The sequence below is a fragment of the Gymnogyps californianus genome, chromosome 2, assembly GCF_018139145.2.
Source record: "Gymnogyps californianus isolate 813 chromosome 2, ASM1813914v2, whole genome shotgun sequence".
Lineage (NCBI taxonomy): Eukaryota > Metazoa > Chordata > Aves > Accipitriformes > Cathartidae > Gymnogyps > Gymnogyps californianus.
In genome coordinates this window covers 141,942,819-142,231,176 of record NC_059472.1, presented here as the reverse complement: position 1 = coordinate 142,231,176, position 288,358 = coordinate 141,942,819, and the positions used below count along the sequence as shown (strand labels likewise).

Here is a 288,358-nt window from a genome sequence, read left to right as displayed (position 1 = left end):
TTTGTACCTTTACCTTTGAATGTTTTGATTTCTACGTATCAGTCTGTGGAACAGTAACTTGCTAGTATGAAACCGAAAAGGAATTCATTAATAGATTGTTGCTTTACATTTAAGAATTTTTTTAAAGCAAACTATGTAAACGGAAGAATAATCTGAATGTGTCTCAGATATGCAGCATTAACTTCCAACTTGTTTTCAGTAGTGATTATTTCGAAGCTTTATGTAGAACAGCTGGTAAGCCTTTATAGAGGATGTCATTAGTAATAAAGAGGAAAACTTTCACCTTTAACAAGATTTTGTCTTCTATACAGCTTGCCCAATTTAGGCAGCGGAAGGCGCAAACTGATGGTCAGAATGGATCAAAGAAGCAGAAAAAGAAGAAGAAAACAGCAAACATCAAAGATGAAGAATCAATACAAGATGGGATTGATACTGATCGATCTCGAGGTGATGAAACATCCACGTGCAGCAGCCGAAGGGGACCAGCTGCTACTGCTGACTTTGCTATTATTAGGACTTTGCATAGTGGAGAAATTATCAAACACAGCCAGACTTACACCATTGAGGTAAGTTTGCCTCAGGCTGTAAACAGTTACTTTGGGGGGGGCAAAATAGTCCATTAATTTTGAGAGTGGGAATAAAGGAATTATATGAGACTTTGGATATTATTTCCTTGCCTCCTCTGTCTGTCCTTAATATGTCCAGAGAAGGTGCTTTCTACCTGCCTGCTGGCATCATGTTTTCTGTGGTAGTCAGTGTACTGTAGATTATGGAAAGTTTGCTGGTACTGCTGTACTCCCTAAATGGGCAAAAATTGCTTTTGTTTTATTGCTTTATTTTATGCATTTTGTTTTATTGAAAGTTTACAAATTGCAGTGGATTTTTGATCACTGCAGCTATGGCTACAGCAAAATCCAAAACTAAACATCTTATTGTATCCATTTGTATGGATACCATGTAACCTTTCTGGTTACAGAAGAGGAGTAATTAACTTGGAAAACACTACTTAGAACTGGATGCTTAAGAGACTAATAAACAGATACTCTACTACTTAACGAAATATAATCCTGATTGCTAGTGGCTGAAAGTACATGCTTTGGGACGGTTGTAAGATGCCCCATGTGATATACACTGGCAGTCCAGTTCAGTTCTGAGTGAACATGAATTCATGTAACGTAGTATGTTGTTCCAGATATGAGGGACAAGAGTTGCTCATGTTATTTAGAGAATAGCTTATTCTGTTTGTGAAAGCAGTGCCTCTAAAAGGACGAGTGGCATTCTGAACAAGCAGCTCAACGCAGATTCCCAGCTCTGTACACGTGAATGCAGTGTTTTCTGAGAGTTGTAGTACAGATGAACGCTCTGCATTTTGACTTGTCAGTCCTGTGCTAGGATAGACCATTTGTAACTGTTTTGGCTCCATTATCTCATTTCCAGCAGCTGAGAAGTAATAGAGGTATTACACTTTTTGAAAATTTCTTGCATTTGTGTTAAAAAAAAGAGGTTACCCTGGTGGAGGGGCAGACACACTAAATCATACATGCGAATAAAAACTTGTAAAGTAATCGATCCATTTCTTTTACCATTTTAAGCCTACAGTATATCAGTACACTAGATATTTTGAACTTTATAGATATATGCCTTTAATGTGTAGCTTTTCATACTTAGCAAGCTCATGTTAGGGCTTCAAAACTGTTTGTAGTAACTCAATAAAACTGTCTGTTCAACTCATAGCTTTTCCTGGAGGACGTAATACATTTTTTTAAAGAGTATTTAATACCAGAATGACTGTTTTCGTAGGTGAAGATGAGACTTTTTTGCCTTCTAGGAGAAAAGAAAGGTGTACTTTATGAAACGCAGCAGGTTATCTACAGCTAAGGAGAGAGGACTGCTGGGCAGAGAGCTGTTTAAAGGGAATCACTTAAACTGTTGTTTTAACAATGTTATAGTCTACACAAATATGGTAACTATATGATGAAACTTTCTTAACCAAATATATTTTGAAGTACATCATCATTGCATGTTACAGATAGACTCTGCTGATGTACTTGCTCTCAGTCAGGATAAATACCTCTACTACAATTGGAGAAACAAGGTAAAGTACAGAGTCATAGAATAATTTAGGTTGGAAGGGACCTCCGAGGTCATCTAGTCCAATCCTGTACTCAAAGTAGGTCTAATTAGATCAGGTTGGTCCTAGTAGCCTATGTTGGCCTCTGAATGCTAACAGTACAAAACATAGATGATTTTAAAAATGGAAGAAATATCTATGCTGCAGTTGCTAAAGATTGCACACACAGATATATTCTTAAGATTGGGTATGATTTTTCTGAGGTCTGCCTTATTCCCAAAGCAATTTATCTTATGTTTAAATAAATAAATAAATATAGAGATGCATAGGGGTTTTTGGTTTGTTGGGGTTTTTTTTGTTTGGTTGGTTTTTTAAATGTAGCTTTAAAAGAATAAGCATGGTGATTAGTGTTTATTTGTAATTTCACTCTCTTGAATTACTCATGTCTTAGTGACTTCTAAAACAGTATTCACTTCCACCAAAAAAAAAGCTGCTCCCAATTGGGAGAGCATTTTTCTTTATTACATGTTGTCTGTGCCTTGCTTATTCATGTTAAATAAGTAATTGGTATTTTGGAGTTGGAAGATGATTGCTAAAGTCTCTATCTGTGCAGTATTAATAGAAGAGAAAAAAATCTGAAATAGTTTCAATTAATCTCATAACTTACTGTTTTTAGTCTTCTAAGTGCAATGATTTGGACAGAGAGGCTGTATTACAGTAATTGGATTAGAGTTTGCTTAGTAGAAATGGCAGCCAATGTAATAGGCAGTTTCAGGCTAATCTCTGCAATGGAGAATTACAGACAGCTTCTTTGAGCTGTTTGCTTTTTCACCCAACATTAAATCTTTATAGGCTGCTGTGTCAGGAGAGTAAGGCAAGATTACTGGAGGCATTATTCAGGATTATTTTCTAGCTAAATTTTGATTCCACTTACTTATTTCATCTTTTACTGGAATTCATATTTAGAATTGTTCTTTCTGTGCCACAAAATAGACTCAGAACATCTGACTATAGTGCCTATCTATCTAAAAATCCTGACTGGGCTCTTTTGTGGTAGTTTTGTGGATAGAAGTTTATCTCCCTGCAGTTTTTCTAGTATTATTTTTTTAGTCCCCAGTGGAATTAGCATGTCCAAATACAAATAACAAAGAGTTCTCTTAAGGTGAAATAGAGGTACTCTTCTGGGAGCTTGTTTCCCATCTGCAGTTAGAGGCGTTCCTTTTCAGAGAGAGCAAAAGTCTGTTTAGAGAATTTGAAGTTATTTTTTGCAGTCATCCCTTTCCCTTTTTTTTTCCTCTGTCTTCCTAAGGGTGGGTTCCTCCATCCCCCTGCAATGCCTTAAGTTACAGAAACTAATTGGAAGAACTCTGGAAGAAGTATCATTGTTTTGTACTGTCCTTATCCATTCCATTTTACCTTCTGTCTGAATTTATTTGTAATTTCTATAAGGTTTTCCATCCTCTGTCAGAGGAACAGTTTATTTACAAGATTTATTAGAGAAATGCCAGTTGGTATTTCTTGGTTAAAGTCTCTGGGTCTTAAGGTGTTTCATGTTAAATGCTTTTTGTCTTGGTCTCACAAAGAGAATAATACATTGAGTTTCTAGTTGCCTTTGGTTTTTGTCTTTATTCTGTTGCACCCTGATAACCTTTTGGTCTTGACACCCATAATGTCCTTTTCCATATAGAAGTAAAAATAATCTAGAGGACACAGCCCAGGAAATAAATTGGATCAATGAAACTCTTGGTTTTAGGATTGCTTCTTTTTGTGACTTCCTGCAATTAAAAATGGAAGAAAGCAAAAACCACTTCCAGGGTAAATAATTGCTGAGAGCACCTTCTCTGAGAAGTCTTGAAATGATGCATTGGAGCAGACTGCTTTGCAAGAATGTACTAATGCCAGAAAAGCAAAAGAAGTTAACCTGTGGCACAGTAAAATTGCCCTTGAGTCACCTGGGTAGTAAAAGCTATTATACAAAGCTTCTTAGAAAAGAAAAGTTCAAAGTTCTGTGTTGAAGAATACCTGCTAATTGAGTAAGGTTGGATTAGTAACTCGTCTTTTGTTTTTCACAGGACAAATCCGTTTGGTAATAGTTTTAGAATAGCTTAACTGTTTACCCAAGTAGGTGATAAAGTTTATAACTCCATGTTAATTGTTTCATTTCTATAACTTACTCCAGTTGTTAGTACCTGAGATTTAACAGGCAAGGAACAGAAACAGAGTAAGAAGGAGACACTGAGTAGGATTCTTGAGAAGAACTAAGGAAGAAAAGTGACAGAAATATGGAAACATAAGCAGTATGGAGAAACAGAGAGGACGTCTCAGTGAGAAAAGACGTAGGTGGTGAACGTGGGTAAGGCATTCCTATGATAGAAGCATCAAAGCAAAGAGCAACCAAAGGCTTTGACTAGAGAAGAGATATTCTGGGATGTACAATAAGATGGAGGATTTGAAAAAAAGGCTGGATAAATAAAATGTGGTAAAAACTAGCCCAGTCACTTCAGATAATCTAACATCCCTTGAAAAATGTTTTGAAATTGGAGAATGAAGATAAATGAATGTTTGGAAATCGTCTGTTCAATAGTAAAGTCAGTGCCATGAGAGAAGATAATAGATTCTCGGCAGCATGTGGTTCTGACTGAAGCCAGTCATCTTTCCATTCACCATCTGGCCGAAAGATTGCCAGGATATCTTGCCAATTTTCTTTGATACATAAGACAACCTCTGGTATGATGCCTTCCTTTCTCTCTGTAAATACTGATATATAATAGATTTACTGACACGGAAATCACCTGTATTGAAGAATGGTCTTTGCAGATTTACAGAGTATTTCATTTTAGATTAAACATTTATAAGGCCGTATTACCAAAGAATAGAAACCTAATAATGCTTAGGTTACCTCTCTGTTGATGATATTTTCTAATACAGGAAATTTATAGACTGAGGAGTGGGGTACCTCACTGAAGATTATATTCAGATTTGGCAGTGGTTTATCTCCACTAAGATGTACTCTATTTAAATTTGATTGTAGTCAATTGGTTTGGGTCATAAATGACTAGGGAATACATTCCTTTGAATTAAATGGTTTTCGGATTAGGAACTAAGAAAGGCATGATGAGGCAATATATAAGAATAGCACTTCATATTCAGAATGTTCTACAAATGTTAAAGACCCATAAAGTTCAGGATGACCTAAACAGAGGGTTTCATGACTGGGATTTTCAGTTTACATTCTCTTTGCCTCCCTTCCTAGTCACAGTCCTCTTAATTAGTCTTACTCAGGTTGTGATCATCTATGGATCACTAGCGACCCATGTGAAACTGGCCAAGCTAAAATAACTTGTTTTCGCTTCTACCACTGGCTAATACATGTTCAAAAATGAATCGAGAATTTTGTAGTTACATTTTTGTAACAGTTTACATTGAGGTAATAAAAAAGTCAATAACTTCAGGTAGAATTCTGTTCTGTGAATATTCAGTCTTGGTTCTTGCCCTTTAATACTCTCATCCATTGCAATTGAAGTAGTTTAGTACTGGATGTCTGTTCTTGCAAAACGTTTTATTGTTGCCTATGAAAGTTTTCTAAAGAAGCATAAAAATCACTTTTCAGTTCTCGTGACCAATTTCGTATATGAGTTCTTTTGTGAATCCTGTGATAACGTTGGGCATCCAGTGTCAAAGAACATGACTTCTGAGCAATGTTTAACTGCATACAGAAACAAGTTACTCTGAAATGGACCTCCTGTGTTCTACAGGCTGATTACTTCCTTTTTTGTATCATCTTGCAGTATTTCCTCTGAAGAATGTATACAGATGAAAGTTTTTTAATTTTCTGAATACTTAAGTGTTATCATTAAAAGTACTACCTGCAGAGCTGATTGAGATAGTTGCCTATAAAGAGTCTTTGAGATGTCTGTTCAGTGTATTTTAACTATCAACCACATTGTCAGTGAAGAAAATATTAAATAAAGAATTAAAACATCTTGCCAGAAGAGAATAGCTGTTTGTAGCAAGAAAATGCTGTGGGGCATAGGTGGTACAATATGTACAAACTAACAACCTGAAGTCAGAGTGTAACAGAAACCTATTTCAAATTCCATAAAGTATTGAGAGAACTGATGAATAGCTTCATTGGCATTATCCTCACAAAAGATGTTGTGTTGTTACTAACAGTGTGTGTATATATGAATTTTTTTAAGTATTTCCTTTTAAACTGGACCCCTGTGGTTCAGACAGATGAGGTGTGTAAAACCTAATTACCTCTGTTGACCAAAGAATTGAAGCATACAGAATGGATGGCTTAATAATGGAAGGAACTGGATTTTGAAATAAGGTTGGTCAGGTCTTAGGAACAGAACATAGCTGCTTGGAGGGCAATATGAGTGCCCGTAAGATGTTGACTACTTGTAATGTTATTGATTCTGACAGCAAAAGAATATCATTAAGTCTTACAGTGTTGGAGTCTAATGTGTGAGCTCATAGAATTTAAGTCTTTTTAACTGATTTTTGGTAGGGTTTGGATGAACCCCTTAGTACAGAAGGCAGATCCATTTAACTTGAGTTCATTTGGCCATCTTTCTGTACTTATCTTCAATAAATCCCTTGGCAAAAATACTTGGTGTTAACAGCCAAAAAACTATCTAGATGCAGGATTGAAGGAGATATTTTAGGAAGATTATGAAAAATATTTATGCTGCTAACAGATATTGCACACCTAAACTGATGGAGCACTATATGGTTTCTGATAATTTTAAAAAAATTATTTTAGTTTTTTTTATTTTAGATTGGTATTCAGAAAGGACCAGCAGTACATTCATTTTTTAAAAATCTCATATCTGGCCAAATTACCATAAAAAATTGGAGAATTCTTTTCAGTAATCACCTTCCTTTGAGAATTCATATTTTCTCACTCTAGCCTAAGCTTAATCTATAAGTTCTTTGCCTTTTACTATGACTATCTACTAGGTTTGAGCTTATCCCAGGATCTAAACATTCATTTATCAGCTTTCCTATAAACAAGGGGCTGTTTATATAATTCAAAAGCATTACAAGGAAAAACTATATAAGATGCCAGACTACTTGTCCTTGTTTTTTGCATGTTGGAGAACTGCCTGTATTTCATGCACTATGTAAAGAACTACAAGAGTCATTAGATCTAATTAAATGTGTAAATTTATAGGCATACTTCTGAGCTTCCATAGGAATACTTCTAATCTTTCTTTATGAAGTCTTCTGAATTGGAACAGGCTATGAAAAATTGTAGGGTGATACTGCCATACATTTGTTATCTGTATTATGAAAATAAATAACAATGTGGTTTTCCCTGATTTTATTCCTTCCGGAGGACTTTGTCCTAGACCAAGGAAGTAGGCTCAAACAATATGTAAAATCAGTGTGTGTGTGTGTGTGTGTATGCATATATATACAAATATACATATAAGTATATATAATATGAATAAAAATATGTATTGATATAAAAATTAAATATTGTTAAGTATTAATTGTGTATTCCACAGCAGAAACACTTTTGTCACCCTGTAGTTTTAAAACATAATTTTGATTTCTGTTTCAGTTTGTGGGTTATTTTTAAGGTGGACCTTTTTAATTTTTAAGATCATATGCACTGTAGGTATTTTAGCTTCCATATTCATATTTTAAGTTAGTTTTGTGTACTATGTACGTAAAATAATACCCTTTTTTTAGGTTAATTACATTGTGGAGCTACATATTGGATTCAAAATACATAGAATCAATGATGTTGGGATTGTAAAAACTGCAGAGCTCCAATAGATCAGAGTGGCAGATAGCTTTTAAAATAAATACAAAACAAAACCCAGTTGACAGTTCCAAATTTTACTTATGTCTACTGATGCAAAACTGACTATGTTCCTTTGAAAATAAGCCTGGCAGAATTCAATGTAAAATGGAGACTGATTTAATGTGAGGCTGGCTAACGAGTTCAGTGAATTTTGAAAAAGCCCTATTATGTACACTTCATTTTTGCTAAAGTAGTTTTAACTCAAAATTACACTTTTCGAGTTTAAAAGGGTACTTACTTATTCCCCAGTAGTGCATCTTATATAGATAATTTGAATATTTTGCATATTTTCCTACTAACATCTTGATTCTCAAACCTGATACATTGTATGCAATTCATCAAGATACTCTGTATTTAATTCAGGCATCTTCCATGTCATGTTTATGCTCAGTTCGTTAAGGCTTTGTTCCTTTAATTGTTCTAATTCATTAGATCACAAGATTTGAGTCTTTGTCCTTGTGCTTTCTGATCACTTTTACCTTTCCTTGGTTTCCATGGAAGCTGAAGGAGAATATGAGTGTTTGTTTTAAAATTCTAGTCAACATCAAAAGTCTTGCATGTATGAAAATGACATTCTATGTATGATTATGTTCTTAAGCCAGCAAAGTTCCTAATTAGGTAAAATTGTTCTATCAGAGAAAAGTCCTTTTCTTGGTACTCCTTATTTCTTAAAAAAAAAAAAAAAAAAAACAAAAAAATTACAAGTTACATTTCCAAAATACTATTTTGTACCTGTAGGTTGTATTTTCATTAGAAGACTTTGTCATGTAATTATAATGTTTCCGTGATCATAGTTGAACAGCAAAGTAACGTTTTCTTTTTTAAAGCTGGGATTTCAAGGAAGCGAAGGTGGCCTTCACTATATATATTCTAATCAAATTTGTGGATACCTTAATATTTTCAAATACTGTCTACATTCTCAGAAACAGATGGAAAATGTCTTGTTTAATATTTTTAGAGTGCCATCATTGTAAATATTTTAATATTTTATTTTAGCCAGAAAGTGAAATTTCCACCACAGTAGAAGATTACAGTTCTGAGGTAAGACTGAAGTAACGCTTTTCCTAACTTTTCTTTCAACTTTTTCATTCACATGTTTACTGCAATGCTATGCATTGTTTTTGAAAAAGAGAAGGAAAGAAAGAGCAGATGTGATACTATAGACAAAGCTGTTGCATGTCATTACTGGTATGATTAATGTACCATTAAAGTAAGCATTATGTCAACTACATAATGGGATGGCTGCTATAATCAATAATGCAGTAGATATATGAACGGTTGTAACAATGTCATCATTATCGTTGTATTAATGCTTCGTGTTGCCATTGGAATTGTGGCTGTGCATAATTTCTACTAATTTTCTGTGGGAAACTATTTAAGAAGTTGATTATGTTTTAATGAGTTCCAAAGCAGCCGTTGCTCAGCGACTGGCTAGGCATCAGTCTGCTGGTGGGAGGTGGTGAGTGATTGCCTTTGCATCGCTTGTTGTTTGGGGTTTTTGTTTTGTTTTCTTTCATTTATTAAGCTGTCTTTATCTCAACCCATGAATTTTTCTTTCTTTTGCCCTTCCAATTCTCTCCTCCATCCCTCTGGTGGGGGAGTGAGTGAGTGAGTGACTGGGGGGGGGCTTAACTGCTGACCGGGGTGAACCCACCACACATTGGCATCTACTACTCATCTCTGTCACGTCGAAGGGTAGTAGCATATATGGAGCTTTGGTCTTGCCAAATAAAACAGTTTGTTATGTTTGTAAGGAGTAAACTACCTCATGCAGAAATGTGGGTCAAGAACATGCTTGCAAGAAATTGCCATGGAATATCTAAGTACAGTAAATATTGTTTCTACTTTAAAAAATTAATTTTTCATGTCTCAATCACTTTCTGTAGTGACAATCTGGGTTTTGTTTTGCAGATCTCTATGCTAAATGCTTCTGCAAAGCACACCCCAAAATCTTAAGCTTGGCAACAAGTAAGGGGGGATGAGGTAATCAAAAGAGTCTCCGTTGCTGAAGTAAATTTGGTGTAGAATACTTTGTTCCTCTCTTGATTTAGCCTGTTGTAAGAGAAGGTGACTACGCCTTAAATAACTATTTGTTCCGTAGTAGTATTATAGCTGCCTATTGTGAAGCATAAGCGAATATACACATCAGACAATGTGTCCCTGACCTGTTGCACTGCATGGTGCAAAAGTAAAATCATTACCACAGTGGGCAATCTAGACGTGCCCTGAAAACCAAAATGACTTTTCTTTCCCAACTTAAATGCTCTGTCTTCACTTGCTGCTTCTCCCAGCCTATTCTCTTGACCAACTCTGTCTGTTTTCTATCCCCTAGTTTCTTGTAAATTCTTCCCTTCTTTGTAACAGCTTGTGTCAGTCTTTACACCTTCACTTGCCCATCCCCTTTTTCCCCTTGCTTGGTTTCTTAGCTCAGTCTTATAGGCTTTTCAGCCTGTTTCTATTCTTCCTTTTCCTTCCTCAGTCATTCCGAAGCCCAGTTTCTTTCCCAGGCCTTCCAACTTCATGCAAGCATTGTTTTTCCTTCCTTCTTTTAATATTTTTTTCTCCCTCTCCCTTGAAAACCTCTTCTCCTTTATTCCCTCTTCTTGTGTTGGGGTCCTCCTAATGTTCAGCTCAACTTGTCCTAGATGAAAGCAGTAGTTTTTCTTTCCAACCTCTCTCATCAAATCCCAGCTACAGTTTCCTCCATAGATTTGGTCTCAGCCTTTTTAGTTGAATTCATTTCCTGTCCCTCTCTTCCCCGGTTTGACTCTTTCTCTCCCACTTCTTCCTCCTGTCCTTGTTTATAAGCACCCTCACTTTCTTCTGGTGTGTTGGGAGAAGGCACTTGGGAGTACAGGGAAAACATTCCCTCACATTCATTATTGGCTACTTTCAAATACAGAATGCTGAACCATATGGACCCTTGGTCTGGTCAATTGCAATTGGTTTTATGGCATGGGTTTTGTGATGCAAATTTAAAAAAAAAAAACTCTGAGACAGGCACTTCTGGAATGGAAGATTCCAGTCCAGCTGTTGGGGAGTGCTGTAAATGAAAGAAAGCAAAAAGATTTTTGTGGAGGGATAGGTGCAAAGGGTTGAAGCAAACTCTACCTGGGGAAAAAAAATCAGTTTAAAGATTTAGTATTTTTCATAGATAAAATGTGGTTTATTTTGTCCAAGGAATTAAAGTAGCAAAAAACAAAAAGAATCCAAGTTTGCTTTATGTATGGTAAGATGATAGGGCAGTATGTGCACACAGTTTGCCATTGAGAGTGTAGCAAATACACTTTTGAACAACTGCTGTGACCTTACTGCACCTTTTTAGAATATGCATCACCATGGTATGTGATTACTATTAAATGGAATATGCAGTATGTGAAGAATGAGCCCTTGAAAACAGTTGACAATGGCATTGATGTTCATGTATTTTTACAAGTGAGAGGTATTACATATATAATGAAATACGACTAAGAAATTTTGATCACTTCTGAGGTTGTAGGAAGCAGTGTTGGAGACTGCAAAAGCTCAGGAAAACACACCTTTGCACAAGGAGACAGAATACAGAAAAGATCTGGCATAATGCCTCGTGATAATTGTGGATATGTTCTGATTTTTAGTGTTTTGTTGTTAGTATCAGTTGAATCTCATTTTAAAATGAATTTTCACATTTAAATGCTTAACTTTACCCTGCTTCATTCTTCAAAGATTTCTGTAGGTGCCTATAGAGTATATTAGGGAGCAATTTTTCAGATACTAAAGACAATAGAATTACAGCCAGACTGCCTTCTGAATGTGCCTTTTAAAAAATTGAAGATTTCCTCAAAATTGCAGATTTCCTCAAAAATACAATGACAGATGCATTTCTAGGCACTTCTTATTCCTGCAAAAAGACTTTTTACCTTCCTAAGAGTTATTTTCCAAGACATAAGTAGGGAACACAAAATTTACGAATAGTAACATGGTACTGGATCTGGTGAAGAACAAACTCAAATGATGAGAGTTGCTGTCTTAATAAGCTCTTCTTAATTCCAGTTCATTGCAGATACCAACCAATTGTAGTGAGGAAACAACATGTTTAGGAATGCATATATTTTAGGAACTGAATTTTCAATATGTTTCATGTCAGCTGTAATGTTACTTCTATTACTAAAAGCTCTACTTACATTCTTGGCCACTGTAAATAAAGTAATCTGAAGCCCTTTCAGTTGAAGAAGATGAGAATAAGTTAAATTTTGTCTGTAACAGTGTAATTATGAAGTTGTATGAAATCTTGAACTTACATTTTTTTCAGATACATGACCTCCTTTTTCAAATGCTAAGAAACCACATCTTTGTAGAAACATAGGCCTGTTGATCCATCTTTTCCTTCATTGTTTAGAACTTCTGTATTCTTTTTAGTGGTTTTTGTCAGAATTCATGTTGAAATCAAGGCTGTCATGCTTCAAAGTGAAATAGGTCATAAATAATTTGTTCTGTTATAGTTGGTAAGATAAGTCAGATGTTTTTAATTCTTCAGCCCCTTCTCTTGAGGAATTGCATAAAATTCAGTGATAAGTATTCCCCTCTTTAGGAGATTTATCAGACACAATTATAAGCCAATACAGTTGTCTAAGCAAAGTTGAAGGAACCAGTGAATGTTTATATAAGAATTCTTGTCTTGAAGGAATTTTATTGTAAATACAGACTCTTGTTCAGTTTTGTTCTGCCACCTCTCTAAACACCTACACTACCAAAGGTAGTAGCCAAACTGAAGACTGATAAATCCCTTGTATGACCAGCTTGCCTTTTGTAACAAATTATTCAGTTTGAGCAAGAATGACACCTACCTGCATAGTCTTAAATTAAATTATAATGATGATTAGCTCTTTAAGGTTATGGTCTAAACTCAGAACTGAGGGAAGTTAGGCTTTTTCCAGTAGTTAGAATTTTTTGGTTTTTTATAACTGTGTAAGGTAAAGTTGCCCCCATGTATTTTCCATATGCCTCAATTTTACGGTGTAACTGAAAGACTGTTCCACCTGATCTTTTTTTTTTCCCTCTTATTGACTCTCTTCCCAATTTGCAAAGTGGGAAGATCTTTTACTTCTGAAAAGATGGTTAATATGATGTCTGTGAAGTTCTTTGTTTTTTTTTTTTTGGACATGTTAATGAAATTCTATACCTCAACCTTAACTACTACGTAAAGAAATCTTCTGTTGCATGCTATTAGTATATAGAAAAATATATTAAGTCATGATACTTTAAAAAGCTGTCAATTGTTATCCTTCAGGAGTTATTAAGCTTAGTTATATGATTGTAATTATTTTAATCACAAACTGAAAATAGTTTTAGTTTATGGAGTATAAAAAAAAAACAAAACTGAAATTCATCTTCCCAAGTTGCCCTAACTGCTAATTTTAGCTAAGTTTCATAGTCAGTTGTGACACAACTGGAAAATTGAGGAGAGGTTAAGAACATTGACAAGCAGTGTTGGAGGTCTAAGTATTAGTTTTTGTGAAGGAATCGGATGTCCAAAATGTAAAAGAAAAGGGGGGGGGGGGGGGAAATGAGAACATGAGGTAAAATTGTTAATCCATTCCAGATATTTCTGTATGTTTCTACTACCAAATCAGAACACTTTTTAAATCAGAAGTCTGCTTGCCTGTCTGTAATAAGTTATATTATTTTCATCCATTAAGGTATTTTCTATATTTTTCAGTGATTGAACAATATGTCTTGACTTACGCTGAGCGTGAATTTGCTATTTATAAAGGGAAATGTCTGTAGTACTGACATTAATGTTGTAAGTAGTTACACATTATATATTATTACTGCTATTTCTGAGGTACAATTTCAGGTCTTCCAAGGTCTAAGGAACATTACAAGGGGTACAGTGATTTCATAAATTGAATCCTGACCTCTGGTGGCAATTGTCATGAATCGCTGCCTTAATTCAGTGGTGGTAGTTGGTTTTCCTTGTGTTTCTCTGGAAGAAGATTCCTTTCATTTGTCTTAAGCATATGTATTTACTGGTGCAATATAAATTATACCTTTATTTTTAGCCAATAGACTACAAATCATATTTTACTTTATCTTAGTAAGTACTATTTCTGTGAATTATTTTGAAAATACAAACAAGAAAGAAAAATCAGAATGTCCTTTGAGGGACTTCCATAACCTTCACTTGTTTCACGTCTTTTGTTCACCAAAGCAGTTGCTCCTGGGTAGCTAAAGTGTTGTAAAATTTAAGTTTTTCTTACTTTGTGGTTATTTGTTTATGCAGTTGTATCCAGAGCTCTTGTTACTCCTTGCTTCCATTATCTTAAAATGTTATGTGGTTTGATTGTTTCTTTAAATGTTTAATTGTTTGCTGGGGTGTGTAACTAAGCACATCATAAGGCATTAAGGCATAAGGACATTTCAGCATTAAAGGTGAACTGCAAAGCTTTAAAAGAAGAAATTATAAGAGTCTACAGAAGATCTCTATCTGGGTAAACCACTGGGGCCATGAGACAAAACACAGGAGTCCAATAGGCCTTGTGTAGACATCGGTTAACACTGAAGTTGGTATCTGGACTACAGTCTTCATATACTGCAGATGAGTGAAGAATTAATTTTAAGTTAAGATATTCTGAAGCTAATAACTCAGCCCCAATTGTCTGTCTGCTCTGACACAGCAGAATTTCTGTCATGCCGGAAGTTGCCAGGCTGCTCGCGAGGCTCCCATCAGCACAGCACCCTGCTGCAGCGGTCTGCCTGCTTTTTCCATAGATGTCAGTGCAGTTTGTTGTCTTGTCATGTTTCAACTTGCACTTTACCAGAAGGCATAAGGCATTTGAAAGGAGAAGGTATCAGATGAGAAACAGCACGGACTGCTGTGTTATTGTGGTTCACTTCTGTGATGTCTTAAGAGCTAGGCTCCTGTGAAATGAGGTGGGATTTCTGAAGTTCCAGGGAGTTGTTTTGAATGCGTGTAGCAAAATCCCTTTTATAAGTAAAAGGTCTCTTGTAGAAATTTCAGCTGCTAAGGAGTCTAGAACATCCAATGAGATAAGGCTTTTATATCTTTCCTAGTAGCTCTTGCTATAAAGCATCTAAGAGTCTTTGATTGTTGCACACAAATGATTCACAGGAAGAGAAGCGTGTCCACTGTGGTAGATTACAAGAATCATACACTACATCTTTATCAATTAAGCCTAAATAAAATGGGAGTTAAAAAAAGGAAAAGGAGTATTTCATAACAGAGTTTCTGTTAAACTACTAGTGTTATTAATCTGGGACGTGCGCCAAAATCTGAATAAAGACTGGTGCCAGGCGCTGTGTAGACACTTGTATGTCTGAATGTAGAGCAAACATCTGGCAATACACAAACGATGTGCAGTGCCTGTATGAGTTGCCTGGACTGCTGTTTGCTGCGATTTTCTTTATTCTTTCTAAAATAAGGTAGTAATCTCTCTGTGGTGTCTTCCTTTTTACTGAGGAAGTCAGGAATTGAAAAGGCACTGTGTCAGCTCTGCAAATTCTTGTCTAATGCAGGTTTAGTCATTCTCTTAATACAAACTCGATGACTATTGATCCCATTTATAACAGTGTACTTATTGATTTGCTTAGGCATGATAGTCCTTTATAAATAAGCGCTGATCTAGACTATGGCAGATGTCTGAGCAGTATAGCTTCTTTTTTTTATGTAAACATAGTATTTGGGTCTGAAATGTTATGATGCCTTTCCATCTCTAATACCATTATTTTTGTTTCAGGCTCTGATGTAATAAACAGCTCTGAGGGGAAATACAGCTGTTCTTGCTTTCTCATTTTAAAACATTGGTCTGCTGTTTTAAAACCCTGCCTGTCTGTTTTATGGTTAGTCACAAGTACACAGCATATTCTTTTCATTTGGATTTTTTTTTTTTTTTTTAACCCATAACTGCTACTTTGGCTTGTGCTTGCTTTTTGGAGATTCGTTGTTAGTGGTTTGCATGGTCTATAGAACCAAAATTCTCATAGAAGCTGAAAGGAGTTGCAGTGTTAGGTGAGTGAAAGAGGATTTTTTCCAAATGTCTTATGTTAAATGTATAATTTCTGCTCTTTTTCAATTTTAAGAAATTACTTCAAATTGAGGATGAGAGTCTGTGATACTGCCTTTCATCCACTACCGAGAGATTGGTGACTTTCAGAAAGAGTAAATCTTGGGGTGTATAAATATCTTTCAGAAAGCATAACTACGTTTAGTAATATATAGAAATATTAAACATATAATTTAAAATGCAATAGTACTGCATTTTAATCATTTAAATTATAAAGCTTTGCATTGACCTTTAAATCTGAATTCCTTTGTTTTCTCTAGATGTTTAAATTCATAATATGGTTTTTGTTTTTAGACAGTAGTGTCTATTTTTGCAATTCTGGGTGTTTTACCTGTTACCTATGCTTACTTTGATGCAACTTACTATATATAAAGCTATTTTGTATTTCAAATGAAATAAATTTTTGTAGCATAAAAATCCCCGTGGGTCTGCAGGAATCACCACGTAAGATTTAAATGAATGGAAAATAGAAATCAAGCCTTTTTTCAAATAATAATGTATTTAGAAATTGTCTTTATACAGGTAAATGGTTGCAGTTTTGTGACAAGAACAGCTGTCCCTGCAGACTTAATCAGGGTACAGTATTGCAAATTGAATCGTAATACTAATGGTGAATACTAAAAACCTCAAACAATTTGTTTTGAACAGAAACTATGTTGCTGACTAATACTTTATTTTGCATGCTGTGCTCTGCATCTGCATTGTTTGTTATATATTAATATAGTGTATCATTAAACTTGAAATGCAAAACAATTTACTACTTCTATTAAGGCTAAGATTATAAAGCAGAACTTGCAGAAACCCTTTATGTCAATGTTTTTGAGGTGTGAATTGTACTAACAAAGGAGGTTACCATGGCAATAAGATCTTTGATGCTGTATTGTATGTTAATGTGCTAAGGTGGCATTTGATACAGAATTTGATATTTGAGTTTACTTAGTGTGATAAAGCATAAGAAAATGGCATGTTAAGGAACTTGGATTGATTTAGGAAGAAGAATTTGGAGTTGGAGAGATTTGTTCTGAGCATGGAATGCAGCACTCTCACACGCAGCTAGAGGTGATGGAGAATGAATTGGCTGGGAAACAACAAGAGATTGAAGAGCTAAACAGAGAGCTAGAAGAAATGAGGGCAGCATATGGTACAGAAGGATTGCAACAGGTATAATTACCTTATGTTGCTTTCTACTTGCTACTCGGTTACATGCAAAAATGCAGAGCATCACCTGAAAGAGTTCACACTTAATGGCAGCTGTTCAGAATGCAGTCAGTGTGTGATATAGAATTAGACATAATTTCTTTCAATCACATACCATGCACTCTATTTCTTTGAATGGCATTTCCATTGTTTGTCCTTTTTCTCTGTATTTTGTGACTAAAATTCCAGTCATCTTTGCAGTGACTTTCTTCAAATCAGGAATGGAAAGACAATTTTCTTCAAGAAAAGCCGTAGTTCTTCTCTAGTTGTGCAAAGACTGCATTTCTTTAATACCTTCCTGTTCCTCCAAGATAAAAAAACCTCAGGTTTTACTTCCTAAGGAATGATATAACTGAGTTGATCCTTGAACCAAAAAGGTATTTGTATGTCAGACTTCATAGTCTGAAATACAAGGCAACTGTGCCAGAATGTTTTAATAAACATCTAATAACTTGGGATTACAGGGAAGTATTTCTTACTTTAGAAATACTGTTGGAATTTAAAGTTAGATTTTAAAGTAAAGAATATTATTCCAGTTTAAGCAAGTGGTGCAATGCACTGAAGTCAGTGCTTTGTCATGCTTCCTGTCTTATCTCTCTCTTTTAATTTGGATTCAGGTCACGTCATTGTGGTTTTCTATTTTTTGCAAAGTACTATAGAATACAAAAATTGTTCTAATATTCAGTCGTTTTCACCTTCATTATTATTGCACAGTTATAATTTTTTCTGCTTTCATTTGTATTTTATCTGTGAAAATGGATGTCATGTTTTCCACCATACTACAGTGATCTTTAAGTGGTTGCCCTGGAGGAGGTGGTTTATCATTCCTTTGTCCATTGGTGAATCTCTGGTGTTGCATTTTAAGTCAAGCTTAGCTTCTAATTACTATGTCTTGTATCTGTTGTGCTAAACATAATAGTCATAATTATAGCATAATAAAGAACATAAGCATAATATTAGTTTCTCATAGTTGTGACTACTGTTAATTTTTCCTGAAAAAGCTGAAAGTGAAAATGTTTGCATTTTTTAAATGGCTATGATTACTATTTTTAAAATAAATTAAAAATATGTTAAAACAAAACAGGCTGTGGTACAATAATATTTTAATAGTTCAGCATATTTTTGTATGATAGTGGTACAATGCATAATATCTCAGTTGAGAAATGCATATGGTTTATTTTTCAGAAGAAACAAAAGAATTGTAAGAGAGGAGTGCAGAAGATATGTTGTGTGCTTTAGTTCTGCCTGTTTGTTAAAGGAAAAGATTGAAAGAAAAAAGTTGAAAATTATCATATAACAATGTGTGGATTGGAACAGATAAATTTACTTATTCAATTTCATTGAACAGATGCAAAAGGAAACGTATGACGCACTTAAGTGTCTGATCTGTTCCTAATTTTCTCTATTATAACAAACTTCTAGTATTTCCACTAGGTCCATACTCTTAAAGTAGGAGTTCACTGCAGTGTTCTGAAAAGAACTTTAAAAGAATTTCCTCAAATTCTTTGCATAGTTTGGCTTGTTTAAGGGAATTCTGGTTTTATGTCCCACTGAATAATGTCCCTATCCTCTAAATCAGTAAGTGTTATCTGGAAGCATTATAATTTTAACTTCAAGACTCAGCTTATAACCTGGAGAAGCTTCTTTTTGGGAGCATTGTAAACAAAACAGTTACAGAAGGTGACTGATGGTTTAAGAAATTTGCAATACGTAGAGATGAAGCTTCCACTAGCCTTAAATGAGCTCAAATTGACAAAGTGACTTTAAAGTGAGTAACATGTGTATTAATATACTTGCACATGAAAACAGTCCCAATTAATACTGTAGAATTTCTGAATGCCTGACTGTAATCCTACAAAAAATAAAACACTTGCAAAGGATTTTTTTCTGTACTTTTATCATTTCTTCATCATTACAAGTTACAAAAGAGTCATCTATTAAATACACTCTATCAGTTTTGCAGCTTCAGCTGATTTGCTCATGTAGTTATGATAAATTTTTCTGGGTTCACAATGTAGGATACTGCATGGTGTCTATTATATGCTTTTAGTACGATGAGTGCAATTTATTGCATTTTCAGTGAGAGATGATATAACTTGCATTTATTGTGGGAAAAGTGTGTAGACTTGAGTAGTTGTACAAAATTGCTGAAACACTGTAAGTAGATACTCTGGCTTCCTTTATGATGGTTTGTTTATGTGGCCACGCTTTTTAGTTTAAAAGCAAGTTATATATTTAACTAATTAACCTCCTTAAAGGTTCAGATTTTGTTCTTTCATAAATATATTTTATGGAGAGGTCATATATTGTTAAATGAGGGGAAAAAAATCTGTTTCTGAACTATTTACAAATAGAATTAGTGAAAACATAAATGCTCCAGTAGGTCTGTGTGACATCTTTTAAATGAAGAGGTTAGGGATGATGTATTCCTACTTAAGTAGAATAAGCTGGTATTTTTTTTTGTCTGTGGCTTTGATGTGCACTAATAGTTTAAATTTTATCTTTTGTAGCTGCAAGAATTTGAAGCTGCTATCAAAAAAAGAGATGACATTATCACTCAGCTCACTACTAACCTACAGCAGGCACGGAAAGAAAAGGATGAAACTATGAGGGAGTTCTTAGAGCTTACTGAACAAAGTCAAAAACTGCAAATTCAGTTTCAGCATGTAAGTTACAGTGCTACCAATATTTATTTGGGTTTGAAAATTGGTGTCACTTTGGAGGGTCCATAAATGGCTACTTCCTGCAGAAACACAGAATTTTTTGTGCATTTTTGAAGAGTTAGTCTCTTAGTATAGATCAGCAGTCACTTTACTGGTCCTACAGTTGTCATTATGGTACCTGGTTTATTGTACTAATTCACTATAAAATAGTAAAGATTAGTCTGTGTTCTTTCCTAGTACGTGGTGATAGCTTCTGATAATACTGGGTGATGGCAGTTATCTTAGGAAAACACACTTATGTAATTAGTTCTCAGAGCTTTGGGCAGAAATCCAACCTGTTCCCTTTGAAATCAAAACAGCCAGCCATCAACTTTGGTGGGCCACCATTTGATGCTCCAGTCCTTCCTATATTTTTGGGTAAAACCTGCCTCTTGTGGTGTTATTAGAAGGTAATTTAAATAAAAAAGTTAAGTTTCAGAGCAGCATTTGTTCTGAAAAGTACTGGTGATTGAGGTGCCATGGACACTGTGTTAGTCTGTGTGACTACAGCTTACAGTGTTGCAGTTGAATATTGTAGTATTTTGTGCTGCTTAAGCACTTTATATAGCTTTTTTTAGCTTCAAGTGGATTATATTCTGCAGCCTGAGGTTTTTATTATTAAAAATCTGATTTTGGGGACAGTAATTACAACTAGTTCATTTTACTACTTAGAAATGTTTCTGAGACACTGCTGTCCTGTGCTAGCTCACCATAAAAAAATCTAACATTAAATGTTTTTTATTGGTTGGTCATCCCAGAAGAATAAGGATATTTCAGTTCCTCCTAAAAGAACTTGTGTAGTTTTGCGATAGTCTTTGGGCTTGTGATATGGAAGAAGAAAGTAAAGATCACTCTTTCTGTATGTAGTGCAAGCTGTTTCTGAAAACCTTGATATATTTTAGATTATTTTTTTTAACGTTAAAGTTGCAGGCAAGTGAAGCCCTAAGGAACACCAGCCATAGTTGCACAGCTGCTGATTTATTGCAAGCCAAGCAACAGATACTTTCACATCAGCAACAGCTAGAAGAACAAGAATGTCTGCTGAAGAATTATCAAAAAAAGAATGAAGAATTTGAAGTGCAGATTACACGTCTTCAAGACAAAATCACAACATATGAAATGGTATGTTCCTTACTAGAAAGATCTCTTTCCTAATCTCTTTTTTCTTTCCAGGATTTTGTAGTTCCTTTGAAATATAAGGGCCAAAGCACTGATTATGAGTGTGCTGCATATAATGCATACAAAGATTTTAAGTTTTTAGGACTACTTCTGTTAACTAACACATAATATGTGTATAATTTAAAACTGAAATTTTTATGTCAGTATTATCTATCATGTTTTAAAAAAATGCAGAAATATTTACAACAAATGATGAAACTATGCTGTACATTAGAATGCCTTCATTAAATGACATTGTTAGGAAAAAAATTAAAAATAACCTGCTTGACCAATCTTTTCTGTCTTAACGAAAGAATGAATTCTTTTCTTCATGTACATTTTTTTTTGTTATCCTTCATGGAAAACATCTTAAAAGTACCTAAAAAAATTAAATGTCATTAAAAGTGACAAGAGACAACGCTTTCAATAGATTGCACCAAATATTTTTTTTTAAGTATCAGAGCACAACTGGAAAAAATAGAAGTAATTTTTTTTTCTTTTCTTTTTTCTTTTCTTTTTTTTTTTTTCTTTTTTGGGGGGGGCGGGGGATGATATGGGGATGGGAGGGGGCAGGGATTGTCACTTATTCCAAAGGTACAGAAAACCTCCAAATGAGGTCAACAAATAATTTATATTTAGTTTTTATAAATGATCACTAGCCTTCTAAAGAAAGGCATTATGTTTAAATAGTTAAGTCTATAAACGTTCTTGTATGTTCAGATAATGAACTAAAAATAAGACCATGGTTTTGCTCATTTTTTAAAGGAAAAACACAAAAATGAGGGAGAGGATTTGAGTAAACTACAAGAAAAAGAAGCATTAGTTGAAGAGCTGGAAGCAAAGCTTGGAGAAGAAGAAAAAAATTCATTTCAGCTTAAGGAAAAATTATCAGATGTCAGTAAATTACTTGAAGAATTGAAAGAACAGATTTCACTAAAGAACCAGGAGATAAGTAATATGAGAGTTGAACTTACTACCTACAAACAGAAAGAAAGACAATGTTCTGATGAAATAAAACAATTAATGGGAACTGTGGAAGAATTGCAGAAACGATGTTATAAAGACATCCAGTCTGAAGCTGACATTGTGCAAAGAATGGAATTAGAAACACAAAGGAGACTGGCACAACTTCAGGCTGAATTAGATGAAATGCATGGCCAGCAGATTGTACAGATGAAGCAAGAATTAATTAAGCAACATGCAATGGAAATAGAACAGCGTCTTTTGCAACAAAAAGTAGAATTGGAGAAAACTTCAAGTCTGTGTTTGAATGAGAATGTTAATAAAGATCAAATGCATTTAATGAATATTAAAATTAATGAATTGAATGTGAAATTGCAAGATGCTGATAATGAAAGGAAAAAAATAAAGCAAGAATTGTCACAACAGATGGAAGTCATTTCAGCAGAGAAGTCTCTTCAACAAACTAAAATTGAAGATCTTTTCCAAGAACTGAATTTTTCAAGAGAGCAGGTTCAAAGAGCCAAACAAACTATAGTGGATATGGAATGTAGATTAAATGAAGCTGAAAAATACCAGTTTGTGATTGAAGATTTAAAAACTCAGCTGGCTTCTGCCTCTGAATTTAGGAAGGAATTGGAATTAAAACATGAGGCAGAAGTCACAAATTACAAAATAAAACTTGAGATGCTAGAAAGGGAGAAGGATGCAGTTCTGGACAGGATGGCAGAATCTCAAGAAGCAGAATTAGAGAGACTGAGAACAAAGCTTCTGTTTATTCATGAAGAGGAACTTTCCAGACTTAAAGAAGACTTACAAAAAGAGCACATGGTGAACATGGAAAGCCTTAAACATAACTTGAATGTGCATCATGAACAGCAGTTAGATGAGGTACAGAATGAAATGAGTCAAAAGATAGAAGCCATGCAATATGAAAAGGACAACTTAATCACAAAGCAAAATCAGTTGTTATTAGAGATTTCAAACCTAAAAGATTTACAGCAGTCCATTGTAAATTCTAAATATGAAGAAATGACACTTCAAATCCATGAGCTGCAGAATGAGATTGAAGTGCTTAGGCAAGAGGAAAAAGAAAAAGGTACACTTGAACAAGAAATTCAAGAGCTGCAGCTTAAAACGGAGTTGATGCAGGAACAAATGAGGGAGAGAGAAGATAGCCTTCAAAAAAAATGTTCAGAACTTGAAACACAAAATAACCTTCTTAAAGGAGAAAACAAAACTCTGGAAGAGAAACTAAAAAATACGTTGGTAAGCTCTGAAGAAAACGTCATTTTTAAGAACAGTGTTAGCTCTAAGTCAGAAATTTTGGACTTGCAAAAAAGAATAGAAAAGCTGATTACTGAAAATGAGCAACTTCAAAACCAAAACAGTCAACTCCAAGAGGATACTGAAAGGCAGAAGAGTGCCTTTTCATTTACTGAGAAAAAACTTGAAGCTAATTATAAAGAGCTGCAGAAAGAATGTACAAGTCTTCTGAAGGCAAAAACTGAGTTAGAAGAGAACAAGAATAAACAGGAAGCTGAATATAAAAGCAAACTCAAAGCTTTGAACGAAAAACTTGACCACTTACAAAGCAATAGACCGGTTTTATTTAAAACTGAAACTTCTGGTTTTGAAGGGAGTAAAGAAATCAAGGTGTCCAGGGCAGACACATTTCAGGCTGGAGAAGTTGTTGAGAAAGATGCGACAGAACTTATGGAAAAGCTTGAGGTTACCCAGCGTGAGAAACTGGAATTATCCCTGAGACTTTCCGATCTCTCTGAACAGTTGAAGTCAAAGCATAGTGAAATTTGTCATTTAAATGAAAAAGTTAAATCCTTAAAAGATGAGAAAGAACAAGTTCTAGCAAAATGTAAAGAACTAGAAGTCATAATTAGCCATGCTCAGAGAGGAAATAGTAGTAGTAATGACCCTGAGACAAAATTCTCTAAAGGAAAAGTTCTAAAGACTGCTGCTCCAGCATCTGAAAGTAGAAATAAAACCCCTGGTCCAAGGAATAAAGTTGAGGAAGGAATAAATGTAAGAGGAAATCTAGGTTCGGGTAAAGATATCAGTCATGAGGTAACAAAAACAAAGGAAGTTCAGCAAATATTGAAACCAGAACAGCAGTCTCTTGTAGAACATTTGCGTGGGATGACAGACAGGCTGACAGATGAAACATCGTTAATAGCCATTACACAGAGTGAAAATAATAATCTTCAGCAGCAAGTGGATGCCTTAAAATCAGAACAGGTACGTTAGATTAAGCAGTATAGAAAATAATTTACCTATGAAAATTTGTAGGAACTTGCACTTGGAAATTTGCATCATATTTTTCCTATTAGCTGCTTTGAAGTACTGGGGCATGGTCCTGTGTGTGTGGCAGTGTAGCCAATGGTTGAAAGTGGTTACATGAATGACCAGAATGATAACCATAGTCAATGTGTATGAGGATGCTATTTTTCAGTGAAAGAAATACTTTTCCCTTACATTTAATTAAATCAACAACAACAAAAAAAGGTAAAGAGAAGACGTCTAGAGCACTTCGCAATTTGATATAGCATTTAACTTACTTGAGGTGAAAACTTATTCAGGACATAATTTTTTAATCTGTGATTAGCTTTTCAGTTCTCTAAGTACTCATTCAAACAATACAAAGAGATAATGAAACTCCTGACTTCCTCAGGTGTCTTTTATCAAACTTGTGAAATTGCAAACTTCTGAAATACTAATATTCAATTATCAAAATTTTTGTCTATATGCGGTTATCAATTCTTAAGAAATGTATCTGGATGTGAGCGAGAGAAGAGAAGTATATGAAGATACAGAAGTTACATATATTGTGTGATTCTAACCAATCTCTATGTTTTGCTGGAGAAATTTTGCTTGTGTTTTTTGGTATTGTAAATGAATTGCAGGTAGTATGGAAAGGATTGTTATTTGCCAGTAAAAATAGCTAAGTATTGAATTACCGGTATTTAATTAGGTGCTGGAATTATAAATCTGGCTTTAAATTTATATACAGTGATGAAGTTGAATAGCATGCTGCAAGAAGTATGCAACTAAGTTTTCTGTAGAAATAGATGTTAACCAGTCTTCTACTATTTTTTTAGATTGGTTTTTTACATGTTCTAAAAATCCACCTAACAGTGAACTGATACCACCACTGCCTAATTTTATGTTGTGTTCGTTCATTTCCTAAGAAATAAAATCACAAGCAAAGCCACGTTGGAAACAGTTGTGAGATTATAGAAAAGAGCTACAGCTGTATAGTGTATTTTATTTTTTTTGTGAGGATGTGATAAGGGTCTTGCAATTTCCTGCCATAGAACTAAGAAATCATTATGGTGCAGAGGTGTCTAAAAACCTTTTCAAACTTGAAGTCTAAATAGGTCATTATTGGCATATCCTAAACATGTTTTTGCTTTGGCTGCAGACTAGAACTACAAGCCTTGGAAATCAATGTTTTTAAGGTCTGCTAATAATACAGTCTTTTTTCCTGTATTTGGAGTGAACTTTCTTAACCTGCTTTGCTGGTAGTGGTATTGCTCTAACTTCATCGCGGTAAAACTTGTTGGGTTTTTATTGCTGCAAAATAGGAGTTAAAGCGTATTGAGTTTTGTTGATTTTAGTTCGATTTTTATTTTAAGTTGAAGTGTCATACTATTTTGTTACAATTCCATTTTCCAAACTGTGTATATTTAAATTTACCTAATGCATACCATATATGCAGCATTCCATTCAACACATTATTAATTTTAGAAATTCACAAAGACAGGACTTTTTTGTTTTCTTGTTTCTCACTCTTTGTAAAATGTGTCTTTTTATTCAAAGACTGATTTACAGCTACAGATGGAAGCACAGCGCATTTGCCTGTCCTTGGTTTATTCAGCTCATGTAGACCAGGTTCGTGAGTACTTGAAAGCAGAAAAAGAGAGTGCACTTTGCACTCTTAAAGAGGAGCTTGTACGTAGTCATCTACAAGAGATGAATGATCTTAAAAAAATGCATCAGCTGGAGCTCCAGACCTTGAAAATTCAACAAGCAGGTAACTTGACCAAAATTATGGGAATGAAGCTCTTGATATGAAAAACAGCGTCTTTAAAAGAAAACAAGCACAAGAGTTTGTGCATGTAGCTGTCCCATAAATTGTTTTTATAGAACATTTTGAAGTGTTTTTGTACCAAAATGTTTACCCATTGCAAGTAGTCTATTACTCAGGGTACTTTAAAAAACCAAAAAAAGTAGTAGTAATAATAATAATAATATATAAAAAAAGAAGGAATAGGAAGTATTATAACTCATGTTTTGCTATTTGTATTAGGTCAATTAATTGTAAAGAACTATATAATAGATTCACCTATAAGGTTGTATTTCCTTACTGAAATAATCAGCAAATGCATCAGCAAAATATTTTTGGGCTTATTTAATTCTCTGTTCTTTGAATTCCTGCATTGACTCCCTGCCCACATTAAGTAAACTTCTTTGCTACTACTTCTTTCCTACTACTTTTTGCCTCAGTGAGCTTTTATGTTATCATGATGGTTTTCTATCCCTACTTTTTCTGTCATCCCATGATTTGCCCTTGTGTGATTTTTTGGCATAAGTTCTTTGCCCTCCAGTATGTTTCTGTAAAGTCTGATCTTTCTGGAGGTCACTAACACGCAAAGCCGTTTCTTATCACTTACTCCTCTTGAACGTGCAGTTCTACCATAATAATTGAATCTGTCTGTGTGATGGAACAAGGAGGGGAACAAAAGACTATGCCTTTCTAAGAGCTGAAGAAGCAACCTCACTGAGGCAGGAAATTAGGCCTTTGAAAAGTTATCGTGCATCTGGTGTTTAAAAATAATATGAATAATTTGTATTCATAGATGATGAAGTCAAATCTACACAAAGACTTATAGAAAAGCTGAATGAAGCTGTAACTGAGGAATGTTCTAGGCTTGCTCAGGTAAGACTTTACAAAAAGCCTTTTTTAAAATGGAAATTTTGAAAACGAAAAATTATGTGTACAGTGAGTTGTCATATTTTTCTACATCATTTTTAGCAGGTTTTCTTTGCAGCTTTTCTCTTTGCATTGATCTCAAAATAGAGACTGCTAAACCCGATCTTCCAAAATAACATTGCAAGGTTTTTTGTATTTTTTTTTCCTAAACCGTTTTATGTCCTTGTCCAGACAATTCTTCTGTCTTATACCTAGTCTTAATTTTCTATCTAATGTTAGTCTTATATCTACTAGTTTGGAAGTATTTTTTCCCTTTTTGTATGTCTCTGGCTATACGTTTTTGATTTAGCCGCGGTCTGATGTCATGCACATATTGACACACAGGACATCACTCTCATATCTGCAATAAGATAGTAATTTCTTTCTTAGCTGCAGCATATCTTTCAAAGACTTAAAAGTGTCTAAGAATCTAACAAAATAGCTGTCTATATTGTTTTCAGTAACTAAATATTATAGTCAAAAATTGAAGCTTATTTTTAGTCTGTATTCTAGTATCTGCCACCAATAATGCTATTTTGCCATATCTTTTTTTGTAGAGTACTAGTAATCAATGGCCCTTACAGGTACTTCTTGACCAGCAATCAAGTTATTTATTAAACTTATTTCTAGATAAATTATGCTACTTTCATAATTCATTATAAGCCATGGTTTTCCAGTCTTAAATACTTCAAATGGTTGGTTTTGGTGGTGGTTTGGTTTTTTTTTTTTCCCTTGTTTGCTGGACTTTTTTCAACATCTTTTTGGGAAAGTGGATAGCAGAACTTTTTAAATTGAGAGCCAGCACAGGAGAGATTAAGCAGGACTCCATGATAGCTCACAGAAAGTAACAGCTGAATGAGAGTCTTTGGTATTAGTTGTTTCACAGCTGGGAAGAAAGCTGCCGACCTGTGTGATTCCATGTTGAGCTTTGGGAGAAATTATGATTTTACCTTTGTAAGTTGAATTTGGTGTCTATTGAGTCCAAAATCTTTAAATAAAGAATCCCGCTGTATGCTCTGAGCAGACCGTTTCTTTTCAAGTATCATTATCTTCAGAAATCATATGGATAAATCTTCTGTTTGCCTAGTCTTTGTAAATAAGGCAGCTATTCTGCTGGTCGTGTGGCACCAACAAACATGAGACATTCTGTTTATGATTTGCTTGAATTTTCTTATGCCTTCCCCTTTTTTCCTATTTGTTCAATACTTAAGAACAACATGAATTGTAATCTCTAAAAAGATACAAATTTCTGCCATAGGGAATCCTTCTTCCAAGTAAAATTGCAGTTTACGAGAATGAGACATTTAGAATGTAAATTTGCTTTCAGCATTAATAAAGGAGGCCTTTCTCTGCAAGATTTTAATACTTGGCAGTTCCAAATTAAATAACGATTCCAAAATATATGTATTTATGTTTTAGCTGAAAAGTCTTTCCATACCTGTTTCTTTTATCAGGAGTTTTAAGGATTGTCTAGGTTCTTATGACTCAACAGAACATCTATGCCATCATTATCCACAGAAGATAATACTCACAAAATACTACTTTCCAGCCACCATTTTTGTTGTTTTCTTTGTGAATAGTGATTGATAAATTAATAAAAAATTTTTCACTTTTTGTTTGTTTGTTTGTTTCATTTGTTGTGCAGGTTTTGTGTGACAATCAGAATGAACATTCTTCAGCTGCTGTAGAAGCTGGTGATAGGGAACAGGATATTTTCCATAGACCTGCTTCTGTGAAAGAAAAACTGAGTGTAGAATTACCAATACACAGAGGTCAAGCTCAAGGTAGTGACATTGTACTATCATGCTGGTTAAAAAAAAAATACTGATTTCAAGTATTTCAGACTGGTAATTATGCCATTAGTTGTTCAGGTGCTAATTAATGTGCCTAAGTAGCTGCTTTAGAGATTTCCTCACTGTTCTGAACCGCTTTTACTTTTTATTATGAGTATTTTCTTGTGCTGTTTTCATTATAGTGGAAATTGATGAAAAGCGTGTTTTGTTTTCCCCTCCTCCTTTTGTAGAAGAAGCTAGCAGCTCTACCAAAAAAATCATATATATCAATACTATATAAAAATGCATCCAAAATTTGGAAGGGGCCTCACTTGTTTCAATAGTATGTAATGTTTATCAGATAATTCTTCAGTGGAGGACTTGTGAACAATTCACTGTATTTAAATTTATGGTAAAATGTTTGATTTCTTTTTTTTTTTTTTTTTTTTTAAGTCCCTGGTTATCTGTGTAATTTAGCTGTGCAAGAACTGGATGCACTTCTACACAAGATAATGGAAGAATACAGTAGGCTGAAAGCACTTCAAACACAGCTGGTGAAGGATTGTAAAAAGGTAAACTTTTTATAGCATATATGAGCAGTTGAATTTTCTCTGTTGCATGATTTTCCTCTGGATGAGCAATGAATGTGTTTGAAATTGTGTTTGTGTATCCTGGTTGAGTGGCAGAGCAAGACAATGATTTGATAACATGCAGAAAGCTGCTATCCATGTCGCAGAATCGTGGAATGGCTGAGGTTAGAAGGCACCTCTGGAGTTAGTCTAATCCAACCCCTTGCACAAAACAAGGTCAGCTAGAGGAGGTTGCCCAGGACTGCGTCCAGCCCAATTTTTAATATCTCCAAGGATGGGGACTCCACAAGCCCGGTGGGCAAGCTTGTCTTCTTCAGGTTACACATTGCCAGCTCTCTCAGCCTCTCCTCATATGACAAATGCTCCCCCATCTCCTTTAGGACCCTCTGCTGGACTCATGCCAGTATGTCGATTTCTTTCTTATACTGGGAGTGCAGCACTGGACCCAGCACTCCAGATGTGTCTCACCAGTGCTGAGTAGAGAGGAAGGATCACTTCCCTCGAACTGATGGCAAACACTTTTCCTAATGCAGCCCAAGAGGCTGTTGGCCAAGAGGCCATTCTGTCATAATGGCACGTTGCTGGTTCCTGTTCAACTTGGTGCCCACCAAGGCCCCCAGGTCTTTTTCTGCAAAGCTGCTTTCCAGCCAGTCAGTCCTCTGCATGTACTGGTGCACAGGGCTATTCCTCTCTAGGTTGCAGGACTTGGCATTTGCCTTTGTTGAACTTCATGAGGCTCCTGTCAGCCCATTTCTCTGGCCTGTTGAGGTCTCTTGAAACATCAGCACAACCATCTGGTGTATCAGCCACTCCTCCCAGTTTTGTACAGTCTGCCAACCTGCTGAGGGTGTACTCTTGTCCTATCATCCAGGACGCTAATGAAAAGCTTAAACAGTATTGGCTCCGGTATCCACCCATTAGGTACACCACTAGTTATTGGCTTCCAGCTGGACTTTGTGCCACCGATCACGACCTTTTGAGCCCAGCAGTTCAGCCAGTTTTCAGTCGGCCTCACCATCCCCATTATTCATTAGTTTGTGTATGGGCATGTAATGGGAGGTGGTGTTGAAAGGTTGGTCAGGTATGATTTCCCCTTCATAAATCCATACTGACAACTCTCAAATGGAGTATCTTCTCGGCTTCATGTGTTTCGAAATGGTTTCCAGGATTATTTGCTCCATCACCTTTCCAGAGATCAAAGTGAAGTTGACTTGCTTGTAGTTCCTCAAATCTTCCTTCTTTCTCTTCTTGAAGGTAGGAGTGCTTTTATCTAGTCCTCAGAAACCTCCCTCAGTCACCGTGACCTTTGAAAGATGATTGAGAATAGCCTTGCAATAACATAGGCCAGCTCCCTCAGCACTCCTTGGTGTATCCCGTCAGGCACCACCAAATTGTTCATGTCCAGTTTGTTCCCTAATCTGATCCTCCTCCATCAAGGTTGTCTTCCTTGCTCCAAACTTTTCCACTCATCTCAGAGGCCTGGGCTTCCTAAAGACAAATCTTATCAGTAAATTTAGAGTTAGGTACTTCCATGTATTAAACAGAGTACACTAACCAATTATATTTAGAAGTGGTTGCAGGTCACATGTGTTGATGGATATACATGTACAAAAAAATATTTGCATGTGAAAACTGAATCTTGGGCCTGAGGAGGGTATTAGTGTCTTTCTGTCCTTCTTGGAGAGGAAGTATAGTGCTCCTGGAGTCAGAGGAATTATAACTTAACAGTTTATATCCAGAGAGAGGAGTTTGAGATTTACAGTGGACGTTCTGCACAGGCTGATCAACTAGCTATAAATGTATACTTGGTCATTCAGGCTGTAAAATGAAACACTGTTACACTGGTTACACTTTCTTCTGCATTGGCCACCAACCTTTCTTATATGTTTATAATTACAGTTAATATTTTTGCATTATTGCTAGACAAATTGTTGTCATTTGTATTTACTTGATTATTTTTTAGGGCAAAGAACCATGGCTATCTTCTTCAGAAAGGAGGAAAGAAGAGGAACCTAACCATCTGGAAACAAGAAAGGAATGTCTGCAGACCCCTTCAGAGGGTCTAATGGGTAAAAAGATGCATATGCTGTTTTTAATGTATGTATATTCAGAGAGAGAGAGAAGACAATGATTTTAAATTTTAACTGATTTATAGCTTACTACAGCTTGAAGCACATAAGAGATTTTTGCAGATTTTGCAGTATGATACTCTGATTTTCTTAAATCTCTAGAATATTTTGGAATTATATTCTGTGAAACAGTTTTGGTTTAGTCTTTTTCAATTTTCCAGTTAAAGTTCTGTTACCCATATCAAATATAGTTTTGCAAAATGGAAGATTAAGTGATATTTGTTATGGAAAAGTAATTGATATGATAGCAGAAGAAATTTTTAACTACAGTAATTATTCAGTCCATCACTGCTAATAACTTGAGAGGGACTTAATTTAATGTAATTTATTTCCTGCCCCCCCCCCCCCCCCCCCCCCCCCCCCCCCCCCCCCCCCCCCCCCCCCCCCCCCCCCAATAACCTACATATAGATCCTACGATTCAAGAATACTGTTCGAAGGAGATAGGGAACCTTAAAACACAACTTGAAGAACAGCATGCTCAAGAACTGGAACACCTGCGGTCCTATTTCCAACAGCAGCTGAAAGAAAGTGAAGAGAGGTACACTACAGAGATTGTCCATCTGCAGGATAAGCTTCAGAGTGCTGGGGTATCCTGTGACTACACAAGGTATTAATTGGTTCTTTAAAGCTTATAACTTTGCACTGCGTACAAAAAGATAACCATTCATGTAAAGCTACATGTTTTACTTCAAAATGTGAGAAATTCTTTATAAACACATTACTCTTTACGTTGTTTTGTTCCTTCAAGAATTGAGTGTTACAAAAAAATGACATAAACATTGCAAACTAAGTAGTGCAGCATTTAGAATTTATTACATTTTTGTAGTTAGTACAGGAAGATTTGATAATTGGAATAATGTATAAATGTCATTTCATGTATCTGAGCTTTTTAGCAGCAATTTCAAAACTTCCAACTCAACAGACCACTTTTAACCCTCGAAACTCCAGGCAATGTACTTTACATCTAAAGACACCTTGTGTAGACATAGTTGCATGAAATTGATGATTTTCTAGAATGATATGTAGCAATGAAGTTTGTGGCAGAATTGAGGTCCACTTAACACATTCTGGTTTTCACCAAGTCATGGGCCATGGGACATACTCATCAGCCCTCTCCTGGCCCTGACCATTGTGGCCATTCAGACCTGAAAGAGGTGCAAGTGTCATGGGGGGATCCTGACAACTGCGGAGCCTCCTTCTGTTCCCTGATTCTTTCACTGTCTCCTTGAATGTGTTCAAGGAGTGGTGGGTGCTTTTGATTGTGCCCTATTCAGTGTAATCTCTCGTTTCCTGTTCTTCCATATTTGACCCTCAAATTCCTTTCTTTTGTTTCATTTGCTATACTACAAATCCACTCAGTTTCTCTGCATTTTTCTTTTATCTGAATCTCCCTTCTGTGAGAGAGAACTGACTAACTTTGTTAGTCAGACCAGTGCCCAACTGTAAAAGGGAAATGGGTAGACACAGTGGCAATAGGAAATGCTACTAAGAAGGGGGGAAAATTGTCTAGATGTTTCTAGAAATTGTTACATATTTTATATACTTGCCACAGTACTCTCTTAAAAAGCAAAAGGCCTGTGGTAGGATAAATCCTTAGAAGTTGAGAGAAATGAAGATAAAAGTATTTTCCTTCAACCACGACCCATCAGAACCCAAACAGCTGTTTTTCCCTTATTGTTTGATCACAGCCTTTTCTCAGTCATCTGTGTTTTTCTAACTTTTAAACAGTTTTCCTTTCATTCCTTAAAATATGTTTCTAGTCTTGGAATTAGCAAGTAAAATAACCGATTTTTTTTCTCATATGAATTAATACTTGTATATACTTGTTTTGAGGGGAATGAGAGGTCCAAGTTCTGCAAATGTTTATGCATCTGTAAGACTGAGGCCATAGTTTTATCTCATTGTTTTCCGCTATCTGCCTTGTAGAATCAGTACACATTTATTAGCCTGAGCTCAGTTTTAAGGGACTGTATGGCTTCTTAATTACTTTTTAATCCTTTAAAAAAAAAAATACAAGCTATGAGCATTTTCAGAATGCATTTTGTGAAACTGTATACTTCTGTATGTGTGTTGGCCAGGACAAGTTACAAATACTCATATATGATTTCTAAATTATTTTTAAATGGGTAGTTAGTGTTCTGATTTCATCCATGATAACTATTCACCTAAAATACTCAAAACTCATTTTACATATGTTTAATAAGCGTTTATAGCAATTATCAGTATTTATAAGCTGACAAGTAGAGAAAAAGTTTCCCGTAAAGAGTTGCATTCTCTTAGCTTTCATACCTGAAGTTCAGGTTTTAAGCATTAAAATTAAACTGGAGTTTTATGGGAAAAGTTCCTAGATCAGTACATAAATTGGTTTCTAGTAACATAGTATGGAAGTCTGTCTCACTACATCTCAAGCCTGAAGAGAAGATGAGTGTCTTTCAATGGTGTAGTCAGTAACCAGTTGAATGATCTGTCTCCATACCTGGTTTGTTGCTGCATCTTTTAAACTAAGATCTAAGTAGGAGTATAGCTGTGGCCAAGCCTGGGGATTTTTTTGGGACATTTTCATATGGTTGTATATCCTATTGCAACATCAGAAAAGAAAAAAAAAAAAGGAAATCAGTTGCTACTGTTCATTCATCAAATTAAACATGAATGCTAAAAATAATGGGTCACTTTTTGTAGTTAAAAATGTCACAAGTTTTATAAAATTACCATTCTGGACTCCATTTCAGGATTATCTAAACCAGCTCTCAGATTTGAGCAAAAGAGAAGCTTCATGGTCTCTGTAAAACCCTAGTGTAGTTAAGATTGTAAGTCTCGCAGACAATAAACTTACCCTCTAACTTAATCTATTTTGTACCCTGTCTTTTAGCAAGGTATTCATTTCTTTGTGGGAGCAGACCACAAATACTAGAGGAGAGATTTTTTTTTTTTTTTTTTTTTTTTTTTTTAGTTAGTTTGATACTGTATCTTATGCTTTTGGCAGTGTATTTCTGTTAAGTCTTTTTCAATATGTAGTGAAAGGGGAGCTAGGGTTTCAGTGGTGTTATTTTGGTTTTTACTAATTTATAGCACTGAATATACAGAGAGGAATATATACACTGAGAGGAAGAGCTAGCATTTGGAATGCAGATGAATTATAAAGTCAAGTGTGTGAAATTAATGGCATGGGAAAAGGCGTGTTCTGAAGAAAATATTTGCAGTTATTGGTCTTTGAATATATATAATGTATATTCATAGAATGCATATTTGAATAGAGGAAAAAGAATGTATATTGAAATAATGGGTTTTGGGGGGTTTTTTGTTTGTTTTTTTTTTTTTAATTTCCCCCCTCTCCTTCTTTTACCTTTTTAGTGGATCCACAGATTCAGAAATAAAGCTGAAAGAAGTCTTCAGGAAAGTGAAATGCACTGAAAATCTTCATCAGCAAAGAACAGATGAAGCACTGGAGGTACCATATAACTCAGTTGACAGCTAATATACATATGGTCAATATAATTTAGATGCTTTGGGTTCTAAGATTAAATTGAAATATGGGCTAATATTTGGTAGTATTAATCATCTTAGTACTATGCTATGCTATTAGACAGTCCATGGTAGAGGAAAAAGATTTAAATTTTGCTGAAAAACATTTCTGGAAATTATGAGCAATAAAACTTGCTTTATTGGTCCTGGGTTTAATTTTTATTTCCCCCCCCCCCCCCCCCCCCCCCGAAACGAGACATTTGGGTTGGGCTGCTTCTAACTAAAGTGGAAGAAAATTAGTGTTCAAATTCTGGGATTTCTTCAGGAGTCTTTAAAATATTGTGACTTTTCTTTAAACACTAGTTATGAAAGAACAACGATTTAAGTGAAATCCTAGTACTTTTGAAGTATAGACTGCACAGTTTAGGAGAAATTTTGAAAAAGTAATCCCAAAGATCTTTGAAACCAAATGCAAATGGAAAAGACCCCATGTGTTCCTCCCCTAGTACTGCTGGAAAGCTGGCTCAAAAATTCTGCATTTTGAAAAATAGTGATGCTGTTTTGTATTGTGATCTTGTGCTTTCTCACCTGTTTTCTCTGCATTTGACAATTCAAATAGTGCTGGAATAAGAGTTGTTGCAAACTCAACTTTTAAAATTAATTTTGAAGCAGAAACAAGGCAAAGTCTTTTACCCAGTTCTTTTACGTTGTGGTACAAAATTATGTGATTTGCATGAAATGAAGGTAACCTAATCGAGGAAAAAATCTCTGTCAGATTGAAACTTTTAAAATTAATGAAATAAAAGCACAAATACGTGATCTGAGATTTCATGTTTTTTTTACAGCTTGCTAGTGAAACTGAAATGCAGAATGATCTGGATGTTGTTCAATTGCTAGAAAAACAGTACCAAGAAAGATTAGAAGAAGAAATAGCAAAGGTATTATTTTTATTTTGTTACTTTAAAATATGTTTAAAAAATACTGTCATTTTCATTTGCCATTTCTGACAGTTCAGACAGTTGCAATACCATATGCCAACTTTTGTTTGATTTATTTACAAAGAATTGTTTCATTCGGATTCTGAATGGGAAAGTCTTAAAAAAAAAAAAAAGAATTCTGAAACTTTTTGGGTTTTTTTTTTAGTTGTCTGTCCTATTCCTAACTCATAATTTCTGTTCGGGGGGGTGGGGGGGTGTTTTGCTTTAAAACTTCAAAGAAAATAGACAACATACAACCATACTTGACACTAGAATTTATTTAGAAAATCCAGAGGCTTAGAGAGTAGATTTCTTGCTACTTTAGGCTTAACATGCACTTAACAGTTTCACACTATTTTCTGATCATATTTTATTGTGCATTTTAATATATTGTGTAAAATGCATACTTTTCATTTGGATCTGGTGACTTTCTTTAAAACATGAGAAGTAAAATTAAGATTTTATAGGTAAAATATATTAAATCGTTTGTGGATACGTTTACTTTTTGACTTCCAAAAAAGTTTTCACTTCTTTGCAGAATGAAAATTATCTCTGCTTTCGTTATATCATGGCATAAATAAAAATCAAATTAACATAAATTAAAAATTTGAAAAAATAAAGGAATACTTCTTAAAAAGGTTTGCAGTCAGAGTTAAGAAGAATGTTATAGCCAGCACTGGCTGATGACATTAATTTAAGTAATCCATGTTTCTGGAGTAAAAGTTCCATTTCTCTCATCTGCTGCCAAGAAAACCCTTCTTTATGGAACGCAAAGTACGTGATTGGCTAGTGTTTTGTTAAGAGCAGTTTAAGTTCGAAAGACAAACGCACATTTACTGGAAAGGAAGAGTTAGGTGTTTTCTTTTCAAGCGTAACACTTCTGTATTTATCATACTATTTTTTTCACACTGTTTGTAGCTTATACTATAAATGGCAGTATTCTAAATCTAGAAAAGAACTGCTCACATGTTTGGAAAAGGGGTTTATTTGTATTGGAAAGAGATACTTAGCAATACAAAAGTTACCAGCCTGTTGTATTGCAACTGCACCTATTTAATGGCTGTAGAAGTTTCTTTCTGGTCAAGTAAAATTCCTGTGCTGAGTATCAAGCACATGGCACTACTCTCTTTGTACAGCCCAAAATTCCATGTCAGTGAAACATTTACAAAGGATGCTTGGTTAGATAGAAGCAGCTTAGCACAGCTGCACTTATGTCAGTGTGCCAGGACTTTTTAAAGTCGCCTTATAGAATCTTTTTTGAAAAGAACTAGATAATTCTGTGCTAAATAATATATTTTAACTGAAAATAGCATCATAGTTTATTAAACTACCTTAAAGACAGCATGTCTGTATTTTAAGACGTGACTGTTGATGAGATTGGCAAGATGTCTCTGCTCTTTTACCTTTCTGTTTTCCTCTGGGGAAAAAAAAAAGAGTCATAGTTCAGAACTTTTAGTACTTTTATTTATATCATTGATGGTCAGCAAGGAGATTTTTTTCAGCAATAGGAGATGCTGTGAAGCATAAACTAATACAGACTTTTCTTATTTATTCAGGTAATTGTGTCAATGAGTGTAGCATTTGCCAAACAGACTGAATTGTCAAGAATTGCTAGACTGAAGGAAGAAGCAGCACAAACACGGATTGTACATCAACAGGGAGTGCATTTTGAAATTAAAAAGCAATGTAGTGAAGAAGAGGTTGACAGCCCTCTTAGAAAAGCAGCAGAAAAAGGCAGTAAGCGTGAAGAAGAAATGAAATCACTTTGCAAGGAACTCAGTGAAGAGTCTGGTGAGATCAACTCACTTGGAGAACAGCTTCATTCTAATAGCAAGCCTGGTTGCATATTAGGAGAGACCACACATGAATCAGTGATTTCTGAAGAACTTTTTTCCCATGTCAAAGGGCTTACAGCGGAAGAAACACTGGTAAGTATGAAAAAAAAAAAAAAATTGGCAATGTGTAACACCATATCTGAATAATCTTTCCAATGGATTTACAGTTCATTTCAGTGAGAAAACTGCAAAGAAAGAAATTAAGATGAGAATTCCATTTAAATATTTCCCTTTCCCTTTCAAAGGGGTGACAACTTTAGACCTAAGTTATCTACCCTTCTTTCCTGTGTTCTGCCTGACTATCATAGCATTATGCTATGCTGTGAAGAAAGGAATATGACACTGGTTACAAGAAATTAGATTATTCTATTTCATGGATAAAACTGTATTGCAGGCAATAAACTGTATAAAGACTTTTTGTAAGCTAGGTTATATTCTAGTGTTTATACAAGGAACAGATTAAAAATAGTGCTTAAAGAGTTTGAGTCCCTTGTGATAAACGATATCAGCTGAACACAAAAATTATAAAAGTAATATGTAAAATATATATTTAGCATTTCACAAACATGGGAGGGGGGTAAGGTGCAATAAATATGGTAGAAAGCAGTCATAAATTTTGACTCCACAATTTCATCCTAAGTTTAATTTTTTTTAATTAAATTTGGCATTAGTTGAAGCAAAAATTACATTTTCAAATTTGTGTAAGTTAAATATTCTGATCTTGTATTATCTTGATAGTGAATAAACTGTAATATTCCTATTTTATATGATACTGCTCTCTCAAACTTGTTGTTGTACACACACTCACATATGTATGTCTGCCACTATTTTCTGTTGAGATCCCCACCAGCTAAGAAGCGTAAGTTAGCACCGTTCACAGTTACTTTAAAAAACTTGTCTTTTAAATGCAGAATAATTCTAAGCCTCAACCTTCCAAGAAACGCGCAACAAGATAATGCTTTCATGATAGCTACTTTAATCTGTGAAAGTATTTTCTAAAATTTGTTTAAATATTTACTAGAAACTGTCATTGAACATAAAATGCTAAAATAGTTCCAATATTTCAGCGCTACAGTGAGAGGATGGCATCAGACACAGAAACATCAAGTCAGCTGTTGTTATATGAGGAACGGTTGGAAGACATGCGACAGGAGCTAGTACGGCAATATCAGGAACATCAGCAGGCAACAGAATTATTGAGACAAGGGCACATGCAGCAAATGGAACGTCAAAAAGAAAATCAAGAACAACTCTTAGCAGAGCTTGAGAGTCTTAAAGTGCAATTAGCTGAGGTAATATGATGTTTGACTCAATGAGTTAACATGGGTTAACAAAGGGACATCACTGGGCAGATTTATATTTATTTATACTTGTATTTCTATGTATATTGAGAGACATGCACATATTTACTATGTGCATGCATGCTCACCCATGTGCGCACACACATATCTATTTGTGTGTGTATATATACACATACACGCATATATGTGTAAAAGGCGTATTTCTTTAATCAAAGTTCAGTCAGCGATGGATCAATTTAGACTTCTGTAAACCTGGAGAAAACCTGCAGTGCTGCACAGCAGCCAGAAGAGAGAGTGAGTGAGTGAGTTCAGATGCATTGTAAACCATGCCATCTTCCAGATACATGGCCCTGTGCAGGATGCAGGCTAGCATCCATTAACATCAATGAAGTCACCAGCCATGGCTAGAAATACTACAGAATTCTTTATTTTAACTCATCCACACTTGAGGTCCAAACTTGAACAGTATCATTGGCTTCCTGCAACAACATGTTTTGGCTTTTTTGTTTGTTTGTTTTCAAACATCATGGGAGATGAAGTCCTTACTGACTGTTAGAATGAAACAAAATCTGTGGGATTTGGTGGGAAACACCACTGTTTCTTTCCCTTTTTGAACTTAACTTGCTGTCATTCTGCATCTATTCAAAGCCTATAGTAGGTATGCTAATGAAACTCATTAATTTATCTTAATAGTTAAATCTTCAAAAATAATGTCACTTATAGACTTGTCTTCAAGGATTCTTTCCGTTGAAAGACAAAGTAAACAGAATCCAGAAGAATTTTTCTTGCTCTGATTTAATTTCAACAATGTAACATTACAGAAATGCACATGGAAGTAGTAGTCAGTGAATTCTAAAATTCTTTGCTTTCACTATGGAGCAGGGCTTTAGGTTCCTTCAGACCTCCAAACCTGGTTCTGTTCTGTTTAAGTTTGGACTCAAGGAGCTGGGGAATCTAGAGAGCCAGTCACTTGTATCCTAGGTGTCTTTTCCAGCCGTGTCTGTTTCTCCTAGCTGCTTTGTAGGTGTCTTTCTATCATTTATCCTGATAATCTTTCCTTTCAATATATACATCCTTTCTTCTTTTACCTCTTTGTCAATTTGCAACTGCACCTTTCGTCAGGGGTTAAAAATTCCTGAAATGAAAAACATTAAATAGAACTTAGGCTGCTGGCTTTTCTCCAGTTTTTAACGCCAGGGATGGTTTACCCATAAGAACCCCATAGGAACGTATGCATTGCGTTTAAGCCGTGAACACTTCTAGCTCTTCTAGAAGAGACTGTGTGTAGGCTTTTTATGAAAAGAAGTTATTTTCATCTTTTTTCTCATGCAAAACGTGTACTATAGCATGTAATATTTAGAAATTAACCTTCTAGTTTGCATTGTGACCACTGTGTTTCATAAAGAGCATACAAATTGTTTGAAAATCTTAAAGAAGGTGTAAGATACCAGAAGTATTTATTAGCTGTATTCCATTCTAGAAAGCTTTCAGTGTCTTTGTAACCATTTAAAGAAGTGGACTGAAATTTCATTGTGCAAAATACTTAAAAAATTAGAAGTGACAGGACTTACTAATACTCAGAAGCTTAAAAAATTGTGTGTGCCTCTGTAACACTCTCTTCTTAGCGTGTCTCAATGGAGAATGACAGCCTGGTTGCAGAGAGAGAGAGAATGCTTTTAGAAGAGCTGGAATCATTAAAACAACATTCTGTACCCGGAAAAGAGAGGCTGTTTTGTGAGCTACAAAACAACAGCACACAAACAGAGGTAAATATGGACTTTGACTTTCTTGGCAGCTGTGGCGTGTAAAACCAGTAAGATTCCTTTTTGCTGCTACTCTTTTTATGTAATATATTTTCCTAAAAAATGTTGGGTATTGCTTGAACAAAGCAGGTTTAAGAATCAAGAGGTGGTACTGGTAGACAGTTTTTTACTTCTGGTAAGCAGAAGCTAGTTAACAGCTTGAAGGTGGGGTTTATTACTATAGCTATTTGCTCAGGTAAACTCACATTTTCATATTGCTGTAGCAACACCAACAGAAAGCACAAGGACTGTCTAATCAGCATAACAAAGTTCTTTCTAATAGGCCCTGCCTTGGATTTCCTGTTTGGTTTTATTTATGTTTTAGTTAGTTTTTCCATGTAGGAAGAGTATTTCTTGATTTGTAGTTTGGTGCAGAAGTTTTATTAACAAAATACAACTAATTTATGTTTTAAATTCCATATTATACTGCGTATAAGAAGAATATGTTGATTCTGGCATGACAGGATTTCTGTCCTTTTTGTCTTCTCTCCCTCTGCAAAAACTTACTCAGAATGAAAATGAAAACCAAAACGATGTGAGAGAGCAGATCTCTGAGGATGAAGATGGAGGAGGAAAGCCTGATGAAACATCTTCAGCTCTTCTTTCTAAAGAAAGGTGCTTAGAACTGTTAAGAAAACATCATTTTTTAAATAATGTTGAGAATCATGTTCTTGTTGTTAAATTAATAATATTTATAAGCTTTATTCTGACTGATGATAATGGCATTTTTTATTCTAGATAACCATATTTCTGATTTACACACTTTAGATTAAACAATGTCTTATTTTTTTATAAAGCCTAATGAAGTAATGGCATAGAGGATGAGACAAATCTTAACCTATTTTACTGTATCTTTCATAATACACACATATAGAATCATATACATCATTTATACACGTGTGTATTTATATACCCATTTTATGTACATATATGAAATAAGTTTATATGAATATTTGATAATGCCTTTTGACTATTCTGTAACTTTTTTGATCTGTGTAGACGAACAATCTTTTTGTCACTTTGAGAAAAGAGTAAGTTTATAATGAATACCAGGCAAATGTAGACCTCTGTTTTAAAAGAAAAACTAGATAAAATACCAAGATAAAAATACAAATATTGATAAATAGTTTGACTTTTTACATATTTTGTAAAAAGAACTGACTTTTAACACAAATGTGCTGTTAATATTTATGTATATGATGTGGGTTTTAGTCTTAAAAAAGAAATCTTAATTTTACTGTTTCAACTGCAAATCTTTCCTGGTTGTAAGGGTGTATAAGGGATAAAAAACCACTTTGAAAGCAGGGGAAAATCAAAAGACTGATTAGCTTCTGTCCTGCAGGCATGTTTTTCAGAAGGCTAATGAGAAACTCATGAAGATTCTTTTAGAAGTTGTGAAGACAACTGTGGCCATGGAGGAGACAATTGGTCGCCATGTTCTCGGGTTACTGGATCGGTCTGGGAAAGTCCAGCCTTCCAAACCAGCTGGATGGGACACAGAGACAGAGGAGTCAGTAAAACCCTGTATTCGTGTGGGATATGAAAAAGGTACTGCTTGTATGGTTTTCTATTTCATAACAAGTAGCATTTGCATAGTTTTATTATATATTTAAATAACCTTAGTTTTGAAATTTTTAATTAAAAATAAACTTTTTTTTTTTAAACTATTTGTCATTTGAATGCATATGACATCTCTGCTTAAGAGACAACATTTCAGGAGTTGTCTGGGTCATGCCCCAAACCAGTTATGACTCATATCTAGGGTCCTGTTGTAAAGCCTGCAACAGAATGGGAAAGTGATTGAGAAATACAAAAATAAATATGTTCCTGTTGAAGGAGGCAAAGAGAAAGAGAATGAAACATAGCTCCGTGGCATCTTCCACCAACTTTACACCTTTCTCTGTATGTATGGGGAATGGGAACTGGTGTCAAAGGTCGTATCTCTACTAGTGCACTTAATGTATGTAGGGACGTTGCTGGTCACTCTGGCCAGCTGGCATGGGACAGCCTGTATATATGCTTGTGGACTTCCTTAGCCTCCTAAAGAGGGTGGTTGCATGCAAACAGCCTTTTGGAAACAGTTCCAGGAACTTTCTAACTGCCAAGCCTTGCCCATCAGTTGTGTGGAGTGCTAGTTGGCACAAGCCTAGAGGAGCATTTTAACATTGTAGTTAATTGCTTACTAGTGTCTTAAGAACTCTCCCAGGCTCTGTTTAATTTCCTGTGATTGTACTAGGATAGTGTCCATCCGTTTCTCTTTTGGGAAAGAATAGGCGCTCTATCATATTGCCGCTTAGGTACCCATGGTACAGAAGCCAGCGTAAGGATGTGTGCATTCATCCTGGGTCTTATGGGGAGGCAATGTGCAACAGATCAGTTCAGCCTAAAGCACGTTATATGTCTGGTTTTGGCTGGAATTTTAAGTACTGTGAATGAGAAAAAGAACCAGAAGTCAAATACTACATTTCATTATTACGAAAGTATCCACTACAGAGTGATAATACAAATGGTAAATGAAGATGAACTTTGCCTCTTTCATTCAAAATGTAGATTATTGAATATTATTGATTCCCTTTGGCTTTAAATATAGGTCACATTAAGCCTTGGGGCAAGTTAAGAAAGGTTGTATGATTTGTAGCACAGTGACATCTCTCTCGGTTACTCAAAAGGTTATCGGCAGTGAAATGTGTACAGCTGCAGTGTAAGGATTCTTGAAATTTTCAAGTTAAAAGCACTTTTATGCTTGTCTAGTACTGATGTTTCATTAAAAACCCTCATAACTTTTGTTTTCTGCACATTTCACTGTGTTTAATTGTGAGGAAAATTATTTTTTGAAAACTCGGACTTTTGAGGCTTTGCCTTTTTCCCCAAATTTTAGACTGGATAACTAAGCTTCTGTCCTTAATTTTTGATACTTGTCCAGGAGACCTTAAAGATTGAGAACATCTGCTACTATAATTGAAGGAATCACTTCTTTCAAAATGGAGTATTCTTGCACTTTACTTTGGGGTGGGAAATGAATAGAGTTTGCTTATGTTAAAGCACTTCAGAGTAAGTATCTTCAACCACTGGCGACTATTTTCCACACAGTCTCCTAGCCAAATGGTAAAAGGAGCAATGACCAGGCTCAAAGTTTCCCACCACCTCCTTTTGTATCCTGAGGTAGTCTTAAATTTTATGTAAACTTCATTTTAAATAAGTTTTCTATATTAAAACCAGCAATTTGTAAATATTCTTTGTGTTCTCATTGTATAGTCTGAGCTGTGTAAAAAGCATTGGGGTTTTCACAACGTACATTGCCCAAAGAAATAAAAATGTGTTCTGGTTATGAAGGCAGTGATCACAGGCTGTCACAGTTACATGTATTGTGGTATTACCTAGTGCATTCGCTGAACCTCGTTTGTAGTTATGTCATGCCTATTCTCAGAACACGTACTGTTGCTTTTCTCCCTCATTCTCATTTGCTGAGAATATTGCTCCCTTTTCTCAGACAATAAATACATAATTGTATGTACAAAGCATTAATACATGATTGTTGCCCTTCGCTACTCTCATATGTGCTTGCTCTACACGGGCATGTACAATGCACAATACATGCATTTGCTTTTTGCCTGCTCCTGCACAGCAATGTGTGTACTTGTATTTGTCACTAATTATTGTCATTAACAATTCTTAATATGGATTACTTGCATTACATATATGTAGAAAAACACAGTTAAAAGAGTAGCTTTATTTGGTATTTTAGGTGGGTATAATATAGACTTATGCCTAGCTTTCATAATACTACTGTCTAAATGCACGACAGGCCCTGTAATTGGAATGTATTGTTAATTTCTTGTGAAGTCTTCTGGCGAAAGAGTACTCTCTTAAATAGAAGAGAACTGTATTCCATTCCACTAGTGGTGAAGGTTGACTGTTTTAACTCTTGTGTTTGCTATTAGTGTATTTTGAAGAGGCATATAAGGATTCACTCTTCTGTAACAAAGCAATTTGTCTGTTGTTGTAATGCCCCCCTTGGTATAGAGCTGTTCACATACCAGTTGTTTATTCCAGTATTCTTTTTTGCATGTTTCATTACATTCAGAAATAATTATGAAAGGAGGAGAAACCAAAGAAAAGAGTGAGGATTAAAGAAGACCCGAGCTTACAGTGGCTATAATGGGTGAATGTATACTTTGTAATGTGTCTCTGAGGTTGTATTCACAGTTCTCTTGTTTTCCTTTCAAAATGGTACAACAGCATCCTTGCTGTGTACCTAGTTCCGCCACTGGGGTCAGACAGCCATAGTAGCAGTTGTACTGTTTCATCAGCTGAAGTATTTGATCCTTCTTCAAATGGAATTAGATGACAAATTCTATTAGTGTTTTCAGCAACAGGACTGTTGTTATTAATTTCCTATACTTCCACTGAATGGCCTGAGAGGACATAAGCTTTTAAAATTTTTTCCCCATTGTTTTCTGGAAGTAAAAAATATGTAGACACTACTTTTATATTTTAACCTGTGCAAGTTATTGTATTTTCTAATACCTAGCCAAACAGATCTTCCCCTTTAATTACTTAGGAAATTTGTAGGAATAAATTTGTACCAGTAAAATCTGATAATAAAATAGAAAATATGATGTGTTTAATAAAGTGAATTCTCTCTGACCTTCTGAACATAATCCATATTTATTGACAAGCAAAACTCAGCTTACTGTTTTTGCTGAGCTTCAGCATTTTAAAAAGCTGAATCATTAAGGTCACATACTTATAACCACAACCTGATTATAGAGCATATAGAGGTTTATCTGGGACCTTGCCTAGGTTATTGGCTAGCACGGGATTTTATTTCTAGCAGAGCGAGTAAGGTTCAAATTTCAGTCATAAAACATATCATTGGAAGTGAACAGCAGTTGTGCAAAGTAATCCAGTGAGTTAATTACATCTGGAGATTTAGGCCAGGAATCATCGTGACAGAGCCAGCAGGCTTTGCTGTTCTCCTCCTCAGATGTTGTACCTTGGGTAGAGGGACTGCAGTAATGCAGGTTGCTCTGGAGAAGCCTGTGCAGTTATGGCATTCCTTGAACATTAAACCCTCTTACATGCTTTATGAGCTCCTTGTTTCCGAACAGTGTACCAGGAACAAGGTAGTAAACAGCTTTATGCACTGAACCACCATAAAACTGATTTTTTTGTTTTCAACTTGTAACCCCTAACTTTAATTCCTCAGTGGAATCCCAGAAGTAAACTGAGATACTAGCTCTACATGATGCAAAATGTGTATTGCTTCATAGATGTCGGTTGGCAGCTCATAAACAACTTCTGTATCTGAAACTTCTGAGTAAGCACTGTATAATTAAGCGCTTTTCTTAAGATTTAGTGGGCCGTGACATCTGACGTGCTGAACTGCAAGTTTCGTGGCAAGGAAACAATATGAACCTTTGCTGTTTGTTTTGGGGTTTTTTGTTACAAGGAGAAGACATTTTTACTTGGGCCAGTTATATTCTATTTATTATTTTGTGTCGACTGAAAAAAAAAATTGAGGGACAGAGAATTTGATTTTAGTTCTGTTGGGGAGGGAGATTGAACAGCATTATAAGGATTAGTAAAATGAGGGTTAGGCATTCAACTGCCAGGGGCGGTTAATAAGACTTGACAATATTTCTGTTTCTTGCTTCCACCACTGAAAATCTTCTGGAAAGATGCTGTACTAAGATGCTGTGTACTAAGACTTTTCAGGGGAAAAAGATAGGGAGATTTTCCCTTTGCAGTTAGGAAGACAGTTAACGTGAACTCCTGTTATTAAGTGCCACTTTGTAGAAATTATAATATGGGCATCTACATTTATCATTTGCCATCGATTTTTCTATTTGAGTTGCCAACCCTACAGTATAAACAGAATTATTACAGGTTTTGTGTGCATTTGATACTTTTTGGTTTTCCTTTTTTTATCTTTGAGAGTAGTAAAGTTTCCATGTGCCAAATTATACTTTAGGTGACAGCTCTCTTTTTCTTTCCTCATTTTTTATAGTTATATTTCAGGTAAATTATGATGTTTTGTTCTGAGATTTTTCATATAACAAAATTATATTTTAACATAGGTTTATTTTGTATTTATCTAGAAGAAATGGAAGCAAATTACAAAAGAACTGACATAAGCAAAACAGGAGTTTAAAATCTTGTCATTAGTTCTTGGAGGCCAAATTGTACTGTTCTGGACACTGGCAAGAAGAAGTAATAATATTAGTGATACTATTAAGATAAGAGACATATTCCGGACCTGGCTTTTAAAAGATTACATTCTGAGCAGGCATCAGTGTTTTTAAGTTTTTCTCTGGAATTTTCCAGACAGACAGAAGTTCAGATGATTTTGCAACAGACTGCACATTTCTGCAGTTATTTTGTAAATGTTTATTTTTTTATTTGATGTACACTCATCATTGCACAATTCAGCTGTACCTCTAGAAGCAAATAATTTACTGAAATATAAGGGTTATAGGACATGAATTATGGGTTAAGCCTGAGAAGGAAAACAGGACCATTACATAGGTAATTTGTACTCCATCAAGAAAGAATTAGATTGTGCAATAACTAATATGTCATTGTTTTATCTTGTTTATAGCTGTGCTACTATACTGTGGGCTTTTATTTTGTGAGATCTCTGAAGCTAAGCAGGGTCTTACCTGGTCAGTACTTAAGATGGGTGGCCTCCAAAGAGCATCAGGTGCTGCAGTAAGTGTGTCGGTGGTTCAGTAGGGAATATGTTTTCCTTAAACTGAGTCTTTAACCAATACTTTGGCACAGCATTTGGAAATAGTTATGCTGCTGGATGTCCATCTTAAATGAAGGTCCTTTCTACTCTGAGGATATTAAAGCTTCTGCATCACTATTGATATTTTGAGACACCCAGAGCCAACCCAAATTTGGGTGGTGAGAAATCAGAATGCTATTGAATAAAAAATGTGAAATTGTTCATTTTGCAGCCTTCCTTACACTGCAGGGGGGTGGAATATTAGGATGTTATGGGAAAACTTTTATGCTATACAAACCTATTGCAAATATTTAGTGTGCTGGCAGAAAATGACTGCCAGCCACTGCTAGGGTGATTGCACTACAGCAGTTTGTGACTGAAGTTCCAAAGTGCAGTACTCGAAAGTGCTTTGAAATCCTGTGTAGATGAAAGGTGCCATGTGAATGTATATTCTATTCATCTGGTTATTTGTTCCATTCATGCATATAGTGTGCTTCTGTTTTTTCCCTTTGGAGTGTGAAAAGAGTTTGTAACATTATATCCCACATATCTAAAAGGAGATATGAAACAGTAATGATGTAACTAGAAGAAAAAAATTACTAAATACATCTGCATTTAAAAAGTCTTAGCAATTGTAAGATAGAAGTAAACAAAACAAAACCTTTCTAAATGAAAATCACTGTAGATTAGTTTGTTGTATATGGGTCATATATACAGCTGTATCCATAATGAAATAAATGGGTAGATATTATTATCAGAGTGTTTGCAGGTGTAAAAGTATAGTAAGTAAACCAGGTGGTTAATCATGTCACGACTTGTAAAAAAAAAAACTAAAAACCAACCTGGAAACTAGAATCTGACTTTCCTGCTAGGTTCAAACAACATCAACAAGAGGACTCATATTTCCAATGTTATTTGCATGCCTGGTTAAGAGGCAAGAGCAAGTATAAGGAAATTGTATCCAACAAGAGTACTAACTACATTTTTAAAGGCAATTTGTAAAATTGACCTATTATAATTTCATTTCAATTTCTGTAACTAAACAAACTGTTCCAGCTCAGCAGTCACAATTCATGGAGTAACCAGGAACTTAAATTCAAAGATAACCCAATATTGCAAGTTTATTGTTAAAGAGGCATTGGCTATTAACTCACTTAGTCATACTGCTTTTTCCCAAAAATACAGTATTTTTTTGAGAAAACCTTAAGCAAAAACAACATCTAATTGTTTAAAAAAAAAAACAACCCACACCACAACATTTAATTTATTTTATTTTAAATATATTTCAGAAATATACTTCATTAAAATAAACTGTCATTTTAAGAAAACTTTCCACAATAGCATTTATTTCTGACATTTCAAATCTAACAGCCTAATGACATAACACTTCTTCATTTTTAAAACACGATATCAACAATAGTTATCTACCATCGTGATGTACTACTGTGTTGTTATTTCATGCGGAAAGTGTGATTTTAAAACATCTCAGGAGTTTGCTTTCACTTGTCTTGCTTAAATACAGTCCTGAGTTCTAAATATGGCAAATTTACTGTTTTCTAGGTGCATTGCTATCAGTTTAATACCACAGGCAAACTTCGCGTCTCCTGCTTTTCAGACAGGATGGATAATGCCCTTAAACTGAGTCAGACCTCAGGAAGATTGAGAAGTAGGCAGGTGCCAGGTGGCCCATCGGTAGGGACAGTTACAGTCCCCCTGCACTGTACTTGATTTGTTCAGCTACCCATTTTAATCAATTTTCAGTTCACTAATAATAATGCTGAATTTTGATGTTCTTTATTCTAGTCTGTTTGTCCTGAGAAGCTGTCTGAATTACATGCGTGTCTTTACTCACCTGAGTCTGTGCTTTTGAATAACTAATTTCAACAGCTTTGTGTTAATGCACACTAACATAGCTGGGCATTGGTGAAACAGGGACTGACAGTCTGGGGTTTTTTTTACCTGGTTGTATTTTAAAGACAATCTTGCAAGTCATTATTACAAGTCATTATTCAAAGTAGTAAGGGTTACTGATAGTAACAAAGGTTTGAAGATGAGCCTCAGCCCAAAAGCATACTGAAAGGATGTCTAAAATTATATCTGTTAGTATCTCCTTTTCTCTTTCCCTTCTGCTTATTTTTAGTGAACACATTGTGTATCTTGTTTGTGTAAGTTTTAGTATGCAATATTTCCCTTTCTGTCTTTGTGACCAATACAAATATTTTAATCATTTTATGACTTGTCTTTCTAGTTGTAACTCAGATGTACAGTTTTTCATGTTTTGAAGTGCTAAGAGTCTGTGTGAAAAGGTAACTACTGTTTTTCCAGAGTCCTGTTCCTCATATCATGGTGGTAGTATGGGAGATGATGATATTAACATGTGGTCAGGAGCAACGGGTGAAGGACTACTGAGCCAACATCTTGCAGAAAGTGGAGTGGAAATAGATCCTGAAAATGAAGAACTCGTTCTGAATATTAGTTCTCGACTACAGGCAGCTGTTGAAAAGCTTCTGGAAGCTATCAATGAAACTTCAAATCAGGTAGGGTGATCTAATAGTGAAGCATTTTGAATTTTGTGTCTTGATTATTTTTTTTCTTTATTTTTCTCATGAACGTGTTTTTATAAACCTAAAACCCGTAGGCTCATTTTGAAAGCTGAAACAATACTTCAGGTGCCTATGCCCAAAACAGTCTGCTCCAGCATGACTTAACTGATGAATTAGATTCATGTTAGAAATCTGCTTTGGACTGCAGAGGAAGCCTGAATTTGGGCATGTTTATCAATCTAGAGCACTCTTTCATTGCTCATACGGATCATCTGCATTCTACTGCAATCCAGAGATGAGACGGGAGGTGTCAGGGCACATTGAGCTGGCCCACGCGAAGAGGGAGGATTAAGGGGAACTGTGCCCAGTTCTCTTGACAAACATTTTAATCAACTGACTAGCCAGAAAGGTGGAGCTCTCCTACTGTCTCTTCCAACTGTGATATAAACATGGCCAGTTAAGCACAGATACACCTTGCTATCAGAAAAGGAGTCTGCACTCCAGCCCTCCAGTATTTACGTGAGGTATGTGATTCATGAATAGCCTCCAAAAAAGAAGCAGTGTATGGGTACTCCCTTCTGTTTGCCGTCGGGGTACTTTGCATGGTGGGATGTTAGTTGCTCTCTGGAGTACTTCCCTGTTAATTGAAATGGGAGCTATATACCTAGCTCAGTCAGTTCAAATCACACTGCTTATATCATGTGCTTTACTTCTAGATTATGTACATCTCAATTTGAAGGTATCAAAGTAAATACTCTGTATCTCACTGTAACTTTTTAAGCTTTCTTGAAGAACTCAGTCTTTAGCGTCAGCTCTTTAATCTATTTGAGACTAGAATTCAAAGGATACAGTGTGTTTTATGCTACAGACCCATCTATTAGTTAACATAGTAATGATATTACTTAAAAAGTCATTGCTTTCTTGTCTCTAGGTGTCAAATGTGTAAATCATAACTTCTGGAAATGAAGGAGAAAAAAATCTGTGATGATGAAAGTAATATGAAAATTCAGCTGTCTAATAGTTTAAAAGTTTTAAGCATTTAAGTATTTGTTGCTTTTGAAAAATACTTCAAACATGAAGTTTATACTCTTCTTTTTAGAAAAAGGAAAAGATAAAAGAACTAATTTGTGACTTACTAAAGTTAAAAGTAATTTAAATACAAATTCAGCAACCCCCCTCTGGCTTACTAAAGGAAGTAGACTGGTGGATCTTGTAAATCAGTTTCTGCATTGCGTTTATTTGCAAACTCATTCTGCAACAGCTCTCTTCTGGTTGAGCATGAGTTCAACTAAAAAGAGATGTTTGGCTTTTTGACGTCTTTTTTCAGCTGAAGGCCTAGCATTACATAGTAACGAAAAAGGATACACAGATACTCCAATATATGCAGTTCTTTTAAAAAAAAAAAAAAAAAAAAACGCATTTGTAGGAATCTTGCATTTAAAGAGCAGATGATACAGACAAACAACTTCAAAGTTTTACAGTAATTATGAATTCATGCTGCGATTATAAAAGTATTGTCAATTATTTATTCCATTTGGTGCTTCTTTTTTCTGAACATTTCACTGCTGATCTTTAAATGCAGTAGTTTTATACATAGCCCTGAATTATTTTACTTTTGTGACTGATATTTGTGCAGTAAGTATTTGCTTTTCATGATACCAATGAAAGTACTCACTGTATTCTAAGCAGCTTATTTTTATTGTCGGTTGATCAAGAAAGTTTATTTTCCCTTCATAGCTTTGTAGCTGAGACCTTGCCAATACCAGCAACGGAGTTATGTTTTGGCTCAAACACATACACACACATTTTTTTCATTAATATGGATTATACAAATATGGATTTATCCCTGATGATCATATCTGGTTGTTGGTTTTTTTTAATTTAATAAAATGTTAATCTGTTTACACATTTTCCCACAGTATTAAGTATAAATATTGACATCTTTTCTGGCTGTTCTGTAGAGGTACTTTGCAAGCGTTCAAGCTTGTCTGCTTTGCAATGTCTGTTGTGTGCTTACTGGATTATATACAGTTCCTGTATATATACAAACCTACAAAGGTTTGTAGGTGACTTGACAATTATTTTTAAATATTCAGAAACTGAATACTTTATCTTTTCTACTCTGCACTATTTTATAATCTAAAACTAATTATAGGCAGAAAAGATTTTAACCTTTCCTCTCAATCGGTTGTGTTGTGCATACAGACATGTACCCATCTCTTCAAATAAACTTAAAAGAGTGAGAGAAGCCTGGCAAAATCCTCAAAGTAACTATTTGAGACCTGTCTGAACACACACTTTCAGACCTGAAGTGCAGTTTGAATCTTTTCAGGCAAGGCTTATAGTGGGTGTATTAATTCAAATTCCACCTGCTGGTGTTATGTATAAGTAGATAAATCAGGCCACTCCCCTGAACTCTTTCGGTTGGGAGATACTAACAGGAAGCCTTTAAGCTAGCAGAGTTTGAGAAAGTTCTTCCTGTTGAATTAACTCCAAGAACAAGAATGAAGGCAAATAATGACATATCTGTATTTCTCTTTCATTTGCCGTAGTGGAGATAGAAAATCTTTTTTAGTTTCTGTTCTGCTAACCTGCTTGTCTGCTGCAGCGTACCTGTGCAGGTAAAACAAAATTATGCTTCCTTGCCTTGGAAATTACCTGCCAGCTGCTACTGGAAGATTTCTGATGCTTTTTCATGTGAAACTTCTCTAAGAAGGATTTTTAGGACTGACCATATGAAGTTTTCTTGCACCTCTCTCTGTTTTGGATTAGTCCACTCCTGAATTACTCTGCTTGAGAATGTGATCTGAGGCTTCCTGCTGATTCTGAGTAGGTTTGTCACCGACAGTGCTGATATGCGTCTTCAGACTGTTAAATGTACATGTTCTGTTACAAATTCGTGTTAGAAATCTCTAAAACCAGCCTAGCTAGTGCAAAATACCCATGTGACGGTTGAGAAGACAGCAACAGCGATATTTTTTGGAATGGATTCTTACCACACCTACTGGGCATCTAATCTGTTTAGTGGTTTGTGGACTGAAGGCCAAGAAGATACATACGAGGTTGAATCTCGTGTGCCTTTACCATATCCTTTTCCTTTCACTGAACACTTGGATGAGAATAATTCTGTAGTTGTAAATACTGCAATTTTTCACTTCAGCCACAAAAAAAATGGGCACATTTTAAAAGTTGTCTCTAAAATCTCCTTGCCTACACCTCCCTATTCAGTAAGTATAAAAGCTTTTAAAAGTCATATATTAAACCAGCTTCAATAGAAAAGAATACAGTGAAAAATGATATAAACTTGTCTCTGCTGTTAAAGTTGTTATGTACTGCTGACAGGCTTTTTTCCTAGACAGTTTTTAATGGGCACTGAAAAAGCTTTAATTATACAATTCTCTGTTCATTTCTAACAAAAGAAATTTAGCAGACATAGAAATATATTGAATTACAGAGATTTGAGATCTCTTTTTAAAGCACTTCAATGTTACTTATTACATTACATTTTTCTCACTGTGAATAATTTACAGGGGGGGGGCAGGCCTGCAGTCAGTTAAAATTGTTCCTTTATAGCTTTCATGCACTGACTAGTAACATTAACTAGCACAAGCTTGCTAATGTCTTCCAGTGATCCCATAAAGAAATTTTTATTCTTGAAAAATCATATTCATGTTTGTTCTTCTTTTTGGTTTTGTCCTGCAATATTTTTACTAATACCTTGAGTTGTTATTACTGAAAAGAGCTGGAGAATAGTTTTTATTCTGAGTTTTAGTTGGAGTATTTGATGCATTTGAGTAAGCCATTTTTGTGGTTGTCTGTGTACAGTAAACCTATCATATGTTTCCCTTTTATCTGACATGGGTCTTTCATTAAGCACTTCAAAATGTAAGAATAAAGTAAGAATACTCTGTGATTTTTAAAATAGCTCAAACCAGCGCAGATATTCAGCTGCAGTGTTTATAGCTTTCTTTAACTCCTGTCAGAATAAATAGTTCACGTTAATGACGTCCATCTAAAAAGGAATGCTGTAGAAAAGAAATCAAGTATTCAAATTCAGTGTATCATAAAAGAGAATGTACTGATTATTCAGACATTCTTTTCAAAGTGTAACTTTATGTATAAGTGGATAATTTTGTGTGCAATGTTCTAGGAAATGTTCCTAACCCATTTTTCTGAGATTTTAATGCAAGCTAATCATACTTATGAACTTAGCTGGAGATGGTGAGAAAGCTTTTATTTTTGAAGAAATTGAGAGAAAGAATATGTTTATAGAAACTGTAGCAAAGCCACACATGTTACTATCTTACAAATATCTGCCAATATCCATAATATTAAAAAGGAAAAGAAAAAAAAGGGAGAGGAGCAGGAAATATGTGTTATTTCATTTTCTGATGTTGTTCTTATTTTGAATAAGACAACTTATTTTGAATACAAGCCACACAAAGAACTCATGCCTGGTTCAGCTCTGACAATTTGTATTTGTGTCCCTCAAAGAGGTGGATGTAGGTTGTAAATGTTAACAGTTGAGAAGTAGAGATCTTCTTGGTAATTGACTCCGGTTTGTTGTTCTCTTAGATGAACTTTTTGTGTAATCAAAACTTCTAACATTAATGTTCCTTCTTTACTATTTTGCTTTTGTAATTCTAATTCTTTTTGAAATTATCACTTTGGGTATATCTAAACTGGGCAGTAAATATACAATTTTATGCATTTCAGTCCTGGTTTTCCAGTAGTTTAGGATAGTGACATAGTGAGATTGCGCTACATCTGTGGTAGTAACCATTAAATATTAACCCATCAGACAAGCAGAAAAGAAAAAAAAAATCTGTAGTAATTCTGTTAGGTGGAGACAGTTGGAAGAAGCATTGCTTTACTGCCTTGTTGAAAAGCGCAGTATATTCAAAATTCACGTTTTCCCAGTGTTCTCATTCATCTTCATCTTAAGGAGAAAAAGTGATGAAGCACCACTTGTGTCAGTTTATATCAAAACTTCTGCCAGTTTTATGCAATGTTTTTTAGCCATTCTAAGTATATGGTGGGTGAAGCTTACTCATATTTAGTACAAAACTCATATGTAAATAAAGGTGAATCTAGTGTAAACTCATAAACCAGGAATTACCGGAACAAAGACACGGATTTAGCCAGGTGGCTCATTGAGTTCACTGTACTGACAAAGCCTGTTTGCTTAGACTTTTGTACTGAGTCTGTCTTCCTATTGTACTCTGCGAATGTGTGTTCAGTAAAGATCTTATCAAATGTCCAGTGAAGTTATGTGAGACTTCTCATCACACTGTAAACCAACTCTTAATTAAATAGGAATGACAAAGTAGTTATTTATCAGAAAACCTTTGGTTTATCTAACTTCTGTAATTTTTTCCTGTGGTAGCTTGAACATGCTAAAATTACTCAGACAGAACTCATGCGAGAGTCCTTCAAAAAGCAACAAGAGGCCACAGAATTTGTCAAGTATCAGGAAGAACTACAAGAACGTCTTAATGAAGAAACCAAAGCCAGAGAGCAGTTGGCTTTGGAGCTTAGTAAAGCTGAAGGTGAGTAGCTTTTTTGATGAGTTGTTGAACTTCACACTCACTTACCTATTAATTGGGTAAAGAAATTGCAAATTAGATCAATTTCTTTGCAAATTTTAGAATGTTACCAGCCTTCTGGATAGTTATGGACAAGATGACATCCGGGGGTCCCTTCCAACATCAACCACTCTGTGATTCTGTTTCCCAACTTTGTCTCACTTATTGTTGTCTGACTTATTAAAAATAATAGGTTGGATAGGTGTTATTATCCTCAAAATTTATTTATTTCATCATAACATGTCTGTGCACACAAGCTTAAATATTAACAACTTAGAATCATAGAATCATAAATAGTTGAGGCTGGAAGCAGCTCTGGAGATCATCTATTCCAGTCCCCTGCTCAAAGCAGGATCAGGTAGAGCAGGTTGCACAGGACTGTGTCCAGTCAAGTTTTGAATGTCCACAACCTCTCTGGGCAGCCTGTTCCAGTGTTTGACCACTGTCAAAGAGGGGAAAGGGGAAAAAAAAAAAAAAAAAAATTTTTTTTTTTCTATGTTGAAATGCAGTTTCACATATTTCAGTTTGTGCCTGCTGCCTCTTGACTTAGTTCCACACAAACATGGATAAAAACATAGAACCTTCACTCTGAATTTGATGATATGGTGGTGATATGTTTCAATTTGCACTCTGTTTGAAGTGATCATTTTAAGTGTATTTGCAACTGTATAAAGGAAGCAGTTAAAATCGTAGGATGTTACAACAGGGGAAATCTAATAATCTTTTCTGATATCAGGAAAATATGTTCAAATCTGACAGGCACTTAATTTGTTCTGTAGAAGTAACTTTTTTGTTTCGATAGCTGAATGTTTTGTTTTCACCCCGCATTGCTACCATTATCAGTTTGTAATTAGCATCTGGAAAAGATGCAAAAAACACCTACCCTATAGGTAGGATCTCTGTAGTAGTAAGTAGAAAGATACTTTTAGTTTGAAGCTCAGCAGACTTCTCTGTTTCAAAGTGGGAGCATAGAGTAAAGTTTCATAGCCAAATGTTATTCCAGGAGAATGCTACCCTGCCAGCCTTCCTCTTCTTTTTACATAGACAGATAATCCAACATGAGTTCACACACTGTTAATAGCTGGGACACACATAACCTGAAAAGAAGTGCAGGTTTCGAAGCCATGTGTCTAAAATGTGGTGCAAGGGACAGTTGGTAGCCTGTCAGTTCACACAGCATAAACGTTGTGTGTCATCAGCACCAGTACTGGCTGCAGTATTTCAATAGCTTTAGCAAAAATAGAAGGGAGGAAAATTGAGTGGTTGACGAGAAGCTCAACATGACCCGGCAATGTGCGTTTGCAGCCCAGAAAGCCAGCCATATCCTAGGCTGCATCAAAAGAAGCGTGACCAGCAGGTTGAAGGAGGTGATTCTCCTCCTCTACTCTGCTCTGGTGAGACCCCACCTGGAGTACTGCGTTCAGCTCTGGGGCCCCAGCATAATAAAGACATGGACCTGTTGGAACGAGTCCAGAGGAGGGCCACGAACAATGAGAGGGCTGGAGCACCTCTCCTATGAAGACAGGCTGAGAGAGTTGGGGTTGTTCAGCCTGGAGAAGAGAAGGCTCCAGGGAGACCTTACAGCAGCCTTCCAGTACCTAAAGGGGGCCTACAAGAAAGCCGGAGAGGGACTTTTTACAAGGGCATGTAGTGATAGGACAAGGAGTAATGGCTTTAAACTGAAAGAGGGTAGATTTAGATTAGGTGTAAGGAAGTAGTTCTTCACTGTGAGGGTGGTGAGGCACTGGAACAGGTTGCCCAGAGAAGTTGTGGATGCCCCCTCCCTGGAAGTGTTCAAGGCCAGGTTGGATGGGGCTTTGAGCAACTTGGTCTAGTGGAAGGTGTCCCTGCCCATGGCAGGGGGGTTGGAACTAGATGATCTTTAAGGTCCCTTCCAACCCAAACTATTCTGTGATTCTGTATGATTCTATGATTTCAGAGGGAATAGATTGAAATCTGAAAGAGGCATTGTTACTTTTTTTTAAGATTAAGAGTGAAAAAAATCTTGTATGGAACACATCTTAACATGCAAAAAAGAAGAAATCTTCCACCAAAATATAGATGACCTAAGAATTTATATTCTTGCACAGATGGAGTTACAAACTGTTTAGTATTGATGAATTTCAGAACGTAGGCAGCTTTTATGTCTGTTGCTGCTTTCCTTGGAGAATAATATTTTTGTCTTGATAGAATTTTTATTCACAAATCTTCAATAATAAAGTAAAATAGACTAATACATTAGGACGAAGCAGAGAGGTTAGTGTTAAGTTTTATTTAAAGGTAGGAATCTGTCATAATGTCAGAGCTGTCTGCATAGGTTTAATCCTACAAGTAGCATTTGAAAAAATAATACTAGAGACTAATTTATTAAAAAAAAGTTTTTATTATGAACTTATCTCTGTTGCTTTGCCTTCTGGGTCTGTATTTTTTGGCTTAGTTAGGTTCTCCACTAAGCACTACAAGCTTGCCTTTTCATTTACAATAAATACATTTCCATTTGTGCAGGACTCTATTGCAAAGATATTGAAGATGAGATCCCACAGAACGAGATCTGCTTATTATCCTTTTTTTATTTTCAAATTTTTTTATTATTTTTATCCTATTACCACCAGACAAGCAAAAAATCTAAAATTAAATAGGTTCTCTTCAGCAATGCACTTCTGTTATAAAATTTGCTTGTGCAAACTAATAGCAGCAAAGAAACTGCAAACTCTTACTAGATGCCAGTTTGTAGATAATGGGATTGCCCATATGTAAATGAAGGCAAAATTTACCTGTAAAATTTTATTAAATGCTTGAAATATTCCATCAGAGCCTGGTTTGGAGATATAACAGATGAGTCAAGTATGTATTTTTTGCTGGCAAAGAAAGTATATTAAACACCAAAATCTAGTGAGAGCTATGAAGCTATATTTTGCACTCTTCGGATTTTACCTGATAATGTTTTATTTGGGAAAAAAAACGTGGAAGCTTATAAAGTGGAAACAATCTTCAAAAATTTTTAACTGGAATTTCATTTTAATCAGAACAATAGCAATGACAGTTTATAAGACTTGACAGACTGGCTGTGTTGATTTGGTTCATGAACAGTTCTGGAATATAAGAGGTAGAATTTGATGTTAGTTTTAGTCCTTGATAGTTATATTGCACAGTTGAGCTTTTAAGTTAGGTGCAGATATATGTCACATGTAGAGATTTAATTCAGTTCAGTGTTTTGCAGGAATTCAGCTAATTTGTCCCTCTTACTGCTTTAATGCTTTGTAACTCATGAATTAATTAAATCTTTTTTCATCCTTTTTTTCCATGAACTTCTGAAATTAATGCACTTCTAAATGACAGGCACCTCTTTTTTTTGGTGTTGATATAACAAAACAAAAATGCCATAGAACTCTTTTTATTTAATTTCTTCTGCTCATTGAACTGAGTTGTGAGCATACTCTGACAAAGTCAAACTACATTCTCATATCAAATTCCTTAGATAAGTATGCAGAGCAGTGTCTTAGTTCATTATTCATCTGATGGTACTCTGTCTTCTCTTGAGATAAAATGTGTCATTTTTGATCATTTCTTTCTTATCACAAAAACTGCTGCTGCGGCTTAGACATTTTCAAACCTCTAGTGTTTTAGTGGTGTCAGGTATGACTTATCTAATGTGATAGAAAAGCTAATGCCAATTTGTTCACTGAACTCTGACAACTTTCATTACATCTCTTAAAAAAAAAAACAAAAACAACAAAAACAACCCAAAAGGCAGGAGTAAGTACCACAACATCTTAGCAGGCGTCTTCTTCATTGTTCATACCTTTTTGGTGGGGGTGTGCACTCCATTTAACCTGGGAATGCCCTCTCAACTTCCAGTCTGTTAAGTACTCATTGTGAATAGCATCTGATATGATGGGAATAACTACTAGAATTTGTATTGTCTCAAATTTTTGAAATGCTGTTAATGATGTTTCTAGTTCAATATTTTTTGTTTCAAAAGCAAGTTCCTCTATGCAGCTGTGTTCTCTGTGAATCCAAGTCTGGAAAAACAGACTGGTCAGCAGTGCATGATTAATATGCATGAGGACCAGACCTGTGTTTCTCAGACTGTATATGCAAAGAGCACTGTTACTTAATTTCTTCTGATACAGAACTAAGTGCTCACAGAGGTTTTACTTTGTCTACATTGGTAACAAATGGAAACATCTTTAGTTTTGCTATATTCCTAAGCCAGGGTAAAATCCATTTTAATACTGACTCAAGACTATAGATTTATACTGATAAAGTACTTTCATATTGACAATAGTTTGATATTGAAAAAATACTAGTTAGATTCTGTGGGTTTAGTAAGAAGAAACCTGTGAGATAAGTGAGTGTATCCAGCTGAGGAAGTTTAGACGTTGTATGACTGATGTCCTATCTGTCTTTTGGAACCATCGGTATCTGACATGACAGAACACACCTTACCATGGAAATCTGGGATACCTATTTAGTACCTTCTGTCACTCAGTAAAAATGTCTTTTGTGGTCAGATGTTTCTGAAAGGACTAATGTGAATCTTCTGAAGCCAATACCATTACAGGATCTCAGTTTAGTTTGTACAGCCCTCAAGGAAATTCACTGGTTTTTCCTAAGTCTTTAGCTTTGTGCTCACTTCTGCATCATTCCAAGGTGGTGCCATTTCTTACAGCTGTAATATCATTCATAAAGCTAAAATAGAGATCCCCCTCAGATTCCTAGATAAACTACTTCACTATGAAGCATTTTTTAAAAGCATACAAGACATATTCTCAAGGTAGTGTCCCAAATTCTCTGTTAAAAAGATCAGTAATTGTTCTGTGCTACTTTAAAAATTACACATTAATAGTAAAGAAATTAAATTGTTTCTTACATGTCAGCTGTTACAGGGCTTTTGGGAGTGATTCAGGTGCTAAACATGGACACCTACAGCCAGTTTTGGTGCCTTATGATGCTGGAGGCATCTATATTATACCTGAGCTACAGGAGACCCATGATCTTACAGAAACTGTGGTTTGAGGTCAGACAAATGCCTTGAGACACCTAAAATGGCACCTGGCACCTGAATTTATTTGAAATTTCTTATTTCTCTTGTGGTTATTATACACTTATTTTTCCTTGGCTTTGGAGTTCCTGTTTGCTCCAGAGGTCTTGCGCTGAGAAAAAATTAAGAGCTATATTTGGTCTTGTGCTATTCTTCATCCTGTAATTTGTTCATCCCGGAAGAATAGCAAGGACAGGAGTAGAAGTTGTCAGATGCTTAGTATCTAACATGCATGTACATTCATGTGAGAATGCTATAGTGACTTCACGATGCAAAAAATTTAAGTTGTTCTCTATTGTCTATTAAATCTGCCCCAAAATTGATGTTCTGCAGGCCTCATTGATGGTTATGCAGATGAAAAAGCATTTCTGGAAAAACAGCTCCAGGAAAAAATAGATGTAATTGACCATCTTGAGCAAGAACTACTGTGTACAGGTAACAAATTGCAGGAGTTAGAGGCTGAGCAGCAGCAGATCCAGGAAGAAAAGGAATTACTCTCCAGACAGAAGGACGCCATGAGAGCAGATGCGGGGCCAGTAGAGCGGCGTATGTATTCCTCACAATCTTTCTATGAGATTTTCTTATACTTTCAAATAAAATAATAAGTAATCTTGGTGAAGGTTTTTTTCCCTCCTCTTTGTAATCATTAATAAAAATGTGATAGGGCAAAATGTGATATTTTCATACCTGATACCTAATGTTAGCATGATAACTTTTCTTGATATTTAAAAAAAAATGACGGAATTTTCAGAAGTGTTGAGCAATCACAATTGTTCTTTAGGCCAGCAAAAGCTTGATACCTCTGAAAATCTGCTTTTATTGATATTATTACTGGAGATGGAACATCTTGAAGTTAGCACCTATGGATAAATATACTGGTCTAAATACTTTCTAAACAGAGTTTTAGAGGGACTAGCAAGCATACCTGCCAGAACATAATTGAACTACACATGATGGCCATACTTATTTTAGACACAGAAGATATACTTTTCTAACAAATTCCTATTGTGAGGAAGAATGGCACAAAAGTTGCATGATAAGGAAAGCCTGTTATCTACCAGAAATGAAAACTTTCAGCACTGATGATGAAAATTCCAGATAAATACCATGTCAATGTAATCTAACTAACTGCTTACTCAAAAAAAGCATTTACCTTCACGACATAAATGTCTTTTAATTCTTCCTTACACTAATAACTTAAATTAGTGTTTTATGTTTGAGAGGGGAAGAAAATTGGAATGGTGGTGTTTTAAGAAGTACTGATCTTTCAAGGATTGCAGTGCTTACATTGTACATAGCAGGATGAAATTACCATTTTATTTAATTTCTAAAAGTTTATGGCAATTCATAATGTTGCTGTTTTTATAAATTACACATCTTGGTGTGTATTTGCAATTTCCTGCATCCACTTTGTGTAACAATGGAATTTTAAGAACAACCTGTTGCTTCCTAGTTTATAGTAAAGAAGATCCTTGTCTATGACTCCAGTTTAGTTATCTGTTATATGTTTTAGGTTTCTAAATATTTTAAAGTTATTTTCATGTATAACAACTGTAAGGGTAAACAGTTCTATAAATATGTGTAGGTACTTATATCATGCATACCAGAATAACTTACCACATTCCCTAAGTTATCTCAGCAACTTTGTCATTAAATGTCACATCTATCCTTGGCTTCATTTTCTCTTACATTGTTGCACCACAAGAAAACTATAGCTGGCATGTGAATTACTTTGCTTCTTTTTTTTTTTTCTCTCTCTCTATTCTCCTAGGCCTAGTAGATGCTGCAGTCGATGCAGCTTCCCAAGCAGGTGTGTTTGTATGTTGCATGGCCAATCTGTAATTGGGTGGAAGACTTACACGTACTGACATTGTTAATCAGGATTATTGGGCTTTTGGCTTACTGACATTACTTGTAATTCTTACTGGCCTGCAGCTTTGATGTTGTATTTCATACTCAGTTTTACATTTTGCTAACAACATTTCTTAAAATTTCTAAACATAATAAGCAAATTCATGAATAACCATCATCTTATTCACCTATGAATTACAGATACTTAGATGGTATTGGAGGGATATTTTTGTAGCCTTTTTTTTTCCTTTTTATTTCCAAATACAGTTGAGTCATTCATTATGATAACTAAACACTGTATTATATTGATATATAATGGTTACCTAGAAATGAGAATTGGTAAATATGATGTAAGATGATGGTGCCTAAAGGATCTTTCTTCTATAGTGAAAGTAAATTGTATTGTTTCTGTCTAAATATCAATCATGTTTTAAAGATTCTCCAAATGTAATTGCACTTTACAGTTTGGATTTTACCTCAAGGGATTCGTACGGTTAGTTAATATGTACTTCAATGGGCTGTGGCTTAAGAGTCTTAATAGAGTGGTTTGGGGCTTTACTATATATGCTTGCCAGCCTTTTCATGAGGACTCAAAATTGGGCATCCATGCCGTCAGTGATTTTACAAAGCTCCATTTACAGGTCAGTAATTTGCCCCTCTGTCTGCCCGGCAACCTCACTAAGTGTTTCAATATTTTCTTCAAATTATTTATATGTATCACGTTACATGATGAAGACAGGGAGTGGATTGATTTTACTGACGCTGGGGATGAGAAGAGGGTTGGGTTTTCTGTACTTCATTGCCCTGCACATACACATACTTCTGCACCACATTGCCCTGTGGTGACTCTAGCTGTAGTTTGAACCCATGCATTTTCTTTTCTTTTCAATTATACAAAGACGTTTTAATTTATATGAAACTTAAACAGAGAAGTGATCTGATACAACTTCACTAACAGTCCTGTGAAGACTAACTAAAGAATAGTAATTTTAATATGAATTTGCTTTAGTGGTTACCTCGATTATTTCTCAGAAGAAAATATATTTTCTAAAAAAGAAAAATAGTAAAAACCCAAACCAGTTCACATCCTTCTGCAGAGTACAGCATGGATACCTTGGGGAGTGGTTTTGCTTGATAACTTTACTAACTATTCATATCTAAAAGTAGCGTGTGATGCTTTTATTATAATCAGAATTGCTGGAGGAAACAGAAAAGCTAATGAAAGAAAAAATTGAAGTACAGCGTCAAGCTGAAAAAGAGTACGATGACCTTCAGAAGCAAGTGAAAGTCTTGGAAATAGACTTGGAAGAACAGGTCAATCGTTTCATAGAGCTAGAGCAAGAAAAAAATGCAGAACTAATGGACTTAAGGCAGCAAAACCAGGCTTTGGAGAAGCAACTTGAGAAAACAAGAAAATTTCTAGATGTAAGTATGGTAAAAGGCTAGTTTCATGAAGGTGGGTGGGCACATGTACTGAGGTTTGGTTCAGCGGGAAATGCTATTTTTTTCAGATTTTGAGCAAACTTAAAGAAGCACACAATAGTAACAGTGTTATAGGTTCCAGCCCAAGAATTTAATTAACATTTTAAAAGTTGAAAATCTGTTTGAGATGCTTACTTAGGACTGCTCTGTATTCCTAAGTATAACTTAGTAGGCTTCTTAAATGTTTAAAATAATGGGAAACTTCTAAAATTAATGAGGAGACAAATTTTTGTGACCTTCATTTTTAACAGTTTGTGAAATTTGCATGTTTTTCAATAAAGTCTGTTAGAGTTAGTCTAAAGTCTGTGCAAGGTCCTGCACCTAGGTCAGGGCAACCCCCAGTATCAGTATAGGCTGGGGGCTGAAGGGATTGAGAGCAGCCCTGGAGAGAAGGACTTGGGGATACTGGTGGATGAAAAGCTGGACATGAGCTGGCAATGTGTGCTCGCAGCCCAGGCGGCCAACCGTACCCTGGGCTGCATCAAAAGAAGCGTGGCCAGCAGGTTGAGGGAGGTGATTCTGCTCCTCTGCTCCACTCTGGTGAGACCCCACCTGGAGTACTGCATCCAGCTCTAGGGCCCCAGCATAATAAAGACATGGACCTGTTGGAACGAGTCCAGAGGAGGGCCACGAACACAATGAGAGGGCTGGAGCACCTCTCCTATGAAGAAAGGCTGAGAGAGTTGGGGTTGTTCAGCCTGGAGAAGAGAAGGCTCCGGGGAGACCTTATAGCAGCCTTCCAGTATCTAAAGGGAGCTTATAAGAAAGATGGGGACAAACTTTTTAGTAGGGCCTGTTGCAATAGGACAAGGCGTAGTGGTTTTAAACTAAAAGAAGGTAGATTTAGACTAGACATAGGGAAGAAATTTTTTACAATGAGGGTGGTGAAACACAGGAAGAGGTTGCCCAGAGAGGTGGTAGATGCCTCACCCCTGGAAACATTCAAGGTCAGGTCGGATGGGGCTCTGAGCAACCTGATCTAGTTGAAGATGTCCCTGCTCATTGCAGGGGGGTTGGACTAGATGACCTTTAAAGGTCCCTTCCAACACAAACTATTCTATGATTCTATGAATTAACTAGTCAGCTTTATTTGTACTTGGAAATTGAAAGCGTAATTTCTCTAAGTTTCTTTTATAGTTTTCCTTCATAGTATCCAAGAATCTACCTCCAGATATTAAGCTACATCTTCCAGCCAGATGTGTATTTGTCCCCATTCACAGTGGCAGCTGCCTCTGTTGTACCCAACTTCTTCCTGCCGCAGGCTGTCTCTGCAATTTTGTTTTAGACTCTACCCCATTTTCAGCAAACACCATCTTCCCCACCTCCTTCTTTTTCCATTTTATTCCTGTTAAGTGTCCTGTGCTGCTGTTGGGAGAAAACTGTTATTTCTGTGCCTTCTCAATTAACTCTCCAGCTGACAGCAGTAGGGTGGAATAATTTTTTACATAATAAATATAACACTCTGTGGCACCTTCTCTGCATCATCTATTACTAAGCAGTATTAAAGGAGAGATCTTTCCAGATACTTCTTAGCACAAATGGATTTGCTCTATTTCATTTTCTACAGTTACAAGATTATTTTTCTCACTGAAACTAGTGTGTCATAATAGGACAAGGTTCAGAAGTAAAAATTCCTATTACAAGTCCCGTAGTCATAAAGGCATTATGGTTTGGGATTATCAATAGCATGAACTGGAGAGTTACAGACTACTGACATGAGTAGCTGTTTGTAATAGCAGCATTAGAATTCTACTGTTTCCTTGAAACAGCAGGTGAGTTTTTAAAATCTGCAGCTTGTAAAGGTTGAGGTTTTATTCTGGTTTCCTGAATTTTTGCAAAATATTTTGTTGCTAGACAGTAGCATTCCTCTTTGTATCAGATACATCAGCTAGTTTATTTTAATGCATCGATAAGATTTCTGTTTTACAAAGTGGTATTTAAAGGTGATGCTTCACTGGATGCTACTGGTTGCGCATTATTTCCTATATAAAGATGTATTTCCCAAATGTCAGACAGGGATATAACAACTGAAACTGTTCAAAAGTAAAACTGAAATGCAAAATGCAAACAATATATAATTTTTTTTTCTGTTGGCTCCTGATCAATATTAATACAGAGTTAATTTCTATTCTTAATTTCTATTTATGCTACATATGTCAAAGACAAACATTAGGAAAGAAAATAATAACATATTGGCTTATTACCATTTGTGTGGTGTACCTGGAACAGAAGAAACAAAACTGTCATTTTTGTGAAATAATACTGGATGTATCTATGCAGTCCTAATTTTTTTAGTTAAAAAATGTGAAATTTGTTGCCCCAAATGATGAAAGAAGTTTTTGTTAATGGTAGTTGCAAGAGGTTCCGCTACCTTAAAAATACTGACATACTGTTACCAGCCTCACATTAACATAAATAAGAAGTAGTAACATACTTAATTTAGATAGTTTTTAAATCAAATGGCGTATCCACATAATTTCTTAACTTTCAGGAGCAAGCAATTGACCGAGAGCATGAGAGAGACGTATTCCAGCAAGAGATACAGAAGCTGGAACAACAGCTTAAGATTCCACAAAGGAGTCAGCCTGTCAATGAACATCAAACCAGAGAGGTAATGCATTTTATTACTTGTACTCAATGAATATAAATGACAAGTTGACAGGTGTTAAGATATTGTAATGAAGCTATTTTATGGTGTACCTAACCTGCATCCATTTACAAGCCAGGAAAGTAAATCCCCTTAGATGAAGGGTAAGGTGTTGGGGGAAGGTGGTGAAACTGTGTTTTGGGGGATTTTAGGCTGGTTGGTTTTTTTGTTTTAGTAGTAGATGTACGGAGAGTGCATAACTTTCAAAAAGGCTCTTTCATATAACTTAATTTAGAAAAACCACTGTTTTCAAAAGCCTGTGGAAACATTCAGGACTACTTTAGCAATTTCACATGTTCTTATCTTGTTTTGTGACATCCTGTTTATAGCACAGGTACACAACTGAAGGCATTGAGTTACCAAGGTTTAGCACCTGAGATGTAGTAGTGCTCTCTGTGTACACTTGAACCTCCCCAGTGAAGGTCTGTCTCCACTGAAACAAATATAGTGACTGTAGAACAGCAGCTCAAGGGAGTCACAGAAAACTCTTAGACCCAGCAAAATCAAGAAAAGGGGCAGCAGTGCAAATGCTATATATTATGAAGCTTTTGCATGTTTTGTTTGATGACCTGTTAGTCAATTAAATTGCATTTTATTTTTTGTGGGTTTTCTTGTGTCCTGCTTTTTGAGAAAGGCATGTTTTTTGCATGATTTTCTTGCCTGATTTTCAGTATTAAAATGCCTCTTATTAGGTTGCACTACGATTTTCAAATCAAAGTTCTTACTGAGGTAGTTCAGTTGCTGTAATTCAATTCTTAAATATTAGCAATATTTAGTATTCTATATTATATAGTTTAGGACCATAGACAGTAATAGGACATAAATTGATATATGTGAGAGGTAAGTTGTCAAAATATTTATTTACTTATAATTCTCAGATTTAGAGGTGTATTTCATGGTTTTTTTAATATATTTTAATACAAAGGTTTGTAAGAAATCTTACAAAGTATTCAGTCAGTACTATGTGGTATGGCTGTCATCAGCCTCTGTGAACAATGAATCTTCAGGAATTAGCTGAGTATGTGTTAACCAACACATATGGAGCAATTCTGCATCTATTTCCTTCTATTGCAAAGTGTGTGCACACTCGTCTTCTGTTGACACGTTCCACAGATGGGGGAGACTTTTTAGCATGATTAGTTTTCCTGAATCCAGATGTTCATTTTGAGTTCATTTCATTATGTGTCTGTTTATAATTTGGGGTATGGGTAGCGTGTGAATTCCTGGTTTAAATTCTCACATTAAAAAAAAAAAAAAATTCTCCCAAGAAGAAAATTTCAAATTTGATAGTGTAATAAAAATTGCCCTGTTTTTCTGTACAGAATCTGTATGTAAAAATCGTCCTGATTTATATGCACATATACACATATGTGTATACTTTTAAGTTGGCAGATATGCTACAATGGAAATTTAAAGCATGCTTTAAAATGAAAGACAGCTGTAACTATGGTTAAAATCTCGAGATTTGTATTAGATGCTTTTAAATTAGAATTTTTTAGTAGGTAGAAAGATAGACAATAAGATAATGTCTGCAAGCACCACAGGTGTAGCAGTTATTTTAGAGCTGGGTGGTGTTGAATGTGATACATTACAAATTATAGACAGAATTTTCAATAGTGTATTAGATTTACATTTAATTTTTATCAAACGAGGCGTATAGTCTTACTATATAGTATATTTTGATGTCACAATGTTACTTGGAATATTTCATAAATATACATTTTATCATTATTTCTCATGCTTTTCTGAGATAGCTGCTTTATTTTTTCATAATTGCACGGTTTTGGAAATACTCTTCTGCTTTGTGTGAATGCCACAAGCATTTTCTGTTGATAACTTCATTTCTTTTTTACTGTTGTTTCAGCTTACTCTGTCAACTTATTCCAGGGAGGGTTGTCATAAAGAGTCTGCTCTAGACTTGATTTTTCTTTTTCCATTTCTCTCTCAGGACTTTTCTGTGGTCACTTCAGACTTTGATGTTACTCATGGATGGATAACGTCAATAATACCATCCTGTCAGCTTTATATTCTGGTCCTCTTCTCTCCTATCTATTGAAATGCTTTGAGTCTTCTACCTTTTGGCTACATCGTAACTTCCTAATTGTAAATACTGAAATCAGTTTCTTGAGTGGGACAAACATTACTTTCTATGTCTCTTGCTCGATTGCTTAGTTTAACTCAGGTCTTAACTCTGTGCATCAGGCCTAATACCACGGATTTGTTAATCAAAATTACAGATAAGAAAGATGTGTAATCATTTCTGAAATACTGCTAGAACTGGGATCATTCCTATCTCTGCTACTTCAGTTACTCTTTTGATATGTTGTTTCTGAGCTGCAAACATCTGAACTACTCAGATTCAGAATGCTTTATTTGGATGCTTTGTCACATATAGAAAGTGAAATTGTATCATTCATCACATCTGTTTGGTCCCATTTAACAAACCCAGCAAGAAAACAAAACTTCCTGTTTCTCGAGATTGAAGTATAGCAATTCTCTTCAACGTTAAAGACCCAGTGAGTTTTAGGATGTGTCTGTATGTCACTAATCAACTCCTTATTTTGAATAATTTTGTCACAGATTTTTAGAACTATGATATTCCTTAAAGGTGCAAATACCATCTTGACCTTAGGGTCAAGACATTCCATCTGTAGATGTTAAAGGTATCTTTTTAGTGGGCTGTATAGGGATGCCATGCTACTTGCTTTTAACTGAGTAGAGACTCTGAAGGCTTCAGAAGGACAAGGTCAGTTCTCGAGAGCAGGAGATATAGCACAGAACATACAACTTCTTAAAAAATGCTGTTTGTATTTGTTGGATATAGCACTACAGTATCCTAACTTTACATTCTGTTTCACCTAAAGAGTAGGAGTTTCGTTACGAGAAAAAAAGAGGGGTATTTTTTCTCTGTCAAAAATGAGTGCTGTTGCTATTGCTAGCAAACCCTTCCAATCTAGTACAATATATTCATCTTCTTGCCATATTGTCACCAGGTTGAACAGTTAACAAATCATCTAAAAGAAAAAACAGACAAATGCAGTGAGCTTTTGCTCTCTAAGGAGCAACTTCAGAGAGATATACAAGAACGAAATGAAGAAATTGAGAAACTAGAATGCAGGATAAGAGAACTGGAACAAGCCTTAATCATCAGTGCAGACAACTTGCGAAAGGTATTCCTTGGTCTAAAATTATCATGTATTTACTACTTTCTTATTTTCTTGAGAACAAAACAGTATATCTTTTTTATTTGTTTAATATTATTTATATTTAAAGGTGGAGGAAAGGAAACAGTTTGGCACCATCATAGTAAAGGGAGAATTACCTCTTGAAGTACAACTGCAAGCTGAACGAGAAGCTGTGGACAGAAAGGAAAAGGAGGTAAAATACCTGTGACATGTTCCATGTTTCCGCTGATATTTTGGTTTGTCAGTTTTTGCTTTCTGTTGAGTTTAGTGAGCTATACAGATGAAATTTTTTAACAGATCAGAGAGACAGCAGTCCAAATCCCTTTGAAATTCTCTTGTGAGCCATGATAATTGTTGTTATTGTCTATGTTAATGCTTATGACTTACAAGAGTGTTTCTGGAATCAAAATTTAGCCCAATTAAGAAAAACTTCATAGTCTTTTCAGCTGATTTTTAGTGGGTTTTAAAATTTCATTCAGTTTAAGGACTCAGAATGTCACTGAGTACACATCCTTTTGTTTGTGCATACCAAACCAGTTTACTGCAGACATTGCACTTGAAAATCATGACATTTAATTTTTGGTATGGCTGTCTACTTCCACCATTTGTTTTGGAAACATAGGTCACAAACCTTGAGGAACAACTGGAGCAGTTTCGAGAGGAGCTAGAAAATAAAAATGAAGAAGTTCAGCAATTGCACATGCAACTAGAAATTCAGCGCAAGGAGTCCACTACACACTTGCAAGAACTTGAACAAGAGAACAAATTATTTAAGGTAATTGTGTAACAGAGAAGCCTAGAGCTTTATTCTCCCTCCTCCCCAGAAATAAATTCTTGGAAAAAGCCAAGATGCCAAATTCTTTCTCTTTCTCAAGTGTTCCACAGTTCAACTTGCAAAATATTAAAAAGCTCATATAATTACTTCTCATTCCACGTGATTTGTTGATTTTAATTCCTATGCCTTAAATACTCATACAAGAATATGCAGAAAATGTTATGTACAACTGTAACATGGTTTTGGGGTTTTTTTTGGTAGGATGAAATGGAAATACTGGGACTAGCTATCCAGAAATCTGAAGATGCCACCATAAAGGACCATCATTTAGTGGCTGAAAGGCTCGCTCACATCATGCAAGAAAAGGAGCAGGAAATAGATCATCTTCATGAAGAAATTGCAAAACTGCAACAGCAACTTGAAGTCACAACTGACAACAAAGTACATACTTTTGAAATCTTTTTCAGAGTCCTTCTTTGTGTTGCCAGCTGTTTAAAGAAAAAAACCCCTCCATCCCCCACCAATTACATTATCTTATATTGCTGCCTTAATTTAAAAATGCAAATGCTTCAGTTTCAAGCAAAGCTTTAACCCTAATCTGTTTTTCCTCTTTTGTCTCATTTTTTATGAAGGATACTTTTTGCTTGCTTTTCTTTTTATTATTCTGCCTTATTTCTGCTTGAGTTTTTGTCTTAAATTCTTCTTCATTCCTTATTCTTCTAATACTTCCAAACATTTAATAGTATGTAGGTAGCTCAATTCAATCTCAACGTTTATTCTACCATCTTCCCTACTATGACTTGCTTTCAGTGTTATGGTTCAGTGACACCTGCTGGATCATGTTGGATTTTCTAGTTTTTTTAGCAGTTGAACTTCTGTGCTCCATGAGCTTGCGTAAATACTTTGTCATCATACCAATGTTGGCAACATCTTTAATTCAGTTTGAAGCATGGTGGATGTGCGAACAAAATGCTGTGTTTTATTGGAAATGGAGAGCAAGCAAGAAAGAAGCAGATTCACCTTTCTTTTATTTACTGAGATTTAACACCTGTAGCTTTCTGTTATTTTTCAGTTATGTGTTTTTATGATAATGAGGTTCATCTTCTTCTGGCTTACTTCCATTTTATTTGATTTCAACAGAAGTACTTATTTTGCATTGATGTAAGTGACAGCAGAAACAGGCCTTCAGTCTCACATTTTTTATAGAAAAAAAACTGGATTTTTTTCAGTGGATGAATTTTGCATTCTGACCATTTTTAAATGTGAAAATTTATTAGTCATAAGCTTTAACCCCAGAGCAAGTATTATTCAGTAAGGTAAGAACAGGAGTTCTGTTACGCCTCAGTAGCTGATTGAACATTTAGGGTAACATTCTACTAGGACATATTGAATCCACTAAAATAGACCTCAGAGCGAGCTGGATAATTTCACTGAGTTTTTATGTGCAAAATTTAGTTACAATGAACCTCAGTGAATAATGAAAAAACTTTGAATTGGATTTAGAAAAGATCATACTTTAGGAATCTAGAACAGTTCTGCTTTATACAATGACCACAGTAATACAGTTACATTTCTTGCCTTGAGAAACATACCCAGTATTCAGGTATAATTCATTTTGATGATTGGTTCTTCTCCTGTTATATGAAGTTTCATTTTCTTAATTTCATCCTCTTACTCAGTTATATTTTCCAGGACACTAAATAATTATTCTGCTTGATTATGAGATCAGTATTAAATATGAATAGATTGTTCTTAGGTTAATCCCTTTCCTGGTCCCTTAGACATCTTCATCCCACTAAGTGCTTTTCTTTTAATTGCTGTATTTGCCTTCTGTGGTCCTTTATTCCATTATGTTATGAAGACCAAAAGCTGTTATGCTGACTTGATAGCAATCACCAGGATCACTGTTCTTTTCTTCTGAAAACCAATGACTTGTTCACATTTTTTCTAGTGTTTTTGAGCTTTCTCTAGTGTCTGTGGATTTTAAAATTAAATTCTTGATTGGCAAATTAGCCCCTCTAATTTATATCGTCACATTTATCTTTTTTTTTGGTACGTATTATACTTACTACAAAGTTGTCTTATTTTTCTATTTAACTAACTAAACCTAATGAAGTATTGAGAGATAAAGGAAAAAGCATGGCTATTCTAGTAATGAATTTAGTAATCTTTCTTCTCTTCCGCATTTTTTTTCTTCATCATATTTCTAAAAGGCCCTTTTAGAGTCCTTGCCTATTTTAGGTACCATAACTGATTTTATTTTATAATATCTCTTCCCGAATATTTTTGACAGATTTCCTTCTGCCTTTTTCATTTCCAGTATAGAAGCACTGTTCATTTCAGATCTCCAGACATTCCATTAAGAAAATATATCCACTTTGTTTCTTAGACATACTACTTATAATCTGGTCTGTCTTTATTTTGACTTTGTAAAGGATTTTTTGTCATTCTTCTACACTCAAATGAGAATTTGCTCCCACTGCAACTTAACAAACAGGTTTTTTTAATGAATTTCATAAAACTTACTCTATTAGAATCTGATAACTTGTCTTATTATTCCTTTTGCTAAGACTTTTATTTATTAAATTTAGTGTTCATCAACACCAGTCATTCCATTTTTTTGTGTCTACTCATTTCTTGTTAGAAGCTGATATAAGATGGCTTCTCTTTTCTGTATCATAAAGTCATCACCCTCATATTTGCTCAGTTACATCATTTTATTAATTTCTTGGAATTTTGAGCCCCTTACACAGCCTGTAATTTTAAGTGTCTTTAGAAGTAATCTAGGAAAGTATTATTCTCACTCTCTTCATGTCTTCAACAATCTCTCTTTGAATTTTGTTTGGCTAGTCATATATATTTTAAAATAAAAACTTCTATAACTTTGTCTCTCTTTACTTTCATTTAAACTATAGCACAAAGAAATAATTGTGCTCTGAGTCTACAGGTACTATTTGCCCTGTGTGTTTTTGTGCACATCTGCGTATGTGTATGCACACACACATAAAGAGACAAACACATATTTAGGTTTGTGATAGGAAATGTCAGAGTCAACTGATAGGTGTTTTCTGTGGTCTCAGACTAAAAAACATATTATAATGCCATTTTTCAACACAATTAATTAAAGGTCTATTTGTATTTAAAATACATATCCATCTTAATTGGCTGTGTCCTATATAAGTCTATTTGACCATATGAATGAGTGGCCCTTTTGCATGAAGAGCACAGTATCTGTCTAATCTAACTGACCATATCTGAGCTGTATATGGTAAGCTTGAGCATCTTTTTTTTTTTTTTTTTAAAGGAAGTTCTTTATGTAATGTAGCGCAGAAAATTTATCTGTAAGTTTTAAGCTTCATAAGTCTTGGTTCCTTGGAATTCTTTGAGTAAAAATAATATATTAAACCTTGATTTCATAAGAAGATTGAACAGCAGATATGACCACTCCACTTGTTTCCGTTTTAATTTTCAATAAAAAGGACAAGACAGAGCTTTAGACCAAACTATTGGGGAAAAAAGTATTGTGAACACTTAAACTTCAGTGTTTCATATCTCTGTGAATATCACAAATGCTTTCACTTCATTTGATGCTTTCACACCTGTTTTGCAGTTCATTAAGGTCACAGGCTACTTTGTCAGTCCTATGTGAAGATGTCCTGATTCTCATAAAGCTTTACAAGAGACATCCCATTAAGAAATTCACTGAGAACATACTTTATTTTACAAGATGTTTCAATGTTTGATTAAACTGTTGCTGGGAAGTCCAGGAGAAAAATTATCTGAGGGTTTAATAGTTACCCATTATGAAGTTCTTTTCTTTTTTTTTTTTTTTTCCAGGTTATTGAAGAGCAAAATGAGCATATCCGGGAGCTTGAAGCCCAGGTAGAATGTCTGAAAAGCGATCAAGAACGTGTGAAGAAAAAAAATGATGAGGAAGTAGAGCAGTTGAATGATGTAATTGATAAGCTTCAGCAGGAACTGGCAAATATCGAACAAAAAGTACCTGCAGAAATTGCTTCTTTTCAAGAAGATGCTGACAGTCTGAAACACACACTTGAAACAGTTCTGGCAGAAAAGGAAGCTTTGGAGAAGCAAGTAGAAAACGTAAATGTAGAGGCATCTCGAACAAAGAATGAGCTTGAGGAAACTAAGTTAAAAATGAACCAGCTGAAGCGAGAAATAAGTATGTTAAAAAAAGAGCATGAAAGAATAACAGAGAAATATAAGTGTGCACTGATGAAAGGTGATAGGGAAAAAACAGAAGATAGGAGCGATGGGAAAACTGAAAAAGTGGAAGAAGGCTTATGTGAGAAGATAGAGTTGCTAGATCAATCCCAGCTTAGGTCTTCAGACGAGAATACAAGAGTTGCCATTGGCAAGATGGAGGTGCAACTGCAGCAACTTCAGGCATGCATTAAGGAAAAAGATTCAGAACTGTGCCAGTCCTACAATGAAATAAAAGACCTGAAAGAGCAAGGCAAAGCTGAAAGAGAAACACTTAAAAAGAGGATATTAGAACTGGAAAAGACACTAGTGGAAAAAGTTGCTGCTGCTCTTGTGAGTCAGGTTCAGCTAAATGCAGTTCAAGAGCAAAGGAAATTCATGCAGGAAATTCAGGAAGCTTCAAAATGTGTGGAGGAAGCAAGCAAGAATGCCCAAACAGAGGATTTGAGTGATAGAACTGAAAATGAGACAGAATCAAAATTATCCCTCTTAACACAGAGGCTTAGTGAGATGGAGGACCAACTGGCAATGGTAAATCGTAACTTGGAGCTAGAAAAAGAAAATGTAAAAGTCGCACAAAAGGAAGCTAAAGTGAAAGAAGAGAGACTCTTAGAACTTCAGCAATTACTAGAAGAGGTTCAAGAAAAACACAAAGGAGAGATTCAGAAATACATTAAGCAAGAAGAAATGCAGACATATCAGGTAATTAGATGCCATTTTCTTTTGGCTTGTTTTCACTGAAATCTGTTATTTTATGTAAACTAAATGAAACACTTCTTCATGAAACTAATGATAGGAATATTCTGCTGTGTGGGGTAGATCTTCATTTCTCTATTATTCCTGGAGTTACAAAGAAAAGAAGGATGTTATTTTAGGTGAACCCCGCTATCAGTTTCCATTTTGCCTTAAAAACACTTTGCCTTTTCATGAACATAGGGTGATTTTGAATTTTGGACATACACTTTCTTATTCTTACTTTGAATTGACATAGAATGGAGTGAATTACACTTTTACATGGCATGGAGGTAGAGAGATAAAAATTAAAATGATAAAAATTATCTAAGAAAGGCTTCAGAATGATAAGGGAGTGATAGCCATTTGTCTGTACAGGTTTTTTGGGGGGTGGACGTTGTTTGTTTATGTATGCTTTGATTTTGGTTTACTTTTTCTTGCTTTCCTGTCTTGATTCCAAAGATACTTCCCATTAGTAGTTTTTACCAGTATACATTTGTTCTGATTTCCATCCACCACTGGTTATGTTGCCTCTGAATTTAAAACCTTCAGTCAAAGTTGACTATGCTTGATAGCCCAAACATGGGCTTGATTGCTGAAACTCTTTAAGTTCAGAGACATCATGGAACCCAGTGCTGGACCAGAAAAGGTTCTAAGACCTTTCATCCAAATGCAAATTGAATGAATGTCATAAATGTCTTATAAATTTAACAATAATATCAGACTTCATTTCCTACTCTCTGTTGACCTTCTTCCCTGTGCTTTCTACATGGTGTAGCCAACTGATTGCAGTTCAGTAAACTGTAAGAAGGCAATCTTTCCTCCCACGCTTGTCTTTCCTCCCACGCTTATCCAGTTTCTGGGAGTTAATCTAGGAAAATGGTCTTTCAGTCTTAATTTTTTGAGGCTATATTAATCCAAATAACATACATTTGTTTTCCCCTATGGTCTTTTCATTTGTGGCTTTTGTAAGTTGGTGTGAAAGTGATCAGTGCTGTTAATACTTGATTCTTCATAAGATTCTTCACCATTTTCCATATCTTGTGTTGCCATGTAGGTAGGAGCACAACTCATGGAAAATCAAAAAGAAAATGTGCTTATTAATGAACTTGAACTAGAGCAAGTTAAAGAAGAGGCAGCTGCTGCTAAGGAAGAACTGAGCAGTTACAGAGAAAAGGCAGAAAAACTTCAGCAAGAACTAGCAGTAAGAACCAGATTGTTCTATAGTGTATTTAAAGCAAATGATTATACAGGACTTACTGTGCAAATATGCATGCTATAGGTTTCTTTAATCTTGTACTGAGAATGCCACTAAAAAAACGGTCACTCAGTACCTACTGTCAGTGGAATAGATCTGATGCTGTCGACCAAATCTTCCCTTGTTGCCAAACTACATAGTTTTACAGTCCACTATAGTGCAACAGTGGATCTAGAGCTGTATTTCTTAGGAGATAATATTTGCTACCATGTGTCATAACTGCTTTAAAATAGGACTAAACTGAGCTGTAATGGTATAGAGGGTTGTTTGGGTTTTAGGGATTTGTTTTAAGTATTTGGAAGGACTGCAATTCAGATTCTCCATATTTACAGGTAAAAGAAGCAAGTCTGATACATCTTCAGGAAGACCTGTGCAAAGTCAAAGAGAACCTAGTTCAAGCAGAAGAGAGGCTTGCAAGCTACGTGAGAAAGGACAAGGAAATGGCACTGAAAGCAAAAAGGATGCAGAAATATTGTGTGATTTGTCAACCAGTGAGTCTACTCTAATTAGAAAAAGCTCATCATCACAAACAGACAAGACTGTGGAAATCAACAGCTGTATCCAAACTTCACCAGTCCTTGTTAAAAATGCAGAAGTCCAAATTGATTTGCAAAATGGATGTTCTTCAGAAGAGATTGCAGAGATCATAAGAGAATTTACTGAAAAAATCGACCAAATGCAAGAACTCCACGCTGCTGAAATCATGGACATGGAGACAAGACATATCTCTGAATCTGAAGCTTTAAAGAGAGAGAAGTTTGTTGCAGTGCAAGTATTGACTGAAGAATGTAATACTTTAAAGGAAGTCATACAAACTCTACAAGCTAAAGAGGTATGTATCCTATTTTATATTCATTGAACTATTTTGGTTTGTGCTTTCACTCCTGCTACAGAAATTCCCATTTAAAGTCTGTTAAGTGTGAACCACGACATGTTCAGTATAAAGCTTTTAAGTGTTCTGAAGTTTCCACAGTCTAGGGAGAGATTGTGAACCCCTTCCTCAGCAATTTAAGTTTAGGAGTGTGCTCGACAATCAGATGCTTTTTTGTGCTACTGCCTTGGACCTGTCCTGCTTTGTGAAGTGGGGACAAGTGTAGGTCACCCTATTGAATGCCATCTTTCTCGTCTCCATTTTGATTACTTTGATTGCAGGGGAAACTGAAGAAAGAGGCTCGTATCACTTCCTGCTCCTTCGAATTAGCTCCCTCATTGTGAGTGGGTGTGGGGTGATTAAAGATATGATTGTTCTCTTTTCTAAATATAGGGAATCCCAGTTTCTGGATTAGCACGTTCTCCACCATATCAAGCTAGAGATGGAGGTTCCAGTGGTAAGAAACGTGTTTTTACAGATTTCAAACAGCATTATAAATTAAATCTGCTTTTTTAATATTAAGTTTACCATTAAAGAGTTTGTGTTCTAAGAAGTAAAAACAACTGCTCCCCAGATTGAAGCAGAAGCCTGTCGCACTAACAAAAGGTGCTGAGCATGCCATGTCTGTTAATTTGCTACGGAAGGAAAGTGACTGGAGTGGAGATGGGTTGAGTCGAGGCATCAGATGCTAATTTTTTTTCTTCCCACTGGAGTTCCTATATTCTTCTTACATATTACATGATCTCTTCAGCATAGCTTCATCATCTCTTGATAGAATTTAAAGCTACAGCCTCCTAGCAGTGGGAGATGATGACAGGTACTGACTTCTCCAAGAGTAATAAAAACTATTAATATGATCCTTTTCATAGGCAAAGGCTAAGCATATTAAGGGGGGGTCATTTGGCAGAAGTGTTTGTGCAAGTAGTTGTTTCTCTTCTAGAACTAAACTAGGATTTTTAAGTTTGGTTTTTTTAGTTTTGTTTTGCTGTTACTGCTTTGAAACTGAAAAAGAAAAACTATAGAACAGGTAGTCTCCAGGCTTAGAATCAACTCTGGTGACATGCAACCACCTGTTACAACAACAGACAAAAATACTTTTTTGATGCCTGTTCTTCAAAGTTTCACAGTAATCCAGCTTTCATGTTTTTCTCTCCTTTTATTTTAGACTCCAGTTCAGACTGGAGTCAAGGAATGTATCTTGCTCAGACCCAGGGATCTGACACAGTATCTGAAGGAATAGATGAAGGTGAAACTTCAACAGATTTACTTCCCAAAAAAATTAAGGTAAAATAGAACTGATTGTGTTTATTATGGAACAAGAGTAATACTACCAAAAGCTTAGATTAGCTGCTGCTTGATTAGTGAAAAGAGAGCCGTTTAGATAAGTTTTAAAGTGTCAGCTATTTTGATACATTTAAAAATACTTCTGATAAATTATGTGCATTTTTGCATGTTAAATTAGGTTAAATATGAGTTTTGTAACTGTAGGCTTGTTCTCAATTATGATTATGAGAAATATAACTACTGTTAATTATAATTTATTGTAGTTATTGTGTATTAATGATGTCATGATGATATATTACACAATTTTATGGATTCTGTTATTATAGATGTAGAATAATATCTATATTATGAAAGTAAACAAATGTGTTTATTATAAACAGTAAGGGTATCATGCTTTTAGTTACATTTAAAAAAAAAAAAAGCAAGTCTTTTGCAACAAAGCCCTAGCTTAATACTAATTTCAAAAAGTGAATTGCAAAGCTCACCTGGAAGCTCCCCAGGACTTTGTTGTTGAAATGTCAGTTTCCATCAGCAACCATTTTAAAATTTGTGTATTGATTTGACAGATGAACTTTGGGAATTTTCATTTGAAACTGAGGAAAAAAATACACCTATTTAATAAGTTCTGCTGTTTGGCAGATACAAAGAACTGGGTGACACTTCTGTCTTTGATATGAGGAAGCATAAGTAGTTCCTTATGCTGATCAATTTAGAAGTACCAGTATTCCAATATGTATGAAATAAGGTTGTTGTTGTTATTGTTAGGACTGGCATTACTGATTTCTTTTTGTATTTATTGTAGGGTTTGCTGAGAGCAGTCCATCATGAAGGCATACAGGTGCTGTCACTCACTGAATTTCCATATGGTGAAAGAGAGATGCCACCTCTTAAGCAAGAGCCAGAATCTTGGCTTGAGGAAAGGAAAGCTTTTCTAAGCACCATTTCATCTTTGAAAGACCTAATTGCAAAAATGCAACTTCACAGAGAAGCTGAGGTATAAATAATATCATAAGATTCTATCTAAATAAAAAAAATACTATGATAACCTTATAAGGCACCTTCACAATTTAGGTTTAAATGCTCTAAATATACTGCTACAAGGCAAAAGATTTCAAGAATATGCAGTAAAACTGCATGTTGCACTTTCTGGTAATAAAATATATCTTAAATTACAGCTTGCCTTTGTTCTTCTGTGCATTGATAGCTTTTGAATGTATAGATCCACCTTTTAAGAATAATTCTATTTTGAAAGAATGTTTCCAGTAGCAGTTAAAGTAGATTTTTTTAATGTTGTTATTTACTGGTGTAGTAGAACTTGGATGCTATTAAAAAGATACTGTAGGGAGAGAGAAGAGGGGAAAAATTGTTTAAAATATAACACTACTAATCAGTAATCTGTTAAAACTTATTAGGACTTGCCTGTCTACTTACCCCAGTTAGACTTTTGGATATATGTAGGTAGTTTCTATTACTTCTGCATTTCCTTCAGCGTGCAAAGTGGGGGGATTAACTTTATATCATTATAAAATTAAATCTTCTTCATACACAACATCTGCACACTACTGCATAGCTCTGTGAGAGTCTAGGAACATACATGTAACAGCATAAAAATTAAAAGGATAGTGTGATACAGTAACATAAATAATAACTACTCAGAGCTAAGTTTTCAGTTATAAAAAGCTAAATTGTTTCCATCTAAAACACAGATAAAAGTTTAGCATTTGTGCATGCAGAAGAAATCATGTGTACAATAAATACATCCATTTGTATGAATGAATGTTACGTAGCTATTGAGTAAGAAAAGCTCAGTATTCCACTGAAAACACACACTTTACATAAAATGATAATGACCATTCTTGATGTAATCTTTGAATTCTGCTGTTTAAATTGTTTTTATACCACTAGATTTATGCAAGTACTGAATCTCCTGAAGGTGTCTCAGACTGGCGAGGAGAACTTCTGCAAGCTATTCAACAGCTTTTTGTGAGAGAACAAAATGTTCTTCTTGCTGCATTTCAAACTGAACTTGCAGAACTGGGCACAAGAGATGCAGTGATATTGATGAATCAGTTAGAGCACAGACTACAAGAGCAGGTAATATAAAAACATACTTCAGTCAAAGTGTGTTTGTCTACATTAAATTTTAATTTTGAATTTATAAATCCATTTAAAAATATATGTATTAATAGTAGTTTTGACAGTGTAAGGGTGAAAACAAAGTAAGACTTGTAGGAAGAAGAGGTGTCTTTAAAAAGAAAAACTGATGTGGTGCGGGAAAGAGATTTTTGGGTGCACAAGCTATAGAAAAAATACAGCCTTCCGAGATCAATGTGAATTAAAACATAGTTGTCCTGAACTTGATTTCATTAAGTTAATTAGAATTATGTTACACTGTCTAAGAGAAAAGGTAGCTTGTATATATGAAGCAAGTTATAAGAAGACAAAGTGATAAGGCTGCTGTGGGACAGAGAGAGGTCAGTTATCTCCTCTGGAACATGGAAGGATTAGTGAGGAAAATTACAATTTGTCATAAAACTGATAGCTCTTTTGATTCTATAATTTTGATGCCTAGTAGAGAAATAAAAAAATAACACGCAGTTCTTCCCAATATTATAATATTGACTTAGTTATGACTTAATTGAAAATGTTTTGAATATATATGCACTATGAATATATAAGTAAATGTAATATCCACACCATAGATATTCTAATAAAATCTGGAGTTTTATTTTTAAATGTTTCTAATGCTAATAGGCTACTAACCAGAGAGCAGCAATGGACTGTCTTCAGAATGCAGACAGAAGTAGTTTGCTGATGGAGATTCAAGTGTTACATGCTCAGATGAACAGTAAGAAAAATAATCCAAAGAGAGAACAAGAGATTGATTCAAAAAGCCAAGGTGACTTCTGTGGTAATATGTCTGTTTCCAGATGCTTTCATGGCAGTGCTCATAATGTTGTAGGTGAAAAGATATTCATTGTCTTTGCTCTCTGATTATGATACTCATGTTCTGACCATGCATACTTTTCATCTTTTTCAATCTTATTGGACTAATTTTGCAAAAATTAAGATATAGTCTGTGTTCTTATGACTTGTATCAAATTGAAAGTGATAAAAAGTTAATTCAATTGCTATAAAAATTGGGCTTCTCTTTTAAGGTTATTTTCCATGTATGTGCTTCAGTGTTTAGGTTCAACAGCTTTGAAATTATCTAAGTTGGATAGTCAGTCATAATGAGTAAACTAAGAAGCAATTAGAATGGACAACAAAAAGTTCAGAGAACATGTATACTTTAAAATTAAGTAAATGCTCACTGTCAGTGTTTTGCCACAAAAATTAGGTCACAAGCAGACATACATACCTAACTTCAGTTACATTAGTCATAATCTAAATGATACTTATTGATATGGTTGCACACATAAGCCTTTTAAAGAAGTTTAAGAGTTGACGTGATTTCTTGGAAAGTATGAAAGGTATTCCAGTATAAAAGCCATGGTTTTGCTTTCACTCCACTATGAAAGAATATATTATTTTAAAATATTACTCTTAGCGATAGCCTCGTGGTCATTCTCTGTGCTAGGGGAAACTTTACCCAAATAGACAGTGTTGTTTGTTTACTAAGTAATTTCCATATTAATGGTACTCTCATTAGAAATGCTGGAGTATAATATGCAGCAGAAGCAGTCACAGATACTGGAGATGCAAGTGGAGCTCCGGACTATGAAGGACAGAGCAGCTGAGCTTCAGGAACAGCTGAATTCAGAGAGAATGATGGGTGCTGAGCTGAAGAATGAACTTGCACAAGCCAAACTAGAGCTTGAAGCAACCCTTAAAGCACAGCACAAGCACTTCAAGGACCTAGAAACTATCAGGTGTGGCTTTCAGTGCCAAACTTTCTGTGTTGACAGTGAAGATGATCTTTTCTATGCTGTCTCAAATCATAATACTGATTTTATTAAGGAAGTTGATCTCATGTAATGTAAATGCTTCTCAGTTTTTCTGTAAAACGTATCTGACAAAAAATAGACTTCTGTTCCATTTGACAAAAAATGTAATACTATAGATTAAGAAGATCTGATTCATAGTTTGATTTAATCATTTATTAATATCAAGTTTCTTTTTAAATTTTGACACAGACTACTGTTTACAAGCTAATAAGTATACCATATTTATTAAAGCTTTTTCAGCTTCTAAAACTGAACATGGAGAAAAAAATTGCAGAGTTAAGATGACTTTACAAGTACTTCCATATGAAATTCTGTAACTTCTAAGTGTTGCTTTGGCATGGTCAATAGCAGAGGTAACAGGCCAAGTATTTGGCACTCAAGAAAGCCATTATTATTTATGCCTTTACCAGATGGATGTGCCCATGTATGGTATCTTAATGTTCAGCTCAGAGATAGCAAATTAAGACAGAGTTTAAATTGGTATTACTTTATAGATTACCTTACAGCCTTTACAGACCATCAGGAGCAAGATTCTTTTGCAAATTGATGCAAAATTGGTTTGCAAAAAAATGAAAATTCAGGGCATAGACTTTTTTTTTTCCCCCAAGATAGATTTTTTTTCCTTTGAGACACATGGCAGCAAGATGCATTTCTCCTGCATTCTTTCAGATTTTGGCCAGGGACTGGATTAAGTTGAACACTAGCTGCCTCTGAGCCACCAATTAATAAAAAATGGCAGCTACAAAGTTAGCAGGATGGATGTACTTTCTGGAATTTTTGAGCTATGCAACTCTTTTTATTTTTGAGTTAGGCTTGTTTTTCTAAACAGGCTTTTCACTGTTACTCTACTACACGAGCAGTGTTTTCAGTGCACAAGATGGAATAAATATCAAGTAACTGATGTTACCATGATAGAATTAGAGCCATTGTCTAATCTAAAGGTTGCCCATTTCTCTTTTAGGACTGAAGTTAAGGAAAAAGCAGCTGAACTAGATATTCTCAAGGATACAATGGCCAGTGAACAGAAAAAATCAAGAGCGCTACAGTGGGCTTTGGAAAAGGAAAAAGCTAAAATGGAACGCAGTGAGGAAAGAGGAAGAGAAGAGCTTGAGGTATTCCATAATCCCAAATGGCCTGGAACATCAAGGAGCACGCAAATATTCTTTTGGTTAACATTTCATCTCAGCTACATTTTTGTCCAATGTGTGCTCCGTGTTCTGTCTTCAACAGCAGTATTATATTATCTAGAGCTGAAGAAAGATGTAAAGAAGCTGTGTGGCAAAGAAAGAAAAAGGCCTGATGCAAATTCCATTTAAATCAATAGGAATTTTACAACTGCACTTTTCAGGGCCAAGATGAAAAGATTCTACTTTGTATAATAGCCCTAAGATATTCAAGCGGACAGGACACTGCTAACATGGCTACACCTAGCCCCCACCACAACCTAACTCATAAAAGATAGTATTTAAGAATATTATTTAAGAAGATATATTGTTTGTCTTAATTTTAAAAGTCAGCAGTTTCACCTCATGAAAACCAAACTAGGGAGATTACTTTAGGAGAAAATGTATTAGTAGCTTCCTTGGTACCTCTGCAGTATCTGATATAGTGAGGGAGAGAGCAGGTATCTTAGTACAAGTATTAAGACAAAAAAGTGATCACTTTAACAGCACAGATTTATTTACATCTTAACTTGCAAAATCACTTTCACAGTTTTAGAAAGTAAAAGCAGCTAGTTATCTTCAACTTCAGAACTACGGCTGTTTGTATCTCATTAAAAAGTATATGTTACAAATATTCTTTTATGAGATGATCTGATTTTAGAATAAAGACACCTGTAATATATTTTAATATCGGATGTAACTGCAGCATTCAGAGTATTGTCACATTAATTGTGAATAGCAAAACCTGTTAAAAGCAACATGTGTAGAGGTAGCATATCTGCAATTTGCAGAAGATAATGGAAAGTATACACAAATGGCTTTAATCAATTCTTTTCTTCTGTTTTCTTATGGAAGGATTTAAAATTTTCACTTGAAGATCAAAAACAAAAGAACTTACAGTTAACTAAACTTTTGGAGCAAGAGAAACAGCTGTCAACTGATCTGCAACAGAAAATTGAATCCCAAGAAGCACTCAGTGCTGCCCAGCTGTCACGTGAACGAGGCCGTAATTCTGAGTTGCAGGTGCTTCTTGAATCAGAGAAGGTTCGAGCTCTCGAAATAAGCGGTGCCCTAGAAAGGGAAAAAGAGCTATGTGCTCAGCTTCAAAGTGCTGAAGATAAGGGGCAAGCTGGAACACCTAATCCATCTGAGGAATTACTTAAAGAGCTACAGAAACAAATGGATGAAAAGCATGACCGTGTAGTGGAGTTAGTAAGTGAGATGGAGAAGTATAAACTGGAATCTGTGCAAGTGAGACAGCAAATGGAAAAAGAAAGGCAGATCCAGAGGAAAGCATTACAAGCAGAACAAGATGCTAACATAATAGCACAGAAGAAACTCCATGAACTGGAGTCCAAAGTAGAAGACCTTCAGTGGCAACTTGGAGAAAAGAAGCAAGAAGTTCATAAATTAGGGAATGAAACAAAGAAGTTGCAGGAAATAATCCAAGAACTACAGAAGAAAGAGCAGGAGAATGAAGTAAGAAAGGAAGCCGAAAGGACACCAACCCACAATCCAAATGAGGTACAGTAGGACTGAGAGCAATGTGTAATACTGAAGTGTGCAATTTAGCATTTAATTATTTTGTTCAATTAGCATTGTGTGTCACTGTGCCTTTATTCAATCTATAAAATAGCCTGCAGATTACAAAATACAGGCACCAGAGAAAGGGAAATGGAAAGCATTCCAGTTTTGCTACCTAAAACTATTCATACACATCCTCTGAGAATGAAGCTGTAGAGGTGTGTAAGGAGGAGCGTGAGCAGGAGAAATGCATCTGAATGTATACACACACTTTGTGTCTCAGTATAGGAGAAGAATATTCCCTGCACCCAGTCACAGGATTGAGCTATTCCTACTCGGAATGCTCCAGGTCAGTGCTCTTAATCTTTAGTTCATAAATCACAAGTGCTCTTTGAAACATTTAAAAGTGATCTCCCGACAACTTCAGTAATTAAGTAATCAAATAAGCATATGCATGAATATGTATACATTAGCAAACAAAATGGAAGAAATCAAGGTAAAAAATTGATTTAAGAATTTAGCCTAATTTTTAGATGAATGAAAGTTGGAACCACTGTTGCCTGTAAATTTTTCTCTCTCATAAAAGGTTTGGACAGTTTTAAAATTATTTTTAAATTACTTTTAAAACTCTTTAGAAACTTCCCTGTAAGAGAGAAGTGTTGCTTCACCAGCTGGGTGAGTGATTTGTGGCTAGTCCCAGAGAGGGTTGACAGGAGACTTACCTCTTTGCTGACAGTGGTTTTGCCCATCCTGCCATCATTCCATGCTTTTTGGCAGCTATCTGTCTGTGGAACCAGGAAGGAAATTTTTCTCTTCATCTAATTTGGCTACTGGTTTTAATCTTCTGAAGCATTGGAAACTACCCACAGCTAGAGGCAGGATGTTGAGTGTATTGATAACTGTGATGGCATCAGCCTTCCTGCCATGCTCAGTTTATGCACCTTGCTCTTCTGCTCAGAGGTAACTGCCAGCGCTGCAGTCAACGAAAAGTCTTCCCTTGGATCAGGTTGGCAGTGGCTGTTGAGGCTTTTTCCCCTTCTTGGCAGCAGACAGTATGATCTCCTTTCCAGGATCTGCCTGGAGTTTCAAATAGTGAATCTCCTGCTGCTTCCTGTGACATTTGCAACACCCTGCTTTTTTTCATTGGTACCACACCATGGTCAAATATCCAAAGGCACAGCCGTAGACTCAGGTGTCCCTGGGAGGACTAGCAGTTCTTCCATGGACGGTGTCGGGGGGGTGTTAGTGAGGGTGAGGAGCGCATGTTCAGTGCGTTGCTTCGCTTGTGGCAGCATCAGTGGTATGGTTGCCTGTGACTGTGGACTGACCTCCATGATCATGGTGGGCTTTTCCAGTCCCATTCCTCTGACTATGAATTGGTCACCGAAACACATGGGCACGGTTGCCCAAATTCCATGCATGACTGGTAAAGGAGCTGCTGGGGGAAGAAACAGAAAGGCTTGGTGTCTTCCTGCCAGCTGATTTTGTTGAATGCATTCACACTGTAGCTGTATAATTGCTGCATCTTAGTCAAAAGAGGCCTCACACTATACCATTCTCAAATAATAGTTTAGTGGTACACTACAACAGTAGTGTAGTCACACTAAACTCCTTTCTGTGTCAGAATCGTTTGTTCTTCAATTTCTGGGTGTGTTTCAGAATCAAATGTTTCAATTTTAAAGCACTGGACCACATGCATTCCATATATATATAAAAATACATATTTATGTACAGACTACCTGGGATACACCCAAAGACAGAACAAGAAATTGGGTTCTCCAGCAAAAAATGGAAGGAGCAGAGACAAATGAATCAACCTACCCCACGCTGACAGGAGGAGGAGATTTCTCTGTTGCTACTGAAATTCTGGAGAACGTCAGACAAAAGCTGCAAAACGCATCTCCAAAGCTGAAGCAGTTGGCTCGGAAAGCTGCTAGCAGGTTAGACCAGTCTTCAGCTACTTGGTTTTGTTAATAGCAACCAGCAAGCTAATATATTGGGTTTTATTCATAATTCACAGACTGCAGGCCTAACTGATTTTGGGGTTGTTCTAGTTTTATAGTATATGCCATTACTTGAGGTATGCTGATGTAAGACAGGATCACAGAGTATCAAGTGCTGCTCTAAATCTTACATGTTTAATATGGTCCTTTATAAGTTACAGCAAAATTGTCTTTTTTTCTCTGAAAAGTGATAAGGTTTATTTGGGTATGGTGTAGGTAGATCATTTTAAAACAATTCAGTAATGAAATAATTCACTGTATAAGGGGATGAATTTAGGGATTATTGCTATAGATCTTCCCCCTTGCTTCCCCCAGAAAAAATTAATATTTTATGGTCAAGTGAAACTGATCTTGATTCTTATTTTCTCAGGTTACTATCTCCTTAAGAAAAAAAAAAAAAAAAGCACAGTACCAGGTCCATGGGACATTTGCATCTGTTTTTATTTTGCTGTGATGGTGATTTAATATTAAACATTCATTCTGAAACATTTGGGCAAAGCGGGATGCATTATATCTTGAAAATACCCTAAGATTTTGCTCACACAGATTCAACAAATTTGTGGGAAGCAGAACCACATTTTTAAATGTGCTTCATGTAGAACATCTTTTTCTCAAAATTAGTGGAAACTGTTCTATGCAAATCCTTTATAAAATCGAGCCAATTTCATTTAGAGTCACTGAGCAGCCTTGAAAATGTTGCCATGTCTCCCGTAACTATGCTGAAGTGACTTGCTGAAGTCCCAGTGCGTATGGATCGATGGAAAGTCCTATCAGGCTGGCTCGTGGCGTCAGACTATACCTGCTGTTGAAACTGTCGCTTTTGTTTCAGATTACAGTTTGAAACAGCGGATGATCAAGACTTCATTGCAATACAAAACGCTATTGAAGAAGCTATTTCAGAGCTGCAAAAACTGCCGGGATTGTCCTATCTGGAAGAGGTGAGAGTGCAATGTTGTAACTTTGGTGGGAGAGTTTGGATAATAAGCTGTGAGCAGAAACCAGCAAGGAGTTGTTAAGTCTGTACTTATCCAGGTCTGTACTTTATAGAGGAAAATCTGCTCCAGTGAGCGTGCTGATTTGGAGTTGGTGAAGTGTAAAAACCTCTTTCCTTTTATTTTTTCAATTTTAATTACCTTAAAAGTGAATTTTCAACTTTCAAATTAAAACTTTTCCAGCTTAATTATAAATTTTTGAATCTCACGGCTTTTTCTTTAAGAAAAGGTATTTTCCTTTCAGCAGTATTTCTGTAACTGAGGAAATTTTGCCCAATACTTCGCAATATTAAAATCAACATTTAATATTTACTATATTGTGTTGATACAACACATTTACTTAAACTGCCCTGTATTTACCAAAGGAAAGGCAGTCGAAGATTGAGTAGTGTGCACCTGTGTAAAAAATGAAATGAGGTAATCTGTTACAAAGAATTCAGCAATATTTGATTTTAACTGAGCTTGACTAGGTCCTTACCTGCATTTTAAGCAAGTGTTTTCAACATGACTTGAAAAAAGCTTTGAGGCTTTTTTTTTCCTCTAAGTTAGATAAATCTAAACATAGTAGAAAAGCTTTGCAAATTGTTATAGCTGGTACAATTGAGCTTGCATGAAAATATTCTGCTGTGATACACAGGATTAGCATAGAAGAAGAGAAAGGCACATTAATCTATAGTTTACATGTGCACTTACATTTTCTTTATATAAGTTATTAACGAAGTTATTGTCATTATCTACAAAAGTTTTTCACTGTAAGCCAGTTATTTTCAAGTTGGCAACTTGGATCTAATACAAGTTGTGTTTGGTTTTCTTTCTTCCTTCTAGCTGAAGCTAGTGCTAGCACCAGGGACTCCATCTAGCTCATTGACTGAGAGGCTGCTGAGACAAAATGCTGAGCTGACGGGCTTTGTCAGCAGACTGAGTGAAGAAAAGAATAATTTGAGGAATGCTGTTATGAAACTGGAGGAAGAACTGAGAAGATACCAGCACAGACAACCTTCTGGAGACTACGTACGTCTTTAGTGGTGCTGATATAATGATGTATATGTAGGCATAAAAGCATCATTCTTTGTCCTAGTCACCCAAGTGGGTGTGATCAAGCTGTCTGTCTTTCTTGGCTTCCCTCTGCAGAGTAAATGGGTGTGAGTTATTCTTGTCCTGTGGTCAATATATCTCGACTTTGTTTACTGTAAACTTTGTGATTTTACCCAGCTTCTTTTTGTTACCTGCTCTTTTCTTTTAAATTCCACATGCTTCTCTTTTTGATCTGCATCTCATCACCGTGATAAGTAGCAAATAGATCCAGATAGCTTCAAGATCATGAAGCTAGTATGATCCAATGAGGGGGATTTTTTTTGGAGAAGCTGTATTTTTCTAGAACATTGATCAGGCTCCTAAACTCACTGCTTCTGAGCAGTGTTAGGATGCAAGGGTGGCCTCAAATCCAATTAGTGGTTAGTTTTTCTCTCATTAACTTTATGAGCTCTCCACCAAACCAATGACTAGAATGACACAGCTCAAGCTTTTCCAAACTGTGTGGTTCAAATTCAGTTTCTTTTGTCTTCAGTCTTCTAGACTCTCATCAGATGTTGGAGTTAATATCGATACTCTTGTTGCCTCTGAGAAGGAAATGTGGAACAGAGAAAAGCTGTCACTGCAGAAATCTTTGAAACAAGCCGATGCGGAGCTCTCCAAGCTGAGAGCAGAGCTCAGAAGCGAAGCTTTCCTCAGAGAACTGGGATCAGATTCTGAAAATGCTGTCTTAAGGGTAGGAAGACTTTGTTGCCCACATACTAACTACAGCTGCTTTTTTCGTTTTGATTTGGGCCTATTTTTCATTGTGTTCACTCTGCTTATTCTAAGTAAACAGATATTAATTCAGTTTTAAAATTTTCATCCTCAGATACCTGACTCTTAGTTTTTCTCTCCAAGAACGATACCTAAGCACCTATGTTGTCCTTTTGTGTGTGCTGTATTTCTTGCTGCTCAGGTGATCCTCAAATTATGAAGCTACATTCAACAAGTGTGAGCAGTAATGCAGTCTTCTCCATGATAGCAAGAAATGAATAATCACAGAAATGCTGTAGGAGTAATGATGTCAAAAGTCTTAGAACTGTACTCATTCTTGGAGCTAATGGGGCCTTTTATTTTCCTCTTGTTGTAGAGAATTTATGGCAAATACCTACGAGCAGAGAGCTTTCGGAAAGCTCTCATATATCAGAAAAAATATTTGCTGCTGTTACTAGGCGGATTCCAGGAGTGTGAAGAAGCCACGCTGGCCCTCATTGCACGAATGGGTGGACAGCCTTCCTACACAGACCTCGAAATCATCACACATCATTCAAAGGGTTTTACAAGATTTCGCTCTGCAGTCAGAGTGTCCATCGCAATTTCCAGGTAAACTGGAGGAAGTTAGATTTCAAACAGATATGACTGTGCAGTTTAATATATACTTTTCTAGCTCTCTAGTGGAATCTAGAACTTGTCGTGTTCCATCCTGTTTAAATTATACATTTTTGGTAGTCATAAATATAGTATATACTGTGTAGGGTGACAAGTTGAGCAGAGCATAGGTAAAATCTGTAATAGGAATAAGCAATCTGATTGTAGTTGAAAGGGGCTCTGTATTTGATAATCAAAGATGGAGTGTATTGGATAAAGTCATAATATTAGAAAAAAAAATCATTAGCAATTCTAGGGTATGCACTTATTACAAAGGTATATTTTGCAACTTAATTTCCTTTAAAGGTTAGATTCTTACACATAAGTATAATACAGATTTATGAACTAATTTTATCCATCTAGGTAGTCCTTTGAATTCACAAGACTTTAGGCCTCAGACTGAGGATGAATAGGAATAGATGAGGAGGAACAAGTGAAGGTTATTACTGCATAGTACCTCCATGTTGCTAGCAAACCTTCTTCACAAAGGTTTGAACCGCCAAGCACTTCTGCTTGCTGTTGATCTGAGCCTTGTGTGTAGTATAAATTCAAGGAACTGTTCATGTACCTATTTTATGTGAGGCTTTTACTCATAGCGCTCTGCGGTTACAATTTTGGGGATGCGACAGGGCAAAAAGTATATTTAGTATAATTTTAAAATGCTGATGCCCTGTTGCTTGGGTTCTTGAGCCATTTGCTGTCCACTTGGACTTATGCAGCACCTCTGGAATCACTGGAATTGCAGAGGTGAAGCTGAAAGCAGATTTGGACAAAAGATGTTTTTCTTAGGGAGTGTAAAGGATGTTTTCTACTTGATCTTCAGGTTTCAGATGACCATCCATTAGTTTTGCTTGGTGTTCAAGAAATTCTTATGCCTTCTAGAATACAACAAGCAGATTATTTTTAGCAGACTGCTTTATTTATCCTGAAGTTTTTGTTTTTGTTTTTTTTTTTTAATTTGAAATGCAGAATGAAGTTCCTGGTTCGTCGATGGCACAGAGTTACAGGTTCTGGTATACTAAGCATCAATAGGGATGTCTTTAGCCAGAACACAGGTAAATCGTAGTCCAGTAATGACTGAAAAAATGGTATTCATAAGTCGCACCACTGCTCAATGGAGATGGTTTTTAATTTGTATTTTCCTCATGTGGAATGAATGGGGTGCTGTTCCTCCTTCCTTTTGCTATAATTGCTTGGATTAACCTATTTCTCAGGTTTCTGATAGTTTCCGCGCTCAGCACAGACACTAATCTATTTGCTTTCTCTTCAATCTTGTCTTGCTCCATTGTGGGTGGGATTCAAAAAAATATGGCAACTCTCCCTACGGAGTGTGTTTGTAAAAACAATTTTAGCTGCGTCACTGGGTTTCTCTTAAGAGATCTGCACCCCCAGCTCTGAGAGGGGATGCTGAGGACGGGGACGGGCAGAGGAATCGTAGCAACTACAGGACCTCACGGTGGTGACAGAGCCTGTTGACCAGCCCTCCCTGGCCTTTTCCTCAGAACAAAAGCCTGTCATTCTTTTGTTATAGCTTAAAGTTTGGGAAATCTGGTTTTCTGTTTGCTTTTTGGTAGGAGCCTAAGGAGAATCAGGAGCTTCTTTATTAATTCCTGGCTATCTAGGTCTGTACTAAAACCCTGTCCTACTCAGTCTGTGAGAGTTTTCTCATTAACATCAGTGAGGCCAGGATTTCACCTCTGGTTTTCTCTGAAGCAGTCTGAAAGTGGTCTACATTTGTTAAACACCATTTTTGTGATATGCAAACAGAAAACTTGCATTTGAGATTCCCAGTAAAGTGCAAAGGTGTTACTTTTTTTAGTTTTCAAGACATTGCTTTTTATATTTCTAGGTAATGAATTACGGCCTGATTCATTCTCTGGTGGCATGGATCTTTATGGAGAACAAAGGCATTCCTATAGATCCAGGTCAGACATGGAGTCTCCTAGATCTCCTGTAAACTTTCAACATAAGTATGTTTTATTTTAGATTATTATTGTCTGTCAGGACACTGTTTAACTGAATGAATGCATCAGTGCTTACTGCTAAGGTTTGTAATCTTTGATGCCGTAAGATTTTTTAACTTTTTTGTAAGGATACATAACAAATTACATCTCAAGCCTTCAGCGTGTGTTTACTCATCGCCTGATCAAGGCCAAAGCGTGCAGGCTTCTGCTGTCCGATTTATGTCACGTTCTTGGAACTGGTGGTAGATGACTGGATGGACCTACGTTTACCGACGTCTATAGAGTCTAGGCTTTGTGACCAAGCAAACCACCGCTGCTCGTCCACCTTTCTGGTTGGCAGCAGGGTGTGGTGTGGGGAGGAGCTGCCTCAGGTGCCCTCAGCCGAAGGAAGGGAAAAGCAGGGCCAGGGAAAAGCAGGGCCACTCGCTGTGGCTGGGGAGGGTCATCTGGTTACTGTGGGCTGGGAGGAATTACCGCAGCCTCGTGGCCAGAGAGTGGGTGGAAGCTGCTTGGTAGCTCCGCTGCTTGTTCTTGATTAAACCCTTCTGGGTGGCTGTGCTAAGCCGTGATACCAGAGGTATCAGTGAATCAGATGCCAGTGAAACCAGGTATTTTTCATCAGAGGCAACGTTTTTATGAGCACCATCAGCCTTTGATGAGTTTATATGGAGTTGTGAGCTCGGATCTTTACTGAATGTGAGATTCTATCCATTTTGGTTCTTCATTTTTATATAAACAACCTTAACATTTGTAATCTTAGTTTGTCGCAACCATAACAGTTTACATGGAAAAAATGTTTAATCTGTTTTAGCTACTTTTGACTTTTACTTATAGAGAGTAACAAAGAGAGACAGAATCCTGTAAAGATGACTGTCCTTGTTCACACAAGCTTCTTAATAGAAAAGCAAACTTGAATCTACCACGGCTTCTGCTGCAGTCTCAGTAGGAATTTGCTGGTCAGTCTTTGTCCCAAAGAAACGCAGCAACAAATCGGGTGGAAACGAATCAGTAGAAAGAAAAGGCAACTGGGAAAAGTGGTTTCTCTGGGGGAGGCAGTATGATGGCTTGGGCAATAAATGGCAGGGAGGTTAGATGGGTAATGATGTGCTGGTTACCACATGGGTAAGTTAAGGGACGTGCAGTCAGTAAGGTATCCCTACTTGCAGTATTTTGCTGTGTCTGCTGATACTTTTGTTTTATTTGAAATTTCGCTTTTTAAAAATGTCTGTGTTCTTCTGCCCCTAGGTTCCACGGTATGCATGCAGACTTAAACCCGGTCTCTTTCGCCTGTTCTCAACTGCAGAACTATGATCCTGAAAGAGCTTTAACGGATTACATCAATCGGCTGGAGGCACTACAAAGGCGACTGGGCAGTGTGCAGTCAGGTAAGGGCTCAGGCAGGCCTCCCCGTGACTCCTGGGTAGCACAGGGCACGGTTCCAAGTCAGAAAGTGTGTGCTGGTTCTCTGAGATACATAACGAACATCTCTGATTTTAGGCATTTTCAGCCTTAAGAGGCTGTTCTGAGCTGTAGCAAAAAGCTCATTAAAAAGAAAACTGTTAAATTCTTTGAAAGGAGACATACAAGTGTGCTTTAATTATAGATTTTGAGTTTATTGCTAACACTTTAACTTTCCCTGATCTATAATGAATGTGCAGCAAGGATTCAGTTGGCATCTTCTTAAGATTTTAAGCTAGATGGAGAAAAATGTACCCAAAAGATTGAGGAGTGGGAGTACAAGGGGAATTTCTTCTCCTACCACCACTTTGATTACAGAAGTTACAGCATTTTTGTCCTATAGATGATGGTAATTTTTGTGCTGTAAAAGGAATACATCAAGAAAATTGTCAGATCAATGGGATGTAATTTATCAAGCTTGATTTTTGCAGTTACTGTGTTAAAAGACTTACTTCAGCATAAAATCCATCATTTGAGGAAGTTTCGTTCTTAAAAGATTTCCCATGTAAAATCTTTCATGCTTATTCATATAAATAACGTGTCATTGGTGAATCCTCATCTACTTATTCCAAGTAATCTCGATGAAAATCTTTCTCCTTCTAACAGGTTCGACTTCATACACTCAGTTGCATGCGGGTATGAGAAGATAATAATACCCTTTCAACATCTCCATCACTGGCAGTGATGTGAATGGATTGCCTTCTGTAAATCTGTGCTCTTTCTGTGCTTTTGTATAATGTGTATATTGTGGGACCAATAGGAACACAGCTAGACGATTGTATACAGTTGCATCCTGACACACCCACGCAGACTGGGATTTATGTATATAGGCACTTTGGTGTTCATGGGGGGGGGGGAAAACCCAAACAAAAAAACCCACCCACCATTAAATTACATGTATATTTGTGGAATGCTAATTTAAATGATTAACTTATGAAGTGTGTATTTATCAAAAGGGTGCAAAGATGAAACTTGTGTATTAATGAAATTGAGCTACATTCAGCAAAGTTTACTTGCACTTTTTCTGGCAAGGCTACTGAAGTTACATGACTCTCGTAATATTTGCTACTGGCAGTGCAGACAGAATATCACTTGTAGAGACCTATTTTTGTAATGGTAGAAGTTTTGAATTTTATGGGTATTTTGTCAAAGTACTGAAATAAAGATGACTTCATGCTTTTAACTGTGTTCAAGAACCACTCCCTTATTCACACGGCGCTCCTCCTCCTCGTGGTGGCTGCAGCTGTACTTTTTACAGATTCCAAAATGCTGCTACTGCCACGAAGAGAGGACAGGTACACGCTTGGTTTCTGAGGTCACACCTGACAGGGCTGGAAGAGAAGATACTGCGCTCCCTCCCTTGCTGTGACTGAGACAAGCTGCTGTGGCAGTTACACCCGAGTTTAGAACAGGAAAGACGGGGCAAAGCCCTTGCTCCAGTGAGCACTGATGGAGGGGGGCAGCTCTTTGCATGACCGACTTCGTAACTCACAGAAAGTTTATTACAAATTTACTTATAAAAGCTTTTCAGAATTGACAGGGTTGAGCACAGAAAACTTCCACAAGAGGTTTGTTTATAAATTTAATTCAAAGTTCCTGTGAGCCAGAGCTCATTACCATTTATCACCGCCACTCTTGAACCAAACACCATTTAACACAGTCCTGCACGAGTCAGTACGAAGGGGGACAACATTCAGCTATTTCACTTAATTTGTGACCATTTTATACACAAAGATGTTATTTACAAAATTCATGTTGTATCGTCATATTGTTACTTTCACACTTACATCAAGCTTTCAGAGATCACTACTTTCAGAAATTTGTAGAAAATTATTTGTTGCTTTCTGAACCAAAGCATTTTACAACTGCTTCAAGTTAGACATTTACATCGTTTATTCTCAGAAAAGACCGACTGTGAAAAAAGTCTCTGTGAACATCTTGTAGTCTGTCTGCTACTCAGCTGTACAGCAGCATTTTTTTAAATAAGTATGCGGGCACTTCCAAGAATCAGCCAAGACCATACCTAGTTCGCTTGGAACAGAATCACAAATACCAAAAGTAGGGCACCACCAAGTACGTTCCCCCTCGATGCCTGTTTCCTGACAGGAATTGGATACAGAGGTAAGGTACGCAGTCTTTACCCCATGTTACCCGGGGAAAAGTAATCTTCCATTATTTTTCATAAGCAAAGAGTTCCATTTATAGAAATGACTTCTTTCTTCACCTTAAAGCATTGGCATGCACCCTAAAAGTGTTACATCAATAGAAAAGACACTTTTTCTTTTAAAAATGCAATGAGAAATTTGTAGAACAAGCAATTAATTATACACAGCAGCATTAAATGGTGTGGGCAAAGAAACAAAACAGACGCCAAGACTTTGCATTCGGGAGATTATTGTTGCTTTCCTAACAGGAGATGCAACAGTTTCCATCTGCCACTCATTTTGTCACAATTTTATTCAAAAGTCTGTTAGTTTACAGAAATAAGTAAGGTTTTAGCCCCAGGATTTACAGTGACCTCCTCTTATATCTGATAATGGGGTTATTAGGTGTGTGTATCATTGTTGTATAATTTATAGTTGGAAAACAGTCATTGATGAGATCAAATTCATACAAACGAAGCAAAGTAGACCAAATTGTCTTAATCTGAACATAGGCAAAGTTTTCTCCAATGCAGCGATGACGGCCTAGAAGGAAAGTAATAAAAAGCAGTTAGAATACTTAGTTATTAAATCACCTTTGACAACAAGCTAACTTTAAAAGCCAAGTAATTTGAATGAGAGTATGTTGTTCTGTCCTCACCAGAAAGCATTAATTTACGTATCACCAAAGAAGTGTTTACAACACTGAGGAAAGATAGCAACTGTAACCGTATTGTGGTGATATCTGCAAACTGTTTTGGCAGTTAGGGCTCGATGCAGATTTTTGCTCTGCCTTGAACTGACTTTGCATTACCAGGTTTTTACCTTGCCTTGAAAAGACTCAAGTCAAATATCACACGTGCTAACCTAAAGATTTGTTTTGATTGCTACTCCGAATAATATACAGCTACTAGTAATGCAAAACTATTGACTTCATTCTTTTAACAGCACTTTCACAGTAAGAAAACTTTCAGGCAGCAATAGAAAGAAAAAAATACATCCTCAGACACTACAGCGTGGGGAGGTGCTGTACGAGACGATAAGTATGAGCCGCTTCAGTACACAGTCACTCGGGAAAGCGCTGTGTTTTCTTACTCACCAGCGCCGAATGGAATGTACGCAAATTTCTCTCCAGCTGCTGGGTTATCTTGGAGATACCGGTCAGGCTGGAATTCTAGAGCATCTTTCCAGGAGTCCCTGAGTCTGTGGTTAACAGTGGGAGATACACAGACCTGATGGCTGGGGGGAATATTATATCCAGCAACAGTCTACAAGAGAAGAGACAAGACCCCACACATCACAAAACGCCTCCCTTTTTCTTTTTAAAGTGTTACCTGAAGTGCTATATCGTGAGGCTTGAATTTCAAAAGAGATTTTGGCTAAGCTCATTTAAAATTAATGCAGCCTAATAGTTTATTGTTTTACTTGTACAGGGCACAATGTTAAAGTAGTTGCGGGAATCTTTCAGCTGCTTTAACAAGGCTGGCAATTCTACAGAAAGGGTTTTTAAAAAAAATGAATGAACTTAAAATTTATTGAAAGCGTGTGTCACGGGAGGGACATTCGTTTAAAAACATTATTTGACTTTCTATCATCTTATTTGTACAAACAGCAAGTTTTCTTTGAGATTTACCTAGCTTGTACTGTATTAAGTGCAAGCCAATTTTTTCCAAGATAGCTATTAAAAATACCTGGCAAACAAAAAATAGCTTTAAATGGTAGCACCAAACTGAGCTCAAGTGAGACCGATAGCTAAAAGAAAGGGTCAGTTTTGCTGAATAAGACCGCACGTGGCTGTTACTAGGTCCCCTCAGAGCCTTCCCTTCTCCAGCCTCTCCTCACAGGAGAAGTGCTGCAACCCCCTGCCATCTTGGTGGCCCTCTGCTTGCTCCACTTCATCAACATCTTGATCGCTGGGGGCCGGAGGGGTCCAAAACTGGACGCAAATAATTCCAGATGAAGGTAACAAGTACCAAGTTCAAGGTATTAATTGCTTTCCTCAATCAACACCAGCTACGCTCCCACCAATATACCCGGATTGCCATCAGCTTTCATCCCTGTGAGCAAACACTGCTCACTTGTGTCTTCCTTCTGCCGACCAGGACACCCCCCACCTGTGCTCTACTGAAGCGAAGTTAGCTCCCACAGGTGTACTCACCTGGGGAGTTTTGGCCATCCTCATCATGGTCATTATAGGAGGTCTAAGCCTTAAAGTTTCTTTTAGACAGCGATCCAGCAAACTGAGATCCTTGAGCTGAAAATATGGAGAAAATGATATATCAAAATATAGCCAAGTTTATTCAACACAAACAAAATGGTATTTTATACCATTTAAAAACAATTTTTTAAAAAAATCAAAGAGCAGCTCGTATTTACATGTACTTCACTAGCTACCCTGATAATTTCTTTTTTTTTTTCCGTTTGATTCAATTAAGAAGGAAAAAACACCTGACCAGTGCAAATACAACTAGTCTACTAATCTGTCTCACGAGTGTTTTCTGATGCCTAATTAAAGAACAAGGTCACACTGCATCCCTTTCCTCCTCTACAGAGCTATCATTTCTTAAACAGACACTGTAGGAACTGTAATTTCCTTAATCAACACTGATTTAAAAAAACAGTAGCAAGCTGAAAATTTACTTGGAGAGGAGGAGATGGAGGACAGGTAATTGGCAAACAGCGTTATCACAGAGTGACTGTGCCAGATTATGATTCTAACACAAAGCATATGACTATATTTCACATTTGTTTGTTGTCTTCTTTTAAATGAGCATCTAAAAGTATAAAAACACCCAGCAGGAATAATGTAACATACAAACCTGGTCGTAAGTTAACGGTGGCAAGTCATCCCCACAAACTGCTTTTTGTTCTGCATAGCACTGTTCCTGTATCGATTTGTCTCTGGCTATGAAGAAGCCAAGCCAGGCGCTGGTGGTGGAGGATGTGTGCTGCCCCGCTAGGAGCAACCCGATAAGCATTCCAGCAATTTCATCATCTGTCAGCGGACGGCCGTCCCTAGGTTGAAGGGTGTTATGTTAGAGCTTCATTTGATCAGGTTTCCAGTTACAGTAGCATTTACAGTTTCTTCTAATGTACTTCTTTCTCCTTCTTCTCTTTTGTTGCCTACCCTAAATGGAGCAGTGAAAGATCTAGGGGTAGGAGAACAGAGGGAGAGAGACTCTCTAGGAGCCTTAAAGAAAATCTTTACCGAACAGCCAGCAAAGAGAAAGGAAGCAACCTTGTGACTGCTGATGAAAATCTCAGAAACCTGAATAACCATTTACAAGCAAAATTTTTAAGCTGTTTTTAAGAATACAGCTAAGACCAATTGCTGGCAACAAAATTCAGAACACGAGTGAATATTTCTGATTTTTTGGTAGATACAGTTTTAACTGACGAGCTCAAAGCTAAAGTAAAACATCTATAAATGACAAGTCTTCAAACCCTTGGCTTACTTGTATGAAGCATCAAGTAAAGTTTGGAGCATGTCATCCTCCTTTTCCTCAGACTTTCGACGTTTCTGGATAACCTTGTAGAAAATACTCTTTATTTCTCGGTGTGCTCGATCTCGACGTCTGCGATTCAAAACACTTCTATTAGCAACTTGGTATAAAGTAACACATAAAATGCTTATGAGGATTTATTGGGATGTCTAGATTAGCTTACAAACAAGAAACGGCGGGGGGGGGCGGGCACGGGACAACCAAACAACAAAGACGTTTGGATAAAACACTTAAGTTGCTTCATCTGCTATTTCTGGTACCTGAAGCTCGGCAGAGGTAGCCAACCTGGCAGAAGCCAGGCAGCATGAGTAAAACCCCCATCCAAATCGGCATACAGCTGAGCCACCTTCTCATTCAGTAAGCTTCTTATTTCTCTCCCATGTAAGCAATGACTTGCTGTCAAAATGATAAGTTCTGAAAGGGCTTCAAACAGGTCTGAGGAAAGATTTGGAAAATGTTACTGAAGATGCATTTCAGGCGAGATGTTACGCTTTACAGGTTATTCTTTATTTTGTAGAAGAGAAAAATAAGTAACTGGACACAGATTAGTAATTTTAAATAGAATTTTAGATTGTATTGTTAGGAGAATGAAGCATCTAATTTTAAATTTCTGTGTGTCTATCAGGTCTCTCGTCAAACAACTTTTTAATTAGATCACTGATTTCAACAACTTTTTTCTAAGGTATTTTTTCCTATAAATTTTTCTAGGAGAGCTAGTAATCCTTCCGAAGTAAGCCACGCAGCACAACCTTAATCCTTAATAAATACAAAAGAAGTCATACAAAAACTTAACCTTGAAATCCAAATCCATGGGAAACCAGTTAGTTTTGCTGCTCACTGAATTATTTTTAAATAATAATATTTATACATTTAATATGATAACATAATTTTATCTTTATATTATATAAGTATATTATATAAATTATATACTGATAAAATAAATAACAACTATAAATTGTATTAAAATATTTAAGTACTACATATTATAAGAATATTATATTTTTATATAATATATACTGTAAATATACATGTTTAAATAAGTAATATTTCTGACACTGTTGCGCCACTGTGGGCTTGCAACAATAGCGATGGGCTGTCTAGCAGGCTAGTTGGGAAAGACAGGTGGGAACTAAAAGAAGAATTCCACTTAGATCACTAACCTAACCTTGTCAGCTTCAAGGGTGCAGTTCTTCAGGGTGGAAGACCCCTGAGCTAAGATCTCTGACAGGCTCTGGGAAGTCAGAGCAGTATCTTTTCCTAGGGACTAAGAGGTGGTTACACTGAGCTGACTCGTATCATGCAAAACGAGCATGATTCAGCCAGGCAACAGGTACACTCCCTATTAGCTGACTCAGAAAGCAAAAGGAAGATAGTCCTTTACTCCTGTCAGTGATTTTCTGAGCAGCTTTATTCTCCAATAGCCTTAAATTTGATTAAACAAAATCTGTATTTTGCATCTTTCTTCTGATGTTCTGTACAGTTTTACCTATGTCATTTTCATTTCTTTAATACTGCAGTAAATCATTTGCAAAAACATACTGCATCAGCCCTAATTCCGACCCAGAAAATCCGAGGAAAAATGCATCTGATCTTGCTTACTTTTTTCTCCACTCTCTCCCCATGCTTTGAAATACTCCTTTGTTTCTTCTTCAATCACAGATACATGCTGTTTAAACCGGGCAATATTTAGCCCAGTTTTGAGCATCTTCTTCTGTTCCAAAAATACCTAGAGGAATCAAGACAGAAAAAGCAATCAGTACAAGGATCATCATATTAGTGTAATTAACAACTTATTATCATTTGTACTGTAAGAACATACAGAAGTAAACAGAAATTATGATTAGGATTATAGGGTACAACAGATACTCCAATTTAAATAATAGATAATAGTCCATTTTTCACCTTCTTTGTTTTTCAAGCAAAAGTTTAGTAACATCCAAGTAAAATACTAGCTTAAGGGAGCTACAGTTCTCTTTTACAGTACCAAAACGGAAAATAATTTTAATATCTTTGTCAAACTTTATCCTTGAAGATGCAAGAAGCATTCGAGATTGAAATACAGAACGCACTTTAGACACGTAATCACAAATGTAATCAGACCTGTCCTTGCAAAGTCTGGATTCAGTGTGTTTTCCTTGTTATGTGGCCTCCTTGCTTTCTCTCCCCCACAGCATCTGTCTTCTCTCATGCAGTAATACTTTACCTCTGGTCTAGAGATGCACCTTTCTTTTACAAGGCCCTCTGATCTCACTGCCCAGGAAGTCAGACACAGAAGCGGGAAGCAAACTGCTTCCTAGGAAAATGGTGAGCTTCACGTCCTTCTCACCTCTTCCTCCTTTTCTTTGTATAGACTCATAGCTAACAAACCTACTGGTAAAAAGCCCATTATTAGATGAGAACCATTCAAGGGATTGACAGGACATCTACTCAGAAAATGATTCAATTGATTTTGAAGCCCTAATTACAAATTAGGGCATCTGCCCTACAGATCTGCACTATACCATGAGCAATACACTGAAAACTGTCTTCCCACCAAGGGCTCGGCATGTACTATAAAGTTATTCACAAAACCAGAGGCGTAAAAAGTAAGGTTACTTCCTAGAAACTTCTGTTTTCAGAATGCAGTGGGGACTCCAGCAGTCTATCAGAGGGTACACATGCCACAGAGCAGAGAGACAAGCACATTCTCCCTTGCAATGTGCTAGCCCATCTCCATCTCCAGCTTGATGGAGACAGGTATGGCACACAGGAGTGAACACATCCGCTGCCATTTCAGCTCCTCTCAATGCAAAACTGACTGCAAGAGGCTTAGAGGGAGGAGACAGTGAATATGAGCTGATATATAGACTATGCATATTAACAAACACTTACCAGAATTACTGGTAAGTAACTTCTTCCTCTTAAAGAGTCATCAGGTACATCAGGTACAACAACAACAGTTGACAAGTAGTCAACTGTAAGGGGTGGCTCTTCTAAACACGACTGACAGTCACTGTCAGACTAAGACACAGAGACTTAGCAGCTTGAGCAGAGAGAAGAGGGCCTCAAAAGAAAGTTCTGGATGATCCATCAACAGTAGAATGCCAATGAAAGTTTGAACAGCTCTCTAAATGCCTTCCCAGTAGACATCTGAAATGAAATTGTGGTGGTAGCACTATGCAAAAAAAGCCAGCTCACCTCTAGCAGAATGCATTCCTGCCACAACCGGACACTACCTCACTAGCTTCATACAGGGAAACACACAACTAGAGATAATCAGTGCATGCCAATAACAAAATCCCTGCATCTCCTAGCTGTGGAAAAAAAGTAGCCCAGGTGATTTTCTGAGGAACCTGAATCTGCAGAGATAAAAAGGAAGAAGTCCTTCTAGTATCAAAGGTATGAATGAAGTAGACTTATCCACAGACACCCAAGGCTGAGTAATATAAAAAGATTAATCTCTTGACTAAAGCAGAACTCAAACGCACTCTAGGGAAAAAACTAGGGTAACTCTAGAAAAAGACCTTACTTCAGAAACAAAGCAGTATATGACGGACCAGTGAGGCAGGCCTTAATCATCCCTCTATGCCTGAAGAACATAGTTGTAAGAAATGCCTATTTCCAAGGAGCTTATAAACAGTTCTATAAAACTCCTGAAGGATGAGATTAGATCCCATCAAAGAACTAGCTCTTGAATGAAGACAGACATTCAAATCCATCCATGAACTGTAGAGTGTGAAAGCAGAAGTCAAGACAGCTGTAACAACAAGCGGATGAATTTTCACAAAATTAAGAGACAAACCAGCACCTTTCAGTTTCAAGCAGACATCCCATGACAGTCAGAATCCAAAGAACAAGCCCAACACAGAGAAAATCTGGCCAACTTAGCAGTCTATGTCTGATTCACAGACACTTTTCTGAAACCAGTATATACCAGAGAAGAACATGAAAGATGTACTGCAGAGAATCATGTACCCTCTCCACTCCAGCAGCTCCAAAAGGGATCGACTCCATCCCTGACTTTTTGAGGAAGACCTCTGACTGTCGGAACTGGCAGAAACAAGTCTGTTAGAATGACCCCACTTGTGGAAGAGGTCTCCTAGGACAAAAGAAACGATCTCCTATTTGTTATCCAGGCTGCAGTCCTGCTGATTTCATTCACAAAGGGATGGGAGGAACTACGCAAATCTGCCAAGTGCAAAAAAATCCACCACCCAAACCAAAGAATCCTCCCCCCAAACTTTGTGACACTGTCTATCCACAATTTAACACTTCCTGACAAAGCAGGAGACAACTAAGTTCTCCTTTACTTATTTACAAAGCGGCAAGTTGTTGGTAGTCAGTTGTATATGAGATTTCCAAAAGAATGGGGTAAGAACAACATACATACTTTGTGGATCACTGCAAAATGCCAGTATGAAGGAAAAGAGACTCCTGATTACTGCCCCTAAGCCACATAATTAAGAGGGGAACAATCACTGCAAGTGCCTTCAGCAGGGGAGAATGAAGAGGCATGCTAAGGAGGAAAAGTACTGATGGCTGCAGAAACTATTACCAGTCAAATGACTGGCATTTATACAAACAAAATGAAGCCAAAGCTGAAAATCCAAAAATGAAGTGTATCACAATGCTGTTTCTGCCACCAGACTACCCTGTTGTACAACAGGCTGTTGATGTCAACATACATACACTGAACACAGAGTCCCAGCAGAGCAAATCCGTCCATGGAAAAGCTGGCTTCTGCAGTTTAAGAGTCTGGCATGCCAGACAACATGCACAAACAAGAAAGCAACCAACACTTAGCTCGGAAACAATGGCACATGACACAGCCACTGTGCTTCCGGACCCATGCAGACTGTATTCTGCAAACATATACAGAGTGATTTTTGTCCGAGCAAGACAAACCTTGTGGTGCAAATTGTCAAATTAATAGTCCTGGACCTAGATTTGGCGTGGCATAAATGAAAAATTAGCACTCTTAAAGCTCTCTCAGAAGGAAGACCTGAAGTTGCTTGTAAGGGAAAAGAAAACTGCAGTCAGTGGCATGCTGTAAGGGAAGGAAAAAGAGACTCGCTCACTAGTTTTTCCTCTATGGTGGGATCAGATGGTTTCAAGAACAAAAAATAGCACCCAGACTGACAAATGGCCAGGTGGTAAATAAAGCAACCTAAACATGTTCAGTCTTGATTATCCAACTGAGACAGTTTACGAACTGCAATATGCCAGAATTGCATATGAACACACAACTCCATCATACAGAGCCAAGAGCTCAGGGCTGCCTACTCAGAATTTAAATTATGCTACTTTTCTACTCATACTTAAAATACGTACCACATTAGGGACATCGTAAGCAACTCCCTTGCCAAAAACTGGTGTAGTTAACCGAGAGTATACATCCTCTGCATTCAGATCTTCATTTTTACTATTGAAGAATAGAGCAGCAGCATCACTACCCAGTAAGTATGTGAACGTCTTGCCAACCATAGTGAAACTGAACACAGGTCCATACTAAGAGAGAAAAAAAAATACCAATTTATTTTAAGTAAGAAGAACACAAATCATTAAAGCCATATCTCTTTATGTACAGGCTTCCATAAATCACTCTCCTAAGAAGTATCTAGAGATTTAATAAAGATATAAATATTTTAAACCACATTTAAATTCTGTTCTTAATATACTTACTAGTGATATCTAACATTATAACAAACACACATGATCTTGCCCATTTTAAAACCATTTAGTTTAAAAAATTTAAATAAAAGATCAATTACACTACAAAAACTAGCAGGCAGATTACAGCACATATAGCCTCCAGTAATCTACAAACACTGTCTCAAAAAATTCTGGATTTGGAGTTATGCACAGGTAATTAAGAGCAAATAAGATTTTAAAGTTTAAAGGTCATCTCCAGCAGATCTTCACATACTAAATTTGGCTTTCCCTAAGGTAACCAAGCTAAGATTTAAGCTTATGACTCTAGAAAGTTTTAGATAATGTGAAACAGATCAATAAATCTTATTTCATTGGAATTAAGGCTCTACTGCCTTAGTCCATTTCTTTTGGGCTGTTATAGTATAAAACCTACTGAGGTGGTCAGCTACATTCCAGCCTGGTCACAGTTTAGTAAAGACTGAGATGAAAAGGTCCCAATTAAGGCAAGAAATAATGTCATGAAAATGGCTTTTTAATTAACTTGTGATTCAGCTATGAGCATTACCCAAATACAGAGACATATTTTTTAAATCTGAATCACAAGAGATATCTCAGAAAACACTGTTTCTCTAACAACAATGTACATAAAGAGATCTGAAGAAACCAGAGCCTACTGTGCACACTCCATTCCATATTGGAGGTGGTAAATGAGAATGAACTGATTTTAAACAGGCTCCAGATAGAGAACTTAATAGATACACAAAAATATTTTAGCATATGCTCAGCCAGTCATGTAGGAAAACATACCTTGTCATAAGCATTTTCCAAAAATTCAATGGGACTTTTTCCAAATGCGATTGCATGTCCAAGGAAAGGGATGCTTGATGAAATATAAGGTGGGTATTTCTGAGGAAGAAAGAGAAAAATAATTATTGAATTTTCTTCAGAGAGTAATAAAACCTTGTCCATTTACATAAAAACTAAACACAGAGGAGGCTTTATACATGTTTTGTTTAAACTCTTCTGTGAAAAGGCCAACTTTGGACAACTGATTTTTTTTTAAATAGAGTAAGAGTGAGCCACATTTAAAAGCAGCAGAGGTTAAAATAAAATGAATAAAATTAAGATTCTTCCTAACCTGCCTCTGAACGGAAAGCACAAAGATACTGCAATTGGAAAGAAAGCAGTCAGAAAATAACCAGCATTGACAATTTGTTAAACAGTCCCCCAAAAGCATCAACCTCCGCTTAGCAACGAGTTTCATACATATGTGGGAGCCTTCTTTTAAGCTGCACTGATGAAACAGTACCGGGCACGGCCTTTGCCTCTCCAAAACCTAAGCACCTCTGCTTCATGTGGTACCGACCAGCTGGGCGAAGGGACCAGCCAGTCCAACATTCCCGTCAGAAACCGTCCCTGGGGAGGCTGGGAACGCTCCTCGCTCGCCAGAGCCTGCTCCCGCGCACTTGGATTTCACCGCCCATTTCTTTGCGCTCCCCAAGACGGGCTGTCCAGAGGTGAGGGCACCGCTGCTCCCCCGTCCGTCCGTCCGTCCGCACCCTGAAGGCAGGCCGCCCGGCTCCCCCCGGCCCTCTCCCTCCCCCCTGCCCTCGCCCCGCGGTGACCGCCCCTCCGCGGGAGGGCGGCGGAGGCCTCCGGGTCCCCTGCCCCGGCCCATCGCCTCTCCCTGGCCGCGCCGCAGGCGGCCTGAGGCACCGCGCGTCCCCCAGCGCCTACCCTCTGGTCGGACCCGACGTGGCGCCGGTAACCCAGCTGGAACAGGTAGCCGAGGCTCAGCGCGAAGGCGGAGGCGGCCAGCACCAGGGAGAGGGGGTTGCCGACGGCCACCCGCTCCAGCAGGGACCCGCCGACCTCCAGCAGGCTCAGCATCGCCTCAGCCTCCGCCGCCACCCGCCGGGCTGCGGGCACCCGCGCGCCAGCGCCCTCCGCGCGCCGCGGGACAGGTCCTGCGGCAGTCACGCCCCTCCGCGCTGGGCTGATCTCTGCCCATGTGACGATTGCCGGCGCCTGAGCCAACCGGCGGCCGCGCTCTACGGGGTGACGGCATCTGCCGGGCTGCGAGGGGCGCCATTGGGCGGGCGGCGGGCGGGGCGCCGGGCCGTGATCGGTGGTTGGCGGCCGGCTGGCGCCTCGCGCGTCCGAGCAGGGGCGGCGGCCGTGGGGCTGCGCTGGGGCTGCCGGCGGGCGAGGGCGGCATCGCCCCGGGCCGCAGCCCCGAGCCCCGGCCGCCCAGCGCGGACTCTGAGCGGGGAGCGGGGCCCCACTTGCCTCCTCCCGCAGCTGTTCGCCCCCGCGGCCTTTCCCGCTCCCGAGGGGCCGCCTGCCGGAGGGGTTGCGGCCGAGGCCGCCCCAGGACTCCTGATCTCGAAGCTCCTCGGTCTGGCCTTGACCGGGCCGAGCACTGCTGCCGGCGTTGCTCAGCGTCCGGTGCGGTCCCGTGGCTGAGCGGCTCGGTGGCCTCTGCCCTCAGCCTCCTTCGTCTGAAGCACCACTCAGCCCCATGGGGCTGCAGCAGCTTCCTGGTGCCACAGCCCTAGGGTAGCAGCACGCTGGGGGATAAACACACGTGGGGCAGAAACACACGTGGGCAGACCATGCCTGTGTTGAACTCAGGTGGGGGGTGATACGTGGTATAAGCTCGTGTGGGGATCATGCGTGTCAGCCCCACGTGAGTTCATGCCCACATGTGCAACGCTACAGGCCTGGGGAACAGTGGCTGGAAAGCTGCTTGAGGGAAAAGGACCTGGGGGTGTTGGTCAACAGCTGGCTGAATATGAGCTGGCAGTGTGCCCAGGTGGCCAAGAAGGCCAATAGCATCCTGGCTTGTATCAGGAATAGTGTGGCCAGCAGAACTAGGGAAGTGATCGTCCCCCTGTACTCGGCACTGGTGAGGCCGCACCTCGAATCCTGTGTTCAGTTTTGGGCCCCTCACTACAAGAAAGACATGGAGGTGCTGGAGCATGTCCAAAGAAGGGCAAGGAAGCTGGTGAAGGGTCTAGAGCACAAGTCCTGTGAGGAGCGGCTGAGGGAACTGGGGTTGTTTTGTCTGGAGAAAAGGAGGCTCAGGGGAGACCTTATTGCTCTCTACAGCTACCTGAAAGGAGGTTATAGCGAGGTGGGTGTCGGTCTCTTCTCCCAAGTAACAAGCGATAGGACAAGGGGAAACAGCCTCAAGTTGCGGCAGGAGAGGTTTAGATTGGATATTAGGAAAAATTTCTTCACTGAAAGCGTTGTCAAGGATTGGAACAGGCTGCCCAGGGAAGTGGTTGAGTCACCATCCCTGGAGGTATTTAAAAGACATGGAGATGTGGCGCTTAGGGACATGGTTTAGTGGTGGACCTGGCAGTGTTAGGTTTACAGTTGGACTCAATGATCTTACAGGTCTTTTCCAACCTAAGTGATTCTATGATTCTATGTGTTTATCCCGTGCGTGGTCGCCCCACATGAGTCCATACCCATGTGAGGGTGACACACGTGGGTATGAACTTGTGTGGAGAGAAACGCGCATGGGTATGAACTCACGTGGAAAGACCATGTGTGGGTTGACCTCGTGGGGTTGAATGCATGTGGATGTGGACACACGTGGGTATGACCTCATATGGGAGAACCATTGAGTGGGTATGAACTCACGTGGGGATAAGTCTCATGGACAAACAACGCGTGGGATAAACTCACCTGTGGAGAAGCACAAGTGGGTATAAGCTCGTGTGGGGATAAACATGAGAAACATGCGTGGGTATTAACTCGCATGGGGTGCCTGGGTGTAAAACACGCATGTGGAGAAACGTGTGGGGACACGCGTGGGAGGATCATGTGTGGAGATGACCTGCACCACGGGGCCTGCCTGGGATAACCCACATCAGGTAATCCACCCAGGATAATTCATACCAGATAACTCACCCGGGATAACCCACACCAGATAACCCACACCAGGTAATGCACCTGGGATGACCCACACCGGGTAACTGACCCACACCACACAACCCACCCTGGATAATTCACACTGGATAACCCACCCAGGATAACCCACAGCAGGGCAACCCACCTGGGAGAACCCACACCAGAATGACCCACCCAGAACCCATGCCAGAAAACCCACGCAGGATGATCCACCCATGATAACCCATGCAAGCTAACCCATCCTGGATAACCCACACCAGATAACCCATTCGGCACAACCCGCCCAGGATAACCCACCCGTGGTAATCCACACCGGATAACTCCCCTAGACAGCAGGCTGTATGATACCAGCAACATTACTCAGATAACTGAGCAGACAGACACACATGCTTTGCAGCAGAAAAAGGCCAGTCTTGTAAATGACAGGACCCTGCCCAGTACATGCTGCAGTGATCGGTGCTTTGTGCATGTCAGGCCTTTATTTGCCCGATGATCACACTTGCAAAAATCATGCCACTTACTTAAAAAGATTTTACAGATGGGGTCCATACAACAGCTGTATTAAAAATACTAAATTTAAGAGAGGATGCTTGGTTAGAAGCCATGGCAGATCACAGCAGTATACATTAAAAACTGGAAGGCTGTCTTTTTCTCGGTTGTGTGCTTCATGACCCTCTTATCTCGTGATGTATTTATATTCTTCGGGGGCATAGTTGAATGCTTACATTTTACTAATGGATTGAATGCCTGATACTCACCACTCGGGTCAAGCTGCTGTAGATTTCTTAGTGATGTAATAGATTTGGGGAGCTGGCCAATATCATTATTATTTGCAATTAAACAGACCAAATACTCCAGTTGCCCTCTGCTGTCTGGAATTTCCTTTAATGCATTGTGAGATATGTCCAGTTCCCTGAGGCAAACCAGTTTAGATAGCTCCTCTGGAATTTTAGTTAACTGATAAAGAAATAAAACAATTCATTTATGTAGATACAACTCTTTCTCTTCTGCAAAAAGTTTAAAAGGTAACTTTCCTGCAGGCAAAATAAGATTCCATAATTTAATTCTAACAATAAAAGCTTCTGAACTTTGATTCTAGTGGAAGCTAATTTGGTATTTTCCAATAAAAATGTGGATGCTGAGCACAGAAGTTTGCAGGGAAGCTTTTTAGACATGATAATAGAAAGGCAATAAAAAACATGCAGTAGAATAATACCTCCACAGCTGGAGCTTTAGGAGAAGTTCTTTTGGTCATTGTTATCATTAATGAAAAATTTTACCCTCTCAGAACACACTAATTTTATTTTCTGTTTTCCTCAGCCACAAGGAACTGAAACATGCAATTTTCTTCTTTTTGGTTCTGTTCTTACTTTGGTCTTTTCTAATTTTTATTTTCCTTCTTGGAACTTCAACTGTTCTCCAATTATTGTGCAAACTAAAGCTACAGCTCTCTGAGAAATGGATGTAAGATCACATACTTTTTGCTCTTGGGTCTGAAGAAAGCCAGCCCTTGGAAAGGATCATAACCACATTCGAAATCATATAAAGAAATATGAGCCTTTTCTGAAATCAGGTATGAAATACTGATTTTCCAAATTCTGGTGAAAAGAGAGACTTAAATGCCTAACTCATCAGGAGATTGTTTTGCTCTGTTCCTTGGTATTAAAAAAAAAAAAAAATTAAACTTTGGATTTTAGAAATGCAAAGCAATTTTCTCTGCTATAAGAAATCAGGGATCCAATATAGCTTTTCTTGTTTGAATTAGCGAAAGTTTAATGACCAACTAATTTTAAGAAGTATGACACGAGTTGGAAGGATTTGTTCATTTCACAGAGAGGAATCTTGGAGGCAGGCTTATCTACCAAATTCCAGCTAGTCCCTTTGTCTCTTGATATCCATTGGGATGGAAAATACCTACATTCCTAATAGTACTAGAAAAATTAAAAAATAGATGGTCTATTTCAGAACAATCTGATTATCAAAATATCACCTCAATAACACTGTATAAAGTGAGGTTCATGTCTAGTAGTTCTAAGTGTATCCTAATAGATTTTTGTCCAATTCTGGTATTAAAAATAGCTAAATAAGTACCTGGTTTTGCCTCTTTAGAAGCTATTTTTCTGCTTTTTGTTTACTCTGGGTGTATTCAAACACAGGAGCTTTTACATCTGTTAGGAGGAAATCTATTAATAATAATTTTGCAGCACAACAATCTGTGCAACGCAAGTTTTTCTTACCTAAAGGACGTGTTCTCTTACCTTCAACCCATTTGTTCGACACACTGTCAATGTCTCCAGCGAAGAAAGATGACATATTTCAGAAGGAAAAGATGCAAACTGGATGTTTGATACCTTTAGGTCTTTGATCACTTCCAGATTGCTAATCTGTAAAGGAATACTCTATCTGATTATTTGAAATGTCAAGTGTTTTCAAACACTTTAAAGAACGCAGTTCCTCAGGAAATGAGTCAGACTTACTATGGTGTAACAGCAGTACCTGGAGAGTCTTCATCTCGCATGCCACTGCTGGCATGCTATTGATTTCATTCTCACATCCAAGTAAACTAGTTTTGTAAGGCTGCACATGCATGCAGAAGATGAGGACAGTTTATTTTTGTTTAACTCTAGATGCTCCAAATCTTTAATGTCAGAAATTCCAGGTATTATTTCTGAAATAGAGCTGCCACTAAGATTTAAGGGTTTTAAGATCAAATAGTGCACACAATGCATTTGGAAACTGAGAGAGCTCATTATTGCTGAGGTCAGCTTTGGTTATCCGTATATGATTTTTTAATTCAACAGGAATGTATCTTAATGCATTTCCAGAAAACATTATTTTGGAGAGACCTTTTAAATGTGATATTTGTTCATCCAGTGAGTCCAGTTGGTTTCTACTTAAGGAAAAACTTCTTTAAATGTTTAAGTCTGTGAATATCAGCAGGAAGCTGGGTTAATTGATTATTATGTATCATGAGATGTTTCAACACGGTACAGTTGCAAAGGTTATCTGTAATGCTTTGAATAAATTTTTTTGCAAGGTTCAGAAACCTAAGTTCTTGTAAATTCTCCAGTTTATATGAAAGAAACTCCAGTTTTTTATCATCAACTCTGAGTACTTTTAGTTTTGTCAAGTGGAAAAGCTGCACAGGCAAAAATATAAGCTCATTGTTACTAATTGAAAATTCTTGTAGTTTCTTAAGCTCTTTAATATCCTTTGGTAAACTCTGAATCAAGTTCTGACATATGCTGAGTTTTACTAGATGAGGAAGGTAGCAGAGAACCCTTGAGAATATTGAAATTTGAGTGGAATCAATGTTGAGTACCTTCAAATTTTTCATGTCAGCTATGGCATCTAGTAAAGTTTTTAGCTTGTTGCCTCTAAAGTTTCAAGGCTTTCCAATGCAAAAGGAAATTCATCAATGTTGTAGTGATTGAGAAAGAGTTCCTTAATATTTACAAGCTTTGACAATTCTTTAGGGAGACATGATAGGTAACTGGTTGTGACTGACATTCAGTACTGTCAGTTTACGAAGTAAGGATATTTCTAGTGGCAACAGTGTCAGTCTATTTCTTTCAAGTAACAGAATTTCCAGATTAGTTAGATTGCCTATAGTTGAATGTAATGCTTTTATGTCATTTTTGTGTAAGAGCAAATATTTTAAATTTTGGTTTTCAAAAGCAAGCAGAGGCATGCTCCCTAGTATCTTTATCATTTAGTCTAAGCGCGAAATTCTCAGATTTTTCTTCAGGCAACATATATGTTGATCCATTTTCATCACTTTCAGGATTCATTGCTGATGATAGTAATATATCTGGTCTGGCATTTCCATCGACAGCTTCTGAAAGGATTTGGTGTAGTTCTCTAGTATCCTTTTCAGCTGATGTGTGTATTCTCTCACACCTGTTTCAGAGACACCTTGAGGCACTATGGCAGCATGTATCTCAGCTGAGAATTCACATTCGTACCTTTTTTCAGGTAAATCACTTCTTGATCTATTTTCAGTCATTTTATGGCTTTCCTCATTGCCAGCTGCTTTAGGAACTTCATGTGAAATACCACTCAAACTTTTCACAGTTACGTCGGCTACTTTAGGATTCTCTGATGAATGTAATGGGTCTTTCCTGGCATCATTAACTGGAATCTCACGAAAGCTTTTGTGTAGTCCTTTTGTATTTAGACCACTTGGAATTTCATCTTCTTCCTTCTCCAGAGACATTGTTCCTTTTTCTGGGCTGCTAATTGATTCTTATCAGTATTTTTTAAGAAATCAAACTGTAAGTGTGAAACCTATGTGGAATAATACATTTTAACATTAGTAGACTGAGGTAGCAATTGTAAGAGATCTTGATAAAAATCTAGACTTCTTCCACATTTGTGAACTCTCCCACATCTGGTTACCCCAAAAAAGGGATTATTTTACTGCAGTGCTTGCTACTTTAATACCTTGTTTTTCCAGACAATAGACTACAGATCACAAAACATACATCAGAAATGTGTGATTTGTTGCTTGACATTTCATAGTATAGCCCGACCTGTCTCAGACAACAGACACTGCTCAGCTTAGCAGACATGCCACCGTTCTCTAGAGCTCTGTTTGCATGTTTTTCCTGCTTTAAACTTTAATTTACTACATTAAACTTTTGTTCTCCTGCTACTAGTGATGTATCGTCATAAACAGTATTTTCCCAACTTCACTTGATTGCCATTTGACAAACCAAAGGTATTAGTCAGTGTTTTCCTCTCCCCTTATAGGCAGATTTATGCCATCTTACTGTGTAAGTCTTCAAACATGAGTCCCTCGAATAGATCTACATTTTTTCCTAGTTCCTTTAATACAAATCTTTCTGCTGATAAGGTAAAGTTGCACAAAATTATTATAATATCCTTACCCCATATTAATAAAAAAGCTTTAAGGTCAAGTGGGACCTTTGCAAACCATGTACATTGTTTCTGCTGAGCCTGTACCTGCATTTTTTCAGTAACAGCCTGTTTTCTGAAGCACATCTAGCTGTGAGCTAACAATGGTAGGGAAACCCCTACCTTTCTAGAGTAACTTTTCCCTGTCACCAAAGCAGCAGCAGGACATCTGGGCTGCGTGAGGAGTTTCCCTCAGGACCAAGCCTTTCTCTCGGACAAGCCGCCGCCCTCCCCGTGCCGCCGGCAGGAGCAGCCCCTGAATTCAAACAGCTCCCGACGGGGGGGGAAAGGAGGCTGGCATCCCACCTCGGCACCTACCTCTGCCGCCGCCACACCGAGTCCTGGCGCTGGCGACACGGCGCGGCCTCCCCAGCGCCGCCGCCGCTCCCCCTCAGGGCGTCCGCCGGTTGCCGCGGCAACCAACGGCGCCTCCTCCCCCGGCGCCGCAGGAGGGCGGGGCGGGGCGGGGCCCGGGGCGCTGAGGGAGGCTGGGCGCGGCGCGAGGGCGCGAAGCTGGAACTAGAGCCGTCATACAGCCCGTAAGTGTAAGGCCGGAGACCGATCTGTGGTAATTTGAGTTTTGCCGCGGTTCGGCCTATCGCTAACCTCAAATCATGCAGGTTCGCTTCACCGCGGCAAAAGGCACCCAATACTAGGTGGGTCCACTCCTCGCCCGAAGTGAGGCCCGCACTGACAGAGGTGAACAATCCTCCGGGCAGCACGCCAGCCTGACGATTAATTATTCCACTTGATAAAATTGTGCCTGTTTTTCACAGTTTTAAGTTTTCAGTTACTATTTTGCCTTACTGTGCCTGGCTGGAGTATTCTACTCAAATCTTTGCTTCATCAGCTATACAGTTACTCACTTTTTTAAAAAGTGCTTGTTGAGCTGAGTATCTCTTGCCTACAAAGGCATAATTTTCAGACTTGCCATTCTTGCAGCTCATTTTCATTTTTTTTGTTTGGTAGAGACAGGAGGGTTGTTACTAGTGGTCTGTCTCCACAGTGTTGGATTTCTCTCTGTTGCGATTTTTCATTTCCTCACTTTTAGATGAAAGGATTGTACTCGCCCTCTGTCACAGCAACACAGTGGAAACTCCTGTGTACCCAGGTGCCAGAAGCCTGCTAGGACTGCGTAACTGGGCTCTCACTGCTTAACGACTCCACAGACACGCAACATCTGCAAACTTCTGGTTCGCCATGACTAACAGTTTCCAGTTTTCTTGATGAACTCCTGAGTGGTTTCCAAGGTGCGCTACCTTCATGTGTAGTCACCATGGGACCCTCCCTATGATCCTCTCTGATGATCTTCCTACATACCTTGCAAAGAAGAGCCTGTTACTGCTCTTTGGTAGTAACACCTGCTTGGTAAGACATTTAATGGCACTTTCATGCTGGCTGCAATAATAAAAACAACAAACATGACTTGTTGCAAACAATTTATTAGGTAGTAATAAATAGGAATTTAGCCGAAAGAACTATACAGCAATAAGGCCTATTAATAGTATTGTTAAATATGCAACTGACACACATTTTAACATTTTTCCTCTAGTTTTATAACAAAGTGCTATGTAGAGAAGTGTATTTCTGATACCAGTGCCAAGTGATAGCAAGGATGCACTATGAAGGACCTGACTGTTGCATTATTTACCTTAAATAAAATATAACCATCCATGAAGATTTACTATTATTTATGCCACTGATGTTTACGTAGAAAAGTATAGCTTGCAAAGAAGATTACAAAATATCTCTCCTGTTCACTTTTTTTAACTGCTTACTAATTTAATTTCTTAAACTGCACTTACTAGTAGTAAGGTATGAGTAAAGTTACTATACAACAGCACAGTTCCTAACATTCATTTTAACTTTTATTTGAAAACTTAGAGGCAAGTGCTAATTTTTATTTTTTAAAAAACTTTTTTACAAAATATTGCACACTGTTTTAGCATGCAGTTTACACGGAAGAAATAGTCAAGTGCACTTAAAACCCTGAAATACAACCAGAAATTTTAAAGATTTATGTTATGGATACTATTTTAACGTACAAGCATATGTTTCAGACTGCATAGAGTCCCGCCTTACACTTGGGACCCAACTTGTTGAGACCCAATCCTGACTCTGCAAAGAGCAGGCAGAATGCTTACAAACTGTATCTGACTTTCTTGCAATATAAATCTTCATTCCTGCATCCTGCACTGCTTGTAGCCTCAAGAAACTGAAATAATCAGTAGGAAAAAGAGTTTAACAGAAATAACTTAGTACCTCCTATATGAGATTTCGTTACTGCATATGTGTTGCAATCCAGGGTAAGATCTATTAAACTTTCTGAAGTCCTCTGAGTAAGATTCACTTGTAAATCTGTATCTCCCCCTCCTCCATATACACATTTTATATTGCACAGCAAAAGTAAAAATCCATTTTTTTTAAAAAACAAGCACGCTAAACATTTAATATGGCTTCGGATTGATTTAAAGTATTTCCCTTTTGACATCCTCATGCAATATTTTAGAATAAATATGAATACAAAGTATGAGAAAGTTAAGAGTAAAAATAAAGCCAGCTATAACGTTTGTCAGAAACCAAATAAAAAACAAGAGTTTATCAAAAGTAGTTGCTCAAAGGTCTGATTGGTCTTTTAAGCATACTTATCAACAGTATCTTAAAAATAAAGTGTGTCTACAAAATACTATAGTATATATAACCTCCTTGATGTTCCACAGAATGGCATGAAAGGTAAATAGGTCAACTGAGACTTGCTTAATGGCACTGGTGGTCCCATAGTCCTCTGGGAACAAAAGCCTTACTTGATTCATGCTCGTCCAACTTGGTAAACCATTTACATTTCATTAGCTTTATCGGTTAAGCTCAAGCCCCACAATAGCTTATATATGAAACACAAAAATATTTATAAAAATAATAGGTATGTTGTATAGTTTTTTAAGAAAAATAAACCATGCAGCTTCTGTACAAAGTTAAAAAACTGTACAAATTGACTTTTCTATTGTGTAAAATTAATATACATGGAAGTCTTCTGTTATGATGAGAAATAAGTTGTTTTTTGCTTAGCCATCAGATGCGCTGTTTCATAACTATTGTTCATTTCCATCATTCATTTCTTTCACTTGGCATTAACTGGCCATTTAATTTCATCAGAAGTTTTACGACAAGACCTGCCTATATAAAGGTATACAATTAAATTCTATCACCATTTCAGAACTATGATTCAATGAAGTATACGACAAATGCAAGTAGATAAAAATAGTAAGTTAGAAGTTGCATCATTTTAGAAATAAGGAAAATAAAACCTAGATTTTTCTCAGCTATCAGAAAGTGTTTTTCAAAATATTCAATCACTTCCCCTATAACCACCTTAATATATAAGAATCAAAAGCAACTACTGTCAAAGTATGCAAGATACTCAAAGCGGTCATTTTGTCACCACGCATGTTAACATGGCATATTGCCACTGATGCAGACTACAGGTAAAACAAGGATTTTCCATCAGACATCCACAAACACTATCAAAAGGTGCTGGTAGCAATTGCAGTGAAGTTGCTTTATAACACTGCCGCCTTCACAGATCCTCAGTTTTATCCAATCTCAAACTCCGGTAGCTTTGATAGCAAAGTTACCAGCTCTAACTCTGCGATTCTCATCATATTTGGAATTATCCTTAGAGTCTGGGGGATTGGGCACATACAACAAACAGTTTCAATTAAAAAAAAAAATTTACCCTAATCATTACAGATGCATTTTATGTATTTTGAACCCTAAAGGCTTCACATGCTAGGAAAACAAGCAAACATTCCGAAATATTAAAAAGAAAGTTTTAAGATCATTTTTGTGGGGGCTTGGCTTAGGCTTCTTTTATACTGTACAAGGGTGGTCAGTCTCAAGAGAGAAGAGGCATGTATCTAGTTTAGGAAAAAATAATTGAACATAAAGGATGAAAAATGACAATGCTTACCTGTTTGGTATGCACAATAAAGCTCATTTTGTTTTCCAGACTGTGGATTTGAAAACATGTATCTCCATCTCCCAACTGCCACATAAAGCAACCATACTTTAGGCTGAGGAGTAAAGCCTACAATGAAATGTAGGAAACTGTCACTCAGAAAATATTCTCCATACGTAGAAACTGAACTTTCCTTCGTTCACTTAGACAGGATTCTGACTTAGAACAGTATGTTCCACAATCTATTTGTAGCTTATAAAGTACTAAAGTGGAAAAATACAAGGCTTTCTATTAGTAGTGCCATATAAAGATCTTAAAATCTTGGAAATCTTCACAGTCAAGTTTACCTAAACAGTCAGATGTGAAATGACTACTAGCACAAAGAATTTAAGAGAACAGAATTAAGCTTAACAGTTACCATTGGCAGTACACTTAAGCTGACCTTTGTTTCCATGTTGAGGAGGTGCAGCCCTTTTACATTTACTCCTACATACACTTTGATGACTTTATGGCTACTTGAACTTGCTTTGGTGAATATCTGTCCTGTGAAAAAAGCTGCTCCGTAAGTAGGAATTTCCCAGCAATTCTGCAGGAACATGCGCTGAAGGTGATGCATCTCTTTACTTACGCCTTCACTGGTGCTGAGATTCTAGAAATAAAGGAACAATGGCAATCAACAAGTCTTCCCAAATAGTTGTGGTTATTTGAAGAAAATCCACTATTTAGTGGAATTCCCAGTAAACTAGTATTCCCAAAGTGCTTTCCCAGCAACCGTCTTCCTACATCTAAATTAAACCCTAGAGCCACAGAAAGGCTCAAATGCCAAAAGAGAGCGAGGCAGAAAGCAGATACCTGTACGAGCCTCAGAAATCTGAACCACAGACACCTAACTTCTGCAGAGCCCCACAATTTTGCCTCTCTCAGAAGTATGTTGGACTCATCAGGGATAAGCAGCTATGCACCCATCTGACACTAAGTGCATCACAATCCTTAAAACTAAGCATTCTTCCTCCTTTAAGGGGTCCAATCCAGCGAGGCATGCTAAGATGAGCAAGTTCCTCCCCCAAAAACCCATGGATTTTTTTTTTTTCCCCTAAGCAAAATAGAGGTGCAGATTTCTTTTCTTTAGTGGAGCCTTCATTCAGAATGAGACGGGCTTCTGTTTCTTCCTCTTCAGTAAACAGTCACAACAAAGGATCGCTAGAGTGCTCCCACCTCAAAATAGACTGATGTGAAGTACCCTAACAAACAAAAAACTTGGCTGGGCCACACACAAGATGAGAAGACACAGGCACGAGAGAGAACACAAGTCTTCAACAGTTAGGGGGCCATGACTGTGCGTGTGGTGGATGGGACCAACCTCTTTGGATCCACACCCTGCATTACAGCTTATCTGAATACTACACAGCCATTTTAAAAATTTAAAATATATTAATATCTTTGGAACAAAAGATTGCAACTCCATTCCCCTTCCCCCATACCCCACACTCCAAAATAATGGCCTAAGAGCAGAAGTCAAGAAAGCTATGCTCATTCTTACATATTATCTGATACAAGAAAGAGACTACTCTGCTATGCCCTCTGCTATACCATAGTCTTAGAAAGACCACCATCATCCCCTCCTTCATCTGTATTAGAAAGAACAGGAATGATCTGCTGGTTTCTGACAAAAAAAGTGTAGGGACCAAAAGAAAGTTTACGACTGAGTAACCTCATCTCAAAAGAGGGGCAAGGCCTGAAAACATTCCCTGGGTGCCTCTGCAGTGTTTCCTGGCAGCTACCTTTAGTGATCCATGTCAGCTGGTACAGTTCTCCTCTGACACACCTCACTTTTTCCACAATTTTTTATGAAGTTCAAAAATTTAATCTTCAGGTGCCTCTGACCCCCTTTGGAATCCACAGCCCTCAGTTAGATGTCTTTTACAGAAACAGCCCAAGTCCACATTTAAAAATTTTGCCCAATTAACTGCTCTAGTCAAAGGAGTTTGTATGTGGGTGCATGTGTGCATCACCAGCACTTTCAGATCCCTAACATACAAGTTACACTGGCAAAAAGACCTTTGTGGATCTATCGCTACAAGCAGATGTGAAAATATAAGTCAGAGTAGATTTTTTTTATATGTATGCCTGAATTGGCAGTATCCCCAATGCACACTTAACACTGAAGATAAATGAACAGATGACAATTATATTTACTTCTAACAAACAGATCAACTGTAACTGTACAAGAAAAACAGCATTCCAACAACCCATCCCAAAAATTCAGAACATACACATTTCTAGCTTTATATACGCATTAACTGGCAACCAGTCAAAAAATGTTTAAGACAGGATTTTCTACTATTTGATTATTTATCTCACCTTGTATTCATGAAGTATCCTGTTTGTCCAATGAGGAGCTTTACTTTTTAGTTTAGTGATTGGTACTATAGATTTAAGATTTTCTTCACTAAGAGAAAAACAAAGCAGAAAAAAGGTTTTTCTTCACTAAACAAAGTAAGGAGAAAGAACAATGTCTGCCAGTTTGAATCTTCAAGTCACATACTGAACTAGTCAGTCAGCTCCTACTCTATCTTGCCTCATTAGGTTCGAAGCTTTCCTGAAATGTAAGCTAAGGCTTCCTAAGATACAGTGTAATTCTCAGTTAATGGAGATCCAGCTTTGTGTTATATACACTTTGTGTCACGCATCATGGACACGCGAGGGAGAGGAAATGCTAGCAGCAGAACACATGACTCTTACTTGATTACAGACCAGTTTGGTAAATTCCAGTTTGGAAGCCAAAATTATATACGAACCGCCATTTACACCAGAATATCACATACTCAGAAAAGATGACAGCTTATAGATACTCATCCCTTCACTGCTGTATTCAGCACCACCAAGGACTTGGCCCAAATAATTTCTACATTGTGTTGGGTTTGTGTGGCAGCGTTTTTGTAGTGGGGGAGCAGCTACAGGGGTGGCTCCTGTGAGAAGCTGCTAGAAGCTTCCCCGGCTCCAAGTCAGACCCGCCTCTGGCCAAGGCCGAGCCCATCAGCGACGGTGGTAGTGCCTCTGGGATAACATATTTAAGAAGGGGGAAAAGACTGCTGAAAAGCCTGCAGCAGAGAGAGGAGCCGGATGTGAGAGAAACAACCATGCAGGCACCAAGGTCAGTGAAGAAGGCGAGGGAGGAGGTGTGCCAGAGCAGAGATTCCCCTGCAGCCCGTGGTGAGACGGCAGGCTGTCCCCCTGCAGCCCATGGAGGTTAACGGTGGAGCAGAGATTCCCCTGCAGCCTGTGGAGGACCCCACGCCGGAGCAGGTGGCTGGGCCTGGAGAAGGCCGTGACTCTGTGGGAAAGCCCACGCTGGAGCAGTTTGTGGAGGACTGCAGCCTGTGGAAAGGACTCGCATTGGAGAAGCTCGTGGAGGGCTGACCCCCATGGGAGGGACCCCACGCTGGAGCAGGGGAAGAGTGTGAGGAGTCCTCCCCCTGAGGAGGAAGGAGCGGCAGAGACAACACGTGATGAACTGACTGCAACCCCCATTCCAGTCCCCCTGCGCCGCTGTGGGAGGAGGAGGTAGAGGAATCAGGAGCAAAGCTGAGCCTGGGAAGAAGGGAGGGGTGGGGGAAGGTGTGTTTTTAAGATATGGTTCTATTTCTCATCATCCTACTCTGATTTGATTGGTAACAAATTAAATTGATTTCTTTTTCCCCAAGTCGAGTCTGTTTTGCCTGTGACCATAACTGGTGAGTGATTCCTCCCTGTCCTTGTCTCGACCCACGAGCCTTTCATTATATCTTCTCCTCCCCATCCCACCGGGGGGGGGAGGAGTGAGCAAGCGGCTGCATGGTGCTTTGTTGCCGGCTGGGCCTAAATCATGACATGCATGAAAGTTATATATTACATGACATGAAAGTGAAGCTATTTATATAAAGTGCCTTTTTAAAAAAACTCAAAACACAGCAAATGAAAAACACTAAAAGGAAGCCTTTACTAGTTTGCTTTTATGCACAATTAAGATAGGTTGCATCACTAGGTTTTTGAGACTATTCAGTCATTTTTAAACTATATTTATCAGTAACTGCACATACAATCTCCCAAGCAAAAACCCTGCACAGGATAATGCATCCACATCTTTAAGGTCAAGGATACTCTCATACAAACAACAGCCTGGATATATTTTTGAAATGACCAGTCTTTTAATAAACATCTATGTCAACTAAAAAAAAAATTCAGAATATAAATCTCTTCACCTGTCTGAAGAAGAACAAGTCGGGCTATTTTCCAACATCTTCATTTGAATATGAATGGAAAGCATGCCCAAATGCCCACGAGGCTCTTTATCTGGCCCAAACTATCTTTCCAAGTAGTCCTGTCTATAGAGCCAAACACTTCCATTGAGCAGGATCAACTCAGAACCACATTGCTGATTTGCCTCAGTGTAGAAAGGAACACTGCCCTCCAGCTGCTGGGATTCAGCAGGGGTTAGTTTCGTATTAAACCCAGCTGCGTTTAACTGCACACTCCTGCAGGTGGGCGGTCCCACTTAAACCCAGTTCTCCTTATGCTCAATCTACCAACTGCGTAACTGCAGGACAAGATGGGTCAACAGCTGAACCTACTAAACAGCCCACCCAAAAGTTTTCCAGTCAGTGAGCTCATTCACCTAGCTTAACTCTGTAATGGTACAGTCTCTACACCTAACAGGAGGAAGAGAAAGGAATGAACAAGTGCAGCCAGTACAGCCAGCCCTTTCAGAGGCAGCCCACACTTACATCAGAGTAACTGTAGCAGAAAATGCACCCTGATTTACTGATGGTGGAGAATACAACCAAAAAAAAAAAATCAAGCCAAGACAGCTCAGCTGACACTGTGAATGAGAGGAGATGAGAAGTATAGTAGCATTCCAGAATAGCACAGCTGCTGTTACATGAATGAATTGAGGTGGAGATGGTAGGGGGTGGAGTGAAGGTGCACACAGTAGATAACTGGAACCCTGATGTGCTCAGATACTGCTGTAGAAATGTACGTGGGAGGAAAAAGCCATATCCCAGAACAGCTCAGCTACTGTTGTGCTGGCAAGCAGAGAGAAGGGGAGAGAAAAGCACCATCTGGCAGAGCCCTACTGGTGCTATGTTTCTGACCAATTTAGTATAGCAGTTCACATACAAATGAGAGAACAGAAATAGTATCTCTGCGTGGTCTGTCCTCTTCAAAGAGGGAGGAACAGCAATCCCAGAAGTTGGTCTAACCAGATATAGTAAGAGGTTTCTTCAGCATTGTCCAAAGTCTCACTCCTGTCAAAACCCTTCATTCACATGAATACTGTTACTCATTTTGGTATTATTGTACCTCAGTATAGACTTACAGAATACAGAACCTCCATCCTTCTGCCTGGGACTGCAATAATTAAGATTAATATATTTTTCAGACCCCATGTCCAGCTTCTATTAATGCTACGAGGGTTATGTGGTTACTCTGAACTAGAGCTCAGTGATGGAGAAAAATAATAAATCTATCATACCTAAAATTTGAGAGTTCCGTTGTACATGTGATCTAAAAATACTCAGTTTTAAACACACATACTTACTTTAGAAAGCCCTGTTTATGTTTCTTGCTTTCATAATTTCCATAGACTATTTGTAGAAGCAGACTTGCCAGTGTGATCAGCTTGGCATCAGGTGATGTATAGAAACCTTTCAGTAAATTATATCTGGCTTCATCAAAAAGGATAAGAATAGCCAATGGATCCTCAATCTGTTAAAAAGATTTAAATAATATGATTTCTTTGTAAAAGAAAATGAGGTTAGAAACTATAAATACAATTTCTCACCAAATTCAGAGACAGAAGACAAAGGTGTGATCCTGACTGAAGTGTACATTTTAGTAGTAACAGAAAAAAAGACGTATTTTCATTGACTTAATTCAAGACTTCTAACACACAAATTAAAGGTGACTAGCATACCATGCCCAATCAAAAGGTTCACAGAAATACAGACATCTGTGGTTTTTTTCTCCCATTTTGAATAATACGTTTGAATAATCCCATTGAAATCGACCAATTAAATATCTGAAAAATCACAGCACAAGGAAGAGAAAGAAAATTGGGCAGGTTGTTTTTAGCTGTATGACAGACAGATAGAGACTGAGGCACACAGACTTATGATAAACCAAACAGCTGGGAAGGTGAGAAGTATGAGAGAGGGAGAAGAGAGAGAGGGCGGGAGGCGGGAGGCAGGGAAGAACCTGAAGACTCAAACTATTACAGAAAAGGAGAGGTGAGGTCCAGTTTAAGTAAGTTAGGAAATTACTACAGACATTAAACACACTGAGTGTTAATGGTCAAAGTGTTCTGACTCTGACCATGATTTCATTCTATCACTTCCAAGTGCAGACCTTTTTTTCTATTTCCAATGGAAGTCTCACATCTCTTCTCAGGAAAAGCTGTGAAGTTTCCCTTTGAGGATCCAAGTTTGTCAGTTCAGTGAATATTTCAGGCCAATCTCTAATATGCTGCAAAGGCTTGTGGTATGGCTTCAGCTGGAGGCCTGAAAAATAAAAGGTTTTGTTTATAAATAAACGAAGAGAATAACCCAGCACACACACACACATATAGATATATGATTAAATGCTGCACCAAAACCAGAGTATCTGAAACTAAGGACTCCTTAACAAACATTTTTCCCTATGTTTTCTAAACTGCTATATAGAAAAGGTTTTGAAAATACGGATTTATTGACAAAACTCTCAGCATCAATTCACTAAATGCACTAGTGATGAACCTTCGTTATTTTAAGCATCTCAAGAGTGAAGTGGTATTTAAAAATTGAATGGAATACCAAGACAGACCTTAAAAACACAATAATAAAACATTAAAGACTATTTTCTCAATTATTATGGGAAGAATACAAAGTCCAGTAATCTTATTTCTGACAGAAAAATACAGATATAGCTTATCCTATAAATGTATTTGCCATTTTTGGATATATATAAACCATAAACTTTTCAGAACAGACATTTTTTTTTTAATCCGTAAAACGTCTTGATTCTTAACAGGCTACAGTCATTTAATGTTTCATGTTCTCCTGTGCATATGACAGCTGAGAAATCAATACAGAGCTTCCAACTACAGTCCTACTATGTACCAGAGTCCATACCTTCAGTTACGCTCATTCACTTACCCTGCCTGTCCTTGTGATTACTACTGCTTGGCTGTTTTCTAGTAGTGAGGAACTAGAAGGCTGTATCTGCCTCATCCTCACTGCTCTGGCTTTTACATTGCAACATTTCACATTATATGTAAAACTTCAAAGGACATGTTATAGTGCAACATCTTTTCACTGAGAATAATCTGTTAACTTACCTACCTTACATTCAAACACAGAAAAATATTATCCATCCTACAAACAAGAAAACTACAGTCTTTACAGTTGTACACAAACTGCAAGAAATATATTTTATAATGAACTTGTCCATTAGTTGTTTGAAGCCATAAATCAGAAGCTGACACATTTTCAAACTTAGGCTAAATATCTAGAGAATTACTTGTTTTTAAACAATGTATCAGTGAGCTCTTCCCCTCAAATGCAAAAGCAATACTTCAATGATTTGAGTAAAACATGACATACATATTTAAAAAAGGCACAAGCAGCAAGACTTCAACACTCAACCACTTCTTTCTCCTCCAGACATTAACATCTATGTTTGACTGAGGGTTACAGTAGTCATGTGGCATACAGCAAAGTAGAAAGTCAAATGGCATGACACTGGGAGAAAAAGATTAAAAAAGAATGAAGAAACTATTTCCTGCAATATTTATAGATTAAAAAAAAAAAGTAACAATGCCACTGTAGTGGAAGATTGACATCAGTAAATAAAATTTTAAATGCAAGGCTTCTGTGTTAATGGTACTGTCAACACAGTACCCTACCAGACCTGAATTGTGCTTTGTAAATCTATTATAATGTGTCCCATAGCTATCTTGTTGCAGCAGTACCGTTGACCACGTTTTCTAACAAAACACAATCACAATCATTGACTCTTTTGCGGTTCTATTTACATTTTGCTAGATATCTCAGACTACAACTATAATATACTTTTTATTCAGACCAGAAATACCAAAAAATACAGCAAATGTAATAATGACGTTTCGCATCAGAACTACCTCCCACCAAATACATCTGAAAACTTTTTTAATCAAAAATCATTTTAGTGCAAAATGCATGAAAATTCATATGATTAAAGGATCTAATGAAAAACCATTGATCAGCTTTAATTACTAGTTTTAAATAGATTAAACATTGGTAAAAAGAACTACATGCATCCAATTTCAGATACTCTGGGAAGAAAAATACCACTAAAATCAGGGTAAGTTAGCAGTAAGGACTATGACAGCAAAGATGCCCTATAACAGAAAAGCAATCTGGACTAGCCTCATCTTCCTAGATGAAATACATTCTAGATGCCACAGTGATACAGAGTCAGACCTACTGGGGATACCCAAAACGATGGCTAAAATGGAGAAGCTCTCTATAGCTCTGAAAGCACGGTTTGGAGACATCAGGCTGTAAAGGCTGGGAGTTGATCTACTGGAGGAAAGCTTAAGCAGAGGAAATAGAAAATTTGGTTTCATTCCCCACGCAAAAGATATAAAGAATGAGACCTACAGGGACTACAGAGTCTCTGGCAGGGGCAAAGTTTATTAACAGTCTAGATACAAATTAACTCCTACAAGATGGCTTTTAAAAGCTCATAGAAAGAGGGTAATACAGAACTGTCAGAGAGCATGTTTCCTATTTTCCTAAGGAACTATCATTTTTTTCTAAAAGCAAGCAGAAAAAAAAAACCTATGGTAACCTCTCAAGTATAACGATTTTCCTTGTTACTTACTGAGGTTCTCAGAACAGATCCAGATAGTGAAGTACTGCTGAGTTTCTTGAGACAAACGCATTCCCTCCATTATCTGCTGTACAGTAGTATTGTTTCCATGTTTCAACTCAACAGAGCGATATGACCCATCCATACGATAAATTCGTGCCTTTTCATACTACATAAAAATTTAAACATATTAAACAAAGAACTTGTTAAAATCCTTTCTGTTGGTGCTTCTGAAGAGGAAAGCAATTTTACCATAATTCAGCAACGTCTATACTGTTGAGAAAAAGAACATTGTACAAGTCCTGCATATTTACTGTTTATCAAAACTGCTTGTTTCATGTCCTATGCAAGTTCTTATACTGTGCTTTTTACCACAATAACTACAAGAAAGATCTTACTGATATTTTGAGGACTTCACTTTTGTTGAACTCAAAGGCAAGCAGGCATTTAGAAGTTCCCTGAGGGATTTGGGCTCAACTGTCTGTGCATATCCCGAACTGTCCACCTCTCTATTACTGGCAGCTTATGAATTATTCCCCTCATTAGACTATACTAAAGAGACTGATTTTTCGAAGGGAAGCACCACCCTTTACACAGATCCCAGTACAATAAGAATACAATCTCACTAAGATCTTTTAGCACTTCTAAAATATTACTAATAATACATCATTTTCCTCTTCAGAACTCCCATAGCTTTCACTGAATTGCATGTGGGCTCAGAGTATGCCTCCTGAAAGACATACTTAAACATAAACTGGGTGCTTAAAGCATATATATACATACAAGTCATAAATCAATGAAACCTCTTGTTTTCATCTCTCTAACAGGTTAAATGTTTCAGCTGCTTGAATAAAAAAGTTGCAGGAACTTGTTATTTCCCGTCTTCAAACCTACTTAGTCGTCAAGAACTGAGTTCCTAAAAACTTCTGGAAAAAAAGATGAATGCCTTGGAAAATGACAACTGACTGAAAATGAGGCTGGAATGGAAAACATCAGTCTATTTTTGCTATAGTAGTCACTGTGACTCCTATTGCAGTAATTTCTATTTTGTATTTTTATTTTAATGTATTAATTCAATAGTAATAAGTGACAACATTATATCACCTATTACGCTGTGAAATCTACTTATAATGTGTGCATTAGTCTTTTAGAGTCATTAGACACACATCTGCCATTTGATCAACTGCGTAATAAGATCCTTAAAATACAGGAGGCCAATTCCTTCATTAATTATTTTGGAAGATTCATTCATATAGAGTGAAATGAAGATAATTTAAAACATCTTGAAAAATTGACAGGTTTACTGCCACCTACCTACAGAGATACATGTTGCATCTGAAGTCAAAGAAAAGAAACAAGTGGTTTTATATCATTTGGCTAATTTTAAATCTACTTCAGGATGAGAGGAATTGCATCGTACTTTTTTTTAATATCCTGGCTAGATCTCCACTGACTGCCAAGGAAGCCTACACTGACTAACTGATGTAAAGCCTATTTTGCAGAAGCCTCCATTTAGCCAGCTGAATGCTCCTGTTTATCAACATATAAGATGACAATGCATAAAGCAAGCTAATGGTTGTATGATCAAAAGTAGACATAAAATCGGTAGCTGTTGTGATGCTCCTCCAAATAAATCAAAACATCACGTTTAAAGTCTTACATGTATTTCTTGAGCAATAAATATAGACAGAAACATTTAAAGTGACAAAATGTCAGCTTGTCAATATTTACGCTAACAATTTCAGTATACCACACATTTCCAATAACAGCTACAAATGAGCTTAGCTCTTCTACAAGTTTATGTGTAAATTAAATATAAATTTTAAACTATTTAGAAAATAAACTCATACAGGTTTATTTATGGCTTCTTTCAGCAGTTTTGCAGTTTCTTCCCATTCATTTTGTTTGTTCTCTTCACAGACATTCAGTGGTGATCTTCCTTGTTGATCAGTAATGTGCTACAAACATAAACAGAAACACTGATAATAACACTGTTTTCACTGGAGGTAGGTAAACATTTACACATTTTTTGAGACAATTAAAATCCTTGATTCTAGGGTTCAAACATTTAATTGATATACAATTGGAAAAGTAGAGGTAATGAAAAACATTTAACCATTTTTTGGTAATCTCTCAACAGGATCACTGTGTTTACACATTGTGATCTGGACACAAAATATTTCACATACACAAGCTAGAAACTGTTGCTAAAACTGCTATTTCTATACACAAACAGAACTTACTCTGTCAATTTCTGGATGATTTAGTAGAATTTGTACTATTTCAGCATGTCCACCTCCAGCAGCAAAATGAAGAGGAGAGCTAAGTTGGCCATTCAAAAGATTTGGATTGCATTTCCCTTTCTCCAACAGCATTCGAGTGGCTTCAACTTTTCCATACCTGCAGACAGGTTTAAAGCAGAACAGACACAGCAAATGTAAAATAAAATCTTTTTTCAGATAGTCCTAAATATGGAAAAGTGTCTTTCCATGCTCAAGAGTTTTTAGCTTTGAAATGACATGAAAGACAGTGGAATGTTAATAAGTTTGTAGAAATTAGTATCAGTTCTGCACGTCTTTGGTAACCATTGGCCTAGTAACCATTTATTGGATTCATTACAGATACACCAAACCTTGCTTCAAACTAACTAAGTTTGGGTAGTTGTAGCAATTCAGTCGTGGCAAAACAGAGCTCAGCCTTGCCTGAAAAAAATTAAAACAATCTGTGTGAGAATCGGTGTAAAGCTTCTGATTGTCATGCAGATGGATCCTGAGGACTCTTAAGCCTCACGCTGATAACTGGTAAATCTTGTGTATACTGTTTACGCAAACTTTCTGAGAAACACTAAAAATCAAGCAATTTTTTTTTTTTTTAATAACTAAGTTTGATTTTCATGTTATTCATATCATCAGACACTACTATAAATACAGAAGACTAACTTGCATAAAGACAAAACAAAAGCATTTTTGCAACTGAGGAAAGCTCTCAAGCACTAACAGATTAAATCATCACAGAATTAGTCAGACAAGTTGACCTCTGTAGATCACCTGGTCCAGCTTTCTACTCAAAGCTTGACCATCACCAACATGTGCTCAGCTCAGCTATTGCTGTGCTGTAAAACCGCTCACAGCCTTTAACGAACAAAGACTGTAGAAGTTACCACACTAAACTAGACCCAGTGTCTCCAACAGGAATTAAAACAGATGCTTCAGGACAGATATAAGAGGCAATAGGTAAGTGTTTGATGGTATCATCTCCACATCTGGTCTCTGACACCATTCAGATTGATATTATCTCAAAACCTGAAGCAATCTTTCTCTTCAGAAGGCTAACACTAACATATATTAGAGTCAAAGTGTAAAAAGTCTAGAGTTTTTTTGATTTCTTATTTTTGAGTCTGTATGATAAATTACATAAATGATTAGCGCTAAAGAATCATGATATCAAAAATGCATTTCATTGGCAAAACTATATTAATTTGACTCACCAGCATGCATAATGGATAGGTGCCCAGTGGTCACTATCTAACTGATTAACAGAAAACTTTTTATCCAGAAGGTGGCTTAGTAAATCGGAGTCGCCTTCGCAAGCACTTCGGTGAAGAGGGAAATCATCTACCCACTGGTGTTCCCTATGAATTAAAAGGGGAAACAGGAAGAAAACACAGTTCAGAAATATTTCAATAGTTGAGAACATGGACTTTTTTTAAATTACTAACTTAGCACCAACTGTAGATCTACATGAAGAATAAAAATGAAGCTGCTCATGCAGCTAAAATGTGTCATCATTCAGACAACTAGTATTTTAGTCATGCAGTAGTCAAGCCACAGCTGTATTCACTATGCTAAGAAATGCTTCCCTAATGCTTATAATTTAAACCTTTCTTGATCTGTCCTTTAATTGTTGTGTTTCAGTACTTAGAGACTTCAAATAGAATTTTTTAAAATATGTATTTATTCAGTAAAGCCCTAAAGTAATAGGAATCTCATTCTGACCAAGTCTACCAAGTACTGCTGTAATATAACAAAACAGAATTATCCATTAATGAAAAAGGAATGTAACATAATACTTGTCCTCTGTGACACTGCTCATGCTACGTTGCCACTTTTCTCTTTTAGGAATCTGAATCTTTGAATAGTCTGGGGCTCCAAGGCCAAAGTATGGATTTATTACCACTTTGTCAACCTGTGAAGACAGAAATTAAACACAACTGAAAAAATATCTTACTGAGATTTGGCTAAACAATCCCCCATCCAGGCCGGGTATTCTCTTGAAACCAAAGTTACGATAGTAACATTTTATAATTAAAGACAATGATGTTCAAATGTGAGGATTTGAAAAACCATTTAGCAGTAAGTGTGCAATAAAGAAATCCAATTAAATTAAACATAAAGCACACACTCATATCAAATAAATGAATGAATTGTAAAATGAAAATGTATGTATGTTTCACAAATAAAAAATGAAAATATAGTTCTTACCCTATTGGTATACTGAAGGTCAGATCCAAACAAAGGATTATAGATACACATATCTGCTTTCTCCAATGCCAGCATTTTACTCTTTATTTCCAGGGCAGTATAACCCATGTGTAACGAGCTCTCTGTTTGACCAGGTTCTATAGCATAGGCAGGGTTTATTACATTTGTTTTAATTCTCTCAAGAGGAGATGGTCTGAATAAAGCTGGGATGGAGTGAGACTGGGTGTGCCGTTCATCCAACCACCTGCAGGAGAGATTGGGCAAGTAATTCATTTTCAGGTACAAAAGGACTATTTTAGTCATGCCTGTCCATTATTTTGTTTGATTAAGGGTTGCATGTATGATAATCACACATTTTAATTTAAAAAAATATTAATTATAATGTGCACAGCCAATTTTATAGCACTAAATTCTTTCCCAAACATGAAATTTTTTAACCAAATATAGTTAAGCAAATGTATTTGCTCAGACACATTTCCTGTGGATGCAAACTCTCAAAGAAAAGGAAATTATAAGCTAAGGTAAGAGTAACGTTGGTTATAGCCAAAACACTTAACCACACCAACATGTCACCAATTCGTTTACTTTCAGTTTATCAGTATTATTACTCTGAACATACAAATTTTGAAACTTAAAGCAGTTTGTTTAAGGGTGAGTTGAAGTTTCGGTATCTGTGCCAACTTAAGCCTTCTAACTCATGAGTTTCACTAGGGAGAGGTGGGAAAAGGCAAAAAATCAGAAGGTCCTTTAATAGTTTCCAAACTGCCAAGTCTCCTTCACGTAGGCTACCACTTGTCTTTTCATAAAGCTGTGCTGAAGGTTACTCTCTTCTAAGTGCACTCCTGCTGACAGTATAGAAGGGCTTTAGAGCCCTCTTAGTCTGAGCTAGATGGGAAAGTCAGCACTGTACACCTGCTGCATTTTTTCCTGCCACATATGCAACGTAACACAGGGCTCAAGATTTTTGGATAAACATATTTAGCAATATAATTGCTAAATTATTTTACTGTTATGTTGAATGGCGCACATTTTAACTAAGGGTCTAAAGCTAGGTTTGTATTTAAGGTTTCTGCACATACTTTCTCACAAGCTTGAGATAAACATGTATTTAGCTGGAATACTATAAATTCCGTTTAGTGATTTAGCCTGGAAATACAGAACAAAGACAAGTACATGCTTTGGAAAGACAGAACCACTGATAGACTGCTTGGATCTTGTCTGTCCCAGAATCATGTGTGAGGATGGCAGAACATAGCCTGCAGTTCAATGCAAATGCTTAGGCCTGGATTTTTAAGTCCCAGATCCAAGCTATCATGTTCTGCAAAAGTCCTGTTCTCTTCACTTACTTATAGTCCTGCTCGGAAGGAGGACTGTAAAATTGTGATCATCGTACTATGAACACCCTCTTGCCTCTCTGAGGTATTTTCAGGCAATTTCTCTAAACAGTTGGCAGATAAAGTAGCTATGGTAGTTTGAACCTTTGAAAAGTGGTGTTTCAGATAATGTACATAAAGAATAATCAATATAAACTATTTTTTACTATACTTCCAAGGTTTCTCTCACAACTGTAAGGCTGCTAAAACATCCTAAGCAGAGGTTAGAGTCTGAAGGCACTCATTAAGTAGCAAATAAATATTACATCTGGCACTATGGTATACATGGAAATACTATGACTCTACTAATAAACTGTAAAAACACTACACACGGAACCTTTTTAGGTAATAGCCTGTAACTTACAGTTTTTCATGTTAGCCAAGAGTTTCACCTAACTTTATTAATGCAAGTAAGTTCATACATAAGTAGGTCTGGTATTTCTTTGTTAAGGGTACATAAAAAAGACCAAAAAACTGCTCACGTATTCAATTTTCAAACTACTATAAATCTGGCTAAACAACTAATCACCTTTCTGAAAGTTAATTCCCTACTGCAAATAAATTCATATGGCTGGGGAATATGCACTCCCTTTGTAAATGGGGAGTTAATTTAAATGCAAATCATAATGGTATACAATTAACAGGATATTTTTACTACGCTCTGGCAAATACTCTTACAGATGGCAATTATGTCACTTATAGAAGATTAATCATTAGTATTTTATATGATTTTATAAAATCTTCACTGTGAGCAAGAACTTCCAAAAAGCCACTCGATTTACGTAACCACACCATTCTTCAGTTTGCAAAAGATTTTTTAAAAGATTTAGAAATATGTTGTTGAGGTTTCAGTTCCTGATAAACATGAAGAAAATAACATGATACCACAATGATATCCTTCTTAATCACAAGAATGCTATAAAAACTATGTGCTACATCCACAAATTTTCTTGTTTAACTTCCATTTTAAAGTATTTTTACTGATGGCATTTCTTACTTATCCAAGGCAATTAACATTCTTGCAGTAAGTGTAGCAAAATGGGTGCTGGATTCACTGCAGACCCTCATGATGTCTTGTAAACAGTAGAACACAGGGCATCCAGGACTGTATGCATATTTTGTATTATCTAAAAAGAAAACATACTCTGAAGACACATTGATAAGAATCTTATTTTCCTTTCTGCATCTTCTGTAGTTACACATTCCCAACTAATTGAGAGCATAATCTAACTTTAGACTAGAGTAACTGATTTTTTTCCAAATGCTAATTGATAGAAATTACATACAATCCTTACGTAACAACTCAACAGGGTAGCCTTAAAAACCTTAGTGTTCAGTTACTATTCCATCAGGGTGATCAGCTTCATCTGAGGAATTAATATTAAATGTATACTGTTGCCAGAAAAAAAGGAATAGGACTCAGGACTAGAAGATGTATTAATTGCTATTGGTAACTCCACAATGGTTTTTATTTGATAGTTTTTATCCTTAAGGCCTATCAGAAAGGCAAATGAAGGAGTTTCTGCAAAAGCACACAGACATTTACTTCAGGCTTTTTTTAAAAATACTTTCCTGACAAGCAATTTATTTTGTCTTCTAAAGACTTTATTCACCATTCCTTATTCAAACAAAACCGTTTACAGACTTCAATAAGCATTCTTCTCTGAGTAAACAACACTGAACTGAATAGGATGTCTTATTTACAATGGCATTCAGTGAATTCTATACAAGTTAATGCATATGTTTTGAAATATAATCAAGTGAATAAATACAGCCTAAAACAGAAGTGTGCTATTGTTACAAAAACAAAGGCAATACGTTAAAACCAAGGGTTTTTTCCTTAATTTTAAGCAACTTTTTCAAGTTTTAAAGTATTCAGAGAGAGGTTTCCACCTGAATGTAACTTTTAATGTTTAAATACAGAAAAAGCCACATAGCATATTCATAAAAATTCTTATTAAACCCTCAACTGAACTTCTGCTAAAATGGGTGCAACTTCAGAAATTGTGCTCAATGTTACCTTTCACAACAGTTGGAACAACGTAAAGTGATGCCTCCTGGCCTGCCTTCTCACCATCAAGAGGAAACTTCTTCATTAACACTACGCGCTTTCCTAGCACAGTATTAAAAAAACCCAAAATAATTAATTAACCAACAAAACAAAACAAACAATCTAGTTGGCTATCTGAAAGCTTACCAGACTCAATCTTCCTGATTTCTAGGAAGAAAAAATTATGATTACTATGAGCTATAATCTAAAGCACGCTAAGAAAATCTAAATACATATGAAAAAATAAAGAACATAAATATGTATATACCCATTAACATGAACAATGACGTGACTGTACCCCTTTTTTCATAGCAACTTTTCTACACCCCTGATTTTTCATAGCATTCACCCCCTAAACCACCTATCTTTAAGTTAAACAAGATTCTTTTTGAAATGGGAAAGCACAGCTGCATGCTATATTCCATGTTAGGGTGAATGCTTTATTCATGTAGCGGTAGGACAGTATTTTCCATGTTATCCTTGCTTCCACCCTTACAGAATTTAGCATTTTGTTTGCTTTTCTGACCTCAGCTGCATATTTTAGCAGTGGCCACACTAAGCTGTGCATATTAATGCTTGGGCCCTCTGTCTGAGTCAATTTAAAACTCTCTAAACTGTGTAAGAAACACAGTTTTTGTTTTTACTAGGCATTCCTCAATGTGTATTAATGCTATTATGTTATTTCATGTTTGCTTTTCAACTAGCTTTATTAAGTCCATCCAACTCCAGTTATTGCCACCCGCAACATTTTACTATGCAACTAGCTATTCCTTTTCTAAATTGTAAGCACTGCATTGTCTTGTCCTGACGCCTTGCACTGACAACCTTCCCAGTATAACCTTACTTACAAAGCAGAGATGAGGTACGCAGCAAAAAAAGTGCTTTAGTCAGTATAGTTTATACCAATCTGGAAATGAAATATGCTGGCTAAAACAATTTTTGTCAGCACAAGTGTGGGGTGGTTTGCTAGATCAGCTATGCAACAACAATGAAAAAGAAAATGTACTAATCAAAGTATATCTGTGATACAGTTATGTGAGAAATATTTTCAGGTAGATACTGTCTACTGAACAATGCTGGCTTTAGAGCAGACTTTAGAAGCGATCAATTCACTAGTTCAAGTCAAGTTTTAGCTGAAATTAAGGATAAAAAAGCCACTTCAATCTGGTTTACCAGAAGTTTAGCTATAAGTCTCAATTTGAGGTGAAGAAGTAGTACAGACAGACAAAGTTTCACTTAATGAACGTCTTTTAGTAAGCATTTTATAGAGTTGGAAGGTAAAGGGAAACAAAAGTAAATTAAAGGTTTTACCTGTACAGTTGGCTTGGGTTTTTTTGATGAACCTCAAAACATACCTTCTTTTTTTAAACTAATTTCATGCTTTTGCACAACCTTTCCATGCCCATTTAATTTTAAAAATATTTTTATAGAGCTATCAACAATAAATCAGATTAAAATGTTTTTACCTTTAATACCCTGATTGGCTGGTGAAATTGGTTTGGTGGCTTCTAACACATAATCCAAGATGCTCTGGCTTATCTCAGTGCCTCCCTGCAGTTTAGTTTCCAACAAAACTTTCTTTCTTTTTTTCTTTTGGCCTTCAATGGGAACTTCAAGCAACAAAATCTTTCAAACAATAATGAAACCAACGGAGTTTAAGCATAACTGAAACAAGTACAGAACACTTTTTTTTTTTTAATTGTACCATTGTAAAAGCAGTAACAAAATTCAGGAAGTATTGAACGTGGAGGAGCTGGATGGCCAAGTCGGAATAACCCCCATAACAGTAAAGTTAAAGAGAATAAGACAAGGCTGCACCCTTGTACTGAGCAGCCCACAGGGCAAAAGGCCCTGAAATGACATGAAACACACAGATATTACAAAACCGTGAAGTGTGCAAATACCGTGAGGATGGGGCAATGCATAGTAGATATATGACACACATAGACATTATTTAAGCAGTTATTGTCATATTTTCTCTTCTGCTATATTATTATATATTTACTATAACTTATTGTTTTTAAAAATTTTAATAAATAAAAAATTTTAAATAGTTTTACTTCATAGGATTTAGCTCGATATTCCCGAGAATTCAGGCTAGCAGTATTTTTTGGACGAATCACAGCAACATATGCATCTCCAATGTTTTCTGGGTTTCCCATCTCTCCTTCTTATGTTATCACTGGAAACAATGAATAAACAGGAAGTAAAGGTTCAGTTGAAAAAAAGAAAAAAAAATCCAACAGCACGCTAAACTTCAGGATGCAGTGATTATATCCACTGATTCTTTGCGTTACTCATTTATTGCTCTTTAGCTGGAGAAATACCAATGGCTGATATAATTCTGCTTCCTTTTCTTGAAAGGGGAAGATCCTACATCACATAGATTTAATACAAATAATCTTGTTCTCTAACCCACTTTTTAAATAAAAACAACATATACTTTTTTCCACTTTGTAACTATCTTCCCCATTTTGCAAGCCAGGCAAAAGGCCAAAGAATTTTAGGACTCCGAAAAACATATGAAATTGAAAAAGAAAACCTTTCTAAAGTGACAAGCACCGTAATTTATAAAATGGGCTATGACAAAGTACTGCATTTCTATGAGTTCCACAGGGATTTCAAGAAAATACCTGATTTTCCTCCCCCTCCAGGAAGTAGAACACAGTCTTGCCTACAGCCCAAGTAACATAGCTGATAAAAAAAAGCTATAATATGGATTCATTTACTTAGTTAAACTAACTTCAGTGGGGCTGCAAACTGGTGCACAATTCATTCAAACACAGAGCTTCTGAAAGGAATACGTCTTCAGTTTTTGCAAAAAGTTGATAGACTTAAGATAAAACTTTGCTTACCCTTCTGTTTAACCCAAAGTGACAATTCCTATAATCACAAAATTTTATGAAAATGATAGGGAAAATCTCCTAAGGCTAAATCACTTCACATATCAGATTTGAGAAAGAACGTCATGTCTGGCCATTAGCACCTTCCAGCTGATCATTTTCTTCATCTGCAAATGAACCCCCTTTCATTCCATATCATCAGTAAGCACCTGCTTTTTACAGATTAATCCCTCCACAAAGATTTTTAACATTACTGTTTCTAGCTTCTTCACCTGTTTTAGGAGAAACAGAGGTCTTCAGATTCCCATGCCCTTAGTCCAGTATTTTTGCTGGGATCAAACTACCTGAAAACATATTAAAAAAACCCCAACATAAATAACAGCATGCACATTTTCACCTTCAGTTAAGATAAATACATTAGTTAGATGATTTAATGGTAGTACTTGGACAGTAACAGCCGAATAGAAACATCTATTGATTTGCATTACAGTAGCATCTAGAAACATTAAATAAGCAAGGGGCTGACTTGTGAGAGCTCATACTTTGGGATATTAAGAGTTTTTAAAGGAACAAGAAACAACCATCCCTTATGGGCAGCTGGAAAAGGCATGCTCCCTGGTTTTCCTTACATGTACCAGGATATACTGGGTTTGGGTCACAGGCTTGTGTGGAGGGAACCTGCACTGGCAGGGCTGGGCCACCTGGGTGGCAGGTGATGGTCAGGTGAATAAACAGTGGGTGAACTCCCTCTACCAGTGCTCTGCACTAAATCCAGAGTGGGGTGAGGATGTCTGGGAAACAAGACGGCCCCGAGACCTGCGATATGACTCCAGAAAACAAAAACAGAGGATGAAGAAGGGTGGGGCTGTGAGGATGTGACAGTAACGACGACGAGTTTCAGAAGGCACCACCAGTGAACTGATCCTGACCAAATCCAGGTGCCAACAACGCGTCCCCGTCCCAACGGATGCAGGTTCTAGACAACGCGCCTCAGCCGGGCTTCTCCCTGCACCGCCCGACGGCACCCTCGGCAGCCCGGGGCCGCCCTCCTCCCCCTCAGCCCGGGACCTGCCGGGACGAGGCAGAGGGCGGCTCCCGCCGCCCCGCGGGGACACACGGCCACACCACGCCCGTGACGGAGGCCGCCCCGCCGAGCGCAGGCCGGCGGCGGCGGCCTCGGCCTCCCCCACAGCGCTGCCTCACCTCGGCACAGCGAGACCGCCCCTACAGAGGGAGCCGGCCGCCGACAGAGGAGCACGGCGGGCCGGAAGCGGCCCCGCGCCGCCGCTACCTCCCGCTCCAGCGGCAGCCACCCCGTCGCTCCGCGCCTCACGGCCGGGAAACGCCCCCCGAACTTTCCCGGTCGCGCCCAGGAGCCGGCCGGGCACCGGGCCCCCGGAGGGGTGCTCACGCCGCGGCCCCGCGGAGCGGGAACGGCTCGCACGTCCTCGGGACCGCCCTACCGAGGTGAGGGGCAGCGCCCCGGCCCCCCTCGCTCCTTCCCTTGCCTTCCTCGGTGGTGCCGGCCGTCGCCTCCCCCGCCGCATCCTCTCGCCGCGCACGGAGCCCAGGCCCCGCGCCCGAGACGCGTCCTGCTCCGCCCCGTCCCCGCCCCGCTCCCTCCCCCGGCTCGGCGGATCCGCTTCCCGTCGGAGCCCCGCGGGCCTCGGCTGCCGATGAGTTTCCGGGTCGGCGGCCTGAACTGCTGCTGCTGCTGCCGCCGCCGGTTGTTGACCGCGGGCGGAGAGAGGGAGAGAGACCGGGCTGCGGGCTGGGCGCACGAAGGTGCTGCAGGAAGGTGCTGAGGTGAAGCGGGCGCCCGGGCCCGGGGAGTGCCGCCGGCAGCTGTCAGCACCGCCAGGAGCCGCCGCCGAACAAAGGGGCAGCGAGACGGCGGCATCCGCAACGCCCTGCCTGCGCGGAGGGAGCCTCGCCGCCGGGCGGGCACTCCTCACCGCTTCAGCTGCCGAGTGACGGCCCCGGCTGCCCGCGGGCCGGAGCCCCGGTGGAACGGGCACTCCAGAGGGCGCCGTATCCGGAGCGGAGCCGGGGAGAGGGAGAGAGGAGCGGCCGCTGAGCAAATGGAGGCGCTGGGTGGCGGGCGCGGAGGCGCCGGGAAGGGCCGGGGAGAGCCCCTGTGAGGAGCCGGTGAGTGCCCCGCGGTGCTGGCGGCGATCCCGGCGCCGCCTGAGGAGGCTCGGGCGGGGTCCGCGGGGCTGCGAGAGGGCGAGGCGGGTCCGGCCGCGGGCGCAGCCGGGAGACTTTGTACATCTGGGCGTCGGCAGCCCCTCGCATAGCGGGTGGGGCGGGCCGGGAGGCGGCTCCGGGGGCGCCTCAGCTCCTCGGCGCCGTCGGCAGGCGCGGGGAGCGGAGCGGAGGAGGTGAGAGCAGAGGGTAGCGCCGGCGTGCGGAGGTAAACAAGCCGCAGGTTATCAAGGCTGGCCGTTCCGAGGCGCGGCGGCGCTGCCGGTGTGGGGACGGCCCCCGGCAGCGCGGGCCCCGGTGGGCAGGGGGCTGTGGGGAAGCGTAATGGCGGGAGGCGGCGGGCTGCCGGGCTGGGTTGTTTATGGGGGGAAGAGAGGCCGCCTCCGGCCCAGGCTCTCGCCAGGCGCCGCGCCCCGCGGTGGCGGGGGGCGGGGGGGTCTCCCCCGGAAACTGTTCATGTAGGGGGCTCGGCGGCAGCAGCGGCGGCGGGGCTCCCTCGGCCGGGACTGTCGGAAAGTTTGGAGTTGCCCGATGGCCTGGCTTCAGCTAGCTCCCGCTATTGAGCTCATGCCCGCCTTGTTCGTAGCCTGGAAATCCTGCCTTGAAGGCAAGCGGGAAAAAGTGTGAGCGGCCAGAGTGGGAGCATTTGCTGCTGGGTGAGCTGTGGCAGCGTAACCTTGCTTCCAGGCTGAGTAACGCCGTTCTAAACAGTCTTTCTTGAATGAGATTGAACGCTCACTCTCTCGTGTTTTAATTTTTTTTTTTCTCAGAGAAAAATATGAGTCTTGATACTGTAACAGTTTTATGCAAGTAGCAGTATCACTCTCCCAGGCGTGTCTAAACACGTACTGGAAATTGGGCGACTTTCAAAAATGAAGAACCACCTTGATAATTAATGACTGCTCTGTCTGTCTTTTATTTACAGTTCAAATAGTATGCAGAGGAAATGCAGAGTCACAAAAACATGCTCTGCAGAGTAAGGCACTAATACTACAATTTAAATTGTTTGCACGGACCCCTCCATCATTACTGTCGTTGATTGTGCTTTCTTCTTTGAGTGCATTTCTGTGCTTACCAGTTCCAGAAATGGAGTTTTAGTTGTAGACGTAACATCAGTAGGTGTACTGTAATTTAAGTACTCTCCCTAAAGAGAGAGACCACCTTTGAGAGAATTATCAGCTGTAGAGGTTAGCAATGAGAAGAGACTGTCTTCCTTACACATATGGGTGTTTTATCCTTACTTTCATCTCTTTGATTTTCAATATGAAGCATGGTGGATTAATTTCTCTTTAATCTCTTGGGTATGGGGGAAAAATACTCTTCTTCCTTGGGGGGAAAAAAAAAAGGCTTTAGTCATATGGAAAGCAACAGCATTTTTCAGATTCTAAGAACATGTGGCTTATTTAGTTGAGATGTCTACACAGAATTGAAGTGGTAGAATTTATAGCAACTTCCCCCCCCCCCCCCCCGACATGGAAAGAGTAAATGGCTGTCCTTACAAATAAGAGACCAAATTACAGAAGAGGCTTCTGGAAACTTTAATTCCAAGACTTTCTGTGGTCCTGTACTCAAGCAATTCCTGCTTTAACAAATTTTAGTTTAGTCCTTAAACAAAAGAATAAAATATTTTAGTAATACAATATATTATTCCTGAATAAAAATATTACTAGAAATCTACTAAAAAGCCAAACAATGTTAGTGGTGCCCTGTCTTCATATATATATATATATATGCATCAGCAGAATATTATGAATGAAAATTAATCAAAAAACTCTAAAACCAAAAAAGAACAACAGTGGCACTATTATAGTAATAATAGTATCAGTAGCCAAAAGACAAAAATTAAGCAGGTAAGTTTTTTGCAGTCCTAATTTTCACTTGTGCCATACACATCTAGATAGGACTAGGTATGTACATATGTAAGTACATGATTAGGCTTATTAAAAAAATTGAGTTTCCTAGACATGGTTATATATTGTATGTAAGTTTACAGGTATCTGTTTGTTATATGTTCCTATCAGGCATACACACTCCAGAAAATTAAAGGGAAGTAAACACATAAATTTAAAAGGGAATGCCTTCTACAGCTGTCAGCTTTTGTTCAATGGAACCAACTATCAAAAAATGGTTTTAGAAAATGTCATTATGTCTTTGTTCACTATATAAGACCTTGTTAACACTATGGCTGATTTTATCTGTCCTGAGCAGTTTCTCACCCACTGGTCTGTGACACCTCTGCTGTGATTGATTAGCGCTACATTGCTTTTTATTTCAGTAGTAGAGCTTTGTTTATTAATTGTTAACTAGTTTGGCTAGCAGGGTTTGTGGTAATTTTTTTAGTGGGGTGGGGGTTTTTGGCGGTTTTTTAGGGTTTTTTTTGTTTGTTTTTTTAGTTTTTTTGTTGTTGTTTTGTATATGTGTGGTTTGGAGGTTTTTTGTTTGTTTGTTTGGATTTTTTTGTTTTAGCTTTGCTGTTTAGATGTCATGTAGTTGCCGTTACCTGACTAGTTAATTAACTTCACCTTGGAATCTGAAAATTTGAAGTTGCTCTCTGCAGTTGTCACTATTGAAGTTTTGATGCCTTTGCTAAGGTGACTTATACAAGTAAGAAAGAAAATTGAGAAGCTGGAGGTTACAAATACATGTGCTGAACCAGTTACGTTTCTAATCACACTACTGTATTTGCATAATTGATAATGATACATAGCAAAGAGAGATCTGTTTTGCTTGAAGAGCAGCCCCATGGAAATTCTGGGATGTTCCAAATGACAGGGAAAGTTGTGTTTTCAACACCATCATCATCATCAGGCAAGACTTTTATTGCTTTCCCTCTCTCCTCCCAAAATACATACCACATACTTTTCCATGGAGCATTATTTAAATCACACGTGTAAATTTTAGGGTCAAAGGATATTTCATGCAAGATTACATTACATTACAAGTTCAAGCCGGAGAAGTCTACCAAATTTTTAAAAACTGCTAGTTTTCTTCAGAACCACTAAATGTCTTCCAGATTTAAAGTGGAAACAGTAAAAATAGTCTTTGTTTGCCATGGTGGAAGGCCAAGCACAAGGTCCTCCAGCTGGGCCGGGGCAATCCTCAATATCAGTACAGACTGGGGGATGAATGGATTGAGAGCAGTCCTGCGGAGAAGGACTTGAGGATAGTGGTGGACAAAAAATTGGACATGAGCTGGCAACGTGTGCTCGCAGCCCAGAAAGCCAACTGTATCCTGGGCTGCATCAAAAGAAGGGTGGCCAGCAGGTTGGGGGAGGCGATTCTCCCCCTCTGCTCTGCTCTCTCGTGAGACCCCACCTGGAGTACTGTGTCCAGCTCTTGGGTCCCCAGCATAAGAAAGACATGGACCTGTTGGAGCTGGTCCAGAGGAGGGCCACAAAAATGGTCAGAGGGCTGGAACACCTCTCCTATGAAGAAAGGCAGAGAGAGTTGGGGTTGATCAGGCTGGAGCAGTGAAGGCTCTGGGGAGACCTTGTTGCAGCCTTTCAATATGTAAAGGGAGCTTACAAGACAGGCAGAGGGAGACTTTTTACCAGAGCCTGTAGTGACAGGACAAGGAGCAACAGTTTTAAACTGAAAGAGGGTAGATTTGGATTGGAAATAAGGAAGAAATTTTTTATGATGAGGGTGGTGAGACACTGGAACGGGTCACCCAGGGAAGTTGTGGATACCCCATGATTAGAAGTGTTCAAGGTCAGGTTGGACAGGGCTTTGAGCAACCTGATCCACTGAAAGCTGTCCCTGCCCATGGTAGGAGGGTTCGACTAGATGATCTTTAAAGGTCCCTTCCAACCCAAACCATTCTGTGATTCTGTGATTTTTCTTTCTGAGGAATATTAGATTGTTTTCTCTAGTATCAGTGAAATAGTATGTTTTGCATTCCAGACTGTCTTAATTTATGTTTTTATATGTATGTGTGTATCTATTTATCTGTCTCATCTCAAGAAATACTCGAGGTGGAGTGCTATACAAATAAGTGTAGCAATAGTGGAATATCTTCAGTTTATTAGTCCAAAAATCACTTTGGAGAAAGAGATACTAGTCAGTTGCTTTGTTGCCCTTTTTTAAATGTTTTCTGAATTTCCTTTACCCTCCATTCTTTGTTAACAGTACAGTCCTTACTTTCTGCCTCTTTGTTTTTAGTCTCACATACCTTAAATTATACTATGAAAATAAAAAGAAATAAAATGAGTGTCTGTGTAAAATCAGCCAGGGTTTTCTCTTATTGGTGTGCACAGGTGGTCTGAGGGAGTCCTTGTTATTTCTCCGATCCTCTTCCTGTATTCTTGTTTTTAGTAATTGAAAGTAATTTTCAGAAGTTGCAAACATCTCATATAGATTAACATTTCAAATTCACGTTTATGTTTGTCCTTAACTCTCCTGTTTTCCAAACAAGAGAATCACCATGTTTTTAGATAAGACGAACACTTCTTTTGACCTAAAGCTCATTTGTAGTACTGCTAGTATCCTTGAATTTTCTTTAAGGGCTTTTGTTGGAGTTGCTTAAGAGATATTTTCATTTAGTGGTTTTGCTTTGATTTCTATTTTAAAGCACATAAATTCTGAACTCTGACTGTTGAAGGATAATTGCAGTAAAAATATGGTAACAGGTTGTAAATGGATTACTGCAGGGAAATAGAAGAGCCTCTCTGCTGAATGCCTGGAATCCTTCCTGGCTTTACGGAGCAGCTGCGTGACAGTGTTGTCTGTAGAGTTCCTCTTGTAACTTTTCTTGTTCAGTTCTGTACTGACCAGGAACACGAGGGGCCAGAATGAAATCTCTAGAAGTAAGTTTTATGTTGGTGCGTAAACTTGCATCTAGGAATCAATGTTTGCACACAGCCTGCAGTACAGTAACATTATTCTTTGACAATGAGTTAGTGTAGTTTAAATATTACATCATGACAACTCAGGCGGTATATTATTAATGACGTATAAAATAGTTCTTATGTGCAGGCTTCTGTGTTGGAGAAAATTTTATTAAATATCTTGGGGATTTTCCCTGCTTAAGTGAGTTTCCCAGTGGCTTGTGCTTACCGTTTTGACATACCTGAAGAACTTGCAGTACACATGATGTGGAGGATTCCCTATCCTCTCTCCGCCTGGCTGAACACAGTGACTTAAGGGATCGGCGGCAATGGTGACAAGTTCCTGCCCGGTGCAGCAGGTGTGTCTCCTCTGTGACTACCCCACCTTCCCAGGTGCCCTTATATAATAGGTATGAGGCTCTGCAAGTGGAACCAAACAATAATGAGGATGGTTCATCTAGCTCGGAGGTGTCGCCGAAGTTAAGTCGCCCTACGCCTTGCGTCAAAACTGCTCCCATACAGAAAAAAAGATGGTCAGTGTCATAGGAGACTCCCTTCTGAAGGGAACAGAAGACCCAATATGCAGACTGGACCCACTTCTTAGGGAGGTCTGCTGCCTCCCTGGGGCCCGGGTTAAAGATGTGAAGAGAAAGCTTCCTACCCTGGTACGGCCCTCAGATTATTATCCATTATTGATTTTTCAGGTAGGCAGTGATGAAGTTGCAACAAGAAGTCTGAGGGCAATCAAGAGAGACTTTAGGGCCTTGGGACGACTGGTTAAGGGATCAGGAGCACAAGTCTCCTCCTCTATCCTTCCAGTTGCAGGGAATGATGAGGGGAGAAAGAGGAAGAACCAGCAGGTCAATACCTGGTGCCGAGCCTGGTGTAACCAGCAGAATTTTGAGTTTTTTGATCATGGGTCTGTTTACACGACACCAGGCCTGCTGGCAACAGATGGGGTACACCTGTCTCAAAGGGGGTAAAGGATCTTTGCACAGCAGTTAGCAGGGTTCATTCAAAGAGCTTTAAACTAGATTTGAAGGGGGAAAGGGATAAAACCGGGCTCACTAGAGATAGACCTGGGGGCAGCACGCCAGTGTTTGAGGGACGGTGTGCTAGCGAGGCCTTCGGTCTGCCATCTCAGTGTAGGTAGGGGATGGAGATGCATGCGGCAGCAAAGACACGAGGATTATTGATGTGTTAGAAACCACGGAAGTGCCTGAGAATGGTCATGTAGGAGTTAGGGCTTCTCCCCCCAAAAAGGTGGCGGGATCAGTAGCCCAACTGAAGTGCACTACGCCAATGCACGCAGCATAGGCAACAAACAGGGGGAGCTGGAAGCCATTGTGCAGCAGGAAAACTATGATATAGTTGCCATCACGGAAACATGGTGGGATGACTCGCACAACTGGAGTGCTGCAATGGATAGCTTTAAATTCTTCAGAAGGGATAGGCAAGGAAGGAGAGGTGGTGGGGTAGCCCTGTATGTTAGGGAGTGTTTTGATTGTCTAGAGGTTAATGATGGTGACGATAGGCTTGAGCGTTTATGGCTAAGAATCAGGGGGAAGGCCAACAAGGCAGATATCATGGTGGGAGTCTGTTATAGACCACCCAAGCAGGATGAAGAGGCAGACGAAATATTCTGTAAGCAGCTGGGAGAAGTCTCACAATTGCTAGCCCTTGTTCTTGTTGGGGGCTTCAACTTACCAGGTGTCTGCTGGAAATACAATACAGCGGAAAAGAAACAGTCTAGGAGGTTCCTGGAGTGTGTGGAAGATAACTTCCTGACGCAGCTGCTGAGTGAGCCAACTAGGGAAGGCGCCCCGCTGGACCTATTGTTCATGAACAGAGAAGGACTTGTGGGTGATGGGACGACTGGCAGCTGTCTTGGGCATAGTGATCACGAAATTATAGAGTTTTTGATTCTTGGAGAAGTAAGGAGGGGGTTAGTGGAACTGCTACCTTGGACTTCTGGCGGGCAGACTCTGGCCTGTTTAGGAGACTGGTTGACAGAGTCCCTTGGGAGGCAGTCCTGAAGGACAAAGGAGTCCAGGAAGGCTGGACATTCTTCAAGAAGGAAATCTTAAAGGCACAGGAGCAGGCCATCCCCATGTGCTGAAAGACCAGCCAGCGGGGAAGAAGACTGGGCTGGCTGAACAGAGAGCTTTGGCTGGGACTCAGGGGAAAAAAAGGAGAGTTTATGACCTTTGGAAGAAGGGGCAGGCAACTCAGGAGGACTACAAGGATGTTGTGAGGTTATGCAGGGAGAAAATTAGAAGGGCCAAAGCCCAACTAGAACTTAATCTGGCTACTGCCATAAAAGACAATAAAAAATGTTTCTATAAATACATTAGCAACAAAAGGAGGGCTAAGGAGAATCTCCATCCTTTATTGGATGCAGGTGGAAACATAGTGACAAAGGCTGAGGAAAAGGCTGAGGTACTTAACGCCTTCTTTGCCTCAGTCTTTAATAGTAAGACCAGTTGACAAGGTGACCCGCTTAGCGGATGAGGGAAAGGCTGTGGATGTTGTCTGCCTAGACTTTAGTAAAGCCTTTGACACTGTTTCCCATAGCATTCTCCTGGAGAAACTGGCTGCTCATGGCTTGGACGGGCATACTCTTTGCTGGGTAAAAAACTGGCTGGATGGCCGGGCCGAGAGAGTTGTGGTGAATGGAGTTAAATCCAGTTGGCGGCCGATCACAAGTGGTGTTCCCCAGGGCTCAGTGTTGGGGCCAGTTCTGTTTAATATCTTCATCAATGATCTGGACGAGGGGATCGAGTGCACCCTCAGTACATTTGCAGATGACACCAAGTTGGGCGGGAGTGTTGATCTGCTTGAGGGTAGAAGGGCTCTACAGAGGGATCTGGACAGGCTGGATTGATGAGTCAAGGCCAATTGTATGAGGTTCAACAAGGGTAAGTGCCGGGTCCTGCACTTGGGTCACAATAACTCCATGGAATGCTACAGGCATGGGGAAGAGTGGCTGGAAAGCTGCCTGGGGGAAAAGGACCTGGGGGTGTTGGTCAACAGCTGGCTGAATATGAGCCGGCAGTGTGCCCAGGTGGCCTGGCCAAGAAGGCCAATAGCATCCTGGCTTGTATCAGGAATAGTGTGGCCAGCAGGACTAGGGAAGTGATCGTCCCCCTGTACTCGGCACTGGCGAGGCCGCACCTTGAATACCGTGTTTGGTTTTGGGCCCCTCACTACAAGAAAGACATTGAGGTGCTGGAGCGTGTCCTAAGAAGGGCAAGGAAGCTGGTGAAGGGTCTAGAGCACAAGTCCTGTGAGGAGCGGCTGAGGGAACTGGGGTTGTTTTGTCTGGAGAAAAGGAGGCTGAGGGGAGACCTTATTGCTCTCTACAACTGCCTGAAAGGAGGTTGTAGCGAGGTGGGTGTCAGTCTCTTCTCCCAAGTAACAAGCAATAGGACAAGAGGAAACGGCCTCAAGTTGCGGCAGGAGAGGTTTAGATTGGATATTAGGAAAAATTTCTTACCGAAAGGATTGTCGAGGATTGGAACAGGCTGCCCAGGGAAGTGGTTGAGTCACCATCCCTGGAGGTATTTAAAAGACATGGAGATGTGGTGCTTAGGGACATGGTTTAGTGGTGGACCTGGCAGTGTTAGGTTTACAGTTGGACTCAATGATCTTACAGGTCTTTTCCAACCTAAATGATTCTATGATTCTAACTCCTGTGGTATAGTCTGCCATGCTATATAGCATTCCAGGAAGTAGAAACTTAGTTATTGGCTGCTACTTCTCTATATCTCTTTGCTGCATTCAGGTTTTCCTTTTCTCTCCAACAAAAATAACAACAACAACAACAAAAGTATTCAATTTTGACATACACTTTTATTGTGAAAATAGCACCCCAGAAGCATGCAAGTAAATAAACCAAAAAGACTTTTGGAAATACTGCAGTCACCAAGTTCCATGGAATAAGGACTGTCATGTGGTAGCCAAATGGTGTATATTCATTTTAAAGGAGTATTTTTAAACTGCTGTGAACCACTTAGCCCTTGCTTTATAATAAAGGCTGTGGTCAAAAATACAGTCTAGGCATTTCCAAGTCACTGTGGTATTTTGAGTTTGCTGGAATGCTCTGAACTATTCCATTTACATTTACAGTTGACAGTCTATAAGGCATAGGCATAACCCTCTCTCACTTTAGCATTCTGAAACAAAGCACAGTTTAGAGGAAAAGGTGAGGAATGATCGGTTTCTGGGCCATCTGCAAGACTGTATACAATTCAAGTCGGTTTAAGAACCTTGACTTCTAGTAAGTGGACAATGGGCTTTGAAAACCAAAAGAACCTAAAGTTTGTTTTGATATCAAGACCAATTGGTTGTAGGTTATTCTCTCTGTTAAGCAAGAAAGTAAAGCACCACTTGTATACCTCCTACATAAAACTTTAAGAAATGTTTGTAAGTTTGGGCCATTTTTCTGTAACATGGCGTAAGTTCTTATATTTAAGTGTGGGGTTTTTTTTCAGGAGTTGTTATCAGAGGTAGGAAGACAATAAATGTTTATTAAAGAAAAGGTCCATTGCTTGTTTTCAAATTCTGGATTAACTTAAGGTACTAAAATACATTTCATGGAGGCAGATTTTTTTCTTCTTCATGTAGTATCTTTAAATCTGATGCATTTAAATCCTTTTCCATTTATGCAAGTTATCAAAAGTATAACTTATCGATAAGAGGTTTGTTTATATCCTTGAACCATGATGGCTACTACTATTGAGGTTTGTGTTATTTGTCTTCTATACAGTGTCTCTGCCGTATCTTGTAGTAGCTGTTCTATCTTAGTGTTGTGTTGGTGTTTCCTCTGTACTTATTTATATGGTGTTCTAGCTTCTGAATATTTGCTTTTATTTTCCTTGCTTTTCTTCTTTCTATCCTTTCCCCCTTATTTTTCTGATTATTGTTTCATTGTTGTCTTGTACCTCTTGAAGCAAAGGTTTGTTTCTTTTGACAACATGAATGGCTTTTAGCTTTGATCTGCTCTTGCAGTGCATTTTTATGGAGTCGGGATTCAGCATCATCTGCTGTGATAATGGCTGGTACGCTGTGCTATATTTACCTGATGCTTCTGTCTCATGAAGTTAATTGGATGGGTGACACGTTTTTAGACACGCTGTGGTGTTGGGATTTTTTTTTTTTGACCACCGTCAATGATTTGGCACTTCTGTGCAAGTAAAAATTCTAAACGGTTCTTGGCAGATGAAAACATAAAGAGACACAGAGTCTTACATAGGCTGTGAAGCAAAGCACTAGCAGGAAGTAAGGTAAACTAAGGGAAAATTAAGTCAAGTGGACAAGTTTTTATGTGAATACCAACCTGAATTAAGATTTAACTGTAATTCACATAGAATTAGAGGTTATAGAGAGGAAAACGTAATTTTGTTTTGACTTGGTTTGACTTAGACTCCAATAGATGATGACAGCTAGGGGTAACCTGTGAGATAATTTTTTTGAAAAGTGGTAAAAGGATGATTGTGGCCAATTGTGAAAATTCTTATGCAGTTTAATTCTGCAGTAATTGTCTTCAGCAGTTAAAATACTGACTTTTGAAAAATGTGCTGTAGGAGTGTTGGTGATCTCTCCTCCTCCCCCCCCTTTTTAATTTTTAATGAAAGGTGACTTGAGGAAAGATACAGCTTTGGAGGTTTCAAAGCTATTTCTGGGAAAATACACAAAGTTAACATACATAATGCTAATTATGTATATACTAATGGCATATTTCTTGACTGTTTTATATACTATGTATTCAGTTGCATTTAAATGTAAACATAAGTTGGAAACTGATTCTCTGCCCCAAGTACTTCACCTGATGATCACTCTTCTTGGAATTTAGCATAGAAAAGAATTAGATTTTTCTAGTTTATAAATGTAATTCTGCTTTAAAAACAGGCCCTGCTTGTTCTTATAGCAGGTACTTTAAGTGACTGTAGGAACATCATGTCCTGTTTGCATGCAGCTGTTTTTGGTCCTGATTGTAAATTACTACAAATGAAATAACTTAGTGGAGAAAATTGTATTTGTTATATTTATTAGTTTGAGCTGTGTTTACGGTCCACTTAAGATTTCCTCTTCAAGGAGCTTTCACAGATGTTAATTGGGGTAGCAATCCCCCCCCCCCCCTTTTATTTCAAATGGATTTCTAATAGGAATTTTGAAGGCAAAGTTAAAAATGGTATATTTATATCAAAGCTGTTGTGTAGAATCTCAAAATCTTAACTGTATTAAAAAGCAAGAGTGTATTTTTTAGGATGCACAGATGAAGCACTGATAATGATGATAATGATAATTGAAGTATTTCCTATTATGAACCAGCCTTTGGAGAAATACCTGAAAAATTGTGAGAAAAGATCATGATATATACTTGTCTATGTTTTTGCACTACCGTTATATTAAATACTGGTTCTATTAAAATTTATCATGGACTTAAGAACAGGAATTTTAGGGCTGTTGTAATTTGCTCATGAACTCTTCTCTGTACTAAGGGTTTGATTGTTACTATACTGCTGTGGTATGCAGTTGTGTATTTTTATTTGTATTTTTATTAGCTACTATGTGTGTAAGATATAAAAATAATATATGCAACGCTGGATGCACATCAGGACTAATTTTCAGCAGTAGCAACCTGTAAATGCTGTTGCAATAGAATTTTCCTCTGAAATATTCTTTTTCTTATTACCTTGCCTGTGTAAATTACTTGCAGGATTGTTACTTTTTTAGTTTGTTTTTTTTTTTAAATCCAGGTGGCTCTGCTGTGTTCTAGATCTCTAAGCAGCTGGGGGACAAGCAAATGTATTAATCTTCAGTTAACTCTCTATTATGTTCAAAGACTACAGATAGATATGTAGAAAAGTCCTGGCAGAGTAGAGCCCAGAAAATTTCTTGTTAGTCTATCAAAATGGTGAATTTCATCAGTGTCTTGGAGAAACTGCAAAAGCGTGTAGCTACTAAATTATGAAGGCCAAAGTTCCCACTGTGCTAATAATGCTGGTTATGTTTTAACATTTTAAAGAACTTATTGACTGATGCAGTTTCATTCACATTTGCTAAATAGTTGAAGTTATCTCTGTACCCGTAAGGTGAGGATTTTGATGTTTTAAAGCTCAGATCTTGAGACACACCGATATAGCAGACTTCAGGATAGCAGAACGTGGTTCTTCAGCAATGATCCGACATGTTTATTCTGTAGAAATAGTTCTACTACAAAATTGTAATGCCAAATAATCTAGGCCTATGCAGCATTGTGACTTATATACAATTCTAAGATAAAGCATTTTTTCTTTATGAAAGAACTCCAGTTACTTGCGTTCTCTGAAAGCTTGTATACGGAGGTACACAGCCTGCAGTATTGAGACATTACTAACAGCTCTGTAGCTTATTGCAGTACAAATATACAATGGCTCTTAATTTAGGCCCTTTTCCCTGACTTCTTGAGAGTCACTGACACAGATACTTTATGTATTTAGTTCTCCATATTTAGAAGGATGTGTTGGAGAGAAATCTTTCATTGGAGCTATTTCAGTGAGTCACCAAGCGCAAACTGCCCATTAAAAAAAAAATACTGAAGAGGCTTTATTTGGTGGCTTGTGTATTGAAATACAAGTTCTTTGTAATGTCCTATTTACCAACCTGTTAATTAGTTAAAATTAAACTACTGGGAAGTCCTCTGTCCTTTTCAGGACATGATAATTAGTATTCAGTAAGATTAAATACTGCAGTTTTGCATTTATAATCTTCATTAACTACCTGGATGAGGCGATGGAATGCACCATCAGCAAGCTTGTTGATGACACCAGGTTGTGTGTGCTGGAGGGCAGGGCTGCTCTTCTGAGGGACCTCGACAGGCTGGAAAATGGGTTGACAAGAACCTCGTGGTGTTCAACAGAGTCTGAAAATTGATACAGAATAACCCTACGCAGTAGTACAGGCTAGGAACCAATGGCTAGAAAGCGACACTGCAGCAAATGACATCGCTTTCCCGGTGGACGCCAAGTTGAATGTGAGTCAGCAATGTGCCTTTACTTAACAAGAATGAAGCCAGTAGCTGAGAGAAGTGAGTATTTCTGTCAGCTTGGCATTTGCGTGACTGCATCTGAAACAGTGTCTAGTTTTGTGCTTCCCAGTATAGGAGAGATGCTAACATGCTGGAGCAGGTCTAGAGGAAGACTGCCGAGATAATTAGGGGGCAGAAGCACATAATGTAAAAAGAGAAGCTGGAAGAGCTGGGTGTCCTCAGTGTTCAGAGAAGACTAGAGGGAGGATCTTGTTTTCAATTAATAGGAGAGTATGGAGAAGACAGAACCAGACTCTTCTTGGAGCAGCTGCGTGACAGGGCTAGAGGCAATGGAAAAAGTTCCAGCAAGGGATGTTTCAGTTAGACATTAGGAAAAGATTTGCAGCATGAGGGTGGTCAAATGCTGGGACAAGTTGCCCAGAGAGGCTGTGGGATCTCCATCCTTGAAGATACTCTGAACTTAATTGAGAACAGCCTTGAGCAGCCTTCGAAGCTTTGAAGATTGCCATGGGTAGAGGATTGAAGCAGTTGTCCTCCAGAGGTTCCTTCCAATGTAAATAAGTGCTTGCTCCATATCAGATGATGTGGTTGCATAACCAACTGTTTTCTCCCTCCTCTGCATACAACTGGTTCTGGCCCAGCTGAAGCATGTGGCCCAGAGGGCTGTGGAGCTTTGTAGAAGAGAACAATATGATTATCTTATGTAAATTCTACTATACAGCTCAAACCCTGTTTTTTAACCTGACTTCTGCGTTTGATTTGATTTGATTCTGCATAGATTCAAAGATTTTAAGTTGTTAGTTTAGTGCTTTGAATTATCACATGTGTCTGTAATGAAATAGACTAAGCCTGAATGAGGTATCTTTTTTCCCAGAGTTTTGTATTTTTAAATAACATTAGGCGTTTTTTTTCTGTAATATGACTTCAGAATTTTTTCCTGCTATGCAGAAGTAGCCTGATTTCTTGTGCATCCTTTCAGGCAATGAAATAAATGTATAATTGGAATATTGGAATACAGGTTTATTCTGGTTTTATTTGTTGAGGTTGCGGGTTTTGGTTTGGGGTTGGTTGTTTTTGTTTTTTTTTTTCCCCAAATTCATAAATCTAGACTTTCTCATAAGCAAGCTGCCTGAGGTTTATACTTATTTACTTAATAAAGGAATAGAAAGTTAAATTCATTTGTCTGGAATGGGAGTTAGACAGGCAGCATGTTCTAGTATAAAATACTTTGTTGTAATGTTTAACTAAAAAGAGATAATTTGGAGGTTTTAGTCTCTGTTACCCTGGATGTTATTACAATGTAAAATAAGCAAACCTGAATAAAACAGTCACATAATTTTATTGTAAAGGCAATGTAAAGTGCCTATTGATTTGGTCTTTATTTCATAGAAATACCTTTTAAGTTCAGTCTCACTGAGCTCAGTTCAGAAATCCTGTTGATTTTTTTCTGCGTGTTTTCCTATTACATATACAATGAGTGAGGAATCAGTATGGACAACCAGTTTTAAAATCAATCTTTAAGAAGGTGATCAGTTAATTTCCTCCCGCTGCTTCTGTTTTAGCTATTTGTATGGTTTTCTAAGAAGAGAATGAGTCAAGTTTCTCCTAAATTAGTCACAAGCCTTAAAAGTATACTGAATTAACTTCAGTTTTGTAGGTTGTGGTATCAGGGTAGCCATGAGGAGTTACTAATAACTATGTCCTTCATTATTTTGCAAATACACAAAGGTTCTCAATTTTAGCATCTACTCATGAGTGCAAGGGAAGAAATCCTAAACCCCAAAAACATGGGTTTCCTGGGAATAACTTCTGTATGAATAATACAATTTCTAGCAAAACCAGACAGTATTTTCTGGGTGTCTTCAGCATGTTTTAGCTCCTTCAAAGTAACGATGACATGAAGATCAAAGCAGACTGGGTTAGTGCTAAATGGAGTTGTTCAAAAAAGTTTCTTTTTGAAACTTAAAACCTCAGTATGAACTTTGAAGAAAAAAATATTCCCGAACCAGTCTACCCATGGCTTACTGTGAAAATAAATCCTTTCACATTCCTAAAGCCAGACAGTCCACCCTAATCACGCCTTGCTTTAGCTATTGTATACTTTATTTTCCCTAGTACTGCCTGGATCTGCTTACTGTAACTCTGTTTGACGATTCCTGTTGTCCTTTCCAAACTGCCCACCCAGCTGCTGTATCCAAACAGCTGTAACCGAGGGCACCTAAGAAATGTTCTGATGCAGTAACTGTATGTTGTGGCCCTGATTCCCTACAACTGAGGATGCTTCTGATAAAGAATCGTTTCTCTTTCTATTTAAATGTGTTGCATTCTTAAAAATGGAACTGACTTCAGAATTTGTCCATGTAGAATTGAAGACCTGAGAGCAGTATTCTGTTTTCAAAATGGATTCAATGGGACAGGAGGCTGTAAAATGCAAAGTTTTGGGCTTTTTTTTAATACAGTTTGCCGTTCTAATTGATTAAGGAAATAAGATTTCCATGTTACACAAACACTTGATTACATCCTGAAAATAAGCAAGCTATTGCATAGGTGGATTATGTGCCTTTTAGAGTAGGTGGTTCCAGCATCCCCGATTCCTGCAATGTTCCAGCCTCACACCCTTCTGCTGCAATACGATATGTTTTCATACAAACCACCATTTGAAAGGGAGTCTTTTATATTTATTTCATCTCTTTATAGAGGTATATTTTTTGTTATTGTATATTGTTATTCATCACTGTGCTTTAAGCTGTTAGATGCTTGCTTCAGAGATGCTTCTTATTTTTACTGTAATACAAATACTGTTCCATTTCTCTCACTTCTTGTCTATTGCTTTTTTTCCCCTTCTGAATCTTCTAGAGAGTAGTTTAATGCAATTAGAACATGCTTATTGCTATGCAGGATGTTATACGAGTACATAGGGTGACACCAGGTAGATTTTTAAAGCTATTTGTGCCTGTTGAAATTTTCAGAAGACCTTAAGACTTAAATCCTCTAATGAATACCTCAACCCTATTGATAAAGTACTGTTGTTTCTACATATCCACCAGCAATTGAAAATCTGGTCTATGGATTGTTCCCCAGCAAGTTTTAAGTCTATGACAAAATATGATGCAACAGGATATGCAATATGGGAGGGAAGAAAGGGATGACTGTTTGTTGTTAAACATCACCCTTTCCCAAAGTACAAGTAGATAGGGACTACATTAGACGTATTTCTCACCGCCCTGCCTCTTCAAGACTGTGTTTGTTGAAAAAGGTTTGTGCCAAGTTAGTAGAGTTTGTTCTCACCAGAGTCCTGCTGGGCCTCCTGCAGCTAAACCAAACACCTTTCACCAGTACCTTCTTGCCCCACGCCTGCTTTTTGACTGCCAGGGCGGCAGAGCTTGGATGTCTTTGCCCTCTAGTAAATGCAGGCTTACCTGTGTGCTTTCACTGCCTGTTGGACAGTGATTTTAGTTGTCTTTCCACCTAGGTCTTGCTTGCCTAGCATCAGGCACTGGAATAGCATCTGCTGCTGCTATTAACGATCACCTGGTATTTTGCATAATGAGATTAAAAGTGGACCCAGACACAGGTACCAGTTCTGCTGACATTTTTGGAAAGGGCTAGGGTGAATTTGCTGTATCAGTTATTCGTTGGGAGTTTGCATCCTGATACAGTTCGATATTCCTTTGTACATGGCTTGGCGTGGGTACTTGTGAGCTTGGGTGCAGTTTACAGCAGCCAGTGCTGCCTCTGGTGCTGTGATGCCTGCTGTGTATCTGCAGTCTCCCGCTCCACCCAACTACATCCTCCAGTCCATGCTCCATCCACCATCCCCTTCTGAATGCGCTGCTACTGTCAGAGTCGTAGTAAAATAATGCCAGGCTACAAGAGAAATTTCCTGAAAACTGTTTTGACTTTAACTAACGCAGTGGTGCTGGTGTACTCCTGCCTTGCCTCCAGCACCCAAACAACTGTGGGCTTTGCACAGTTTGCACATTGCTGGTGTTTCTGCTTCTGTCTGCACTTCAGTTTGAACAAACGCTGTTTTGAAAGTATTTCCACTCTTTACAGTATGCACTGGTACAAATAATCCTGCCTCCCTGTCACTGCTGCCATGCTCTGGCCGTTTGGACCATCACCATCCAGGAAGAAAACCCAGAAGAGGGAACTGATCTGAGTTACGGCATTTGGACCATCACCATCCAGGAAGAAAACCCGAAAGAGGGAACTGATCTGAGTTACAGCTTTTCTGCTTCTCTGTGCAGTCACAAAGGCACGTGCCAGTACAGAACAAGGGAAAGTGCAGGAATATGGATGAACAGAAAGGGCAGGATCAGCTCCGGTGTCAATTAAAACCACTTTAGAAACTACAGTCAAGTTTCTCAAACGACGTTAGCATCATAAAAAGATAGTGGCGGCAGATTTCCAGCTTGCTAAGTGCATGCTTCATAATAACTATAAAAACGACACTATAATTTCTGAAGCTTTCAGGGAGGTCTGGTAGAGGTCACACACTGATCTGGGCAGTGATAACAGGGAACTGGACCTGGAGGAGGAGAACAACCTAAGGCAGGAACAAGAAATGTAGAGGAAAAAGAAATGTGCTTGGGTTTTTTTTTTGAGGGGGCGGTGTCTCTTGTGGTGTCTTTCACTTTGCAAGCAGGAAGAACTATTCTTAAATAAGTGCCTCTGTGTTACATTGGCACTGGAGCAGGTTTTTCATAAAGCAGTCACCAAGGGATTCCTGAGCATCGCAACTCTGCGAGCTGCTGAAACTAATACAGCTGGTTCCCCCGCTTGTGTCCCATCTACCACTGCTTGCTTTTGCTCCCACAGATGTGTGCAATGAAACTGGCAGTGGGACAAACTTCTAACAAGCTCCGTATTCTTGGACCTTACCCCAGTGGTTTTCTGTCTCACTTTCAGGCAGTCAAATACAAGTTCTATCAGTACCTAGCAAATGCTGGATTGATAATTGAACTTTTCCTGGTGATAGGTCAGGCTGCTTAAGAACAGCTTTACCAGTCATGGTAGAGGAAGGTGAACGGGCTTGTCAAGCTGAAGGAGAGACATGGTGACTTGACTGATGGCGCTAAGCCTGCTCTTTTATGTAAGCAGGCTGGATTGTGTAGTCTCAGGTGGCCATGCACTGTCTTCAGCTGGGTGTCTGCTGTCGCTGCTTTGCAGCCAGGTTTGGTAGACATAGAAGTAAAAGTCTTCCCTTATGTGAGGAGGCATGCCTAGCTATGGAGGTAGCAGGAAGGGAACGTGTGTCCTAGTCACAGCAGCACCACCACGGTGGGGAAAGCCCATGTGCAGATGTCCTCTGTGACTTTGTGAGCAGCGTTCAGAAATAGCACTGGCTAAGAACCTCCTGTGCAGTGTCACTGACACCTCCTGAGTCAGGAGGATGACCTGGATCTTTCTGTTCTGCAGGACCTCTCTGTCTAATGTAGCAGCAAATAAGGGACACAGAGGTCCTAAAAGTCACCTTACCTAACCAGAAGTACCGGATCCACTGGTGAGCTAGCTATATTTGCAGCATGGTCAGTCATTCTTTTCTTATGACCCTGGGAACTGTATGGAGCAGACGAGGAAGGAACATAGTCAATGATGAACCCAGCCCAGGCTGTGGTAACTCCACATTATATATTTTGATACTAGATGGACTCATGGGCAAGCAGTATTAGAAACAAAGGGTATATAAGTCTAGTAAATGCTGCTTTTCAGAACACGTGCTTGCTGGCACAGTAACTGGCTGTAAAAAGAGGTAAGGCAGCAGCTTTCCATCCAAAAAAAACCCCAAACCATCCTGCAAAAACTTGGGCAGTACACAAAGATGAATTAGTGGACAAGGCATGAGATGATCGTGGCTACTGGATAGCAAACCAAAGGCTTTTGCTGAGGGGGGAAGCATTACTGTATGACCATTAGCAATCTGATATTGAACAGGCTTAAATCTGGTACCGCAGATGATCTGGTTCTACAGCGATCCAGCATAACTGTCAAATTACAGTCTAAATCTTTTTATAATGATTCCCATTTTTAGACTGCAGTGTTCTGGTTTAAAGTGTAAAAAGTAAAGTATTTCCTGACTGGTATATTAGACTGTATAATTAGTGTTGAATGTTTAAATCTGGTTTTGGCCAGAGGAATTTTCTCCTTCGTATTGGGAAGTCCAGTGAAATTTTTCAGGTATGCTTTGGCTAGTCAAGTGTTTTCTGTGAGATGTCTCCTTGCTCTTCCCCAGCAAACATGAAGTGGAGAAGAACAGTAATAAGAGTGACAAGGTTTACAGACTACAGGAGAGTATGGGAACAGGGGAAGTGTGGGGAGAGGGGCAATTTTTTTGGCAAGTTACCTTTTATTTGTTGTTGCTATGAAGTAGAGAGGAGTAAGGAGAAGCAAGGTCTGCGTATGTGATACCATGAACGTTATCAGAGTAGGAGAAAAAACACACAAGATTGCTCATGCTTTCCTCTCTCTTTTGTAGCATCTGGCTACAATCTTTCCCTGATAATTCAGCATCTCTCAGTGAGAGAGGTCTTTCATGAGAAAATGGGGAGGGAAGTCTGAAGTAATTCAACATTCTTAAAAGACAGAATATCACTCCTCCATTTTAATGTAAAAAATACTCTAGATGTGCTGTACAGTTTTCCTGTGTTCTGGCTGAATCAAGCAAGGTAAAAGGAGATTAGCATAGACACCATCCCTTTATCAAGTATCGTTTGCCAAAGTGAGATGTACTTACTTGGTGATGAGAGCCAGGGTCTAATTTTGTAGGTCTGATCTCAGAACTGTCAATCTGTGTTGAATCTTGTGGAAAAGCTGTGGAGACTCTGTTTCAGGTTATTTTTCTCAGTGCAAATATGGTTTTCTTTAGTACACTTTTTGATAATTAAAACTGCACAAAAACCCTGCGTTTTGTCGTGTTTAAGCTCTCTCTTAAGAACTAAGTTGGTGCCGGATTACTGGAGGTGAGTTAACATGATGCAATTTTTAAAAGATTCCAAGACAGGCTTGTGGAACAGCAGATGCATAAGCCTGATGCCTATTCCTGGAATATTAGTAGAAATTATGTAATAATGGACCAAATTAGCAGACACGTGGATAAATGTGATGTCCCGGGGAACAGTCAACATAGCTTCGTAAGGGAAAATCTGGTCTTACAAACTTACTGAAATTCTTTGAAGAAGTTTGCAGGGAAAATGCATTTGATATAATCTGCTTGGTTTTTCAAAGGGCATTTCACACGATCCCTTGCTTAGAGGTCTTAGAGTCCAGACAGCTTTGGGAAAGAGGGAGGGTCCGTTGCGTGCAGAAGTCGCTGGTTAAAAGATAGGAAGTGGGTAGTTATAGAGAGACAGTTTTTGCAGTGGTTGAAGGTTACTGATAGAGTCCCAGATAGATCAGTGCTAGGACCTCTGCTGTTTAACGTGAGGATAAATGATCTGGAAAAGATGGTAAGTAGTGAGATGATAGTCTCTAGACAATACTACAAACACAGTGTCAACTGCAAAAGAATTTTATGAGACATGATGGTAAATAGCATATGAAACTCAGCATAGCTAAAGGTGGAAGATTCACATGGTTGGGGAGGAAAAAAAGGGTCCTAAATTTGTATAGAATATTATTCTCTTAATTATTACCACTCAGGAACAAGATCTTGAGGTTATAATAAAAACTCTGAAGAAAATCAGCATAGTCCTTAGTACCAGTCCAAAAAGTAACTCAAATGTTGAAAGAGTAGACACCATGCCACCAGCATGTAAATCCATGCATTTTGCATGTTGTACACAGCTCCTCATCTCCTAATTCAAAAAGGTGTTAGTGGCATTGGAAATAGATCAGAAAAAGCGGAAAGGATCCTTAAAGTTGCACAGAATCCATTCCTTAAGAATTAGAGTTAATCAATCTGTAAAAGAGCAAAAGATTGGTATGACAGAAGGGTGGTCACCTGTAAAAGGTGATATGATAGAAATCTCTAAAATCACAAGTGGAATGGAGAGAGTAAATAGGAAAAGTTTTTTGCTGTCTACCTCTCAGTTCTTGTAGGCAGTGAAAATGAAATTTAACAAGTGGCAGGTTAAGAACATGTGTTTCTTCGCAACGAATAGTTAAGCTGCGAAATTTCAGGATGCTGTGGCTGTTAAAATTTTCCATAGATTCAGGGAGTTTTTGAACAAATTAATGGAAGAAAAATGCATTACAGGTTATTAATATAAAAACAGCACATCTGGCTCAAGAATTCATCAAGTGGTAAATTGCCAAAGACTGGGAGAGTATTGTAGAAAAGTATTAGTTCACGCTTGCCCAGTTTTTGTACTTTTCATTGGTATACTCTGCTGGCAACTCTCTCGACAAGGTATTAGATGAGAAGTATCCGATCCAGTATGGCCATTATTGTAAGTATGTTTATAATCTTTGGAAACAAAATGGGAGAGAAAAATGCATATATTGGTAACAACAAACTTTTGAAAGAAGTAAAGTTCTATATCATCTGTTTGATTTCATATTTATGAAGTCTAAAACCAATGGAAATTTTGCTGCAAATCAGATGTAATGCTGTTTCATGAAAACACACAATAAATTGCATTAATCCATAAAATGTTGATGTATAAACAGTAGAAGTGGTAAATGAGATTGTTAGAATTGAAGAAGTAATCTAGTTGTCATTAATAACATTTGACTATATATAATGAAAATCATCTTCAGCTTGCTTTAAGCTAATGTCTTGAAATAGAATTGCTGTTAGGGGTAGAATTCTTTCAAGGTAGGAATAAACTAGTTTTTCTCCCATTTAGAATTTTTGATATTTAATTTATACTATAACCCTTCAAAATCTACAGAGCTGAAAAAAACCCTGTGGGTTTTGCTTTTATATTTTTTTAAAGGCTTGTCTAATATTTTTGTAATTCCTCTTTTTTTTAGTTTAGTAATATAGCTACAAAAAGCTCATTGAAGTTTTTACTTTCTTAGTCTGCTGTAGAAGCCAGGTAATTTTTCAGGTTTCCAAATTGAATATCAATTGAACTCATTATCTCAAGAACACACTGGCTCCAAAAATCTATTATAATTTTTGGAGTATTGGTCACTGTGGATGCAAGCAATAAGAACACTCATGAGTAAGTATGAATGATGAAGAATTCTGATTTCAGGACAAGGTCAATCACTTAGTTGCTGGACTAAAGAAATTTCTTCCCTTAGCAGATTGTTCATTGTCTAATTAAGATTTTTACAGCTCTTTCTGTAATATATAGGACTGACTGCTAGCAGGAAAGATAACGGATTATATCAATTTCCGAGGTTGCTATCCAGGAAAACAGTTTCTCTGTAGCATGCAGAAGAAGGTAAATAAAACTGAGGAGTGCAACTCCTGCAGGTCTTCAACATCTTTTAAACTCATTCTGGTGTAACATCCACAGAATTCCCCTGGAGAAGATAGGTGAGATTTTGCCAGAAGTTCAGCACCATCCTGATCCTTCCCGATTACTTAAATCTTGATCTTGACAAGCACAGAGATAGGAGCCCTTACTGTCATGAAGGATTCTTCATTTCTCAGTACCCAAAAGCTTGCTCTCTTTCTTCTGTGAAAAATCATGGATTCTTTCATGAATTGGGGCAGTAGTTTTCATCCAGAAACTGTTACTCTGCATCTTTATCTTTTGCTGTATCAGGTAGCCATTTACCTAGGTCAGACATTTCTTTGATATAATAGTTTCAGATCATCAAATTTGGCTGATACTGTATCTTGCCCCAGATACCTTGAACAGCCTTCTTGTCTGCCGTCTCTTAGCACAACTGTAGAATGATGTCCAAAGAGATGTCTTGATGTTGTTTAATCCAAACTCAAGGAAGTTGCTGTTAAATTACTGCATTGGGGACGAAGACATTTTTAAAAGACTTTGTCTGAAGGAAGAATAATTTGATTATATAGCCTGGTTAGTGAAGTGTGGTATGATGTAGCCTGTGTTCTAAACCAATAAAACAAAACCATTCCTGGCTTTCTACAACAGTATTGCAATAATTTAAAATGAAAACCTACTGCAAACTGGTTAGCCTTAATCAGTACAAATGCCATTGGGTTTGTTGGAGCACAGATGCTCTTTTATTGTTATGACACATTTCTGCATGAACAGAGAGTTTTTTGTTTTCAGGCGTAATAAGAAATTGAAACAGTGGATGCAATAGTGAAATGTTCCAGCAGACACAAGATGTAGGAATCTGGTGACCTGAATGTTGTGGTTTAGAATATAAAGAACGGGGTTTGTATCAAAGTTTTACTGTTTAAGAAAGACCGTAACAGACAAATGTAACAGGACTTTTAAAAAAACGATTAAAAAAAAAGGTAGGTCTGTGTTCACTAATATTCTTTGGACATGTGAGCTGAAGTGTATGCCAGGCAGGAGTGAGCAGAAGACTCCCTGGTTGATAGTCCCAAACTTCTCAGCAATATTAGCTGTGAAAAGAACATAGAAAAAGTGAAACTAAAAATTATTTTATTTCTATCATAGAACATCTTCTTTCTTTACTTATGGCTCAGATTTTTAATATAAGTACTAATTTTAAATCACATTGTAACGTACGTGTTTCTTAAGCTTGGGTGTCAGGAAGGGTAGTAGTATTAATCGTTTGTTTATGCTTCTCTTTGTTTCTGAAGGAAGCTTCATTGTCCTGACTGGAGCATTGTATTGACAAGTAGCATAGGTACATACTACTTGAGAAAGTTTCAACAAAAGAAAAATCATTGTAAGAGACTTATACAGTCTCGGTCGTTTCCTAGAAATAAAAAATGCCAGAACAACCACAATTCACCTACTTGTGTAGGCCCTTTATTAATATGTCCTTTAGTTTAAAGGAACACCTACTAGTTTTGCCTTATGTAGCTTGCATGACAGTGGCCCATGGATGATGAAGGTTTTGTAGTGTCCTTTCTCCTTTCTGTTTTCACTTTCCACCCACTGACTACTGCAAACTGTCTTCCCTTGTTTCCTGCATTTTTCTTGCTCCTGGCAATCCAGCCAGGCTTGTTACTCCTGCTGCTCTTTTTCCACTACCTTATCTGGTTGCCAGCAGGAATAGTGAAAGCATAGGAGAAATGGCATAACTGCTGTTACTGTCTTCTCTGTCTAGCTTCAGCACGACCCCTGGATGTGATCACGGAGAAAGTTCCACTAACCATCAGGCACCGTTAAGCTATTTTATGATCCCAGTGTCTGTACAGTTACTTCTGGTGGAAGCTTCAAGTAAATAGCTGAAGATCTTCTCAATTAAAGTCATAAAGATTTTATTACTTGGGTGAAACAGAATACTTTTTTTAGACTGATTCTTGAAAATCTTTGTACCATTAAGCCTGTATACTCTGTTCCGTTTCATGCAATTTTGATGCCAAATGGGTCAGATTTTGCAAAATAAGGGACTCTGGTAACATGCGTTTCTCTCTACTCCATTCCCTTGCCTTACATAGGAAAGGTCAGTAATAGTATTCTACAAAGAATGGCAGTCATTCATATTGTATTAGTGTCTACATCAGTCACTAGGTATGTTGATTATCTTAATAGGAGAACTGATAGAACAACTAATAGGAGAACTGATAGAAGAACTAATAGGAGAACTGCATGGCCAGCAGGTCGAGGGAGGTGATTCTCCCCCTCTGCTCTGCTCTCTCGTGAGACCCCACCTGGAGTACTGTGTCCAGCTCTGGGGCCCCCAGCATAAGAAAGACATGGACCTGTTGGAGCTGGTCCAGAGGAGGGCCACAAAAATGGTCAGAGGGCTGGAACACCTCTCCTATGAAGAAAGGCTGAGAGAGTTGGGGTTGATGAGCCTGGAGCAGTGAAGGCTCTGGGGAGACCCTGTTGCAGCCTTTCAATATGTAAAGGGAGCTTACAAGACAGGCAGAGGGAGACTTTTTACCAAGGCCTGTAATGACAGGACAAGGAGCAACGGTTTTAAACTGAAAGAGGGTAGATTTGGATTGGAAATAAGGAAGAAATTTTTTATGATGAGGGTGGTGAGACACTGGAACGGGTTACCCAGGGAAGTTGTGGATACCCCATGATTAGAAGTGTTCAAGATCAGGTTGGACAGGGCTTTGAGCAACCTGATCCACTGAAAGCTGTCCCTGCCCATGGTAGGAGGGTTCGACTAGATGATCTTTAAAGGTCCCTTCCAACCCAAGTCATTCCGTGATTCTATGATTCAAGGTCAGGTTGTTTTGGGTTTTTTTAATAAGCTTTATTCTCTCTCTCTCTCTCTGTTTTCTTTGGCTTGATATTTATCTTGAAGCCAAAAATCATTGTCATGCAACCAGGTTGTGTTTCATTGTAATTACACTAGAGTCAAGAATAATCTCCATAAATACAAACTGTAAGTGACATACTATAATTAAATTTTGTTATCCACAGCCTTTATGTAAATGATTAAACAGTTTGTACGCAGTGGGAAAAACAGCCCAATATTTCAGCAGAGGTGTTCTGGCAAAAGTTAAAAATATTTCTTCAAGTTATGTGTTTGTGTAAATTAATGTTAGATTAGATCCAATATATCTTTTGCCATTTCCCTGCCAGAGTCAGAATTTTGCCAGGGGGTATATTAAGTATTTTATCAGAAGTGCAGCACTTGCAGTTCTGCTAATTTTTTGGCGTACATAAGGTGCAAGTGATGATCCTTGTCACTGCATTTACCTGAATGGCTCGTTCTTAGCAATGATGACTCTTGAGATTCTAGGAATTTAGCACCGTGACAAGCAGGATGCGTACCTCTTGGACTAGAAAGAGTTAAATAGTTCCTAAAGTTGTCTCTCAGAAATGTCGTAAAATTTTTGTGAAATATTGTGTAGAAAGCATATTTTGCTGTGGGAATCTGTCTCATTTTAGACACACGATGATCTCCCGGATTCTCTGTTTAGACCTTAAATGAACGTGTTGCTTTGAAGGAGTGCTGACCAGTTAAATTACCTCTTTGTTAAAAGGAAATTGATTTGTTCATTCATCTGAAAAAAATCAAGATCTCTTTGAAAGATCAGTGGGGTCACATTGTCTTTTAGCTTTACAGAGAACAAAACCAGCACATAAGAATGCTTCCAGGAAACAATAAAAGTATGTGTGTGTTTGTTTCTAGTCCAGTACGTTTGTGAACATTGTTCATCATCTTTCTCGGACAATTGAATGTGCCTTCCTCACCTCCCACTTGAATAGCATAGAAACGGATACTTCTTTAATGTAAGTAGGGTATATTTTACAAAGTTTCATCCCATAGATATTTATGAAATAATTACAGTGCACCAAGCAGAGATGTACTCTGTCACTCTTCAAAGCATAGCTTGCTTAAGTGAAAATAGGGAACGCTGCATACATTGCATATTCCTTGAAGTGGTGTGTAATATTCTTCTCAGTGCTTTCAGTTATTTGGATAACAAGGGAGAAATTACAGTAAGTGTTACTTAGTTTATTCAGAACATGCAACCTGCGGACTATCAGCAGTCTACAGATAGAGCACTGGTCCTCTCAATGGTGTAGTTATGAGTCGGGAGTCAGTGGTAGGATACTGTGATTGTTGCTTTCCTCTGACGATTTGAAATACAGCATGATATTTTTGGGAGATTCTACATTGGAAAATCTAGATTTATTTGTTTGCTCACCTTTTTATTTTTACTTTATTAAAAATACATTGCTGTTTATAAAACCAGCAGTTTTTGTGTTGAAATGCACTAACTGCAGATATTAATTATTTCTAAATGCAACTGTATGCTTTTAGAAAGTGGTGGAACGATGCTTACTATGTACAGTCTGATTGCAGTTGGCTGACCTTGTGTGCTAGCTATCCTTACTTTTTAAGATCCACCATGTAGGCCTCTTGCATATTTACAAGATCCAGCAACAGCGTGACCCTACCAACTGATACTCTTTCGTATGAAAAAGCTTCCTCAAACTGAGAGAATTCTACTTCAGGAACATGCAAAGGTTTCTAAATATATAAGAGGTTTTGAGATTTTACCATGGAGGAGTGTGCTCGTGAGCAGCCCTGTGTTGCCATCCTCTTTATTTTGCTTTCTGTGGATATGCCTTGGCAGCCAAAAAGTTTTGTTTTCAATTGTATCAGTTTAACACCACTGAAAATGAGGTTAACATTAAAGCTTTTGGCTGGCCAGATTCTACCAGAGGCTCTCCAGAGGGTTGGCTTTAGACTGCAGTGCAGTTTCAAACTTGTTTACTTGAATCTTAACATGGCTTTTAAATTGTGGTAAGCTGAGCAAATATACTTGAAAAATAGATCCTGGACTCAGTCAAGGCCAGGGTCAAGGCGCATTGCACCCTATTTGGATTGGTCAGTCAAGCTCCCCATAGGGTTTTCTATAGCTGTTTGCATTGCCGTCTTCATTCCTGATTCATGTCTTAGCAGTGCTCTCCAGTACTGGTTGTCTTTGCTCTCAGTTTTTCTAAGCAGATCAATCTGACAGGAACACACAAATTTCTTCAGACTTTTTGCTCCATACAGTGTTGGTGTGTTTATGCCATATGTCCATTACTCTGTAAACCGTTGCCTTGTAACTTGTGGTGGTTTCACTGTGTTCTTTTTGTCTATTGAAACTGATTTTGGAGGGGACACCCATTTGTCTTTAACTCAACTGAGCTGGGTTGTTGCTTATCTTACGGTTAAAGTGTGTTTTGAGTCTTTTTTGCCAAGAGGGTCCCATCCCAGCCGACACATTGGGCATGATGTGTATGTGAAGGTGAGGAGAAACCAATCAGAGAAGCATTACACTACCTGAATGGGGTTCTCGTGCTGCCAACATGAGAGACATTGCACTGGTTAAGAACATTACCAGTCTCTGATTCATATTCTTTAGCTTATCACTGATGCTAACTGTCCTGTGAGTCATCAGCTGCTGGTACTTCTTTATATAGGGGCTGGGTGATACTTGTTCACTTTTGCTTGATGAAAAAGTAGTGCTATCAGCATTGACCTGTGGTAGAGAAGTCACTTTTATAGCCATTTATTGAACTAACAGTGTTTTATGCACTGTATCAAAAGTGTATTGAGTTAGTCAGTGGAACAGTCTGTGGTAAGCTTTTTATCCTAAAACAGTGTGCTTGAGATTAAAATGCTGGAACTATCAAGCATGTCTGTCTTTAGCTTGACTTAATCTAATAAAATGTCAAACATTTCTTTTTGTGCTTCTTCGCCTTCTGATCTAGATAGAGGAGGCCTTAGGGTGGTAGTGTCAGTCTTACGCTAGGTACAGGTATTTTATATTATTTTAGATTTGGCTAGTCTATTTAACGTGAGGAGTGAAGAGCTAGCCCTAAGAGTTCTGCTGTATTTTGTAACTGGACCCTAAAACGACCATTAAGAAGAACATCTCCCTTGTATCAGTAACTAAGTAAATCAGATTATTAAGGCCTTGACAGACAGTTGCATTGGGAACAACTCCAAAGTGTTATCTGGACTTCAGAGAACTTTGAGGATTTTGTTGTGATTTTTTAAATAATTTTCTTGACATGGTGCCCTGGAATGAATATGAAGTGATCTGCAATTACAGGTGAGACTATTGGATATTCCAGTGCATAATTATAGAATGATAACTCTTTTGTTCCATCTTACTGCTCCCTAAGGATAAAAAAAAAGGATGCACCAAAACAGGTGCTCCTTCTAACTTGTACCGCTAGATTTTTTTTTTGCCTGACTATCTGCAGGGATGCTGTCTTCATGCAACTATCACAGTATACCTTTGATTTGGCTGCGCAGTTATCTTGTCTCTCCTGCCATGTGTGTATGTACCTACCCCACAGTGAATTTACCGCATTTTATTTAGATGATGAATGCAAGTGCTGTAGACAACACCATCAAAATTAATGTAGCAATTACTTTAGCTACATTTATGCAGAATTTTTTTTCTTAAAGTGATAACTGCTTCTAGTCTCTGCTGCAGCTGCCCCTGTTGCATCCCTGTAAGTGTATCAACACAAAGAAAACCAAAGCCATGCTTAAAATCCTTTTTTCTCCACAAACTGGAGTTGTGAAAGAAATGTATCTGAAAGAAGATATCCACCTGGATGAAAGTCTTGGTGCCTGAGTCAGTAAGCCAAAGTCTCAAATTACTGAGCTGAGCAGTAACTTTAAGCCTTCTACTTGTGGGTACATATGCCAGCATAAAAAGTTTGTAACGTAAGTTGCTAGACTCTCTTATCCCACAAACATATAAATGAGGAAATAATTAATTCTCTCACTACTCTACACTATGTTTTATTCAAGTCAACTCTCAACAGTATTGCCACTTTTCAACCTTGGTATTTAAAACACAGAGAATGTTACATTGGTGATCGTTCTACAAAGGGTGAGATGTTGGCATATCAATTATTTTTTTGGTCTGTATTTTGATGTGTAAAATAGAACACTGAATTTTATAATGTCGAGCTCCATTCACAGAGGTTTAAAGTGGCAGAGATGATTTCATCATTTCCTGTTGATGACTTCAGAACTTTTGGCACAAACCTTAGAATATTTCAGTGTGTAAAAAAAAAAAAACCACCAAAACCAAACAAGCCCCTCCACCACCACTTTCCCATAACTCGATTCTCAAGCTTTGGTATTGCATTTGTTATTTAAAACTTTGCAGAAATGTTCCTCCAGATGCAGGTATCCAGTAAGAGCAATTTTTGCCCATTAATTACAATTTGGCTAACCTTAAATCTTTACTGTAAACACGTAAAAATTAGCATTAGCCTAACTTTTTCTGCTACATCTTAATTATAGACGTCTCTGCCAGCCATACATAAAGTAGGTATGCACATTTGAATGTTTCATTTTTAATTTTATCCTCTTAGTAAAGTGAGCAATTTTTTGGCACTGTGGTGCTCTTTACTTTGCAGAGAGGGGACGGGGCAAGAAAGGAAGAGGAGCGCTAACCAGGGCTTTTTCTGCTGCGTTTGGGAGAGGGCTTGGTATCCTGAGAGTTCCTGAACATAACTTTTGACTTGCTTCATTTGTGTTAGTCCGTCCCAGTAGTGAGGACTAAAATTACCAACATCCTGACGTGACACTCCTCCTAAGTATACCAGGTTACTAGGCTTTCTCCTAAACCACAAAGCTGTTCATGATTCCCTTCTGCAATAAATTATGATTTATAATGCAGGACAATCTCTGTAGTAAATATTTTAGAAACTCAGCTTTTAAAAATAACTGCTGTATCCAAAGCAAGTAAAATAGTTACCTTTTGAGCTAACTGTGCTTGAAACAGCAGGTGCTTTTAGAATGCAGTATAGTGTTTTATGCTTTCAGCAAAAGCCAGGTGCTTTTGAAAAACAAGCAGTTTTGATATCTTTTTTCTTTATCCTTTTTGTGTAAGCAATTCATTATCACTTGTCTTTCCAAGGGTGTAGAAACCATGTAATGTACACTAATTTTAGTCAATAATGTATTTTATTTTAATAATATTAAGATTTAATTATGAGGGGCTATGTAAAGTCTTACTTCTTTGAGCTTGGCTCACTTAGCTATTCCACAATAATGTTCGTATAGTTTACATGAAAAACTACTTTTGTCAAATAAGAAGTACACTTCTTTTAAGCTGCAAATTGTATTCAAACTTTTAAGGGTTAAACTGTGGAATTACAGTGTTATATTGTAAAATTTGTTAAATTTGTAAATTTGTAAAAATTGTTATATTTGTAAAATTTTGACCTGGTTGCAAATGATGATTAGATCCATTGCTGATCTTTGCTCATTATATAGATAACAGATTTTTTTGTGCAAGAAATATATAGCATTTTCTTTTCATAGTTAAACCTGCGTATTTTTTTACTGATTTTGATAGATTTCCTAAGCAGTACAGTGTAGTACAGTATGTTTCCCTTCCTTTTTTTTATCCCCCAAGATATAGAACAGCTGCTGTATGATCACGTGCTAGTGCTACATTCAGTGAGACATTCTGCTTTAGTATTAAAGCAATTCAAATGCAGATTGAGAGGTACATCATCTCATGAGACTTGTGTGTTCAATACGTGGTTCCTAAATGAGCGTTAGAAGGAGGATGTTTCAAAAATACTCACCTGATCCCACTTGTACAATATTTTATCATTCATTATAAATTTCTAGCAAGCACCATGGCAGTATTTCAAAGGAGGAACTCCTTCTAAAATCCTATTAAGCCATTACAATTGTCCTTCTTCAGACTCACTTCTATGATGATGCCCATGGAAAAATCAATAGTAATAGGGCAGCTGGTGCAACTGCTCTCAAAATCTCATTGTTACTTTGCTCAACCCATGTCTTTCTGTATCCACCCTTTTTTCATCTTGTACTCAGTCTTCAAGCTCCTATGAGAGTGGCTGTCTCTTTGTTAAATATTTATAGAGCTATGATATCCAAGTGTTGCTTTTAGCAATGTTGCTAATAAGCCCATAGAAGTTTTACTGTTCATTGCCAAAGCAGAGGAGTGTGATGCCCCTGACTGAGTTTATAAGAATCTTTCCTTAGGCTTTAAGGTGGGTTGTGTAACCAGTATTTTGGCTTTTTGTTTAAGCTGGAACTTTTATTCGGCAATAGTAAAGTAGTAAATACAGTTTCTAATTTTGAATGAGATGGTTGATGTTTGGAATTCTGAAATAATATGGAATATAATTAGCAAATATTGCATTTAGTTTTTCCGTATTCTTTGATGTAAAAGGTTATGATATTTGTGGTTATGATAAACATTATGAGGTTATGGTAAAGGCTGTGATCTAGCCCTTCTGTTATCACAGAACTTGAAAATTTAGTGAATAGGTCTGCCTACCAAACAAATATCTTGTCTTTGTCCTATAAAATTCTATTCAAGTCTCATTTTATTAAGATAAAATACTTGAAAATTGTCATTTTCATGTTGTCATTTTTGTTCCACTGTGATGTTTTTGTAATACGGCACATTAAAAAATAGCCTAAGGATTTTAAATGCTGGGTTTATACAAACAGCAATGCAAGACCAGTGACATTGACATTGCATACTACCCATGCGAGCCTGTGAGCTGCTGAAACTGCTTTAGCCACCCCTGTATTCAGCCCACAGGAGCTCTCCAGGTCCCAGAGGTTGTGGACTGGCTGGACCTTGCAGGCCCCTTCCCTGCCACCTATTTCCCCCCTTTCAGGAGGAAATATATTATTACATGCCCTTCACCTTCAAAAACATGAAACGAGAGGTTGAGAGAGCGAACCAAGTTTCCTTTCTCTGAATCCCTGCCTGGTTCCAGCATTGGCGTTGTTAGCTTACTGTCCTCTGAGAACATGTAATGGGTTGGAAGCTCTTAATGGGAAAAAAACAACAGAAAAAGAAGGCAGACTGGGCCCCTTTCAGCCATTTTCAGATCTAGAAGTTTGTTGCATCAGCTCATATTTTGTCCTTTTTCTCCTTCAGTTGAAATAGAGGTTTCTTTGGTGGCAGATGTAGTTGGTCTGTTAGCTGAAAGATGAACTGAAGACTGCAAATGGGCAGATCTTGAATATTTTACACCAGGGCACTCATGAGCCATGGCAGAGACAGCAGCTGTCACATCTTGGTTTCTTCTGGACTTCCAAACACGCTGGGAGCCAGCTGTTACAGCCAGGGTACGGAGGCAGCTTCTCCCCTGTCTTCCTGTTTTTCTGCTGGCATGTTTAATGGCTAATTCAGAAAAGAAAACTACAGCGTGACCTACCAAATTTCCAAAGCATAAAAGGCTAATGCCTGTCGTAGTGTTAAAGATGAAAGACCTTGTGGATACTGTATGAAGGTGAAAGGCATTAGTACAGTTTATCGTATCATGTATTTTAAGAAGGGAATTGTTTTCTGGGTTAGTTTTGACCCTGTCACTTCTCTCCTTGCATTCTTCCAGAGGTTGGTTTCTTGCTATCACATCAAATATAAGCTGTTTGCCTTCACCTGAAGGGCTTTCATGGACTATCCCTATTCTATCATCTTTCATTTTATTTTGATAATGTGATGATTATAGTTACACTAGCCATTTGCTAAATTTTCAATACCTCTATGCTGATTCTTGGTTTTGCGGGGAGTTTCACTTGTGTCTGTTCAAAGCTACGTCATTGCTGTTTCATAATCTGTCTTCAAATTCTCCCTTTCTTTTGACTGAGAATCTTTTCATTTGGAGAGTGGGCCTGTTATGCAGACAAGTATTTTACTCTTTTTATTTCAATCACCTTTCTATATCATGTCTGTATCATATATAACCCTTTATTGTGCACATAGGCTGTAAGCTTGTTTTATGGAAGCAGATGTCACTGTTTTGTTCAGTGACTTATGCAGTACATGCTGCATATTCCTAAAATTCCCAGATGTTATGATAATGTACATAATAGTTCAAGCAATGTGCCTACATCTTTCACATTGTTAGTTGTTGAAGACTGTGCTACCATCTAATATATCCATACTCCATCAAAAATAAATAAAGTTTGTTCGGTGTGCAATAGAATTAATGAAATTTACAATATTTGCCTTTTCTGCACTGCAATAACTTCAGCTTTTTAGTTCTGTAGAGCCACCTTACACAGACCCTTGGTTCTCCCATGCATTTCCAGACCCCTGCCTAAATCCATTCAGATCTCCTCTTGAACATCTCAACAGTACCACCCTGCCCCAGCTTCCTCTCAGACTGCCTGAGGGTACCATCTTACCTCCTTATACTCTCAACACCCTCTCTCATCCCTGCCCAGGTTTGTTTAATGTTCCCGTTTTGGGCAAGGGGCAGCATGTTCTGCAGCTGACGCAACCTATCCAAGTGCTAATTTCCAGAAATGAATGCATGGCAATTGGTGCTGTTACCTTCTAATTTCAAATGATGGAAGAAGTTTTTGTGCTTTTCTTCTTGTTATGGGCACTAGTGGGATCTTCATTATTGATTTTCACGAAGACTGTAGGAACGTGGTATCTTTCAGGCACTTGTTCTTGTCTAATTTAGTTTATAGTCTCGAGAGCTATTGGTGGTGGATAGGAATTGACAGATAATATAATACCATAAACTAATCTTGTTAACAAACTTTACTGAAAATCATTCTTTCAAGTTATTTTTGAGATCCTAGCTGTTGAAGGTAATATGAACTGCTGGTTGATTGAATAGAGTGTAGGGTTTTTCTTGGTTTTGTACAGTCTTTCATACAGCCTGAAACTATCCAATATTTAGAGTAATGCAGCTGTTTCTGCATCTGAAAACACATTAATCTACAGCACTGAGAGCTGTGACATGGCAATGTGAACATGCAGTGGCTTTCTTGAAGAATATCAATATTACATCTGCATAGTATCTGCATGTTTATATTTTAAAATATAGAGACGATGGAAAGATACAAAATGCTGCAGAGTCCTTGTGGTTGAAGAATCTGGGCTTTGGTTTGTGTACATAACTAAACATGAGGGGTGTGCATTTGCTGAGTGCCTACTTTATGATTATTATGAGAAACTTTCGGCTGTTTAACACAGTTGCTTGTTAGGTAACTCTGATCACAGAGGAGAACATGGGCAACATGTTTAGCATGTTGAGTCAGCTGATTCGGCAGTGTCATTGTTATCTCACACAATGACATCAAAAGGTAGGACATAACTCCAAAATAAGGGTTGCCTCACCAAGGTTTTGTAGGAAAAGGGGATGAAAATGGAGGCCACCAAGACCACAGCTCTCCTTCTTGAACGGCCCTGACAGCACTGGTGATATTAGGATGAAAGTGGTCTTTTCCCTCCCCTTCACGAAATGACCTTGTCCTGGTTTCGGCTAGGACAGAGTTAATTTTCTTCCTAGTAGCTGGTATAGTGCTGTGTTTTGGATTTAGTAGGAAAAGAATGTTGATAACACACCGATGTTTTTAGTTGTTGCTAAGTAGTGTTTATACTAAGTCAAGGATTTTTCAGCTTCTCGTGCCCAGCCAGCAAGAAGGCTGGAGGGCACAAGAAGCTGGAGGGACACCATCAGGACAGCTGACCAAACTGCCAAAGAGCTATTCCATACCATATGACATCATGCCAGTATATAAACTGGGGAGTTAACTGGGAGGGGGATCGCGGCTCGGGAACTAACTGGGCATCGGTCAACGAGTGGTGAGCAATTGCATTGTGCACCACTTACTTTGTATAGTTTAATTCTTTTAGTATTGCTATTGTCATATTATTATTATTATCATTATCATTGTTTTTCATTCCTTTCTGTCCTATTAACTGTCTTTATCTCAACTCACGAGTTTTTTTCCTGATTCTCTCCCCATCCCGGGGGTGGGGGGCAGTGAGCAAGCGGCTGCGTGGTGCTTAGCTGCCGGCTGGGGTTAAACCACGACAGACCTCTCAGAGGAACTGCAGAGAGGAGACAGTGCACAACTCCTGCTGTAAGGATCTCATGCAGAATGGGATCTGAGCAAAGCTATAGTAAGACTAGGATGCAACGTGACACGTAAGTTCACAACAGTAGCTGAAAGCAGCTCGTGAGAGGACTACTCTGGCGACACAGAAATATCTCATTGCAGCTCTTCCCCAGGCTTCCCAAATCCTTTTCACATTAATTGCATCCATATCCTGATTCCCTTGGATTTTCTGCAGCTCTAGACCCCTTGGATTCCTCTATGTCTTCTGTTTATAAGGCTGTCTGGGCACCAGTAACTATGCTGGAAAGCCAATGTAGAAATAGAAGTTTTGAGATACTTCCAAAAAGTTGAATATTATGTATTATGAATATTATATGTGCCCAACATAATAAATCTCAGTTTCCTAACCTGCTGTGCCTGGCATATTTGGATCCCAGTGTGTGCTTTGTGGGGTGAAAGGTCTGGCATGGAGCAGTCTGGATGGGATGACTCATGCACAAAAGAGACCTCCTAGAAGGTTCACTGTGCTACCAGCTGCAGCCTGGTGCTGAGTCCCCTGTCTGTCCCTCTGACATAAACCAACATGTGCTCTTTCCGACTGCACGACCTGATAAGCTTCTCTTTTCCCATCTCATGAGCGGAGATGCTCTGTCTGCCCTGTCTTTATGCAACTCTATCTGCTGGTCCCCTCCATCAGATAAAGGTGAGAGGCTGGGGAGCATAGCAGCTGGAAAGTACTTTGAAGTACTTGTAAGGTGCAGTTGGTTTGTGCCAGTATAATGCCTGGCATTGTATGGACCCATTCGTTGTTGATCTCTAAGCGTCATTTTAAAAATGGGGTTAGGTGTTTAACAGCGTCTGCTTAGCAGAACTGTTGAGACGGGGCCATGGTAATTCCTGTGTTAATGTGCATTCATCTTGCTGGCACAGAAGGGTGCTGTTTACACCCACCTACACAAGCACAGGTGCTTCAAGCACATTTTTACATGATCTTCTTTAAGTGAAAGTTGAACTGATGCCTGCTTTCGTGCATGCTTTTGAAGAATTGTACCTCCTTGTTTAAGAATTTTACTTTGGTTCTGCTGTGTTTTGAAATCACTTCTAATTTCTGATTCACTTCTCATTCGTGGAAATTCAGTGTTCGTCCCTGCCTTCTAATACAGGTGGATATTGGCCATTTTTTTTTCTTTTCCGAATGTTCAAAGAGTATAGGTAATGAAGATATTTGCACTGGGAGATGGCACAATTTATCAGGGAAATAATCTGTGAAGAATTGGGAATTTGTGTGTATTTACCTAGAAGGACTTCAGCAATTCATGGGTAGAGTTTACAGGCCCTATGTACTTCTTCACGTGCCTGCTTACAGTGCTGTATCTCTGGGTGAATTCATCTAGGAAAAAGTGTTTTACAGAATAACTGAAATATTGTTTGTCTTTTTAGGCTGTGAAGCATGTTACAGAACCATACAAGTGGATGAAGGGGAAAGGAAAAAGTGCCATTGATAGCTAGGATAGCAACATGGGAAATACAACCACCAAATTCCGCAAAGCTCTTATAAATGGAGATGAAAACTTGGCCTGCCAAATCTATGAGAGCAACCCTCAACTAAAAGAAACTCTTGACCCAAATACTTCTTATGGAGAAACGTACCAGCACAATACTCCGCTCCATTATGCTGCTAGACATGGAATGAACCGTATACTGGGGTAAGTATGATTTGAAGTTTTGCTTGGGTGTGAATAACTGACCTAAGAAATGCAAGAGTGTCAGCTAGGTTATAAATACCTTGTGTGTGTGCGCACATGTATATACACATATATGTGCATATGTATGTGTGTGTTGCAGACACAGGATTTGTAACATGTTCAAGTAGTAATAGAAAACATGCAAATTAGTCTATAATCACAGACTGGTATAACAGTTTTTAATTTTATTTTTAGTATCTTTGTTCCTTCCATGTAACATTAGTCTTGGACAGTTTTAGCTTGCTTCCTGAAGACTCCTATATCACGGTTCTTTGAAAATAGTGACTGTTCCACTGTTCTTCATGTGTTTTCCTGTCTTAAAATAATCTGTGTGTAAAGCCATATCTAATGGATACCATACTGATTGTATCTACTTCCAGATGGCACAATATACGTTTATTCTTGTGTTATTCAGGCAGCTTTTATTTTTCATTTTGGATAATAACAGTGAACATTAATATCTTGATAATGAGTGAGTTTATTATTGCTGCAGTCAACATGTACAGCAATTCCTGATTTTAGCTACTTCCATTCTTCTGTATTTTCGTCAGTGCTCTAAGATCAGTTAAAGATTAACATCTTATCCATGTCCAGACATCGCAGTACAAGCTGTTTTGGTCTAGTATTTCATGAAGCTAGTACCGAGCAGACACTGTGTCCTGGTTTTGGCTGGGACAGAGTTAACTGTGTTTTGGATTTAGTGTGAGAATGATGTTGATAACACTCTGATGTTTTAGTTGTTGCTAAGTAGCGCTTATCTTAAGCCAAGGACTTTTCAGTTTCCCATGCTCTGCCAGCAAGCAGGTGTGCAAGAAGCTGGGAGGGAGCATAGCTGGGGCAGCTGACCGGAACTAGCCAAAGGGATATTCCATACCATGGAACGTCATGCCCAGTATATAAACAGGGGGGAGGTGGCCAGGAGGGGCGGATCACTGCTCAGGCATCAGTCAGCGGGTGGTGAGCAATTGCATTGTGCATCACTGGTTCCCCCCCCCCCCCCCCGCTTTTTTTGTTATATTCCTTTTCATTACTACTACTACTACTACTACTATTATTATTATTATTATATTTCATTATTATTATTGTTAGTATTATATTTTACTTTAGTTATTAAACTGTTCTTACCTCAACCCATGAGTTTTACTTTTTCTCCTTTCCTCCTCCTCACCCCACTGGGAGGGGGGAGGGGGAAGCGGCTGCGTGGTGCTTAGTTGCTGACTGGGGTTAAACCATGACACATTGCTAAACCTCTTCTTCAGTAGGTACTAAGTTAGAGAGAATTTCATAAATATTCTCTTCCTTATATTAGGAAACAGAACGGAAATACATACTGAACTGTATTATTGTTAATATTATTTTCATCTGTGTTTGTATCTACTGATGGGCCTGTGGTATTCATAAGGTTTCTTTTGTCCCTCATATGCTGTAGCTTCGCTAGCTATCTGGCCTCCCACCATAAATTTTTCCTCAGTGTTTTAGATTCACCTAACAGTTTTTTATACTTTCTAACTTCTCATTTATCTTGATTTTTGATAAATATTTTTCTCTTCTCCCCCATGTATTCTATATTTCTATTTTTAATTGATGTTTTCATTTCATCACTGTATCTTTTTGTTTGTTTTTTTAACATCCCCAAACTTTCCCCCATTCATGATTCTTGAATTATAGGAAAAATTTAACTAAACTTAATTTAAAATAGCATTCAGTTTTCATTTACATTTTCTGTGTGATTTTTTTTCCTCTGAGATTTTCAGGTTATTTTTCTCAAGAAAATATCTCTTAAGAAAATATAGCCTCATTGAAACAGGAAGGACACATGAAATTGTTTGCACATATGGAAAGAAATGGAGTCATAATTACTGACTTCTGAGCAATTCACTAGTTAATTCGTATTGCACCATTAAGATGAGATCTCAAATAATTGCTTTGTGTTAAAAAAAAAAGGTAATTTAGAAATGACATTTTACTACTAGCTGCATGGGACCTTTAGCATCTAAGCCTCACAGGACAACTCAGTTTTATTTTGCACACATTGCAAACAAATGATCAAAAGAATCATTCTTTTTTCTAGTTTGAGTCCAAGGTTTGCAATACATTTTTTGCCAATAAACATAGTGAAGGTGCTATTATTTGCTAGAGTCTGCTTCTGAAAACCTGGACTGTTAGAATTGTTGCTGTTGCTAGGAGTAATTTGCTGAGGTTTTTTAACTATTTACTTTTCTGCTGTCTTTCTAAGGGCTTTGTTCAGAATTCCTCTCTAAGATATATTGCACAAAAATGTAGCCTTTTTATCTAAACAAAGTAGTAAGAGTGAATAAATATCAGGCTTACAGCGTGCCTGTTTGCAAAGTTGGTAGTTGGAAGGGCACAAGTGATTTCCAGTTAAGCCTCTTCCTTTTGATACAGAAAGTCCTGGATACGGCAGAGATCAAATAAATTGAATATTAAAATGAATGCTTCGATTTACTGATGAAGTACAGTAGCTAAAAATAAATGCATTTTAATCTGTTTGTATTTTGAGAGAAATTTACAATTATGAGATGTTCATAATGCTATAATATTTTGTATTTATCTCTTCATTAAACATTTTAAATATTTGGGAATCTGTAGCTACACTAACTTGTTCAAACTCTAGATGTTACTTATATGTATACCTTATCATTCAATTTTTCTTTATAGGCTGATACTTGTATTATTGTAGGCGGATATGAACTGACGTGTTTTACGATTCACTGTGTGAAATTTTCTCAAAATAGAGTAGTGTGATGCAGTTGTCAGTACACCTTTTGCATAACAGAATACATTGAAAGAGATATTCTGGGATGTTTAGAAATAACCGGCAATGCTGTTACCAAATACTGAGGCAAAGGGACAAACTCCCTGTTACCAGATGTATGGCTGGTGGTGACTGTCCAAAGACACGGTGAAAGCACAGGCACCGAGTTTGCAATGAAAGGGAGTTGGGGACATCCTGGTATAGTGATCTCAGAAGTGAAGAAAAAAGAAACTGGAGAAGAGGTGAAAGGGTCATGAAGCAAAACTCCTGACCTGGACAAACTTTGTATAATCCAACATGAAGTCTACTGGCAGAAACTTAAGCCAACAAAGCTTTCTCAACGATTTTGAACTGCACAGTTGTTTTACAGCGGGTGTCTGAGTCATCCGTTTGCTGCGCCTTTCATCCAGCATTTACAGCCCAGAAACTGGATTTAGTATATAATCGAGCTGTAAAAATTTGAAAATTTGCTGTTAATTTCTTTTCTCTTCACAAGATTCAGCAAGAGTGTGTTAAAATACTAGGATTGTTTGTATGATAAGTTTTCATGAGTATCATAGAGACCTTTGGTATATTAGAAATTTTGAAATAAAAAATGGAAAATAGTTAGACAATCCATTAATATATAACTTTTGTTTGGTCTGCAGCCCTAAATAATGTTTACCTGACAGATCAGTTTAACAGAGCATTTAATGTTTGAAGACCAAAAACTGCTGGTCACAGCTAATTAGCACAAACAAGAATTTTTGAAGCACTGCTTGAAGTTGCCAAAAGCTATTACATAGTGCTCAGCAGTTCCCCATAACTGACAGCTATCTCATTTTCTCTGTCCAGTTAGTAGGGTTATATAGTTAGAGTTTGGGCGAGGTTGTGTGATGGAGGGCTCATCCCCAGGAGCACAGGGGAGCCCAGAGGCAGAGCGGAGGGGGGATCCCAGTAAAGCTCATCAGAGGGAAGAGCCCCCTGCTCCAGGGCTGTCACAGGACAGCTGTCCACTCTATGTCCCAGCTGTGACACCCATCAGGAGGAGTCTACAAAAGGCAATTGTACTGGGTTTATGTGGCAAGGTTTTGGTAGCAGGGGGCTGCAGGAGTGGCTTCTGTGAGATCAGGAGCTGCCCCATGCCGGACACAACCAGCTCCAGCCAGCTCCAAAACAGCCCCACCGCTGGCCAAAGCTGAGCCTATCAGTGATGCTGGTGGCACCTCCTTGGTAACATATTTAAGAAACAGTAAAAAACACTGTGCGGCAGCTGTGAGAGAGGAATGAACAAAATGTGAGAGAGACAGCCCTGCCGACATGAAGGCCAGAGAAGGAGGGGGAGCAGGTGCTCCAGGCACTGGAGCAGAGATTCCCCTGCAGCCTGTGGTGAAGACCATGGTGAGGCAGGCTGTCCCCCTGCAGCCCATGGAGGTTAATGGCGGAGCAGATATCCACCTGCAGCCCGTGGAGGACCCCACACTGCAGCAAGTAGATGTGCCCTGAAGGAGGCTGCAGCCCATGGAGAGCCCACACTGGAGCAGGCTCCTGGCAGGAGCAGTGGCCTGCAGAGAGAAGCCCACACAGGAGCAGGATTTCTGGCAGGACTTGTGACCCTGTGGGGGACCCATGCGGAAGTAGTCCATTCCTGAAGGACTGCACCCTGTGGAAAGGACCCATGCTGGAGCAGTTCGTGGAGAACTGCAGCCCGTGGGAAAGACCCACTTTGCAGCAGTTCTGGAAGGATGTATCCTGTGGGTGGGACCCCACGCTGGAGCAGGGGAACAGTAGCAGGAACAGCAGAGATGAGGCATTATGAACAGACCACAACCCCCATTGCCCATTCACCAGTGCTCGGTGGGGAAGGAGGTAGAAAAGCCAGGAGTGCAGATGAGCCTGGGTAGAAGGGGGAACGGGGGAAAAGTGTTTTCAGTTTTGTTTTTATTTCTCACTACCCTACTCTGTTATTAATTGGCAATAAATTAAATTAATTTCCCCAAGTGGAGTCTGTTTTGCCCGTGACAGTAATTGGTGAGCCATCTCCTTGTCCTTATCTCATCCCACAAGATTTTTTGTCATATTTTCTCCCCCTGTCTTGTTGAGGAGGGGGAGTGAGAGAGTGGCTGAGTGGGCACCTGGCAGCCCGCAAAGGTCAACCCACCACAGGGATCAAGGTGGTTTGGGGAGGAACACGCTTGGGACAATAGAGCAGGGGCTAAAAGGGGCCAGTGACATGGAAATGGGTGGCTTGTCAGACTATGATGTTTGTCTGACCATGCCTGATCACCACAGTCTGTCCTATCTTCTCATTAAACTCTATTTCTAATTATTTTCACGGGTGACAGGACTCTGCTGTGTGCATGTTTGTGTATGGAGGTCGAAGTACCAGCAACTGAAGTAGGGACCTCATGACAGAGGGGTCCCTGAGCCTGGGGTGCCAGCAGCTGGAGAGACCAGAGTGCATGCATATGTCAGTACATATATCAGTGTGTAATGGCTAGTGAATATCAAGCTGGGTTAGCCGGTGAGTAGGATAAGCAGCCTGGGAGCCATGTTTCGAATCAGCCTTAAGTCCACAGGTCAGCCAGAAGGCCTGTTTGAGGCAACTGGAGATGAGAGGATCCAGGGGCCAGGTACTGGTAGTGTCTAAGGCCAGTTACTGGGGATCTGCAGTATGTGTGTGTGCAAGCTAACTGGAAGGTCCAGGTCATCCAGCGCCCGTTACAGGATAAACGTCAGCCAAGGCCAGTTACTGAAGGGATCAACTTTGTTTATATGCGTATTTTCCCCACTAGCGGACCGTCATCCTGCTTGCCTAGAGAGGGGAACAGAATGAGGCCGCCAGTGTTTGTTGTGGTCATGTGACTGCTGAGTGTTTCTGTCCATGTACATCTGTGTGGACCGCCATGTATATATGTATTGCGTATGTATGTTTGCGTGTGTGTCTTTTGGGAGTGCAGCCTACCCTCTCTACTGGCTGGACCTGGGGACATGGAGCCGCAGCAGCCTTGCCTCCCATGGGCTACCATCTGCCAACCCCTAACAGTCTGGGGCCTTTTACTAAAAATAGAAAGGTACAAAGAGGAAATACATGCCTTGAAATCTCTCCAGAAAACATGGGAAGGTTACTTTCCATTTTGGAAGCAAAGTACTAAACATTTCAAGTTTTCTTTGTTGGACTATATTGTAAATACCGCAGGAACAATTTGAGTGTGATTTACTCAGTGATTGTCTGCTACAGTCTCTAGACATCTGCTGGTGGTGCTTAGATTCAGCACTAATGTTCAGAGAAGTTTGCCTTGGTTAACAGCTGTAGTTCAGAAATGTCATCTCTGTGTTACAAAACTATTGATGTCGCTATTCAGACTGTGTTCGCTGCAAGCTAATAAATAGGTCGTCTGTAATGGGTGATAGGTGAGGCTTCTGGAAGTAAGAGAAAAAAGTTACATAGCACACAGAAACATAAAAAAATAATAAAAGATACATAGCACTCACAGATGGATTTTGAGAGCTTTGTACAACATACACATTGGTCTTATTCCACTATAAACATTTATCATGGTTCCCTATGAATGAAAGTCTTGACAGAAGATTCCTATTCAAGAGGATAGTTTAAGTTTCATTCACTAAATGGGTGTAAAAATGTTACAGAGAAAGAGCACAGAGGAAGTTTGTTTTCTTTAGAAAATGCAGTCTTCAGATGATCAAGCATCTGTGATGCCCTCAGGCTTTTTTTGCCTAAGGTACATTTGAGACCATCTGACTGCTCAGTTTGAAAGAATTGCTGTCAATGTGGAAAGTTACTCACTAGGGTCTGTCTGTTGGTGAACCACTCCTGAAATACAAGAGAACAGGCTTTTCCAGAGGGTGGCTGAGATGGAGTGGTTGGAAATCACGAGGACACTACTTGTGGTTGAAAGGAGAAAAAACATCTTAGATAAAATGTCATTTCACAATATATGTTGTGGCGTGACTTTCAGTGTTGTAGTTTTGCTGGGAAGCTTTTTGGATCAATGACAGATTTTCCTCATTGTGTGCTTGATACTGCTATGTCTGAGCACTTTGTGAGTATTCAAGCCAAAAGTGGATTGTTTGTAGCAGTTGCTGCTGGTCCTGAGCTGGGGGGGGGGGGGGGGGGGGGGGGGGGGGGGGGGGGGGGGGAGGTGATAGAATCATGGAGCTGTAGGGAGACAGGATGGGTTTGTGAAGCTGGTTTTTTTTTTTCTAGAACAGGAAAAACAAAGGTTTCCAGTTACAGAAGATTCTGGAAATTGAGGTGAATGCTGAAACTGAAAAAAAAAAAATACCACTTTTTTTTAACATTCTTGATGCCTGCCAATCAGTAATAGTACTAAAGGAACTCTGGCATTGCAAGGCATAGCTGAGCTAGCCACAGAGAAACATTGGTAAATGTGCCCGGTATCTGGCTATAGGAAGTATTTCTTGTTTCATTGCTGTAATTTGGGAAGTATTTTTCACTGCAGTAGAATGACAGAAGATCAAAGTAGTGGTGGTTTCAACTAGGCTGAAATTTCCTGATATGTTAAATAAATATGCAGCTCTTGGAATTTCATGTCGATGTAGGCTACAGTCTTGTCTTGTCTTGTCTTATCTTATCTTATCTTGGGTTTATGGCTGTTTAAGAGGTTTCAGTAAGGACTGGTTTAAGCAATTGTAATGCAATCAAAGAAAGTGTATTGAGATTACCAATATGTTATATAGGATGAATTTGACAGAAAAGTTGTTGACGTCAGAGGGAACATTGCACTGGTCACAACACATTAGGGACTCTCTGTTCCCATGTCAAGTTTTGTTCGTTTTTATTCCTTTTGCAGTCATGTTGAAAATTAGTTTTGGATGTATTGGAGGGAGATGTGTGCAGACTGTTTTTCGGAACATGACTTCTCTAAAGTTGAGACGATATTAGGGGATTTTTGTGCTGCAAAAAATATATGTCAAGGAGAAATATTAGAGAAAACCCTGTTCACTTCTTTGCAGATCTTCTGGCTTTAGAGAGGTGCTGCAGTTGATTATTTTCTGATAAGGTTGAAGCTGCTCTGAATTTCAGATTTATTTTTTTTTCTGGAGATGCAAATAAAAAAGAGGCTACTTCAGGCTACTTCACTCTCCAGTGTTTTGACTGAGAAAGAAGTTCTGTAAATGTTTAAACTTTGAGATCCAAATTGACCTAAATAATTCATGCTGAAATCTTCAGAAGGTGCTACAAAATATATTCTTTATCAAATTTCTGAAAATCTATTCAATGCTTTGCCAGTAAGACTGGTGTTTCCTTCTAAATTACTCTCCTAACTGTACTTCTGATATAAATGTGAGCAAAAGAAAAAAAATAAGAAGGTTAATAGCAGCTCATTGTCTAATAAGGGCAAATGGGAGAAACATGGAGTTGTTAACCAAAACAACAGGGTCCCAGTGTAAGGAAATTTGTATTGAATGTATGGATGTTTTCAGTAGGTTGTTCAGAAATCCTGGAGGAGTCTTTTTTTTTTTTCTGTTTTTGTTCTTCATGGTAGCTCTTTGAATGATTGTATTTGCTTATTGTTTTCCAGGCAATTTTACAGGAAAAAAATCATGAAGGTATAATAGTTGCATATGCTTCTTTCCTAAAAGTAGTTTTTAAAAGTTTTGACTTCTGATTTTAGTATAAAAGATACCCACCTAATTGTTTTCCCTTTCTCCCACACAACAAAAGAACTCTGTCCTGTTTTAATAACTTAAAATATTACAATACTTTATAATATTTCATCTGAATAATTTATTAGAATGTCATTGTTTAGATTATTCACTTTTGAACAACAAAAAGCAAGCTTCTTTTTAATTATCAATGATTACACAGATAAATTGAATATTTAGAATATAATTTTATTTAAGGTTAATTTTATTCATAAAAGTATGTCTGCATTGAAATTATTCATACTAGACTCCCTTTATAGTCAGTGTAGACCTAGGTAATAAATCTAGTCAGAATAGTTAGTGAAGGTGACAGCACAGTTCATTTTATTGTGAAGTTGACCATAAAATATTTTAAATTGTGTGCCAGAAGTGCCTGTTTCTTCCCATTGATTATAAAGGGAATCTGAGAGAACTGGATCAGCTGTAGTTGTCTGCATTGTAGATCTCCAGAGCTGAGAAGATGAATCTCATCCTAGAATATGCTAAATCGTGTAAAATCGAATAGTAAGCACCTGCAAAGCTGTAAATTGAACACTTTCACGGTTTTACAATATCAGACGTGAATGCTACTTGGGGGAGATACTGCTCGTGATACAGCATTAAATGTTTCACTTTCGTGGTCTGTGGTGAATGATCAGTGTAGTGTTTGGATCCATCCAAGTGCTAGCATTGGTGTTTATCTGAATGTTTTGTTGTCGTTCAGCTCAGCTGCTGAAAATTACCTGGGTTTTAGTTCTGCAAGACCTTTTTCAGATTAGTTATTTTATATGGTTATGAGGCTTGGTCACCTACTGAATGCCTTGGAATATGAAATATCGAAGGGAGTTTTTGATCTGATGTAGGATAATAATATATGAAGAACATGATCTGACCAGACTTTGTGGGAGTGTTTACAAAGAAGCAAGAGGACCAAGTGAATTGAAATGCCCATGACTTCAGTATCACAGCGTGTGACTGGATGGTAGAAAACAGTTGTTTGTAAGGTCATTTTCATGATACCCAGTCTCAAGAGCAGTCAAGAGGATGGAGGAATGATAAAATTGGCCTTTAAAATTGAGGAAGTTCTTACTGTGACAGAATCCTCAACTGGTGAAAACTGCCAAAGACAAAAAGCAGTGGGGATGCTTAGAGGAGCAGCTACAGACATGGAGTAGCAGCAGTAGTGTTTGCTAGCTTTCTCAAAGGCTGTCACCCAGTTGGGCACTGTCTTCTAAAGTACAGCTAAGGCAGGCTGAAAAACTCAAGCCCTTATCTGACTTACTCCCTTGGGTTTTTTTCCCTAAAGCTCAAAATCTCATTTAAAAGCAGTTCTCACTAACTGGATGTGTGGCCTCCCAAGGTGGCTTCCCTGGTGCTCCTCATGACTTCCTCATAAAATGCAAAACAGTGGGTAGGCTTTATCTTAATAGTAGTCTGACCTACAAGCAAATCTTAAATGCCAATCAGCTGCTATGTTTTCAGCTCTTAAAACTGACCTTTTTTCTAGCTGATTTTTGGTTATTTTAACCTTAATAGGTTGAATATATGTGATGCCTGCAGAGCTCATTGGTTACAGCACAGCCTTGCCCTCCAGTTACAGGTGCCACTGTTGAGTGTGTTGAGTTATTGCTTCTTGCTACTAGGTTTTTCTGCAGCCTTAGGAAAGCGAGAACCTTAGGTTGCAGTGCTCTTCCCTGCACATGTTTAGACACTGTTTAAATGCTCTTACTAAAACGATCATCTGTTCCCCACATTGTTCTTATTTTTCTTTCCTTGGAAATCAGATACGCTGTAAGATCGCTTCGTTAGTGACTGGTGAGATGAGATATATTGATGCAGTACACTATTAAAGATTTCTTATTCTGTGTTGTCTGTTCTCCTTAGTAGAACCCTTGTGAACATTTTACCACAGGCAAAGTAAAATTATATTTGGGTTGTAGAGGAGTACAGCTTTGGTCCTTGCCAGCCAGGATGACTGAATCTTTATTTCAACTAATTTTGTTATGAGGTAGAGTTTGTGACTCTGTTGAGTTGATTGGTAACTGCTGAATCATTGTGTCAAATCGCTTAACTTCACCCTGGGGTTAGAGGCACACGTGGCTTCCTTACCAGAGAGATCTGTTGGCTCAGTCATTACTGGAATAATGACTGAGAGACTTGCAGTTTCTGATAAACAGAAGTAAATTTATCAGAAATAACTAATTAACTTTTATAGCTAAATGCAATATTCAGCTAAAATATTCTGTGACATTGTATATAAACCCAGTTTTCCTTTTGGCTAAAATATACAGACTGTGGATGATTTGATTTTTTAAATTTGTAAATTTTTTCAGTTTAAATGTAATAAAATTACTTTATTGAGACATTTAAGGAAAATAAAAATTAGTGTCATTAAAGATCAAGCAACATACAGATTGAAAGGATTTTTCTGGAGGGAGAGAGAGAGGGAGATGAGACAATCTCTGTAATACATTCATGGTTTTTAAGAAATAGAAAGAATAGAAATTATGCAAAGCCTGTTAGTATTTGCTGTGTAATTTCATCATTATTGCTGTATAAATAATATCAACACTAGATGTCATACACTGCTAGGTGATTTACAAGCTGATATGTAGATAATGGTCCCTGTGCAGAAATACAAAGCTGTGTGTTTAAACGGTGAAGATGAACCCACTCGTTGGTAGTTTCATGCTTATTATTTCATCTGACATTTGTCTGAAACCAATCTAAAAATAATAGTCTCACAGTTATCTGAGAAGAGAATTCAGTGTGGATAGTCTTTTTGGAAAAAACTGTGTTCAAAGGAGGGATTTAGAGAGAAGGCCGGAAGGATGACACCTGTGTTTGAGAATTGATTCTAGCTATAAAGAAATGTATAGAAGAAAGGGCCAGAGACAGAGATGAGAATCACACAGATTTTGCATTACAGAAGACATTTAGTCACAAAAGCTGCTGGTAAGCAGCCAGCTCCAGTGGAAGCCACTTCTAATTTGGCACTCAGCTCTTTTTCTTTTGAAATCTCGCTCAGAATATTGAAATAAAAGCCGAAGTGGCATGGGATCATGGAAACAGTATTCCTGACTGTCCAAGGGAAGGCCAAGCTCAAGTCGCTCATAAATAAATACAATGGTTTTCTGGTTAAGGATAACTTAAGGATGTTGTTGATACCTTTTTGCATGAGGAATGGTTTAATTCTGTGTTTTGGTGCTGCTGTTCCTCCTAACAGGCGTAGGAACCATATATAAACCATGATTTTTTTGGCACACAGTATAACATATGTAAGGATTAACCAAGTTTTGTGTTCCTCACTTTTAGTGTACACTATCTGTGGATCTGTGCTGCACAATTCAGTTGTATCACTTTGCCACTCCTGCACATTGTGTCTCTTGGGTTTTTGTGTTGTACCAAGCCAAAGATTACTATCTGTCTACAGAAGGTCATGCTTAATCATATTAGCTGACACAAAACCACTAAACCAAAGAAACTTTTCAACCCATTTGCATCTTTTTAGTAAAGAGAATAGCAAGTTCTTTATTGATGCATATTTGTGTAAGACCTTTCTTAGGTGTCTTTAGGTGATGGGCTGCTATGTTAACATTAGTCAGTCCAGAACTGGAACTCAGACCCCGGTGATGACCTACCTTTAATCAGTTTAATAGTCTTTTGGAAACAAGCTATTTGGGGAAACCGTAGGTGAAATGACAGCAATACAGTGAAAAAGACTGTAAGGCTTTTTAGAGCCAGTTTAGGAGAGAGTGAAGACAGTGCGTGCATTCTAGGCAGTATTTTTGTACTGAACATTACATTAAGTCCGTAAATGAAATAGGCCCAGAAGAGCATATGTTGGCAGTCAAAGATTTCCCTTTGAACCTTAGATTGCTCTAAGTAAAAGACATGATTCATATGTGCCATAGTCTGGACTTGGTTCTCAAATTGGTGGTTTTCTCTGAAAATCTGCAGAAATTGTTTGAGTACTCAGGAAATTGACTTAACCCATTTTGCCAGATGTACTGTACTTGGTAGGAGTCATATGAATGGGAACAAGTGGGAGGCATTTCTGTTTAGGAAAAATACAGAATTGGAGGCCAGAGTGGAGTGCTTGACATAAAGGATCTTGAAATGTCTGTGAAGACTTCAAATTTCGGAAGGAAGAATTAGCTCTTCGCAGACTTCCACCGGCAGTGGAGACGGTATTACTGACAGCCTCTCAGATGCTTCCTTTGCTGTTAGCCCAATCACCACTGGTATAACCTCGCTCCTTACTATGGCAGGATATTACTAGTCTTTATGGGAATTCTGGTGGTGTGAGTTCTTAGGCAAGGGGCAAATTGAAAATAAGGCTTAGAAAAAGTCAGGATAATAGTCTGTGTTTTTTCTTTGATAAATGGTTAATGATCTGTCAGCAGGTTCTTTATCTTAGAATAGAAATAGTCACTGTCTCCTGCCCAGCTTTTTACTGCATGCAGCACATTCCTGGGCTGTAAGAGAAGCTTAAGAATCTTAATGAAACAGAGAAGAAACTGTAAGTACTAACAAATAATTTTCTAGCACTATATAGTGAATAAAAATACCAATAATTACTTTTACTAGCTGTGGCTTTCAACATCAGGTAAATAATAATACTCTTCACAAAATTATTTAAACCAGCTCATACTTCAATACAACTGTCAGTAATGACTAAAAAGATTTCTTCAAGTGCTTGCTGATACACTGTGGTTGTTTTGTTATAGTACATTTGGGGGAAAAAGTACTTTCAGTTAATGAAATAACCATGATTATTCAAGGTTTAATGCATCAGTATTGACCTACTGTGTTGGAAGCTGAATGATGCAATAATTGTATGAATTAATTCATTACATACGAGTTTTAAATTACTGGGTAACAGGGCTTGGCTCTTCTGTGTGTTGTTGTAACTCATGGCTTACCCATACTTCTCTTAACACTCAGAAAGCTATGAGCTTTAGGCTTATGCCTGCACTGGAGTTTGCAGTGTAAGTTTTTTAAGAGCAAGCTGGACTTACATGGGCTATCTAACCTAAGGACCAGAGGGGATGTTGTGAAAGGGAACCCTGTGCAGATTAGTCTACCTTGTTGCTGCAGCTTACTTTTTTCTAGTACCTTACTTGTCTTGCTTAAAGCAACGGTGCAATTCACTGTGTAGTTTATAGTATACATAAGTGTTTTGCGTTCAAAATCAGTGTGTTTCACTGTCTTTGAGCAGATTCAGACTTGCTTTAGTCTCCAGCTGTCAGAACTACCTTTATAATTTCATTTTACACTAGTTTTTATTTTGGTTTTATTTTTCTATGCAGAGGTACATTTTCATATGTTTTTATATGCATACATATATATACATGTGTATACATATATATAGCTATAACGTATATAGCATTTGTTTAAAGAGACAAAGAGACTGTAAATGTGGTGGTTTTCATGCCCCAAACATGAAAGATTTTATTAAAACCTGAAGAAATGGTTGTGTTGATGTTAGTTTCCCAGAGTGAGGGAGTGTGCCAGTTGTTTATTGTTCAGGTTCACAGCCTTGTGATCTTAAGTCTCTTGCTGCTTTTCTGCAAATACAGATAGTAGTAGGTGTGAATGTTACAGTCCTTTCTTTTTTGTCACTATTTTCAACACTTTTTTGATGCTTTTGTCACCTCAAGTTTGGATTCTGCAAAGAGCTACAGCTTGAAGCAAAATCTGGAAACTGCAACGAGAGTAAAGTCTGGCTGCCTTGTGTTTAAGTGGTATTTCCCATAGGCAATGCATATTTTCACTCTATCAGTACATTTCCAGGCAAAATTTAGCTTTTTATACCTCTGAAGTTGTGAGCCAAATTCCAGAGCACTGCTCTGTGAAGGTCTTATGCACCAAATACCACTGGTAAAAATGGAGCCAAGTTGAATAATGAATTTGTGGATGTAAAATGTATTAATTTACCCTTTTTTGGACACTAGTCATCTTCTCTGAACTTTAAGTTAGGAGTTCAGCTGGGTTTTTCAGCATTGGCTTGACTTCCCCTTACACTGAAGAGCTGATCCTTTGACTTTTGGAAGAGATTAAGGAGAGAAAAAGGGGGAATACTGTGGAACTTTGAAGCCCATTTATGTGTCCAGAGTGAGGTGCTGGTTACCTTTGGCAGCTCTGGTGTTTGTCACACCCATTTATGAGACACGAAAGTTGAGTGACAAGCAAGGTGAACAAGTAATCAAACCTAATTTTTCCCCAAGCCCAACAGTGTTTTTTACAAATGTCACAAAATCGTTCTAAAAAATTTGCATATGGTTCTTACTGAAGTTTTCAACATATTTAGAGATGGTTGGACAACTTTTTAGCAGATAACTTTGACAGAAGGGCAAATGTTGAGCTTAGGCAAGAGAATAGCCTTCTAGAGAGGTTTTTTGGATTTCTCTCTTGGAAAAAAAAAAATCTGCTGATACCTCTTGCTGCAGGAGCTGAAAATCTACCTTACTGATAGACTTATTTGTAGGGATATTCTTTGTGCTATGAAGCGATAGTAAAACAGCACAATGACACTTTAAAAGATTTAAATCCATCCTAGAGCTTTTCATCATTCAGTTAATACAGAAAAGTGCCTTTCTGTTTGTTTAAGAACAGAGAATCTGGAAGCAGGCAGGACGTAAGCACTTCTCATTTTAGATTAGGATATACATAACTTCTTAAAACAAGAGTTTTATTGTTTTTTTCCCTAGAGCTTAATTTTATGGTGGAAAAAATTTATACTAATAATTACTCACTACTAAAGCTACCTTTTAAACTATTGTTTACCCCTTTAAAGAGAAATTTTGGGTTTAAAAAGGGGTACTGGATTGACAGCCTTCAAATTCTAGCACAGAGTTTCAGCCTAGGGCAGAACTATCTCATCACTGAACTGTTAAGGGTAAGGTGAAATATCTACCTCGAGCTGTGGGAAACCATTTGTATCCATTCAGCATTTGTGTCTTCTATAAAGGTTCTTCTATAAACCTACGTAAATCTTAGTAATGGAAAACTAATAGGTTACGGCATACAGTCAGTCAAATAGGGATGAAATTCCCATAGCTTGGGATTATTAAAGAATTTCGCCAGAGTTGTTGGGAAAAATATAGTAAGGTTTTTAAAAAAATAAAGGGAGGGAGATTAATATAGGCAGGATGGTGTCTTTAATTGATACGACTCAGTTAACCTTGCTATTATGTTAGCAGAGGTTATGAATATTTTTTTTGTGTGTAAAATACTGTTTTGTAAGAAAAAGTGTCTGGTTTATGGCTTTCATGGGTTACCACAAAAACATTGTGCTATTCTGAAATCAGATGCACTGTAACCTGATTCAGGAGTGAATCACATGTTTTAAAATATCACAGCATGGAATTCCACTGATGATAAAGAGCTAAATATTGAAAACAGAAATGTACATTATAAAATTATCAAGCCTAGAAGGTAATGACTATATAGCTAAAGACACTAGAGAAACTTCGTCTGGTTTGGGAGGAGACAATGAAGGTCTTCTTGCAATTAAAAAAACTCAAGCCCTTGTTCAGTGTCATACAGAAACCATAGACAGTTCTTCACTGTCTTCACTGCATTTTAAAGTAACGTTTTACTTTGAATTAGAGAAGTAGCAGGAATCAGTATGTTGAATATAAAGCCACTCAAAGCGGGAGGAAAAGATGTGGTTAACGAATACCCAGAGGACTCTCCTGACATTCAAAATATGCAGGTCTAATTAGTGCAGCCATCCAGCATGTTATACAGTCTAAGTGCAAACTTTGAAATAGAGTTCAGGCACTTGATGTGAAAGACAAAGTCCACCCTCTTTGCAATACTGAATTGTTTCTGTTAGCTTCGTACCGTGAGCTTGGTGCTATGCCTTTGTGCTAGTTGAAGCCTTTAATCTCGGTACTTCCTCAGTTGTGTGTCCTCAGGGATTCCTGCTGAATGCTTCTGCATTCGAAAAAATGGTACTTTTGCTCCTGTACCGCAGTCCACTGTAGTGATTGCAGAAGGGATGTGGCCCCTTCTTTATCACCCTTTCTTCTCTACTCATTCCACAGCAAATTTGAAGGTAACAGATGTCTGCTACCTTTACAAACTTTGTGTTACAGACATCAGGTAAAAATAGCTAGGCCTACTGACTTGAACATCAGTGTTATACAGTTTTTAAAACTACTGAAAAAGGAGCCACACATGAAGTCTTTTACAGTCTTTAGCCGCTGCCTCTTTCTTCCCACTGCTGTGATCTCTTTTTTTTTTTCTTAAGGAAGATGCAAGAATTTTGGGATGGAACATTAGGAGGCCTATGGATAGTAAATGCCATGGGTAGGAGGAGGGAATAATAAAATAAAAAAAAAAATCCCAAACCTTTATTTATTCTTGAGTTAAGGACTCTGAATTGAAAAATTAACAACTTAACTTTTTTCTGTTCATACTGCAGTTTACAAATGCATTGAAGGCTAAGTTGGGGGTGATCTTTACTTGAAGTGAAAATATAACAAATGAAATTGTGAAAGGGAGTTAACAGAAGAAAAGATACTGGTGTACCATAAAACAGACTTTATTGCAAAAGTAGGGAAACTTAGATTTTAGTGAGTCTCCAAAGTTACATCTCACAGAGACCAAGATGACTTAGATTTAGCCTTGTATTTTCTATAGCCAGGTTTTGTGGTGGGTACCTGCAAAACCTCGTATCTAAGGCACCTAGCATTCTCATATCTAAGTGCCTGTATAGAATTCATCTCCTCGTCCCCCAATGAGTTATCTTTTTCTCCTTCCTTCCTTCCTTCCTCCCTCCCTCCCTCACTCCCTCCCTCCCTCCCACTTCTCCTTCCCTCCCACTTCTCCCTCCCTTCCACTCCTCCCTCTCCTTTCCCTCCTTCTGTCTCTCTGTTCTTTCCCACATTCCTTCCCCTCCTTTCTTTCTGTCTTTAGTTTCATCCTATGTAAAGCTAATTCAAGCTAATTCATTTGGGATAGTGTTTGATACTGGTTAGTCTTATCATTTCATGTAATTGGCTGTGAAGCATTTTGCCTGTGTTGCTACATCCCTTTCCTCTGAAAACAAAAAAAACCCAAGCAAACAAAATGTGCTATCACTTTTTTGGCAACATCTTTAATCTCAAGTTTGGCATATTCATATTTCCCAACAATGCATCTATCACATCAGCTATCATGGAATGAAAGAGAGTTTTCTCTAAGGAACATTTTTGCTGCCAAAATAGGGCAATGTAGAGGAGACTGTTTTGTTATCTTTTCCTCTGAATACTTTGTTACCACTTATTTAAAAGAACAGTGTTTTAGTAATAAGTTTCATTTTGAACTCAAACTGTTCAGAGATTTTCAGAGGGAAGAAAGGACAGAAATCTGACTGACCAAATGGCTATCATCAAGACATCCTTCCATTGCAGGACCAGATCAGCTGTGCCTAATTTTTTCTGCTGAAATACTTGTCCAGTCTGTTTTCAGTAATGTCCAAAAGGGAAATTCCACACCCACCCGGTATAGCCTCTTCCTTTATTAATAAAATAGTTTCAGGATTATTCTTTTTCCTGAACAAAGCGTGGGAGAACTCTGAGAGAGAGAAAGGCATACCGTGTGGCGCCTGGTGGGATGTATACAGGGACAACAGAAAGGGGAGGTGGCATTTAGACTTGTAACCCCATAGCATAAGGCCATAACTGAGGTAAATAACGTTTTCTTTTGTCAATTTGGTTACCAAGTTCTTCTGCTCTCTGCTGTTCACCAAGAGCAATACGGTCTGATTTTGTATTTAGGCTGTGCCTGCCTTCAGGTGGCTGAGCTGCCTGTTTTAAACTGAAAGTGATTGAAACTGTTTTTAATTAGTCTTAGGGGTGAGGGCAGGGAGGGTGAAAGCTGATCCCCTATATTGACTTAATGAAGATTCCAGAATAACTGTTTTTTTCATACTTGCAAACTGTTTGGAGTCAGGGAACAGCCTGGAGAGGAGATGAACAGTGACTTCTGCTGGTTTTATGTGTGAGGGGGCTTATGGGAACAGTGCAAGTGTTTCTGCAGTGACTTCTTGAACGTATGTGCCATGCTTCTGATTTAGCCTGGTATTACCTCTCTGGGAACTGTCCTTCCTACCTTCGCACGGAGTTCTTTCAGCATTGCTGTCTCTCTGACCCCAGTCCTACAAAGAAATGGTCTTTCTTCTCTGCCATTTCCTACCGTTCACTCTCCCTTAAGAAAAAAATTATTATTTTAGTATATCTCAAAAGGCTAAAGGAAGTTTGGATTCACAGGGCTGGTATGATATGTCTCAGTTCTTCCATTTCAGAACTCGATTGTAACTTCTAGAATTCCGTGCTGGCAAGAAGCAGCAGAGAGCTGCGTTGTCTCAGGAGCTGTCAGGAATCAGAGCTGTGATTCCAGGAATCAGTCTGCTGTTTGCTTTCATTCCTAAGCTGATCCTTTTTGCCAGTATAATTGTCCACTTTGAACTGCCCCTAAAGCATTCAAGAGAAGACTTAAATTCTTGCCAGCCTCTGTCATCTGCATAGGTGAGGGTTTGCATTATGTTGCACTTCCATATATTGTAGAGTTAGAAAGCAAATAGAGTCTTTCCTCAAAGCATGCAGTGCTAGCAAGAAAAGTATTTCATATATTTTCAAGAAGTAGTGAGTACTGCATTGACATCTGACTAAAGATATGGGAAAGGAGAATGAATTTTTAAGAAATTGCTCTGGCATTATCTGTTTGCAAACTACCAAATGCACTACTACTCAGGACACAGAGTAGAAAAAAGAAAGTATCTATTTCATCAATCTTGTGACTGAGCAACATTTATTGCAATACAACACAGACTTGTAGAATATACTTTGTCAACTAAAACTTATGTCACACACTGACAAAGTAAAGTATGGTACTTAATGATATTTCAGTAATTCATCCAGATCTTGGCTCTTGACTCCTAGGAGAAATGGAGGAGAGCTGTCCGGTAGTAATTATCTATTAAGAATGTTTATCACTAACATGGCTAATCAAAATCATGTCAAGAAGAAAAGAGAGCTGTCATAATAGACCCTTCCCACTTCAAGGAAATGAGTGGAATTGTGTGCTAATTATTCTTCTTCTATTTTTTTCCCCCTTTGCAGAACTTTTCTTTTTGTTAGAGATGGTAACCCAAATAAACGGAATGTGCACAATGAGACATCTATGCACTTACTGTGTATGGGACCTCAGATCATGATCTCGGAAGGAGCTCTTCATCCTCGCCTGACACGACCCTCAGAAGATGACTGCAGAAGAGCAGATTGTCTGCAAATGATCCTGAAGTGGAAGGGAGCAAAGCTGGATGAAGGACAATATGAACGAGCAGCCATTGATGCTGTTGATAACAAAAAAAATACACCTTTGCACTATGCTGCTGCCTCAGGGATGAAAACCTGTGTTGAGGTAAAAGTTCATACATTATCACAAGTCTATATACTGCTATTAGTAAATGACATGCACGGTGTTTCACAAAGCTGTTTTGGGGAAAAAAAATCCAATATAGTATATTGAATTAACTTTTTAATTCTATTTTTCATTCATTGGAAAAATTACAAAGATAAACAGCTCCAAACATACACTGTCTGTAGAGAACAATGAAAAAACTGGATTGCATATACATTAACTTCATGACATAAATTCCTCAGCACAAAGAAGACTAGTGTAGGCTTATAAAAATTGGAAATAATTACAAGACTGTAACACTGGAGAAAAAGCTTTAAAGGTAGGCATAGACATACCTATATGTGTAAAGAGGAGTGAAATAACAGCCTGAGAGAAAATTAGAGCTCTCTTTATTCTGCTCTGTAGCTGAGACTGGGAAATGCTGTCATGTTTCAAGAACAGGTTTGATCTCTTTAATTTACAGTGCCCAGCTTTTTTAGAGGATGCCATACATCTGTGCTAACATACTTAAATATAATTACCTTTTTACAAATTAAAAATTACTTTAATGTTTGTGAAAGTTGTGGATAGTAATGAGTAATTGGGAATCATAATGACTTTGAATGTCTCCCATCAAATTTATTTTTAAACTATACCAAATAATGAGGACTGGTATTTAATTGTGCTGGTAATTAATTTAAAGAACACAAGAACAGACATCTAACATTTTCAACACAGCTAACATTTTCATAAGTCTGTGTATTATAACATCAAGATTTGTATTTTGAATGGTAAAGGTTAATTCAGAGTTCAGTATTTATATGTAAAATTTAGGTTATTTTTCTTCTGTGTATAACTTCATGTTTATTGAGACTACACTCATTAACTTAGTATCATCAGCAAAGTTTATCACCTCATTATTCACCTGCTTTTCTAGATGACTTCTGCATATCTTAAACAGTCAGGTCCCAGCACCTGTGGGACTTCACTGGTGACCTCTCTCTGCAGTAAAAACTGATGCTCTCCCTGTACTTTCCTGATTTTCTCTGGAGCTATTTTTGTATTGGTGTTACTTCTGATCTTCTTCTGATCACCTCCTGATCAACGACAGATTCAAGCAATAAGTTGCATATTATAATAAATAGTTCAGAATTTTCCTATTTGAGTTCCATTAGGACTCATGAATAAGTACCATCTGGTGCTGGGTATTTATATTAGTATTTGGTTTATTGGTTGTTCTAGAACCTCTTGCGCTGAGACTTCAATTTGAAACAGACTTTCTTTTGTGTCCTTCATAAAGCATGTGTGGTATATCCACAGAGAATCTGGACTCCTACAATTTATATCACTTTTCTGCTTTATATTATTTGAGATGGCTTTTGCACTTTGTCCAGCGACCGACTTTACAAACACATTGACAGATTTACTGTGTGATGTTTTAAAATGATTTATTCTGAGTTGTTATGTACTTGGCATACTGCTCAAAAAACATTCGGAGCCTTCTTTATTGTGATTTTACATTTACCTTTTCCAGACTTTGTTCTTTACATGTTCTTCATCTGGAGACAACTTCAGCTTCTTATTTCCCGTACGATTCTGTCCTATTGTTCTACCTTCACAGATTCTTTTGATGTTTCTAGAATTTTTTTCCGCGCTTTTATTTAGTACCACTTGTTGAAAACAGGCAGTGGATTATTTGTCTTTGTTCTGCTTCTGCAAGAGTGGTGAATCTAAGTACATTTTGGGAATTGTTATTGAGTGGTTCTTTGATGGTAGCATTTTGAATTAGGTCTTGTAGACTACTCTGGACAAAGTCAGGAGTTGCTTCTCCTCTAATGTGTTTGCTAACTATTTTGTCTATTATTCAGTCACTTATGTAGTCTGAAATTTTAATTTAAGCATCATGTATTAGCATAGCATTTTCTCAATATACTTGGGAGACGCAGTGACTGAAGTTCCCTTTATTTTTGTGGTTTCTGCCTTGCAGCATTTCTGCTCTTGGTCAGCATGTCACTTTTATTGTTACAGTTTTGGTCAGGTGGTCACCAAAGCTTTTTTTGTTTAAGTCTAGAATTGTATTCCACTGGGGTTCTCTGGTATTTGTTGACAGAGTTAGTTTATTTATCTGTGAGTTTGTTGGTTTGGTTTTTTTTAAGAAGGTAAATAGCATCACCCTTCCAATACTGTGAACTTCTCTGTGATTCTCACATAGTATGTTCTGTGGTATTGCTTTGTTACACTGATTGTATTCTGTCCAGTTTCCAGAAAATTCTCGTTTAAAATTTGTCATTTCAATTCGCCAGCCTTAGCTGTGCACTATCTTGAACTGGATGCTCTTCTTTATCTTCTGGTTTTTCATTAGTCTCCTCTTTAAAAGCTCAGATAGTGTCTTTATTTCCAATAGCCAACACTTCTTTCATTCTGTTAGTATAAAGATCATCCTTCCTAGTTTTCTGAGCTTCTAATGAATGGAGACTCAGCTTCCTTATGCCATTTTCTGTGCTGTAACTTAAGCCTGTGTCTCTCTGGTCCCCTACTCAGTACTGAGAGGAGTTAAGAGGTTGCTGCTGTTACATGCTGATACTTAACCTCCAGTATCACAGCCTGAATCTTGCCCCTGTACCTTCTCTCTTCTCTGCCCCATGTTACAGCTCCACAAGCTCCATGCTAGCAGTTTGTCTTCAACATGTCCCTAGAAATTATTTACACACTTACTGATTTTCACCAGGGAGGTAAGTCACTGTGCAGTCTTTGCTAGCTGAATTATACTCAGACTCAGCTAATTATGTACGTGGTAGCTGAATAGCATACAGGTATTGGTTGGCTCTTCCTGTCAGCTAGAATGAATTTTTCTTTATTTGTATGGTTATATGATTGATTTAGTGCCTCTTTTGATGCGATCGATTTGTAAACATATATCAGGCTGTCTCCTAGGTCTATGTTAATACTGCTTTTATCTTGATTGTCAACTTTTAATTCTCTTTAGATTTGATGAACAAAAATATTAATTGCAAAGGACTGTGTACTTTTCTCTTGTTCTCTTTTTTAGTGCCACTTGTTTGATCCAGCTGCCTGATAAATTCTGGCTACAGGCATTTTCAGTCACAGTTGTTCTATCTAGCCTTCCCCAAGAAGTTCCATTTGCTTTTAAACATTATTGTACATTAGAGGACAAATGTGCATGTCATATCAGAAAATGGGAGATATCAGAATTTAGCATTTAATGACCTCTTTGAGCAAAGTTGGTGAAAAACACTCACGTAAAATGATTTGACATGAGAATGGTTGCTTCTGGTAGAGAAATGATAAACAGAAGAAAAGTTTAGTAACCAGTTTCCAACATATTTCAATTTCTAATATTTACAAGCTTGCTTACTCACATTTGTGAAATATTATGTCTATTACACTGATTTGTAAAGTGCTTACAGTTGGACCCATATCCATATATACTACAAAAGAAAAGAACAATCACATTATCCACAGAAACTCTTATTTCTTTGTCTTCTGTGTCTCTCTCTACACTTGAGATCCCCAGGTAACTTAGATTTCAGATTTACAACGGATTTGAGCAAGGAGTCTTCTGCCTCAATCATTCTGTCTTCATGCCCCCAAATGGGGCTATACAGTGGTATTAGAGGTAGACACAGTTGTTCAAAAGTTTCAGTTTCAAGAGCATGAAGGAAATAGGCTCACACAGCAAGATCCAGGCAGACTATAATGTCAGAAAGAATCACAGTCGCTGCAGAGTAAATTGTGATTCTGGAGCTGGGCTGCAGCTTCTAACTGCAGACTGTAAAATCAATTGGTTTTAAACTCATAATGAAAGTTCATGGTTTGTGTTTCTTCACAAATTATCATTCTATTTCTCACTGTCTGTGATATGATTCATTAGATGAATCCAGCTACTATACTGCTAGTTCCCCATTTAATTATATAAACGGGGTTATGTTATCATGACAACACATACTGTTCAATTGACTAAACCATTTCTGACTCTAATTTGCTTTCAGTTTGTCTTTGAAGAAGAATTTACAGTCTGATCGACATGGATAGCTATTTGCCAGAGTTTGGGCCCAGTTAAGTCATCTAACTAGTCATGGTTTCTAGATTAGAAACATAGAGTACACCCCCAAGTTCAAACTTCATTATGTGCCCTACCACAGAGTAGAGGACCTTGGATCCTAAGATTAGTATCTGAGATATCTTAAGTCCTCCAGTATAGTCTGTAGTCCTTCTAACTCCTTCAACAGGAACAGGGTTATGAACAGGAACACTACATTATGAAAAGCCCAAAACAGAGTTTGGTGAAGGAATTTAACAATGATCTCTTTGTTCCTGGAAGTATTTGAGGATTAAAATTCTTAACAAAACAAAAAGAGATAAAAAACTGAATTGCCTAATCCTCAAGTCATCTTCCCCCTTTCCAGTAAACTGAAGGTTATTTAGAACCCCAGGAGCGCCTTTTGCCCAGTTTTGTGGTGGTTGCTCTCACTTCAGAGCATCATTCTTCTTTAATCGCCTCCTTCTTTTTCCGTAACTTTTCAGGAAGACGCCAGCCTTGTATCTTCCCCTATCCCCAACACACCCACATAAGGAAAGGAAAAACCAAACGTAGTCCCTTGTGGGTGAACCACCTACTAGTTGATTTGTTCAGAGGTGATACGTCAAGTGTGCAGTCTTGACACTACTCCATTCACATGTGTTAAATTTCTCCTCTGAGCAGAACAGCTGTGTGGAACCCATTGCTAAAGATAGTCTGGGCAAAGTTAATGTGCTTACTTCAAAATACTGAATAGAAAAAAGACTTAACTTTCATGCTGAATAGATTTGATTTTATGCAGATATATTCCACTCTGTCACAGCATATTTGGCATATTAAATGGCATTTTTGCGATTGTTTAAATTATTAATGTGATTATTTAAATTACTAATCTCCTTTTAATTACTTAAGAGACACAAGCCTTTTTAACAGTGCTTCCAGATAAATATGGCATCATTATTAAAAACTTCCTCATTTGCATATTCCTCATCTTGTGGATTAGATTTTGAGCTGCATAGGTCTATGGAGTGTTCTTTCAAGTATATTTATTATTTTTTTTTGTCAGAAGTTGTCTTAGTTGTCTTGTTAAATTTCTGTTAGAGTTTAAAATGTACAGACAGAATGTGAAACTCAAGTTAAGAAAGTTTTGGCAATGTTAAGTTTAGATAGAACAAGGTAACTGTAGGCTGGGTAACTTGATAATTATCCTAGTATTATCTTTATTTCTGCCTGGTATTCTGCTATGAAGATAAAATACGGTGTCATACTTAATTACACTAATATCTTCTCAACTAAATCATGTTATTACACTGGTTTGTGGTATTTTTCGATTGCATTTCTTTTTATTTTGGAGAATGTGGGAAAAGTTTCCAAAGAACCTACAACAATGATTCCAGGTTTGTAAAATGCATTCTGTATTTTACAGTGACAGGTGAAGGAAATACAGTCTGCTGAAGAGAAAAGTAAGAAGTGACTGATCATGATCTAAAAGGTTTATGTGGACAACAGATCATTTTGGGGAAATTTTATTTTTTTTTAGAAGTGTAAAAATTAGAAACTGAGTTTTGAAATATCCTGGCCAGAAATACAGGATAGTATTGTTACAGCCATCATGGTCTGATGGCAAGATAATGTTTATAGATTATAGTTTTATTTAGCAATAAGATGAATCATTTTAGTAGTGAATGATTGTCCTGACTTCCTGTCATTAGAAGTTTAGCACGTGTTATGAAGATGTCATAATAAATTAGCAAAATGGTCCACTGTTGGCCTTTTAAATCTGTGGCATTTATTGTTCTTGCTTATATCAGATCAGTTTATAGCAGGAGGCAAGGTTGGCAAGGTAATGAGAGCAGTACAATTAGTGTTTATTAGCTAGAGACTGCATTTCTGGGTGGTTACTGGCAAGAGACAAGATTGGTGAAATGGCACAATACTAGACCGTATTAGAATTATTAGAATTAGAATTATTTCATTTCACTTTTCTCATGTCCTCAAAAATAAGGTAGAGCTACCAGTAGTGTTATGTTCTATCTGTGAATTGGTACCCCATCTCCCCTCCTACCCAAGGAATCTCCCGTTTTCCGTCACCACCAGTGCACCAGTGCTGGGAAGAATGGTGGAGTTATACGCATATATAAAGAATATTTAAAGATGTTTCTAGCTCCATCTTGCCAGGTGCTTAAGGACCTCCAGCCTCTCATTTTCTATGGAGCACTGACCATATCAGTAGAGCAGAATTTTAGTGTTTAAAACCTAGCAGAGACATATTGTACAACGTTTCCTTGTAACATATTTCTGAGATTTTGTGGTTCCATGGAATTACAGTGGGTATAGGTATAATTATGTATGAAATCAAGCAGTAATTTATTTAATAACAATAGAGAATCTTTGTTTCCCAAAGACCATTGCTATTATATTTGTCTCTCTTTCTGTTTTCCTTGTTCATATTTTTTTTGTTCTCTTCCTAACTGACATGTCTTTTCTTCAGGGTATTATTAGAGTTGGTAATTAATAACTTTACTTTGCCGTTTTACCTTTCAGCTTCTAGTAAAACATGGTGGAGATTTGTTTGCAGAAAATGAAAATAAAGATACCCCATGTGACTGTGCAGAGAAACAACACCACAAAGAGCTGGCTCTTAACCTGGAATCTCGAATGGTATTTTCACGTGATCCTGAAGCTGAAAGCATTGAAGCTGAATACGCTGCTTTAGACAAAAAAGAGGTCAGAGGATACTTTAAATTTGGGGTATTTTACAAATTTATATTTGTAGCAGTTACATTGTGTCCTGGTTTCAGCTGGGATAGAGTTAATTTTCTTCCTAGTAACTGGTACAGTGTGTTTTGGATTTAGTGTGAGAATAATGTTGATAACACATGGATGTTTTAGTGTTTGTTGCTAAGTAGCGCTTATCCTAAGTTAAGCATTTTTCAGTTTCTCATGCTCTGCTGGCAAGGAGGTGTACAAGAAGCTGGAAGCAAGCACAGCCGGGACAAAATTGCAGTGTGTTGACAAAATTCTGCAAAGTATTTCAGTAGATGCTGTACTTCGTACTGTGTATTTGTAAACCATTTGATTTTAACAAAGCTCTTCATAGCTTTCAAGTTAAGCTCAGAGAACATAACAAATACATTGTCAAAACTAAAGAGAAGTTTTATTTGTATACTTAATTACATGGACTGTCTTGAAAGTGTTGCAGGCTGTCAGGCTAGAGGAAATACAGTGAGGCCAATAAGCTGGGAAACAGTTTCTCTAAAACAAACATTTTTTACATATTTTTATTTCTTAAGATGCCTTTCTGTCTAAAAATGACAGCAGGAAAAATTCTGAAAAGGAGAAAATCTGTGGGATAGAATAGGGAAAATGTTCTGGTGGATCTTCCTAGACTGAGACTGGGTTGAATGTCACCAAAAACCAGCTGAGTAGTGCAGGATTTCAAAACAGTGCATTTACTTTATGCCTGAAGCTACTGCATACCAGAACTTGTATGAAAAACAGGTAATAACAGGCGTTGTTATTCTGAAGTCAATTTATGAAAGAGAGAGACAATTCACTGACACAAATTTGCTTGAATTCTGGTACGCCTTACAGAAGACTGTGATTTGATAAGGATAATTTGACCAAAAAGATTCCGAGCAAAAGTTCCCTCTCCCATCCATTACCAGATTTTAATTAACTAACATTCCAAATAAGAATACATAGATAAATTATATGAGTCAGTAAATATTACAGAGTAATTCTGTGTAAATTAAAGGACAATAGATTTCTATATGGCTACTCCCTTCAAAAGCAGCATGGCCTTGCCTTTTACTAGATTAACCCACTTACGACCTAATGACGCTTAAAAGAAAATTCATTCAGATTTAGATATGAGTAGGCTTAGATCATATCAACTGTTTCCCTAACGAATGCCACGCACGGTCACTTTTATTTGAAAGTAAGAAAGTCTTTGTACTGTTCAATTAATTTTCTGACTAATTTTCTTGAATGAATTCAAATATAAACAAGCTTAATTAGATTGTTTATTCCTAGATGAGAAGTTTTGAGATGAGTTTTAATATACTTGAATTGTACATTGAAACAGCAAATGTAATTAACTCATTTTAGTTTCTCTGAATTTTCCCATATAGAGACACCCAAATTGTTGTAAGAGTATAGTTTGAAATTATATTTTCTCTGTTGGCAAAACCACTTTAAAAGACTGCTGCAGTTTCCTGCCATAATTGCAATTTACCACTGCTTTGGTTGTACAAGTAGAACTATTTGGATGGTTGTCAACTGGATCATAGCAATGATTTGGCTTAAAAGAAGAAAAAATTTTAAAGAGTGTTAATATGTAATTGTTTTATTTAACCTGAATAATTTGGATCATTATATTTATACCGTGGGTTTGCTGGCATATGCACCAGCACACCTAAGAGAGTAGTGAACTTACAAATATGGATGGGGCAAATCAAGAACCACTTGAACAGGCTTTTTGGCAAGAGAAAATAACGTCTCATGACTGTTTAAGGTAGATGCTCAGAGCAAAATCAGCTTAAAGACTTGATAGTTACAAGGGACTCGAGTAAAAGGTAATTATGTTAATTTGGGGTCACTTCACTGAGACTGTTAAAAGATACAGTTCTATTCCTCATTAGACTTGTTTCTAGCAAAGCCGTTGAGCGTGAGAACTGAAATGCAGGCAGTTCTGCAGACCTAGGTCCATCTGATATACCAGGGCAGCTTTCCCACATGTTCTAAAGATTCACAAGCTGAAAAATGTCAGCCTGGAATTTGGTACACCAATTGGTGGTCTTGGGGCTTCACATAAAGCAATTCTGCCTTCATGTGCTCACTTTTTTTTTTTTTTTTTACCACTTTCTTTGTGACGTTTTAGTGGGATAAGTTCTCTAACTTCTTGTGTAACTGTAACAGCACAAGTGCTAGCACAAGAGAGATACCAAGAGCATGTAGCCAGGGGAAGTTCATTTTTCAATCTTAGCCCTCAGAGTGGCCAAAACTAGTTGAAAAAAAACAGCCTTAGAAAGACTAGCACTGAACTACAATCCAAATGACTACATGTCCTCATCCTCCAGGTCTGTGGACAAATGTCTGGGATGGGCAGTGAAAGCTGCACTTAACTACTGGCTATGGTGATGCCTCCAGCTGTTATCTTAATGGGGGATGAGAAGTGATCCAAAAGCCTTCCCCAGAACACATATCCTTCACCAAAATTGCCCCTCAAAGGTGGTCCTCTACTTTTTTTCTCTCAATTTCATTTTTAAAAAATATTTAACACTGAGGGAAGCGAGTGTGCAAAATGCTTGTTTAACATAGTATTTAGATTGCAATTGTTCGGTGATGCCCTTTAACATCCTTCCAAAACACAGAAATTTAATTCATAAAGAGTTAAAAAACTTTGGAGCACCAAGAAATGCATTTTCAAAGTCATTTCATCCCTTGAATGAAGGTTAGAGGAAAAGACAAAACATCTGAAAACCATGAATAGGATTTCTTCCCAGGCAAAACAGCCAAACGGGCTTAACTCCGGTGTTTATGATATGCACAGCAGTACCTGGTATGATAGTACCCAGTACCTCCCCTTCCAGACCTGCCATGTTTACAGCAGAAAATAATCCTCTTTTTTATACAGAGCAAAAGATTTTTCAGTGCTCTGTGCAGTGTCATTGAATTAAGTGTGTGTATTCAGAGTAATAACAAAGCTTTGTTTGTGATGTTGAGAACCAGTTCGTGTTGTTCTTCACATTGAAATATTACCAAGGAATTATGTCAGTGCTCATGTTTAGAATTAAAACACTTGTAATAGTGAAAAAAATAACTTGCACATACCTTTCTTTGATTACAGAGGCTCTCAAGCCGTCAAGAAATACAGATTGCTGAGTAGACCCACATTTCAAGTTTGAGAGCCCGACAGCAAAGAGCTGTCCATCTTCCAGCAGCTCAGTTTACTCCTTCCACAAGAGTTTCTGAATAAAATCCATTTCCATCATACAGTTACCCAGCCTTTTAAAATCTCATTTTACTACAGTGCTCCCTGAAGCATATTTTTAAAGCAACATTTCTATTTTACTTTGTTTTTAGTACACCTCAAACATTTTTAGTGATCAAATTAGAGACTGCAGTTAAAGATGGGTAGCAAACAGGCCCTAACAGTTTTGAAACTTGAACATGATTGTTGAGTGTGTTTCCACAAAATGCAGTTTGGAAGGAAAACAATGTACCAACACACACAATCATCTGTATTTCCCTATATAAAATGGAAATGCTAAATATTTTAAGAATGGAGTATAAAGTGTGACTCTCTTAACACTGTAGTTAGTTGTAGCAAAAAAAGATCCGTCTATGATGTATGAGCAGTGGAAGGGGTATTGGAAAACAAGCCAGGAGAGTATTTTGGATGACCCTCTTTGTCTTAATTCTTTTCTCTTACTTTGTTGGTGAACAATCTCAAAAAAAAATCTCTGTTATATAAAATCTAGGTTTATATTTATCTTTTTGTCCTGGTTTCAGCTGGGATAGAGTTAATTTTCTTCTTAGTAGCTGGTATAGTGCTGTGTTTTGGATTTAGTGTGAGAATACTGTTGATAACACGCTGATGTTTTAGTTGTTGGTAAGTAGCGCTTATCCTAAGCCAAGGATTTTTCAGTTTCCCATGCTCTGCCAGCAAGCAGGTGTGCAAGAAGCTGGGAGGGAGCATAGCTGGGGCAGCTGACCTGAACTAGCCAAAGGGGTATTCCATACCATGGAACGTCATGCCCAGTATATAAACAGGGGGGAGTTGGCCGGGAGGCGCGGATTGCAGCTCAGGCATCAGTCAGCGGGTGGTGAGCAATTGCATTGTGCATCACTTGTCTTTTCTTGGGTGTTATTTCTTTTTTTTTTTATATTCCTTTTCATTACAATTATTATTATTATATTAGTATATAGTAGTAGTGTATTTTATTTTACTTTAGTTATTAAACTGTTCTTACCTCAACCCATGAGTTTTACTTTTTTTTTCCTCCTCCCCACCCCACTGGGTGGGGGGAGGGGGAAGCAGCTGCGTGGTGCTTAGTTGCTGGCTGGGGTTAAACCACGACACTTTTCAATCTAATTGAAGTTACACTAAATAATACGACTGTAACTGATTATTTTTTAAACTGCTTTTATAGATTTTGGTTGTTTTATTTGCACAGTCTTTTAATTTGCTGTTTATTCTAGCATGGGAGCATATTTGTCTTGGTGATGTATCCCTGGAAGGTAACAGGCACCTTCATTTCAATCACATCATGCAATGTTTTAAAGTTACATAAGAAACACGTGGGAATGAGCAGTACTTCAGAGCAGATCATCCAGAACAGTTTTGGCTCTCAGTCAGACTTAGTGAAATACATTGTGCAATACCCAAGTATATAATTTCTTAGTTCATTTTACGTATGTGCCACTGAATACTGTAGAGATAACAGTGCTAGTGAGAGTATCACAGATTTATTGAGTGTATAGTAATTGGAATGGTTTTCTTCAGTTCCAGAATTGATGTCATATAAATATATATATATATAATGCAAATATCATAAATACAGAGAGTTATCTAAAATGATTAAAATGTACTTTATCTCTACAGATAGAGAATGGTTTATTTAGTGAGAGAAGGACTACAGGTACTTAAAATATGTATATATTTATATACATATAGTGCATATACTTGAATGAGTTACATGGAGTATAGATAATTTTTTAAATATATGACTCCATTAACTATAAAACTCCATCCACCCGTAAAGGAGGAGATTTACATGAAGTATATTTGACACCACTTAATTATATAGTTATCACTGCAGCAGACTTACTTTGCCCTTGTCTATTTTAATGGTACTTTAAAAGTGAAGAAAATAGTAATAGTTCGAAATGAACTGTTAAAATAATCAGCTTACTTATTAAAAGTACTTTCAGGAGAAAAACAATTATATAATTTATGATATCTAAATATTAGTGGTAAAAAATTGAGAAAAAAATAGTTAAAAAGAAGGGCTCTTGAGAATACAAAAGTGTTGAAATCTGTAGTGAGAAGCTCACCAATGCATTAAAGTAGTAACTCATAGTATATTCCAAAATCATTATATAGTTAAGTGATGCTGATATTGAACAATGCCTTTTTCACAGCAAATATCAATAAAGAGCTCCTCCATAAATGAGTGTTAAAGGAGGTCTCTGAGCATCATAAGCTGTAATCAAAATCCTTTACAGTATATGGCAGTGCAGAGATAAGTCATCAATGTTTGAAGTAGTTAAAAACAAACCTCTATGATATTACATAAAGGATATACATCCTTATAACTAAAGACTGTGTCTTCACAAGTCTCTACAACACTTTGTCTTGTACACATTAACATTTTTAAGGGTTCTCATTGTATAAAGCCTTCACTCTGGAATTTCCAGATTAAGCTACTTAATAGTTCCAGCCTTAAATTTCCTTTCTTTCAGCTTCTTCTGTGGGCTTATATATTATTTTATGAAACAAATGTCTGAAGTTTCAAACACATTCTTAAGAAATATTTCCCTCATTACTTAAAAAGATAAAATTAGGATTCTTAAAAACCACAGGATCCAAAAATCCCTGCTGGGTTGCGTGGAATGCTCCAGCTAAGATAATATAATAGTCTGTTACTCAAGGGAGATTCTTGCCAATGTTTGACCTAGAACCAATCAGTTAAATATAATTTTGAGCATATCTGCATTTCAGGATAAAATACTAGGTCCTAAAATATGCATATATGTTGCAGGTTTAACAGAAAAGACATTTCTTTTTATGATATATGTGGTCTTCAAGAATTGAGTGCTGTTGTGCTGACAAAGCTACTTGTTTCACAATCGCAATTCCAAATGCAGTTCAGATTCAGTCAAGACGATTTACTCTTTGCTTCCATTTTTTTGCAGTATATTCGTGCAATTATAATCATTCAGGCACCCAGCTGTTTGTATCCCTGTCTCTCTGACATGTTTTTATAAATTATCTCTTTTGTAAGAAATTAAGTAGGTCAGTCAAATTCCAGCATGCTGTGAATCAAGTGGCCCAGATTTATTTCGGTGCAAGCCATTAACGTTCAGATTGTCCTTTACTGAGTCATGCATGATCAGCAATGGAAGGATCTACAGAAACTCCCTGAACTTGGGCAATCAAGATAAAGGTCAGGACACTCACAGTCCATTTCTCTGTGCTTTTCTTGCTTTCTCAAAAAGGACAAAGACCCAATGCAGAGTTGTGGCACCATTACTCTTGCCAATCACAGAGTTTCTGATATCGAGAAGTTTCTGTTTATTTTACTGACTAGGTAACCGAAGACATTCTTGTGGGAGTCAGTTATAGTTTTAGATGCATTTTATAGAGTTTATTACGATATCTAGAATGTAGGAAGCATGTTATGTTTTTAGAGTAGGTGTCTCAAAAGAACAAAATCATTTAGAAGCCCAGGGTATCCATTCTCCCCATCTTTTCTGCCTTCTGCTTGTTATCCTCAAAGGGTTATGTACATAGTAGACTTTTACTTAGATTGTAAACTTCCGAGGACAGAACCAGTCTTTTGCTTCGTGTCTATGTATGTATGCATGCATGTGTGTGCATATTATCTAGCACTGGAGAGTCCTGGACTATACTCTGCATAAAATCAAAATATAGATAGTAAATAATAATGATGCGTGGCCTTAACTGTGGTTATCTGTTATCACTGCTACTCTGTGTCCTTTATTCTCCAAATTGGTGAAGACAAGTGCCATTTGGTGGCCAGGTTCCTAATAAGTCCTGAGCATATATCAGTTTTATGTCAAAAGCTTTAAATCTTTTGTTAGCTATCCTTTATATAAATAAAACCAGTGCACGTAAGAATAATTTTACGTACCCTTTCTGTATCCATTCTCTGTACATATCCTCCCACTTGTTTTCCTCTTTCTACCTTTTGGGCATTTTCCCTGTTCAACACTAACAAATATATTATTTGCTGTTATGTTCTTCCTTTGTTAGTTTTAAAAAGGAGTCTGCAAAACATGTGTATGCATCTCTAGTATCTTGGTTGGAGCTAATTCAGAATCCTAAAATTATTGCCTTTTTGTCTAATTTGACCTTTTTTTAACGCTATAATAAGGGGATGGAGCTCCAGACCAGGAAAGCAGCTGGATGATCTGTTCTGACTGCATAGGGCTACCAGAGTTGGCCATTGTTTCTCAAAAAGAGTTGTGACATCTTCATGTACAATGAATCCCCAGCCTTGGAGGTATTCAAAAGCCTTCTGGACATGGTCCTGGGCAGCTGGCTCTAGGCGACCCTGCTTGAGCAGGAGGGTTGGACCAAATGACGTTCGCAGGTGCCTTCCAACCTCAACCATTCTGTGTTTCTGTGAACCTCTAACTGCATGTCTCATCTATCCTATTCATGACCGACTGCTCCACTTCTGTGAGGGTGGATATTGCCTCAGTAGACTTGTACCTGATTCTGTTCACAAACGTATCCCTTCTTACTGTCGAATATCTCAATGTATCCTTCTCCAGATCAGTTCAAAGTTAATGGGTCTCAATTCATGTATAAAGTTAGTGTCAGAGAATCTATGTGCAACATATGTTAACCTGTCCTTTCTCTCGCTCTCCCCTGAAATCCTTAGTTCAAATCTAGGCATGCATTCTCATACCCATGCCACAATATCTGAGGTTTAATCACTTCAAAATTCAGCTGGATTCTGTGAAAATCTAGCTTTTTTTGAGAGAGAGAGAGTCAGTGTTAGGCTAGTTCATCATTTGAACATGGCCTCCAACTATAATGGAGAACTCTAGAGATACTGTCTTCTAGATTTTGAAATGTGCAAAGATCATGCTATAAATATTGCACAATGACAGTGTTTCCGTATAGCTTTGCATGGTCATTGGTCTGCACAATGAATAAATTTTGTCACATATTACCTCACAGTTGAGATCATGAACAGTAACAGTGCTTTGAATGTTTTCATTTTAATATGGCATTAGAGACTGACTGGAAAATACTGCTAGACATAAATTGTCTTTCTTCTTCTCAAAGCCATATGAGGGGCTAAGACTTCAAGACTTGCGAAGGCTTAAGGATATGCTGATCGTGGAATCTGCTGACATGCTCCAAGCCCCGCTCTTTACTGCAGAAGCTCTACTTCGGGCACATGGTAATCCAAAACCTTAAAGACTAAGGAGACTGTTTTCAGCAAAATCAAAATTACGGTTGTATGTTTACTTTTTATTTCCAAGTAAAAGAGAAGTAACGGATAATCAAATACCAGGAAATAGTTCGCACAGTACTTCAGAAAGAAGTACAGCTGCAGTATGTCAAAAAGCATTGAGGCAGACAGGGAAACTGATAGGAAAGTGATTCAAACTAGGAATTATAATGGAAGACATTTTAACTTAAGCAGTGTGGAGAAACAGAGTTTTCCTATTTCACACAGTACTTCAGAAAGAAGTACATCTGTAGTATGTCAAAAAGCATTGAGGCAGACAGGGAAGCTGATAGGAAAGTGATTCAAACTAGGAATTATAATGGAAGACATTTTAACTTAAGCAGTGTGGAGAAACAGAGCTTTCCTATTTTAGTGAGAGACACAGAAGTAGAACTTCCATGGGTTTATATGTCAAAAAAGTCAAATTCATTGTACCTATTTTTGTCAGACCATTGCTTTTCTGCCACTATATATTTATGTATAAAACTGGATCAAATTTTTTTTTACTTATTTATTTTTTGTTGCAATAAAAGCAGTCTGACCATTGTAATAAATGGTTGGAAATTGCCTTGGGGTTTAAGGCATATGAGTGTATGTCCTTTGAAGGATTTTTATAGTTACTCTTTTAATACAGGGTATACTTTTCCATGTGTGTATCTGTAACTAGTTTAATTTCACTGAATTCAATCTGTGCTCTTGTCGTGTAATTTAAACTGGGGTTGTCAGAATGGGGATATAGTGAATTCAGTGGGTTTGCTCCAGACAAAAGTATCTCTGAAACTCAGTGGAAGCTTTAGGCTTTGATTCAGTGATTCAAAACTTATGCTTACTGAAGCATCTGCATTGTTCCTGTATGCCAAAGGAACTACTCAGGCAGTTAATGGTTTGCATGCTCATCATCGTATTGCTGGATTAAGCTTTCATACCCTATTATTTTTGTGGGCTCCTTATGAAAATAAAAGGGAGAGGGAAAAGTGAAATAGGAAAACATTATTTTAAACCCACAATATCTGGCAGACTTTTCATGAGGAGGTATGGTACCCAAAACTCATCTCTTTTACATTATTTTCAGTAGTTGGTATTTGTGTTCCTTTTAACATTGAATTAAGTCAACGTGAACTTGTGCCAGTCTAATGATATTTAAGGCACAGTCTTTGCATATATGTTATTTTAATGTTGATTGTTTGTTTAATTCTTACAATGTATTTATAATACGTGCAATATTTGAATGCTCTTTTGGATTCTCAGAATGCTCTCATTAAGGCTAACTATTACTAAATATTTGACTAAGTGGGTAGGCAGATTCTATAACCTGTGCAGATATTTTGAAGAAGAAAATGACGGCAATACTGTTCAAACTCGCAGCACAGTCCGTAGTAAGTCCAAAAGCAGTGAGGTTGATGTAAACTGTGGAGAAATGTCTGCCAGCATCTAGCAAGCAGGAATTGAAAGTTGAGAAGAAATCAGTCTGTGTTGGAAAGGTCATTCTACTGATGTTGCCTTAGTGATGTAGCGGTAACTTAATGCAATTGGCCAGTGCAGAGAAAGAAGCACAGACAATTGGCAAGTCATGAGAAAGTCAGCTATTTTGCCTGTAGCTGTAGTCATACACTGGAAATTATTCAAACAGAATTTATTTTATTTGAAATGGAGACATAGAAGTGGTTCAGCCTAGTAAAGGGAATAACTGAGCTATTTACAAAGGCTTAGACAATTGGGAAACATCAAATGCCAAATTGTAATAGTTTTGCATTTAATCTTGAAATTCATAAAAGAATAATGTGAAATCTTAACTTAATTCACACTTAATGTATGAAAAGCATGTTTTAAAGTTTTGGAAAGATCATTTTTATGTATGACTTTTAATAGTTTACAGACATGTAATATTTAATCCAACAAACTTTTATCATACAACTGTATCAATTTACTGATACAGGCTGTAAGAGTTAAGAGTGTATTTTTCTTTTTTTTTTTTTTAATTAAGAGACAGAAGTATGTAGTGTTAGAGCCAAGTTAAAAAAAATGTTATTATGGCAGTCATGAAAATAAATAACTTTACAGTTTTTCTACAAGTGTTTTTTCAACATTGTTCCTGTTTCTCTTCTAGTTCATTATACAGCAGTTGATTTCAGCATAAAAGAGAGGCAATTCAGCAAATATAACTACCTCATATTTTACTGAAACTCATAAGTTAGTAAAGAAAACACAGTGGAATCCATTGAGTAGCATGTCTTAACCCTGGGTAATTTTAAAGAAACAGTACAAAGGAGCGCAAAAAAACTTTTAGCAAATTTTATCTGTATCTTAGCATCAGTCAGCTCCCCACTGAAAGATTATAAGCTCAGGGTAATTGGAAAAATGCTAATAAAATTTATAATTTTTGAAGTGTAAATATGTTCAGAGTGTATGTCTTTAAACAAATGAAATTAAACTAACCCATGATACATTTTAGCTTCGATAAGTAAGCACCTGATCAGTAAATCATCTCCAGCTCAAAGGCTTTTTTTCGTATTTGGAGGGAGCAGATTTTAATATGATAGCAATCATTATTTGACAGGGGCAATATTTTTACTAAATTCAGTGCTTAGAACACGTATCTTTTTTTTTTCCCAGCATTAATACAGTATAGGAATACTATTTATCTTTTTCTTATAAAATCTAAAATTCAATAAAAATAACACAGATCTTTTGGTTAATAACATTGAGTTTCCAGTGGGAGTACCTAACATAAAAAAAAAAAACCTTTAAAATATTTATTTAAAGCAATAGGAAAAAATGGGGAAATTTCTCTTTCCTTCTGAAATTCTAGTTCATCTGGTCTCTGCATAGTGTTGATGGGTTTAGATTCAAATGCATATAGGAATTTGATAGATTTATATTTAAATGAGAACTTTTAAGTATTTTTAATAGAAAAAATCACTATTCCTAAGATACCTTTAGTATTACTCTTAGGAATCAGAAACAGAAAACATTTCAAACAATGATTAAGAAAGATTGGATTTAGTTTTAAGATCTTCATACATAATAAAATTTGTTTCACTAGTTCTTTTTTGTATATAAATGGGCAAAGTTAATTGTGAATGAAAGTAAAGCATTTAGTAACAATTATAGAATAAAAATGTAGTAAGAATATATGAAATATTTTTTGCAATCAGGTGGTTTTTTTTCTTTTTTTTCCCTAGAAATATATCACTCATATGCCTATATAAAGACTGGTAACTCATTAGGTCGCAAATCTTTTTGTAGTCCAGTTGTATCTTAGTCTTCTTCCTTCATTTGTAGCACTTGGCTTCATCTTCTTAAAAAAACACGATAGATGAAAGTGAATCCATATTGAACAATTACTTTTTTCATAGAAAGGGAAACTACTGAAAATTCTGTGGTGCGAGAGCCGTTATATTTTGATCTGTCTTTGCAAGTCCCTGCAGTTCTGGTTTCTAGTCTCCTAGCTACAATTGCTGTAAATAAGTAATAAAAATAATTTTATTTAAGACTGATATTACAGGGAAAGGAGATGCTTGTGATGCAATTATTTACATAAATGCATTATGTATTATCTTGGAACGTGTTCTGTAAAATTTAATGTCTGAAGTTCCATTCACTTACACTTTATCATACTTATTTATTTCTAAATTTTTTAGCTTAGTGTTTATATATTCTTTTGAGGGTGCAGTTACAAAATATATTTTAAACATTGTCAGCTGCATAATTTCCTGTATCTGTATATTTGTTGAAGACTGGGACAGGGAGAAGTTACTTGAAGCATGGATGTCTAATCCGGAGAACTGCTGCCAGCGTTCAGGGGTTCAGATGCCAACTCCCCCTCCAAGTGGATACAACGCGTGGGATACGCTCCCTTCTCCACGAACTCCACGCACTACTCGCTCTTCTGTAACTTCTCCTGATGAAATCAGCCCCTCACCAGGAGACATTGAGACAGCCGTGGTAAGTTTATAAATAGATCTGAAACTAGCAGGGCAAAAGAGCTTATTTCTAAACATAGTGCACCTATGTGGACAGGAGAGCTGCGTTGTCATCTCGTTCTGAAAATACGTTTGCAAAGGTATAAAGTGTTTCTCTTTCCGAAAGTGGTGAACAGAGAAGTTGACACCTTAAACATTCTGTATAATAACGCAATAGAGCATCTGGCTAATATAAAGCACTCCTTGTTTTCACCTTGGCTGTCACTCACAAAGTAGCATTTTAGCCAGCTACAGTCACATCAGTGCGTTTAGCTCTTTTGAGGTTCTCATCTCATACTTATCAAGATGTTCACTTTCATTGTATCCATTTCCCTGAATGTACTCAATGCTGTGAACCCTGCCTTTTGAAAATTTTTTCTTTAGAAAACAAAATTCTCTTTGTCTGCATTTTGAAATGTCAGCCCACTAGTGTACTGTAAGCTTATAATTACTTTTACTATGTGTGGGCTGCTTCAAGCGGTTTACAAGGCTATTGCAAATTTGAAATATGAAAGCGCCTTTCATTAAAATCAGTGTGGTTCTTTTGGAAGGCAGAGTTCTCTTTTTAATAATCCGCAGCTGCAGCATTATAAAACTTTTGCTCCATGACCTAAGCATTTTTCTAGAATATTATATGCATTCTTGCAAATGGATCATCCTTAGATCTCATATTAAAATTAAAATTTTGCATTCCTGCATAGAAATCTTTTATTTCTTTAATTGTCAAATGCTGAAAAAGAAGCTATACAGGAGGAATAATATTATTGTACATTTATTTACATTAGCAGTTAAATATTGTCGGGGAATATTTCCTAATTAAAATATGCAATGAAAGATTACATGTCTTCAGTTTTACATTGTGTGTTTTGCTTTTCATTGATGGTCCACGAGCCAGGAATGCAGGTTTGGATAATGATTGCCATTCTGGATCTAGTGTGTCTAAATCCAAATCCATAGTTACACATTTAGTATTCCTGTTCATTTAAAAATCTTATAAAGAGCTATCAAAATTATATTTTCAAAATGTTGTTTATGAAATAATACGTATTTTTCTGAAGTCTCTTATTTTGGCAGGAAAACAAAAACTGAAAAGAATAGATTAAACCACAAGCTATAAAGCTCCTTTTCAGATTTTGCATTTACATCCTATCTTATAATTAAAACTGTTCCAGTAAATGTTCTGTACTTGACATTTTGAACTCGGGACTTCATGAAATTCCTTATTTTAAAGTTACATTTTAAACAAAATTGAAAACGCATATAAATTTAATAGTGAACATTTTTTATGTATTGTTAACTTCTAAAATATTTAATTTTGGCAAGACAATAAGCTGAAATAACTGAAACAACAATAAATGCCTTCATCAAGTTTTGCACTTTAAAGGCTGACTTGTTTGATTTGGTTTTGTTTTGGCTGTAACACAAGTGCTTTTAAAAAGTGGCATACCATATGCTAACTTTTTGAAAATGTCCTATGTGTATATAATATCTAATGTATTGCAAGTTGAAGTAAATTTTCATGGAATCCTTGCTCCAATGGAAAGAAAAATCCATTTGTGCTCCTTGAAGAACATGAATATTTATTTTCACACCTAACCACAAGCAATGAGTAGTTTCATCCCTATGCTTTAAATGTTTTCAGAGTAAGGGTCTCAATATTCAATGTTATTTTTTCCATAGTACCTAGTTGTATAAAATTCAGCAGTGGTATCTTCTGTTGGAATATTTGTAGCTTAACTTATTCTTTATTTTGATCAAAAGCCTCAAAGTATTTTTAAAAAAAAGTATTTATGTAGATTATTACTTAAAACAGTTTCTGCTGTTGTGCAACCAAATTGCTCTGCCTTGATTTGGACCTGATTGTTGAGATGCTAAACATTTCCTGTAGCCATCTGTCATTTCTGGCTGCCTGTGAAGCTGATGAAAAATTCAGGTCCCTTTTGTCCCTAGAACTCTAACTCTGAGGTCCCAGTGCTCTGCAGGGTGAAGCACTTACTGAGCTGGAGGACATGACGGAAGGCAACCCAAAACGTGCTGTTTGGATAGGGAGGTATAGAAACAGAGATACCTAATCTTTCCTGTTTCTATTTCTATAGCTTAAATAACTTTTTTTCTGGTTACAGTTAGATTTTTTCCCCTCCTGAGCACTTCTTTAAATTCTTGCTGAGATTTTCCAACGTAACGTGTCCTGCTAACAATATGAAAGGCTTTAGCATATTTCTTAATCAGAACTATTTTTTTCATCTACAGTGTGACATTTGTATGTGTAATATTTCTGTGTTTGAAGACCCAGTGGATATGCCTTGTGGACATGACTTCTGCAGAGCATGCTGGGAGGCGTGAGTATATGTCCTTTTCTATCTTTTGAGAAACTTTCATACTTGCCATTTTGAAGAGGAAAGGACAGAGACCATAAACAGCTCATGTTAAAGTACTGTTTGGGTTTCAAAGAATTGCTGGTTTGATCCTGTTGAATATTTAAGTTGTCACTCAGTGGCCATCAATTGTTTTAGGCTTACATAATGTTTGTTTTGGTTCTGATTCAGCAAAACTCTTAAGCAAATGTTTCAAGCCTGTGTGTAAATAGATGAGCCTACTCTTGATTTGCTCAGTGTGTGTGTGGTGTTGGCAGCATTGGGGTTTACACTTTCTAAATTAAGCACATGCTTAATTCTGTCTCTTAGTTTAGCACACTGACCTTAGGCATTGTAAATCCATTTCCAGTCAGAAAAGCAATTAAAATGCTTTCTTACATTGAGGGTTAATAACTGAGGAGTAGATTTAGCTTAGAAGTTCTATTAGTGTAATGCTCTTGTTACTACATAATTCTTTTTAAAGTCAGAATAGTCATGCTAGTAAAAAACTCAGACATGGATAATTATGCTAGTATAAATATTAATCATACTTCCCAGGAATAATTATATCTGTATGCAGTGCCTTTATATTCGTCTTTGTCCCCATCCAGGAGATTGTATTACTTGAACTGTACCACTATAGTGTATTGTTATAGTGTCATATCAGCACAGCTAGTCCTACTGCAGATCAGCCCAATTTATATGAACCCGTTCCTCCTATGTTAAGGAAGAGCACTTTCTCTTCCATATGAGCTTTTAGAAGGCAATTCTTTTCAGTGGCAAGAAAATTAATAGTCATGCTTCTGTTGTCTTGCAAATTGTTATGCAGCAATGCAAGAGTTACCAAGAGATCACTGGCTTGACATGGTGCTTCTAATTTGGGTGCTGGACTATGTGTGCTGTGATTTGTGCATGCAGTCAGAGCTACAGCTCAATGTCAAGCAAGTGTTTGCGGTGGCACATCTAGGGTGGAATTCATCTTTCTGAGCCAGTCATTTCTAAGTTACTTGGAGCATAGCCAGGAGTGAGTTATCCCATTCTAAGATGTGAATCTAAGATGGGATGAATTGGCAAGTCTCTCTATCTTAACTATTAAAGATCCCAGGTGACTAACTTAGAATAGCTGCCTGTCCTTTAGATGATTAAAGTTAGAGGAGTATCATCCTTGATGTCAGATTAATAAGTAAGTTACAGCTTTTAAACTAAACAACCTTGTGCACTGTTAGTTAAAGTCCAGCTTTCAACGGATTTCTGACCTCATTCTGGTGCTTAGGGACTGTAAAGGTCTCCATTTAGGAATTTGTTTCCAAGAGCAGACCTATTTTGACTAGCACAGTTGTAAAAATTAATTGTATATCAAATTAATTATTTCCTAGATTAATTACACTTACATGTTCTGTTATGTTCATGATTTCAGTTAGAAGTAATGCTCAGTTTAATTAAACATTGCAGAGCTGTCTGATAAATGGCAAGGATGGAAATCACAAACACATAGGGCTAAGCATAGCTGATGGTACTCACTGTTGAACTATAACATTGTTCTTTTATTTTTTTTTAATTATGCTGTTCATCAAATCTGTAGCCCTTTTGAGCAGAAAGGGATACTTCCAATTCTTTGTTTAAAAATTGATTAATGTGAATATCTGTGAACCTAGTATAAAGTGTTCAGCAGCCTTTTAATTTTTACTTTTTATTCACAAATACTGACTGACGAAATTCTGGCAGATTTTTGAATCTGAAAATTCAGGAGGGTGAAGCTCACAACATTTTTTGCCCAGCATATGATTGTTTCCAGCTTGTGCCTGTAGACATCATAGAAAGTGTGGTTTCCAAGGAGATGGACAAAAGATACCTTCAATTTGACATTAAGGTAAATTATCAAACTGTTCTTATACTCTTGAACTGTATTTCATTTTGTGAGAAAAAACTTACAACTTCGATGTGAAATGCTGCAATATATCTGTAACTGTCCAAGTAGAAATTCATAAGTTAATATGTACACTGAATTATTGGCTGTCTTATATACCATAATATCAGTGTTTGATATACCACTGAGAGAAAAGAAAGAACATTATATTTATTACTTAAGCACAAATGCAATAGTTCCATAATGTGTAACCTAATGCAGTATTAATAAAATTATTTGATCAAACTAATGTTCGTAACAGGTGATATGAAGCTTTTAATCAGCCAGACTTGTTTGTGTTGGCAATCTAAAATTTTTAAGAGGTTTTGGAATATTTTTATTACCAACAGACTGTTTACATTCAGAAATAGTACCTGTTTCCATTTTTAAAATTTATTAGTACAAGTGAATTACTTAAATTTTTTTCCATCCAATGCTTGAAATGATTGCTCTGTATAGGAAGAGGAGTAGGAGAACCTTGATTTGGTTTTCCTTTTGATTTTTTTAATGTGTTTATTTCCATCATTGCAACTTGTTTTTAAAAACAATCTTTTAATTCACCTTTTTTCTTTTATACTAGTGTAGTAATGAACTAGCCTTTGAGATAATGTGCTACTTCATCAGTGGTGGCAGGGCAAAAGAACGTAGAGAAATATTTTTTCATTTACAATAATTTCTTTGTGACACAAGTCTCTTTAATACACAGTAACAGTCTTACACAGTAAGATGCAAATTAAATGACCAGATCTGATTAATCTTTTACATCTTCATATTTCAAGTGGCTGGTGATCAGCATAGGTTTGAAGCAAAGTAGTGAAAGTTCCTTTTCCTCCTCATTTATTAGATGTAAGTTTTACAAAAGAAGACCTGCTACATTAACCAAAAAAGATTGGAGGTAAATTCTTGAGTTAGTCTAGTTGTGATTTCAAGTTTATTGCGGGTGGGATATATTGTGCGATTTTTGTTTTAATCAATAAGGTTTTAATTCTTTTCAAGTACAAGAGTCAGTTCTGTTAATGAGTGTATTTCCAGTGCATATACAGTAGAAGTTTACAGTAAGCCATATCGCAAAGGAATTGACTTGCACACATTGAACATTTTGTTTGGGATGCAAGTCATTTGCGTCTTAGCGTAAGCCTGGAGTACTGTTGTTATTTCAAAAAAAAAAAAAATTTTAAGGTGGAGATTAAATTATTCCCTTTTTATAACTATTTTTAAAAGCCTATCAAAGTAGCTACAAGATTGTCCTTATGTTTTTGGCTTTGTTCCTTCAAAGGAAGATTATGAATACAGATTGTTTTATATCAATGATGAAATCTGATCTTATGTGGTAAAATATTTTCCTTTTTTCCTTTTTTTCCCCCAGGCCTTTGTTGAAAATAATCCTGCTATTAAATGGTGTCCTATACCAGGCTGTGAAAGAGCAGTAAGGCTAACAAGACAAGGATCAAATTCAACAGGATCAGATACACTTAGCTTCCCTATGCTAAAAGCCCCTGCTGTAGATTGTGGAAAAGGACATCTTTTCTGCTGGTTAGTACGAGAAACTTGCCTACATCTACATAAACTCACAGTCACTGCTATTCCAGGGATCAATTAAAAAGTCCCACTTCGCACCAAGCGTGCAACAAAAGTTTGTATGGGATGGTATATGACTGTACTATCCTGTATCCATGCACTAAATAAACTCGTGCACAAATATTTTAGTGTTTTGGGGCACAGCAAAGGTTTATAATACTGTCTTACTCATTATTGACTCTGGTAGATGCAAAGCAGCAGTATGGCGTGTTGTGATGTTCTGTTCTGAGGGGACAGAAGAGAAGCAGGATATTGGTGGAGGGATCTTTGTGTCTGCTCTGGATAGTTGTATAACTGAAACATGGCACATTCTGAATTATAGTACAGAAAATCAGCAACTTTTAGCTCTTTCTGAATTTCGGTAGATTCACATGAAAGAAGCTGGAGTTTAAACAGGACTATGAAGGACCTTTTGCTTCATACATAGCTATTCTGTTTGCAGGATCACTCCAATCATTGTTTCACTTTACAATCAGCACTTTTTCTTTGTTATCTTCTATTGAGTCTTAAGATGAATACAAGCTTGAGAAGGAGTAAAAAGCCATAAGATATTTAAAAAACATCCCTCAGATTGCCTATCTTCAGCATTTCCAAGGAAAAGACAACAACAGTATCAACAAAAGCAAAAAAGTGGTTGGATATTTTTCTGAAGTGCAGAGCAAAGCCCTATCCTAGTTCCTTGAGATTATCAGACTGATTTTATGACTATTGTAGTGGAACATCCTTTTCGCTGTTGGAAAATCAAAAAGGGTCAGCCAAAGTATAGACATTCAGACAAGCTGAGTAATCCTTCTTTTCATTTTTCAATTGAAACCATGATGCAAGAAGAAGAGATCCTGAATAATCTGCTTGATTCCAAATATCATGAGACTCTTAATGAAAGATGCTTCTGATTTTAGTTCTTTCCCCATATGAATGGAAAGGAACAAGGAACAAGAGGAAAGTAGACATAATGAAACAACCACAAAAGCCAGAAAGCAGAACTTCTTGGGAAGAGGTTATTCATAATGGATGGCGAACTTGGAAAGAAACAAATCCTGTGGAAACAAACCAGAAAATGTTTTTTTACCAGTGAACATGTAACAAACCTTAGTACTATTCCACAAGAAGGTACCATCCTCTTATCCTTGCTTCTGATTACAGAGATTGAATTTTTCTGTTAACCTGAAGGACAGAGCTTGAGACCACTTTAGTGTAATATTGACGTGGTCCTTCAGACATTGGCAGCTTCTGCTTCCTTTACATGGGCTGAATGTACTAGCTCCCCAGAATGTCCTCTGAGCGTGAAAATGTCCTCTGAGTGCCTAATTTTTATGAGAAATGTCTTTTTTATGTTTAATATTTCTGAATGTTCTTTTTATGTTAATGTTTTGAGATACTGCACAAGCAAATAAGGTTAGGGTTGAAAAAGACCTCATTTTAGCAACAAAATGTCCAAGAAGGCCTTTCCAAGGCCTTTTTTTCATCCCCATGAAAGTGAATGAAGAGTTTCAGCAATGGCAAGAAAGCTCTGCTAGCAACCAAAGCATCCTGCAGTACTATAAATCAGAACCATTTGCTGAGGACAGGCATATTGGTCTTACACTACAAAAACCCCATGCATGAATGAGTTCCTCTGGAGAAAAAGAAAGTGTATTCTCAGTTCAGAGGGTTTTCATCATTACTGTATACTTAAAGGGAGCTTGCTTTATATCTTTAAAGTTCAATCAACACATCCCACAGTTCCATACTTATGTCAGTTCTGCAGGTTTTACCCAGGTAATCTACAGCTTAGACATTGTAATAGCAATTGGTACTGCATTTAGTAAGAGATTCTTTGGAATTTGTGTATTAGAAAACCCCAACCAGCCCCTAGATAATCACTTGCTTTTTTCGAATCTGTAGCCTTCCTGCTCATAAAAGCAAGAAAATTCTCTGAGTCTATTGAGCAATTTTCTTTTTTTTTTTTTAATGTGGAAGTAGGAATATTCCTCCGAAATAGAGAGTTCCTTAGAATTTACTCATTTTTCATTACCCACTACTAACAGCACTTTCAACAAAATGTGATCTATTGTGACAAACACAAAATTCTATTCCCTCTCAGAAAAAGCATTCTGAGATATTTAAATGTAGTACAAATGAAAACTGTGCACAAATCCTACATCTGTATATTATCAGATACATTCAACATATTAGAACCCCTTCATGCTGTTTCAGAAGCACAAGGAATTGTAGCGAGCAGACACTTCTGGAAAATAGTCGTAGCAGGCAGTGCACACTTAGTTTTGCACCATCAGTCCTCGCTCCTTCCATCCTAGATGGAGACAAGGGGCAGAGTCTCATTCTGTGGGAGAGACGTGCACTTGGGAGCCCATTATAAGTTGCAACAGTGTTTTGCTGTTTTGATTCAAAATTCATTATACGATATAAATATTATCATGAGGGGAAAGAAAATACAGAACTGCATTCTTGGATGATGCTTTTAGCCTTTCCATGAATTTTATCTTGTTGAAACTTGCTACAATTTTATTAAGTATGTACTGCACCTTCAAATAAATCATCCTGTTGGGTACTGAGGAAGGCAGTCTGGGGAGGCTAACGCTGTTGTCACAGCCATTTGGCATTAGTTCCCTTCATTCAATGCTGTCAGGGAGTCTATCCAAAATACAACTTTGTTTATAAAAAGTTTTATGAGCGATAGGCTCAATGCTCTTACTCTAGTAAAATGACATGCCAGTATGAAAATCCTTGTTTTGGGGTGGGCTGAGGAAAGAACTTTTTCCATGAGAAGTTGTTCTTTAACACTCTGTTGTGACTATCGTATTGATCTAGATGTAGATACATGATATATATATATGATTGCACTTCATTAAAAATCCACAGATTTACAAATTTGAAAACATCAAAGACACAACCTTCCCCCCCCCGTAATAGATTGACTAATCAACTTTTAACTTAAAACTGAGTTTGTTAAAGTTAATATTTGCTAGTTTCAGTCCTTTCTGGGAACAAATACTGTGTGAGAGGTCTTGGCTCTCTTGAAGTCAATGATTTAAGTTTACTACTGTCCCACAGACGTGAAAGGTGTCAGTTTTCAACCAGGGCTGAGATTGCCTTATCACACACTAGTTATTCATTCCAGTACAACCTTTCCCAGCTACAGATCTTAAGTATTTCCAAACCAGAGATCCTTATGTAGTGAATTTAAGCTTGTTTGATAGCAGACTAGCTAGTGGGAAAAAAGTTGAAAACTACTGCCATAACCTTTTCTTTGTTCCTGCGTTCCTGCTTAAGATGTGGTCCAGAGCAATCAGGAGAGTATTGATGTAGATTCTGAATCTGCACTGCAGAGAGCAGTTCACCATTGGATCTGGAGAAAACATGCATATGCTCAGATGCAGCTGGTGCCCATCTGAAGTATACTCCCTCTGAATTGTTTTGTTTGATGTGGCAGATGTCTGAGGCTATTTGCTGCCATTCCAGTAAAAAAGGGAGTCATTACAAATCTGGAGTCCATATTGACACATCCACACCAAAGCACCATCTGGAAGCCATATATCTGCCACTGTGTAGTAGTGATTGCCATCCTTAAAGCTAGTAGTAACTTCAAGAGAAGCTCAAGGGACTCATTCCTCCACTGTGTCCATGTAACTAAGTTAAAGCCCCCATTTAAGAGACTCTGGTGGAAAGAGTAAACGTCCATAAATATTTAATACTGGTGTTGAAGGGCTTGGGTCTTGTTCCAGATTAAAAGCTTGAATCTAGTTAAAGATTAATTATTACAACTGAATCAATGCAAGTAATTCTACATAAAATGCATTTCAGCTATAGCAAACTACCTAGTTTTGGATAATCTCTTTTTTCTAGTTTACCTTTATCACAGAAACTATACTAGCACTTTTTGTGGCACTAAAATAGTACCCGAGCATAACTCAAACAAACTGCAAACCAACTGATTTATTTCAGATTGTAATTTTAAAAAGCTCTTTTCCTTTCTTGTCTCATTTAAATTCTTTATTAATCTTAATAATGGTCATCTGTGCTTGTAAGCAAGTAGTCTAAGAGTATTTTAAAATAATGTTAATTGGATGGCTTTTTATCTTCCTGACTTAATTTAAGTTTGCACATGTCTTGATAAGTTTCCATGTTTTTTAGCTTGAACCAATTTTAACTTTAATTCTAAATCTCTAAATGATAAGTAATTGTGTATACACCTTCATTTTCAGGGAATGTCTTGGTGAAGCACATGAACCTTGTGACTGCCAAACCTGGAAGGACTGGCTACAGAAAATATCTGAAATGAAACCAGAAGAACGTAAGAGTCATGCTGGGGGGGATAATTTCTTTTGTTGCTGTTATCTTTTGGTTTTAGAGGGATTTTTTAGTTTCATTAAGTAAAAACTCTACATTGGTTGAAAAATAGGGTAAAAGGAGAAGAAAATTAACCCCCTGAATGAGGGGCTGCTTCACGCTTTAACTGCGTATTAGGCAGCAATATGGTGGACTGTTCTTTGTAAACCATTCGTCCCCATAAATACACGTGTGGTTCAGTCAGGGCATGCAAAACTCTTTTCCCTTCCTCTTACAGCTTTGTTTCATTAATTAATTGATCTATTTCTGAATATAACTTTGTTTGTCCTGGGCAATTTTACATCTTTTAGCCCAGTCTGCACTTCTGTTTGAGTTGTGTTCCATGCGGGTGTTTGTGTGCTTTAAAACTAATTCAAGCCAACAGGTCATAATAATAGTAAGGTTGAGGGTGAATTGCAAGGGAATCGTGGGGAATGGCTTCATGATAAATAACGTTTACTGAAAAAACTAATAAAGGTTGAGTTTACACAGGACAGACATTTTCTTGGTCAACATTAACAAAGAAATTAAAGATTAACAGTAATTTGAATAAATACTAACTTACCTTGGTTACCACAGTTCAGATCCTTTCCGTAATATGTTATAAATATTCTGGAAAGCATAGAAAATTTTATAAAGAGGCAAAATACACCATCCTTTGTCAAACTATGCAATTTTTCTCATATATGTATTTGCTCATTTATGTATTATAGATGTCATGTATAATATATATAAATTTGTATAGAAATGTGTGTGGAAATCTATATAAATAATATGTGTAATAATATTATATATAATATGTATAAATTAGGAAATGTATATATTTATGTATGTGAGAAATATATATTGTGAAGAACTACGATATTCTGTCAAGAAACAGGTAAACATACATCTTTCCTAACCTGATTTTCACAGAAGATTACACAAGTACAATTTCAACTTCTCTGTTTTTGCATGCTCCATATCCTCCTGTCACCCTCAAAAAGTTGTGGGAGTGAGTGAGGCATATGAAGATGCTGCCAACTGCCTGTGGTTACTAACGAACTCCAAACCATGCGCCAACTGCAAATCTCCAATTCAGAAGAATGAGGGCTGCAATCACATGCAATGTGCAAAGGTAAGAAAGACTTCATATAATTTGTTGTGAAACCATAATTCAGGTTGTGTATGTCATGTATACATTTTAGGAGCACAGACGTCCGAAACCTCTGAAAGGTCGTGCCTGAGATCTAGTGGAACCTGTTGCAAGAATTAGATAATTTGCAAATGAGGAGTTACATGTATTTAGAAAATGTTTAATATTTAGTGAAATCTGTTTGGCTGGCAGGTGAACACTGTAATGATCGAAATTTCATAAACACCTAAGAATTACTGGCAATACAGTATGAAACTTAAGGAAACAGAAATAATTGATAGTTTAATCATCAATAATGTAGAAGAGAAAGAACATTTTTAGTTGGCAGAAGATGAAACATTTTAAGGAATAGTAAGCTTTAATGAAGGCTTTGCCTTACTACATTTTTCTTTTGCATTATTTCTCTAACAGCAGCAAAACAGAGAAGTTTAAATGGAAAACTGTAAACAGGAATTAATCAGTAAGAATGAAGACAGCAAAGAGTAATTCCAAAAGAAACTTATTGGTGACAGCAGCCAAAAAATTAGTCATAAGTTTGCACTATGCTACCGAAATAGAAAAAATATTTTTTGCCATGAGTTCAGTATCATTTGAGAATGCTTTTTCTCTCAAATTAGTTAAAAGCAGCATATTTAGAATACTGTTTCTTTATGTCAGAAATATCTTATATAACTACAGCTAATACCTCTTTGAGGAACATCATTAAAAATAAGAAAGTAGCACACACTTGACATAGTTGGCCTCCAGTAAAAAGCTAAGAAACTTAGAAAGTAATTATCTTTATTGTTCTGGAAATGTGTTAGTCTCTCTCCATTGCTATGCAGATCCCATTTTCTTTATATTATCATCACATATTCTCTCTCTTTCTGTGATATGAATTGAAGGTTGGGGCTTTTTTTGGTGTCATTTCTTTGGTTTTGTCTGTGGCAGCAGAGAACAGATTCTCCTCCACTTTGGTTTATGCCAAGTTTGCTGTTTGCTGTTTGGTTTTTTTTTTCCTTAAATTATTTTTAAAAGAGCTCATAAATTCCATAGTGCTAAAACCTGTAAAAGGTATGTTTGTTGCAGCTTTTGCCACTGAGCTCATTTCAATTGAACGAAAGTATGGCTTCAGGCTGGAGAAGACTTTGGCCTTTAAACACTGTTGAATGTAGATAATGTAATTCAGTACCTTTCTGAGACACTGGCTGACAACCACAGTTCTCTTTTCTTCTTTGATGCTGTACCTTATAAACAGCTTAAAGTGTCCTTAAAACAGTCGAATTCCTTTTGTGGTGGAGAAATCTCTGCAAACAGAAGCTGCCTCCCTTCAGCCTAGTGAGGAAGGAAAGGAAGGGTATCCTCAAGCTCATTGCAGGGCTCAGACACAAGGTATAGTGGACACCTTGCTTGTCTCTTCCTCCACTGAAGTAAGGGTCTGTGACAGAGCTTCTGCCTTTGCTGCAGTAAGGTCTGCTCAAGCCTACTACATGATGAGCTATGACTGCCTCTTAGCAGCTAGCATGTACCTTGGTGTAGAGAAGGATACTCCTTACTCATAAAATCACATTTCTGTATTTAAGCAGGCATCGTACTGTTTTATGAGCTCAGTTTCTAAGGAGACGAGGCCTAGGCAGTGCTGCTGTCTCTCACTCCCCTACCTGTGGTATTTTTTTTACCTTCTGGGTGCTTTGAACTAGATACGAAGGAACAGGAGGGAGTTCATGAATATTAAATTACTGCAAGTTTCATGAAACTTGGTAGCTGTATGGTGCAGAGACTTAATTTATACTGCCACCAAGAGAGAGGCTGAAATACCTACTCAGCGGTTACCTGCTCAGCAATTACCTATTCTGCTTGGCTCAGACGGTGGCCAGGCAGCAGGTGTGATTTGTTAAGCCTAGGCAGTGCTGCTGCATGGCTAGGTGATCATAAGGGCACATAAAACAGAGCTGAGGGGGTTGGGAGATGTGTAGAAACAGATGATGTGGTTTTGAATGTTTAATGAGACTGAGGTATTGGAGGACAGTCTGGGAACACTGAGTGAATCTTGGGTTTTTGAGGAGGCTTTTGGAGATGTGAGAGATTAGAAGATATATATGGTGGAGTGATCATGGAGGGTGATAATTTGGGAGAGGTGAGATTATTACAGTAGGAGCATACACACATAAATTAATAGGAAGTCAAGCTTTATTAGTTCTGTTGCTCATGAAACAACTTGTTTCGTACTGTTTTTTGAATATTTTGTAATTATTTTTTTCTAATGCATGAGTGGTTTTGAATGATAGGCAAATGATGAAGTGATACACATTTAACACTTTTATACACAATTATTCTCATACTTCATTCTCAGCATTCATCTTACCATTTTGTATAAGCAAGCAGCTTCATAAAAATATTTAAGAACAAAGAAGGTGCAGCATAATAACAAGAAGAAATACCCTAGTCTGCATTGTTTGTAGAAGAAAATCAGCACCACTGGTGAGACAAAATTAGCAAAAGTACAATGCAAGAATTAGATTTCATGTCTTCCTGTAATATATCTAATTGATTGTATAAAACAACTACTGATAAACACATCTGGTATGGACTAGGTATTCCTGGAATGGTTAAACTTATCAAAGAGAGAAAAAATGCGACTCAATTTATCAAATTCCAATAATAATATTAATGGCTTTGTATTAATTAATGTAAAATTTTGCTTCATTTTTTCAGGATTTTTGTTTGCTCATCTGTAAAACAGATAAAATTAACAGGATTCACCAAGTCGTAAAGTCTTTTGCCCATCCATCCACAAATAACTTCCAATTATCTCGAAATAAACTAGCTGAGAACTCAGTGCTGAGTTGAGAATTTTTAATACAGTTTGATCTTCTCTGGTGCAGCGAAGCCTGGATAAGTCAGATCTCCTTGTAAGGTGTTACCTATTTTGAAAGCTCTCTACTCAGTCGATGCAGAAAAGGCTCACCTTGAAGTAATCGCTCTTCAAAGTTTATGTTCTGGTTTCTTCTCTCTTGCTTTAGTAGTTGTTATTAATATTTTGCATCAACAGCACCACATGACAAAAATACCAGTAATCACGTTTTTTAAATTGATATTAGGAAAAAATTCACCCCTTCTCATGAACAGTTTATGTGTTGCTTAAAAAATAGGACTATTTTTTTTGAAAACAAAACAAAAAACCAGGCCTGATGAGCTGTATTTATCATTTGATTTATTTCATCTACTTAAAACTTAACTTGTAGATCCAACACAATCTTGTGATCCAAGGAGCAAAAATTAGGACTGACATGGTTTGATAACCCAGATCTTCTGTAATAGGTGAAATAGGAAGGAGGCTCCTCAGAAATTTTGACCATAAGCACACTCAGAATGATGGTAATTCAGTTGTTCATGGAGGAATAGTGATGCATAACTGCAAATCTACAATGTATCAACTTCTCCCCCCCCCCTTGTTCCTTTTTTTCTAAAGTGCAAATATGACTTTTGCTGGATATGCTTAGAAGAATGGAAGAAGCATAGCTCTTCCACTGGAGGCTATTACAGATGCACTCGCTATGAGGTTATTCAACATGTAGAGGAACAGTCCAAGGAGATGACAGTAGAGGTAACAAATGAATGTGTGTGTTTGAAAAATAGCGCTAAGGCTGCAATTTTCTATTTAGGATAAGTTTAATCAAAATTCTTCCCAACTCAAGTTCTAAATGGAAAAATATAACCTTAAATATATCAGAGAGGCAGAAAGAAAACACTGCTTATTTGTGGATAGAAACACAAGATTTGGTTCTGCTTTTGGCTTTGGTAACAACCACTGGTTGACTTCACTCAAGCCATTTTACTTCTCTGTGCCATGGTTTCCTTTTGTGAAATGGGCATGCTGGTACTGTAATTAGCTGCTGTGCACTGCAGAAGACATGCCTTAATTTTGGCATTTGGAAAGGCTGCTTAAATAGCATGCACACACAGTGTATCAACTCTTTGGTTACAGGATTTGAAAACTTGTGAATTTCAAAAATTACATTTGTCTCCTCACATGGCACTCATCAGCATTGTGTACAATACTTCATGAATAGTGGGAATAGAAACAGTTGGTGATGTAATTATATGTCATGGTGATTGCTAAATTAAATCACAAAATTTATCTTGGTTTCTTTTGTTTCCTCATTATTTTTCAGGCTGAAAAGAAGCATAGAAGATTTCAAGAGCTTGATAGGTTTATGCACTATTACACAAGATTTAAGAACCATGAACTTAGCTACCAGGTGTGGGTCAAGCTATTTTTACTGATTTTTGTTTCTGTTTTATTCATCCAAAAATAATTATATTATTTTATTTATGTTCTTTTTCTAGTTAGAACAGCGCCTTCTAAAAACAGCCAAAGAAAAGATGGAGCAGTTGAGTAGAGCTCTCAGTGGAAGTAAGTATTTGCTGTGATCTATGAATTTGATTTGAAATCAAATCAACTCTGTTGTGGCTAAACCTTTTTTTTTTTTTGATAGAGCTCACATCAGTCTGCAGTGTGATGTGATCCCTCCAGTACTAGAATTCATAAGCAGTGGATGAAAGCTAAATGTACAGTAAATCTTATCTATTCCAAAGACTCAAGGAGAAAGTAGCATTAGTAAGGGAGAAGCTAATATTCTGTGCTTACTTCTTTTAGTAAGAACACTGTGTAGTCATTGAGAATTTGCTGCTGTTTACTTGCAAAATATTTAACTGACATGCACATAAATTTTATTATTTTGGAGGAAAACTCTTAGAGTAAAAGAAATGCTGACATCAGCAGGAAAATATTTTCACAATGCTTGTTTCATCTTACAGCTGAGGGAGGCTGTCCTGATACCACATTCATTGAAGATGCAGTACAAGAGCTTCTAAAAACTCGCCGCATTCTTAAGTGTTCTTATCCATATGGATTCTTTTTGGAGCCTAAAAGCACAAAGAAAGAAATATTTGAACTTATGCAGGTAATACATGCATATATTTTGCTTTTCTAGTGTTACTCTTTTTTTGTAATATTAGTTATCAGTGTCTTTTTCCTGGGTTTGTAGTGTAAAACTGATACACCTGTTTTGTATTTGTAACCAAGTTGGAAAATTAATGTATTTTTATTACTCTGTGACACAGTAGCTTTTAGTTCAATTTTAGAATGAATGAAAAACAACACTTTGCTGCAGAATGAAAGGGATAAGGACAGGTGGAAGGGGAAAAGAAGAAAATTGTTTACTGTTAACATGCTTTTCTGAAGATAATATTTTACCTTCAGTCTTCATCTCCTCTAGCTCCTCTTTCTTCTCTTTCCCTACTAATGTGTCTGACAAGTGGGTGGGGACAAAATTGGGGGAGTACCTGGGTGGCGATGGCATCAGCAGCAGGGGTTGCTGCCTCCTTTCCTTTCCTTTAGGGCCCCCGAAGATGGTCAATATGTGTGAGTGCAGGGAATCCCTGCTCCAAGCTGGAAGACAGCATGTAGGTCAGTAAAAGGGTAGGCTAGAAGGGCAGACATTTTGGGGTATTTTGGTATTTCAAATGGTATTTCCAGGAAAATGGATATCATTCTGCTCAGTATTTATGGTGTAGAGCTCTGCCCAATTTTCATTTCACTGTAAAATTATTTTATTCTGTATTTATTAACTATTGCAGACAGACCTAGAAATGGTCACTGAAGACCTTGCACAGAAAGTGAACAGGCCTTACCTTCGGACTCCTCGCCATAAAATCATCCGTGCAGCTTGTCTTGTGCAGCAGAAGCGGCAAGAGTTCCTGGCCTCTGTGGCCCGTGGTGTTGCTCCTGCAGACTCACCAGAAGCACCCAGGCGCAGGTAATCCAAAGAAAATACTGTGCAAGTCAAAAAAGTTCGTTGATAGCTGCCAAAGTGGGTGAATCTGCTGTCATTCTTTGACAGTGAGGTAAAGTGGAGCTGATAAACGTGGTTGTAAATCACCAGATAGTGACATTTTCTTGGACATTTGATCCTTGTGGAATTACAACTTTTCACTGAGGAAAAATGTTTTTGAGAATCACTGCTCTGTATGTTGCAACCTAAATTGCTTCCCCATTTGTAATATATTAATGATTACATGTCATGGCTTCCATTTCACTTTTTTCCTTCAAGATTGTCACTAAATCCTGGAACACTCCAAAAATCTATAAGTATTTGCTAAAAATATCAAGCAGTTCTGGAATAGTCAACAATTTAATTGTATGGTTTTCTAAATGAATTTTGAGGTAAGAGTTAAAGCAGAAGACTTGTTAAGTTTAGAGAGTTACAATTGCGCTAGTTTTTAGATGTTGATAGGTTTTGAAGCTCTGGAGGTTGTTCATACTTTGTTCTACTTCTAAACTTTGTGGTATATCTCTTCATTTTATAGCTTTGCTGGTGGAACATGGGATTGGGAATATTTAGGATTTGCATCTCCCGAGGTAAACTATTTCTTTTTCTTTTTTTAACTTAGTTCTGCATATTCTAGAAACACAGGTATGATCGCAATCTGCATGAAGAGCTTCCTTATTTTGATTCAAAGCATTTCAAGTTGGTTTAAGCTTACCATTTTTTTTATTTCACAATAGAAGGAAATATATGCATAGCTAATTGTGCAGTGACTCTAACCAATGCCTCTAACATGGATATAGTTATTTAAGATGGCAGTAGACAAGCTATGTTGTATTCATCATTTTCCAAGTACATAACCAGTTTTAAAATTGTGTATAAACTGGTGTCTATGTGCTGGGGAACCTTCAAGTAATAAATATATGAAATTGTGTAGATTACTTTTGAATGCAACATCAGTTCAGCAGAATTTGACAAAAAGTCAGAAATTTCCATCCTTCTGTAACAATCCAACAAAAACATACAGGCATACACCTAAATATTGTTAACTATTTGAAATGTTTCTTTTTATTTTTATGTATTGAAGCAGGCTGGAAATTGCATACTCAAATGAGATGAACTTCTGCTACTTAACCAAGAATGAAAATTATGATTTTTAAAGTGAATATTCCATAATTTTCAAGACTCTGCACTAAAATATGAGAAGCTTCCTATAAAGCTTTCCTTTATCATCTTAATTTTTATTTAATATTTTGAGTACATTAGATTAAAGCATTCAGTTAGGAAGGAAACTTCATTGCAACATTTCCTTGGTGCTGGTTTCTTTCTAAGTTGTCATTTTAAAGCAACCTGGAAAACTCCATGTACTTTTTCTATATATTTCCTTTGCTATTGTTGTTGGTGAGCATCACGCTGGTGAGACAATAGCTTGCTTCTCTACAGAAGATCAACTTGCTTCTCCTGTCTAGTTCCTCTAGTCCTTTCTTTTGAAATAATTCCACATTTGATAGTATCAAACTCATTGTGATGTTACTGTATCATCAGTGGAACTGGTTATGAGAAAAAGCTGATAAGAAATATGCTGATAAGCTGTTTAGCAGTAGGTGCCATTGCAGTCATGCTTAGATTGCTCATGAGTTTTTGTGATTTGCCTAAATGTGGCACTGTACAATGCAAGTTGGTTTCTTTGCTATGTAGCTATCAAGGATACTTGCAACCACCTATGCTAAAGGAATTTTGTAGAATTAATAATGGTCATCTTTGTTTATTTTAGTGAATTTCATTATAAAATTTTTGACATAGAGCTGTACTTTTACTGACAAGTAGTAGAATGTCTGTGTATACCAGATTATTACAGAAAACAAAATCTTCCTGGTTTTAGCAAGGAACACTGCTTGTTGTAGACCATTGTGTGAAACCATGATCTTTCTACCCAATAAAATTAAAACTCCTTTTGTTCACATGTATAAAATTGTTCCAAGTAATCAAAAACTTTTACCAGTAGTAATCAAGATATCTTTCTAAAGGTTAAAAAGCAACCAAAAATTAAATGGCTGTTGGTAAAATCTATGATTTTATTGCAAACAGATAAGAGATAAGATCTGATATGACTAATAAATCTTAGTGTTCAGTGGTCATTTCTCATTATTCCTTATCCAATTCATAGTTAAATAATTACATATTTTTAAAATAATTCAGTTATATTGTTTCATATCAAGATTTGATTTTCTGTTGTTTGGGGCACCACCTTCCATTTAGGAAATCCCTGAGCTCCCTAGGAGCTGGAAGAATATTTTAGAGAAGAATCACTTCATGTTTGCCCTGGGTTTTATGCTGTTCCATAGGCTAACAAGCATCTACTACTAACCACTGTTGAAGACAGAATATTGGGCTAAATGGACCTTTTGTCTGGTCCAGTACAGCTATTTTTATGTTCTTACCATTTTCATGGATCTTACATATATAAAAATCTGCCCACACTGATCATTTTGTGACTATTCTTTTTTGGCTTGCATATGTCATTATGCATAAGAACTTGGTCTGAAACACTTCATGGAAAGACAACATACCATCATAATACCATCAAAATTAACAAGGTCATTGTGTAAGAGAAATGAGACTTCTGGATTTAAATTTTAGAACGTTAGATGTTGAGAGGTTCTAGGATGAAGAGTTAATGTAAGAAAGGAAAGTTAATGGTAATGTTATCTTTCCCAAGTCATTTGGCCAAATGAAGCCTTTGGATTACAGATTTCCCAGCCTGGGGCTTAGGGAAGAAAATAGCAATATTCTTTTCCAAAGAGAAGAGCTAGTACCTGTCTGTGTATATTTATTACCTTGTGTAAATGAATAACTGAGATTAACAAGAGATCTTACAAGAGATCTTACCTACACAGTCAGGTTCAGTGTCAGCTGCACTAACCAGAAAGCATATCTGGAAATTTGCCTTCAAGCATAAAATTAGTCTCTTAATATTAGGAAAAGTATGGAAATCAAAACATTTATTTCCAAGTATTAAAATAATTAACCCTTAGGATGTTAGCTTGATGTGGCGAAAAGTGAGTCTTTTCCATAAATGTTATATAAACTGTCTTTGGTAAATACACACAACATGAGAAATTACAGGCTGCAGAAGTTCAAATTCGTATGGTATGGCTCGTTAGCAGCTCAAGTTAGGCAAAAATAGAGGAGATGTGTAATTCATGGAATAAAAATCCATCAAAGACTGTTCAGTAGAAGAGGATCTCAAAGACTGTTCAGTAGAAGAGGATCAGCTGTGGCTTAAGAAATTCCTGAGCCATAGTGTCCTGGAGGCTGGGAAAAGTATAACAAGTCCCGGTATACGTCTGCCAGCTTTCTATAGTCTTCCAAAGGTTATTTTCTACTGGCCATTGCTGGCAACAGGGGATCTGAGATAATCTATTGGTCTAATTCAGATTAATTGTTTTTATGTTCTAAAATCACTAGGTATATATTTATTAAAAAGTGTGTTGATGTGTGTATATATAAAGTTTGGCATCAGAGCTTTTAAAAAAAAAAGTGTACTTGGAATTCTTTAAAAAGGGAGATTGCAAGTATTAAAATGTTGGTAATACGTCAAGTATTTTTCTTTGCTAATTCATTATTTTATAGATTTAGGATTACCTTGGAATTTTTTTTTATTATTTATGTTAAGCATTGCATGATATAACCTGCAATTTATTTTTCTGAAAACAGGTGATTTTATAATAAACATATAAAATCACACATTTTTTATAAAAATGTGGTGCTCGTTACATCAGAAAAATACTACTGCATGCTGCCCTGTATTTTGTAACCTTTGGTTTATGCAGGAATATGCTGAATTTCAGTATCGGAGGAGGCACAGACAGCGTCGACGTGGGGACATGCACAGTCTGCTGAGTAATACTCCGGATCCTGATGACCCCAGTGAGAGTACATTAGGTATGTTCCTGCCTGAGGCTGTTTTTTTTCTCTTCCTACTTCAGAAACTGCTAGTAGTGACCACAGTGTTTGTTCTTCTGTGGATACACTTTAAAGAAGTTTCAGATACATTGCTGTATTTTCCAGGATACAACATAAAGGCTTATTTTTGCATTTTTGTATGTGATCTTAGAAGTGTTGCTGACTTCATTGTGGCTGCTCCTCTTTTTAAAGAGAAATGTGTTGATCTTCCCACTAACAACTCCTCAGCTGTTTAGAGCAGATTTGCTTTTCTGAAGAAATTTTGAAGGGCCCATAGTTCATATGACAGTCCTATCTATATACCAGCTCTTTTATGCAAATTAAAAGGACTAGTTGTGCATAAAGTGTGTAGAAGAGGGTTCCCCTGCTACAGGCATGCTGGCAGATAGTCATAAGGCTGTATTCCAAAACCCTGCTCAGAAACTCCTGTATTGGCAAAGACAGCCAGGAAACAAGTTGGCATGGGCTATGACTTCCAGCATGCTGCTCTTCTAAGCAGTGCTATGGCTGGTAGCACAGTCCCTTAAGGTCACTGTAACGTGGCTGTCTGGGCTGTCTCCATTCTGCCAGGAGCTTTAGCAAAGGTACAAAAATAGCTCGAACCCAAATCATACTGTGATGCTGTTTCTTCAGAGCTGCCAGTTGTGTGCTTGGTCTCTAAGCCATGCTGCACAAACTCTCGTTGCTGTGTCTCCTGAACTTTAGTCTTATACGTAGCTTGTCCTTTAAAAACAAAAGGAGAAATCCTTTACTGAGGAGAAATGAACAAATGCATTCTTTGTTTTAGAAACATTAAAAAGAATTTTGGTGAGCTATGGTCCTTCCCTGTTAAGCTGGTTAATGCAAAACCATCTTGTTAGTTTGAGGACTAGACTTTGACTGAACACTTGAATATTGTAGTGATGACCAGTGCATACTGTTAAAGCATGCAAGAGAGAATTAGTTTGTCTCACCTTATTTCATTTTGAGTTTTGAAGTGGAAAATACCATTTTCCAAAGTCAAGAGAGTTACATTTATTACAGATCAATTTTTCTGGAAACAGCATTTTACTTCTATTTTTTTGTTGGTTGTTTTAAGAAAACAGCAATGTCAGTGATTGTTCAGGTATACACTAACAGCTCTACTCTTAATTGTGCTGCAATGTTATGGTAAAATTAATATAATGTTAACATTACAGCTGAGTTGTTGTCTTTGAAAGAACAGAGAAATGGGCAAACTTTGGTTGTAATCCACTTGTAAATGCATCCTGCATTGTGTCCATGTGCAGTATTTTTCAGGACTTTCCATAAATCATGTATGTGCCTTAGAAGCACTTTGCCCCTCCTGCCAACGAGCTCATGCTCCTGATGGCATACCCCATCCTTTCAAAGAGAAGAAGAAGGGTATTGAGAGCAGAAAGGCACAAATGAACCAGGCAGTCACTCCTAAAACAGTGGGATGGGTGTTTTGCCACTAAGAGTTGGTGTGGAAGGAGTGTTTTGGATTATTTAGTTCAGAGTGAATGAAGGAGTAAAATTACACAGCTGGAATCCAAAAGGAAGGAAGAGATTCTGTCAGTAGACAACAGTGGAGAAGGCTTTCTCACTGGTTCTTCAACTGTTTTTGTTTCAATTGCCCAAACAGACACTCAGGAAGGTGGCAGTAGTAGAAGACATGGCACCTCCATGGTGAGTTCAGCTTCTATGGGTATTCTGCACAGCTCTTCGCTTCATGACTATACCCCTGTCAGTCGCTCTGAAAACCAGGATTCTCTTCAGGTATCTCCCCTAATCTCTTTTCCATTCTCTCTGCTTTGCTTGCCTTCCTCTGCTCTGCTTTTCTGTGTCATTTTGTGTCTCTGCAAATTTTCTTAATTCTTCGATGAGAAAGGGAGAATCTAGGACAACAAATTATACATTAACACCAGTAAGAACTGCTAAACAATCACTAATGTAACAATAGTCACTTTTTAAATTCTGTTGTCAACTGTGTCAGTAAAAATTGATTCTCATCAATGACATGTAGGAATAATGAATGAATTTCAGATTTGAGCCCAAATTACTTTTAATCCAAAATATATAACAAGATGAAAGTTTTATTCTGAAAGCAACCTTATGTATTTCCACAGGCTCTGAGTTCTTTGGATGAAGATGACCCAAACATTCTGCTAGCTATTCAGTTATCATTACAAGAATCTGGCTTGGCCATAGATGAAGAAACTAGAGACTTTCTAAATAATGAGGCATCTTTAGGAGCAATAGGTACCTCTTTGCCTACAAGATTGGACTCTGCTCCCATAAGTATAGATAATCCAAGAGGTGCTTTGAGCAGCTCTGAGCTGTTAGAACTTGGTGACAGTCTGATGAGACTAGGTGCGGGCAATGATCCCTTTCCAGCGGATCGCCTTCATTCACACCCCTGCAGCGATACAAGAAGTGGATTATACTCGACATCTAGTGACGCTGATTCCAGCAGTCAAGATCCCAATACCAATGAAAATCTACTTGGAAATATTATGGCCTGGTTTCATGACATGAACCCACAGAGTATTGCTCTGATCCCCTCAACAAGTACAGAAACGGATGAGGATTCACAGCAACCCAGTACTGAAGATGGGTCAGCAGGGCAACCAAATCTTATAGACACAGGGCTGGAGCCTCAGGAAGAGCATGCACTATTTGAGGATGCACTCAAAAACGAAGGCAGAGGAACCCAAACAGAGGAAAGCGCTTCTGAAGAAAACATTATTCCAGGTGAAATGGTATCACAAAGTGGTGATAATAACAGGGAGGTAACAAGCACCCTGGATGCTTCAGGAGATACTTCAAGTCAGACTCCTCAAACCTCAAGTGAATGGATTGAACATGTGCATCTGGTATGAATAAAAACTAAATCTGGAGTAGATGAATGGCAGTGACAGATGGTACAGTATGTGGAGTAAGCATTATGGAGGCTTTGATCCGCATAATTACAGCTCAGTTGTAACCACTGACGTAACAACGGATATTTAGGAGTTCTCTTGAATTGTAGTTCTTTATAATAATGTGAACCTTTCAAGGAATATCCTTTGCATTTAATTAGGTAGTACTTGCCTTCTTGCTCTCAAGAAAAAGGAATAAGTAGGTTGTATTCCACATTCCTAATACAATGCAGCATCTGTTTAGCCTTAGGTTGATGATCCTTAACTTGAAAGTACGGATTAAAGGCTTACACTGATTGTTTTGGTTGGTTTTCCTAAGAAATAGTTTATTCCATTTTTTAGAACTCATTCTTTCACCAAAATAACATTTAGCAATTCATTTGCGTTTTGTTTTTGTTTTCCATAACTTTTCCTTACTCACTTTTCATTTTTGTTAGCAGTGTGAACAGAGGTATTTAATGCTTCTCTTTAGTACTGCTCCAGGAACAAGTTTTAGGGGATATTCTTTCCCATTAAAATCAAAGATTTTTTCATGTCTATTTACAGTCCAAATGTGCCAAACTGTGAATAGTTAGCTGGCAGTAGCCTAACGAAACAGTGCAGTGTTACTCTATCAAACTAATCCCACAATTCTTAGCAGTGAAAGAAACCACTGGGTAGCATTGCTTCTCTAAATTTAACTGGCATGTGTTGCCATGGTGACTGCATTTAATTAAATGTAGCCTGTATCTTAAGTTAATAAAACCTAATGCTGCTGTTAAACAGTTATTTTAAATATTAAAATACAGTGAGTTAGCAACAGCTATGCTGTATTTTAAGAGACACTTTAATGGAAGTGCAATCATAGTTCTTTGTTTTCATAATTCTACAAAGCATTCTATGCACTAGTAGTGCAATTACTTTTAATGATAACATTTTATAAAAGTATAGGAATACAGAATTTTCATATGTTAGCCAGTCCCACAATTAAAGTTCGGATAACACATTCTGCTCAACATGTTACGGTGCCTTTGCCTAACCCAACTGGATAGTTGCCACAGTTAAACAAGTAATTCAAATTCAGTGTCTGTTCTGGAGTAACTATGCTATTAATTGCAAAGACCTCCATAAAACCACCCATGGCCTTGCCTTTACAGTAAATAACTAAATGTTCAGTCAGTGTTTTTGCATAAACAAAACACTGCTAGGTATTTGTTCAATTGCACAATATTCATTTGCTGTGTGATTACTGTTTAGTGTAAAAAAAAAAAAATTTTAAAAAAACCCACAAAAAACCCTTTTCCTAGTAGTTGTACCGTGAAAAAAAAATACTGGTTTTAGATTTGCTTAAAAGCATCAATCTACAGTTAGTGCGATACAATGGTACAGTATGTAATTACAACTAGAGTAAGTTGTTGAAATGGCTGTTTTAATTACATATAATCAAAACTTGTCGTAACACGAGCAAATTACATACACTCCATTTTAAGTTTTGCTTAACTGTTACCAGAGATTTGTTGATATGTTATAAAAGTTTATTACTACTGAGTGTGTATAGGCAAGTGTCATGATAGCAAAGTTTATGTATTGATTACTGTGAGTTCAAGTGAGTGTTTTGGTAACTAATTCATGCAAATCCAGCTTTTGAACCTTGCAGTCACAAGGTTCATATTAGTAAAAAATGAAATAAGACTATTTTACCCTTGCCCCATAAAAACCTTGTTCATTTTGCAAGCATCTTTAGAGAGAATGGAATAGAATAGTCTCAAATCATTTTCCAGTTTTTCCTCTAGCCACCCTACTCCTGACGTAATCATGAACCTTTGGACATCTTTGAAAAATACCTATTTTAAATTGTTCTATGGTATAAAATCCTTCAACTAAAACAGTTCTTCATGAACTACCATCATGAATTGGTCTGAAAGTTGTTCAACTCACATAGCTTCCTGGAATTGTAATTTCTGAATAGAAAGATTCTCACAAAAAGATTGTGTATTGCATTGAGATGTCTTGCAAAGTTACAGTAAGATACATAAGAGTGCTCTCTGTGAAGATAGTGAAGTTTGTGGGTTCTGGTTTTTTGTAATTTGGTTAGGTTGTGCAGTATATCCATTGTTTCCGTGTTACTCTTATGAGCATGAAATTAGCCTATTAAATTTGTATTTTCTTGGTACTTATTTTAACACCATAGTCATTGACTTTACAATTCAAAAATAAAGTTTGGCAAGACTATTTTGTAAACCTGTTAATTTTATAATGTAAAAAAATTACTCTAACCTTGAATTGTTATTTGCACTTTCATAGTCTATACTTGATACATTCCCACTTTATATACAAGTAGGATACTACAACCGTGTAGATGTTTGGCCAAATGAATGCTGTTAATAATATGTAAAATTCTTTGATTAAACATTTATTACTTAAACTAATTCCGTCTGTCTCATTACCTCTTAGACTTTTTGTAGCAGATTCTTAAGAGTGATGACAGAGATTTTTAGGATATGTTCAGTGCTGTGCCAGATTAGCTGGGGACCATATAGTAAGTTGAATGTTTTGATTTGTAAATATAAGGTACATATATTCACTAAGCTTTGAAAACAAAATCTAAAATAGACAATTTTGTCTTAATTGCTACAGCCATATTGTGCACTTGTTTTTTGCGGAGTAATGCCTTGTCGTTACAAATAGTGGTGCTAAAGAGAGTGGAAGGACTAATTTTTGAGGAAGATCCTGTTAATTAGTGTTACTTAAGTGCCACTTAATATCCAGTCTCTGTTGTTACCAGGAAATTCCAGGCTGCCTCTGTTATGTTAACAGGCACTAAACTGTTACAGTAACTTAATTAGCTTCCTCCAACAAGCATGCCAAGATGCTGGAGAGCTGCTAAAATCTAATGCACAAAGTTGGATTAGTCATTGCAAGGCGCTTTCCATCACGTGCTGCTGTGGTGTCACTGCATATGCTGCAATTAGCACGTACTGAGTTTTATTAAGATCGTGAGTATCACAAGAGAGATTTTGGGTTTTATGGCAGCTAGAACATACTAATAGAGAAATTTAAAACATACTTTCTGAGGTGTTTAAAATCACAACAACATGCTTCAAAAGCAGACACCCCCACAGCCCAGTTTTAGAGATCTGCTTATCAAAGCCAATTTCACTATTACCTTCTCCTCCTCCTCTTCCCCTCTCCCAGCACACACAAGGCATCCACTGGAATACTCACGGAGGCTGGTAAGAATGGAAGCCAAACATGGCTTCCATGGGTTTATGGGTTTTTACGTAAGAATTGTTCACTACATAAGAATGATTTACCTTTACATAAATAGTTTTACAGAGTATTTATCAGTTTATGAACCCAGGTGTTTTTCTGTGAGCAACAGTGAACATAATTATGCAAATTATTAATCAGTTATATTTTGGCCACTGCACCTTCTGCTCTAATTATCAGATCAATTTTATTTATAATAATCTATTTGAAAAAAAGGTCTTCCTCGGACACTAGCATTTTTACTCTGCAAATGCCAGTCAGTCTTGCTGTCTGCATTTTTTAGCACGGCAGTCCATGTAGCCAACATCACCTCTAGGGATGCAAACAAACAGCAATGTCATATTAATTAGCCAGCCAAGATTCACTAATGCGATTGCAAAGAATACGAGAATTTATACATGTTAGAGCAGAAAACTTTACATTCTGCAATTTAAAACAAAACAAAACAAACTTATTTTGAAATTAGTGGTCTTTATTTTCTGTTCAGGCATCTGGAGTTTGAAGCCCTCCTCCTGACCATGATGTCTTTAAGCATAATTCAGCAGCAGGCACTACTTCAAATTCCAGTTCTGGTTTTTGGAGCATATACAGACAGTGTTATTGAGCACAGCAGTCCAAATTCTGCTTGGCTGTAATTTAGCCATCCAACTCCATTCTTCATGATTTGAGATTAATTCTGTCCTGGAAGGCAGAAGAAATTGGTAGACTCTTTGATGGTCTAAGTAAAATCCACATTTATTGTATTTGCACGAAGTGAGCACAATATACATGGCACAGAAAGAAACATTAGGATGCAGACCTTTATGGTGTATATAATGTTTATTCATTATACAAGGAGATGTACAAGGTATTTAGATGCAGTAACTTCCCCTTGATACACAGCCAGTCTTGATGGATTTTTGCACTTTTTGCTACCATATAGCTCTTCTCCAAAGTCGTGTTAGAGATTTAAATTAGATAAGCGGGTGAGATAACACCAGAGATGCACTTTGAATAGACTATCAAAATACTGAAGACTACTGTTCCAATAGGGCATAACCTATTTGTAGCTACTGTTAAAAAAAAAAAGGACAAAACATTTTTCATAAATGATCTTATTCTGCTCTGTAGACTCTCATTGGAAATCTTTACACTGAAACATAATAGCAATTTGTTACGTAAAGAAAATATGTCCTTACAATTTCCTGTTACATTGCTATTTTCGTGCTTGTCAGCCCTTCAGGTTTTGCTTGGGTACAGGGCTTCTGCTATATCAACACAGCACAGCAGTCCAGTTTCATCTTTGAAGAAACTTCAGTGAACTCAAATAAGGATGAGTGTAGTTCTACATTCCATTGTAATAACAATGTAGAGAAAGGTTGAAGTTCACTAGCAGAGCCAGACAAGGAATAAAACAGGGACTGTAGGAAAAACTCCCAGACTAAACCGTGGAAAAATATCCTAGGCAAATTTGAACTGGTTGCAGAATCCAACAAATAGAGCAACGTGCTGCAAAGCTTCACGGAAAATGAGGTATGCTCACAATTGTCTCACGTACTCACAAGTACACTTGCCATTGCAGGATGACACAAAGAATGCCAAGGACACAGGTGCTAAGATCAGAACCAGGAACATTTCAGGTACTATAGTAAGGTCCCACTGGAGATAAATGAAACTTGGGCTCAGTTTACTGCCTGCTGTGGCAGGTTCTTTGACTAGTGTGAGAAGAGACAAGAAGTCACAAAATTATACCATGAGCCTGCCACCTTTCAGGAGTCTGGAAAGGCTCTAACTACGCAGTTCCTCAGAAACAGGGACCCCCCGTGTAATATAGAGAACTACAGCCACGGAAGGACTTGAGCACCGCTTTAAAAAACGCAGCTGGGGCTGCATCAGAAGGGGCAGGGGGGAGGTGCCTACTCCAGAGGAAAAGTTCATTGAAAAAAAAACCATACAACGACAATCCCAAGTAACCTGTTAAGTGCAGCTGACTGACAAGGACAAACATCTCTCATGTTTTTGAAATCTAAGTGTAAAGCAGTTATAAACTGTCAATAGTAAATAACAGAGGTTGGTTTGCACTTAGTATGAAATCTTAACCAACTGGCAGATCTCCTTTATATATTTTGACTAATTAAATAAAAAGAAAGTCTATGTGATTAACAAGTTAATTTACATGCATAGTGGGAATGTGTATGTTGTGCCTTCAGGAATCAGTGTTGACTTGCAGCTGTCATACTGGCTTATAATGGAGACATGAAAACATTCTTTAAGGAAAAACATACATAAAATGAACTTCGGTACTCACAGTTAACAGCAGTACCTACTTTTGTCACTGGTGCAAAGAGAGAGTCACAAGTGAGGTTGCACCTAAGGGCCACATCAGTGTATCAGCATTGTAAATGCTAACAACCAAGCCTAAAGTATTTTTACTGGTGTGCAGTTCAGCTGGAAGCACTAATTCAAATCCTGTTCAAAGACTTACATCAAAACTGCTCCAAGATCCTCAAGAACTGTCTCAAATGAAGCAGAAACAGTAACCTGTAAAGATAATCTGTTAAGCAGAAGGCCTGCACTACAGGATCCCAGTTTGCAAGACGATACAATAGTGAAAAACTCTCAGCTGTTACAAAAATAAGTTCTGAGAGCCCAGACTGACAAAATATGACAAGTGCAGAAATACTAACTTCTGTTAAAAGCTGTATTTTTGCTGTTCTTGTATCACAGAAACATTTTAGAGTACAAATAAAGTAGTTTGAGAGACAGCTTTAATGTGCTTTAAAAGAACAAAGTACTTGTGGTCGTGATGGTATCTCTGCCATTGCTTTACCTAGCCATGTCCCACAGAGCCAAAAAACGAAGACCTCACAAAATCTGGCATTAGTTCTTGGCTCTACCACACACTTAAATGCATAGTTAAGACCCAGAAGTTGCAAAGATAGATGTATGCTACTTGTGCAAGTAATAATTGTGCAATACGTTTCAAGAATAGCATCATTTTTAGCTATGGGAATTAATAAAACCTGCTTTTCTCACAAGAGACCTAATAAGTACAGAACCTTAGTACAGGACTGTGTGGAAATGCAAAGCGCACCAGTCAGATTCATACCAAATTACATGCATTTACAGCGCAAATATTTCTGGAGAAGCACTCCAGGTGCATCCTCTGCAGCTGACTGGAACAGTGACACACAGAAAATCAGAATAAAGGATTCTTCAGATGTGAGCCAGCAGGCTATAGGGTAGCAGTAGGAAGCTAAGAGGAAGCAATGCAGTTAAATCCACTGCAGAACAATTCAACTACTTAAGCAGGAGATGCACAGAGTGTGTGTGGATGTGCGTCACTTCCAATAAAAAACACTCTCCCCAAAAGCTCCCAAGAAGAAACGATTCCGCACTGACAGCCAGTGTGTCACTAACATTCACACTCCCGCTCCCCAGCTGGAGCCAACGTTTTGTTTTCTCCACTTCTCTGTCCTGTCTGGTTACATTTGAAGTCTCTCAGAGCAGGGATGGGTTCTGATGACTACAAAGAGCTTAGCCAAGAGCACCCCTTTCTCTTATTGGGGCACAAATAAAATAAAGGGGAAATACACGTTAATTGGAAGAAAACAGATTTGCTCCCCAGCTTTAGCTGAGCTTACGCTGTGCAAAATCCCTCAGCTAAATCAGGCATTTCCAATTCCGATCAGGCCACAGACTAACAGTGTCTTTCAACTCACTTCAGCTTCAAAGAGAGGATAGTTCTATTAAGGAGAATCAGGAAACTGAAGAGGATGCTCAAAACTTAGGATCAACACTGTAAAACTTGGGATCCTCTAGAGAGGGGTACTTTTAAGAAGTCCTGAGCCCCCGTCCCCTGCTACCCATAACTACTGGGTATTCAGCAACTCTCAAATCAGGACATTTCAGCTATTGCCTACATAAAGAGTTAAGTATCAAGTACCAACTATTAGCAGCTTGAAAGGAGATAAAGGTAAAATAGGATTTAAATCAAAACGAGGAAATAAATTTGGCATCTGAGACAAGAAAGTCAAAGCTGGTGTGAAAGACAGGAGTGCAAGAGGTCAAGCATAAGCTGCCCATGAGTCGGTACCGACCCAGGCAAGCCCTCCAGCCACTGCATGCTGCAAGAGTGGAGCATCTGTAAACAGATCCTGCAACTTATGTCTATTAATTATGCAATTGTTACCGTAATACCATTGAATGAAATAGCCTCTATTTTACATAAAATAATAATTTGATTTTAGCAGAATCATTTTCCTCTATGTAAAAAATGTTATTAAAGAAGAAGATGATTTGTTCTTTGTGTCCACTGAGAACAAGACAAAAAGAAATCAACTTAATTTGCACCAAAGAAGGTTTAAATGAAACCCAAGAACGAAGGGTGAAGGCTGAGTATGGAAACTAAGAGGCTGCAAATCCTTACGTGTGAGTGGGCATTTCTTTCTTGACATCAGACTAGAGAAACATCTACACGGGATGGCTTGGGGCCACAGAAGTGGCATCAGGGTGAGGAACCACTGTCAGACCCATGCTTCCCGCATTTAGCTGGCAAAGCTTCACAAAGACACGCGTTCACTCCCTAGCCTTTTAAATTGATATGTGACTGACGGTCCATGCAAGAGGGGCAGTCGGCTTCATGAAGACCAAAGCTGGTGTATGTTGAGGGTAAGATGCACAGTCACTACTCTCCTGAATCAGGACAACTGTTTTGAGTCCATCTCTTGTCCTCTGATTTTTGGGTGAGAAGGAAGGATGACAGCTGTTCATCTTTGGATGACGGAGTCTGGCATCCCCCTGCAAACGGGAACGGAGCAGGTACCAGAGGCAGCTTCTCTGCTTTGCTACACCCATCGGGTCTGCCCCTTGACTGCCTCTGGCTCTCGCCAGGATTGAAGGGACACTGCTCTCTTAGTCATGGTTTTTGCTGAGGCAAGAGATGTGCCCTGCTTGGGACAGGAACCCCTTCTCTCTGGGGACCGAGAGCCAACGCTCGCTCACTGCCACCTCTGAGAGAAACAGCCTTTACATTGCCAGGACACGGACCCATGGAGCTCCGCTGTGCCCTTAAGGCCTCCCCGGCAAGCCGAGGCCCCAACCCCGCCGGCAGGGCCGGGCCGGGCCGGGCCGCAGTCGCCCGCCTCTGCCGGGGCCCAAGCGCGGCGGACCCGGCCGCCGGCGGGAGGCGGTGCCCCGCGGGACCCGGCACAGCGGGCGCTGAGGCGAGGCGAGGCGGGCCGCGGCCTCTACCCGGCGGCGGGCGGCCCCGCAGCCAGCAGAGGGCAGGGCCGGCCGCCCCGCTCCTCCCGGCGCGCCTCGCCTCTCCGCAGCGACATCCGCCGCCGGCGGGAAGGGGCCGGCGCCGCGGCCGGTGTTGGCGCCGCGCTCCCCCCCGCTCTCGCTGCCAGGGGCCGCGGGCCCCGCCGCCGGCCGCAGGATGCCGCTGGGGCTGAAGCCCACCTGCAGCGTGTGCCGCAGCACGTCCTCCTCCATGTGGAAGAAGGGCGGCCAGGGCGAGATCCTGTGCAACAACTGCACGGCCCGCTCCGCGCCGCCCGGGCCCGCCGCCTTCGCCACCACCTCGGCCGCCGCCCAGCACAGCAACGGCGGAGGCGGCGGCGGCGGGAAGCAGGTGAGCCAGCCGGGGACGAGAGCCCCCCGCTCCGCGCGTCTCGGCGGGGAGGGCAGGGACGGGCCGGCCGTACCCCCGCCCGGGGCAGCACCCTTCCCTGTATTTATTCGGTCGTTTCCCCCCTAGAGTAAGCAGGAGATCCACCGGCGCTCTGCGCGGCTGAGGAACACCAAGTACAAGTCGGCGCCCGCCGCGGAGAAGAAGGTTTCCACGAAGGGCAAGGGGAGGAGGCACATCTTTAAGTTAAAAAACGTAAGTGGCGTGTGGCTTTCTGCGGCTGGGATGGGAAGTGGCGGGCTGCGGGGCCCCCGCGGGCTCGGGCTGCCCTGTGCCGGGCTGGGGCGGACCTGGAGCCCTGTCTCGTCCCCTGAAGAAAGGCCTCCCCGCGGCGGGCACGCAGGCCCCTGCCGGCCCGGCCCCCGCCAGCTTCACCTTGCCGGCGCGTTGGACCCCAGCGCGGAGTTTTGCAGCTCCTGTCGCAAAATCAGCCTGAAACCTGGATAGGAAGTGTTTGTAATCGCTGCCAGGGCCGGTTTACTCCTCCGAAGTATGGTCACGCCTGCCTGCGTGATTCACCGATCTGCACGACATGCAGTCCTTCAGGCTCGTTTCTTGAGGGAAGCAGTTTTCTGTAAATAGAAACCAGTCACGTGAATTTACTACTTGCTTCTCCACTTAAAATCCTGAGAAGGCAAATGTTAACTTTATTGTTTTCAATGTTAAAGTACAAATGTTTGCACCCGATTTCCTGTGTTTACTAATTTTCTGAGAAGATAATGTGTTAGTATGTTGTCTAAAAGGGAAAAAACCAGCTTGGAATTATGTTACATGGTTGGTTTGTTTTAACGCTCTTGATTTTCCATTTCTATGTTCTTTTCTTAGCCCATCAAGGCTCCTGAGTCTGTATCCACTATAATTACAGCAGAATCAATCTTTTATAAGGTACGGTTTATGCAAATTTGTTTGCAAAGAAGATCTTGCTGTTTCTATTTCCAATTTCAAAAATTTTCACAGACAGTGAAAGCACTAGGGATGCATTCACAGAAGCTATTCTTCCTTGCCTAGCAGTTGTGTAGGATTTTGCTGTGCCTTACGTTATTGCTGTTAAGTCTTGCAAAGTAGTTTACCACAGTGGTTTACATCGTTGTCGTTGTCCTTTTTTTTTCTTCTAAGAAAAAGATGCATCTGGTTTCCTTAGTAATTATTGCAATCAAGGTTTTTAAACTTTTAACTTTCACCGAGCAGAGGTCAAGCAAAAGTGACTATAGCTGATTACTTAAATTTATGTGATGTTTCCTACCTTAGGCGCAGAGAATATTGCCTGTAGAGGGGATGGGTTGCACTACCCTAACATCTAAACTGGCTCCCGTTTCAGAGCTGGGTGCAAGCGGTCTCGATGTCCTGGTTTCGGACACTCGAACACCCTGGGAATAGGATCTGTTGACTATTGCAATGAAAGCAGAAGCTAGCCTTCCCACATTCATGCTTGAGGGCATTTTTACCAGCATGCCAAAGTGTTAGTGTTTTGAAGTTCTGAAATTTGCTTTTGTTTCCCGGTAGTACAAACAAACCATTTGAGATGTCTGTTCCCCCAAAGAAAAGGTCAGGATAGCCAGTGGGAGACTGCACAGCCAGAGGAGAAGTGGTAGACTGAGCTTCCGTATACTCTCTAGAGACCTGATGCTTCATGTCTGGCATCCCAGATGAATCTCTGTTTGCTGTTGACTAGTTCAGAAAAGAATTAATGTCTTTTCTTGCGTGTTTTTATCTGAAATTCCTAAGAATTATGTCAAAAGTTTTATTTAACCTGATCTCTATGCAAAATGTTTCTATTTTGATACTCTGCTGTATTGTTGAGAAGGGGATTGTTTGGGTTTTCTGTGTTCTTTTTGTCTTTTTTAAAAACAAAACCCTCCTGGATGATTCTTGGCAAACTCTGATCTTGATAGTGCAGGCACTGCATTGTGCTGTGCGACGCTGTTATAACATCAAGTGAGTTGCCTTTGCTGCGCAGCCTCACACGTGACAGAGCAGCATGGAAGGTGGCAGGAGGTGGATCCGTGTCTTGGGACTCCTTTGCATTCAAATGAGTGAACTTCTTCATACACAGAAAGCTGCTTTCCCTGCACACACAGGGCAATTACTACAGTTACTTTTTCTAGAAGGTGGTGTGCACTTTCCTGACAGAATGAGACCATCTCCACTCTGCAGACAGGAGGCGTAGCCTCAGACTCCTAGACATTGGGTGATTAATCAGCACTGCTTGTGCACACTGCTTAGGTGAGACAGCACTCTGTCTTACGCCACTGTGCTTTTGCATGTGGCTGAATTAAGGCTGTCTTTCAAGACTGGCGTAATTTGAGATAATTTAGGATACTGATACTTAAGATATGAATCAGAATCAGAGAGTGAAGCTTCTAAAATCAGGTTGTTTGATTTAATTATCATTTGTATGTCTTCTAGGGTGTATACTATCAAATTGGAGACGTTGTTTCAGTGGTTGATGAACAGGATGGAAAAACATACTACGCTCAGATCCGTGGGTTTATTCAGGACCAATACTGTGAAAAGAGTGCTGCGCTAACCTGGCTCATTCCTACGCAAGCCAGCCCCAAAGATTGTTTTGACCCAGCATCCTATATCATAGGTAATATCTAAGCCTTCGTTTTATACAGCTACTTATATGTGCCTAGACTAATGCTGAGTTGTATTTTTTTAAATGAACTTTTTAGCTTGTCAAGATCATTTATGCAATTTCCACATTTTAGACCCTAATCCTGTAAGCATCTCATTTATTTCAGTAACCTTTTTTGTTTATCTTATTTATATAATATGATTAGCACTACTGCAGTGAGCGTGATTATCTGAGTATTTGTACTCATGGGCACAATTATAGTCTTGCAACTTTAAAGATCAAATTATTACTCCATACATAGAATCAAAGTTATTACAGTATAAACCTGATATATCAGTCCAAGCTGTTTCTTTTAAAGTGACCTGAATTAGCTGATCTTCATCTTGGGTCCTTAAAATACATAGCGTACAAGCACTGGCATAGAGAGTGTTCTGCTACTGATTATAAAATTATTAATAATTCAGAAAAGTCCTTTTGACAGGCAGGCCACAAATAGTATCTATTTAAAATATATTAACTAAAGTACTTCACTCAAATAACTGAATGCTTCAAATGGGGGGGGGGGGGGGGGGGGGAATCAGCCCAGCAAAAATGAAGGTAGAGGTTTCTTGCCTAGTATTTGAGGCTACTTTGCCAGGGAAGTCATTGATTGAAAAGGCACATTCTTTAAGGGATGTTGGCTGTTGTTGCATATTTTTAAGTCCTGCATACTCCCATTTTATGCTTTTAAATTTTGTCTTTGAAGATTATTTATTTTTTTCCTAGGACCAGAAGAAGACCTCCCAAGGAAAATGGAATATTTAGAATTTGTTTGTCATGCACCTTCGGAATATTTCAAATCTCGATCGTCTCCCTTCCCTACTGTTCCTACAAGACCAGAGAAGGGCTATATATGGACTCATGTGGGACCTACTCCTGCAATCTCCATTAAAGAAACTGTTTCCAATAATTTATAATTTTTTAAAGGAATACTTTGGACGAGTTATTTTGGGTGTATTCTCAGGTCTGTGAACCCCATACAAGAAGTTTAAAAGAATTATAAAATGTTCATTTTACTTTATGGATTATGGTATTTATTTATTTTAAATTATATCAGATCTTTAAAGTGGAAGTTTTCTTTCCATTTGATGCGTCATTTCTGTGCTGTGTTCTTCAGACATTATTGCTCATTTTGGGACAAAACCACAAGTTTCCTGTTATCTTTGACTTTCGTGAGCAAATATTTGACTTCTGAAAGTTGCCTTTAGTGTTCTTATTTTCTAACTTATTTTCCAGAAGAGGAGTTAAAAGACAGAGTTAATCATCCAGCACTTTTATATACTTTTTTTAACTTAGTTAACTGTGACTGCAGTTTTTGTTTACTTCTTAAATAATTTAAGACTAGCTTCAGATAAACACTAAACTTGGTCAGTGATGCAGTTAACAGTTTTCTGTTACACTGGAGAGGAGTGATCTACTTAGATTTCTCTTCTTCAGACTAAAACCTATCATCCGCAAGGCGGTACTCTATTTAACAGTCGCCTTTTTAAGGGAATTTTGTTCAGCTGAATCTAAAACCTGGGCCTATGTATGTAGCTTCCTGCTAAACTTTGCTTATATAAGGGGATAAATTTCTTGGAAAGCTGGATGCAGATTTAAAAATCAATGTTATTTGGCTTTACCATCCTGGCATCCTCATGGCAGAAATGTATCTTCATTTCCTGAGCAAGCCAACACTGATGTATGATTTGAGTTTCACATTGTTACTATTTGTGTGTATGTGTTAGCTTGGTCTCTTAAAATGGATTTTAAATTGTTTTTCAGTCTTTGCAATTAATGATGGTAAGAAAAAAATCCTCAAGCAATTCAGATGGGAAAAAAAAAACATTTGTTAAGGGAAATAAAGACTAATTTTATATATTGACAGTCTCAGTATACCAATGAAAATATTTAAACAGCAGAATGGGAAGAATGCCACATACTAAAATACGAATGTTAAAGTTTTCTGCACTAAACTTCTTGCAAGCCAGTCAGCTCCAAACACTGTGAGATGTGCTTGTATGGCCTGAATTCCCTGCGGTTAGTGGTTCCTGCTGCCTATGAAGGGTAAGAGCTGTAAGTGGCCTTAAATTTACATTTGCAAACCTTTTCAGCTTTTTTTTTTTTTTCTTTTGGACATATGTGCCCATAGCACCCAGAAGCCCCAAATGAACTTTAGTATATTGTATGAAGGTCTATAAAAGTTGCATTAGGCTTATGTTTTAACTTCATGAAAAGCTTTGATTGAAGATGAAATATATTTTTAAAGTCTCAGGTATTGACAGCTTTCAGTACAGTGGGACTCATGACAGCAGGAACCAGATATATTTGTTTCAGTCTGCAGCTTCAGTTCTGCCCTCTTGAAGTACAAGGAAGAATAGTCAGCCTTAAGGGAGTAGGTGCTAAATTTAAGGGCTACTCTCAATGGTTCAAAATGCTCAGAAATTAGCAGTATACCGCTAATACAGAGTTAAATCTTAAGTAACGTCAGTTGCTACATCAAGGAGATGTGCACCCACGTTCAGTGTGTTGCAGTAATTAGTGCCAAGGTGACCTTGCTCCTGACCTTCCTCTCCTTTCTCTCACTTCCTCTAGATTTCTTTTTTGCTGATTTATCTTTATTAAATTAACAACCATAAGAAAGTCACAATGACAACTCTTAAAAGGTATTTACAGGAACCAGAGTGACTCCCTCCACTCAAATGTTTTCCCTCCTTTCTCTGCAGTCCACAAGGTTTTCACTTGGGATCACTGTAAAGTCCCTGTGCTGCCTCGGCATAATCCATGAAGCTTTGCTCTTCTGTGGGCTGACTTTCAAGCTCAGCTGCTTTCCTCGTCAAATCCTTGTAGGAAGAGGGAAGAAAACAATGCTTACATTCAGTTTTGCTGTTTTGAGTTTCTACAGTTTATGCCAAATGAAAAGTACTTGCTTGCCATTTGCCTTATTTGTCAATAAATCGTAATATAGAAGCGACAATTTAGAGAAATATCAATGTATGGTTTATGATTTGAAGTTTGTTTCACAGAATGACCTGCTGATGCGCAGGTCTCTGCACCCTCCTGTGTCAAACAGCAGGTCATACTGAGAGGGGACTGACTGCAGGCTTGCATTAGACACGTCGTCTGAAAGCTTAAGCAAAAGAGAAGAGTTTGGAGCAAGATAATGTCTTATGAAAAATAGTATGCCATATAAATGTTCTGCTTACAGTAGCAAAGAGCAGAGCTCCAGGTAGAGGATATGTGACCTGGAACTTCCATAAGAAAAAGCAAAGAACTGTGAGCATTGCCACTGTGAAGTGAAAGCCAGAATCAAATAAAAATGTCATCCCTCACTGCATGTGAATCACCAGCAGCACTAAATTTAAGAAAGGTGTATTCTGATTAGATTAAAAATAAAAATGCAAAAAGAACTGCACAATAAAAACAAACCTATCAAATAACATAGTAGGTAATCTAAAACAAACGTGAATCTGCTTCAGTTCTGTTACCTAACTGTGATAGATAATTATTTGGTTTGGGAAGATGCAAGACTCATCAGTTTCTCTTATAAGACAACCACAGGAACTTTAAATACCTTTTTAGCTGTCTGGTCTTGCCATTCATTAGGGAATGAAATAGGAAAAAATCACACAGAAAAAAAATCTACTTGTCAGCTGATTAAACATAAAACTTGTCTTCTAAAAATTTTTGCCAGTCTCCCTAATACAGAAAAGGAGCTCTGCATTTAAACATTTTTATTTTGTTTGCTGCAGTGCGATGTGAAGCTACTGGTACTGCCCCTGACAGATAGAGTGATTACAGGTACTGTACAGGACAGGCTAACTCATGTCAGTATATCTAATAAGTGCACATGAAGTAAACCACTTACATATGAATTTATAAGGATACAGACAATGGCCCCGATAATCAGCAGAATGCTTGAGGTGTTTGATGTGGTCATGCTTGTCAGGGTTTCCTGAGGACACCAAGCACAGTGAGACTGTCTTCAGCTGCAGCTGGCCAACACATTTTGAACCCCCAAAACTTGTTGTTAGGGATGGTGATTAATAAACTAACATCAGTGACATGCATAAAGATAAATCCTGAAATTACTGCAGCTGACTTAAGCTTTTGCTCCTTTTTCTGGTCTGTTAATAAGCTGAATAATTCCATAAAACATATTTAATTGATTTCTAATTCTGTTTTTGTTAACTTCTTAAACAGACTTCCAGCTGCTGCTGCCTTCCTATTGATACTCCTCAGTGTTTCCAAGAGAGGCTCTAGGAAAGGAACAGATAAATGGTAATATGTTCATGAGAAAAACCCATTTTGAAATGCAATACATTCCGCTTACATGTTTTGACTTCTCTTGCCCTTAGTATAGCAAACCTGTGGACGGAAGGATGAAGCTGGGACAGAGATTTGTGGGAGAGCGGGATCAGTCCTGGTAGTTTAACAGTTTCCAGCACAGACCGCTCAATTTTATTTTATTTTTTTACTGTGAGCATTGCTAGTTTTGGAGATGCAAACAGAACTAGTAGAAATTGAGTGACTCGATAAAACAGATATAAAGCTGTCATTAAAATCACGACAGCTGAGATTATTTGTTGTTACATAATCTGTTAATAGTCCTTCTGTCTTCAGAGCAAATAAAAACAGTAACAGGGTTGCAAATGCAGTTACTCCTCCAACTTGCATTACAGTCATTGTAGCATGGGAACTGAGGCATAAGAGGCAACCTGTTAGCTCAAAATGCTCAAGCAGAATGTAAGCCAGTGAAAGAAAAAGCCTAAAAGATTTAAGCTAAAATAATTCCAAGTATTATACTTCGAACTACAGTCTAAAAAGACAAAAAATAGCTTTTTTTTAGAGAGCTATGGAACATCCTCCCTTAGTAAACACTAAGTATTTTTATTTTAGTTCTTGATTATACTGGGAAGTGCTACAAAATAATCCAAATGGGCAAGGATTCTCATGGTAAGGTCCCTAAAGAGAGTGGATCCGCCGGCAATGTCTGTTATTAAAGCATTATAACTTTATTTATAGGTATTTGAACAGTTGCACTGTCCTGTTTTTTCATGTCCAGAACATCAGCCAGTAACATGGGAAGAATGACTGACTCTCCAGACAGCTTCTTATGGACATAGAATGGGACCTCCGAGAGCAATGTCTCTCTCTGAAAATTTCTCATATTAGGAAAATGAAGGCAAAAGGAAGACCCGCAAAATGGACTCAACAGCAGAAGGGATATCACAGGATCCCATGGGGACAGGCTTGATGGCCTGCAACTGAAGGAGCTGAGCTCACCCATTATTCTCTCTTTTCTTGTTCAATATCCCCTATGCCAAAATTTAGGTAGGTTTCATTCTTGCATAATTGGACTGTGAGTGGATACACTGCTACTGAATTTATGGCCTTGTGTTAAGCTTCAGAGCTTTGTGACCAGTCAACAGATGTTTTCGTTAAGCAATTTTGGTTCTAAAGATGGAACATGTAGCTAAGAGCTAAAATACACAGAGTGTATATAATATACTAAGTAATGCATAGAACATAGTGTGCCCTGATGCATACATTGCAGTTCTGTCTGCCTGCAGGAAGAAAATACCCTTTTTGTAGTTGTAGGAAATTGATGTTATCCAAGAACATTTGCCTTGCAGAACAGGAAAGAGTTTCCATGACAGAAATAATACAGACATTGTTTTTTAAAACTACTTTTTGACTGGGGAGAATTCTCACTTCTGTATCTATATAGGAGAAATAAAGAGCTTGAAAAGGAAAAATCATGGACTTAAGCAATGTACTTACCTCTGTTAAGGTGTAGGAAGCACTTGAAATAAATTGATTCGCAGTTGTACACAGGATAATAATAGCAATACTTATCCCAGTAAAAAAAATAAGAAAAAAAAAGCAAACAAAACATTTTTAGTGACTGATCGCTCAACTAAGTATAGCAAATAACAAGTAACAGCTTTAATTGCTGAAAGCAAAACTTTCAGATTTCGTATATGTAAAGACTCTCCACTAAATATTCAATGATTTATTCAATATATTTTTATATTCTTGAAATGGAGTCTTAGTTACACAAAGCCATACTGGCTGAAATGAAGAAATGACTCAGATATATACTTGTAAGTCATGTAAATAAACAAACACTGTTTTTTCTCAGGTATTTGTCATATATTTGTAGGCACATCAAAAACACACTTTGGGTGTATATTAAATCATTTTTTTACCTCTAACTTACCTGAGTGAGTACCATTGAAGATTTGCAGGTTTGTATTAGAAGGCTGGATCAAGGGGAAAAACACAAGGCCATGCTTTTCCAGAACTGAATTTATTTAATTTTCCAGGTTTTAACATATGCCTAGGAGCTTTTTGATAAGCAGCATATTTTTTGAGGGGGTTTACATTCTGACTAAGGCTTTTTTCTTCTGATGCTTTTTCTGTGTCTTTGCATCTCCTTCCAACACCTGAACATGATGAGCAGAGCTACGTGGGCCAGTACACACAGCCTTGGGTGGGCAGGATCTGAGGTCACTACACAGTAGAAGCCAGACTTGGGACCCAGTTAATAGATCCTGCCTTAGAAAGAGCAACTTCTCTTTTCCCTCCCCTCCTCTCCCTGCCCGAGAGCCCCTAGCTATTAGGTTTTCTTTCTTTTACGCTCAGCACCTCCCCAAATGTAGCAATGAGAGCTAACTGAACATGCAGAGCTCTGAACTTGGAGAGAAGCTGACGTGGTTGCAACTGGTGCGATAGACCAGCATAGACCATTTCAACTTGAAGCACTGGCTGAGGGGCAATGAAAAACCTAAAAATCCGTAAGTAGAAATTTATGGTTTTCAGCGCACAGGGCTAGGTATCTATCTATTTACTACCCTCACATTGCAATTCCTGCCTTCAATGAAGAAGGAGCAGGGAAGATGTGAATAGAAAGTGGTAAGAAATGAGATTAATTTCCTTCTTGTGCCATAATCCTACCAACCGAGAAAACCAAAAGATGTAGGGAGAGAAGTAGCAAAATACCAACCTGATCCACTCTGGTAGAGGTCCCAGGTGGTACTGTTAATAACCTCTCAGTTCATAACATTTATCTGAACCGGCAGTTTGGTGCATCATTTCTGGGTACTTCTGTAAGCAAAACGCAGCAGTAGTTCTCCAGCTGCTGTAATACCCTGGTCCTGGGAAAAGACAAAGCAGTAATTACAACATCATATCATACGAGACTGCAAAATATACGTTTCAGCATGTCCATTGAGCACAACAGGATTGCCAGAGTGCCAATGAATAAAAATGCCACCCCTGCTTGTGCTCAGTGCTGTTTCCCTCAGCTTTCTTTGCATGCTCCTCAAACCCAGGTCTCTTTACATCTACCATTCCCCGAGGGCCAAGAACACAGAGTGATGAATTGAAATGTCAAAGATGATTGATGAACAGTAAGTTTTGTACTGGTGATGGTATATAGGGTGATTTATGCTGCCTAGATTTCAAAAGTCTGTTCCTGTGATCATCTCTGATGCTTTCTGGAGCCTGTGTGCTGAAGATGAGAAGGTTTATGCAAAGAGAATGACCTTCTCTTCCTTCCACACTGAAAATGTCCATTTAATAGATTTGATGAGTAGTCTTATTTCCCCTACATTGTGAAAAACCAAGTAGAAGGAAAACAGCAGTTGCCTACTTAAGGTAGACAGTCATTCTCTGCTTGTGTAACATCTCCACTAGCAAATACAAACAGTTCACATGTCACACAAACCTGCAAAAGAACACAGAAACTTTCCCAGGAGCTGCTAATCTGCTGTGCCTGAGGTCAGGTAGTCATTGCAGCAGTCTGTATTGCTCGATGCACGCAAAGCAAGCAGACTGACATTGCATTTGGGGTGTAAAGCAGCCTCTCTTATTTTCCCTTTTTTAACCTGTTAGCCTAATCTGCCAAGTACTTGGAAATTGAAGCTAGTGTCCAAAATGATGGGAATCCACATACGGAATTTTCCAGTTACCTTTCCTCAAGGAGTCAGGACATGGCAGAGCAAAAATGTTGCTTTGCTGGTTTACAGAGGAACGTCTTTTTTTTGCATCCTGCGACTGGAGGTAGAATCCCAGAAGATCTTCCCTCTCTGGTCTTTTGGTGAGGTGCTCCGTCTGCCAGGATCTTGCTGACTCACACCCTTCCATCGGACTGATCGTCGTTCTGTGCTGGGTTGTTTTTTCCACATATTTGTCACCTTCCAAAACATCACAAAACAATTAGTGACTATGAACTTCAAAACGAGAAGCGACTGAAGACAGCATAATGAATGGCCATGGGAAAGCTTTGTCAGTATTTCTCAAGAAACAAGATCTGTGAGATCTTGGTGATCTCTGTGCACCTATCAGTTCATGCATAAGCTAGCTATAAAATCTAAGTACACAAAGTGCACAAAGTCTAAGTGCGCAAAGTAGTCATGGCATAAGTGTTTAAAAATTAAATACACCTTCAACAGAACATCAGCAAAGGTTATAAGCAAATACCAGGTAGTAAAGCTTAAGGAAAAAGTCACTTTGTTCATCTCTTGCTTATAACCAAGGTTGGGGCGGTAGCATGGTGTGTAAGACAAAGCAAGCCTTTCCCTTTCAGTTTATCTACATTAAATTTCATCTGTCAAGTGCAGTCAGCAAGTTTTGTGAAGGTCTTCTGTAGTGTTTTATCACCAACCTTTGTTTTTACAGGCCTGAGAAGCTTACTCATTAGGGGATTTTGTTGTTGTTGTTGCTGCTTCACTCTTCACTCTTTGTCAACATCATTTATGAATATGTTAAACACCACAGACCATGGAAGAAGATCCTGCCAGGGGGACATGTGTCTGTATCTTCCCCAGATCTGGTGTGCGTGGGGTGTGCATGTGCATTCATTGCCAAACCTAAAGCTGGAGCAGCCAGTGAGTCGGGGGGCCTTGGGTCCAGGATGAGGTATCAGTTGGGTGGGGGGCCCATGCTGGTACGCCCAGGGGATCATGTAAATGTGGAGAGCATGAGGGATAAGTGTGTGAGTGCCGTGTGTTTTGCTAGCGAGCACCAAGCTGGGCCAGCTGGTGAGTCAGGGACCTGTGGGCAGGTAAGGGGGCCCAGGATCCGGGCAGAGGTTGACAGCAGGCAAGGCAGAGAGGCCATGCCGGTACTTGAGGTGTGTGCGAATGTGCGTGTGCTTGTGAACCTGGAGAGTGTTGTGTGTGCCTGCGCTAGTGACCTCCTGTCTCTGCCAGCCCTGGAGGAGGAAGGGACTTGGCTGCCCATGTGTATGTTTCATGTGAGTCCTGCATGCAGGTGCTGTTGAAGGCAGCGCCTTGCCTGTGGCAGTGTGTGTGCCTGGTCGTGTCAACATCCTCTGTGTGTGTGTGTGTCTGTGGGGGTGTCCGTGTGTCCGTGTGTCTCTGTGATCCATGCTCAGTTTCACTACTGGTTGAATCTGCAAACAAGATGGCGACTGCCACGTGCCTCAGCCTGGGCAGAGGCCCCGGGTCCCCAGGCTGGGCTCCAGCCACCGGGCCAGAGAGGTCCTGGGCCGGAGTGGCTGGAGGAGGCAGCCGAGCTCCTTACATCACTTTTGATGCACTGTCATGGGGAACAAACTCAGTCTATTAAATACAGGCCACAATTAGGCAAGGATGGTTGGAAATGCCCAAAGTGGGTGGGAATTTAACAATTTTCCATTTAGAGAAAGGTGCTTTAAATGTTCTGGCATCTGACTTTCTTAGCCAAACTGCTGAGGTCTGGGGAAGTTGCAGCAACGATTCAATTATCCCTTCGTTAGGGAGGCCCGCCGCAGGGGGGTTGGTTAAGCATTAATATCAAAATTAACCCCGCCACAGGACAGCCAGAGATCCAGAGCGCGTTTCCAAATATGGCAGGGACTATGTTTTTAATTAATACTGGATCATCACTTACCTTAACTAGTGAACCACCACATCAGAAAAAGGAACAAATAAACTTTTCAGGGGTAGGAGGGACTGAGGGATAAGGGTGGCAAGAATTTGACCAACTCACACTTCAGGATGAAGACAAACCATAGAATCATAGAATCATAGAATAGTTTGGGTTGGAAGGGACCTTTAAAGGTCATCTAGTCCAAACCCCCTGCAATGAGCAGGGACATCTTTGACTAGATCAGGTTGCTTAAAGCCCTGTCCAACCTGACTGTGAATGTTTCCAGGGATGGGGCATCTCCAGCCTCTCTGGGCAACCTGTTCCAGTGTTTCACCACCCTCATAGTAAAAAATTTCTTCCTTATATCTAGTCTAATTAAATTAACTAATTGTAGGTGGGTAAAAGGATTCCCTCATAACATATAGGACTGCCTGTCTTTAATCAGATGTTGTGTAGATATGTGCAATAAGAAATTATGGATTCAACATGAAATGAACACCCCTGTTGTGGTACGGGGTACAGGATGGGCAGTAGGAGCTATTAAAGGGATCAAGCCCGGGATTATTCCTCCGTTTGAATATTATATATGTTGGGCTACCGAGTCCTTGGATGGGGTGGGAGGGTGTGGATTAAAAGTAGAACCAACAGAAACTGAAGGACCATGGCCTCCTCCCCAGAAACAACACCCAATCCCAAAGGAAGTAAGGGATTACAACTTCCTCAAGGCAGGCAGCGGAGGGAGAGGTGCTGATCTCCTTTCGCTGGTGACCAGCGATAGGACACAAGGAAATGGTATGAAGCTGCATCAGGGGAAGTTCAGACTGGATGTTAGGAATAGGTTCTTCACTGAGAGGGTGGTCGGTCACTGGAACAGGCTCCCCAGGGAAGTGGTCACGGCACCGAGCCTGTCAGAGTTCAAGGAGCATCTGGACGACACTTTTAGTCATATGGTTTAGTTTCAGGTAGTCCTGCAAGGAGCAGGGAGTTGGACTCAATGATCCTTATGGGTCCCTTCCAACACAAGATATTCTATGATAAGGTGTACAGATCACCATCTGGATATTACATGATCAAGGCGACATCAAAAAGGGCACTTCACGCACGAATGCAACAGTGTGGCCAATCAGAAAACCAAATGGGACTTGGCGCCTTACTATTGACCATCATGCGTTGAATCGAGTCACACTTGCCTTAGCCCCTCTGGTAGGCTGCCTCCCTGAAATCAATGCAAAGGTGCAACACAGGTGTAAGTGGTTTTCAGTATTGGACTTTTCTAATGTGTTTTGGTCTATCCTGTTGAAGGAGTGGGACACTCAAAGGAAAACTGCATTCACTTGGGAAGGAGAACAGTACTTTTGGACAATTACCCCAAGGCTTTCGTAACTCCCTGTCCATTTTCCGTCAGAAATTAAAGGAAGGGCTAAAAGCATTGAGCACCAAGGGCACGTGGTGGGCCCAATACATTGATGCTATTTTAATTATGGCAGAAACAAGAAAAGTGTGTTTGGAACGTATTAAACAAATTCTTGAAATTGTAGAGAAGATGGGTCTTAAAGTAAACGGTGCCAAAGCACAACCTGTTACACAAGAGGTGGAATATCTGGGTACCAAGCTAGGTCCTATTGGGTGAGGAATTACCTCAACCCAGGAAATTATTCATGCATTTAACCCCTGCTAGCGATAGGAAAACTTTGCAGAGATTTTTATGGTTTGTAGGTTTTTGTAAGGAATTTACACCAGATTACAGTGCTAAAGCAAATCCCCTGCAAAATTTGCTGCAAAGTACAGGAAACTGGCAGTGGCAAGAGGAGGAGGCCAACAATTGGAATAAAATTATTAATTACACCTATAAGGGAGTCAGAAGAATTAGGAAACACCATCAGTGGAGTCTACATGATATAAGAAATAGCCTGGGAGTATGCAAGTCACCACCTTTTCAGTGTAGAGCATGGTGGACATGGCCAGAATTATTCACCACAAAGGGAATTAATCATGCCAAAGAGGTTAAATGACAAAATGGGACTTTTTCAGCTCTTTATGGGATGCTGGGAATACAGCTTTTGGGGTGTGGAACGTCAAAAATATAGCAGATGCATCTGCACATGCAAATCACCTCCAAGCAGAGGTGGGGCTGTTAACAAAAGGAGAATTAGCCTCTGGACAAGTATTGAAATCCACGGACATGCTGGTAGCAACTCTGGGAATTGAATTAATTAAAGTCACAAAAGAATTCATGCAGTCTATCTGTATGACCCTAGATAATATAACATGGGATGCTGCATGTACACAAGTACAATTAGCCCTTAATGAACATCTTTCACATATTATACGAGGCATCACTCTATGTCTGTGGCCACTAGGAATACAGGGTCACAACTCGCCGTGCGACATAAAATCCAATGGGCTTTTAGGGATACATGGACTACTTTCTGGGAAGGATGTACAAAAGGATTTGCCAGTAAAGGGGGTGGGAAATGGGACATGGACAAATGCACAATTTTTACAACCAGGGCTGAGGAGTAGTGCATATGGGATTGGGTAATACACAGAGAAATCTATACACCAAATGGATCACAATTCATAATAAAAAATCCTCAGAATCAGGCTCAAGTAATCTGGGTAGGGGTGGGAAATTTGTGGGAGGAGTAGCCCTTACAACCACCTGAACTTTCCTGTACCAAACCAATATGTGCTGGAGAATGGTTTGCATTTGGCCAATGGCTTTGTTGGGAGGGGAATGCTACCTCCTCTGGGAAGACGTGACTATTATGCAAACACGACTGATAAATAAGTGTGTGGCTCCTTGGGCTCTTTCTAAAATGAGGCTAGGGTTCCCCTCTTGCTGCTGTGCCATGTCACATGACAATCATCTCATTCATCCTGGCAAAGTCTGGATGCACACAAAAACTAGGAGCTGGCCCCTACGGTTTGGACTTAGCCATAGGTATCCAATCCTAGCCTTGCTTTGAGGTAAAGCAGCCTTCAACTTCAGGTAATGCAGTCTTCAACTTTACAATTAATATTATACAAGAAGCAAAGATCACATTTATTGTCGTTGGTGATATATTATATTTTATGATTAATAAAGGCCTTAATGGCCTTACAGAACTAAGAACAAAAATATTAATAGATGTAGTACTGTAGTTTCAAGTGCTCTTCACAGTTATTGAATTAGAAAGGTCAGACAAATAAATTATAATCTATTATCACACAGATAGAATTGGTACATCTCTTAGCTAACAGAGTACATCTCTCCAAAATTACGAAAGATGAACGTGATGTCCCAAGCAGAAATACTTTTACAATAGTTAATAGTTGTTAATAGTTATTTTTGTATGCTCCCCACCACAGAATCTTGCAATCGTTGACAACAGAATTTTGTGTTTGGCAATCCTCTCTCTTTCACCCACACAGTCACGCTTACCTTCAGGAAGATTACATGAATTTCTTGGTTCAATCCTTATAGTCGGCAATTCTAATCCTGGCTCTTGGGGAACATTTGCTTGCTGACTGACTCCTTTAGTCTTGCATTTGGCTTACAGCTTCAGTGAGGTTATTTTTCTTTGGTAACTTCTTTTTTGATAACTTCAGCCTCTTCAGTGACAATAACAACTTCATCGACAACATCTCCACATGATTCATGCATCCTAATGAAACGCTGAAGTACTTCAATGTCTGTTTAATGAAACAGAAGTATAATTGGAATCTAGCTGTGGATAGAAAGGTTGTTTTTACCTGAAAACATCAAGATTATACTGTGCTGGGCATTGCCCCTCTAGCTGTCTCAGAACAGTAAACCCAGGCATCTGTTTGCTTACATATGGCAATTTGGGCTCCTTCAAAATCTTCTGAACTCTTTCACTTAGGGAGAACAGAGCAGGAGCGTTCCTCTTTTCTAAGGAAGCAGTTTAGGTTTTCTTGAGGGGCAAAGCTACTTTCAGAAGTTCCTGCTGCCCTCCTACACAATCTGTGTTCATGGTCCTTCTGTCTACTTCTTTCCTGAAGATCATCACCTCTCTGCCTTTGTCAATATGTAATGTGCCTTGCTGTAAACCAGGTCTATTAACTGATCCAGGTTCGAAACAAACACACAATTTTTTTTCTTAACACAAATCTTTCTCTAGGGGGCATCAGTAGGAACATTTATTTTTGTCTTCAGAAGGTCAAACTCCAATAATCCTTTTCAATGTATGTAGTATCCTACACAATCAATGATCCCTTTCTTTCTGATAAGATCACATTTGGATAAAATCACACTGTAAGGCTGCTTGTGGCAATGAATCTGAAATATGTAAGCAGAATTTGGGAACCTCTTCTCTCCCAAGCCTAGATTTCAGTAGGCCATTAAGAATTAAAGCAAAGATACCCTGTCCTATTAATCAGCGTGCCTTTCCCAAATTACAGGAATCCGCATATGGCATTTTCCAGTTAGCTCTCCTCAAGGAGTCAGGACATGGCAGAGTGAAAATGTCATTTTGCTTGTTTACAGAGCAAACATCTCTGAGAATGTGAGGGGATCTTCCCTCTCTGGTCTTCTGGTGGGGTGCTTCTTCCACCAGGATCTTGCTGACTCATCTTCTGCCTCACTGATTGTCGTTCTGTGCTGGGTTGTTTTTTCCACGTATTTCTCACCTTCCAAAATGTCACAAAACAATTAGTGACAATTAACTTCAAAACGAGAATCGACTGATGACAGCATAATGAATGGCCAAGGGAAAGCTTTGTCAGTATTTGTCAGGAAACAAGGCCTTTATCTGTGAGATCTTGGTGATCTCTGTGCACCTATTGGTTCAGTGCTGGATACATAAGCTAGCTGTAAAGTCTGACTGCACAAAGTAGTCATGGCACAAGTGTTTAAAAATTAAATACACCTTCAACAGAACATCATCAAAGGTTATAAGCAAATATCAGGTAGTAAAGCTTACGGAAAAACTCACCTATGTTCATCTTTTGCCTACAACCAAAAGTGGGATGGTCATATGGTGTGTGAGAAAGCAAGCCTTTTGTATCAGGAGGATCAATAGTTTTTCATGGTGCTGATCCTAATAACTTCTGTTTCACTCTTTTTATTTTCTTAGATCTTAGTGCTGCTAGGCAAGATAGAAGATTTGTCCCCTTTTCTTCTTCATGAAAAGCTGATCACAAACTGTGGAGGAAATGGAAGTAGGTGCTGCATTTATTGTTGGCCGAAACAAAACCAAAAGCAACTGCTTCTTACCTGTAGAGTTTGCAGAGCCTGACTGTGGCTTAATTGCTCCCTTGGTGAGGTAAGTGGAAATGGTATGTTGAAACTTAACATATCCATATTAAGGCTATAAAGAGAAACAAATACTGTGGGATAAAGACAGGAATGCATATTGCGATATACTTCCTCTGTAGGCTTTCAAGTCAAGCTTAACCTGTTTGTAATGACCTACAGCTCACCGTGAATAAGTTGAGACCATCAGAAAAGGAACCGACAGGTTCATCTCAGCTTTTAGTGACCAACAATATTTTTGACCAACTCACTGCAGTACTCCGAAGTAGAAACAAGTAACAACGTCTCATGTAGAAAATTAGCGTAACAAAACTCAGTGCAAGATCTGGGGAAAATCTATTTAACAAATCTCTTCACAAATTGGTTTTACACACTCACATTAATGACATAAAGGAATGGCACATGTGATATGCTGGCTTGCTGCCATCCTCCTCTTGTAGAGCGCAGGGCCCTCTGTTGAGGAGACATCTGTGCTACAGTCTTGTCAGCGTGCTATCTGGGCTTGCCCCACTGCTTGGTCTGACTGACTGGGAGCAGCGTCCATCATTATCAATGCAGACCATGCCTTTCACTCCTGCTGTTTCCACTGGTGCTGGCACACACACTGCCATCCACAGCAACCCCCACTTCTCTGTTACAAATCTCTACATTCTCTCTTTCCCCAATGCTCAGAAGCAGAGTTTCAGATTAACTAAGAACAGATGTACTGGGGCAAACCTAAACTCTGCTTAGTAGCCCACCTCCAATAATGGCCAAATCCCAGCTTCTAATGCCTTGGGGAAGGGTATTAAGACCTGGGCAATCACCATATAACTTCCCAAAACACTCTTGTGGTTCAAAGGTGCATGTTTAGGACTCCTCAGTAGCTTGAACTGCTTTCCCAGTTCTGCTGTATCCTTTTTGATACAAGGGGACCTAAACTGCACGTAACCTTCAACAGCACACATGCAGGAACACCGTGCTTTTTTTTTTTATAATGACAGAATCATTTCTGAAGGCTTTTCTATTTCTTCTCTAATAATTTCTAACATTCAAATTCCTCTTAACAACAAGCTGGTGTTTCATGGGGGATCATTATGGAAGAGTAACGATCGTTAGACCCTATCATATTGCTTTTCCTTTTACCTACAGTAAATTTAATCTGCCAAGTGCAGTCAGCAAGTTTTCTGAAGGTCTTCTGTAGTGTTTTATTACAAACCTTAGTTTTTACAGGCCTGAAAAGCTTACTCGGTTTTTTTTGCTGTTGGTGCTGTTTCACTCTTCACTCCCTGTCAAGATCAGATGAGTATGTTAAACACCACAGGCCTCTCTACACAGCACTAGTGTGACACATCTGGAGTGCTGGGCCCAGTGTTCTGGGCTCTCCAGTACAAGAAAGACATGCACATACTGGAACAAGTCCAGCGAAGGGCTTCAACAATGATTAAGGGACTGGAGCATCTGAAATACAAGGAGAGGGTGAGAGCTGGGACTGTTCAGCCTGGAATAAAGGCGGCTCAGGGGGGATCTTATCAGTGTGTATAAACACTGGACAAGAGGGTGTAAGGAAGATGGAGCCAGGCTCTTCTCAGTATCCAGTGACAGGACAAGAGCCAATGGGCACAAAATGAGAGAAGGAAATTCAGTTTAAACATAAGAAAAAACTTCTTAGTAAAAAAGAGTGATCAAACTCTGGAACAAGCTGCTGAGAGAGGCTGTGGAGTCTCCATCCTTGGAGATACTAAAAACCCAACCAGACCCAGTCCCAGTCAACCTGCTCTGGCTGACCCTACTCCATGCAGGGGCGTTGGACTATACGATCTCCAGAGGTGCCTTCCAGCCTCAACTATTCCATGATGCTATGAGCTTTAAAAATTGCTGTACAGCAGATTATTTATGTTATTAGCCTGAACAGTGTAAGGTAGCCAAGTTTAAATGCCACGAAAAACAGGTCAAAGGCCATGTTACTATCAGGAGCACAAATTCCAAGTTTATTAGGGATCCACAGTGAGATAATCCTCTTACTGAGCCTCTATGTCAGCAGTCTGTTAATTTTGCAGTTCTAGTCTTCTCTCACCAAACCTAAATAACGGAGCAAATGGTGAATTAATTCTTCAAATACTTAAAAAAAACCCCCAACAAATCCAAAACAAAGCAAAAAAGTCCCCATACAACTCTGTCAAATGAGTATACATTACAGACCTTCAAGGGTTTTCTATAGTTAATGTATGAAAACACTATCCAATGAATACAGGCACACAGAAACAATCTGAAAGGGAGCCCAGAAGCCAAAAATCTAAATGCTTTCTCAGAAAGTATTCATTTAGCATGCATATACAGAAAGGTGTATAAAATGTTTGAGATGTATATGTTTAGAGAGATCTCATGAATATACAAAACCATTTTGCCAACTACAAAAGTTTAGCAAAATTTGAGTATCACCTAATTCAGTACTTTCAGTATTCCGATTAAAATATAGAGTCCATAATATATAGTAATATGCACAACCATTTTACCAGTGTTTTCAAAATTTCATAATTTAACAACTGTGCAAGTATATATTAAGACTGACTGATTTTATTGACACATAGCACACTTGAAATGGAGTAGGACCAAGCGCTGTACTTAACAGGGGCTAATTTCACAATATCCAGGAGGTCCATTTTCCTTAAAATTCAACTTTAGCAAGTCCACTTGCAAGGTTATTAATGCCATGTCACAGCAAAGTGAGAGTGTTATGCAAGGTTACAGCCGAAAATACTGAAGTCATACACACCTTCAGTAAATATAAGCATGCTGAATTATATAAAGTCATTAAAGGCATATATGATTTTAATAAACAAGTATGTTTTTTAGCTGGGAGACATCTTTTCCTGGTGTGTTTGAAGGTTTGCCTGAAGAATCTTCTTCTGGATTGCATAAAGCATCTGCAGTAGAAGATGTGTTGTTTGTGACTGGTTCAGCAGCGTAACTTTGCAACATTTGCTCAAGTCTCTGAATACCTGTAGAAAGGAAATACAGAGGGAAATACTGACTGGACGTATGGAAAAAAAATTCACCACGAGAGTGATTAAACACTGAAATGGGTCCCTCAGGGAGGTTGTGTAATCTCCATCTTTAGACAGTCTCAAAACTTGACTGAACAAGGCCCTGAGCAACCTGCTCTCTTGACTTAGAAACTGGCCCTGCCTTGAGCAGGAAGTTGTACTAAGTGACCCAGAGTTCCCTTTCAATCTACGTTTTTCTATAACTCTATATGCTCTATATGCTTCACAAACATCCACTTTGCCAACAATATAAAGCATTCATTCAAGGTTAAGTATTTTACAGCATAAGAGATAGATATGTTTTTCATATCCAACATAAGCCACATAAAAATGAGGGATGGTGGGGAATTCCCACGTTATAAAGCATAATTTGAAAGAGTAAAAATCCTTTCACATAAAATTTGGTTCCTTACTTCTGATAGAGTAAAAATAAATTTTAAAATTAAATTCTGAAAACTTTAGAGGTTTAACATAATCCAACATAAGTGCTTTGTAACCTATGCTCTGGGCCAATCTAGTATTTCTCAGTTCATACAAACTCTAAAAATGCCCCTCACAAGCTGAGAGAGAACAATTAGGTTTGAACTCATTATTTATAATGTTAACGTTTCTTAAAACTTGTGTGTTACTACATGCCATATTAGAAGTAAAACCCACTTACACAAGTAAATCCTATCTACAGAATCGGAGAAAACCAGTCTAAACCATCCAGGTTCATAACAGTAAAAAGCTTTTCCAGGACTAATCAGGAGTTTTTTATCAAGGAGCTTCTGCCATAATTCAAGTTCAGCTTCAAATGTCTGCGATTTTAAGAACTAAAAGAAGAAAATAATTTTTTATTAAAGGTTGAACATGCGCATAAATTCATGGAAAGAATTTTCCAGGACTTGATAAAGTGTGTAGCAACATGCACAAGTAATTTTTACACTTCCAAGTTTTACATTCCCACCTCTTTTCAAACTTCTTACGTACTTTTCTGAAGTCTGCCCACACATAGAGTCCTCCTGAACTCTTGAGCACAGGTATTCCAACAGCTGCAAGCCCATCCACAAGAATATTCCGTGCTTCTTTAAGTCGCTTTTTGTTGGTGGGAAAAAACACATTATCCAACCAATCTATCAAAGCAAGAAAAATATAATTGTTTTATTTCCACCTGCAATGGAAAAATAAAACAGTTCAATGGAAATATTTCTAGTGTGGCTAACCTCTGTCCCTAAGGAACAGACTGAGAACGTGCTGAGCAGGTCCAGGACAGCTATGGAAGACAGCCAGTTGATTCACAGCTTTCCGAATGTCATGATTTCTGGTGTACAATACTCCAACTCTGATACCACTCATGCCAAAATCCTTGGAGGACAAAAAGAAGAGAGCGAGGTGCAATTTTTACTCCACGTTTGTGCTTTGTCAAGCCACCAAGTCTAGAGTCATTGTGATGCATAGGAAAAAAAAGCTTCTGGAGTAAATTCTCAACGTTGCCAAATAGAGTCCCAAGCACGACAGAAACCAGCCAGCAACTTCTAAACAACCCTGTGGCAGGGAGGTCAGGGGCTTTAACAGGGTTGCTTTACAGACAACTGGAAACATGCCTGGCTCATACCCTTGGGCTCTCCCCATTATACCCTACGATTGTTTCCAAGCAGTCATCAGTTTACTGTTCCCTCCAAGAGACGAAAAGGCAAAATGCTGCAGATCTGAAATGTGCTTATATGTTTCAATGCCTTTAATACATAAGCATTAACTGTTGCTGTTAAGTAGATCCCAAATTAAACTCTGAACTTTAACAAATTTTACACTACCAAAGAAGAAAGCAAATTAATAAACAAAGAGAAACTCACTTTGACACCTGTAACACAAATTATGTCAGAATTGCCCAACTAATTTTTGTGGAGAAATATCTTAAATTAAAACACAAACATAGTATTTTGACCTACCTTGCTAAAACCCCACATAAAATGTGTCCGTTCTGGATCTGGTAAACTGAATGAGAAAAGAGGAAGACAAGAACTGTTGCTATAGAAAAACAAATTATGCAGATTACAAAAATGTTTACATTTGTAAAATTGTAGTAATTTCTTAGTAAAATTGGCATTTTATCCTTTAAAGTGACATGACATTTTTTCAGAGATCTTTTAACAAAACATTACCCTATGACACTGATCTCCTAAGTGTGTGCTGAGGCACTGATATACAAAAAAACCCCAAACAAACAGAAAGGATCTGCACTAAGATGTAATGGTCCAGTTAAAATTCCCAGATTCCCACTGCATAGTCAGTGATCACACACGTATTAAAACAAAAGCAGTATTTCCACAAGTAATGCACGACTGCTCTTGTACTCGATGGAGAAGAATTGTTTGCTCAACTATGCTGCATTTCAGGCTAGGGAAGGGAGAAGTGAACATTTTAAGGCACACACCTACACAGTGGGGTGCAACTAAACAAAATACACCTCAGTGTACCACTGAAGGTGATTGTTTTTTCTCCTTTGTGCAACTTTTTGTAAGCAGGGCCAAGGCTGGAAATTTCCTTCTTCAGCCTAATGGAGCTGGGTGAACTTTCACAATAACAAGAGTCTTTTTTTAGGCTTCATTTATGGTTCATGATCTTGTACGGGTGAGGGCTCACTGGGCTTGGTTGTACTTGGATGGACTTGGAAATTTCCCATCAGTATGAAATTTATGCAGTTATACAAAGACAATCACATACTTTTGGGGAAAGAAGTTTTATCAGTCAGATACCAATAGGTTTAAATATTCTTGAACCATTTATTCTTTCCATCACCTGTTAGGAAACAAAGAGCCCAACAGCATACTAGTCAGGAAGGAGACTCATTATAGCAGGTAACTTGTACAACCTTAGGCAACTTCATTAGCATTACAGTGAGACCCTTACGCTCAGGCTGTGTAACAGGGAACAACAAAGAAAAGCAGTGGCAAAATGACTAAGGGCTCTACCAATTTTTATTGTTATTACTGTATGATACATTAGCCAGAAGCAAGAGATCTGCCATTTAAAGCCGTCAATGAAGACAACCTCTTGTATTAACTAGTCTCATAGTTGCAAAGACTTGGATATGAGTTCATTTGAACTATACCAGTTAGTTACGCTAGCTAACCAGAAGTTTGAAAAAAATGGCATGGGTTCTATTTAGGATTAAATATCTTCTAATCCCTGCTAAGAAATCACACTTACCAATCTAAGCTAAGAACACTGGTGAAGGTGGTATCATCATAAACAGACAGCATGTATATTTCATCCATTATTACATGCAGTTCATATCTACGTATAGAAAAACGCAGGCATATTAACATATTTAAAAGAAATTTCTTTGCATATATATATGTATAATATCTCAACTACTGCCATAGCAAAGTATCCATAGGCACACCTATTTGCTATTATATTCCCCCTACAAATTTTACACAAAGAGGTCACAAGGCGTACTGTGAGCGCTTGTGCATCACCACCTTCTTTTTATACATATTCTATATTTTGCAGCAGCAATAACATTCCATATATCTGAAACAAAATCCAACTGCATGCTCAATCCAATGGGTCTCTGGAATATGTATGGTGCCACCCAACTCTTATATAAAATTTAAAATGAACACATAAATAAACTTCTTTACCCTGCAAGATTTCTCCAGTGAGACTTGAAGTCAAATGCAGATGTTGTTAGATTTTAAAAAAGACTTGTCATGCACTTAAGATAACTCTCTAATATACTCTCGCTGTAAAAGCCACAGCAAACAGTTAGCCATGTTATCAACTTGATACCAACAAGCCATGCACATATTTATAAATACTGAAAAAATTGCAGAATGGTTTTAAACACCCAAGTAGTGCAGGTATCCTTTTCTAAGTAAACCTCATTTAATTTGATCATTGAGTTCTATAATTTTTTTTAAAAGGAAGTTTGGTTTCAGAACAGTTTTTACACTAAAAATAAAATTATTGTTTCTAATCCTTATCCTCTAACATTATTTTAGTACCAGCTTAAGTTGGTTGCATCCTGAAATCCATGGGGCATGCTGAGAAAAGATACATTTGCCTTTTTAAAAACTTGGTAACTGGAAGTTCTGCATTGAATTCTACCAACCTCCACTGCTGTTTCCATGAAAAGAAAAGCATGCCAAAAATGCAAGAATGTTGTGTTATCCCCAGTAATCTTTGGTAATTAATGAACAATTAATGCCAACCTACTCTATTTAAGATTGTCAGAAACTAAGTATTGTTAGCTTTCAAAATGTGTACAGGATTTTGCGGTCATTTGGCAGAAGCTCACTGAAATAATAAAGGAATATATCTTCTCCTAAAAAAATATAGATGCTTTTCAAAAGGAAGTGTTTTTTCTCCATCAGTACCCAAGGGATTCAGGAGACTGTTAGAGCTTAGAACATGAACTCTGAGCTGGGTAAAGATAAAAGAAGTGGAATGGGGATGAGATATTTCAGAAGTATCTTCCTTTGATGGAAAGTGAATTGCTTGCACATCTTGAGCTAAGTAGGTACAAAAGATGCTACAAAACTTCAGACCATTGACTTCCTCCTTGCCAATTCAATTACTTTCCCCCAATATCAAACGTTAAGATTTTCTTATTTTGATAATGTTTCAAATGATGGTGCTGGCCATGTTTACTACTACTGCCAAAGACTGATAATCACCTGTTGTCATTTTTCTGAGCCATGCATCAAAGCAGTTTAAAAAAGAAACACTGTTAGGCAAATAAAAAGCTTTATAAGTTTAGACCACACATAAAAGAAAAAAAAAATCCCAACAGTATTTCATTCAGAAAGACATTGTTGGATCCCAGGTTAAGCAATTTATTCTAGTGTTCCCAGAAAGGCCAAGTAAAAAGGATAGTTACACAAGAAACATGATCAGGACCCTGTCCACCAACTCCTCCAAACATGTACAAGCAAAGAACAGGCCATCACCAAAGGCAATTTTTCATCACTGCTATATTGCGTTAACAGAAAATTAAATACCAAACAAATAGCACGAGGGCTCAAACCTGTGCGCAAACTCTAGACATTCTTTCAGTAACTGTGCTGGGTAAATGTCCCCTAATGGATTGTGGGGGTTGATCAGGATTAATGCTCTGACTCGGATGCCCTGAAAAAAGAAAAACTGATAGTTGGAGACAGCAACAACATCAAACCAATAATTAGCGAGGATGCAGCGGGGAAGTTTGTGAACCCTTCAGTGAAAAGCAGCTTTTGAAAATTATTTAATTACATACTATAATTAGTATACAGACTAAGGTTCCAGCTACCGACCTTGTTTCATAATTTATCCAATACCACCCCCAAAAACATACTAAATAGTTTATTAGTAAATGAAAATCAGTTAGCACTCATTTGAAACACCCATTGATATCAACAGGCAAGATTATAGTGTTGAAGGGATTAACTAGGGATTAAAGTTCTACAGGCATACTTCCAAAATAATTTCCCAGGACTGAGCAAAGTTACTGTTGATAAACATGTAAAGCTGAACAGAAATTGGTCTTTGACGTCTAATGACCTGCCAAGTAATTAATTTTTCAATGTTGCTTGTTTCTTTAAACAAGTAATAGAATCTGCAGAAGACTGAAAATTGAATTACTTGGTGTTCTATGAGATGTGCAGAGGTCTTGGGCAAATAATTACTGTTACGGAAATTCTCTCTCCCCAGAAGCTAAATATTCTACTGTGTAATAAGAAGAGTCCCACGTGATCATAAATTAGATTACAAGTACAAACATAACCAGTCTTTTTAACTCTACAGGTATTTTTCAGAAAATCATCTATTTTCTATTTGCTAAAAAAATCCTTATTGTACATTAACATAAGCTATATGCAGCAAATATATTGTACACAATCAAACAGTGCAATGACTACAGCAGCAACTTCCATGACTTTAAACATATCAACATGAGGAGTTGTCTTATTACTTCATGTCTGGGATAAACCTGAAATTAAATTATTATTTTTTGTTTCAGCATTTTTAATTTTTAGAGAACTTCACCCACTGCAAATTCTCACTCCACCTGAGCCTCCTCCAAAGGAGATTATTTGCAAAGACCAACTCCCAAGGAACTCCAGGAAATCAAGTTCAATGATGAGGAAGCCCTGAGATTTGCTTTCCCTGCCACATGCAATTTGTTTGAACATTAATGGGTACTGTGAACAAGAACTTCACAAGAAATGAACTTTCTGTGTATTGCCTTTGATTCCAGCTACGGGAAGAAATTACCTGAAAACAAGATAAGATGCAAATACTAAGCACAAACAGCTGTTCTACAAGTACTCGTGCACAATAGCATATTTAGTGTATTTGACATCTGACGTGTATTAAGCAGAAGATGCTGAGTGAGGCATTATTGTTCACAGGCACAGCTGCTGTGGGACGGCGGTTTCTCAATAGCTGTTCTAGTCTAGTTCCTCCAGCTATTTCTGATATTACATGTTTCCAAAGAAGATGTTTATAATATTATTGGTGAGAACAGTTTCAGCTCTAGAAGGCTGACAAACACATGCAGATCTCTAAAGAGTTTATATCTGGTCTGTGATCCAGCGCCTTGTCCAGCCAGTTCACCTCCTGACAGCCGCAGTCACACAGCAGGGATGCTAGCTGTCTCCCTCTGCTAGGATCAAGTGAGAAGTGTCTGAATGCTCAGGCTCACACGGGCTGGCAAAGGCACAGACAGATGACACAGACATACAGATGGTGTCTAAACATAGGCACCATGCTGATCAAGCAATTAGCTAACTAGGACAGCTTCAACATATCTATAAAAAATGTTATGCACACATTTGTGTGTATCCAAAATATCCACTTTTTTATATGTGACCTTACTTGTAACTGACCTTTAAAAGTGACTTTCCTTGTAACTATATGGTTTATCTATTGTTAAACCTCATTTTCTATCCTGGAAGAGGACACAAGAAGTCTATCTCACTTCGTGTTTTGAAACATCATTACCATCGTCACCACATCTTTGGTAAAATGTTTTACTATTCAGCGTGTGCCTCCTCTGTTGGATCTTTTCAAGGAAGAGCACAAACAGTTAAGTGTAAGTGCATTTATAATTTTCCATTAAGTGAGTGGATTATGAAAATCAAGACAATAACAATAGGAAACATTTCAGCCCGAAATATGGGTGAGTGCTATTTTGTGGACACTCACAAACCCAAACATTTCCTCAGGGAAGAAAAGCAGTTCCAAAGACAGAGAGAAATGTGGGGGAAAAAAAAAAATTGTACATGACAAGCAATAATATCCTCATTTATGCAATCCTGATTAGAATAAAATCACTGAACATGCTAAGTATTTTGAACTAATGAAGTTTCCTAAACTATGGAAAAACTACATTTGTAATTTTTGTTTGCTAGCAATTCCTTGTTAGTTGGAACTCAGAAGAACCCTCTTCAAAATCACATTAGACATGTTTCTTTAACCGAGTGGGTTGTTGCAGTAGCATATTCTCTCTTCTGAGGGTCAGAACAATAGCTTGCTTACAACACTTCGAATGCCATTAAAATCTACAGAGAAAGAAACTTGGTCTTGAAACACAAGTGAAGATCTGTTCTTCATAAAATAGAGTCAGGGAGTTTCTCTGCATTTTGTTACAGTGCCCAGATTATAAAATCAATTCAACTCCTGTTGCCAGAGTTGGACCCACCTCAGTCACAAGACTGAAAATCTGCAGAGATGAAACTGTACAAATGCTTCAATGCTGAGAACATATGCTGCTTACAAAATAACTAGGAAAACACAAACATTGGAAGTCAATGTTATTGATACCTGCTTTTTAGCTCTCTGTAACGCAGCTTCTAATTTTTCAACCGTTAACTGGAAAGGGTGACTTTCTTCGGCAGTCACCTACAGAAGAAAAAATCAGCAAGAATAAAAAGATATAAAATATATAAAAAAATAAAAAAAGAAGACAGTGAAGAAACACTCCCACCTAGTGAAAATACAATTGCTACTGGCTTTTATAAAATAAAAAAGTTAAACAAAAGAAGTTTCTCATGGCACTAGTTCAAGGAGGGAAAACAGCAGTCTGACAACAATACTATTATCATCTCAGAATCTGAAACTAAGATCAGTCTTTTCTATATAATTCAATTATTTTGTTTTTAAATGTTGCCTTTATCCAAGCCTATACTATCAGCGACTTACAGAAGAACCTGTGTACCTGAAAGATCACATTTTCTTTTCCTCTGACTGTATGATTTGGTCTTATAAAAGATGCTACCCCCTTTTGCCTTGCCTCACAGATTACGGAGCTTTCAAAGCGGGGACCAATGTTACACAACTCATGTGGCAGATACATCTTTCAGTGCTTAAGGGGAAAAATTTGCAAACCAAATTTACTTGTAGTAGGAGTGACAGACTTAGAGCTGACAAATTGTAATTCAGCATGTCAGTGCAGAACAGTGTGTGCACAGAACGAACGTAATCCTACGCATCTGATGACACCAGCCTCCTATCATGCTGCAGTCTGGGAAAAAGACAGGCTGCCTCTCAAAGTGCTAGACTGCTCCCGTCTCTTCGCTTGGACTCGGTTTGCATTTTCAGGTTTTTTTGATTGTTCCCTGTGAAACGTCTGTTAAAGTATGTGAATAACTAGAGCTTTACCTCGCTGAACAACGGCACGTGAACAGGCTGTATTCCACCATATAGCCATGTTTTCGAATTTATACCACCATAGTATGGAGCTGGAATAAGATATCCATCTAAAAACATTAAAAAATGAAAGGAACATCTCTCACGAGCAATTATTTCATTATAGTCTAATAGACTAAACTGACAATCTAAGAATTTGACATCTGATTTAATCTCAAAACCTTCACTATGGCCTAAAAAAAAATTTAAACAAAACTGAAAATTTAGCATACATCAGTCAACCTGAATTCTTTCCCAATTTTCTTCCTTAGCATTTGCAACAGCAGATTCGATAGTCATATAAATTTTCAGTAAAAGGGAATGGACCTGATCAATTAGTTGATTGATTGATTGATTTAAATAATAATGACAAATTACAATCTTGCTCTCAATATTTTGCTAATGCTCTGTTACCATCACTTTTTCATCAGGAATTGCTGCAAACCTCAACTGCTTCTTTCTGGTTGCCAAGGTGCTATCTTGCAGCTGGGGAGCCTACAGCACTGTGGAACTTGTTTCCCTCCTCATTTTTTTTTGCTGTGAAGTAGCCCCAGGTTGGTGTTCTCCTGGAGATACTGCAAAAGCTCTGCATGACAGGGTTTCAGAGGGGACAGAGTGGGTTTCCTACATTAGTCAAGGGGTAAAAAGGAGCCTGTCAGTGTTCAAGCTGAAGAGTTCCTGTTAAAACTGTGCAAATACAATGAAATCTGAACATATTAAAATAGACACAGATACAAGTAGCCTTCAGTAAACTCTATCATTTAAAGCTAAACAAAACTCATTGGTTTCACAGCGCTTTTGCCACTGATACGCTGATGTCATTGCACCACGTTACTCTACATCACTTCACCCTCCTCCCAAGGGCTCTTGGTGCCAGCAGCAGGGTGTTACGGGGGCGGCACAGCCTCCTGCACTGGAGGCCACGTAAGTCATCCCGCTCACCTTCCTTCCCTGGCAGGTCTTCGTGGATTTCCCCATTCTCTGCTGTACTGCACGCCTACGCTGCTTTCCTCATTCCAAACCAGAGAGGAAACCATTTTCCCTTGCTGAGCTCTCTTTTTCCTCCTAATGTCTACCTCTGCTGTGAGCAGATTGTTTCCCGGACTCCACTCCTTCTGCTTTGCATTCCCACCTCTGCTTCTTCCTCACCACCACCCTTGTTTGACTGGGAACCCCTCTTTTGCTGCAGCTCCATTCCCTTGTCCCAGATTCCTTCTACATGTTTTCCTTACCCAGTTACCCAAATTTTCTCTGGGTCCCAGATTTCAACCCAGTCCACCTTCCTCCCTGTGTGCCTAACTCCCTCCAGCTTCCACCATGGTTCCCACCTCTTTTTCTCCTAACTTTTCAAAATACACTGCATTCTCAATACCCTTCTCCTCTTCCTAAAACGCTCTTAAAAAACTATAGATAGCATTCCAGAAAGCCAGTGGGCCTGCTGATACCTCAAACATTTTCCACCTTTCTAGAAATAGAGGCATTATTTCAAAGACACTCTGCCAGTGACAAAGAAATACCATGCCTTGCTTCATTCAGGCAGCTAGAGTAACAGCAGGCTGTCAAAAGTCACAATACAATTATATTCACTGCTAACAAATGTTTTTAAGTAAAATAATCAAGTTTTTACTCACCACCAGGGTCACATAATACAGTTGACAGAGTAGCAAAAACAGCACAACAGCCATTCATAACAGTTATCTGAAAGTAGTACAAACTTTCTTTTAGCAATGAAATATTTAGCAGAAATATCAGCACTAGTTTAAATTCCAAAAAACAGAGCGAAAAAGCCACACTACTACACGTATAACACTGGTCCTTGAGTGTTACACCTTGCCCACTTTTTCAAATGGAAAATTAACACTACTAAGACTTCTGCAAATCTTGCATATATTCCTCCTGTAGTATCTTGCTGACATTTGTGTTCAGATTTATTCACCTTTATCAGTTTAAGAAAAATAAGATGCAAAGATAAAGCACTTGTCTTACATGTTCCGGATTCAGTGCTTTTGCAGCTCTGGCATAGTCAGTTAGAAATTTGGCAATTTCTTCTCTGAAGCTAAAATACAGAATTAAAGTCAAATATGCAATCACATATTTCTCAGGAAAAAAAAGCACATAATACACACGGAAGAATGAAGCTTACCAAAAACAGAACAAACACATAATTCATTCCGTTATGAAAGCCTTGAAGATTTTGATTAAATAATATAATTTCCTCAGATATCCAGTGTGCTACATTTTGTGAGACAGAAGCACACAGAAGCCATCTGTTACCTTGAATAACAGTGACTGTGACTCAACTATTATTGTTGTACACTGGAAAAATGAGAAAACAAAGCATCTTTGAGCCCGAGTGGGATCTGTTTTTGGAGAAACAACAAGAATTTGGGTACCAGAAACAATGAAACCTGAGTCAATGTCAGTTCTTTAGATCAAGACAGGCTTTCAGCCCGAGTGAAGGCGATGGTGTGGTTCCTATCGATCTTCAGGGAGCCAATATCACCTCTACTCTTCACAGCCCCCAGAGTTTCAGTTGATCCCTCACCAAGACTAGAAGGAATCATTTCAGGAGCGATTCACCACATCAATAAAATTCACCACATCAATACATGCTCTCCTGCTTGCCAACACGCCTCCGGATCTTTGACCTTTGGCATTCCGGGTCTTTGTGGCACATTGAGGGTGGGGAGAAAACCAGAACAAAAATCCAGAAAAGTAACTCCTGCACAGGAACCCAAAAGCCTGCCAGCACGCAGGTAAGAGTAACACACCTATCCTTTGGGCTTACCACAAGAATGAAACCGCACCCAGCTTCACATGAGCCATGACTAGCACTGACAACAAGCAATGTGATAAATGGGAAAATTAACTTCTTACCTTCTAGTACCTTGTGTATCTGAATACTGGAAAAGATCAGGCTCCAGATAATTCATGTCAGGTCTTGTGAGCTAGTGACATGAAAGAGAGATACTGTAGAACACAGTGGTCTTGGGAGTTTCTGTTCTGCTGCAGCAGAGTAAAACTTAATTATTTGAAAAAAACCCCATTATTCAGTAACATTAAGGAAAAGCAGAATATAACAATTCATGAGTTACAATTATGTTTATACTTTGCACTTCTCTTTTTTAGTTTTAAGTTATTAGGAAACAACATTACAACATCATTAAAGCGAAGGAAGAAAATAATGAAATAATTATTTATTGGATTATTCCGTCATGTATTAAAACAAGCCCTGAATAACACATTGAGGAAAAGCATCCCAGCTGTACCTAAGAGATTATGTAGCCACTTCTGAGATATATCAAAGCTCAAACAACGCTTGCAATATTTATGATATCAGCTTTTAATTCACATGTCAACTTTGATTAGCTTCTCAATCAACAGAAGAAAAGTGACAGCAACCCTATCATCTGATACAGAAGAAAACTAGCAGTATTGTCAGCAGTGGCTTTCCTGCTCTCAAAGCAGGTGCCCCCCTTAAAAACTGGCTCAGTCCTATATTCATTGTGGCATCGATTTTGGTTTATTCCTAAGAAAAAAAATTCTCTCCAACTGCCAGCACTGCCAACTCATCCGCTAACCAATCTGTACATTCAGTTTATGCCCAACCTTCCGTCACAAACATTGCAAATGCATTAGCAGTTGCACTAGTGCAAACTCATTACCTCATGAAGGAGGAAGGAGAAGCAAGAGGTAACTGGCAAACTGCACAAGCTGGCCTGGCAACTAGATCTTCATTTTGCTAACACATAAGGCAGAACACCATACTTTCCAGGAGATGAACTAGAATTAAGAACTCTGGGGAAAATATTGCCTTTAAAGAATGTGCAATTTCCCCATAGTTGTGTCTCAGAGACCGGCTCTTACCACCATGCACAGCAGCATAATGTTTAGGTTGTAGCTTTAATTTTGCTCAAAGTCTGAATTTCATGAATGGAGGCATTTTCAGTCAAAGTTTTGGCTTTGCCATCAGACAAGTGAGCGTCTTGTCAGGCCATGATTTTCCCCTCTGAAAATACACTTCTTCCTGAAAGCTAGCATTCCAAAGCAGTATTTTCTGCTGAAACAAGAAGAGACTCTTGTATCAGTTCTGTTTGGAGTACACGCTCAATCAAACGTGAATGAAGTTTAAGCAAAAACAAAACTATTCTGGTTTTCAACAGAGGCAAGTTTTCCATGTAAATATTACCTGGCAAATTATTTCCAAGTGTGCAGTTGGAGCAGTACATATAAACATATAAAGTATGCTTCCTTGTGAAAGCTGTTAGTCACGGCGCCGTCAGTATCCTACCCTGTATGTTACTCTTCCTATGCCAAACTGTTAACCAGAAACTTCAAAATTGTCAAAGACGAACTGGCGGTTAAATCCCAGTTAGCCAGAAGACCGCAACACTTACTCTGTCCTCTATTAAGTCAAAGCAAAGCTTGTTCTCACTTGTGCCCAAATTCAGGACGCCCTGGAAGAGACGGCAGTTGTTCAATGACACCACTGCAGGAGGAGGAAAGCACCCGCTGGGTTCTCATTCTGCCTCCGCTACACTCCCAGTATCTAGCGGGGCTTTGCCAGCCCACCGGAGCAAACCCGCCGCCCGGGGCTACGGGGCGGGCGGGCGGCAGCTTTCCGGGACGGAGCCCCGGGCCCGGCCGCTCCCCGCACCTGCGGGTTGAGCTCCCGATCGAACGGGTCGGCGACGTAGAGGGCGAAGCCCGCGTCCAGCAGCCCCGGGGCGCCGCCGGCGATGCGGGCGCCGCGGGCCGACAGGGCCGGGGCCGGGGCCGCCGCGGCAGCCCCGGCAGGCAGGGCCCCGCCGCCGCCGTCCCCGCTCATCCTCCGCCGCGGGGGCCGGGAGCCGCCGCCCTCCGTTCGCCCCGGGCTCCGCAGGTGTCCGGCCGGCCCTCGCCCTCCCGCCCCGCCGGGAGCCGCCCCCCCCCAGCCCCGCGGCGAGGGGCACGGAAGGGGACCCGCGTCTGCCGGGCGCCGGGGTCTGCAGGGGAGGGAGCAGGAGGTCGGGGAGGCTTTCCGCGGCGCTGTGGCGGCAGCCTGCCGTGGCTCGGTAGGAGAGGCGGGCTTTCCCTTGTGCTGCGCTCTTGTAACGTTCTCCGGGGCTGCAAACGCGCGCTGGGAGCGCTGCTCTGCGCGGCGCTGCGCGGTACGGGGCTGCCGCGTCCGTTACCGACCCAGAGAAACAAACTCCGTGTGTCTGACTTCACCCGCAGCAGACTGCCCGCGCCCTGTCAGCAAGATTGCTACTTTAGACCCGCCGTCTGCACTAAGACGTGGCGGGGTTAGTGGGGTCTGCGGCGCCGGGGCAGCTGGTCGGGAAGGACGGTGAGATCTGCTCACCTAAACGTGGGAGCAAGGAGAGCTGGGGTCGGTGAGGAGAGTGGGTGCTGACGCGTGGGAAGCCAAGATTATTTTCTCCCCAGGATCCATAGGAAAAGAAAGTTTCAATACACTGGCTTCACGTGTTTCTTTCTATATCTATGTTTTAAACTCTGCTATTTAATTAAGGACATTTTGGTCTTTTAAAAATAAAAAATATCTTTTGGACATTTAGAAAATGAGCAGATTTTTAAATCCTGAAAAATGGGCATTAGAAAATGAGCTAAGAGTTAACTCTTGGCAAACACTAAAATAGTTGCACACCAAAAAGCTCCCGTTGCAGCTTTTTAGTGTCTAAACAAGGTCATGATGCTCTAGTTACACAATTATTTAAACAGTGCTTTGGCAATATACAAGCATTGTATTAAAGTAATATGTATTATTAAGAAATAATTTTATTACTGTTTCCTGAAACTTGGCACTAATTAGGGAAATGGAGATTAGCACTGAATTTTTAACTAGTTCATCTGAAGGATCCAAATATCTTCCTAACAGAAAAATGGCACAAATCCATGGCTTTAATCCTAGTGGTGCATATGCTGGAATTACATAAAATGTCATTGACATGATTTTGTGGTTGGTTTCAAATATTTTGCTTTTTATTCTACAAAGGTGCTGATCTCTGGAAGTAAGGGAAATTGCACAACAGCTGTATGACCTTAGTAATTTCTGATATACCAAAATTTAGTGCCAGCATCCACTTATCCACTGGGTCTCCACAAGATACATACTGTGTTACAGCTGTGCCTGAATCGGGTAATAATCATCACTGCAGAATCTTAAGAGCTGTTTTTGTGTAAACAATGAGGAAAGAGGTCATCTTTTTGCACCCAGGAGTCCCAAACTGACTTTTTCCCTGAGATGTCATTCTTCACTAAATCATTTCAACTATTAAAAAGCTATTAAAAACTCTTAAAGCTATTAAAGACTTTTTGGAGACTAGCATGTGACAGCACTGCTAAGAGATGCAAAATCTACCCTGGTTATCTAATAGCACTGCTGCTGTACGACATTACAGGAAGGCCACGTACTTGGGAGTCTTACAAAAGCCCCACCGGCTGCTAGAGGATACGAAGGAAGAATTTTTCACACTTCATTTATATTAGTCTGACTTATACTTGTGACCTGAATACCAGTAAACCGATGTAGCATTACTTTACCAACCACTATCTGACCATCTGAAAGTATTTTGTCCTAGATCTCTCTGCTGCATCACTGGAACAGCACACTAAACCTTAGTCAACACATTTCATTTCAGTGTACCTATGACAGATTGTTACCGTTTGGCCTATTTTAGAAATGGGAAAACTAAAGCAATTGAGCCTTAAAGCAAGATTTGTACCGTTCCAATCCTATGCATATGCTAATCGAAGAAAGAAATAATCTGGTATATGACTTGCTAAAAAACTAAAACAGATTATAGAACTAACGTCTCAAAATTTGTACCTGAGGCAAAACTGGGTATTAGTTAATAAATGCTAAACTTTTCATGTATTACAACAGCTTGCACTGAGGTCAAACACATTATCATTGTGACCAAGTTGCCATCTCCCTTGTGCTTCCGATGCAAAATATTTCACTTAACCCATACTTACATCTGACGCCAAGGTCATGCTAACAGATGGCCCACTTTTAAGAGAGGGCATATTAACTGCAACGGAGACTCTACAAACCCCTGTAATGAAATGTTTTGAAGGAGTGCCGATTTGAAAGACCTCTGCCAAACCACCTTTGCTCCCCTGGCCGAGGTTCTCAAGCGGCAGCTGTAAATGGATTATTCCCGAATAATGCGTGTGAGAGAGTGAAGTGAATTCCTACCTGTCAATTGACGTTGACAAATTGTAGTCCCATCTCCCAACTTCATTCCCAACCCGTAGGGTTAATGCCGCAAATACCAGCCTCACTCATGCAAGAAATTCCATTCTGCTTCTGCTCTCTTCCAAGTTCCTGCATTGCTTATGATTTTATGATTGGTATCTTAACTCCCTGGAAAGTAGGCTTCACTCCCACCCTACTATATGATCTTAGGAGCTATTAAATAATAAACAACCAGTCAGATCCTCATGCAATAATACAGCATGTATGTATTTTACTATTTTCATAGTAACTAGGAGTTATGAAGTAAATTAGGCAACAAGTAAAATGATAAATTAGACTCATAAAAAAGCCAACTATATATTTTCATATTTTATATATATATATATGTATCCACACACACATCCACCAGTTAATTTGAGTAAAATATCCTGTGAAAAAATTAAATTCATACAATGCTTTTGTTTTGAAATTATATTTTAAAAGATTTGTTTCCTTTTGGGCTGGAGAAATTTACTTTGCTCCCTTAATGCCAGAAGAGGGGGAGGGAGAAACTCCCTGTATGACATTTAATGTAGATTGGTCCACACAAAATTTAGACTTGTTTGGGTGAACTAAAAGCCAATGTACTTTTCAAACCTAATGTAAATCATAAAATTTGTGCGTTTTAACCAGGCTGCTAACTGTTGTGCTTAAAATATTGTCAAGCAGGGTTCTAGCTGGTGACGTCTATTATGAAACATAAGGCTGATGTAATCTAAGCCTCAGCAGACATTGCTTATCTTTTAATTTAATTTCAAATGGGTTAGGAAATCTTTTCTATTTTTTCTCTTTGGAAATGGAACAAAGTTTGATTCCTTAAGAAGCAGAAGTTATACAATAAATACCTTGTGAAGTTTTTACTGTACAACAGAAATTCTGTTTCCCAAACAACAAATGTGATTTACGGCAGAATAGCATTAACAGTAAAAGGACCTGACACATTGGATGGTATTCAATGTCCCCAATTCGTGGAAAAGCAAGTCTGGCAGATTTTGATTATTAGGAATTACCAAATTCCCTCAACATTCAGACATATGAACCTTTCAGTAGAGTTAATTGCACTGATTAAATTAGCATTTAGCAGAATTGACCCACTATCTCATTTTTTTCTGGAAACTTTTTCCAGTCATCAATGGACTCAATCCAGAATTGTGGATCGCTTCAGAACAGGTACATTTTTCTAAGGCAATATTTGAAAAATTTATTAGCTACACAGCTGTAAGAAGACAGATAGCTTCAAACATAGATAATTTTTAGAGTAAAAGCTGCCTAACCATTTTTTTAAGAAAAATTATGGGATAGTAGTGGAAACTGAGTTCCTATTAACAAAGTGAAATAATCCCTTGCATGTTAGAAACAGGGTAAGGGTTTACATCTATATTTAACACTTGTTTCTTCAGAAGTCCCTCGGCTACGGGGAAAGACCGATTGGCAATTGAGAAAAGGTCAGTGACAGCTGACAATGTTGGTGACAACAGGAGTGAAAGGAAACAGCTACCCCAGGTTATCAACCTTTTATACAGGTCGTAACACATACCCAGAAAAACTGACATCAGTATCACTTCAGGGAGGTGGGAATGACAGATGAGCTAGTAGGGAGGCACGGAATTTGTCCGTCCTGAGGCTGCTGGTTCACGCAGTGTTTACGTGGTTCTCGACTTGATGGAGGAGACTGGAAAACAGAGGTCAAAAGGCTCAAACATGACATCCGTTGTTTGGCTGCCTGTGGTATCTTCCTGAGCCATTGCAGCTACATCCCCGCTGCCCTACGGAACGGGAAACAACCTTTGTTCTTGGTCCCGGAAACAACCTTTGTTCTTGGTCCCTTTTCACTCTTGGCGTACTCCTTAATACCGGGCCCTGTGAAAGAGCCTCCACAGGCCAGCTGACATTTCTTGCACAACGCTTGAATAGAAGGGATTATCCTCCATTTAGCTATAGGCTTTATGCTCCCTGTACATTGGACTTAACGTGCCTGTATAACAGATCTTAGCCAGGCTTCATTTAGATACTCTACTATCTTTTAAGATGAGATGTTAATATAATTCAGAATATAACCAAAGATCACCTAACAGCAACTAGTTATTAATAGTGACCTACTTTTTTGGATCAAATATTACCCACGGCATCAGTCCAGGTTATATATGTAGGGGGATGTATGAACTAACACACCTGAGTTAGGTCACTGGTGAAATTCCTTGCATGTAGAAAGGAAGAGCGCAGATTTGGAAAGCAGATTTGGAACCTAGGCTTCCTGGTTTTTAAGAACATTTTCCACTACAGTATAGTATCTAATTTTGGTTGAGGACTGATAGGACCTTGACATACAGCAAGCATGCTTTCCTTTTTAACTTTACAATATAATACTTGGCAGTGATGTATAGTATTCTAATTAAATTATTCCAAGTGTGAAGATAATAATTCCACAGATTATTGTACTGTCTTTGTTATAATC

General features: G+C 38.1%; 6 protein-coding genes across 8 annotated transcripts in view; 3 read left to right on the top strand and 3 right to left on the bottom strand.

Annotated features, from left to right (window-relative positions):
- The window catches only part of AKAP9 (A-kinase anchoring protein 9), a 122,702-nt gene extending 27,328 nt beyond the window's left edge, over positions 1-95,374 (top strand). The window contains 52 exon segments of the mRNA XM_050892833.1: positions 312-566; positions 8,886-8,930; positions 16,475-16,528; positions 16,943-17,113; positions 19,660-19,815; positions 20,776-20,973; positions 21,775-24,051; positions 24,097-24,222; positions 25,804-26,017; positions 26,844-26,923; positions 28,602-28,740; positions 29,182-29,300; positions 31,282-31,387; positions 31,857-32,055; positions 34,800-34,896; positions 35,756-35,848; positions 37,444-37,815; positions 38,790-39,014; positions 40,649-40,789; positions 41,337-41,440; positions 42,168-42,355; positions 49,214-49,221; positions 49,862-50,092; positions 55,485-55,647; positions 61,061-61,273; positions 63,771-64,003; positions 66,552-66,671; positions 69,701-69,877; positions 69,981-70,085; positions 70,515-70,667; positions 70,929-71,108; positions 74,505-75,593; positions 76,681-76,827; positions 77,214-77,381; positions 77,384-77,713; positions 78,146-78,209; positions 78,918-79,036; positions 79,839-80,030; positions 80,942-81,130; positions 81,791-81,935; positions 82,689-82,908; positions 83,945-84,095; positions 85,002-85,670; positions 87,405-87,610; positions 88,503-88,611; positions 89,497-89,676; positions 90,233-90,433; positions 90,830-91,062; positions 92,077-92,162; positions 92,957-93,077; positions 94,317-94,456; positions 95,136-95,374. Coding sequence (XP_050748790.1) covers positions 312-566; positions 8,886-8,930; positions 16,475-16,528; positions 16,943-17,113; positions 19,660-19,815; positions 20,776-20,973; positions 21,775-24,051; positions 24,097-24,222; positions 25,804-26,017; positions 26,844-26,923; positions 28,602-28,740; positions 29,182-29,300; positions 31,282-31,387; positions 31,857-32,055; positions 34,800-34,896; positions 35,756-35,848; positions 37,444-37,815; positions 38,790-39,014; positions 40,649-40,789; positions 41,337-41,440; positions 42,168-42,355; positions 49,214-49,221; positions 49,862-50,092; positions 55,485-55,647; positions 61,061-61,273; positions 63,771-64,003; positions 66,552-66,671; positions 69,701-69,877; positions 69,981-70,085; positions 70,515-70,667; positions 70,929-71,108; positions 74,505-75,593; positions 76,681-76,827; positions 77,214-77,381; positions 77,384-77,713; positions 78,146-78,209; positions 78,918-79,036; positions 79,839-80,030; positions 80,942-81,130; positions 81,791-81,935; positions 82,689-82,908; positions 83,945-84,095; positions 85,002-85,670; positions 87,405-87,610; positions 88,503-88,611; positions 89,497-89,676; positions 90,233-90,433; positions 90,830-91,062; positions 92,077-92,162; positions 92,957-93,077; positions 94,317-94,456; positions 95,136-95,179 — 11,745 coding nt within the window. The 3' untranslated portion in view covers positions 95,180-95,374.
- A 683-nt stretch (positions 95,375-96,057) lies between these two features.
- On the bottom strand, positions 96,058-107,730 carry LOC127013089 (lanosterol 14-alpha demethylase). Its single transcript, XM_050891685.1, has 10 exons — positions 107,542-107,730; positions 106,612-106,710; positions 105,484-105,660; positions 101,773-101,899; positions 100,434-100,608; positions 100,126-100,245; positions 99,490-99,685; positions 98,829-98,924; positions 97,770-97,938; positions 96,058-97,216 (listed from the first exon to the last, which is right to left on the bottom strand). Exons 1-10 carry the CDS (start codon positions 107,692-107,694, stop codon positions 97,038-97,040), a joined length of 1,491 nt encoding a protein of 496 aa, XP_050747642.1. The 5' UTR covers positions 107,695-107,730; the 3' UTR covers positions 96,058-97,037.
- An 8,334-nt stretch (positions 107,731-116,064) lies between these two features.
- Positions 116,065-139,465, bottom strand: KRIT1 (KRIT1 ankyrin repeat containing). Its single transcript, XM_050892068.1, has 18 exons — positions 139,413-139,465; positions 138,482-138,553; positions 137,427-137,548; positions 136,833-136,992; positions 135,337-135,429; positions 134,314-134,443; positions 131,944-132,187; positions 131,532-131,647; positions 130,950-131,093; positions 129,706-129,862; positions 129,313-129,420; positions 127,475-127,631; positions 124,982-125,133; positions 124,176-124,342; positions 120,959-121,046; positions 119,040-119,246; positions 118,610-118,726; positions 116,065-117,816 (listed from the first exon to the last, which is right to left on the bottom strand). The coding sequence occupies exons 3-18, from the start codon at positions 137,526-137,528 to the stop codon at positions 117,748-117,750; spliced, it is 2,211 nt and encodes a 736-aa protein (XP_050748025.1). The 5' UTR covers positions 137,529-137,548; positions 138,482-138,553; positions 139,413-139,465; the 3' UTR covers positions 116,065-117,747.
- Positions 139,466-139,999: 534 nt separating this feature from the next.
- ANKIB1 (ankyrin repeat and IBR domain containing 1) lies at positions 140,000-242,544 on the top strand. Of its 3 annotated transcripts, none has more exons than XM_050891552.1 (20): positions 140,000-140,357; positions 177,015-177,280; positions 196,859-197,159; positions 203,722-203,904; positions 212,225-212,342; positions 216,130-216,338; positions 218,606-218,694; positions 220,435-220,579; positions 221,982-222,148; positions 226,399-226,487; positions 227,509-227,639; positions 231,109-231,243; positions 231,812-231,898; positions 231,987-232,053; positions 232,458-232,603; positions 233,280-233,458; positions 234,009-234,060; positions 237,319-237,412; positions 239,058-239,191; positions 239,542-242,544. In XM_050891552.1, the coding sequence occupies exons 2-20, from the start codon at positions 177,093-177,095 to the stop codon at positions 240,292-240,294; spliced, it is 3,267 nt and encodes a 1,088-aa protein (XP_050747509.1). In that variant the 5' UTR covers positions 140,000-140,357; positions 177,015-177,092; the 3' UTR covers positions 240,295-242,544. The 3 variants fall into 3 exon arrangements, with proteins under 3 accessions (XP_050747509.1, XP_050747510.1, XP_050747508.1); XM_050891553.1 differs by having other exon boundaries at positions 237,301-237,412; positions 239,058-239,101; XM_050891551.1 differs by having other exon boundaries at positions 237,301-237,412.
- Positions 242,545-248,985: 6,441 nt separating this feature from the next.
- Positions 248,986-253,118, top strand: GATAD1 (GATA zinc finger domain containing 1). Its single transcript, XM_050891895.1, has 5 exons — positions 248,986-249,196; positions 249,323-249,448; positions 250,079-250,138; positions 251,660-251,843; positions 252,597-253,118. Exons 1-5 carry the CDS (start codon positions 249,002-249,004, stop codon positions 252,785-252,787), a joined length of 756 nt encoding a protein of 251 aa, XP_050747852.1. The 5' UTR covers positions 248,986-249,001; the 3' UTR covers positions 252,788-253,118.
- A 15,828-nt stretch (positions 253,119-268,946) lies between these two features.
- LOC127013461 (1-aminocyclopropane-1-carboxylate synthase-like protein 1) lies at positions 268,947-283,425 on the bottom strand (the record flags this gene model as incomplete). Its single annotated transcript, XM_050892345.1, has 15 exons — positions 268,947-269,046; positions 269,741-269,966; positions 270,673-270,826; positions 270,984-271,126; positions 271,217-271,358; positions 271,943-271,988; positions 273,204-273,290; positions 275,026-275,126; positions 277,800-277,877; positions 278,637-278,734; positions 280,295-280,361; positions 280,650-280,719; positions 281,541-281,611; positions 283,061-283,120; positions 283,321-283,425. Coding segments are annotated over 14 exons (1,392 nt in total), but the record flags the coding sequence as incomplete, so codon positions are not given.
- Between the last annotated feature and the right edge of the window lie 4,933 nt (positions 283,426-288,358).

Excerpts from the sequence above, each read along its gene's own strand:
- LOC127013089 (XM_050891685.1), bottom strand. The coding sequence starts at position 107,694 with ATGCTGAGCCTGCTGGAGGTCGGCGGGTCCCTGCTGGAGCGGGTGGCC. Across the intron at positions 105,661-106,611 it reads TGGAAAATGCTTATGACAAG|TATGGACCTGTGTTCAGTTT; the intron begins GTATGTTTTCCT and ends TTTCTCTCTTAG. Across the intron at positions 100,609-101,772 it reads GGGAGAGAGTGGAGAAAAAA|ACCTGTTTGAAGCCCTTTCA; the intron begins GTAAGCAAGATC and ends ATCTTTCCTCAG.
- KRIT1 (XM_050892068.1), bottom strand. The coding sequence starts at position 137,528 with ATGGGAAACCCAGAAAACATTGGAGATGCATATGTTGCTGTGATTCGT. Across the intron at positions 131,648-131,943 it reads ACCTTCAGTATACCAATAGG|GTTGACAAAGTGGTAATAAA; the intron begins GTAAGAACTATA and ends CTGTCTTCACAG. Across the intron at positions 125,134-127,474 it reads GATCTGTTCTGAGAACCTCA|GCCTCCAGCTGAAGCCATAC; the intron begins GTAAGTAACAAG and ends TTTATTTTTCAG.
- ANKIB1 (XM_050891551.1), top strand. The coding sequence starts at position 177,093 with ATGGGAAATACAACCACCAAATTCCGCAAAGCTCTTATAAATGGAGAT. Across the intron at positions 231,899-231,986 it reads ACCATGAACTTAGCTACCAG|TTAGAACAGCGCCTTCTAAA; the intron begins GTGTGGGTCAAG and ends TTCTTTTTCTAG. Across the intron at positions 237,413-239,057 it reads CCCCAGTGAGAGTACATTAG|ACACTCAGGAAGGTGGCAGT; the intron begins GTATGTTCCTGC and ends TTGCCCAAACAG.
- GATAD1 (XM_050891895.1), top strand. The coding sequence starts at position 249,002 with ATGCCGCTGGGGCTGAAGCCCACCTGCAGCGTGTGCCGCAGCACGTCC. Across the intron at positions 249,197-249,322 it reads GCGGCGGCGGCGGGAAGCAG|AGTAAGCAGGAGATCCACCG; the intron begins GTGAGCCAGCCG and ends TTTCCCCCCTAG. Across the intron at positions 251,844-252,596 it reads CCCAGCATCCTATATCATAG|GACCAGAAGAAGACCTCCCA; the intron begins GTAATATCTAAG and ends TTTTTTTCCTAG.